Genomic DNA, 266495 nt, shown 5'->3' on the forward strand with positions numbered 1-266495 from the left:
TGTGCCATCATCGTGCGGAAGAGCCCGCAGCACCTGCTACCACACACACCAAAATACACCTTTAAAAAAAGGGAAGATGATCGTGCGCGACCGAATTTCACTCTTTGGGGGCTGTGGGTTGTGTGCGGGTTTGCTCCGCTTTTTTTTTTTTTTTTGGCAAACTTTCTCTTTCCCCGATGTGTGACCCCCGATTCGGGGGCGCCCGCGCCCGTGTTTTATCAGAAATCGTTGGGCCAGGCGCGGTTTTTTTTGGCCCCGGGAAATGGTTACGCTTTCGAGGCACGGGACGCGCGTGATCGTACATCGGCTGCTTAATGTACCACGACGCATGGTGAATGGTGGAGCTTTTCTATCTGTCAAATGAAAAATGGCACTTTTAACAGAAGATGATCCAACAGCAGTACAGTGCCCCATGAAACCCATGAACACACAAATGATTTTCCAATTATTTTTCGCATTGGCGCTGGTGAGCGGTTTCTGTGTGTGTGCTTGGCGATTAAAAGCGTGGAAAGGGCACAGATGAAACGGTTGCTTGTTTCGTCGGAGCGCCGTCACATTGGTCTTCTTTTGCTTTTGGAAATCGACCGTATATCACACGTTTTATCGGTTCGGCTTACTTCCAAAATGTTTTGGCCCCGAAAAAAAGAAACAGGCGCGGAACAGGGCGACCGTAGAAGGCCTCACGTAGTCACGGAGTGGTCATGTGTGTGTGTGTTCATAAGGGTTTATAAGCGATGGCCGGTGGCCTAATGAGTGCCGATCTATCTCGGTTTGTCCGGGAGAATGGGGTGGGTCCGTTTTTTTTCTTCTTCGGTCCGTTTCATCTGCCGTCAATTAGGACCTTAAACAGTTTTATGCGATATCGCGGGCTCACAGAAATCACGCAAGAGCGCGCACCGCTATCCAAACCGGTGGTTGTTTGGTTGGTTGGACGGGTTGTGCCATTTATACCAATCGGTGCAGGATGTTCGACTACCTTGCTAGGAGGATTAGAGAGAGAGAGAGAGAGAGCGATCTAACGGGTTGTGTGGCTTTGATCAACCACTTGGAAGGCTTAGGAGGAAATATGTATATCTCTAAATAGGAAAAAGCTCTTCACTGCCAATGCTAAATTGATTGCAACAAACAAACCTTAAGGCCTTTCGGTGGATTATGTGACAGTTGCGCGAACCATTATCTATTATACTATTTGCACTCTCTCACTAAACGATTCAATCAATTAGCCGTGAGAATGGAATTGAGCTGTGGCTATCTGGCCCCCACTCATTCCATTATGATCCATTCTTTGCCACACAGCGGTATGACCCAGGAAGAGGAGAAGGAGGATCACCGGGTGTCTTCTGTGTTGTGATCGTGCCATCGTGTCTACGTGTCCGCAATTTCCCGCTCACACGGCATCGGCAGGTGCTAAAAGTAAACAGCACATTCCGTCCAAATAGGACCCAGGGCACCACCTTCCTCCCAGCAAGTTAACCCTTTGCTTACATGCACTTGACAGTGAAGCATCGGGAATGGTGGGAGTCTTCAGCTTGCTGCTGAGTGTGTGTGTCACTTGTGGTTTGAAGCTTCGTGTTCGTGTTTTTTTTTGTTTTGTTCAACTTCTTCTGTTTCTCTCACGAAAGCCCGCTATTCACCAAGCACCAGGAGGGTGTCCAGTGGTGTGTCCTCCGTCATCATCGTGAATTCGGCAAGTCAATATTTGACTTTCTCATGTTCAAAAATAATGAAACAGCCAGAGGTAAGGCAAAGTCAAAAGGTGCGTCTGGAGTCGTGTTGGGTCGTCCCTCTCCACTCGCGGCTATCGTCGGAGTCGCAATCGTCGACTGATGAAATGGAGTTGTTCCACAGAAACGGTGGAGAAGGGTGATGCCATCTTGAAAGGAGCGGTTGAGGTGGATTGAGGTGGCTTCTGCACGCGGGTGTACAATAAACCGTAAAAGTGTCAAACTAGTTGATGGTGCTTTTTCATACCATCCTCAAACTTTCAACACACCGCAGCACCATCGGGCTCAGACAGCGGGACAACAATGCACCTGTGTAGTGTTACTAATACGCCTTTTGGGGGCAGCAAGGGCTTTCAATCTGTTGTTTGGTTGTGCAGACTGTGTTAAGGCGAGAATAATGTATTAACATTGAATTGCTGCAGCGCTTGATAACGAAGTCGGGATAGAAGTTGGGATATAGAAGTGGCTATACACAGGTTCTACACAGTCAGACGGGTTGTTTTTGTGGGAAAAGGTCTTAGCATTTTGGAGCTCTTGTATTACTGAAATATGGTAGATGACATGAAATAGACTAATATGACCTAAAAATATCTCAAGTTTAGGCTTATTGTTTTCAAACATTGGAGATGTATCGACGTAGAGTTGAAACTCTTGCAGCAAAAATAGTTCACTTTTTAATCAATATTCTGCCTTAGCAAATCGGGTTGAAGTTTCAATATACAGTGACTAAAAGAATGTCCTTTCACAGTATTTTGTGAACATTTTGGTTGGTTCTGAAGCTAGGTTTGAAACATTGATAACAATCGATACAAAATCATTGTAAGCATCGATTCAATTTAATGAATTTAATGAATTTAATGTCATATTTTGACCAATAATAGGAGCAATGAAGGCCACTGGTCTTTTAAGGCTAGAAAATTATAATTAAAATAGTCTGTTTGGAGGTAAAACGAGTTTCGTAAAACTCACAGGAATTTGTAGGAATTGATGTAAAAATGTCCCTATGGACTTACATTCAAGAAACAGAAACAGAAACAGATTTGTGAACAGAACAGTCCTGTGGATAAGTAGAACACTTTAGTAAATATTATCAAAACCTTATTCTAATCTACTATCTGAAGCATTTAGTTCTTTTTCATCATAGTACTGGTTAGTTATTTCATTTGCAAATGACATATTATTTTCAAAAAATATTTGATCAATATTTAAAATGTAAATAGCTAAGAAATAGCGATTCTATTTTTTTCCGGTGTTTCTAACCCATCTGGAAACTCCTTATAATTTAGGCTTACGTTGTAAGCTTATGTGCATATTTCATATTTTTCTTCAAAAGATGGACAGGCGAATTTGACGCCTACTTCGATGACGACAGATTGTTTCCATTTAAATCAGAATCGAGTTAGAACATAGAATAAGCCTGATGATATGAATCTGCTCGTAAATTAAAAATCCGCTAGACTTAAGATGGTCCAAAACACAATTTTTATGAAAGAGATCATACCCTACCTCACACCGATTCCGTCTTGTTTGTTGACATAATAACCGTCACCCTACGAATGAGTCGAAGCCCCAGGCATCTGTGATCTCCGTTACTATGCGTTTCAACCGTTTGATCGCACACAAAAAGGTCAACCGCCTGCTCCTGGACGTGGTGTGCGCCGGACCCACCACCCCATCGCCTAGTAGTGGTTGTTCTATACTTGTGCTGATGCCTCTCCTTTTACCTCTTACTGTTTATCTCGAGACGTGCCGGAGAAGGTCAATTGGTAAGGTCCAGTGAGTTAGTAAGCATCGTCGTAACGGCTCGCTACCGTGAGATCGCTCCAAGCCCCAGACGTCCGACAATGTCTGTTTAGAAGAGTCTGTCTGTGTGTGATCTTGGAAGTCGTGAGTCGTCGCTACCCCTCCACAACAGCACAACACAAGCAGCAACCACGTTCACGTGCCGTACCGAGAAGCCCGTTCAGGTCCGTTAGAAAGTACTTAGATCGATTGGACGGTGCGCAATTTGCCCGCGTGTGAAGGAGTAAGTTTGCGCGTGATCATCATCGGATCATCCTCTCGGAGTGCCACGAACTCGATACATCCACCGGGTCGGGCAAGGGCAGCTTAATTCCGGTGCGGTTCGCAAACATCTCTGATTGGTTTGTCGAGCGCATTAATCATCGCAATGGTCCTCGCAGCCCTCGGCTTTGACCCGGCCGGACGGCGCGAGAGGCGGAATAAATTATGGAAAATTACCAAAACAAACAACGCAGCCCGGTTTCAGGGCGGCGGGGGTAAAGGGTGGTCTGGCGGGTGGTCAACTCCACCCGTTTCAGAGCCGGTGGTGCTGGCGGGTAATGTTTGGCAGGTGACGTTTGATTGTGTGGTTGTTGCTTTTTTTTTCTTCCGCTGTTGATGTTGCTGCGTCTGGAAGCCGAAAGGAAGCTGTCTAGCGGAGCCGCAGGGCAATAGCACCTCCAGTGACAGACGATGATGATGATGGCGATGAGACGAAGTGGGGAGTGTCCGAATGAAAAGAAAGGACTGACACGAGACACGAAATTGGTTGGCGGTTTTATGGTGGTGGTGGTGGAACGCTGATCCACCTTTTTCGGACAACCAGCGCAGGACGCAGAGAACGAGACGTGATGCGATGTTGACGACAGCGAAAGGATTAGTTCCCTTGCGGGAAGGGCCCTAGGGGGGGAGCGTTTAATGCAGAATGAGAAATGGGCATCCATTTTGCGGACCGGCGAGGCGTCTGTCTTGGGTGCGATAATGTTTTGTTGGGATGCGTTGTTGGGGAGCTCCCAGTAATCACCGGTTTCGTCAACCCCGTCCCGGATGACTCATGCAGAATTAAGATCCGATTGACTGGCCCTGGAGGAAGGGATGCCTGGGGGAGACTGTGCCGGTGTGTTGGGTTCAAAGTGTCAGGCCATTATACGCCGCTAAGAGGATGAAGTAAATGATGCGCGGTACACAACACCGCACGCCACGCGGGATTACTCGCCGCACATCGCGACGTTGACTGATTGGCGTCGCAGGTTATCCCTGGATGGGACAGCGTCATCATCTTCCGATAAAATAAGTTCCAAAGGTCATTTTGAGCAGTTTTGGCTTAAAAATTTGTAGAAGTAAAGTTAAAGATGCTGCAAAAAAACAGACCAAAAACAAAGCGCACAAATCGTTTGTAGCCGATTTTAAAGCCTGAAACATGTAAAGTTTCTTAAAGCGACAGTACTTTGCAGATCATTACCAGATGACGGAAATAAAGTCAGTGCCTAGAGCCCGGCTTGGCAGTAACGGCAAAAAAGCGCAAACACACTTACCAGGGATATAAAATGCGTTTTGCTCGTCCTCGCTTTTGCGTGAGGAAGGTTCTGCAAGACGCAGTAGTAGCGGGTTGCGGGAAACCTGAACAGCATCGCAAACGACATCCAGCTGGTACAAGACGACGACAACGACGACGACGTTGATGACACTTTCCAAAAACCGCGCTCGCCTACTAAAGAAAGTCTTCGAAGGCGATGGGTGGGTTACTGTGCTATAGCAGCGGTGGGCTGTATCTCTCCGGCGAGGGGTAAGAAAAGCCCGCCCAGGATGAGTTAGAGAGTGCGAAAACCCCCATCGCTTTTAGGGAGGGGCTGGAGGGGGAGTGGAGTGGCTGGGTGGGGTGGGTACAAATTTGGGCGGAAAAACTCCACCGCGGCCAGCAGGGATGACGAGGACGAGTGTCTGGTGCGGCTCGGCTACGCAGCCAGACTCGTAAATGGAGCGCATAAATTTTCACTGTCATCTGTTTCTGAGCAGCTGCCAGTCAGCGAATTTTTATGTATTGTTGTTGCTGCTGCTGCTGCTGCTGTTGTTGGGGCCACACGTTTCGCTCCACTCGACACTGTGTGTGCATTGTTTGCCAACACGGCGCGTGCGAGTGTGTATGTGTGTGTTTTGCACTGTGAACAAGTATGGTTTTGACAGGTAGTGGAGCTATCGAAAAAACGATCCAAGTATGCGGTATCCTTTCTTGCATCCCCGCCTTCAAACGCACCGTGTATGCGCGTTTGCTCACCAATACTAGTGGGTTGCGAGTTGGCCGAACAATAAGGACATTGCTGCCACTTCCTTGTCAACCTTTTGTCCCCTCCTGCTTCAGAGGGACTCACCTCTAACCCCCAATCGGGTTCGATGCGATGCGCATGTGTGCTACATCCTGCTCGCTTGCTGTCTGTCCACAAATGTTCGAGCCTTCGGGTGTGTGTGGTGTAGTGTACAGGCGTATCGGTGTTGGTGGACGTCCTCCGTTTTTCCTTGCACGTCTGTGGCTGGCTTCGCATTCGGCACGGTACGAACACGCGCACAAACGACGCTTTTCCGACGGCGTTTTCCAACCTCTCCCCACTGTAGTGCACGTGTGTGCCGACAGTGCGCGCCATTTTTCATTCCACGTCCGTGCTGTGCGGGAAAGGGATGCCCCTTTAAGCACCACTACAACTACACGCTCCTGTACTCTATTCAGCGAGAGAGGAAGAGCGGGATGGAGGTATGAGAATGAGTAAAAAGGAAGGAAAATTTCAACATGACACCACTACTACACACGGAAAGTTAGGTGGAGACATTTTAAAACATCCTCCTTTACGTTGGTGTGTGTGTGTGTCTGTTTGTGTGTGTATGTGTGTGGGTTGAAGTATCCTCCCCTCCCCCCCGGCATGTACATGTGTGCGTGCTTTGTACGTACACGACGCGCCCAGTTTCACTTTCATTGTGTTGGAATGTTTGTTTTATAAATTTGTGCTCAATTTGCATATCAAAAGGAAGCCATTTCCTCGACCGTTTTTCCTGACGGGGAAGAGGTTTTCCCCTTCCCTTCAGTGTGTTTAAGTGTATGTGAGTGTGTGTGGGTGTATTTGCCGGTCTCGTTTGCGGATTTCGCGGTCATTCACGTTTCATTCGGTGCTGCGTTTTTTGTGTGGTATATTTGTGCGTTAGTGTGAGTGCACACATACGCTCTTTGTTGTGTGTATATTTCCTCTTGTGGGGGGCGTTTTGGAAGGTAGAATCGTTGAATGGAGCCAAATATTGCATACAAACACACAACATCAGCTTTACACACGTATCATAAAAACATACACAAGTATAGAATTTATGTGTCGGTTGACGTTGAGGAGGTGGGAAGTTATCTTTATTTTGCTGTATTTTTGGCCAAGACAGGACGGGCGGGGAGGGGGCATCGATGGGGCAAAATTTTGAGTAAGTGTTGCAAAAGTGAAGCATAAGAAACGAGGAAATAAAACAAGCGCACATCAAGGGGACCATAAATTAAGGCCAAAAAGCCATCGCCCTCCCACAGCACGCTCCCGAATTGCTCCCGGCGGGAAGGCACGGCTATCGGCGTGAGCGTCTTTGGCTAAGGAAAAGGAAAAGCATTTCACTGCAAACAGGGGAAAAAGGTTAAATTTTACATGATAATTCACACAGCACAGCACAGCGAGGTTGAAGGAAGAAAGTATGAAGCACGAAATGATTTCGTTACCATTTGCTCCACATCTTACGGCTGCTAGCTGGGGGGCAAAAATCGTGCCCGCTTCGTAAGGAATGTGTCAAAGAGAATAAGTGACACGTTTGCGCGCGTTAAAGTGTCATTCAATATTTAGCTTCAGGGAGGAAAAGTGAAGCGATGGTTTAAAACACATAAAAAATGTGTCTTTTTTTTAGAGGAGTCCCTAAAGAGCAGCGGGACGGGAAGGAAAATGTGATGCCATTTTTGCACATTCCGTTGCACAATTTTTGTATGCGCTCCATCATCATCATCATCGTTTGGATGACACGCGAAGCGGCAAAAATGGAAAAGAAGGAAGCATCCTCCAGGAGTGTGGGCAGATAGAATAATCCTTTTTGGCTCATGTCATTCGTTCGTTCGTTCTTGCGTTCCTGGTGTGCATGCATGCACAGGCACAGGGCGCGCGCCCGACGCCCAACGAAATAACAATAATCGTAATCATGCATGCGAAGGTTGTTAATGCCGCTGTAATTATTACGGTTATGCCAACGATAATGGTGATTATCGGGGTAAGGAAATCTTTGGCCGATTTGCATATTGAGGGTTGAGACGTTATTGTCAGGAGGGAGGGGGAGGGCTGGAAGTTGTCTGTGTGTTTGTTTGTCGTCTTTGTCTTTAGAGGAGGGATGAAGGAACTGACAGTTCGAGAAAAACTGGGTTTATCTTCGTAAAGAAGCGTACGAGATATGATGTGATTGAGATTTTTTTTAGAAGATTTAGAACTTTGGCTAAAGTATTGCTCTACAAACACAACATTATTTAAAATAAAAGACCACAAAAAGACTCATTCCTAATAGTCATTCTCGGCTGTCTCCATCGCACACAGTAAAGTGGAGCGTCAATTAAATTAGAGGAAAAAAGCTTCCATCCCAGGCAGTAATTGGCTTCAAATTTTGTTTTCCGACCAACCATCTTCGTTGGTTGAGGTTGAATCAGGTTTCCGCAGCGAGCCGTTAAGCTAGCGCCAATGGGGGGGCTGGATCTCCGGGTTCGGTGGTCAGCTCTCGAGCGCCCCGGCCGGCTGATGATGATGCCCGGAGTGTTTATTTTTCCTCGCGTAGCTTAATTGTTAGGTATTAATTTCTTTCTACGAAGACGGGGCATTTTTCGATACGGCACCACCAGCTGAGATGGATCATAATTGTGTGTGTGTGTGTGTGTGTGTGTGTGTGTGTGTGTGTGAGTGTGTGTGTAGCTGATAGGTGATATGGTGTGGCTGGTATCTACATCTTCCAAGCAAAAGACTAGAAGAGCTTTACAACAACAACAAAAAACTGCGGAACAGAAAAGCTAATAATAAAAATAACGAATATCCCGCGGTTGGATTCGATTTGTTTCCCTCAGTTCCTCTCTTTCGCGCTTTTCTAGCCTATGTGCTTTTAGTTTTGGAGGGAAACCACATTTCTGTGACGACCGAGGCAGACGATACCGGGGCGGAGGAATAGTTCACCGTCCATATCGTTGACCGATGGACGGCATTGATTAGGCGAGCCGCGACACAAGCAGCGTGGTCGAGTTTTGAAACCTCCACCAGGGATGTGTGATATAGGCAGTGGCTGCCTCCACTGCCAGCCGAGTAAGGTGGAACCAAAGCATCAGCAACAGCAGCAGCACAAGGGCGCAGGAGGTAATCTCGCCTCTAATGACAACCATATTTTAGATTAGAAATAAACTCGTAAAGCGAAAATGACATCAACCAAATAAAAAAGTTTCCCATCAAACTCAGCGCACTCGGCGCACTGGTGTGCTGTGGGCTTTGGAGACGTGACACCAGCCACAGAAGCAGCCCCTGGGGAGACGAGGGGGGAAATAAAAAGCTAATCGACAACCGGGCCCCACCAGGGAACTTGCGGAGGAAGAAGGGTAACGATGAAACTGAACCAAGTCTTGCGATCGTTTTCCCCTGGATCGCCGCCGAAAGCGATGGTAGGAGACACTGTCAACACGGCACGGTGTGTTGAGGGGTCTCGGGATTTCGGTGCGCATCCGCGCATGAACTATACCCTTATAGCCGAAAGCCGAAAAGATCGATCGAGATTTGATCGGGTGCGCGAGATACTGCGCCTCTCGGTGAATTGGTTTTTTTTTGGGTGGAAAGAGAGGTGGACAGCAAGTGTGTGTGTGTGTGTGTGTGTGACAACTGTGGGTCGCACTGAAACGCCAAAAGCGCGTTCCCTTTGGAGCAGCGGAACATTCATTGTCTGACATGTTTATGTTTCACGTTTTGTCTCTGGTTCTTTTTTTTGCGACCAGCAAACATATAAACAGACGTGCTGTAGAGTGTACAGCGCCTACACACTACGCGTCCCTGTGGCAGCGCTAGACTGTCTTCTCCGACATTTGAAGATAGGTCTTGGTTGAGGAGGGAGTGTTCTATGGGAGATCTGTTGTTAATTATTTTAGGAAATATTCTGATACCACTTTTCGTTTAAAACTGTCTTCTGAACCAAGATATTGTAGAAACAGGAAATTGTAACAAACAAGATATTGTTACATTTTCCAAAAAATCTGGTGATCAAATCTGTTGGATTTTAAATGATTCTTTGGAGTTGTTGAATTTTTTATGGGGTCTTAGGATTTTTGGGAGATTCTCATTAAATCATTGATGATCTTTGATTTTAGATCAGATCAGATGATCATCACGCTGTGTTAGCTACATGCGTGTGTTATAGTGTATCCAAACAAGCAAAGTATGGCCTCCTTTGACCGCAGAATTGAACATTACTGATCTGCAGATGAGGGACTTAGCAGTGCTTAAAATGGATCATATGGAAGACTACAAAAGAACCTAAGCACATTGAGAATATCTATTAGTTGTGCCTTACTTGTTGCTGATCTTGTTACTAGAGATCCTTCACATTGAACTAAGAAAAGTAATTTTGCAATTTTTAGTTTCATTTACTCAACAATGCTCTAATAATAGTTGTATGAGCTCGTCCCTTCTCCGAGGTGCAATGAAACATAAAGGTTTTAATTCATTTCCCATTCAAAGAGACTCTCCCCATCTTCCAGCTGCCGTTACATACACATTCTTCCTTATCACACTGCCACACCACCCAAGATTCCACGCATAATTACTCAATTACGCGATAAATTGTTTGTTTTATTCATGTTTCGCTAAGCACCCGCGGGAATCCAACGTCCCGCGTGCTCCAAATTTCGCTCCAAATGGTTAACAACAGACAAACCGAGCACACCGCGAAAGGGGAAAGATTTGTCCAAAAAAGGCACTAAGGTGCTTCTTCGTGTGCGTCTTGCAACCAGGTTAACAGCTAAACGATGACCACGTCCACTGGGGAATTAGCAAAGCAAGCAAGCTGGCAAAGGCGGCAATTCCTACACTGTGCGTTTGTTTGAGTTTCGGGATCGAGGATCACCACTTCATTGCTTACAATTCATCGTAACTGGCAACAAAATTGACTTGAATCGGGCCCGAATCGCGGGAAGATGGCACAAGGGCGACCGACCTCCGGACTCCAGATCAACCAGTGCTGAGGAAGGGAGGAAGAGGAGGTTTTGAAAGAAATTATTTACACACTGTGACTGTGGCTCTGCCACTCTGTGGTATTGTGTGTCTATTGTGTCATTGGGGCACAAATTTACGGGGCTTAGTTTTTTTGTGGCGGTGGAGCCAACCATATCAGGCAGTGAAATAAAATGCTAGTTCAGCTTCAAGGGTCTATAAAATTCGGATGGTCAGTTATGGCTCTTTATCAAGCAGCGAAAATAACGGGTGGAGAGTGGGGAGAGTGTAAGAGAAGCTTGGAGGAAAAATCAACACAACACGACAAGGTTCCCCCGTGATATTGTTTTTGGCTAAAATTTTTCCAAGATATACAGCCGGATAAATGTGGATTTATGACGTCGGAAAAGTCCGCGCTTGGGGCACCTCAAACCCACTCTCGGTGGGTGTTGAAAGATGAAGAGGAAAGATGCGTCGAGAGGGCATGGTTAAAAGATGAACCATTTATCCCTGCAATGCAATGAATGGGAAGTGGTGATGGTGGTAGTGGTGATAAAACATAACTAGTGAGGCTCAAGGGCGGTAAAGATGGGTTTTCTAAACCACTGCTAACCGCCGTGGATAGCTTTCGCAAATGATAGTTTAATTTAATAAGAGCACTTTTATGGCATGCTTCCCCCGTACTGCGTTTTATAGTACAATTTGTCCCTTTTTGTGATGTGAAATGTAGGTTTATGGTGGCTTTTTTCAGTGTTGTAACCGATGGAGAGGGTCAGAAAGCGAGCTGAAGGCGTGGCGTTGAAGCAAGAACAAGATAAAAATTAGAGCTGAATAGTGCGCACACAATAAAATAAACCACAGTTTAAGAAGTGTAAAAAATTTGCGTCATAATTGAATTGAAACATCTTTTTGTGGTGCAGAAGAATGAAAGCACGTTCTCGGTTTGGTGGTAAAAGTTTGCACAAAAAAAGCTTTCAGCATTATTCAATTAAGATACTTTACACATCCCGGGTGAAAAGATTCGAGCGCTTACCTTTGGCGCCATTACGCCAATTATGCCAATTATTATCACAGATTTTACACGCTTTATCGTGCATAGAGGGACGGAGAATATTTAAAAAAACCTCATCCTCACCGTGAAGCACTTGTTGCGGTTTTTAACAGATTTTTATCTATTTTTCAACTTCCTCTAATCGGGTGATGGTTTAATCTGCGCAAAAGTCATAAAGTCCTGTGCAAAAGGGAACGGGAACGGAAGAGAAAGCTGCTTTTTTCTCGCAGGTTCTGGTGTGAAGGCATCAAAGACTACTTGTTTTTATTTCACTGCCACCATTTAATGATCCAATCCGGCTGCTACCAATTCACCAGCTTTGGGTTTTTGAAAAAGGATACTTTATTGGAGGGAGGTGATATTTTTTTTGGTTCGCTTTATCACCCGGTCCCGGTTCGCGGGATAGCGAAATGGGCAGTTTGATTTGAATAAAACAAACAAAAATTAAATCGTCGCCGTTTTTTGTAGCCATAAGCCTTGTTAGAGAGGGGAAAAAAAGAAACGAACCTGTGTGGTGTATTAAGAGCATCAATAGGACGGACGGTTGTTGAGGATCAGCGAAGCCTTATCCGGCCTACCGGTCCTGGTGACGGACGTAGTAGTAATAGTAGAAGTAAAGTTTTCCGTTCCGCAGGAGGTAAACATCAAACGAAACAAACAAAGAGCCAAAGATCGAGAAACGATCGCTCTGACCCCTTCTCCCCCATATTATCCCAAAATCCTCAAATAACTAAGAGCCGGTGGCTAGGTCGGTGGGGCTAGGTGCGGTTTCGTGGCTGCGCGCTCTAAGCGATAGTGACTAAAATTTGGGTTAAAATTTATGTAAATTCACTTTATTTTACGACCTCCGCCGCGGCACGATATCAGTTTTCATTTCTGTTCTCGGCGGCTATCATCTCCAAAGCACCCTTGCCTCTCCTTCTAGCAGCCGGATTTGTTGTTTTAATATTTAGGCCACGGGGAATCGTTTCCGCGCACCGCGTTGTTTAGAAACGTGTGGTGCTGTCGGGTTCGGTGCTTTAGTGCAGCTTTTCTGCACATCTGATCCTTTTTTGCTGTTGTGGTTGTTGCTAGACCTCAAGATTGGACCGATCGTATATTAATCCCAAAACAAAGCATCTTCCACGACTCTCCTCACGAGCAAGTATTAGAGCATTAGACCGGTGCTTAGAAATTGGGTAAGGAAACGAACACACATACACTCTAAACTTCCAGGAGAAGCGTCGTGAGGGGATCTTCCCTTTGCCGAATCGTGCGTCCACCTGTTGCTCCAAATGCGCGATCATCGCGGTTGCTTTTCATCCCGCAATCCCGCCGGCCGTACGGAACCGTATCGACACCGTCCCCATCCCGTGCATGTGGGTAAGGCTCATTATACAAACAGTGTTAAATTATTGAAATACTTCTACATCTCATCGCAGGAGGAACAGTTCGGGTTGAGCGGTTTTTTGTTGTTGTTTTGGGAAGCCACGGCGAAGTCAAGGCACGGCACGTTGTTTGGTGCAGAAATGCAAAACATGTCCCATAAAATACAGGCACGGCGTGTAATAAAATATTTGGCGAGCATGCGGAATTGGCATTCCTTGTCAAATTGGCCGGCGGGGTGCTGCTTGCCGAGAGCACGGGAGGTTTCGTAGCTGCGTTTGCGAAGATGCTTTAACAGGCTTATCACATCGAGCATCAGGCAACATAAGTGTAGTGTGTTGGGATTGGATTGATAGCAGGAAATTATTAGAAATCTGTTGCCATTGATTGTTTATTTCCAAATTGGTTCCAACGAGGCATCACTCAATCTGGAGCTTAAACTAGGTATTTTATGAACAGTTTTACCCTCAATAGATTGTTTAGTATGATGATTTGGAGCTATAATATCTTTAAATTGAATCGTTAATATACTTACAAAGATGCACAGTAACACTTAAAAGTAGTGTTGATGGTCCAATTTAATTGCTGGGTAGATTTTCGACCATACATTGAAAGACTTCATGAAATAGTGTGTCACAATCATGAGATGCATCTACAAAATGCTTAGACATTTCGTGGAAATAGCTAATCTTTTATTTTTTTTTTGTTTAGAGTTAGTTTTCTTTATGTACTTTATCTGCAAGAACAGAAGGAAGTATGAGATAATAATAAAAATGTGGCAAAGAGACTATATTTTCGTACGATCGAAGTTTTCCAAATTCTATAGACAATCAGATCTTCTGAGGATCTTAGACATAGACAAACATAATGTATCGCTATACCTTTGGAACTGCTATACCCCCACAAAACAGACTTATCACTCTCTAAACCATGTCTTTGGGCTCACATTCCAATCACCGTCAGAACATTTCCTCAACACAAGAACACTCCGCGGCAGCGCTGCTTGCAGTATCAGCAATTTAATTAAGCAAACAGTGCGCGCACAGGATGCAAAACACTTCTTTGCTTTTAAGCTCAGCGGCAACACCAGCGCGTGCTAATGGATTCGGGTTGTATTGCATCGACGTGTCCAATTGTCGACGATCTTGCTCGATCTCTCTGCCGTCCGATCCCGATCGGTGATGGTATTTCGTTCGTTTCCACTGTCAGCGGATATATATCTTCAGCCCGTTTGGTTTGGTTGGCTGTTGGCGCTAAATAAACGCAAACACTGTACACAATATCCATAAAGCGCGATCATCGTTGCATTCTGGCCGTGGCCCGACGTGCTCGTCGTCTGCTCGTTGCGATGGATATTACCGAAAGGAAAGGAAAGACTCTTACGCTTCCTCGCACGCGATGGATCAGTTGCTACCGAAGCGCTAAAGTAGCCGCTACCGATCGGCAAACATGGCTCCATCCGGTAACGCCGTGCTGAAGATCGCGCGCAGTTGCATCCTTGCGGCACCTTGTGCCTTCGTGTCTTCGTGTTTGGGTGTGTGTCCCGCCGAAAGGGAAAAGAAACCGCGCGCATGCAAAGTGCAATACCGGGGCCATCAGATAACGAAAGCAATTGGCCGGGCTGGACAAAACCATGCTGGGCACTGGGAATGCTGCAATGTGTTCATCCCGGACGTTTGTTCATCCCTTTCCCCGCAGGGTGGAGGACACACATACACACACAACCACACACACACATATACACACATTTTGTCAGGCAGCGTGGATGGGCGGTGCATGTTCAAGTGGATTTTTCGCTGATGTTTACCTGAAGTGGGGGAACGGTGCTGGCGTCGGGACGGGTTTGGTATGTAGCGGAACTTTTGAGGTGTAGCGCAGATGCGATCCAGCCACAGGGAGGTATTGCATCGCTGCACTTTGTTTGCGGTCGTTGCAACTGTACAAATTGATTATTCTTTGTTTGAACGTCCAAGCAACCGGGGAAGTTGTTCCGTTCTTTCCGTTGGTTCGCGTCTCTTGTACCGTGTGTTTGAGCTGAGCCGAATCGTCGGCACTAAATGAAATGCACGCGATCTAGGCGCGAAGAAGAATTATTCCCAAAGCTTGGTGTGTTTGTTTGAAATGTTTGCAAAATTTATGATCATAGACAAGCGACAAGCGAACTATGGAAAAGGCATTTTTGGCCTCTTTCTCCCCCCGATACAAAACAATATAAAACCCAGCGGTGCTTTTATCCGGCTGCATCTGGTACTAATTATAATTTATGATTCTTCACTAGTTCTCCCCCCGTGTCCATCTTTTGCTGGTGGCTTTTGGTGCTTATGGGGTTTGATTTGTGTAACACCCGGGCACAAAACGGGGTGTCCTCTATTTCTGCTCCATTAATCGTTAAGCTTCCTGTCCTGGCGGAGTTAATAATTTACGATGGCCACCCGTTTTTTTGCTCCCCTTCTGTTGAGCTCTGGCCAAAACACGCGAAACGAAACATGCCCCGCCGAGAATCCGGACCGGGTCACCGCAAAAGGTGTCACCTCGGATCGCCTCGGTACCGCGCCACACGCGCAAGAGATAAAATCCGCAATCCCCGATTGACCAATTTTGGCTGCGGATGAAGGGGCGAAGGCGAAGGCATGTTTTACGATCCGGACAGCGCGAAATAATCTCCCATAACACACATGGGAATGGAAGAAGATGGGGCCTTTACTAGTTTCGGTTTCTAGTTTTAAGATAAAAATTTCTCCTCGTAATGACGGGGCCACCTTAACCCGATATCGAACAGGATATGCTGTTGCCGTGCTGGGTGAGATTTTCGGAATGTGTGTGTGTCTGTGTGGCTAACTAAGTCACCCCGGGTAAGATAGATGCCAAAACCGATGACAATAAATTTTAGACCACTTTTTTGTTGCTGTTGCCAGCCGGTTTGGCTTTACCGGTTCGCGAGAAAGTAGAGTTTTTGAAGACGAATCTCGAGGATTCACCTGCGGATTCACCCAATCATGGTTCCGCCAGCCCCGTACGCTGTGTGCCATCCAGATCCTGCCTTTGCGTCGCACTATGGTTTTTGGGAAAGTTTTTCGAGTCGCTGAAGCTTTTTTGGTGGTGTTTTGGGGAGGAATAATGCAAATAAAAGAAGAGATAGGATGTGGATGTCCAATTAATTGGTTGGAAAAACATGAAGAGACCGGTACCGGAAAATAATTCCATAAAAATGGTTACTGGTCAGGGGAGATCGTGTGTGTGTGTGATCGTGAAGCGTATCATTGCGATGCTGATGGCGGCAAAGTTTGGCAAAAAGGCCCTCTTAAGCCAGGTTCCGGGCTGCAATCGTCAAAGATTGTTGCCGCCCGTTTGGAGATCGCTCGAGAGTGTGGGATGGCTGGGAAGGGAATCCTGTCGTTAATTAGTGGTCGTTTCAGTGGAAGAAAAGCGAAGGACGAGGAAGTACAATAACACAATCGGTGGGGCGTAGAGTGGTTCGAGATGTCTGTGTGATCCAGGTTATCGATTCTGATGGCAAAACAGCACAGCACAGAACACTGCTAGGTCTTTGGATGGACCGTATGGCTCCGTTGGTGGGCCATTCTTTTCGCTTCTCACCATTCCCTTTTGCACATGAACAGGCAAATGAGAGATCAGGCAAGTGTCAGAAGTCGCCATAAGGTAGCACATTTCGTGTGTCTGTGTGTTTGTGTCTTTCACCCGTGGCGAGAAGAAGGAACGCGACATACACCGCGCGTCACAGCGCGAGCCCTTACCCCGGATGCCGTACAAGAGATGTGTTCTGGCGTAGTGGTAATGTTCGCCACTGGAGCGCCACCGGCAACCATGAACATCCAAACGTTCCAGGGGTAAATGTAAATGTCTTTAGGCCTGCGGTTGCTGCGGGGGTATGCCAGGAGAACGTTGGTGAACGATGCCAACTGTAAGAGAGTCGGGGTGCCACACGGAGATAAGATAAAAGCGCTTTGGGGTCGGCAAAACAGCACCGGAACGCTCGGCTGACTGAGGCGTTTTATTTATTCTGCCAAACTGAAGCGATAAAGTTCGCGCGCCACTGGAAAAAGGATGAGCTGTTTTTGGGGAAAGTTGGTAAGGTCTTTGCCGATAAGGTTGCTTTAGTTTGGTGGCAAATAGTTTGCTGTATCTGCTCTGCTTGAGTGCGGCTTTGGCATCACTAAATGATGATTTTGTGAGAGTTTGTTTGTTCAGTTTAAAGCCTCAATTGGTTTAAAGTACGAGAATTGAAATCCCTTTGAATTGAATGTTAGGTTCAAAATGTTCTCTGTTATGTGGAAAAGCAAAATCAAGCAAAAACTGTTAATTTTGAACAATCAAACCAAATTCTGGCCAATGTACTCGATGGTTGGATGTTCGTTGCTCCTCAATAGTTCCCTTCCCATTGGTGATGATGGCTGTGTATGTCGATGTGATCATCCCACACGAGTTTGTTGCACATTTGCCAAAACCCGTGGCCGACAACACACGCCCGAAGAGCCGAGGCGAAGTATTAAAATTGCCTCAATACGCCAACTCATTTCTTGGCACGGCGATCGTTCCCTCACGTTTGTTCGCGTTCGTTCGCGGTTTTTGCGTACCAAAACTCACGGCACAGGCTTCTACCTAGCACAAGGGGTGTGTCTACCCGCGGCAACACCGGACGGTGTTAACACAATCTTTCATAAATGTAACAATAAAATTTTTCAACATGATTGTTTCACAAATTGTACACCAACAACGTCGGGGAAGTTGCAGTTTGGGTTGGGCTCGAATGTGTTTGTTCGATGCAGTTGGTGTTGAAGGTGTTGAGAGGGGTTGATGTCGGGGAGGAGCGGTAACAATTCTTCCAACTACAACTTACTTAAAGAGAGAAACACAAAAATAATATTGAAGCATGATGAATTATAGCCCTTTTGCCTGTCTGGTGGTGATCTTCAAAGCAAAAGAGAAGCAAAAAGGGACACAAAAAACGATCACAATCAAAGCAAAAGAATACTTGGGAATACTTTACAATTAAAAGCAAAGAAATGGTCGCATATATAAGATTTAACAAAATATCCTCACCATTCGTTGGTCACCTTCTCGGCGGTACTCGTTAAATGATCGCATATTACGTACCAAACAACTCACTCTGGATGGGACAAGGTTTGAAGCGACGCGCTACTTAAAACGCCCTTTTGTCCCGTTGATTATCGTCTTTGTACGATCGATTGATCTTTCGACACGCGGCCGTAACGGGCGCAGAAACGCGCTGCGTGTCAGACGACAATGAGAATAAATCAAACGGGGAAAACGCCAACAATCCACGCTTCGTGTACCGTGTGTTTGTGGTGGCAAAGGCGCGACAATTTCAACAATGGTCACCTTTCTTCCGTGCGATTAGCCGCGAGGTGGAATATTAGCATTACAAGAACTGTACGTGTATTCCAAACGGGATGGATGAACAGATGAGAGAGAGTGATGTCCCGATCGGTCGTCGCTTCCGATAGGGATGATCCTCACGGTGTCAAGGAGTTACTTTCACGGGTGTGACCTCGTGTTGCCCCAGCTCAGGAAGGGTCACCAACACACGCATGATGCACAGCAAGTCTTACAAGTTCCATTCATTAAGCAAAGGATGGAGATTCATTCTTTTGAAAACGGAATCGGTACAGGCCCTGCAGCCGCGGACGGTTCATTCATCCCGTTACGGCAGTTATTCTCCATCCCCTTTTGGGGGGTTCGTCATATGTGTCGTACTGCTTGCTGTATGCACCGCTGCAGTCATAATGCATTTCGAGCGAGATCGTGGGCATGGCGAGATTGTGGATTGGAGGTTCGAGGAAAGAAATCTCTTTCAATTGTCACCATCGCACGTTCTGAAGGGAAAAAAGGTGAAATACCCTACACATTCTCTCTTCCCTTCTGCGTCAGAATCAGAACAAAACCCACGCCGGGGAGTGTTTGGAGGTGACGTTTTTTTGTGTGTCGTTCCTGTGCTTTATCCGTGTTCCATTTTTCCCCCATTCCGTGCTTCCTTTGTAGTCGCAACTGTGTGTTCCTTAGAGGAGCACAAATGGTGCTCGAGAGACTATTGTCGTTCCGTGTGTGCCTTCCTGTGCCCCTTGGAGGACAATGTCACATCACGTGCTACTTATCTTCCGTCCGGTGTTCCACCTCCCCGCGAACCTAAGGTCGTGGACGGGCTCTGGATGGTTTGGACGACGCGCCGATTAAGATAAGGGGCGAAGATCCCCGTATGACACGTTCAGGTGACATCAAACGAAAGCCGGCCGGCCCCATTCTGACCTGCACGCCGTTGTCCTCCCTCTGGTTTTCGTGCGCTGTGTGAATTCTATCCCGCCGATCAGCTTTCCGGCACTGATGCCGGACTATACTTTAGCGACAAAGCACAAGAGCCGGCGGACGAATTACGCAGTGTAAACAAAAAAAAAACTAGAACACAGTAGAACGGTATGTGTTGCTAAGAAACAACAATGCTTCAAAGCGACAGCCAACAACAAGAGATACAGAGATCGAGCATTGGCGCGGCAAATGGCCATACCGACAGAACGGTATCGCGATGGGCAAGAAGTCAAGCGTATGCCGATGCACTGGCACTGATGCACTGTTTGAAGATGCAACTCCGGTGTTTGCCGAATGTGGTCGATGGCTTGGTTCGTGTCACTCGTCTTTGGCGTCATGGTACTGGCAGTATGGAAATAATGGTTACAATGAAAAGGGAAGGGGGGGGGGGGTGGTAACGTTTGGCACACTAGTTTCGTGGCGAGCCTTTTTCCCCCACTAAATCTATCTCTCCTATCAGTTTGTGTCTGTGTGTGTCATTCGATACGTTGACACTTAGTGGTCTACGATCGGTCTGTGTCTACGAATAATGAATGGGACACGTCCGAACGCGGTGGCAGACTTTGAACTCCCAAACCGGTGATAGACAAAAGCGAGGGAAAAGAGTTTAAAGTTTCACCGTTGAAAACGCCAAACGCTCGCGATGGTGATATTTTCGTGCTTTAATTACCCGAGGAAGAGACTAGATGGTTCTTGACAGAAAATTCCTTTTTCGCATTAGACACTCAACCCTGCGCGTTTGCTAAGCTACAGTTCGATCAGGTGTGGTATTCAGAAGACACAAATATCCCCCAAATTCGACGCCCTTCAAATTCGATTCCATCGGTGTATTTGTGTGTGTGTGTGTCTTTGTGTCCTTCCGCTGACCAAACGAAATTCTGCCGCACCGGCAATGGCTGTCCGGCTCTTCTCGGCCCTAGGTCACATTCGAAAATTACACAAAAGCTAATAAATTTGTCATGTTTATAATCCCGAACCCCAGTTCTGACAGCTACCGCATCGGGCGGAGATTTTTATGTCGATTGTTTGGCGTACCGGAAAAAAAGGCAGAGCGAGAGAAAAAAAAGAGCCCCGAAGAGCGTCTTATTATTATTAGGCTTTTTTTTCGTCGTCCCTCCTTTCGGAGGGGGGTTAGGCTAACCGGTGTGTGTTTGTCTTCTGTTTGGTGGTTGTATTATTTTGTTTTTCTTCAGTTGGATCCGTTGCTCTACGCGATCGATTCATTAGGAACGACCAAACGGGGGACCAAACATCGAGAGTGATCGGCTAATGTCTAACGCAGCTTGTATGGTTGTGCTTTCGGAAGCCGAAAGGCAGTAGGCGACGCCTTGTTCCATTGCACTTCATTTCTCCCTTTTCTCCAGTTGGCGGTGGTGGTGGTAGGATGATGTTAAACGGTAATCTTGTTAGAGAGTTGTTACTTCTAATAGCTCTAACTCTCTCTCTTGAATGCTTGGGTCTCGATTGAGTCCCGATGAAGGGTTACCAATGGTACTTTTGACCCGTTTTCTGTCGATTTGAATTCTTTTCATTTCCGCTGGTGCGTTGTGCTGGTTTGACTTCTTGAAGTTTGTTGCTCTTGAACTGTGTGTGTGTTTTTTTTTTACTTATTATTAGAGCAGGCTGTAGTTCGTTTGATATTATCGTACTATTGAGTAGATAGTATGGTGCAGCTTTGTCGCAGCATGGGATTAGAGTTCTTTGTTGTATTAAAAAAGTTGAGCCTTCACCTGTTGTGTATGGTGGTGCAAGAAGAGGTACGAGGGCTCAATTTGTCTTATCCTGGAGTTCATTAGTTGAATAAACGAGAGATCCGTTTAGTTACATCTTTTCAAATATTTGTCCTAATTGGTAAGAGTCATCCGCCTAGTTGTATTTAGCTTGTAAAGACTCAAGAAGATCCTGGAAAAAGTGAAGGTTCGTAGGAGACTTGAACTTGTGACGTATGGTGTGTTTTTCCATGAACTTATCCTTACTGCTGCGAAGCTACTTTTGAAACTGGAGTTAAAAAAACTATAAGATTTATCAAAATCATGAGTGTTATTGTTGAACGTTTGAGAAAGACGACTTAATGTTCTTATCACTTGTTGTTATAACTAAATAATTTAAAAAAAAAACTATAATAATTATACAATATTTTATTATACAATAGATTTTTTCCCAAAAAGTCGCCTAAATAACCTATATCGCTTGTCTGGTAATTTCTCTAATGGCCTCTAAGTGTAAAGCGTGTTAAAACCCCCACTAGAGATGTGTGTATGAGGGCGTTCAATCACCCTCTCTAACCACAAGCAACGACCGTTTGTCTGTTTTCTTTGATTGATTTAATATTTTTCGTACCACTACAACTCGCTTGATGAAATGTGACAATGATTTCAGCTCACAAAAAACTCAAACGCATTGCGTAAAAAAAATCAACAAAACAAGAACAGGAACAGGAAAAAGGAGTGTTGATGTCGTTAGTACGAACCGAGAATGGATTTGGGAAAAGATTGAGGTTGGGTCAGCAGGCTGTACTACTGCTACTACTGCTATTGCTGTTGTGTATATTGGCAGTTGGATTAAGCAAAAGGCGAAACGCAATCTCTTTAGCACAAACACAAGGGGGACAATGTTGGTTGTTTTAGGTTCTTTTTTTTGCCTGTTGTTAAGCACTAGCATCTTTACCGTGAGGGGCTGTCATTGCTGTGATTGTTTTTTCCCTTCTTGCAAAACGAGTACAACGGTGGCGATAAACAAACGGAACCGCAAAACTATCATCATTACGGTTCTCGGTTTGCTTCATTAGTCCTCCGCTCGCTTTCACTGTCTCTCACACTCTACCTCTCTCCGTTTGCAACACTTTCACCCAAAATTGAACAAATTTATGTGTGTGTGTGCTGCCCGTTCCATCCCGCCTTCTGTCATGGGTCGACACTGTCCCGTTGCCGGAGAGGTTTCGGATTGTCACAGATGGCCAGGATGTCTGTGCGAACACCGATCTCCTCCCCTTTTAGCAAGGGCGGACGGATGTCAAACGGATGTGCGAACGGAACAACGCCCCGGGACAATTATGATGGGTGCTAAAATAGCAGTTTAGCAGGCACCGCAAAAGTGCAAAACCACAAACCATGTGTGGTACGCTTCTGTGGTGCGGTTTGCTAATAATCCTCCGTGGTGCCGGGATAAGCCGGGTAGTCCGGCGTGTGACGGATCAGGACATGTTACGGATCGTTAGGAGGGAAGATAAGTTGTTGTGTGAGTGTGAGTTTTTGTTGGATGATTTTGAAGAAAGTTTGCGCTTAAGATTGGCTAATTGGTGAATCTGTTTGGTCTAATGGTGGCCATTGAAAAAGGAATGCTTGTCGATTGGCAATGTCCTGTGGAGATGATCCGTTCGCTTGAGAGTATGATGCCGCCAGTCCAATCCTTTCCTTATGGTTTGGAGGTTTTTTTGTTCGGTCCAAATTTTCCCATGGTCCTTTGTAACGGCCATCCGTGTTTCCCTGTGACATGGTTATTTATTTCTCTGTCCAGTGATCGTAGAAAAGCGAGAAAGACTCCTTAGGAACGGCGCGAAAGAAGAATAGACAGTGTAACGTTTATGCTCTCCGATCTTCTTTCAGCAGAGTTCATTGCCCACTGATTGCGTGCTCGATCTATGATCACTCTATTAGCCTCATCCTCGAAAGAGGCTCGCTCGTTATAACCTTTTCCCTTCGTAGGTGTTGAGAAGAAAGAAAGTACTCGTAGTCCACTGAAATGGAAGTGAAAATAATAGAAGAAAACTGGAAAAGAAATGCGCTTAGAACATGCCCAAAACGAGAAAAAAGGGTCCATTTCAACACAATCCCATTCGACCCGGGTGAAAGGATTCGATGCGTTTGCACCTCGGCGCAACGGTCATTTGATCTGCTGTGTCGACCTCTCTCTCCCCTCCCGAGCATTTGTTTCCGCCTCACGGTGTCTCCTCGGTGTGTCGAAAGAAAGAAACGAACGCAGCATTTGGGCAACGCGGTTCGGTTCGGGATGCCGCGTGTTTATCTTGTTTGATATCAATTCTTTACGGGGATCACATTTATCACAACGGGAATGTATTCTTTGTTTTTTTTTTGCTTTCTCTCGTTCGATTGGGTAATCCTCTCGATCAAGGGAAAGGACCCAATGGAGAAGAAGAAAAGGTGCACCACGCAATGGGTGCGAGATCGTCTTCCCACGCCTCGGTGGGTTAGGTGCGATAGGCGATGCTCCGTTTCGTTGCGCTGCGCTCGAGGGTTAACGGAAGCAAGGTGCATCCTAGGAAAGGATGTGCGAAAGGATTTATCTCAGCTTGTGTTGTTGGATGTAACGGTATTGGCAATACGATATTTTGCACAGGAGATAGTAAACCCGTTAGGTTGTCATTTGTTGTTGCTATTCTTGCTGTGATAATGCAAGAGATGTGTGGGAATTGATTCTGGCGATAGCGAAAGCTGATTAGCGCTTGACGTCTGGTTCGATATGATGTTTCCTGATATATTTTGATTGGTGTGTTATGCTAAGAGAATTTTTGATGAGATACCATTAACACAAATAAGCATTTAATTGTCTAAATACAGCTAAATTTGTTGAAAGAACCATCTCGTGATAAAATTGAATTAGGCATTTCATTTAAAATGATAAATAAGTACCAGATGATGGATGAAACACGCTCAAGATACTTTTCGTAACATTAGAATGTCATTTTTGCGAGCAGCAAATAACGTTTGCTTAGTTTCTTGGAAGAAATTTTGAATCTTTTTGTGCGTTTGTTGGACATGTCGTGCCTTTGATGCTTTCAAAACATAATCTCCCTCTTTCTTCGGAAGAGCCAAACCCTGGAGTGTCTATGCAAATTGGATTTTGGAAGAGCAGAAAAAACCCACTCATTTCGTTCCATGAACATCCCTCGGGAAGGGCGCTGCCAAAGATCAAAAGAAAATGGTCAGCAATCGGTTTCGTAACTTACTCCAACGTCTGGAGAAAGATTTGATAAGCTGCATTACATATGCGAACGTGTTGGAAAAGGGGCATCCATCAAGCGGGCAGAAAAGTAATCGAAAAGATGTGGAGAAATGGGACTTTGTATCATTTTCTCTGCGATTTGTGAGTTCCGAAATTGGCCATAATACACGGAGTGGGGTAGATTTGCATTTTGAATGTTGTGATGGATTTCAAACACGATCGGTAAAATAATTCTTAGAAAATACAGCCAGAAAAAAATCAAACAACTGTTATTCCTGTAAAACAATTTCATATTAGACACAATGTTGAAAGGGAAGCGTTACTCGTTAGTTACCCGTTTTCAGTAATAACGGGCTGCATCCAGCCACTTCCAGAAGCACACTTCCTGCCATTGAAGAAAGGTAGTGTTCCATTGATCGGGCGAAACCTTCCCAACGCCTCAGTTTCAATGATCATCATCAGCTACCGCCACTTTAAGGCAGTCGAGATGTAGTTGGACCCGAGTCTCGAGTCGCTCGACAAAGAAGCAAACTTGGGAAGACACTCGAGTGCGTGTGGTAAAGGGCCAGAGTGAGGGAGTGAAGCAGATGGACAAGTGTGTGTGTGTGTGTGTGTGTGTGTGTCGGTGGTTGCTAAATCTTGGACCCAGACCCAGACCCAGACATTTACAGTGATTCACTCCCGGTCGCAGCATTTGCACTCGAAGCAAACCACTCGAGCCGGTGGCTGCAACCGGGCACAGCAGCAAACAGCATCCCGACCGGTAGGAGCGCACCCGATGGTTCTCCAATAATAAGTTGAAAGTGTTTATTTTGGCTACCGTTTTGCCGGTGGAGCAACCAGTTGGAGCAGCCAGCGGGTGCCATCATCAACGCCATCATTCCGTCACGCACCGGAGTGCGAGTCGTTTTGTATGAAGCATTGGTTGGTGCGTCGCTTTGTGCCCCGCGTTGAAGGGGGTTGAGCTCCATGGCAAGAGATCGATAGCTTGTTTGGCGGCGAAGGGTGTCCATACGGTGGCCGTACCCCGCCGAAGCCACCGCGAGTGAATGAAAGCCCAAACCATTCGTCAAAAATCGTGGCTTGAAAGGAGGGCTGCTCCCGCACTCCCGCGCTCTTCGGAAGTCGGCTTGAAAGCGCGAAAAGAACGGCTCGTTCCCTCACTGAAACGGAGAAGTGTGTTTTAGCCACAAAACGAACAAGAAACAGCGCGGGAGAAAAATGACATGTGATGGATTGTTAGCTATTTATTTTGATTACAGAGCCCTCGGTGTGGTTGGTGGTAGTTGGCTGCCGTTTTTTACGCTGTTGGATTCACGCGCGTAGTCCACTTGACGCCCGCAACCAATCTAAAGGCGGGGAGCTGAGGGCTTTTAGAGAGGTGAAGAAGCGCATTTTTTTCGGGCTGACGTTGTTGCTGCAGAGCTGTGTTTTGTCTCATTGCTTCTTATTGTTTTGTCCAGCGCGCCGGAGTGGCATGACCGCGTGACTTCCGCGTGTCGAGGCGCTTCCCGCTCTCATTAGGACACTGAAGCTCTGTTGCTTGTCTGTAACAAAAAGCCTCGAACTGTGTTGAGTCATCCCGCCTGGCGGTCATCTCTTTCGGTCCTGTTTAGTCCAAGAATTTCCTTCTCAGGCACTGAAATCTAATACCACAAAACTGACCAAGAGCGCAGTTGGAGCGGTAGAATGGTCCAGCTTCCCGTTCCCAACTTTTACTGTTCCGCACCCTGGACAACCTAACGGGAAGGGCGCTCCGCTTTTTCTCCGCTGGAATGGAATCGATCAAAATCAATCAACCATTCGAATGACAGCCGACAGTTGCCAGATTCACTTGGTGCAGGGTGGGGTGAGACCCGTGTGTGATCGTGTAATCCATCTTAATCGAAAGGCTATCAGCATCGTCACCCACCGCCAGGAGGGGGGATAAGTTCGAACACACAACCCCGACGAGCACGATGGGCGATGGGAAAAAGGTAACAAGCAAAAGCTGAAAATCAAAACGCAGTAGCCAGGACAGCCTTCTTCGAGCATGGACGAATGAATGGCTGTTGCCTGTTGCTACCCAACGACAGTGACGTGACGTGTGGTAATAGAAGGCGGCAATGTCATCGTTTACGGCGAAGAATACCCGCCGATGACAGATAAATACGGTCGCGAACATAAACATAACTTCTGCACATTCGGGCTCTCGTGATGTAGCTCCCCGGGGGCAGTACGCAGTACAAGGTGTGTGTGTGGAGTAAAATAAAGCTTCTACGGGGTTGACCGGGGAGATTCGGGATACGGGTGGTTGGTGCGTGTTCTGTGCGCGAAATATCATAATTGATATGACAGGAGCTGCGGCTAATCCGGATGGGCGTTGTGGCAAAGCGAAAGCCTCACAACGGATGGCAAACACTACAAATGTTGTTGTGATTCTTGTTAGGTGCTTAATGAACAGTCAACCAGCTTGTAACCCCTTTGGCATGGAGCTAGACAGACAAATGCTTACTTGGATAAAAGCGCGCTTCTGAAGCAATTGCTGGAGGTCGTTGCAATACGTTTACTATTCTCCATGAAGAAAGCTCTCTTCTGCGGATAAGGTAAAGAAACACCCCAAAACAGCATGTTTTCTCCCATCGATCGTAAAATAGCGCTACATTTTTTTCTTTCGTTTTTATAGCGGACTGGGGCTTCTGTCCAACAACCCTCAGTGCTATAATTTTCCCGCCATTTGTTGTTTCATAAGTTTTGAATGCTAGCTTTGTGGCTTCATTTGCTCGGTTGATGAAAGGAACTAAACAGAAGAACACACTCCCAAGCCGGTCCCTTTGAGAAAAAGCGAAACGACAAGGGAGAGAACGAGATGATGAGGTCATAAAATACCCTGTACCGCACATTGTACCGACGAGCGCGATCGCTGAGCCAAGGTGTGATATTATTCTGTTTTATTATATAATTGATATTTCTCGTGTTCCCGATCGAAACAAATCACTGTGGTCATTTATCAGATTTTCGGACCGAATACCCTGTGGTTAGTGTACCTCGCGTGCCTGCTCTCACCATCTCCCTGAAACCTTTCCATTCCCAGGGAGTCAAACCGTCGTTGCAGGTTCCAAAGGTATTCAAAGTTTTTGCTGTTGTTGTTTTTGTTGTTGTTGTTGAGGAGTTCCACCTACTTGGGGATCAGCTTTCGGGTCTCGCTCAGAGGTCCTCGTGATTAACTCGACCACACCCGATAGTTAGGGGGAGGGACGGTGGATTCCGAAATGGATCGCCGGCGAAAAATATTATGTTATTGGAATTATAGATAATTGGATATTTATTAATGGTGTTATTAACAGGTATACTGTTCGCTGTTTTGTATTTCTTTCCCTTTGCCGCAGCGCCCAAATGCGCCTGCGAGTCTGTTGGGGAGTTGGGTTTGGAATTTGGTGTTTGGTTTGTGGTCAGTTTCGGAGGTGTTTACAACGTGTGGAACGTTGCGTGAGCACACAGTGTCAAACTCCAAAAGAGGGGATGTTTGAGGTTTAAGAGAGCTCCACCGTCAGGTTCAGGGCGTCTTGAAGTAATCAATATCCCTGCGGCACCAACAGTCGGTGTTGACGCGTCGATGAGCCTAAGAGCGGGGTATAACATTTCTTTGTTTCGTTGTTAGGTATGTTTTTATTTCCGAAGAAACTGTAGCAATGTACGAAGGCACTAGAACGCAGTGAAGATTTCGCGACTTTGTACAGTTATTTTGCAGCCCGAAAAGCTGGTACGTATCGTATTTCTTAAGGATAGACAAAACCCCTTTTTTAGCTTTGTGTTTGAGCTTGTAAAAGAACATCCTTTTTGGGTTACTTCCTTTGCAATTGCGTACGGAGGTGTGTCCGTCGTGTTGTACAATATTGCTACACCCTGCCAAGAAAAGGGTTACACTTTACTGTTCATTTTATTTCCTTTCAAGAATATCCAAAAAAGTAGGAAAACTTACCTGCAAAACAGGATAGCACAGCAGTGGCAGTAACATCTTTCATTCGCGAGGGGAAGAGGGAAGAACTGTAACGTTATTCCGTACCGATGACGCACCTTCCCGTTCCTGGTAATTATAGGGTTGATGGAGCAATTATAGGTGTGCGCTTATTTCTGCGCTGTTTTTTTGTTCGATGTGCACAAGAGTTTCCTGGTTTTTAGCTACCGTTTTTACCACCCTGCTGCAAACGGTGAACCTTGCTGGGGATATTAATTACGGGTCGTGTTAGAGAAGGAGTTTGTTTAAGAGTAGTCGAGTTGGATCTGGGCATTGCAGGAGCAGCACTGGCGTAAAAGAACCGGTCCAGTGTACAGTTAGGTGAGCCAATGACAATCATTGGGAGGAGTGGTTGAAAGGATAATCGTTGCAAGGAGTAGGGAAAGTGTAAGAATACAGGAAAATTTGAATTTCCGCTGAACTTCTCGTGTTAAATAATGCAATAAGAAGCTGCAGAGCACTGCTTTTTAGAGCACTTTTAAGGCCACATTAACGTCAACGGTAAGGGAAAGACATCGATCCTGTCGCCCGATGTTGAGCCGTCGAAAGCTGGGAAGAAATTACGCCACCCTGCCAGGATTGAATGTTTCATTGCCCTTAAACGCTTAAACGCTTATGCACACAGCATCAATCGTACGAAAGTCAACCGAAACCCGTCCCCGCACAGGTCGTTCCGTGTTCGGGAGGGGATGTTTACAAAATATCTACATAATTTGTTAGCTACTTGTTGCATCTTATTAATATTTATTATATTCAATTCCGCAAACTATAAACACATACTGCCGGCGTTACTGCTGCTGCTGCTTCTGCTTCTTCTGCTGCTGGCTTCGCGCGACTTGTCCTTTGCGCGGTAATGCTCGCGCAACAGCGAGAACGCTTTCAGCGCGAAATGATGGATAGAGCTTGGCTGTTTCTCACTGTTTCGCCGTTTTTGCCGCTGAAATGCAGCGGCAGCGGGGTCGAAATTTTATAATCCACCAAGTTCCATATTGCACCGCTCGGGTGCTGGGAAGGGAAATAAAAAAAAATGTGACGTAAAAATTGCGCACACACAAAGCGAAGGAAAGGTTCTACCCTTAACCTGGCAGCACAACAGTGATTTTTGTGATGGATTGGCGGTCGTCTGGGTGGTGTGAAAAGTAATAGTGATGTATACAGACACACTCACACACACTCACATTTACCGCCCGGAGAGCGTGTGCGAGATGACTTCATCGGTGGAGTTGCAGGCGGTGTCCATAAACGGCGGTGTTTCGGTGCGGTCGGCAGGTGCTTTTGTCGGCAGGTTCTTGTGCACACGCGATCCGGCGGTGGTTGTTTGGGAAAACCATGTGCTCCGCGTACGTTGTCTGCCGAGCTTAATAGGTGGGTAATGAGTGAAAAGCGGCTGGGCAAACAAACAGCAGTGTTTTGCTCACGATCAAGATGTGACTGAGGTGATGGCCGTTTAAAGGAGATGGATTAGCGAGAGAAAAATGAAAAAATCGTGTGTTTTTTAGTGTCTCTAATCTTAAACTTGGCTAAAAAACGCCTCGCAATGCACAATTGGAAATGTTCTACTCGCTGTTGCTTATTTTACTCCAAAGTTATTTAAAAAAAAAACAAAAAAAAGCGGGAAAATGTAAATTTAACATCTTGATACGAAAACCCCCTCTTAAAATTTGAAACGGTTGCGTTTTCCATTTCCGAGCCAACCGTTTCTTTTATCACAAAATGTGCCTGGGTTTTTTTTTCTCTATTTGAAAAGAACCACCGATTGAATTGGTATTTGTTTGAAGGCTCTTGCCTCCTAACACACTACGCCACTATGCACAATAGATAACGTTTCATTTAATTTTACACGGCACAAAGTGGCGCACAATTCCCCCGGTGGGCATTTGGACACCCTCGTCCCATCCCGCTCCGATGCGGGCTTTAGAGCGACGACGTGTGTGCCACGCCATTACCGAAGGCCCATATCCCTGGTGTAGTATGTGTGTGTGTGTGTGTGTGTGATAATCCTCCTGAGGGTGGTTTTAAAATTAAGCTCGTTAGATAACGATTGAAAGTATGGAGGATGCGGAAAACTCGCTGAGCGCAACATATAGTGACGAGGGAAAACAAAACTAACACGATTTTCTATCGGTTTCCTTGTATGGTGTTACTGTCAGTGTGCTGTAACCTGTAGCCCGGTGCCCCCCGGAGACATTCGGTTTCCCCTTGGGGATGTGTTAGAAAAGGCGTTCCAATAATGCCTCGGGCGAGGTGTGTTTTTGTGCAAATTTAGTTGAATGGTTTAACGGAAAATGAGTAGAAGTTCTATTCTCAATAAGTTCCTTTTTTTAACAATTGAACTCCGAAGTGTCCGCCTCTAGAACTCTAAATTCATCAATTCAAGATCTGTCCCTATTCGAGTCCATTTTCGTCTATTTTCTTCTCAATATCAGACATATTGATTTTGTTAATTCCTCTCTCTCTCTATCTCTCGTCTTCCATTCCAAAGCTCAACCCTGTAGGTCTTGATCTTATACTACCTCCAAATTGAAGAGTCTCCTTTAGTCGGAAAATCACCCATCCCATCCCACCACAACGCCAAAACCGGTGTAGAGCTGCGCTGCACTGTTGTTGACCCACGTTCGGGGTTCGGATGGCGTCGCGGTGACAGCTTAATTAATTAGAAAACGGCGCTCGGGGACTTTGGGGTGTCATTGAACGGTAAACTGGAAGGGGGCCGACTAACCCTCCTGCCGGCCAGTGTCGCGTTCATCTATTGGCGTTCCGGGCGCCCGCGAGTTATGCCACTACAGGACTCACTGGGAGGAAGACGGAAAGCGAAGCAAGTGTGTTTCCGTGTATTGGGAAAATGTGAGCACGGCAATGATGGATTGGTTGTTCGAAGGTGTGTGTGTGTGTGTGTGTGTTAGGAGGGACATGGTGTGACACACCAGGGGTTGGTAGAACACCGTTTGGGTTGGGTGTAGATGTGGGGATTGGTTTTCACTAATGAGTCGTTTGTTTGAAGTGTTTGGGCGATTGAGGTTTTGGAAAGCAGTGACCTAGAGCGATGCTAAAGAAGATGCATTGTAGAAGAGAAGTGTTGAATTGAAGCTTTAGAGTTCTTATCAAGGTTTTCGGACAAGTGAATTCTTCGCATTTAATACTAAGTTACTATAAGGATTCAGTCTATTACATTCTATTTCATCTCCAACACATTCTTCTTCAGTACATGAGTTAACCAAGGTGTGTATTCTCCATACTGGTACTGGATACTGCTAACTCCCAACCAACACCACCTATCAGTGCTGCATAATTAATCTTCGACTTCATCAATCTGCCCCCAACAACAAAAAATGGGGTTAATAGTGTGGCAGCTTGCTTAACCTCGAAGGATTTCTTCCAATTCCTTATCGCTGTTCGCCCTTTTCCCCGAAAATGCTGATGATTGGTACCGTTCCATCTGCTTCGGCAGCGCTTACCCGTCCAGTCAGTGTTATCATATCAAGCTTTGGAAAGCATCGCGAAAGAGAGAGAGAGAGAGAGAGGGTGAAAAAAATGATAAATGCTTCGAACTGGAATTCCATGGAAAACCGGGAAAAGAAGCACCCCGAAACTATGGACGAATCGCAAAAATGAGCTCAAATTAATTATTCTACCAATGGTGCAGGTCCGTGAAGACAAAACAAAACTCCAGCTCCGAAAAATGAGGTTATCTTCCGGGTGTGTGTGTGTGCTTTTTTTTGTTTTCAAGTGGGACCTAACCTCGGAACCATGTCGGCTACGTTTATCAGCTTCCATTGCGAGAAACTTCTCACCACCGTTAATCTAAAAAAGGGAACCACGCGGACCTGCCAGCCGAAATGGAACCTCTTTTGGGTGGTTACGGGTGTTTTCCCCATTTCCTCCACCTTTTACCAACAACGGTACGGCAGAGTTTCGGTGGTCCGATAAGAGATAAATTATTACAAATTAAGCATATCATTACTCATCCATTATCAGGAACGGTAATGTAGGGCGCAAGGCCCACCGAGTCGGTGGTGCAAGAGTTAGGACACGCACGCACTCCCCATACGATGCTGGGTGTTTGATAAGGATTTTACGAGTGCACCGTACTGTGTACGCGCGCGTGTGTGTGTGTGTGTGTGTATTTTCCTGCATATCAAAAGGATTCATCATGTGAAGGGACTGTGTGTCAGTACAATGGAACACAGGAAAGAATGGACAGAATTTGAATGGTTCACCCCGGTACAGAATACATGTACATCATCTTCTCACCAGGAACGCTCTCCAGGAGCAGTTGTCGCCTTACGCCTTAGTGTGTTGTACCCGAAAAGGTCATAAAAATCTTAACCCCTTGTACACACGTGGAGAGTGCTTTCATGCTTTCCGTGTGCGTTGTTGTAACCCGTTGTTTAGACCTTGTTATCCTAATCATGCACGCATTATTTTCCTTTTTTCATTGCCACCAGATAACGCACCGTGCACGCTGTATAGATGCCCGTACGGTGGGTAAGGGAGTGCTGCCTCTACTGGCCATTAAATTTCACTCCCCACAGCCGCAAAACATGCCACCAGGAGCGGTAGTAAAACTCCTTGAAATCACACATTTGCCACACATAACCGACATACCGTGGCCGACTGAACGCAAGATGGGGCTAACACACCAGGATTGAACGACTTTATTCTTGCAACCCACCAACGAAGCCACCAATCGGGTATGTACGCTACTACGAACGCACAGGAGGAACGGGTTGTTTTAATGTTTTTAGGTCGCCGTGTTGGGCGTGTGTGGGAAACGATGTTACCACGGTACGCGTAACGAATTATTTGCTGCCGGTGAAGATCTTCTATCGGTGCGCTGGGTTGAATCATTTCCATTCCTACTTTAACGCACGCACACTCTCAGCGGAGGCCTATCGGTTGGCAAACTCGGCCGCCGGCAACCACCACCCAAAAAGCAGTGGGGCCCGATAAGGTGAGAAGTAATTAATTTAAATTTGACAAATTGTGATAATTGTTTATCTCGATGATATATTATTAATTTAAATGCTCGTTGCGTACGGTCGTGCTGCTGCTGCTGCGGGGTCATTCGTGGGGTGGAGTGGTTAATGATAAGAAGATGGCAAAGTTGAGTTTGGCGTGGCGTATCTGTCTCGCTTTAATCATCTGCGCTCGTTAGCCCGTGAAAGGGGTAATTCAAACCTCGGCAATAGCTCCGCGTCCTGGTCGCGTGTGCTGCGAGGAATGTCCTGTGCTGAAGAATGGCAGTAGAAAGTTATTGTGGAAGTTTATTGTTATAGTGAATAGAGCTAGAGGATAAATAGGTATGTTCAGGGAGGTTAGAGAGTATTGGCGTGCCAAATAATTTTGACGTTTTAATAAAATTCGTCCCATGGTCACTGCTTTCGTTGAAACCTTTCCCTTCAAAATATGTAATTTAATCGTGTTGACGATCGAAACTAATCGATCTTTAATCGCTTTTCATGTCGTACCTTTAATTTCGGTACAGTCGTTGGACAGCACCCTTCAACAACAATGCAAGACGCAAAGACCGAAGGGTCAGAGACATGAATTCGCACCGCCTGGGACCTTGCGCACACGTGTGAACGTGTGTTTGCGACCGTTGACATCCGTGGAAAATAGACACGCGTCAAATATTTTTGCTCAACCGTACGCCCTTCCAGCTCGGCGGCCACCGGGAACGTGTGGCAGTACAACATTGTTTGGTTCCGCTTTTCTCCATTGCTCTATCGACGTTTACCCATCGAAAGTGCATCAGCGCTCTGTGTGGAACGCATGAAGGGTGCACCGATAAGCCGATCGATCGTCCGTTTTCGACCTTTTCTTTGCACTCGCCTCGTCAAAGGTATTGCGCGGTGCACGGGGAAAAAGGAATGGAATGACCCCTAGAAAAACGGGTGACAAACAGGGCAACAAAAGCTAAGGGAGCGAACAAAGCAAATGCACTCAAAGGATCTGATTTGTACCGCGCGACAAATGGACAAGGTGTAATCGGCATCGGAGCGATGCGATGCTTTTGCAGCCTCCGTGTGTGCCTTTTTGACTTGGGTGATGTAGAGTGCGCTTACCTTTCGGAGCAAGTAGGAAAACGAACGCATCCCCTGGGGTCAATAGGGTCACTTTGAAAAGGTATGAAATTTGATGCCCGGGTTGATTTGGTTTTACGAGCTTTGTGTTTCGTTTGTTTTACATTGGAAAGTTATTAAATCACTGCAATGTCAATTTGTACAGTGATTCCTTTCTTCAGGGATTCGCTTCACTTGTTGCACATGCAGACAACTGTTGAACTGTTGGTAAATATTAGGACTTTGAAATCAGTTATCAATCGGTGGTTCGATTTAAAACATGGGGAAAATTACTTCCTTGGAGATGCTTTCCTGTCTAGCAAAGAAACGATCGACCAGCTGAGCTGAAGTAAGTAAGAATCATCAGTACACACAAAAAATCCCCTTAAAAATTGACCACTGTCCTGACGGTGGCACAAACGGTTTCGCCCTTGGTTTGAATGTCCAAATAACTTCCTGAATAAATTATTCCCCAGCTTGTGTGCCAGTAGATTTCCTATGATACTTTGCTTCGGTGTCAAATTTGGACCGGTATATCCGCCTCATGTGAGATACCCATGGGTGATGAGGATGATGATGATGATGCTTCCTTGGGATGCAGCGAACGAGCAAACGAAATCGAAGCGGAGCAAGGGAAAACTAACTGCTCGCTGCGGTTTGGTGCGGTGGGCAAAGAAGGGCAAAATCTATGCATACGAAATCGATCCCTTCGGGGATCGAAGCAAAAACGGGCAAACGGGCCCAAAAGAAAAACCACACGAAACAATCGAAATACATTCACTTAGTAGTTGTGGCGCTCGCACGCCAAGAGTGTCCTTCGGTACTGGAATGTCCTCGGTTTGGGTTCCTGCGGGTTAGGATGAGGGAAAGGATAGTAAAGTGAAGAAAAATGTTACATTTGTATCGTTTGCAGGGATGCTAACAGGGATGTGTTCAAAGAGCACGATAGAGAGAGAGGCAGATGCCCAGCAAGTAAGCATGAATATTTATGTAAATTTAAATACCGCCAGGACACGCGTTCGTTGTTAAAGGTTGCCCGGACAGGGCGCAAACCGCCAGCTAAAAACCGTATTGAAAAATGAGTTTCTGCTCTGTGGAGTGAGGGAAGGTGTGATCTTAAGATCGGTTTCGCGGTTTTCCCCGCCGGGGTATAGAGAGAATGAGAGGACTAAATTCATCGTTCTGGCTACCGGGAGTGCAAATTTCGGAAACACGCTCGAGGAAAAAGATGCAGGAATTAGCACCGATCGCCGTTAGGGGAAGTCAGAGCAAACGACATCATTATCCCGTTGTTTACGATTTCGCGAGAGTGCGGCACGATAATAGTAATGCCAAGCCGATGAGCCGATGTTTAAACATGTTAACGATGATGGTATTTTAAGCGCTGGGTTTATGGGGGCTGTTTTTGAAAACTTTTTCTGCTTATCAAACATTCCTTTCTTTTTGCTCCAGGATTGTGTGCTACTTGCACCTTACTCAAATGGCATTCTAATCAAGCATTTAGTTTGGCGTTCGGATCGCTTCGGGACATTGGTTTTCTAGGAACAAAAACTTTCCGTTGGACCCTCGAGCGAGCAATAAAAACGTTCGCCAAGCCTCAGCCTAAGCGTTTGGGCATCTTTCTGTTGCGCTTTTTGCCCTGCGTTCCCTGTTTGCCAAGAAATCGGCCACTTGTCGCGTTCTAATACCTCACTGCCATCTCTTCTCCATCCACTTGCTGTAATGTTCTTTCTCGTGGTCATGCTAATCATAGGTTATTATGAGCGTATTAGCCGAAGTGTGTTAGCGGCAGCATAATCATCGTTCGCTTTCCTTGCACTGGCGCCGATCGTGGCCTAATTCGATCGTTGAAAAAACTTTTCAAACCCCTGCGGGATGCACGGGAATGTGTGTGTGTGTGCGTATTCTCGATAATCCAACGGTACAGATTCGGCTTGCTGATAACGCTTAAATAATTTTGAGGACGTGTGGTTTAGTGGAAGTGTAGAGCGAAACACACAACACAATACACCCCATGCCAACACAATGTATTTAATGGCCACGGTTGAGAGCAATAGATGATCGGAAAGTTTAGCGGAGCAACTTTTGTTAGAGCGTTATATTTATCGGTTTTTATCCTTGGGAGATACTCTGAGGTTTTTTTTTGTTGAAAGTAATTTGAAAAGAGTAGGGCATGATAAGTTTAGAAGATAATTTCTATGTAAGGTTGTAAAAAGCCTTGCAAAATAATGGTTAGCAAGGTCTTCTGATGGTACAAGAAGGGGGCATCCATAAGATACGTAACACCATCAATTATGAATTATGAAACGTCTTATTATATCCATAATCATTATCGATCCAGTAAGAAGTGTATTTTTGACCTACATTCAACATTATTTGCCCACCTCGTGATACGGTTGGTAACTAGCACGACTGTCGTGGCTTTAAGCTTCTTTTGTCCGGGCTTTCCATACGAAGGACTGGCTATCCTGTATGGGTTAAACAAGAATGAGCCGTCAACAAATTGCAATGGTCATTTTGACAAGTTAAGAAGGTTATTGAGCATAATAAGAAGAAAAAGTAAAGAGTTCCGAATCAAGTATAAAGGAGTAAAATATTGTTTTTTTTTTTAATGTTTTTATGATAATTCAAGAACAAAGAAGATTCATATACTTGGATGTTTTTGGAGTAACGTCGAAACACTAATTTTATTAGAACGATTCTGAGCAATTGTTCGTTTATTACGTAATTCATGGATGACTCACCAATTCCTTTTCAAATAGGACACAGCAACAGCTTCTCAATGTCAAAGGTCCAAGCTATCATCCCCTATAAAGTTGTGCAAATAAAATATTTTTATTAGAATGCTTAAATGCTTTACCAAATGATCAGTAATTAGTAAAGAATTGATGATGTTGATGAATGATGAAAATTAAATGCCTGTATCGATGGAATCTCCTCGCCTTTCAGAATAATATTATTCACCTTCCCCTCCTCCCCCACCTCCACTGCTTCCGGGGTGGCGCTCCCGACCCTATAAACAACCCCCTTTCCCGTCCCCATTCCCATCTCTCCCTCAGCTGGGTGCAGGAAGATCATATCGCACACAAATTATAGCCCCACATCGTGAAAACAAACTCTCGAGCCGCGTGGTGTGTCATTTTGCCAATTCTAACGAGACGCGCCGCGTTCCCGCAAGTCGCCGCTGCGGTCGTCTCGGACGCGCAAGGGTCATCCTTGAGCGATCTCTCGCTCTCTCCCTCTGCCTCATTACACAAGACGCTCCCATATGTGTTCGTGTGTGTGTGTGGGAAATGTACGGGGAAGGGTGTAAGTGAGCAGTACTAAGTGCCCACGACAAGCACACCACGACACGGTTTTGTGTTCCGAACCGGCGCGGCATACACACAAGTTCTGACAGCTCCCATGGGAAGTCCGCATTGGCGCGCACTCAGTTTGACACCGTTCGCTTAGCAAATAGGGGGGGTGAGGGTATGCAGGAAGGGGGAGGGTGGCAAAGGGGTCCTAGCGTGACGGCGGGTGGTAGAACTGGCCCGCATGCCCCCTGCAACGGAAGGTAGTAAAGTAATATTTTAATTGCTTAGAAATACGAGTCAAACCTGTTTCGTGATCTGCCCCCCCCCCCTCGTCCTCACGCGTTTTACCTCCACAGGCGCGTTTGTTTTGTGCGCACAAATAGGCGCAAAGAAGGGAAGGGAGAGGGAGGAGAGCTGTCTAATTCCCTCCGAGACAAGCTTCTAAAAGCGGCTAAACACGCGCTAGGAAAACTATTTGCAATCATCATCCCACCAACCGTCGGCACTTGCACTCGACGTGTGCAGCTGCAGCGTTAACAGGTCTCTGCGCGTGTTGGCTGTGCTAGCGATGGCAAGCGAGCGAGAGAGCTTAGAATGGGTTCGGTGGGTTGATGGGGGGAGGCTTCCGTCGCTGAAACTCCTACGATACCTACCCGGCCCGGAGCACTTGACACTGGGAGGGGAATGAAAAATGAGCACCACACACTAAACCGGGGAGACGGACCGCGAAAAAGCCGCTCTGAAGGTCACCGGGCAGGCACCAGTGGAGTTGTGATTAGTTCTTGGCTGCAGTTGCCACGGTGCGTGTGTGTGTGTGTGTGGATGGCGGTCACTCGGGCCTGTGAAGTTGTTTTTCCTTTCCGTTTCCAGCGATCCCAAGAACGCGCGCACTGTGGAGGAGTTTGGAGCTAACCTGGTTGGACCTGCTCGGTGCATGGAACAACTCCCAGATGATGGTGAAGGTCGGTCGGTCGGTTGCATTTCATTGAAAGAGAAACTTTGTTTTTGTTTTCTCAGGAATGTCATCGGGCCGTTGGGGGGTTGCTGGTGTTGGAAGGAGCGTTTTTTTGTGTGTGTGATGCTAAATTGGTCACACGCACTGTCTACCACCGTTTGCAAAGGACACACGAAAGATCAGCAACAGTTTTAAATAATTTTGCCATATGTTTTGCCAAACATGTGGGACCAAAATAGCATCACAAGGGTTGTCACAGCAAACAGCAGACGACGGGTTGTCTATTTTAAGCTTTCAAAAACAAACCTGTTGAATATATTAATAAAAATGCAAGTTCGACACCTGTTTTTTGTGCTCGAAGGTTTCAAATGCGCACAGTTTTGTTTACCTCCTAAAGCAAAACCAAAGTGTTAATCTTATGAGCGCAGGAAAAAAGAGTAACATTTTATAATTAGGTCAGTAGGGAAGGAGACACAAAAAAAATACACAAACAACCTGTAGTGATGGCATGATTGGGTCCATTTCGCTGCAGCACGTGCCAAAAATGTGTCTTGCACCCATGTGCGTAAACAAACGTTTGCCGCTTAAAATAGCATCGCGCCAGGGAATGTTATGCGCAAATGCCTTGCAAGATGTTGTGGAAAAAGCAAAGCAGGACAGAAGGGGAGGGGAAAAACGTACGTAAAACATACACAGACTCCGGTGGCATGAATATTCATCAGCCAGCCAGGAAATGGTTTGCATTTCATTAGCATGCTTTATTTTTTTAAAGCGCTCCGTTGCACTGTGTAGAGGGCGCTTTACAAATAAACCGGTGCAAGCGGTTTAAGGATTGTGGATCAATTTCATTAATACTTTTGCGCTGTGTTTGCTGCTGCAGGTGGTGCTGCAGGTTTATTAATTTGCTGCTAAAATGGGGAAGAACTCGCTGTACGAGTGTAACATGATTTCGTTTCAAGGTCACCTGTGCGGCCAGGGCGTCCTGTCGCGCATTTGAAAGAGGTTTGGAAATTTATAGCAATTTCCATTCTTGTCTTTTTTTTCATTTTTAGCCACAGTTTTTGAAAGTCAATTAAGATTTTTCACTCTTTGTGTTAGCTCGTGTTTGCTAGGGGAGCATATGCGTGTATACTCGCGGATCGCTTGACAGCCCGATAGGCTGACCCGGAAAACTGATCATCCCCGAAACGGCGTCGAGCTTTTGTTGGCAAATAATTTAGATTATCCTACATAAATTCCACCCCACGAACACGAACAGCGTCCAATCTTTCCCATAAAGTAATGTCCAACCCCGGACCGGACAGCCCGGACAGGGATTAGATTTCTCCCGGTTCTTCTGCGCGGCGGGTATCGAACGATGTCTCTTAGGAATTTTAGCGACGAACCCCCCACCACACAAGCGCGAGTTTTGTTGTTTTTAAGGGGATGATGAGTTTTAGAAAACGACCTACTACTACTACTACACGGCACGAGGAAGTGTACCGCATAGCGTGACCGTTTGCGCTCTGCTTTTGCTTGTCTGGGCTGGTTCCTCCAAAACGCAAATACGCAGCTTTTGCAAGATTAGAGCGCAAAGGCGCACGCGTAATGGACAACGACAGGACACACGCACACACACACTTAGGCCGCGGCGAAACTGTCTCCCGCGATCGACGATGCTTAATTTATGCGCGTGCTTTTTGAGCCTAGAGCCTGGTGGTTCCGAAACATTTTCGGCATTCGTTTTTAATGGACTATCGTTTTTCTCTAAATTGGGTCCATAAATATTGGGTCCCGGAGGGGAGGAAGGAGGAGCAGCTTTGGGAGGAGTTATTTATAGTAGTTCGTGTCCCAATGCCAAGCGGTGAGTGAAGTGAAGTTTAGTGAAGATCGCTTTTTTTCATGAACACTGTTCGGCACTGCACGGCGGGGTGGAATCAATCGTACACACACGTAAAATGCCTAAAATCATTCTTTTTTTGGAAGCAAAGATGTGGTCCGTCGAGCACGAGTGTGTAGGGCGTCGATAACTGTAATTAAGAAGGTGGTTGGTTTATTGGTGGTAGTCGCCATGGGGACCGCTCAGCTAGACGAAGCTGCCCTCTTCTCGCACAGCCGGGCACGATAGCGTACCACTGTACAGTACGATCTCTCCCCCCTACAGGTTCCTAGATAGGGCTGTAAATCATCGCCCGTGGAGGATGAACGGACAGGTTTTTCGGCCTCATGACCATGGCTGTTTTGGGCCGTGGTAGCTTTGGACGTGGACTTCTAGCTTGACTAGGAGCGAGGGATTGGCGGTCTAGTTTCTAGAGATGTTCAAAGTAGGAGTGAGAGAGATGTTCATTAAATTATGGGACATAAATTATACGCCACGTCGCGCTCGGGGGAGGACGATCGGACCCGCTTGTGCCCGACATTCCCGGCAAAGAGGTTTCCTCCTTCAACCTGTCAAGCGATTGTTTTATCGACATGAAACGTTGGTCTACATTTTATTTCCAAAAAAAAAAAAAAAAAAAAAAGGGTTCATTACATCATGCTCGGATGCTCGAAAACGAAGATGCGGAATTGGTTGGCATTTTTGGACTCTCTCTCTCTCGATCGAACGGGCGAGCGAAAGCAATCAATCACTTAGTTTTGATTGCATAATTACCCACTAAATAAACGCTTTAAAGGACTGTGTGTGTGAGAGACTTTAATGTCTCTTTTGGAGTAAATTAAATTTCACGACTGTGGAGGATCCGCCTGCTAGCACCAATAACGCTTCGGACGCTTGCAACAAATTTGCCAAAATGGGTACAACTCCATCGGAAGCTTGCGTTCAGAGGATGCGGCTTTTCGGCAAAGGTCTCGCAAAATGCCTTTGTAAAAAATGATAAATAAATCCACACAAAGAAAGAGCAAAACAACACACACACACACTGCCTGTGTGATGTGATTTTACGATTGGCAATGAAAATAAAGGAACACAACACGGTAAAGCTTCTCGCACAGTACGAAGCGTGCGCATCATCGGTTGCTGTTGTTGCGCACATGCGCACCCAGCAAGGAGAGAGAATGCAAAACAAACAAATGAAATAAAATTGAAAAGAAAAAAAAAAACGCAGAACAGCAAAAGACTCCACCGAAATGCGGGGCGCGGCCGAAGAGAACCGACGATGAATGAAATGATATAATAATATAATTTTATTTTTATTATTATTGTTCAATCGTTGATTTATATCTCTATTTTTCATTCATTGTTTGTGTGTTTGTATGTGTGTGTGCAAAGTGAAAGAAGAAACCAAAGGAAAAGACAAACAAGTATTGAACGGAGTCGGTAACGTTCTTGGGCACTGTCTGGCTTTTTTTGCTGCTGAATTGTTTCTAAGACGAAGGCACGTTTGGCGGAAGGCATTTGAATTCTTCGATCGAGCATAAACATTCTTTTCCAAAACAGTTTCACCCTACTCGAAAAAAAACAAGAAGCCAATGGTTCAATGGTTTTGAGGATCCCGTGGGGCAAGCTGACCAGTTCCTCACAACAACAAAAAAACTTAACCACAGTGGTTCGTCTTCATACAATCTTACCGCGTGTTCTTACGCTCATTCTCTCTAATCTTGATGCTACAACCCCGCCCCAAGACACTTGAAAGGGATGAAATATGTTGCGCCCCGGTGGAACCGCCACTGCAGGAACGCCAACGCCTTAAAAGGAAACGATTAGTATATCTTGACACTAACGTTTATTTGTTGTGGCAAAAAATAAAAAAAACCGGCGGCAGCAGTGGCCCACGAAGGAAAGAATTAAACCGGCAGCAAGTGACGAACCGGGCGGACCGCGCAACTGTGTGCGCGAGAACCGTACGCGAGATCGAGATCATCGCTGCCAAACAATGTGTGCTTGTGCAGTGGACCAAAAGCCGGCACACAGACGTGTAGAAAGTGAATGGAAAATGAATCGATAAAGATAAAACCGTGTGCCCGTGTGTGTGTCAGTTGTATTATTTTTGTCATTTTCAAACCGTGTAGTAGGACAGGACAAAACTCACGATCGCGCTCACCCGGTACATTATGCTCGTGTTTCTCGCCTCCGATCGCCGAAAAGGGCGACCACGGCAAGTTGGCAAGCGCGACCCGTTCCCAGAACGAACCGCACCGGGCGCACCGGAAATCTATCCAAACGTGCCTCGGCGAACTCGGGCCGGTCGCGCACGAGAAGGGAATAAAAACCTTTTTTGTGAAAACCTGACGATCGGTGACAATCGGCGCGCATACGGCCTGCCTACGGGCTGCCGTCGTTTGGTGTGTACGTGATAGAACATAAGCGTGTGGGACTTTATGGTGCACACACACACACACAGGCTTTACGGGTTGAAAAGGTGAGGGAAAGAAGGAAACAGGACAGGGACAGGGTAGAGAGCGACACATCCGGGTAAGGCACCAACCACACCCGGGCCCCGGGTATTGCTTGGTATGCGGCATTGTGTCACGGTGCGGGTTTTTTTTTAATGTTCTTAGGATTTATAGAACGATCCGCGTCGAGGAGGTCAGCGCCATTGTTGCATTGGTGCGTGGTCGAGGTGCGTATCGTTGAGGAGTTAAATCGTTGTGAATGTTTCAAGAAGAGATGCTTCAGAAGTCAAGAAGTGCTTGTAGTTTTGGTTGGAAGAAAGGTGCGGAGAAAGAACTTCTCGATGTTCTCGGGATATTCAACGATTGAAGATTTGGGGGAAAACTGGGAAGTCTATATAAAATGATTCTTTCAAGGATTTACAGTTTTGAGAGATATTCATCTTAGGGAAAAACTCAAATCCAAGCATGCGTTGTAACTCCCTATTTCCAACTGAAATTAGTTGACGTACTTTGATTTCCGTCATCTAGTAACATGTGCGTCATCGTTTAGCGCTGCTTCAATTTGTGCAAAATCTAAAGTTTGCGCTTTAATCCCCTCCGGCAAGCTGGCAACAAAAGGTGAATGATACACATTGCACTATTTTTTTAAAAAATACAACAACACGCAAACATTTGACGCAATGCAAAGTGGGCGTTACTTTAATTTCCTTCCCATTACTGCCCAGAAACAGTACCGACCCTACGCCGGCTAATCGATCGATCACCAGCACCACAGGTCAGGACGGCCGCTGCGTGTATGATAATTTTTATGACGCCAAATGGCTCTATTAGATTTGCAGCCCGATAAGCGACCAACCCGCCCGACGACCGCCCGGGCTGTTGCATGGTTGTTAAGACCTCCGCTAGACGTCATTTGTGTGCATTACGGAGTCTCATGCAACGGCAAACGCACGCAAGTGTATGCATTTTCGCAGGATCCGCGCGATATCTCAACGGTTGGTCACTCGAAGGTCTGCCGACTTGAAGGTTGATTAGATTTTTCACGGTTGTGCCACCGGTTTTTGTTGATGCAGTTCCTCCGCTCCCTGCCTCTCCCACTCCTCACCTCACCCATGCAACAGGTGCACTTTGGCCCTCGTACCACCCGTATAGGCAGATTTGGTTGGCCCTAGAAACGACGGGGACCTACGGCTTGGTCCCACAGCGGCACAGACCACTCCAATCCAAGTGCTTTTTGCTGTTTTGCGGCGAAACGTGCGAAATATTTATGTTTCTCGTGTGTGTGTGCGGTGTTTGGTGGTGTTTGGTGGTGGTGTGCCCTGCTTTAGCGAAAAACATGCTGGGTGACACTGCTGGCGCGGTTGTAGTTTATGATGGTTCAAATGCGCGTGATCACGCTTTGGCGCACATGGTTGTTGGGTGATCCGTGAACGAAGAGCGGGTTGTGGGACGAAATGCCAACACCGCCCCTCTCCCCCTGCCACACATGCCATGTAGTATATTCCGCGTCACGATTTATGTTCCTCGTTATGCTTCGTGACGAAAGACGAGCGGAGCAGAGTGTGTAAAGGATAGGTAGAAAATTTCTACGGCCTTTAAGAAAGGGGTTAACATTGTGTCCGGCGTGAATCCTCTCCCATGTTGTGTCTCACAACATTTTAGCCTTCTGATGCGTGGTTTCGTTTCAACGCGCGCAGCATTTACCATTTTCTTCACAGGCTCCGACTTGTGAATTGATTTGTCCCGTCCTGGCTCGTGGTGCATAAATTAAAGATGAATGTTTAATGTGTAACACACTGGCAAGCAGGGGTGTATTGGGGTTTTGAGTTTATTCTCTCACAAAAAATTTGCATCCCCAGCCGTGGAAATTGATCCAACTTTCTCAAGGACGTTTGGTAGCGTGCGAAGATGGCTCACCTGTCTCGTTAGTGGCTAACCAGTAGGTTAGCAGGACCGAAGGGGGGAGGCCACTTCTTGACGTCAAACAGGCGCTGGAGTAGCCAAATCCTCCTCCCCCCCTTCGAAAGATGATCCGTGGAAGATAAAAGATAAGCTCCCCTTGGTTGGTGTAGTGCACGGTGTTTGATATCGCACGCTAACACAAACCGGATTAAGCGTTCCATTCCGATGCAAATGATAAGGGAAACTGTTTGTTAAACGATACACTGAAAATAAGCAAACTTTTATGGGATTTTAAGTGACCGATGCGTATTCAGGTATGCACAGAAGAGCGGCAGAGCAGCAAGAGATGCTTGCGACGGTTGTGCAAGACACCCACAGGGGAGCAGTAGCAAAGCAGTCCGGCTTTTATCCTTCTGTCTGTCTGTCAATTTTAACGATTACAGCCCGAGTCCTTGGGTCACAAAACAGTGACTAGAAAACTAGACATCGAATCCCCTGCCTTCTCTCTCCCCGTTTTCCTGCTCTGCTCGTAACAAGATTTGCGAAGACCTTGCGCAAAAGACCTCCCCAGTGGTCCCCGCGCAAAAAGTCTGTCCGCGCACGGCTACGAACCGCGGCCGTATGTGTATTTCCTGCTGAACAAGTGCTTTACGGCGTATTGATTTACGACTTTTAATTGCGTTTGATAAATTTCATGACTTTCCCCACTCCTTTCCCACTCCCCCATGGTATGCACCTGTCTTGGTTGCATTTTGCGCACGGTGTGCGCATTAGAAGCTCGCGTACGATCTTCGTCCTCGGCGCCGTGTCCGTCTCCCAAACCCTTTTGGTACCGCGGTTCGCGTCATCGATTCGCGATGCTGGTGGACATTCTTACCGCTTCGCTGCTCCCCTCACACACACACACACACACACACACACACACACACACACACACCCGATAGAATGTGGGGTGGCCGGCTGCGCAAAACACACACGGCTCGCCACTGGAGTCACATGTTTTGAAAGTTGATTTTGTCGTAAAACAAGTCCCTTGTGCGATTAATCTCTCTTGAATCGCGCGCGCTCTCGCCCCCCTCCCCCAATTCCCGTCCCCCGCGGTCCCCGCGACCGCTGCACTATCGTCCTGAGCTAAGATTCTTCTATGAGCCCAGCTAGCAAGCCACCTAACCCCCATTCGCTTGCCGATTACGTGAAGGAACGTCCAACGGCTCCATGGCGTTGCAGGAGCTTTGTGCAGCACATGCCCGCGCGTGCGGGGCTGGGGGATTGATTTTTTTGTCGCCTACCCGCCGTGTGCTTGCGGCTAATTAAAACTGGTAATCGTACAGGTATTAGCGGAGAATTTGTGTGCCCGACGGGTGCTGCGCGTGTGTACGGAATGGCGTGAAAAGTATGAGAGAACTTATGGGTTTGGATGGAGAGAAGTGTGGAAAAAACCGACCTAAATTTCTTTTCCATTTGCGACAGGTCATACCGGCAAAGGTCGACATACCTTTATTTGCTTTGCTGGCGGTAGGTGGGGGTTTACAGAACGTTGTAATTAAACCCAGACGGGTCATTTACACCTTTCAGTAGCAAATGTGTCGGCTAATTGTGCGGCACGGAGGGTGGGAGAGGGTACGTTTGTAATTGTTAGCAAGATCGATATTCAATGTGATTCGCTTTGAGTAGCAAACCAGTTTTAGTAACAATCATAACAACCAGTTTTTGAAGTTCATATGCTCCAAAGAGTTCCAAAGAGATGCCCATAATGTGCGACTCTATGGTTCAGTTCACTTATAAGACACTATAGAGTTTTGATCGCAATCAACAGATCAACGGGAGTTCTTTGGAATCATCATTTACAGAATGGCTGAAGTCGTATCGTATGCCAAAAGCTTTTCTTCGCTCTTATGGCGTTCTTATTTGAGGTACCTGGTTATCTCAATTTGAGTGTATTTTATAGCTCCCTGTCAGTTGTCACATACCAAGGCATCGTTGTGGATGGTATTTCTTCAATACTTCCTACTGATCCTACATTCTGTAAAGGAAATACCAATGAACTCTTAGGAGCTCTTATCAAGCGATGAGACAGTGTAGTATTCTGGGAGATTACACATATCCCAGAGCTCCAATTGATCATCGTATTCCAGGCTTTAGTGTTATATTCCTGTATTATCCATCATCATATCAAGAATTGGATATAGCATAAAGATGAAAGTCATATGAAATTTCGAAAACTGACCCGTTTCTTACCATCTTAGTTACAAGATCTTCTGTACGAATGATGATAAAACAGTGCATCTGATCTGGTAGAAGTTGAAGTCCCATACATATGCCTACCAAATCTCAGATTAAGATTCGCAAAATCTGCATTCGGTAGGCACATCTCTAAGACTTTGCAAGATTCAAAGATTTGCAAACCAAAATCTGAATGAATTGTTCAAGAATTAGTTTCTCCAAGGCATCTCATTGATTCAAACATCCTCTTTGAATTCCAATCTACACAGCAGACGCTTTCCAGCCGTGTTCTCCGGAGTTTTTTAAAACACACATCCCTACCCTACCTCTGTAAACACACTGTAAATCACCGAGGTCCACCAGTTCCGTTTGACGGTCATGGTGGTGTACCAGTGTATCGAAATGGAGGTCAATATTGACCAGTTTACCAAGCGTATCCTCTTCCCCTTTGCTCCGTGCGTTACGTTTTCGGTAGGTCATCGTCGCACACACACATTCCACGCTGACTGCGGGCGGTTACACGCATTACACTTGCGTTGTTTACTACCTACCCACCAGAAATTCTTGTGGAATAGTGTGGAATAGTGTTCGGGAGGGTAGATGGGGCAACAACAAACCACACCAACAACGCCAAAAAACGCCATGTGATGGAAGGAAGTGATCTCCGACCATGTGTGTGTGTGTAGCATGATGTCATTAGGTTTGCGATTTGGTGACTGGCGCGATCGTACCTGTTGACGGCGTGCCAATATTTGACGTGCGCCAATATTGACCGTAACAGCTGAATAGCTTCAATTTCACTTCGTTTACTTCGCCTGGGTTGAGTTTGGGGGAGGGTGAAGAATCGCTCAGCTTCCAAGAACTCAACAGTCAAGAGTCATCGACTGGAATTCAACCGCCCTGAAAACGAGAGTGAAGACATCGCTCACCAGAGCGCACCTTGCCATCGCACCTCGGAATCAAACGCTCCGATTATCCCTTCGTTCATCCTCCGGCACTGTGTGTATGTGTGATCGTGCTGCGAGATCTCCCGAAGTGCGTCTGCAACGGAACTGGACCGCACCGCAACGCACCGGGTCCAAAACGAGAAGCAGGAGCAGGAATGAAAGAATAAAACATGCCCCGAAAAGGGTGGCGTGTCACAAAGCAGCGGCCCAGGCTCAGGCCCAGGTCGGATGATGAAGGTAAGTCGCGCTGGCTCGCGAGCACGCTAACAACACGCCGAGAAGAGAGAGGGACAACGAAAGAGAGCAGCAAAAGTATATCTCTTTATTCAAATTTAAATTATACACAAATTTCAAGATTACACGCCGTATAATAAGCAATCAGCGCCTGCGTGAATAAATTAAATACTATTTACCATAATTAAGTTCGTACAGATCGTTTTCTTCTTCGGCCTGGTGAACGGGCAACAGGGAAAGGGGGAAGAGGGTTGCTGTTGGCCACCATGGGGGCCACCAAGCGGAGTCTGGTGTGTGTGCGCGCGCGCGCGTCCGTTTGTTTGGTGGCGCAGGACGCGGTGGCCTGATCGGTACAACACCTCGATGCCGCCGCACGTTGCAGACTGGCTGGAGTCTGTGCTGCGGCTTTGGAGTGTTGTTTTCGCTGTTCCGTTTTTCTTCCCATTCCCATTTGCGTTTTCATTCGCACGCGATCGATTGTGAGTGGCCTGCTTGGCCCCCGGTTTCCCCGTCACAGGGGTTCATCATGCCGGTCCGATTGAAATGAATGCCACATTTATGCCGCGATTGTGACGATTTGTTCCCCTGTGCGGGGTCTGTATGTGTGTGTGCAAATAAACAAAATTTGGCCACAGGTGCTTTTGATTGATTATTAATTGTGTGTATGTGTGTGTGCGCTGTAATTTATTCACTTTATAATAAAAACGACAAACAAGTTGTGTACACAAGCGCAACTCAGTTACAACTTGCGTGCGTCGAGGGCGCGCTGTTTGAGGAGATGAAAAACGTGTCTATTTCCATGGCAACCTGGATGGATAGAGATGTATCGTCACTCGAAATGCAAATGCGCATTGCCGCATTGAAGCCCCCGAAACAGAGACGGCACCAGCGTCTCGTTTTCCTTCCGTCACCGACATCGGGGACACTTGTGTGAGCGTGCGGGGATGGCTGGCGCCTGATTTGTGAGGCCAATCGGGGGCCTGTCACTTTGTGTGTATTTTGTGCATTTTTTTTTTTGTGAGTGTACCTTGAGTTGGACAGCCGCCCAGGTGATGAAAATGTGCGCAAACATTCGCGGCAGCAGGCCGCACGGATTGGCGCGAGATGACAGCATGGGGTCATTAATCTTGGCCTGCGACACGGCTGCTCAATGTTGAATATTCAAATGCTTATCGATGCGACGATATTGGAATCGGTGTCTGCACTGTACTAATTTCGAGCAGCACTGTTTGCTTCCACACACAAACGCACACAAAAAACGGTCATTTTAAATGTCGCTTGCTACGAGCGCGCGCGCGCGCGATCAATTTGTTTACGCACGCACGCGCGGAAAATGTTTAATGCACACTCTCCTAAAATGACAGGGTTAGGTTCGATCGGATCGATCGTGTTAAGCTGGCTGCCTCCCTTTGCATCCCTCTATCTCTATCTCCCTCTCTCCCTATGTCTCTGTGGGTCTCGCCTGAGAAGGTGAATAATTATAATAGGTGTGCAAACCCACCCAATAGATCCGAGCTACAAACGCGCTGAGAAGGATCTAAGAAGGCGGTGGAAAAAATGAAATCAAAACACAAACACACAACACAGCAACAGGGCAGTAAAACGGGGTGGGGGGAGTGTGTTTGTGGCGCACAGGGGTGTGCATAAGCGATCCTAATAAATGGCTTATATTAGCAAACCATTTAACGAAGGCGGTCGGTGTGTAGCTGGAGCCGTTTTGCGCCGGTTCAGTTGGTTATGCAATTATTTAAATCTGTCACGTGCTCACGGGCTGATGAAAAGGTGTGAACGCTTCCGTGTGAGGATTTGTAGAAGGGTTTTGGTATGCTTTTGTACAAGGAAAAAGGGGATTTTTTTCTTCAGAATATTTACCTCTTAAAGCTGTTTCTAAATTGTGTGAGGGAAATATTTATTTCTTAAATATTAAAAAAATCTTTCTACGCTGTATTGACCTACACCAGCATCTGTTTCACGATGTCACCATGCTCTACCCCGTTTCTCCCGGGGGGTGGATTGTCCGCTAAACGGTTTGTAATTAAATTATTGCCTGCCCTACCCGCGTGACGGCGCGGTGCAGCGGCTGCAGCGGGTCAGTATTTACAACCCTTCCACGGCTTTTTCATTTGTTTTTTTTTCTTCCTTCGTCGCTTCTTAACGCTTGTTCCGCGATATCTTAAAACACAAGTGTGCGCGATATAAATGTGTCGTTGCTTTTCCTGTGTTTTTTTTTCTTTTTGTTTTCGGGGATCGTTGCGTCTTTCGTGTACCGAAACAAATGAAATAAAAAATGTAAATCGCATCATAAACCATAAATTATAAACCAAGCTGCACCGGACCGCTGAAAGACCGCCCGAATGAAAGTAACGCTTCCCTTCCCTCTCTCTCGCGCTCTTCTTTCAACGCTGGTCTGGTTTGGCCTGGCTGCTGCTGCAAATCAAAGCCAGTGGAAGGATTGAAAAGGGAATTCTCAAGCATTTGGTGAAGTAAGCGGAAGAGTAAAACCAAAAAAAAGTTATGATCCAACATAAACTCGCAGCACAAAATGTTGCTTGTCGGTACCCGTTGCCGGTTGTTGTGAGTGTGTGGGGGGGTAGCGAAAATTTATGCCAAATAAACAATTGCTAAGAGCCACCCCGGGTCACACCTTCCTATTGTCGTTGTGAGCGGAGGGGTTTGTGTGTGTGCGTTAGATGTGTTTTAATTTCTGGTTTGGTGCTGTTGTTTTTTTAGTCTTGATTTGTTGAGCAATTCAATGCGCTGTTTGTAAAAAAACACACATAAGGAACGATGCAATGAGGAAAGTTAGAAAACGAAACAATTCATTGCACAAATAACTCCCTCCTAACAGAAAAGGAGATCGCAATGTGGTGCAACCACCGCTCGTTTTTTTCTGTTTTCCATGTGGTGTGTGTTCCATTGAATGAAAATACCTCCATCTACTTTACCTCCCGCCCATCTAAAATGCGAATCATGTCCACCGGGATGGAGGCTAATCAATTTCCCGCCACACTTCCTTTTAGAGCGCGGGGAACGGCTCTTAGGAGGGGAGCGCACTGCTGCTGTGTGACTTCATCATTCAGCCAAGTGACGAACCAAGATCGTCATCGACGGCGACGACTACGGTTGCACTCGCATGTTAATTGGCCGTAAGACCGAAGCAGAGGACCGATCAATTTATTGCTGCACAAATTATCCATCCTCCATCACAGAGAAGAGTGGGAGAAGGGACCGATAGGACGAGGCTTTGGGTGCGTTTTGCCGTGTTTTTCCCTTCAGAACATCCAGTTCTAGCTGGGAAGGGAAGAAGTTGTTATTGCGAAAACAGAGCAACAGAGGGACACGGACGTCGTCTTGGGTCGGGTGATGGAAAGTGATTGTATTTATTGATCATCAAGATATCATGAGATAATTACGCGCACCTTGCGGACCCGTTTGCTACTGTGCTGCTGCTCATCTTGCCCTCAGGTATGTGGGAAGGAGTGATCATGTGCTCGTAAACAGCAAAACGGGGTGCAACAAATCGTCATCGGCTGTATGGGAAGCTGTAACGATCGAGCAGGATCGGATGGCGCTTGTTTGTAGCGATCGTCTTGCTTTGCCTGCAACCGTTTTCTTCTAGTTCAGGTTCTTTCAGGACTTGTTTTGAATGGATGTACTGGATGAGTTACTGTTTATTACTTGACTTAAAACAGCTCCCAACCATTATAAGTGCTAACGTTGGCAGACACTCTCTCCATTACCTTTCATTGCCACGATTGTTTGATCGATCATCAAACATTCGCTACACGACAATCATTCCATTGTGAAACCATCTCAAGGCAACAGAAACATTGCAATAGCAAGCCTTGGCGTTGCTGATTCTAAAATCAAACCCTAACCCCATTCCAGTCTATGATCGCGCTTGTCTTTTTTTTATCAAAGCTCTCCACGTGTTGACTTGCTGTGGGCTAAAACCGTTGCCGAACCGATTTAAAAATTCCCCTTTCCAAACCGGCTTGACACGTGTCGCGTTGTGCCCGTTGGGTACACTGCAGCGGATTGCCGTAAATCATTGAAAAAGTGACATCCATGAATCACACAGATTGCGCGTTGTTTTGCGAAGGAAACGGACATGCTTTTGTGTTGAAGGCTGTGTGTAAGGAGTCGGTGTGCTGGTAGGAAGCAGACTGCAGGCTGGCTGCAAGCCGTCGATCAGTCGATCACGCGTGTAGTTTGAAATTGTAATTTGATTGATTAAAATTCTTATCATCTCGCACGCAACAAGCCAGCCAGCTGGCTCCGTCTGCGAGGGGGTTATTCCCTTGTCAAACACGGCCAGCTCGGTGTCTCGATTGATGCGATCTTTAGAGAAATTAAGCTGAAGAGCTGAAATGAAGTGCACGCTGCGTTGGTAATACGAAATCAGGAAAAAAGAGGTACTAAGCAGCGTAAGTTAAAGGCAGTTTAGTGCAAGAAAATCATACGCATCTTACCTGATTGCAGTTGTTATAAATCGCTTGTTATCCCACTCACGATCACGGGTGCTATGGCAAGCGGAGGGACCTTCGGTGTAAAAAGCCAGTTTCACCTTCGATACGCAGCGGTTTTCCATCATCGATTAGCTGGCCCTGTAATTAGATGAAAAGATATTTCTCGCAGCGTTCCACCGGCAAGACTCCAATCCGGCGTGCCAATTCTGTCGCACTGTTTGATAATCGAATCAAACCGATCAAACGCTACCGAGGCGCGCGGCACGAGCTATCAACCGAGATGGCTGGCAGATGCAGAATGTTGGAACTGTGCACTGTGTTGAGAGCGTTTCCTTTCCCTTTTTTTTGTTTGTTTGTTTGTTTGCTGCGTTGTTGGAATAATGTTTGTTTTTTTTTGCCTGCTCCTCTCTAAGTGCAAAACCACCAAGATGCGTTCCGGTGTCGATCGTCGTCATCGTCCAGCTATGGAAGTGGGTTAACAGGTCTCTTGTCTCTCTCTCTCTTTCTCTCTGTCTGACATACACACACATAACTCTCCAGAATGCAGGCAGAGTGACGCAACGTGGCAAAATTGTCGTGTTAACAATTTGTCTAATTGTTGCTCGCCGTCTTGGTAATTGGTTGCGCAATACGTCCCTTTGTTACGCCAGAGCGTTTAGCGCGCACCTTCCTACGGCTAGTGCGCGCAAGTGTCATGGAAAAATAGCTCTAAAATAAAGGTAATTATTGTTGTTGTGCGTGCGTGCGTGCGTGTGTGGGTTGAATTGATGAGTTTGGAATTGTTATTTTCAATTTACGGCTGCAAATAATGCGTTCTAAATGACTTACTTGCTACATTGCTTTCCCTTGTTAATGTAAGCAACGAACCCCAACGTACGCCCTAGTAAATGGCTTCAACTTCACAGCATTCGAGCATCGTACACACCCCAAAACATGCATTTCCGGCCCCAGACGGAAGGCGAGATGACAGCCGTCGTCGATGGCGCATCAATGATTGTGCTTGCGTCTTTCACAACAAATCGATCGAGCAGGCGGCCGCTGCTGCCACCGAAACCGATCCAGCACCAGCAAACAATAGCGGAAGGTGGGTGTTGGAGCAATTATTTATAGCTAAATGCACAAACCTGCCCACAGCACGATCACTCACGCACGCTTTTAAAGGGACACTCAATTCCGTGATTCTTAATCCAATCTGTGTTGCTGTTTGCGGTTTTGCGGAGGTTGCACACCCGGGAGAATGCGCTTGGGGAGTGTGGAATACATGCGAGGGGACAGTTGCATAACTTCTCGTTCGTTGTGTGTTTTGGCACACGCGAGATTTATTGATGACAGTGAGTCGAACCGATCGATCTCGGACGACGCCAACACACGGCGCACGATTGCATCGGAACGCGCTTCTTGGGCAATCTTCTTGCGGCCACCACCGCAGTTCGTCGCCTTAGATGGCCTCCGGTCTTAGGGACAGGGCACGTCGCGGGCACGCCGTGCCGTCTACACGCACGTACGTACGTACACAGAAGCAATCCAAATGATAAGCAAGGGGGGATGAGCAAGGGGAGGCCACTTGATTGATTGATTGCTGTCATTACCTCTCCAAGGCACTGATGGGCCGTTGGGAAGCGAAAAATTGTCCCCGCATTGCTTAGAGCTTTCCAGATGTTCCAATCGATCTTTGGAAAGACGATCGATCGGATCGGTTTGGGGCTCACACATGAGCCTTGAGTATTTAAGCTGCAGAAAGCGCAGCTAACTGTTTAATTGACTTGTGCGAGATAAATGGTGATCGGTATGCGTTTGGTGTTGGTGGACGGATGATCACGAGTGAAAATTGAACTGTACGTGCGGGAATTAGCTTTCCCACAAGTTCACAAGCGCTCAGACGCAAAGGACACAAGACACACTGCACTTTAAGTACTACAAGCAATGGAATTCCATCCTCTGTTTGTACTTGCCACTGGAGCAGTAAATTTAGCTTGACGGTGTAAAAAAGTAAAGCCACCGTTCGCCTCCGAGTGACTCTTCTGAGCCATCTCAGAAGTGACACGCTGTCTAGCGTTGCTTCGGTCAACTTTTGAGGGGGAGAAGCGATGTCCCAATCCAATTTTTGGGGAACACACGGAAGATCCCGCAGACCTACTCGGAAACCTATTGGGCAAGGTGCTAATTGGTTGGACAAATGTTGGTTGCCCGTTTGATGCCCAATTTCGGCAGAATTCTCACCAGCCTGTTAGGCACCGCGCAGTGGTCCGTAAGATTGCTTCCATTTGAAGCGCTGTTCAAGAACAACAATTCATTAGCATTGAGAGGTGAAGAATTACCTTCCAGAGAAGACAAATGTAGACAAAACAGTCCAGTAGGTGTGTGGAACTGTATGTTTATTCTTTACACAACCTTTCTTTATCGCGAAGGGAAGATCAGCGCGTGGGTAACGGTTGTTGCGCTGCAGTTTTTACTTGGGATATGACCTGATAGGGGTTTGGGATGAAAGGATGAAAGGTCTTAGTTGATGGTAGCACAGGTAGCAGTGTTTTTGGAAGTTGGAATGGTAGTTTGTCATCCGTTTTGGGGCCCTATTGTCCATGACTCTTTGAGCGCTGGAGAGATTTGGTTTGTTTTTGAAGTAAATCAAAAGTCACCTGACATGTACGTTTCCTTTCTCACTGTTAGTACAGTTACGGCTAGTCCTCTTAGGATGGTAGTAAATCAAAAAAGAGGGATAAATGTTGTAAATCATCCAGCAGCATTCACATCTCTGGAATGCGTGTGATCTCTGCCAACCGATCCGTTGTGAGAGGAGCATTAAATTCTAGCAATTCAATCGTCCACAGCTACTACCCTTCGCTGTGACACTGTGCGGATTTACTACGTTGATATCCTTGAGCTCGACGGGCAACACGGGCCGCCAGATCAGTATCGGGAGCGGAATCTTCCGAGCTACTCGATCATCACAGCCTCCGTCAGCTCGATCACGAGCGGTAACCCCCCCCCCTCCCCTCTGCGCTTGCGTCGTGCATTTTATCGCGCATTCCAAACGTTTGCGCCTACTCGCTCCTCTCTGTGCGTGTGTGTGTGCTTAGAGAGAGGGGGAGAGGATTTGCAGCTGAAAGTGACTTTGCAACTGCAAAACGGACCGGAGGTATTGACGGTGATTACAGGTGACCCTTTTGCAGCAAAACGGTCGGCCCACGGACTCCGACACTCCAGGCCAAACGCAGCAGAGGTGTAAATGAGCTAAATATAGTCCAAACAAGCGTCGCACCAAATGAACGGTACCCTGCTGCTTCCCTGTTGTTCCCCCCGAGCGGTGGTTGCAATTTAGTGCCCTGGCTGGTGCATCGGCGAGCGGGGTTTTGTTGTGTAAGAGCGTACGATCGAGCGCGCGCGCGCGCACCATTCCACGATCGCGTCCCCCACGGACTGCCGGCTTCCCACACCAACCGGTAGTGCCTAGGCTAATATGGTTGAACCGCTGACGTCAATGCCGTCGTTGCTCCTGAGAGTTGGTAGAGCTCATCGTTCGATACGAAAAAAGGTTGTTTTGAAATGATCAAAACAAACAAACCGCAAAAGCATAGTGGATTGGTGGGTCAGTTTCTTATCAGACAGGTGTTTTTTTTTGGAAAACCATTTCGTCTATTTTTCGCATCGCACGTGCTTCGAAGATTGAGCCCACTTTTAGAGGGGGGAGTCATCTAAAAGCAATCGTGTGTTCGAAGCGGACGACTTCAAAACCATCCGCGTACCGTTTTCTAGGCGAACCACATTTTTGTTCACAATTTCACAATCCTTTGCAGCTTATAGGCAGCAGATTTGGGGTGATATCGGTGCCTCGTGTAAGCCTGGATGATGGAGAAGGCAACGTTTTGGAATGTTGGAATGTTTCTTTTTGATCACATTAAAGAAACACTAACCAAGGATGATGATATAGGGTCTATGCTGGTTTTAAAGGCAGAAAGATATTGTATTCTTAAAATAGTTAAAAGCATGCAGTTCCATCAGACCCGCTGTTTGCGGACATTAATCGAAGCGAAAGATTGTACCCACCTCGACACCAATCGTAACTCACTTCTCTTCCCTGCCAGCGACACCATGCTGTCCAGTCCAGGGTCTCGATCAGAAACATTCAAAGGAGGACGGCACGATAACAACACTCTCCTCTATCCCTATCAACACAACCTCCACCCCGACGGGTGGTATGGTCCAGGGATCAGCATCCACCTGTTGTTGTTTGCCATGTCGGGGCAGCCGGTGCTCGTGTCACTGCCAACCGAGCATTAGACACTATAAATATCGAGTTTCGAGCGTGTCACCCGGACCCATCTCCTTCTCCGCTGCTGCAACGGGCGGCTGCTGCAGATGCAATCGATGCAACGGGGAGTCGGGAAAGGGCAGAGACACAGGCTCGTCATTAGCATCGCGCCCAACACGACCAGCTGTGTACGATGACATTCGCGACAGGCGAAGAGGAGTGTCCTAAGCAAACCACGCTGCATAATGCACGACGCGATGGGATGGGGGAGAGGGCAGAAGAAGCAGGAAAAAACGATCCGACAACACAGCCTTCCTCTCCGGCAGGAATCTCCATCTCCTTCCCGATGTTGGTCGCGTGTGTGATTTACGAAAAACGCGAATCACTTGGCGGGTGGCTGGTGTTGGTGTCGCTCTTTCTATGTACCCGATGCTCTTTTTGGGTTGGATTGTTGTAGCGCACCGGCACAGCTTCAAGTCATTCGAGCTTCGGTTGTTGTTGCATCGGTGTGTGATAAATCAGCAAAATGCGATGGTATGGATGCGACTCTCGATTGATCTGGACAAAAGGCTTGTATCTTCGGCGGAAAAAAACGAATGTGAATTAGGAGATAAATTCATTTATCAAGCGATTCGGTGAAGTGGTGTCGTTGGGGGGAAGTGAACAGATTACATTCTAATGCTGATAACATCTTACATTTCGATGCGTGTCGTATGATATGGATGTTTAAATGTATGGTTTTATGTCTCCCGGACAAAATGGAATAATGGTAAATTATTAACGATTTGAATGTCAAATTTCATTCTTTTTTAGCTTTTCTTTAGCGTTATATTTTGATGTGACAAAAGTTAGCTTACATCCTATACGAAAATAACAGTTTGTAATGTTATTACTGCTAAATATTGAGTTAAAATAAATCAATTTATTCGCTGTGATCCTAAATGTTATCAGCATTTTTGACCATTTATTTGTCAAATTGAAATTTGGCATTATTATCTGAGGTAATAATGGTAGTTTGACAGGACGAGAAGCCCTCATTGTTCAATAAATCTGAATAATTACGTAATTTTTTACACTTCATCGTGGATCTAAAAGATTGTCTATTAAATGACATCAATATTCAAACTTAAGCTTAAAAACTCACCAAGGTATTTGCAAAAAAACTGTTGATCGATTGACTTTAAAATTGCTTTAAAATTACATAAAAAACAACAGAATAACGCATTTGACGACACAAATGTCCAATACATATAGCTATAGTAAGTAGTTTCTAAACATTACAATCTTGTTTTCCTTTTCACTTTCGTTTTGTTAAACTTAATCTCACGATTGTTGACATCCTCTTGAACTATATTAAATCAATATTGAACTGATGATACGAGTTTTGAACTCGCAATGTTGTAAGTGTCAAACCAAACACATAACACTACGCCACGGCTACCTTTTCCCAGTGGTACTTTATTTCGCTTTTTAAGGTGATTGCTTGCAATGAATCTTTACGTACACGAAACCTTGAAACCAGCTTAACGCACTAAAACACCATCTTTCAACTACTAATTCGTGCGCTAAATGGTTTATTGTTGCATGAAATACTACGCCTTTACTACCTTGGCCACCACACCGGGCACCCATTCGATCGGAGACGGTACACCGGAGTGGGCAGTTTTTCAATAAACACCCCTCGAAACAGTCACACTCACTGTTTGTCCGTAGGTACCAGGTTGAAGAACATATTTTTTGGTGATGGCCCTCCTCCTCCCGAGCCCCAATACAATGGGCTAACATTTCGAGACAGAAAACACCCTCACACACACTTACACACACACACAGACACGAGGTGGAGGTTTTTCGGTTAGAACAATGAGCATTATTCGGCTTCTCCGTGGGGTTAAAAATACTCTCACATTAATAACGCGCCCAGCAAATGAATCACTGGCGCGTCAAAAGCGCGCACATTGTTTTCCGGACCCGCGCGGCCCGGAAGTTGCGTACCCTTTCACGCCCGCTCGCCCGTATGTTGAAGGAAGGAGGGGGGGGGGAAGGGGCTTGAGATAGTGGGCCCACTGGTTCCCAACAGGCAACCCCTTCGACTCGACAAACACTCCCATCATAAAGCCTAACCACGATGAGCCGTTTTGCTAATTGCGTCGCTGCTCGCGATACCGCCCGAGGCGGCTCGCCTGCTGCCGGTTCAACCGGCGGTACAGTTTGTGGGATGCAACAGGGAGGGAGGAGCTTTATGTGTGTCACAGATACCTGCCCGCCCCGGCCAGTGTGGTCGCTGCGGGTCGATCGATCTCGTACACCGGGATCGCGCACAAAACTTGTCCCAACATCCGGTAGCACTTACGCCTTGATCGCCCATCGATCATTGTCTACCGGGTCGGTTAGGCGGTCGCTGTCGCTGTTGCGCTGTCGTTGACTGGTGTCGTCTTCTGCACACGTACAAGGTCGGTCCGCGCCGTTTGCGCTGGGGCTTGCTTGGTGCGAATGACAAAATAATAATTGAAGAACGTGAACGTCTGCGGGAAAGATTGCCCCTCGATGAGATGTGGCAGCGCAGATACGCAGAGCAAGTGTCTAGCGAACCGACCTGTCCCGGCTCCCGGTTGCATCGAGTGAGCGAGCGAGATTGCATCAGCGCAGACGAGAGGATCACCTCACAAGGGGGAAGGATTAAAGCATCGGAACAAGACAAGGCAGGAGCGCATAACGCATGCCGAGAGTGGGTCATCGCTTCCTATCCGGGCGACGGTGACAACAGAAAAGGGCCGGAAAAGAAAAGTGCAATTTGGCGGCAGTCGTCAGCACCCTGCTCCGTCCACCCGGTGCTTCGCAGCGCCGGGGTAAGCTTTATTATAATTAGTGCAATAAATAACAGCGGTTATAATAACCATTATGATAATGGCAATCAAGGGGCAATCATAATCATTAAGCTGGACATTTTTACGGCGATTTGTGTGGACGCTAGTGGATCCTGTGTTTCCGGGGGTGGAATCGGGCTGGGAACCAGGGTGGTGAAACAATGTCTTCAAAAAGCTCATTGAACACGCTTATTGATCGTCGTGATCGTGAGCTTTTGTGAAATGACATTTTCTGCAACACTGCCAAGAAGTGTACAAACAACTAAAGTACCTCTGCTGCACCTTGAACTGCAAAAGTTTTGCGCCAAAACGAACAATGTGCAGCTGTTTTGCACATACAAACACTTCCTCAGCCAGCGTGCGTGCTGACCTTGAGGCAGCAGGCAAGATCGCCCCAGCCAAAAAAGAATTACAAACTGTTTCGGGCCTACCATGCTGCTCTTGATCGTCTTCACCATCGGCACCATGGCGCTGTCTGTCACCGCGCGGTGCTTAAAAATATTACTTCCGACTGCAGCACCACGAACCCACAAGCTCCATCGGGAAGTGTACTGTGGGGCTCCCCCCCCTAAAGGCAACGGCACAGAAACTGAAACCGAAAAAATGAGCTGCAATAAAATTGATACAAAACAAGGCACGCAAAAAGAGAGGAAAACCGTGTCCAAAACCGGATGAAATGAGACAGGTCGGAAATAAAATTAAAAAATGACACACAAGAAAAGAGAGAGAGAGAAGGGGTGTTGGTGTCACGGCTGGAATGACAACCTGGCAACCGTTTCGGTTTGGCGCTACGGTGCACGCACATGTGGGCACGGTGCTTGTGGCTGCCCTGTGCTTCGGTTTTCGCTGTTTTGCTTAAGCACTTTAAGGGACATTATTTTAAAAGTCTCGTTATTGTTCTGTGAGTGATCTTGTGTGTTTGTGTTTGTTTTTTGTCCCTAACATTAGCCACCATGTGCTAGCTGGATCGATCATGTGTCGAAACGGAAGCGACGAACCCGGCTGTTGTTAAGCAAACTCTCTTGCCTCAAATGAACCATAAAGCTATTTAACACAATTTATTGCTCGTTAAAGGATGGTAGCATAGCGAGGGCGATCGGCGATTCCTTCGCTGAGGGTGCGCTCAGAGGTTGGAATAAGATAACATATTTATCACCTAATGTCACATCAGAATAACAGAAAAGAAAAGCTAGCCCGTCACCGCGACCAGTTGCATATCGACGTTTGTCACAGTTCCAGATAGCGCTTGACTTTACGATTTCCTGACCCAACCGACTCACAGCTGCATTGCCCGGTTGTCAAGGGATTATCTGCCGCGGGTTCCCCTTGCGCAAAAGGGGTTTCGGAGCGATAAAAATGATTGCTAACTCTTCCGTTTGCCGCGCGCGCAAAACCAGCGGGTCGAAACCCCCGTATCAGCTGTTCCCTTTTCGAACGTGCGTGCTCCGGTGTGTTGCGCGTGCCACTGCCACGTCGCGGCCCGCAACGCCGCTAACGAGCGTGCGCGTCCTTTTTCGGTGGGTGTCCGTCATCGGGATGCACCTGTCCCGTTGCGAGCCGAGCCAACTGCCGTAAAAGTCGGATTATTTATTACTAAACGTACACACACTCACCTCACGAAACCTTTCCAGTCGATCAATTATTTTACTGCCGCGCTGTGTCGCGTACGAAAGAGCTTAACGCTGCCGCTGCTCCCGGCTGGAGACGACGAACCCCGCGTCCAAAAATTGTTTCGGGAATTTTATGTGTCGGTGTGCGAGCGCGTGTGCGCTCAGCGGCTCAGCAGGAGGATCAATTCCAAACACTGTTACACCCCTTGTATTGATAGCACGCGATAAATTATAATGAAAAGTCTCCCGGCGGTATCAGTAAAACTCGCCAGTTTCGGGACGCGTCGGACCGGGCTGAAAGGATGTCCAGGCGGTCGGCAACTATGTTGCTTAATTTACAGCCCACGGGTTCTTAGCTCATCATCATGCCATGAGGTGAATTTATGTGCGTGTGAGCTTGATTCGAAGCAGCATCTCGCGCGCGCAGGTTAAATTGTGTCATTTTATGGGTAATTTACGCTTCCCTCCGTTCCCTTTCTACAAGTCGGCAGCGGTCTCATACCCACACAAACACACGCACTCTCTTTCTCTCGTATCTCTTCCTCTCAACCACAACTCACAACTCACCAGATTAAGGATTAAGCTTTCGCAAAAGCCGCCGGTTGGTTTTAATGGAGACAGTAAACGCTGGCGAAAACAGCGAACAATTGCTGCCGTAGCTGCGCAGAAGCCTTACTCAGATTGCAGCTCTTTTATTAATACTCATTTCGGGTTGCCTTCTTTGGCAGCTCATGCTCAGCTGAATGGTGCCGCCGCGTGGCCACACTGGCTCGTTTCTTGCCCATTGCGTGTATCGTATTTCACTGCGGCCACAAAGCGTAATGGCTTCATTGATTGACAGAGTGGTGGTGAGAGGGCAGAGTATATATATATATATAATTGTTGGCAAACAAGTGTTTAAGGTTCGGTACAGCTCGTAAAGCTGTCGATTTTATGTCGTTAATGAGAAATTATGCACGGTTTTGCAATACAATTAATGAAAATAGGTTTTAAATGGATGAAAAATGATTAAAATGCCTGTTGAAGATCACGATCACAGCAGATGTGATCGCATCCTAAAAAATTTCCCCTACATGCGCACCACTTGTTCGATTGCAATCTGTTCTACCAGTCTTGGCGGGAAGCTTGTTGAACAAAAAATAATATGAAAAATACCACAACACCTCTCCCTCCGTACTGGAATTGAAGCTCATCCAACAATAGCAATGACAATACACGATACTAACCAAGGGCCAACAGCAACAGCACTGCAGGTCACACCACCATCAGCATCACTGTGAGTGTTTGTTTTTATCATTCACGCTGGATTGATTTGTTGTGTGCGAGAGATGCTATCCCATCGATAGACGGGTCAGATGGATGCTAGACACTATTCACTTCCTGCTTCACCTGCACTGGAGTGCAGAGATCGATGATGCAACAAACGCCCAAAGAAGGAAGGAGGTGTGTCAAATTTATGATGTTTTCTCAAGCAAGCAGATAGATCGATTTGGGGTGAAACGAAAAAAAAAGGTTCGTTTCCACCAAGGCGTGCAGTACTCGGGTCGGGTGGGTCTGAGCAAACGGTACGATCTACAAACGATCGTTCCTGTCCGCAGCTACGTTCTTCTGGGAAGCATCTCACCTCTCCACGGTGTGTTCCATTCACAAAACTCATCTAAAACAACACGAGTCCCCGGGTGGTGTGGTGATCGTGTGATTTGTGTGTTTGGCTCAACGTAACAAGCACGGAGAAAAAGGATCACCACCAGCGCATTAGAATGGCCACCTTGCATGTGTCAACAAGATGATGTTCGCCTGCTGTAACATACGCGGAAGACAAGCTCATCGGGTCCCGGTTCTGTGTCTCTGGAGCGTGAGTGATGTGAAAGAAAGGTTTGATCGTCACCGATAAGGAAGATCGGTCCTCCACGCAACACCCGTTGATCACCTTTCTCCCACGGGTACCTTTTGGTAGCCTCCAATGAAGCAAGGCGAACCTGACGGGGACCTTCAAACATCATCATCATCACGACGATCATCACCATTTGGAAGTTTTGGATCATTGAGCTTGTCCACACTATTGCTGGTTTGGGAGGGAAGGGGGGGAATAAATTTGTTTTGATTTCAAATGCAAATGACATGCAGAGCACGGGTACGACCGGCAGCAGCAGCAGCAGCAGCCACCGGGTGGGCTTAGAACCCAAATTGGGAACGAAAGTAAGGTGCGATATGAAAATTAGCTACGGGCTTCCGTTCGAAGGTTTGTTGTTTCTTCTTTTTCAGGTTTGTTTGTGCTCTGTGACATGGTGCACCCTGTGTGTCCTTTAATTTGCTCCCGGTAGCCGTTTAGAGAACGTGGTAAAACAGATCTACACCTTGCTTCCTGGGTTTGATGGTTGAGTTGAGTTGTCCCTGGCTCGAGGTAAGATGCAAGAGACAAAGCGGGCAATACGTTACAACATTGCGACAACAAGTCGGGCAGCTGGGATTGGTGTTGTGTTTTGTGGGAATGGGTTGGTAAGTGTGAGCAAGAGATAGTGCAAGGTGTCCCGGGATCCCGATCCCGGCCAGGTGACAATTGCGTTATGTTAATGAGGGCGCAAGCGAACGCGGGCCCTGCGAGCAGATGAGCGATTGAGTTACAGCTTTTTCGGGAAGGGAAGGGATTTGTCAAAACTCATCTCAAGTGTAACAAATACAAGCTTTTGCATCATTTGGAAATGATAATAAACTGCTCGGTACACGTGTCGGTCCTTGTGAACCTTGTTGCCCAACCGTGCTTCCCACTTATCATAATCCTCTCGTTGGCACAATTTAGGAAGCGAAGGCACTCTTACGCGCTTTGCCTTCAAATGTTTCCAAAATGGACCAAAAACCTACCACCCATAAATCATAGCACGATTTATGGCAAAGCAGCGTTGCTTTTGTGTAAGTGTTGCGGTTTTCTTGTACAGAAACGAGATCGCCATTGTGTTTTTTTAAAAGTGCACAGTGTCCGCCGGGTGATATATTTGTTTCATCAATGGTGGAAACCTAAACTTTTGGCGACTTGGCGCGCGAGCGCGCACGCTTGTAGACGCGTGGCTAGACTTTATGGTCTGTTTGAGGGATTGTCGCATTTCTGCACACAAAAGCCTGCGAAGGTGCGTTCATAAATATGGAACAAGGCAAGATTGGCGGCCGGTACCGTTTTGCTGTTGTGTCTTGTTGCAGTTGCTGTTTGTTTTGCAGCAGGAAACTGCTGTGTGTGTGTTTTCGGTCAGTGCAGTGCTTGACGTTGGGTTTTTAATTTTTGGACAAGAGTACACCGTTTCACCTTGAGTAGGGAGATTTTAATAAATATTGTTTTTTTTTTGTTGAACTTCATGAACTTCATGTAAAAAGCATTAAGGGAGCTTAACTATTAAACCGTTCAATTTAAGCTATATGTTAAGTATAACAACTACAACGACTATACAGCTGGAAATTAAAGTTAACGTAAAACGTCTATTTTTTCAATATGTAACACTATTGTAAAATGTGTAATAATAATCATACATTTAATAATTAAATTATTTGAATTGAAGAACATAGCAGAGTGTCAAATAGATTTGAAACAAATAGATTGGTTTGAAGTCCAACAAAAAAAGAACTTTAAGACAAGCGATACTGACAACAAGTTAAGAATTCGTGCCCTGGAGACGTCATCATACTTCCCTCTTAACCATTCCCTTTCCCAAGGCACTAACCGATCCCAATGAGCAAGCGTGGAAATCATACGCCTCTGACATATGCGAGCGAAGAGCCCCATCTAATCTACCTTTCTCGATCGTAATTTGATCTACTTGACAGTTGCCGTTTGAGTGCCAGCTCGTTCCGTCAGTCTGCTCATGAGCATCTACTCAGCCCAAGCCCCAAAACGGGGGAAATTATTTCATCGCCGGAAATGCTCCGTAAGTGGTAAGGAGAAAAGAGCAAGGCGGGTAGAACAAAAAGTTTCTAGAAAGCAGACTAGAACAAATCAACCCGTTTGAAAAGAGCTACTTTCGGTACATTGTCCAATCTCATCCAATCTAGACAATCAGAGATCAACCACCGGCCTGGGGTTGCGTTGAAACTAAAAAAGCAAAACTCATCATTTCACTAATGAATGGTGGTAATTAACAAATTATAAAACCGAATGGAACCACTCAACCCTCTCCCCACACGAACGAGTATGTGGAGAAAAGGTGGGAGAGGAAGCAGTGAGATAACAATAGATCACAGTGGCCACATCGAAAAGGGTGGCCTCATCACATCACATGACACCGTACGGACAGTGCGTGTTTCCGCAATCACACACTTTCACACAGTGCTTTAATTGCATGTGCCGTTACACTTTTAGGTTTAGAAGTGAAAAAAGCTCATGGGGTCAGAAGCATGGCCGCGGGCCGCTCTAGTTAGACAATAAATTAAGCCATAAAACAACGGGCTGGCTTAAACAAACAAGCCAAATCATCTCGACAGGCATGCAGGTTCGGTCTGGTGACCAGGAGGGTGCATTAGAATGCTTCACCCGTGCGTGCGTGTTTGTTGTGCCCGGTATTGTTGTGACGGAATGTGACGCTTCACCCTCGTTATTCCCGGTGCAATTTCTCTTTCTTTGAGGGGACGAGGGGAGTGTAGGGGAGGTCCGGAAGCATTCACGTAACCTCCACCTGAAACAGTGACACAGGGGGGAACCTTTTGGGGTCATAAAAAAGGAACAACATAACAAGAAAAATTAATCAAAGCCAACCATTTAATTGTCACTAAAATTGTGATTTATAATTTCCGTTTTTTTTTACGGGCGCCCATCTGTGCGTAGTGATGCTCTAGTTTTGCGGGGGAAGGGATCCCAACGTGTCGCGGTCAGTGCGTTTGTGTGCAATGGCGTAGTTTAGAAACAGGGTACACACGGAACACATCTTGACCGTGTCATCTTTACGCTAATTTGAGCGCATCTCGGGTATTATTGTGCCTTTGCGTAATCTACGCAGATCACACTGAATTAAACAGATCTTACAAAGAGGTACAATTTTAATGACCTTTTCAACTTATTTGTAGGTTTTTTGTGTGTGTTTTGAAAGTGTGGTTTGAAGTATTCCGATGAGAAGCGTTCATCTCTTAACACTTCAAACCAGTGGTTATAAACAGCCTCCCGGGGGACACACATTAGCATGTTAAGGTATTTTGGGGCGGGCGCTTTGAAATGAAAATTCCAACAATTTAGACACCATTTGAAAGGCACACTAATGATGCTTTAATCCTGACAAATGTGTTTCGCATCAAACATTACCCGATATGGATGCAATAACCAGGCAGATAACGATCGATAAACATTGTCCGTTAAACGTTCTCATGAAACATGCATTTTATGGTGCCAACGAGAGTGTGTAAAAGACAGCCCAAAAACACGTCGATTCTCTACGCACGTGTGGCTTTTTGGAGTGTATATTTAGTGCAATTTTATTTTTTTGGTATGCCCACCGTTTTAACCTTCAATGTGGCAACTGTCTCGCGTAGTGCTTTCTTCGCGTCTTAGCTCTCTGCTCTGTCACTGAGCTGCTTCTTTTTGACCCCCATGACGGTGGCGGGGACACCAGTTCACCCATGGAACGGACACAAAATCTGTAGCCAAACAACCGCCAGCGACTCATGATCATGCCACCGCCACCACCTGTTCCGGCGTTCGTGCATTAAAATTGAGGTGGAAGCGTCCACCAGTTTTCCCCTTCTCCCAAAGCACTGAAAACACAAACGTGCCACCTTTACTCGTAAATTTTTCTGACAGCTCGATTTCACGCAACTGTAACAAACGACGTGACCCGTTCCATGATTGTGTGGCTGGATCTTTTTTTGTTTTGTTTTAATTTCCTCCCCGCATCGGGTGGATGCAGTGCGCATAGCGTTGGCCTCTTCGGTGCCATCGGTCGTTGGGGAAAGGGAAGGGAGGGAACTTTCCGAAACGGCATCGCGCGCGGAGTCGTGTCGTTGTATTAAATTTTTTAATTGAGTTAAGAAAAATAATCACCTCTCAAGAGGACGCCACGATTCGGTGCTTATTTCGGGTGCTTTCCACCGTTGCCCTCTTCCTTCCCCGCCGCCTCCCTGAGCAGTGTCGAAGAAGTGGGAGAATTTTCTGGCCCGCTGTCCTCGCGCGCGATAAGCCCCGTTGGAGGTGGCACTAGAGAAGGCACGCATTAACGTGTGCAGCCTTCCGTGCGAGTGAGCGCTTATCGAAAATATTACGCATTTTTGCTTTTTTGGCTGGCCCGATTGTGCCGGGAGGGTTTTCGTTAGGAAGAAGGAGGGCTGTTTTTCTCTTATTCCGTAGACCGCTTTCACCTGTCCGGAACTAAGTAGGTAGGTAGAGATGGTCGCGAGCACGACTGAAGCTGCAACTGAAGGTGTAGAGGTGTTGCCAGCTGACCGCAAATGCTCGCATTAGAATTTTCACATCAATTTCCACGCTCGAGTGTGAAGGCTTTTACGGGAAAGTCCAAAATCCTTCGATGCGTACATTTTTATAAAACGGAAGGTTTGAGGGAGTCGAAAGACCAAACACATTAATTTATGCGCGTGCTTGTAGGGCCAACAAAATCCACCAAACTGGCTTAATTTTATCAACTAGTTCATCATCAGCCATCGGTCTTCCAGCGCCCTTAGAATGAAGCTTTCTGCAGGCACCGCTGTTTGGCTGTTTGAACAGGAACACGACCACAATTATTAGCGCCAAAATCTCAAGCCGTTCTCAGTTCGCCCTTTTTTGCCGAGCCCAGGCCAGCAGCAACCCTATCGTCTTTGAAGACTTTGCCGGCTTTCATCAACATGTTGGACCCTTTACATTTTTCTGTCCCTTCCACATCCTTTGCACACACATACACACTTAGTGCCAAAAATTTTACGCATAAATTAAACATTTTCCTAGCCCCCACCCAAAAACATACCCGACGTGGCCGCCATTGCCGCTGTGCTTGCGCATAGACGCACGGGCAAGGAAATATTAAACTACCAGAGCGCAAAAGCACAGCGAATGAAACGTTGTCAAGATCAAAGATGAAATTAAAATAGTAAAAACATGCAAACTAGATTGTGTTAGGGAGACCGGGAGAGAGTGTTGCAAGTGCCAAGGCAGCGCAGGATGCAAGATCAAGATACCGAATGTTGCTAGAACGTGTTCCTGGGCGATGGTGGTGCGCGCAGCTTCGACGGCTTGATGCGCACAAGATCATCTTTATTGCGTAGGGGATGACGTGTGCGGGGATGATGATATTATCGGGACAGGAATGCGAGTGACGAAACACGGAGAAAAGAAACTAAATGCCTAAAAATAAAGGTTGCTTGATGTAGGGGTTAAGATAAGCGGGAGAAGGTAGCGCTGATAGCAGCAGTGCCATCCTTTCTGCCTGCATAATGGTGCTCGTGTTGTCCTTTTGTGTTTGACAATATATTAATGTATACCTGCTCGAGGTTTGTTGGTGATTAAGAAGATGAAAGAATTGTATAATGCTATTTTTTATATCTACTGGTTAGAAGTGACTCAAAGGTGACTGTAACGCTACTACACTGTTAAAACGGCGTGAAAAATCATAGTGTATATGCCTCATTTCACAAATTTTACCATCGACAGCTCAACATGTTAGCTTCGAAGGGACATAAATTAACGTCTAAGCCTTTCTATATTTCGTTGAACATTCTACATGGCGGATTTACTTATACTGTTGAATATTAAGATTGTAATGCACACAGGAATTGTGAAACATGTGAAATCGCCTCAACATAATTTTAGGTTTAGGGTACATGAGATTTAAAGTAGTTAAAGATAGGATGAATACCACATGACAGGAATACTTATTACAATTAAATGATACTTATAATAAAGTGTATTTTAAAAACAGCATTAAGGGGAATCCACAACGTAAGATGTAAGATTAAAAATGAATTTTTAAGCCTACGTGCTGCATCTTCTACAACTTAAAAAAACAACCATTTAAAAAAATTAACGTTGGAAGAAAATGGATATTTAAAGCATAATCGAACAAAACAAAAAGCAAACTACGTAAAATAAAAGGTGATGACAAGTGATTATTAATTAATCAGTTAGAGCTCATAAAGTAGACATTCTTAAAATAAAAAACATTAAAAAAATGTTAAAATCAGTAACATGATTTTTTATCGATTATGATTTAAAAAAAACATATTTTCATAATTGATAACATAATAATAATAAAAAAAAACATGTAGGTCTTGTGCATATTAAATGGCTTAGTAACCAACACATTTTCGTAGTTGCTTTCAAACGAATCATACTGAGAAAATGTAAAATCAATTAAATTTGTAATGAAAGTGGATCAAACGGTTAAAAGCAACTCCTAAATGTGGTAAACGTAAGAAATTAAGATATAATTTCCAAAACAAACATGCCAACAAGTGCCACGAATCAACAAGTGCTTATTCAAAACAGTTCATAAAGTGCAATGCTTCCAACATTGATTTAAAATTTAAATAAGCTTCCTAGGGATGAATAAATAATTCCAAAACACTCACTTTAATATGCAAGTTCTCTGCAATACAGTTTACACCAAACCAAACGGAGAAAAAAAAGCAAAAAAAAAAACGGTTACTGATCACACATTTCCCCGTACGGACTCATTTCCCCTTCTTGCTGTAAGTTGAACTGCATAGTAGAACACAAATCAACGCTCCAGACCGCCCTGGAACTCCGGTTCGGTTGCTCCCGGAGCCTCATTTGCATAGGAATAGCAACAGTTGCAATCAATCAAACCGATACACGCAGCCCATGGCCTTTAGCCCGAAAAAAAAATACCGTTCCACCCCACGTTGTCACGGAATGCGTTCCGATTTAGCATCCATTTTAGAGCAGACGATTGCATTGCAGCTTCACGGCAGCAACGGTTGCAAAAATTAAGCTCTCAAATATCGACAACAACAGCAGCAGCAGCATCAAAAGTAGAAAAGAAGGATACCTCGAGCATGGGAAAGGGGTGTGCATTTTCTATTTTTACGAAGCTGTAAAAATGATTATGCAAAATACGTTACCCTTTTGCGAAATAAAAGGGCAAACTCACACACACACACAGAACCCCTTTCTCTCTTTCGCTTGGCTGCGCTACGGGCGAAGGATGACGGAATTTCACTAATCTACGCCAAAATCGATCGCTCATACAGACACAGACGGAAAGTGAGAGCAAGAGAGATAGCAAAGGAAGAATCCCTCCTTGAATGATACTGTTCCTTTGCCAAAATAATCTTGTCCGCTCTATTGCCCTCCTGCCACCGGGAACACCAGCCAGGGGCATTGTCACGGTGAGCATCCTCACCACCGCTGCTGTTCGCTGTGATGATCTTCGAGTCATCATCTCCCAGGCCGGAAGAGACACCTTTTTGTTCCGCAGCAAACCAAGCAATGCACAACGCAGGAGCGGGAAGGATGCAAGCGCGCCGAAAGATGCGAGACAAAATATATATCATTACACGGCAGGGGCGCCTACCTCGATGAAAGGGTTTTGCTAGTTTGTGTTTTTTTTTTTCTATCGCCTGTGCTGCTGCTGATGGCTCTTCCGATGGCGCATCATCCCTTACCGGTGGGTTAGCGCAAGGAACGCGTAAAGAAAACGAAATAAAAGAAAAGGGAAAGCATGCGTGCCTCCATGAGCGCAGGCAAGTACGCAAAGGAGGGAGCAAGTAAGGTAATCTCAGGTAACAACACAGACACAGAAAAGGGGTTTGCTGCAACCACCGCACGCCGGAGGTAAGGCGCAGTAACGCACTTCAATGACAGTATCATCCCCTTATTATGCATATACGGGGTCATCTTTTGCATATATTTAATTTAAAATATGTAAAAAGGGTTAGGATTTTCCCAGGATCTTCCTCGATTTTTCTTGCCCGGCTGTGTCTCGTGAAGGGAAAAAAGGGTAAAGCTACCTGGCGTTACCTTGGCAAAGGGGGAAGCGCGCTGTCTCTGTCGCACATCACACAGGCTAGAAAGCACAGCGCTAGTGAACATAGGGGAAGCAATGCGAGGAACATCACATGCAGATGTGCGCGCGGATCGAAGATAGCGAAGACGCAACAGTGAGGAAATTTTAATATCTTTTGCACAAACTTTAACCCCTTTTTGCTTGGGTGTGTTTGGACGGATCGGGAAGTGGCAGACACTGTCCCATCCCGTCACCGCGTGTGTGTGTGTTGCGAATGAGGTTTTAGGATTAATGTGCCCTGGGATGGGACCTTTTTTGCATAGAAGAAGCCTCGTGCAAGGAATCTTCATTCGATGGGACGCACTCGCTCTCACTCTCCCCTTCGCTTTATGGTGCACATCTTCCCTCCCGCTCGCAATTCTCTCATGGAATCTGTGGCATCTCAGGGCATGCAAATAAATCGATTACCTTTGAACGGGCCCAGCGCTTTTGGCAAACTCGGAAATATGCGCAAGCATTTTTCCGTTGCAAATTCCCTCATCATCGCTTGGGAAGTGGTTCGCATAGGATAGCGGTTGTTGATCATCGTGTTTTTCCCATCGATTTGCATCCGTTCCGATTGTTGATAGTGTGTTGCTGATCTCTCGGCATGTGTTGATGATGCATCTTGGCGGTGCAATCCTTTTTCATCCTTTCGCGTCCGTTATTTTTTAATGCCATTAAAAGACGAAAGGCGAAAGTGGCATTTAAACGGGCCGTTGCCGTTGCTTGGGAAGCTCTTTAAATTGATTTATTTTCTGTAACGAACTTTTCGTAGCTCTGCCAAATAGGGCCACCGAAACTGCACCACCTTGCAAGCTTGGTGTGCTGCATTTGCGCCATTTTTAAAGAGACCGTTAGCGATGAGCCGAAGGCCGCCAAACGGTGGCTTTACTTGCGTATCTTTAAACGGTATTCTAATTATAGCTGGACATGGACGCATGTCCCTTTTTCGGCCAAAGCCTGTCAAGTGCGGTCGAAAAACCTGTCCCGCCGAATTGTTATCCTTTTGCAGCCACCGGGGGCCACCGGGACCACAGGGATCGGAGGGATCCTGGCCCGGCGCAAAGTGTTCTGGCCAAGGCCCTCGGTGTTGTTGTTGTTGTGCTGTGTGTCCCGCTAATTATTCAAATGAAACAGATTTAATTCAAATTTATGCAGTACACTGACACGGTACTGGGTGTGTGTGTGTGTGGCTCACTCGCTCTCTCTCTCTCTCTATCTCCTCAGTCGGTCAGGGAAGGAGTTGACTGGCACTTGATCGTCTGTCAATTAGCATAAAGATGTATCTCTCTCTCCGCTTTAGCTGGCCGTCGTGCTTCCGACCCAAAAGCTGCTTGGGCGGGGAAAGGGGTTGTTGGCTTTTTTCGGCGCTTTGCCGTTGCTTTTTTGCTGTTGCTGCTGTTGTTGTTGTCTACTAGCCGTCCTTGATCCAGTGAACCCACCATCACCAGTGGTGGTGCCAAAAGCAAGACCACAGCGAGCAAGCGAGCAAAGAGTAGTAAAAAAAAAGGCTTGACTAAGTGGCGTTGATTGAGGTGAGGTTTTTCTAATTTAAATAGGTGCCGCATCTGGGATGATGTCTCTATATTGGGAGGTGTTTTTGTTCCGTTCTGCGTTTTTTGTTGTTGTACAGGATCGTGCCGAAAACGGGGGTACTTGTTTGATATGCACCGATTTTTATACACTGTGTGTACAAACTATCTATCAACCTGCGATATGAAGAGTGTTAATTATTCACACCTCAATTCGTTGTTGGTTTGTAGTGAACCTGAAATTAAAATGAATTCAAGCGTGTGATTTGTATGTGCGTGTGTGTGTGTGTTTTTTTTTTCATGCAAGAAGAAAGGTTAAACATTCTGAAGCCTTAAATTGTCAACTTGCAAAATAGTTTTTAGAGAGAAAGTGTGCTTCAGAAAGTAGTGAAGTATGAGTATAAATACCCTTAAACAAGATTTATTTCCTAAAAATTCAAATAAAAACAAGAATGTTTTTTTTTTTAATTTTCCTAATTTTACACTCAATAATGAACGAAAATAAATTATAGAAAAAAAGAATAAAAACAAAAGATTATAACTAAAGGAAAAAAACTAAAGAAAGGAAATATTTATAATAAATATAATAATGTAATCAACTAAAATAATAAGAGAAGGCAAGAAAAGAAACTATTTCGCAAACAAATCAAGAATGAACAAAAGATTGATTCAGACCTAAATAAAATTAATCAGTAGCATCATGCAAACAAAACAAAAGAAAAAGATTAGAAGGCATAAAAAAGTACAATAGAAGGGAATGAAAATATAAAAAAAAACGGGAAAAAGCTGAATGTAATTAATCTATTAACTACACCAAATAGAAACACCAAAAAGAAAATGAGCAAAGAAGGGAAAAACAACTCTAAACTATCAAACAAAAACCAGCGCGAATGATCGCTGATCGCCCAAATTTCCATAATTGTTCTACGATCTTCGCTTCGACAGCTTACACCCGATTAACCTACATTTTACAGATAGTCGCAAAAAGGAAACAACGCACCCGTGTATCGATAAAGCACACGGGCCAAAAGTTTACCAAGCGAAAACAAAAAAAAAATCGGGTCAAGAATAATGCAAATCAATGCAAGCGACCGGGCGCCGGAAAGACCAAAAATCCTGTCCGCTCCTGGAATGGTGGCGAGGTGGAAGAGCGGTACTGGTAAAGAGAACAACATAAAGCAAAACCAAACACCACGCGCGGTGCCGGTACCGGATCCCGCTCATTTCCATACGCACCCTATACTATCATCATCATCATCTTCACCATCATCATTCTGCCTGATGATCGTCATCATCACTTCGATGGGTTCTGGAAGGAGCGGTGGAATTGGGTAAGGGAAGGTGCATCTCATTAGGACAGGCTGGAACCGGACACACACACTCCAAGGAAAGAGCGAGACGGAATAACAAAACAAAGCCAAGATCTTTCCACCCTCCTGCGGCACCTTGGCCCAACCAACAACCGGTGCTGCAACCGGAATAAAATTTGGAATAATTAAATCAATGAACTTGACCCAATTCGGTACTGGGAGGCCGTTTTTTTTGGTGAATTTTGAGTTCCCTTTTTCACTTTACTTTGCCTGCCCGGGCAGGCAGTGTGAGAGGGAGAGCAAGCACATTCCGGGAAAGTGTCAAGTTCATCTTCCAAAAAAGTGTGAAAGTGAAACTTCTCCTCGCACGGGAGAGGGAGGAGGAAGATGAAAAACACCTAACTGGCCAATGCGAAAAACGGAAGGCTGGTGCTTCGGCTGGGTGTCGGAATAAAGAAAAACACTAACCTACCGAAAATGCGCCTCCACCTCCAACCCCTCCCGGGTGGAAAGCATAATCCGAACAATCCGCTCTCGGGGAGACGGCACGGGGCGGAATGATTCCGGTCGAACGATTGCATATGATTTGAATATTTATAAACTTTCTGGTGTGTTGTTGCGGGGCGAATGTGTGTTGGTTCTTCTGTTCCGCGGGTTCTCGCAGGTTGCGCGCAGGGTGCGTGCGTATTTATAGCGTTCTTCACTTTCCAACTTTTTGGGGAGTTAGTACACTACGCCCTACGATGTGTGTTTTAACGTTCCGGGGTTTTTTCTTTGTCGCTTTACTTTCGGGACAGCGTACTCCCTGTCTCTCTCTCGCTCTCTCTTTCTTTGCTGGGATTTGTTGCGATTTTGTCTCCCTTCCCTGTGTGCCACATTCCAGTGCGATCGTTAGAACAGGTTGCAACTGAAATCGATTCACCCGATGCCGTTGGGAGGTTGTCGTTGTGGTTGGTCGTCGTCGTTGAACGAGCGGTCCGCCGTCCTACTCCCTGAGACGCCATGAATTATTCAAAAGTTTAGAAGTCAATAGTGCAGCGTTTGGCGATACCACCCTACCCCTTTCGAAGGCTGGGGCACACTGGCTCGGTACCTCAGTAGGCTGTGCAAGAAGAATGTTAGCAAAAGACAACAACGACACCGTCTGGTTGCCATCAATCCACCCGATGGGGAAGCTTTTGCTTTTTGGCGCTACGCGATGGACTCAGGGAGCTTTCTACTCGGGGATGGGAATTTGCGCGACGGATCATTACGAAGCGTGTGTGTGTGTGTGTGTCCTCGTCGGTTCCATCTAGCTTCCGCTTCCGCGGATGATTGGGGCTGGTGAAAAAAAAGTCGAGGGCAGGGTCACACCGCGTTCTAACTGTTGCGCGAAAAGCGAAATTAAGTTGCTGGCTTGCAGGTAATCCGGGGCGATTTGCATGTTTTCGATATTTACGATTTTTTCTGTTGTTGTTGTAGTTGAATGAACGGTGGGTTTTATCTCAAAGTTTGATTGAATCGTGGTGGTGGTGGTGGACTGCACCTGGTACGATCGTGCTGGGCGGAAGAAGAGAATGGCATACGGAACACGGAGAATTAGGATAAAGTTGTAGATGTGGTGTTTGTTTTTTGTGGTTTGGTTCAGCTTGTTTGGTGTCTGAGATGGAGCAACATCACAGTGAAATGATCCCTGGTGGATTAGGATCTTTGAGAACTCAATTAAAGGCAACTAGTTGTATTCGGTTCGGATGATTGGTGCGGTAAGACGAATGGGGGTTTTCAAGGTACGTTTTCATTTTCAGAACTTGTTTTGTAGTCTTTGTGATAGTTTTTTCTTTAATTTGCTTCATCCCTTCGGCAAGAAGTGGGGCGTTTAAAATTGTAATTTAATTTTAGGAGTGGTTTTGGCAGTTTTTAAAATAAAAATCCCGAAAAATACATGCAATAAAACCAAAAAAATTGTCTTAAAATTGATGAAACATTTAAATCAAAGCTTGTAAAACTAGAATAATATCTAAAACTAGAATAATAGAAGAATATCTTCAATTGATGAATATAAGGATTATTTATTAGCTACAAAACATATTTCAGCCCAACTTCAGCTTCTTAATATTGAACGACACAAATATAATAAAAATCGAAAAATATTGCAAATGCTCAAGCAAAGAATTAAATTTATATTTTGATTATAAAAATACAGTTAAACACAACAAAATGAAACGGAATTAAAGAAAAACTAGTCGTATGATTCTGATGATTAATTCGATTAAACAAATTTTATTGAGCTAAAACTCTTACGATTGCCAAACAGGTTACCTAAACTGTTTTTTACTCATCCAAGAAAGTCTGAGTTTGTTCTGAATTTTTTCAAAATAAAACAATGATAGAGACTCCAATTTCGGTAATTAGTGCAGTCGCAAAGCTCTCAAACATTCAAATAAAACATCGTAGTTGGCATCGATTCGAAATTGAACTAGCTCAACTCTTTTCTACCCAGCAAATAAATATCTTCTGATACTGCACTGTCGCTTCTGTGCCAGCTCTCATCCTCCCTTCCCTAGTTTGTTAATTAAATCCTTCCTCTTAATGTGCGAATTGCTATCAAACATTATCACTCGCGTGCTCCCGCATCACCACACTAACCCACGGCCGGGATTTGAACAATTTACCATGCTCGTACGCGCAAGACTGTCGCCATTTCATTTACAACAAACCGCACAAGCGTAGCAAGAAGGGTGACGCGCAAACAACGCGCACGCATGTGTTGTGTTTCCTTCTTGCATTTAACGCGCGGGCCCCGAGCGCGTAACTAATTTGGCACAAATCCACAATTCCTTGCTTAACCTCCTTACGCGCGGTAAAAATTGATGGCATCGTTCCGTAGCTTTGCCGTTTGCCGAAACCATCGATCGTCGCGGTTGTGTGAAGGGGGTATTTTCTTCTTGCTTCCCCCACCCACCGTAAATGCTCAACCGTGTGTGCTCGGAACAGTTTGCCAAAGTGAAGCCTTTCTTTATGCTCGCTCCGTACAGGCAGCGATCTTGGGTTGGGAGGGTGGTAATGGTGCAAGATTTTATTGGATTATTTTGTAGCGCGTGTTTCAACCGACCGAGGATGAGGACGATGAGCTGTACCAACTCGCTAATTCGATGCCCTTCAGTGGGGTGGGATTTGATTTTCCGCAACCTCGGGTTATGACATTATATGGGCGCCCGTTTTATGGGTTAGCATTTTGGGTGTGTGTGTGTGTGTGTGTGGTGGAGGAGATAATTTTTTAATGTAATCATTAGAGAGGACCGCTCTCGTGAAACATAAAAGTGTGTGTGTCTGTGTGCACGCTCTCGTGAAACATTCTTATTAGAATGGAACTAATTGTTTCGAAGCGAGAAGCGTTCGGTAAATCATCCTTAAAGGACATTTCGGGCGCCGTGGACGGTAATAATGAGCCGTCGACGTAGAGGAGGTCTGATTTTTACGAGCCCGCCGGATGATAACGGTTTGAGATAATCCCGTGAGTAAGGATTGTGGTGGTATGTACGCGCAAATTGCTTCATGTTGCCAGATTAGGTGGTGCAAATCGCGCGCGTGCATGCTCAGAGGAGCATAGTTTTACTTTGAGGATTTATGGAATTTTGCACAGAACAGTTACTGTGGCAAAAAATTGACATCAGTGCTAAGTGCTCTTTTAGTCCACACATGACTCTTTTAGCATTGGTTCTCAAAAACCCACCATTTAGCACGCACAAAACCTCGCAAAGCTGCACACTCTCTGTACGCATTATTCGTTACGCAAAATCGTAATTTGAAATTGCCAACACCCATTTTTTTTGTGTGCCATTGCCATTTCTACACTACTAGTGCGCAGCATTTTGTCACCCGACGCCTCAAAGGGTCGATAATTTATGCAGCAAGGCACAAGAACGACCTGTCCAATAGTTTGATTTATGCTCGTGGGTATGCCATCTGACATATTCATACGCAAAGCACAGCGCGCCTGCAGTTGCTCTTGTCAAGGCTGTGGGCAGGCTCCACACGGCTCAACATTTTCGATAACATTCCTTCACACCCCTGTCAATCCGATCGTCCAAAAACAGGCTAGAGTGACGATCACCTCACCACACGATGGTTTTTCCTTCTTTTTTTCCTCTTCCAACCCCGGTAAGTTCCAATTTTCGTTTCCCGATAGGTCCGATTACAACGGCAAACCAACGCTTTTTTGTTTGAACTCTCCAACTTTCACATGCCCAGGATTCGGTCCATATCGGATCCAACACAACAAATACCCCCTTTTTCGAGCTGCTACAGCGTCTGACGAGACTGGTGGTAGCGGAGGTTTCCTTTCAATTATTCAATTTCATTTATAGAAAATGAAACTGCACAAAATTTGCATAAAAATTGTGTACCCAATCGGGTGCCTGCGTGTGTGTGCGTGTGTGTGCGTGTGGACCAGTGAGGTGGCAAAAGGTGTACTGTAAATTGAACCGGAAGGAGAATAGTTTTGCGCAAAAGGCACAGCAGCGGCAGCAGGCTTCCCATGTGCTGTTCCCATGTGCTTGATGGGATGGGTTTTCAATCAAAGCAAGCCAGTGTGTGGCTTGCCAAAACCTCCACCATCCTCTGTATCTGTGGCACACTGTGACGATGCTCTGTGTGTGTGCATGTCTGAGAGTGATTTTTTGTTGTTTGCCACGAACGAACAATCTACTCAAATGGGACAAATTTCCGTTGTGATGGTGAAAATACAACAACATGGAACTTTTTTAGGTAAAGTTTGGTGTTTTGTGGAAGGATTGATCGAACTCCAGTGCCTGGAGCTCACTTGTTCCTATTTCACAAGACACAAGATGCTGCGCCTGCTGCGAGCCAACGCATCCAAGCAGTCGACGGAGAAGTCTCATGAACCGAGTTGTCATCTAATGTTGGCAGCTGTTTGGCTCAGTACAAACAAACAAAAATGGAAAGCTTCCCTTCCCTCCTGCCGGGTTCCACAGCGAGAGAGAAAACCGTCCGCCTGAATGGGCGACCTGTAAGCGAATAATTTATATTGATTTGAAGATTATAGTGCCAAAAGCGTGTGTCGCGTCTCGTTCCAGTGCAACCAGATCACGGTGCTGCTGTTACCTTTGCGAGTTACGGGACGGGATTTTTTTTTGTCCTCCACGTGTGTGTGTGTGTGTTATTTATTTATGCCCAGTGCCACCACATGTACGCACAGCACCGGAGTACACGTTGGAAGTAAGGGCAGCAGGAAGAAGGTCGCTACCCATCACCGGTGTCCCCGGTGTTGCAACCCATCGCTGCACCCGGCCACATCCTGGCGAGGGTATCAAATAAATCTCATTTGCATATTTTCGCTATTAAATGTGAAAAATTTCGATACACATCCTTCGGCATCACCCCGGAATCAACCCGTCGTGCAACCCCTTTCGAGCGGTGCCTCTCCCGTCCACTGTGACGCCGGGAACGAACGAACGAACGAACGAACGAAAAAAAGGTTCAGTTTGGTGTACCCCGTGTGTCTTGAGGGTTTTTTTCTGGTCGAGGACCTCTTCCTCTCTCTCTCTCTCTACCATTTTGTGCTCTGCTTTACAGCATACAGTCAGGCTGGAGATTTATTTTTTTATATTTTCTCGTTGTACAAAGTTTTGTTGCATTCACTTTCGCTCTTGCGGGCGACGTTTCGGGCGGGCTCTTGGCGGGTCGTGGTGGACCCCAAAAACGTCGATACCTCTCCTGTCTCTGGCGCTCTGGGGCCCACACGTAGCAGCCAAACCTTTTCAGTGTTTTGTGGCCTGGGTGTCTGTGTTGTAACGGGGTGACAAGGTGCCGGTTGACGGGTCCTGTTTGATACACATTTTTTCATCTCTCTTTCTCTCAGCCTCTCTCGTTCTGTGTATATCACAGTTGAATCCTTCAAAGCGTAATGGGATGAGCCTGCCATGTACAAACTGATTTTTTGCTGTATGCTTCTCCCTGCTTTTTTTTACTCTCCCCACCCAGACACCCAGCTATATCTCTGCACTGTTGTCTATGGTCCAATCGAATGTCGTATCTCGAATGCCACCGGTGTATGATGATCCTGTACACAGCAAAAAACATGGTTGTGCCAAAAAGAAGGAAAAAAAGAGAAGCAAATCGGCATCATGATTCGTGAGGTTTTGCATCACGGGTAATTTGAGCGCGATCTGATTTATGGTTCATTAAAGAACCTGGGGAGAGAGGGAGCGCACCAGATGCCAGATAACGTTTTGCGCGGAAGTTCGCGAGCGCTGCGGCTTCTGGTTTTAAGTTTTTGGCACGGATTGTGTTGGAAGGGAAAGCGATTTTATCTAGCCAAAAAAACGGATCAATTGAAGAGTCGTTCTGTTACGCGAATGATTGTGTTTTGGAGAATAAAATGGGGGTGCAGAGCGTTGGGACCTTCGAGACAGATTCGAAAGCTTGGCATCTTCATCTGTAGATGACCTTCAAAAGGATAGGTTTGTTTGTGAAGCTTCACAATCCATCTTCTTGCAACTCCATATGATCTTAAGCTTCTTCAAAACACACTCGGCAAGCCCTGTGAGCCCGTTTGCGTAAGCATTAAACCAATATTCATTTCAAAAGTTACAAGCAACAAAAGGGAAATGAACAGGATGACCTACAGGACGCTAATTAAGTTCGCTTTCCAGACCAACGGATACATTGCAGACGAGGTACGTTTTTACTACCAGAAAATGACGTCTCGCATTTTTATTACCAAAAAACACCAAAACCTTCCTTTACTTTTGTTTTTCCCCGTTGTCTGTAGGCCTTTGCATGAATGAACTCAATCCTTGAAGGACAAATTAGCAGCAAACAGTTTAATTAGGTCTGGTGTGGTTTTGTGCAGGAACACTCTGAGCTGTTAATCTGAACACCGTTAATTTGTACCCCAGTCCAGATCTTCCAGGGAAAGAGCCACAAGTGTAACGTAGGTGCTACTGGTGGCATTCCTTAAACATTGTAGTTAAAACCCCAGCAAATTCCTTCAGGGTGTCCGTATGTCGCTCGTGGCAACCATTGCGTAAATGAGACAAATTGCGCAACGACGCACGCTTTTGCGTAAGTTGTGTTGCAACGAGAAAGTGTCCCTGAGGGAAGAAGTTAAAGGAAGAATTAAAAACAAATCCTTTACAGTTTTAAGAAATTAAATCCAACCGCTTTGGGCCGTTTTGATTGATTTACGGACACACTCTTTGCTGGTGTTCTGAATTGAAAAAAGAGAAACGTCAGGAGACATTTCCCTCCTGGGGAGGTGGCATCAACTTGTTGGGTCATTCCAGAGACCCTTCGAGACGAGACGATCGTTGTACCTGGCCTGGCGCTTGGAATCTATAAATTCCAAAACCACACAGCAAGGAGCAAAGTTTTATGATCTTCCATGTGGTCGAGTGTGGTTGTTGGTTCAAGGATGTGGAAAGTCCCAGCGCTAACGGCACCCATGGCAGGTCCCGTTTGCATGTAAGACGAACATTACGACTGGTGCGGTTCGGTTTTGGTTCGGTCCGCGCCTGCCCGAACACTGCCCGGAAGCAAAAATCCGTCTGACCATCCGTGCAAGCAAGGAAACGAAAAGAAAATAGCCCCAGTTGGCGGGGGGGGGGGGCGTATGCTTTTAATAAATCCACTCCCCAAACGAGCATTGACGTTTGCTGGTTCGAACATTGTAAGGGGTAAAAACGAGGCGGATTGGTTGAGAGAGTTTCTTTCCTTTCAGCACACACACAAACACACAAAAAACACTCCCAAAGCTAACGCCTAAAGCAAACGACGTCGGTCAACTCTTTTTTGTTAGTCCTTCCTCACGTTCTGTCTCGCTCTGTCTTTCAATCTAAAACTACCATGATCCTGGTGGTGGTGGTGGTGGAAGGTGGCATGTAATAATATCGGCAGTAATTTTAACGTCAGAATGCAGGCAAAATTTATGCGATATCACAAAACACCCAGAAGGTGAAAACAAATTAAATATTATGACTTTTCGCGTCGCACTTCGCGGCGATCCGGGCGTTGCGGTCTTTTGCGCACCTTCCGCGCGTACAACAGCAGTAGCGCCAATATATCCTGCGACCGATTTGTGTGTCTGTGTGTGTCTGTGTTTGTGTGCATTGAGGACATTGGGAAGGTTGGTGGGTAAGAGATTTGTTCGATCTGTTCCACCTCCTGGGTTCGTAACGCAGCAGCGCAGCAGAAGGCAGTTCTTGACCACTGCGGTAGTTAACATGCGGTGGTTCGGTCGTTTGTGGTTCCTTTTTGCTCCTTTTTTTTTCTTTCATTTGCTGCTGTTTCCTCCGTGCTGTTTATCGCTCCATCCACTTCTCCAATCAATTTCAGTTTGTCGTTCTTGTGGCACTTTTTTTTTTTGTTATTTGTGTGTGACTTTGACCACGATTTGGAGCGTTCTTCTCATTTCGGTTGCTCGCTTGCGCTCGTGTTTTGCATATACGGACAAGTTACGGTTTGATTTTTGTGGCTGCTGTTGTTACTAGCACGTTTTGGGCTTCTGGTGGTGACGGGGGTAGTGGTGTGGTTCGCGCATTTGTGTCTCCGCTTCGCTTCAATTTCAATCCATTCCAACAACTCCGCTTAAACCGAGCTACGTTGACGTTGAGCGATGGCGCATCGCGTTTAAGGGACGGAAACGATTTATTTTCCATACATTTATCTTCACCAAGCGATTTGGCTACCGTTTTGCCGCTTGCTCGCACTGCTGGGCTGTGTTGTGTGTGTGTGTCTTTAAGTGCAGTGATCTTTGTGCGATCAATAAGAAGGTGGCAAAAGGGGTTTGCATTAAGGGGGAAAGATGCAGCCAAAAAATCCGATAACAGAGACAGTGTCCGGGTCAGCTGTAGGCAGATCAGCTGTGATTTATTCCAATAAGAAAGGATTTTCCTAATGTGAACATTGGTGTCTATCCAATTAAAAGGCTCTTGGTTGATTAAAGTTATTTCTTAATATGTATTGACATCGTAAAAAAACCTCACCAAATCTAATAAGAAAAACAAACGTGTAAGTCATTCTGGATAGAAGAAAAGCATCCCTTAGATTCCTAGTCATTTAACAGAAAGGTCCTCCAAAGCGCAATTAAAAAAAGAAAGGATTCATCTTAATTTCCCATCCCGTCCACTCATTAACCGTACATTCCAGACCGGTTCAAACCTTCACGTTCAAGCTCCGAGAAGCATTTAGAGCAATAAGTTCAGGTCCATTAACGAAAAATCCGACCAGCTATTTCCGCAACAGCCCACCAAAACTCTTCATCAACACGCTTGTTAGCCGCCGTCTGTTGGACAGCCGCCGCCGCTGCCGCTGCCGAAGCTGTAGATTCCAATTGCGACGAAAAGAATCACGTTCGGTGGTTTGCCCTGGAAGGATTGCGGCATCGGAGTTTGCCCCCTTGTATATTTCCCCGTTACCAAAAAACAGACAATCCGAAAAAAGGATAAAAAACGAGAAAGCCAGTGGAAAAGTGCTTGTGTGTGCGTAGCTCGATTCCAATGATATTGAAGTTTTGCGCACCGGCACCTAAGGGTTCTCTGACTGTCGAATTGGAATCAGGATGAAGGGCGGGCTGTTTTTTCCCCTCCAGTACTATCGCCTTTTTGTTAGCTAAGACGCATTGTCTGTTTTGCGAAGGGTACGGGTGAAGATCGGGAGAAATTACCAATCGAAGGATTTTTTTTTTCCGGGGTGCCAAATCCTGTTAGCAGCATGTGCGTGCCCGGAAAGGCAGGACGCGAGAAGACAATTCCGGTAGTTAAAATTAAAAAAAGAAACACACTTAGAAAAGGGTTTCATACTTTTACGAACCCAGCTATAGTTTAGAATTCTAATAAGAAGGTTGTTTCTTGGGTGATGCTGAAGAGGGAACAGGGCGCAGACAAATCGGTACGATAATCCCGTTTTCGATGGGTCATAAAACGGCGTCATATGAATTTTATTGGTGTCTTAATTAAAAAAATCGACCACTGATTGTTCGATGGGTGGGGGGGTTTTTGGGAGGTAAAGCTGTAAACATAATTGATGAGCGTATTAAAGCTAATGGGTTGCTATTAAAACAACATGTGTTTGTGACCCCTTCGTTGGCCCTTCCGGAGATGGCTGAAGCAGCCAAGCAGGCGCACTTGGCGTAATGAATGGTCAATACATGGATAAAGAGTTGCTTTGTGCATTGGTTCTAATGGTTGGAAAGTAAAATACACATTTTACACAGCGACGTATCGACAGCTCCTCTTCCCGGTGACTCATGGCAGGTTCTGCAATTCCTGCCTTTGCTCACGTCCGGTACTCCGCACCTGGCACGTCCAGAGTACCCCCAGGGCCCGACCCGGCCCACCAAACCCAATCGCGCGGCCACAGTACGCAAACAAATGCGAATAAACGAAGGATTTGTGGCGGTGCAGCAAATCAAATTATCCATTGTTATTTACTTTGGTTCGAGCTCGAGTCCCTTTTGCTCGCTTCCTAGCCGACGGCGCCGGTTTGGTTGCAAATGTTTCAAAACCAAATCATCACGGTAGCTAATGATAATCTTACTGCCAAACAGTCAAAGTCCTCGCCTCGGCCTGTGGAGGGTGGAGCGTCGTGGTAGGTAGATGGAAGCTCCGTACACAGACACACACCAATCAGCTACTCCCTTGCGCAGTGATTGAGTGCTGGCGTAACGTACTGCTGCTGCTGCTGCGTACGGGGAAGGAGACTTTTGCAGAACGGGAAGGTGGAGTTTGGTTAAAATTATATTTTTCAAAATTTGCCCTGTACTGGGCTGCGTAAGCGTAGGGTGTCGGACGGGGTTTTGTCCACTCTCCCTTTCCATGCAGGGCGATGTGTGCTGCCAGTCCTTTACGAAGAGCCGTCTAACGGGAAGTAGTTGGAAGCGTTGGAGGAGTTGGTGGGTAACTAGCAAAACCTCAAACTAAATAAAATTATGTACAAAATGCAAACAGCACAACATTGTCAGCCCTATCTCACACTGCACCCGGACGTTTGTAAAAAGGATTTTTCGTCCCCTGGATTTGCTTGTTTTTTTTTTTAGGTTCGTACTGGAACTAGCTTTGCCATGATGAGGATTGCGGATAGTCCTGTCTGTGTGCGTGTGTCCCTCCAGTTGTACGTTATTAGGTTAGAAACAAACATCTTTCTCCCCCCCCCCCCCCCTCTGACGCACACGTTCATCAGCGCTGGCTAACACCCCGAACCGTGACTATTTGTTGTAAAACTTTCGTTAAACACCCTTTTTGGGTAAAACCATTTTACTCTTTTTCTCCGCACACCCGCAACACGACAGAGTGTGGTGTGTCGTTTTAAAAAAATATGGCGCTGTGGTTTGTAAAACCAGCAGCGCCTTATCCCTTATACCAACGATTGAATATGGGGTTTTTATTATTTTTCAAACTGATTAGAGAAGCTGGCGGGTTGGTAATTGAATTTTCTTAGGCTATGGAAATCAAACAAACCATTGTGTGGTTGTGGTTGATTTTTTTTTGTCGGTTCCAGTTGGTAAACTAATAGGAAAATCAAACTATGGACAAACCCTTTCGAGTGAAAAGGAATAGGATAAAGAAATATTGCAAAGAAAAAAGTATGATACATGTTTGGACAAAAATATAGAAATAACACCATTATCGAACACATTTTCGTATGTTTTTAATGGAAGAAGATAAATTAGATTCCATCCAGTAATTGCAGGGATGTGAGCTTAAGGAAGTCAAATAATCAAGCTAATACTGATGTAAAAATATCAACACAAAATGAACTTTCAAAAAGGAAAATAGTCCATTCCTTTTAAATATAAGTTATCTAAATTATCGTCAATGCTTCTTGCAAGATTTACGCCACCGGACCAAACAAAAAGATAAAAAATTTATAAAAATAGCTAAAATTTCAACTATCCGCTTGTTTGGGAAAGGTTACAACATTCCGTTGACTTCATGAATCTTGCATTATGTTTGCTTAATTTGTAGTAGAAACAACATCAAACCCTTTAAATTTTCTTCTTCTTCTTCTTCTTCTTCTTATTTTTCTTCTTCTTCTTTGGCTCAAGAACCGTTGTCGGTCAAGGCCTGCCTATACCTTGAGCCTTGAGTCGGATTGGCTTTTAGTGACTTTTTGATTTTCCCTCATAGAAGAATAGTCCTACGAATGGCAGCACGGTCCATTCAGGGCTTGAACCCATGACGGGCTTTAACTTTTACATTTTGAAAATTGCATGAACCAGGTAACTCCAGGCTCAAATAGATAAGAGTGCTTAATATCTATTATTGTCATTTTGATCATTTCAAGCATTGGAAAACTAAAGAAAAATATGATAAAAGAGATCAATTTCGTACTTAGTTTTCAGATTTTTCTTGCAACCTGTAATCTGTGCTTAAAATGGAACCTGAAAACAGGATAACTTCCCTCACAAGCTCAAGAAAGTCTACGAAACAACCAACCCAATAAGTATTCTCTCTGCTTCGCACACCCTTTCATTCTGCGTAATATCAAGCCCGTTTCCTTTCTTCGCATTGTTGGTGTTTTGGGGAGTCAAAAATTTGATTTCTTTCCTCCCCCCAGTTTCAAAAAAAGATGCACACCCAACCGAAAGCCAGATTGTGCGATAGTGCGTACGCAAATAATAAAGGCAACCCCCGTACCACCACGGTTGCACGAATTGCGGGCAAACCCATTCCGGCATGGAGACGCCCATCTCAGCCCTGCGTCATCATCGCATCGGGTCGGTCGATTGCCTTGTACCGCACGAGATGGTTGAGTATTCTCCCCAGGAAACGAAAAAAAAGGAAGCAAAACTAAAACAAAACGAAACCCAGCCAGGGCAGACCGATGGACGCCGCCTGACTTTCGACAATCTGGTGGCGGATCGATTTTCGTTTAATTAAGGGGTTTGATTATTATTTCAACTCATTGCAATTACCCTTCTTATTTATGTGGTGGTGTGTTGCATGGGAGGGAATTGGGGAAGAGCCCGCAACTTTCCTTTCTTTTATGGGGTCATTTTCTTTGTTTTTTTCTCCCTTGTTGCTGTTGTCGCTCCAAATCTTTCCTTTGTTGTTTGACGTGTGTATGTTTAAATGTCAATAATTAACGGCCGAATCAATCGTTCGATACAGACGACGCAGACGGCTACGGCGTACGATGAAAGGCAATCATTTTGTACCGAAATTGACTTCCACCAACCCTACTCGCCCCATCGTAACGATCCAGTTCACACCTTTAAGTTTTGGGGCCCTGAAGAATGTCTTAACAACTGCAGTAGAACCGATAAAAGTAGGCCCACAAATTACCATACCAGACCCCGTACAGACCAGCCCCTCCGTCCCCTTCTTATCACGTTAGAGAGCGCGCTTCGAGCGACTTCAATTTGCTCTGCCGACTACCACAAAAGCCGACAGATGGTACCGATAATGTCGTCCTAAGGTTGCTTATGTCTAAAGGACCGTCACAACACACAAACACACACGCCATTGCTGGTCTAGCATCATAAATAGTAGTAATTCCGCCCGGTTCTGGCACACGACGCCACAGCAGTGGCATGCAACGCAACAATCAAATTCCAATCTTTGCCCGATGGTATATACGATCGACCTGAAAAGGGGACTAATTAAAAGCGCAACCCCACAGAATGAGCTTCCTGGTTGGTTGGTTGGTTGGTGGCAGGACCGAGCTCCCGGTGCCATCTGGTAGCAATGTGTATTGCCCCGTTATTGTTGTGGTTAGCCGGAGGCGGCCTCCAGCTTTTATTACGACAGGACATTTTTCACCAGTTCCTGCTCCCCCCCGAGCCCAAACGGTCAGGACGGCCTGCTTCTTCCGAGCTAATCGTCTTCATCGGTGGCATGGTGGATTGTCTTGGGAAAATTGGGTGTTTAGCTATCGTCTTAGCATCGTGGTGCTGGGGCAGAAAACCCTTTAAGACACTGGTAACCTCCGTACGCTGTGTGAAGCGTTTAAAATATGTTGTTCCGAGTACGTTGTGCCCAGCAGAAGGAAGTCCATTTTCAAGACAATTGTGAGGGCAGAGAGGGAGAGAAAGATCACTCTTGAAAATGGGGAGGGGGGGGGTTGAATTAGCAGGACGGTCGGCACCACGCATTGCGAGTTGTAATCAAAACATATTTGCAATTATTTTGTTTGAATATGTATAATGCGTGCTGTTGGACCGCTGGCCTGGGTCGCTGTGTCGTCCCGAGGAAAGTGTGTCCCCAAGACGGCAACCACGACGACGACGACATGTCGTCTTACCACTGTGAGTGACCCTTTTACCCAGGCTCATTGCGTCGGAATTGAGACGTTGGAACTGGAATGGAAGCAGGTCGGAGGAGGTCGAATATTGAGCGATACATATGTTTGTGATATCCCTGGAGACTGGATACTGCTCCCCCTTCCAGTGACACGATAATAAACATTATATAAGGCACAATCGTCATCTAATATTGTCCTTGTGTGCGGGTGTGTGTGTGTGTGCGTACCGGAATGATGTTGGATTTAAATTGTAATACGTTGCATGATTAATTTAATTTCATTTTCCATTTACATACCCGATGAGGAGACATTCTGCGTGAGTGTGTGTGTGGTTGGCCAGCGTAGTGTCTCCAGCGGGTACGATAAACATAACCGGGTAACATGGGCAAGCGACAATGTTGATGTGCAGATCAACTCGATTGCGAATGAAGACGCACGCAATGTGAACTGTCCCCCAAAGGGAAACACTCCAAGACAGTTTGTGCCGAATGGTGCGACATGTTGGCCACCCATTGTCCCCCATGGTACGGGGGCGGAAATTAGAGAGAGAGAGTCTGTTAATGCAACGTGGACATCGAATGACATCGGACATCGGGCATCAAAACAGCAATTTCCATTCAATCAAAGTTGTTCCAATTCCAGCGTAGGCGTAGATGATGTGCACCCCACTTCCCCCCTCCCAAAAAGGACATGGGTGGGGATGGTGGAAAAATGTGTTGTCTTCCAGTGTATGGTATACGCATACCTTCAAGATGCAAGGAATGCTGTCCTGTCCAGGCAAACGACAACAACAACAACAACAGTAGCACCAAAGATCCAAACGAACTGACGAACTTGTTCACTTTGCTTCACATGTCGAAGCGTGTCTTTTGGGACGTTTTGGGACGAACATCTTGACGATGTAAGGAATTCGGAACACCAATCCCAACCCCCCATCCGAAAAAGAAAAACTCCTTCGTCTTGCAAAGCCTTCTCGTGCGTCTCGGGTCATGTGTGTCCTCGGGAAGGAATATTGACTACACACTTTGTTCCGGCAAATTTCCATAATGTCCCTTTCTTTTTCTGCCGTGCCATGGACACACACACTCTTACCCAAGGATGTGCACGGTGTGGACGGTAAATAACATCCGAATTTCGATCCGAACCCCAAAGAAAAAGGGGTACCAAAGAATGTGCAAATCTATTTCAAAACACTTGCTAAAAGCCCGTTTCTGAAAGGTTTGGCATGGCTGTCAGCCCAGGGAGGGGGGGCGAGGAGTATAAAAAATGTTGTAAATTAAATTCCAACCTCTAGCCGGGTGAGTTGGCAGGTGGAGCGCAAAAAGGGGTTATTGAGTCGAAGTATTGGAGTGGATTTGATCGATTTTTATCGGGAACGATTGGGCTAGGAAGGGGACACATTTTTAACACTTTCTACAGTGACCGTAAAGCAGCAGGAGAAACGCGTACTCTTCGAATGGTGTAAAATATGAAGTCTCCCCTCCCGAAAGTAAGCACCGGCTAATAAAGTATTTAATTAGCAATTATTCTACCATCGAAATTCCAACCTGCTTCTTTCGGTGGAGCTTTTTTTTAAAGGGGTTCTGTGGTCTGAAGGCGTTTTTGCTTGTTCTTCTTGGTTGTGCTCACCCACTCGAACTCTTCGGAACAGGCAGAGCGAAGCGAGAGAGAGAGGAGACCTTTCAAAGTAAAGGAAATCTGACGTTTACGAAGAATTTATAGCCACTCCGCCGGGCTTGGTGGATATCGACACACACACCGTTGAATGCTACTGGGCACACTTGAAATTCTACAGCATCTTTTCTCGTGTGCCCCTTCACGTTCGTTGATGCATCGAAGAGGTGCAACTTCCAACCCCGTTCCATTCGGATCCCCTTTTGGATCACTGCTATGCTAGCGAGCTTCGTTTTGAGTTCCTTTTTGGAGGTTGTTTTTTTTCGGAAATGAGGAAGAGGGAAGCGCATCCTTACTGATAAAACTTTTGCACTGCAGTGGCCATTCGCATGGCCTTGTGTTTTTTTGGAGTTCACCTCTTGCACCAGTGTAAAATTCATTTACTTTGATTTTATAGTTTTATCTCGGGCACGGTTTGTTATTCGGCCACGGTTATCAGATTCACTCTTTGGTGTTTTGTGTATGTGTGTGTGAAAGAGAGAGAAAGAGAGAGAAAGAGAGCGTTCCAGCATCAAGCCCTCGGGCACCAATGTTCGTAAATCACCTGTCGTTTCGCGGCGAGCTGGGTTGTGGGTTTCTGTAATCGCGAACCAATAAATCAATGCTCCGATCGTTTTGCGGACGGAGTTTTAGCGCGTTTAAAAAACGGGAAAGAGAATTTAGCGATTGAAATGCTCGCACACACACACACAAACACACTCTAGTGAACGTTTAGTGAAGTTCAACGTTCAACTAGATCCCTCTTAAATACTGCCTTTTTAATGGAGTTTCGTTCATTCATACTAAATGGGGTAGGCAAAACGTTGAAGTGAGGGCAGATGTTAGTGCCCGTTGTTACTGAGGTCTGATTGATCATATTTTCTCTCCTTAAGTGGGCAGCGAGGGGCAGCCAACAGGCTGTGTGGTACTGTCCGATCGTACTCGAGCTACCCTGCTCGATCGCCCACCACCACTTTCCACCAGACTGATCGATCGATTCACGAGCGGTTCCGCGAACCGTTTTCTGCAGAATTAAAAACAACACTCACGCCTCCGAAAAGGGCTTCCGTTTTTGCCTCAGCTACTGTTGGCTACGAGGTTCCCGTGTTCTCGAGTGGATCGAGATGCTCGCCGCGGATATGAATGGGCCCTTGAGTAAGAGTATCATGGGCGCGTGAGTGATGAAGTTTACGGAGAAGCAGTAGCATCTGCAGCAGCAACAACAAAATGCTTCCAACAACCACATCAGAATCAACACAGTAGCATCGCACAACGGGGCAAGTTCGCCTTCCTCAATGATCCTCAAAAAGAATGGAAAAAGGAGTATGATCTTCCTGGGGTAAAGTTTGGCCACAAAGCTTCCACAACGCGCTTCTTCGCACACAGTGTGCCTGTGCGGTGCAAATCACAACATCTTACAATTGGCCATTGGGACCCAAAAACCCTCCTCGCGCCCAGCTTGATCGATACAAATATGCTTCGTTTGTTCGTCTCTGCTGTTTGCCTCGAGTTCGCTCTCCTCCACCGGTTCGTGATCTTACACACACCATATATTCGCATTCGATCGAAGCGGGTTAATGTATGCAATGTGAGGTAAACATGAATAAAAACGTTATCGTGAAACGGCTTCCGTTTTTTTTCTCTTCGTTTTCGTTCGTTGCCGGGCCCCGTTGTTCAAGCGGCTTCCTCCAGACGGCCGGCTGGCTGCCTCAACAAGATGGATCGTGCGCCGGTCGGTGCGTTCTCGATGCGACGATGATCACCTTTGCGTTTCGTTTTCCCCCTTTTCGTTGGATGCTGCACGGCTGCGTCGCGCTTTGCATTGCACATTTTGCGTTGCTGTGTGCGTCCATTCAGCTTTTGCTTATTGCTGCTGCCCACTACTGCCTACTGCACCCGGTAGCTCGCTGGGGCTCATCGGCTCAATCATCACCCATCTTCGGTGGTTCCGTTTTGGCGGCGAATTCGCTTTCCCTTTTGCGCGTCATCGTCCCTTATTTGCAGACCATCCGACAATGCAATGGGAGTTGGTTGGTGGTTGGTGTTATTTTAAATTAAACAACTTACATCCACGCTACGCAGCTTCTGTGCGATTCACGGTTGGAGCTGGGCGATGTTGTTGTCGATTACTTCAGCGTGTGCTCAACCTACGCGCGTTTTCTTTTCGGTTTTTGGGTCTGACAGAGTGTGTGCGCGCGCGCTTGACAAATTTGCTTCACATTGAAGTTGAAATGCAAAACAGAAAAGTTTCATAGTTTTTAGTTTAATTCTTAAGAGTGTAAAGAACGCGTTCAACTATCTTTCGTGTATAATTGTTCCCAAAAGCAATATGGAGCAGAGCGCGAACTTTGCTCGAGCTCATCATTGATCAATACGCCAAACGACGAACCTCTTCTTCATGCAGCGCTTTGTCTTTAGCTCCTCCGATTTGCCCTTAGGGAGAAGGAGGTTAAGCACTGAGTGTTTGCAGTGCTGGTAAAGCAATTTTTCACATTTTATTCACCCTCCCCTCCAGGGGGAAAGCGAACGTTCTGTTCCTCTCTTGTTGTTAAGAATCTCTCCCGTCCTCTGTCCAGCAAACCAGTTGAGGCCAAAGTTGTGTACTTTTGTTGTCCGCCCTCCCCAGCCCCTACTTTCCATCTCCATCTTGATAGAGAAAGATGCCATTGGCCAGCCAGCTATGTGTGTGTGTATTTAGTTGCAAACTCGGTTGTTCAATTTCTTTCTCTGCCCACCGTAAATCTTGCGTGGAAGATTTTGAGTGAAAGAGCGAACCCAGGAGACGAGTGGAAGTGGAGCGGCCGCCGCGACACGAGCCCGAGCGGCGGAGCAATAATTCATAAAAGTTGGAACATGAAAATTGTTTTTAATTTTACGATTATTGCACACGGGATAAACCGTCGCGCTGCTCGTCGTGTCGAATCGAAGCGACATGGCGCTAAGAGTGGATGGGACCCAACGGACAGCTCGCGTAGCAGTAGCAATAGTAGTAGCGTTCAACACAAGCTCCAATCGTTTTCTGTGCTGTAAATCTTAAAACTAGCAATTGCGATGCGACGAGGGAGATTTGTTCAGCTTAAATCAACGCAAACGATTGCCGATAGCGGAGTGTTTTTGGAATGTTCCGACACTTCTGAGCTGACGGGGTTCCTATCTGTGTGTTCGAGTGATCAGCGAGTCCTTTGGCACCGAAAGCGTAACGCCGTTCGTTCTCAGCACCGATTTTCGGTTAATTTCGGCAACCGAACGCACCTGCGTCTGTCACATTCCATTAGCACATCATCGAACACGACATTCAAAGCCCGACCCGGTGAAACCTTCTCGCTTTTGGGGAAGTAAGGCGCGTTCAGCTTTCCATACCAAACCAAGCGTTTACTTTGAATTGCTTCGGTTTGAGTGGTGAATCGTAGCAAAAAGGGGTTCAAGCTAGAGATGCGTACTCCTGCACGCTTCCAAAACAACATTGGGCCATTCGTTATTCGGGCGTACATACCCAGTTTAGCGACGGTTGAGCTGTGTGTTTCTTGCTAGCCTCTTCTCCACTAAACTCTACGCGGTTAGAGATGGTTCGGCAAGGATAGAATTCATATGGAAATTTTCGGTTGGTCCTAACCGCCACTCTTATCTCGGGCGTCGGTCGCTTGCAACAAGGACCAACACCAACCTCGTATGAATAGGATTCAATTTAAATTTGCCCTGCTTTTTTACAGGTGAATAATACCGGCCAACCCAATGCCACTTTGACCCTACTTCCCTTACTCCTTCTCTAACGCGCCTGGCTTTGGGTTGGATGAATGAGCGCTATAGCGGTTTGAAAGTTTTCCTTCCCCCGGCCGGCTCAAGTTCAATGGGAAATAATTGTTGAAAAATTGAATTTCTGTAGCGCCAGCACCATAGCAGGGGGTAGCGGGGTAGCTATGGGGAACCCTTATTGGGGAAGGAGAGCTCCTGTAAGTTGATCATGTAAGGAGGGCAGGGCCCATACACACCAGTCGCAGGCGGGCAAAGTGTGAAGATTCAATTAAAACTTTGACAGGATGAGATTTCGATGAGGACATTGCCACTTTCACTAGTATTTGTGTGTATGTGTGTGTGTCTTTTTTTGGTTCGAAATATTTGACTTGCTGGAAGCGTAAACTCAAAATAGCTGAACTGATGACGAGCGAACTCTACATCAACAGTGCTCTTCCCTTTGCGTTTTTCTTTTGAATCCTAAACATGAAAAACCGGAGTTGACATTTCAGGTCGATGCAGATATTAATTATGCACGTTTTCCCTTAAACACTACCTACCAGCTTAACGCTACCTTCGACATTGTCCGTGAACTTCAAGAGAATGTGCAGAAAATCATCCAAATTATATGCCAGTAGCTGTTAAATTGAAAGTTTAATCATGATTTGATTTTAACGGTCCACCATTCCAAGGGCCACCAACCCTTGAAACTGAGCCCAAAAGGAAACATGAATGAAGGATCGAACGGAGGCTTCCTTGGCTGTGTTCTTCCAGTGCGCCTGTAGGCTCTCTTATGTCGTATGTCGTTCGGTTTTGGAGCTACTGCTCGCTACTGCTTATTTGCACAGCCAGAACGGGGCCGATGAGTTTGCCATTTTTCTGCCTGCCACCGGTTTTGCAGAGAGAGAGAGAGAGTGAGAGGCTGAGAAAGACAACTCCAAAATCGATGGGTACGAGTTGGTGTCTTCTGTTTTGTGGTTGTGACTTGAACCGCAAAGCAGAAAACATGAAACATTATCAAGACAATAATCATAAACGGTGTAATTTAAAATTACACATTTCATTTCATTTCATTTCCGACCTCCGTTTTGAGATCCTCTGGCACGGACACACACACATGTTCTTGTTCTTTCGTATCATCATCCTTACCCCCACCCACTCACTCCCACCGAGGGGGTTGATCTCGCGAAGTAATGCGAGGAAAACAATAAACGATCCTTTAATTTTATGGCCTCAAAGAACCAACCCAAGCGGGTTTGGTATGTGTGTTTGTGTGGTGTTAAGGAGAGAGAGGGAGAAAGAGAGCGGGTGGTTTCCGTTTTGCTTGGTTTCGTCCGCTTCAGGGCATCGGATGACCAGTGTGTCCAGCGGATCTTAGGGTCGAAAGCGCCAACGCGGTCGGAAAAGGTGGACAAGCAAATTGATAATTTTTGATTCATGGCCACTTGTCCCTTCGGGGCGGCATCGGGGATTGGGAGCTTTGCAAAACCGGGCCAGAGCCGTTGGACTGGAATGTCCAATATTTTCTCTTTCCTCCCTCCGGGGTGGTGGATTGTTTTAAATGTTATAGGGGTTCAGAGCGGGGTTAAAGAAAAGGTTACAGACGCCTGGAAATGGCTCGTGTCATTTGGGATGGATTTGGCGGAAACCTAACACGGAAGTCATTCTTTTAAGGGTCAATTCCCGGGCGCCACAGATTTGATAAATTGTTAGAACTTAACTCCAGAGTGCTTCCAGAACCCTTCGGCCAGAGAACAGTATCATCGAAGACTACATAAAAGTTGGGCGTCTCTTCAATGGACAATTGTTGGCGGAATTGTCATATTGTGCCTGTGCTCTCTCACTTCACGCTGCATCAAACTGCGGCTTGCCGTCTGGGGCAGGAGAAAACTCCACCAAGAAACTTGTGATATAGGACACCGCGACAAAGCCTATTGCGCATTGTTTTAATTTCCCCCCTTTCCAGGCCTCTGGGACGATCCAGCCTGAGCGGTGAATGAAACAAAATAAGTAAAAGAGCCCCGCATCCGCTACAAAATAAAACACTGGACAAGACAAACTGCTTCTGGTGGGCTTCACCACGATATCTACTGCAGCAAAGAGAGGTCCCACTGTTGGCCTCTAAATCAACGGAAAAGAAAAAAAAAGCTTCATAAAAACACAACAAATCGCAAAACCGTTTCGCAAAAGATCGGAACTTTAAGCCTCCTTTGGTGGACTTTCTTTGGCCCCACTGTTTTGGCAATTGTGCCCTCTAGTACGTGAGGGTCCGGCACCGATTGAGAAACGATACAAGGAAATTCCGCAAAATCGAGCATTGGCCAAATTCCTGGTAGTGCCTGTGGAGTGTTGGATGTACCGGCCAACGATTTCTTCGAAAGCGAGCGCGGGCGCGCGCCCCAACGCTCTTGACTCCTTCATTGTGGGGCCCGAGCGGAAGTTTGGATTTGGCTCTGGTTCTTACGGGCTGGTCTGGACGGTCGGATTATTTATAGATAACAAAAGGGCAGCCGAAATTATAAATTTTCGACTACCGGCTCATAAATCGACACGAAGCGTTGTGCGAAGTTTGGGCAAACCTGGACACAAAGCAGCTGATAGTCACGATTTTTGTTGGGGCGAGGGAGGCTGGCGGGAGAAAACGGTAGTTCTGGACGGTTTGTTTTTCGGTGACATCTGGCAGCGGGAGTCTTTTTGGCAACCTGAAAATGGGGTAGTTTGGACTGAAGGAAAGTCAAAGTTATCGTCTTTGAATTTGGGGACAACCGCTCTACCGTTGGCCGGTGGGGTCCGCCGTTGGAGAGCGAAGATGATGGGCAAAACGGGAGTCAGTTTTATGCTTTGTTATGTTCGCCGTCGCGCCCAAAACGGAAGCGCTTTTTGGGGACTGGGGATTTATTTGTGAGTAGCATGCTCGGTCCAAAAATAGTAAAATCAGAGTTCCGAACTGGAAAGGATTTTAAATTCTATTTGTTAGTTTGGGCAGCAAGTTGAGTTAAAGTCAAGTAAACTCTTCAGAGCAGCAAAAGACCACCTACCACGGTCATCGTAGGATCTTAGTTAAGAACGAAAGACCCAAAAGGTAACGAGATGAGAGTCTCTAATGGATGTTGGGATCTGTCTGTGTGAAGTACGACCAGAGCGATTAAGTGAAAGAGATACGTCCTTTGATCTCTTCAATCGTCGAATCACCTTTACAAAAGGTATAAACCTCGCTAAACGCTTCGAATCTCGTATAAGCTGCACTGTTCAGCATTGTGACACTCCACAAACAATAACAGAAAAAAGGCAAAACACTTTGTATGGGGTCACTACTTTGTAAGCATTTCGACCATTCTAAACATCTACCCCCGTAAGAGCCTTCTCATGTCCTGTTTTTCTCTCTTCCCCCGGTTTCGATGCTATGCCCCTTCACTGCGTGGCATTTGGTGAGGTTAGGCCACATCGATTGACAGGCAGCTTCTCGTTGGCATGCAGCTCTCCACTCACCGAACCACTCGTGATATCGAAGGAAACGTCATCGAAATGATGAGGCACAAAAACTGAAGCAGCCCCCAGTAGGCAGACGAGAGAGAGAGAGTTAGCGCGCGCACAAGGAACGAATCGATTTCGATAAACAAACGTGGAAGCCCACAGGCAGCGTGGCGGTCGGTTCTTGTTGCCCAACTGAACTGAAGCCCAAAACGCCACAAAAAGACCCACAGGCAGAAGGCTCACACAGTCTCACGCGTGGGCCTGTCAGGGAGAGAGCTACATCGCAGACGTTAAGCCTTCCGCTAATGGAAGAAGTTGTCACAGTGGGCTTCATCCACTGGCCCAACCCATGCCAGCTACCCATGTGTGATCGTGATTCGGTAGAATTGGGGAAGTGGGTAAGTAAATGAACTCCCTCAACCACCGAAGGCGATGGGAATGAAAGCGTTTTCAATCAATTACCTGCTTTTTAACATCGCGATGACTTGCGTTTTTGCTACTATTTCTTCTTCTTCTTCTTCTTCTGTTGCTTGAGGTGCCACTGCGCCCAAAGCCGGTGCACCGAAACGGTGGGTTCTTGTTGAAGGGCTCGTTCTGACGCGCACTGACGCGCCCTGGCCTGTTGATACGTGCTGCTGCGTTGTGCTCTTTACGAACTCCGCAGCATACGAGAAGCGCGTGTCTAGCGCGTTCATCCCTGTTGTGTTTTGTTCGAGAGCACACTTCTAGGCAGGTCTTTTCACCATCGTCGGAGGCCTAACACGGTTTGTTGGTTTTTTTTTGTGGGGGGAAAATTAGCTGACCCACTGGACGGGGGAAGGGATTTTGACGTCCATCACACTTGCCGTTGCGCTTCGGGTGGCGATTGTGATACGATTAATTTTCCTTTCTCAACCTGCTGCTGGATGCACCTTGCTACACTGATGATGACTCCCTGCTGACACTGGCCACTGATCTAAGGGAAGGTACAATGTGCTCTCTCAGGAGAAGACAGATTGAAGTGCTAACTACTCGGTTGGGTGATGAGTTTCTGTGGTGAGATTGCAGCTTTTGGCTGCGTTTAGCAGTCGCACTAATTTGACAGTTGACCGAAGAGATCCGACAGGTGACTCAGTGTGCCATGAACACTAAAAAAGCTAGGACATTTGGAGATCAAAGCATGCATTTCTTAAGAAGGAACTGTTCCTGAACTACTGCTCTATAAGTCACCCGCTTTCAATCATTTCTAAGGTGTTTAACCAGTTATTATCCATGTACCGGACATCTCAGTCACGCGTACTTCAATATATTCTAGCTTCTGCTTATCCCGTGTATCTAGCTCACGGAACGAAACGAACCGAATATTAATAATATCTAGAGCAAACGTCTCAATCTTCCAGCTCTGGGCCCGGGCCTCAATTGATGAATGGTTCGGCTACCGTGCTACCGTCACTGCCTGGTCATTAATTTTAATAATCTCCAGTCAGTCGATTATCTTTCATGGGAATGTTTAATGATGTTGCTACTTGAAAGCGTTGCAAAAAGCCCACACACTCCCAGCACATTTGTTTGCAGTTCACACACACACAACACTACCCAGGGTGGTTGTTGGGTTGGCAGGAACAAAAATCCGTTGATCTGCAAAAGAGAGAAATGAGAATTTAGTACGCTTAAAAGAGGAAAGTCATCATGTGGTGGAGCAGCTTGCCTCTTAAACTGCTACCGGAATAAGGTCGGCGTAAAAGGCAAATTATGACCCACACTGCGCCAAGCTTGAGCCCCAAATCAATCTTTCGCATTGCTGAAATACACTCACAAACAGGGTTCCCAAAACAAAACGAATCGACAACTGATATTAATAATTGCTAACGGAGCTTGCACGGTGTCCGGGAACTGTGATTCAATCAAATCGATTATTGCTACGGTTTTGTTCCCTTTGTTCCCTTCGGCCCACTCGCACATTTTTTCGGACCTTCCGATAAGCGGCTTTCGCCCGGGAGCGTTGTGGGGTGGCCAAACTTTGCGCCCAGCGCGGAATGGGAAACGTTCGTTAATCGAATCGCACGGATCGCATCCCCCGAAACTTCGACAGCTGAATTTTCGATCCTAATCTTCAGCTCCGTCGCTGGGTTAATTGCTTTCCACCCCTTCGCTCCTCGGTCCGGGATGGGCTGAATGGGCTCCAACGGGCTTATCAATCCGCTCCGATCGCTCCCAGATTCCGAAACAGGTTTCGAAACTTTTCGGGATCGTGAGAAGAGAGTCCGAATGAAACAGTGATCGAATTGAAGTCAACCCTTCAATAATGTGACCTTCACTGATGATGGGTTTAGCAGTCTGGCACGATTGATATGCGATTGCTGCGAAACAAATGGAACGTCATTACAGCGGGAGCGCAGAGGCGTTCACTTGACACTTATTAAAGGCTCCGGGCCGTCCGACGGACAGGACACGTGACCTGTGTGCACAGGGTCTTCGGAATTGGTTGATTAAATGCATGCTGTCAGTGTATCCACCGATTGGTGGCAACAACTGACCACAATCATTCGCTGTCATTCGATTACCCTTTGTGGTGAAATTACAACACCTTGTTCCCGTTGCAAAACAGTGCTCTAGAATTATTCGATTAGTAAGACAAGTCACTCAACTCACTCACTGATTGGCTTCCCATTTATCTCTCATTAGACTTCATTTCCTTCGAGCTGCTCGTACAGACCAGACCAACTGGATTCCTCTTTCGTTTCCAATTGAAATCCTATACCCAGTCTACTTCATGTTGCTATGTTGCTCCCATGCCTCCCAGCGCTCCTGCTCAACGCTGCCACGTGTCGGTATTATTGAGTGCACGTGTGTTTTGGTTATTTCGTTTTTAAAACTTTCAATTGTTCACTTCTCTGCAGGCCCATTTGGCTGTTTTTGTGCTGCACACGATAAAGGTTACACGGAAGTGATGTTAGCGTTTCGGCTTAGGAGTTTTTTTCTCTCTCTCCCAGCCGTTGGCCGTTTTTTTCTACCTTTGGTGAGCTATTTAAAGGGAACTAGCTAAATTTCCCACTTCTCTCCGATGTTATTTGGCTCCGATTGGATGTGTTGGAAAGAGAGCCAAACAGTGCACACTATTTTGCCGCAGCAAAATATTTTCCTTTAATCTACCAATAAAACATAAAGCTGCCCCCGGAAAACTGTACCGTAAAGCACAGACTCCTCAGGATGAGCCTCAGGATGGGCCGGGAGAAGTCAAGCCGCCACGGCGCGGCACTGTGTGCGACACGTGCCGCACCACGTGATGACGCGCGCGGGAGCGTTCCAGCGGGATGTTGATGTTTTGTCGAACAACGGCTTCGAGCGATGCCATTTTCCCGGTGCTGGCCGTTCACGCGAAAGAAAGGATTATGAGGTGCGTGAGCAAGGGCTAGTTGAGAGCATTTAACTTTTTTTTTGTCGGTGGCCTCCATTCCCCTCCGACACCGACAGTGGGAGACAGTTTAGGCCGGCGGCCACCTAATCTAACGCCTCCTAATCTCTAGCATACACACAGCAGTGGGACGACGCACTGGTTTCGGGGTGCCGTGAAAGGGGTGATAAGGACCCAGATAGAGGAAGGGACTAGACGGGTGTATGTGTGTGGGTGTGTACCAGAAAGGGAAAGTGAATTATTAGTCATATTTATAGCGTGCAGTGGCGACGAGGATCAGGACAACGACGCCGGCGAGGATGATGATAAATCCAAAAACCCACTCACAAACGGAAAGAGAGAGAAAGATGGGGAGAAAGAGAGAGAGAGCACGAGCTGGGATTGAAGGGATACAGTGAAAGGATGGTGTCCTACCACACTCCTACCAAAACCAGCAGGATATAATTGAATGAAACAGCAGGAAATTAAACGGATGTTTAATATACAAGACTTGACTCCAGGGCACTTGCTTCGTGGCGGGTGCTGGATGGGAGGGCGGACATTTGGGCCCTGGGAATTATCATTTATTTTCCCTGCTCCTGCAGCTTCCCACTTCCCCCCTCACGGCCACTCTTTTGTTGTGGACCATTTTGATGAGATCAATTCATGAACAGTTTGTGTGATCGGTCTCCCGGTGCTCTTTGTGGTACAGAGTGGCGTACCAGTGCGCCTGGCCGTCCGGTGTGTATCGGTGACGCTAATGGAGTTAAGTGGGAGGTGTTGCTGGGTGGGGGTGAGTGATCGATTGAAGAAGAGAGTTTGGCGAGGGAACGAGTTGAGTGGACGGATATTATGTGTACCAGGTGTACCGGAAAAGCCGGGGGTAGTTCTCGGAAAATGACTGTCATCGAGATGAGTTCTTGCAGATAAATGATGTTGTGCAGGGTTTTGCCTTTTTTTTTTGCTACCTTCAAAAGTGATAATTATGAAAAATTGAGCTTCTCCAGCAATTTTAACGCTCCTCGCACGTGACGATACTGTTGCGCATCGAATTCGTCGGTTTCGATTACTTCGCCCGAAACGCCAACATCCTCCCGCAAAGCAATAAAAGCGGGCGGGTACATTTGTCTTGTCATTTGGAATTGCCATTTCGTGCTGGCTCTTTAGTAAACCTCTCCACTTTCCCGTTGAAAAAATGTAACCCCAATAGTCTTCGACGGGATCGCAACAACCCATTGGAGCGCAAAATTATCACCTCATCTGCGTCACAGACCGAGTTACCGGAGGAGGGCAAGTTACGATACACCCAATAGGGCATACCTTGCAACACCACGTCGCGTGCCTTCCGCGAACTGATTAGCATGAATAAACACCGAAATTTAAAGCCCCTTGTCGTCCCTGGTTCTCGACGTTTCAGGCGTTTGTTCGGGCTGCTGCCTCCGACGGTGGTCTTACAGCCACCGACAACAACGCTTTGAAGATGGCTCGTCGTGGTGGCCCACCGACTCGTCTTTCTCGAGGTGAAAGTTCTTAAAATACCCCATCTCCCCCCTTTCTGCGGGGAAGCAGGCTTTATCATTGAGCGCGCTTTACGCGCCCTGCAAATGGTGTAACGTAACGCACTTCCCTTGAAGTCCTCCTGCGCAGTAAAAGGATTGTAGCATCACGGGGCCGCGGGAGTTGAAATGTCTTAATTCCGTTCTGACAGAGCTCATTTCGACTCCCCAGCGCCCGGCGCGTTACGAAAATGCGTGAACAATTTGATGGTCTTAGCGCACCAAATACCCCGCGTGTTCCGTGTGCCGCCCCGCCCCGAAACCAAGCCACACGCGGAGCACACTCAACCCTTTCGTCGGTTGGCGGGTTGGTTTTGCGAAATGGCAAAATGAAGAGTTCCAACCCGCAACATCCCAACCGTGGAAGGGTTTCATGTTGGATTTTGGCTTTCCGCTTCGTCTCGGTGCACCGTTCCCCACCCCACAAGTAGTCGAAGGATGGTTTTGTCAGCAAAATGTTGGACCACCACCACTGCTAGAACATCTCCGCGCGTCTACGCGCCCTTCGCAGGTGGAGGTGGTGCTGCGCTAATCGGCTGAAATCGACGGGCCGGGGTGTTTTTGTGGAGGGGTCTGCAAAGGCGGTCGCGGAGAATTTATCTACATTTGCGTAGAACTTTTCGCGCCCCGCAAGCGAACTTTCTTCGGTGCGAGCCGGAACGGGCCGGAAAGACCGAATCGGTGGGCAGATGAAAGCGATGCCATCCTTTGGGGCGCCCTTGGCGGTGCGAGGCGGCAATTCGAGCCGCACGCCTAAGCCGTTCTTCGGCACGCCAGGCCGCTTTCGGCTGTCGACATTTCTTCACTTTGCCTCTTCGCTTTGCATATTTAATTGTCTTTATTGCTCTGCTGAGTCAATATTAATCCTTCAATAATTTATTAGTCGAGTTATTTAAACTTCTCCCGCGTGGCGAAGGTTGGGTGATTGGGAGGGGGGGGAGGGAGGGAGAAGGGCGATTCGCTGCCTTGCGGAGTGTCACGAATGGTTAATGCTCGGGCGTAAGCTTTGTGCGAATTTCACTGGCACCCCGTCACAACATTAGGTAAATATAAAACTTAATCATTCGAGGGAGGTTTGCTCGCTGTGTTTTGTGCCCAAGAAAGAGTGTGTGTGTGTGTGTGGATGGGATGGAAGAGGTATTCCGACAATCTCTTGATTAAATGAACTTGGATGTTGGTTGGAGTGGCGAAAAGTGGCGGAGAATTGGAGTTGTTTAGGAGGGAAAAACTGACTTCCAGGAGAGCTGTGTGACGCTGGCATGGATTAGCTACTTTCTGCTTAATCCTTTGCCTTGATTTAATACGCAAACGTTAGTTTCAATGAACTTAATTTAAAAAAAATCCTCCAAAAAATGCACTACAAATCGTTTCTCAACCATGTGCGTTTGCCAAGCGAGAGCATTTTCCATTTTCATTTTAATGTTTTGCTTCCTTTTCAGCATTTCTTACCGAATCCCGTATTGCACGCATCATCCTCCTCATTTTGGTTCACTTAATTTTTAACAAGAAAATCCAATTTGCAAAACTTCACTCTCCACAAGGACCGGAAGGGCGGAAAAGGCCCCGTAGACGTGGGCCGTCGTGCCGGCGTGCGTACGTACGTGCTGATTGATTTCGCTTTTTTTCCACCAATTCATCCAATACTTATCAATTCGCCAATAACAATATATGCTAATTTACCGTGAAATAAGTTCAGCGCACCAAACATGCCGGTTTGCTGCTCTTCCTCGCCTGCCTTTCCTTTCTTGGGCCTTCCGGTCCCGAGTACCCGCGTATGTTGTCCTGCTGCAACAGCACGTCTTTTGTCGGTGCACTATCCCCCTTGTAGGACGTCGGAGGGAAGCCGACCGTATTTTCACCGTGCTGATTTTCGAAGTATTTTTCATTTTCTCTTTTTTCTCCCATTCCACCATTCCATTCCCGGCGTACTCCGGGAACATGGCTGGAAAAATGTGCATCACGCACTTATATTAAGTGTCGATGCCGCTTTTCTCATTTGGTGCTTCGGGTTTTGTGAGTGAGGCGCAATAGCAACAGAAAAAAAACGGAAACTCATCCATCAAGACCGATTTTGTGAGCTCAGCCCAGCCCGGGCACCAAAACCATACCGGTTAGTGGTCGTGGGCACCGTGGGTGGGTAAAGAAAAACATCCGAATAAACATAAATTTGCATGAAAATATGTGGCATCACCTTGTTGCTCACGTGACGCCCGTGCGGAATGAAACGTGCTGTACACGGTGGTAAACGAGGTATGTTTTTTGTGGGTCCGCGAATTAATCATTGCCCTCGAACGATCGGCTGTCAATCGTGTTGGGTCGTTGGGCTGAGCGGGATGGGAGTGAGGAACAAGCGTAAGCCGAGTGGTTAAGTGACGGATACATCACTAAGGAAATTAGCCAACATGTGGTTGCTAAAGACTAAGGGCAACGTGATGCTTTTAGGCGAGAAATGAACGTTTACAGATGTATGGTTCAGTACTTGAAATGCTTTCTCGTATGTTCTTCTAAGTAGTTTACCTAGTAGCTTAGTAAACACCTGTAGGACTTATAACTCAAACCGAGAGTTATGGAGGGCAAATGCCACTTTGATACTCTACATGCAAAGAAGATACTAAGTCTTGGATGGTTAGTAAACATTAATGTCAGAAGAGCGTTTAAAGTGAATGATCCAATACTCAAGAAACCATCTTTCACAAACAAGAAGCTCTCTAAGAATTAAATGACGCAAAATGTAGCTACATTGAAACCATTGAAACTGACTTCAGTCTTAAACGTTTTATTAGTTCACTAAACATCCTTTCCAGTTTCCCGTTTGTCACACACTCCTTAGCAGTAAAGCATTAGCAATATGTATGTGAGTGTAACACTGACAGCGTCTCTCTTCCCTTTCCCCTTCAAACACAGCCACGTGCCACGACCGCACGTTGCACAGCCTCAATCCCTCCTCGGAGCTGGCTCCTCAAGCCCGTCACGTTCCTCGGAGATGCGAAAGATGTTCCTCATCTTTAGCAACACGCACCAAACAAAAAAAAAAAACGCCAACGGAAAAGGAAGTATGAAAACCGTCGACTACCGTACTTCCCTGGTGGCTGGTGGAGGAGAACAGGGACGATCGCTTCCGTCGTGCTGTTACGATTCCGATATTGATCGCATATTTCCTCCGCCGCTCTTGCCAGGGTGTCGTGTGCCCGGTTCAGAAGAATTTCTTCGTCATTTATCTTCGTTCGACACAGCGAGAGACGATGGGAGGGCAGTGGGCAAAACGGTCCGATTCGATGCGCTCCACACACACACACACACACACGGGGAAGCAGCAACAACACCGCAAAAAAATAAGTCGAACACCACCACCCAACAGTGGAGCATTCCAGGGTTCCGGGGATTCCGAGCACTGAAGGAATCTTTCCGTTCAGATGCTTTATGGAACCCGGGTTTCAGCCGCCGGGACGGACTGCTGTCGGACGCGTTAATTTTTATGCAAGAATTATAGACGTGCTCACGTGCTCACGTGCCAACGGTCGGAGCGTCTGGGCGTGCCAGTATGGATGGATGAGTGCAGGACAGTTCCTCTTCAGGGAAATGTGCTGCTCACGGACAAGAAATGGAAGAAAATGTTTTGGTGAGGGACAGGGCCGGGGCACAGTGGAAAGAGCAACAGCAGCAGCAAAAAATAATTAGAAGTCAATGAGTCTGACGGAGTGCAGTCAGCCATTGCGACAAATTGGAAGTTTAAATTTGTCGTGGCCACAATTTAGACAAGAGCGACACGCAGCGGCTACCGGAGGCTGACGACAGAGAAGGAAGCAAGAAGAAAAAAACACAGAAATACTACAACAATTCTCTTCCTTTCCCATTCCCCCAACAGCAACCGAGTCTTAAAACGCTGTACAACTGTCCCGATTAGGAACAGTTTTGGCGCTGTGGAGGGATGTTTTTTCTTGCTGTACATCCTCGGACCAAAATCGAAATAGATTCGAATGTCCTGTTCAGGGTTTCGTTGTTCTCCCGCAGCATGTACAGCGTGTTTTATTTCGATGGTATTATGTTTTTTTTTTTTGTAACTCTCTTCTACACTTCTTGCTTGTACACCCTCAATCTAAGATAAAAAAAAACTCGCAAAAAATGGTACGTGGGGTGACGTTTTTTTCCTGCCGCTCCTCTCTAGGCGTATGCCACCCTCACAGTCATCGTGACGGTGGCATCTACTCCCGCACTGCACAAGTGAGCGAAGCGTTTAAAATACAAACAATGAAATGTGACTTCGGGTGGATAGTGGTGAGCTGTGTTGCTCGCTTTAAGCGCGAAGGGAAGGCATTACTACAGCACAACTCGCCCCCAAAGCCCTAAGTCCAAATCCCTTGCCAGTAGTAAAGGCGCTCGGCAAGCATCTTCGGCCACACGCACCACGTGCAGGCGCAGTGTCGGCTGCTTGAGCTCGAGCGCCCTCGGGTTTTTTTCGTCGTCCCTATCTCCCTTGTTCGGGGCAAAGAAATAAGTTTAAAATTAAAAGGCGAATTTGAATCGGTCGATTTATTTGTAATTTAAGGAAACAATAATCGTAAATATTGCTTCACCATAAATTTTGTGCCGCACGCGGGATGCTACTGTTGCAGCAGCAGCCTCAGTGGGCTAGAGGGCGAAAAACCTGTAGAGAAGCCGTTGTCGAAGCCGAATGGGACACACACACAAGACAATTCGGTGCAAATTTTGTAAAAATACACACACACTTGTTCTTTATGGTTGGTTTTGTATAAGATTGCAAAAGATTATCTAGCTGGTTAGAGAGTATGTACCGCCCTGGAAGGGGTATGTAAACAATAAAAAATGAACGAACCATACACTGAGTCACCCATAACCACTTAGCACCCTAACCGAATGGATAGGTCCTTCTCACGACAGGAATTATTGACGTGACTTATCATACAGGCTACTACATGCATGGTAGCAAAAGGGATGCCCTGTTAGGAAGTTATTCTTTGCCGAAAGCCTCATAATCTTGTGCCTCATAAATAAGAAGCAAGCAAGAAGCTAAGGAGTAAGAGAAGGATACAAAGGATAAAGTAAGAATTGTATCCTCTCGATTGCATTTATGGTGAAGATTGCCCGAAAAAATAAATCAATTTTCCCTGGAAGCAAAATAAAAAAGGTAATACTGGCTTCCTTTAAATAGTGAAAGGCTTCACCTAGAGGGCAGCACAATTTGTCATGAGTGAGCTTTGCCTCGGGTTGCCTGCTCGCAACTGTTCGAGACCGTTCACTAAAGCATTAAACTTTTAGGATCCAAATCCAAAATTCAACCCAAAGTTGACAAATTTCTGCTTGTTCATGCACACAAGCCCTTCCCTTTGGAGCACACAGTTTTTTTTCATTCATTTTGTGCAAAGAAAAGGACATCTCTCTGGAGCTCCTGCTCACTCCTTCCCCATGTCCTTCGGTGATTTGCAATCGTCTTGGTTTTGACGAAGACCCTTGGATGACTCTGTGGAAGTTCGGTCAAGATCTCTCTTACGTTTTTTGGGACTTTTTTTGTGGCTGCCAATTCTTCGTCTTCTACTCCGACCGATAGAATCGTTCAGCAAAATCCAGGACCGTACGAAAAGAAAAAAAACCCACCACCCAGCCCCAAGGCTCGTCCATCCGGTAGCGGCGCGTACGTGACCAAATCAAATAGAAAGCCTAGAAATGACGCCGGACTACCGCTCCGCTCCGGCACTGTTGCCTTAGAACGTACGCCAACTTGCCCTGCGCCTCTGCATTGACGAGCGGCTGCCGTTTGGTGTCGAAGTCGTCCATCCTGGAAAGGGACCGCCACGATGGTTCGTGCTCGGTTCGGCGGCCGTACGTTCGTACACTTACGGGGCGAAATTCTTTCCCTCGGCGGTACACAATTCCTTCATCCGGTGTAATGAAGCCGAAAGCGTCTTACACACGAGTGGCCAGCAAGAATGTGGAGGACGAGAACCCAAAAACCACCATAATGCAAAGTGTGCGGGCTTTGAGTGGGATGATGGGTGGTGGAAGTAGAAGTTGTAGTAAGCAGCGCAGCCCAAACCCTACGAAAGGTCCGCCGCTGTTTGCAGGCGAAAGGAATGAAGATAAATTAACCGAGTAAACATAAATTGCGGATTAACTTTAAGTCATCGCCCGGATAATGGAAGTAATTTTGAAAATGGCAACAAAACTGCTTTGTTTTTTGGGATGTTTGTGTGTGTGTTTGTGCGTCTTTAGCTTCTTCTTCGGCATTTGCATTTGTATGTGGTTAGCAAAGAAGCTTATAAGGTGGATGGAATATTATTTATATCATTTTTTCGATAGCGCAATATCATGGTGTTGGTTGTAAGGAAAGAAAAATGAATTCTATCGATCTAGTCTAGTAGATTGGATCCATTACTGGGATGCTGAATGATAGCAATACTGTAAACGTACAGCAATTAATGATTTAATTAGTCTCTTTAGAGTTTCTAGCAGCGCTTGGGTCGAGTTTTACGTCCCTTGTGAGGCACACAATCCATCCGCAAGGCTCTCCATCACCGTCCTTGCAGCAGGAAACCTGCAACTTGCAGGGCATTGAAACAAAAAAATCAAGCAAAATAGTCTCAAACGGCCACGTGTTTTTTTCGCCACATCCGCACCATCCGATTGCACTCTACCCCGGGCCGGTTTTGCAGTTGACAGTTTGATGAAATATGTGTAACCGGAAAGTGATGCAACCTTCCCCGCCTGACTGACCGGACCCGGTGTGCTGCACCGGAGAGCGAGATGAATTATTTATCGCGGAAGAATGTTTATTTCATTTCTGTTGCTGCTGCTGCCCGCTGCTACTGCTGCAGCTGAACTGGTTCAAATCGAAAACAGAGACTGGGGGGATGGTAAAAGGGACAGTTGTGTATGTTCCGCTCGGTGCTGCCACCTGCATTAAAAATATCGTTTTTATCTCGTATTAATTTGTACCTACAATCCCCCCATTCATTCGCTCGTTCTGGTGGTGCTCAGCGGCTGGCCACCAAGCCGGTCGTCGCAGCGCAAGTGCGCTCGAAAGGTGAGAAAAAACCATTCAATTTGAGCCCATTTTGGTGGTGTTGTGTGAGCGATTTTGTTTTTCTCTCTTTAGTTTTTATTAATCCACTACGGTAGAACAATTTGTATTTTGTCAAGCGTGTGTCGGCTTAAATTGATTACCGAAGCAATCAACAAATGGGCAGAGCAGTGCCTAAACTCCATCTCATCGGGTGGCACGGGCAGGCGAACCGGCACACAGCAACCGCTGTTAAATGCAGCTAGTAAACCTTCATCTTAACCTCCACCTAAAGGGGGGTCGGTCAGGCTGGTTGTCCTCGCGTAGGCACCGCCAGGCGCATCCAGCTTGCGCGTTCGGAGGACATCCACTCATCGAGAGCAAGAGTACGCGTCGCTTCCAAAACATCGGCCACCAAACAGCCATCATCTTCATTTTCACCCTCAGTGGGGGGGAAAACCTTCATCGCCAACTAAACCCGCCGCAAATACCGCTGATCGGCTTTTGCTCGCCCTTTTGTTGGCGCAAACTCAGGTGCAATAGCGACAACAACACAAAAACTAGTCCCCACACACTTTGATAAACCTGTGTGGACTTGTTCGCAAGGTTGATCGTATGATCGGTCGGGTACGATTGCAAGATCGAACGATCTCGAACCAAAGGGAGTGTCATTGGACAAGAAAATACTCAATATGACAAAAAAATGATGTCAAATAATAGTAGCAAATAAGTCTTTAAGCAACCAAAGTTTGAAATGCTAGACTTAGACACTAAATCTTTGACTGTTGACTGTCGTAAATCGTTTCCAAACGAATAGTTGTACCCAAAACATCGAACATCGTCGAATAGTTTGCTCCGACTGCCCAATAAATCATAAAGTCCCGTCTTTTACGATTATTGCTCTCTACAGCGGGAGACAATTTTTTATATGCTAACCTACCCTCCCCGAACAATCTTACTCCTTGCCGGTGCTCTTTAAATTGGTGCCAATAGATTCTTCCACATTTTTTTGTTGCCTCTCGGTTTGAAATCAGACACACTAAAATATGCAAAATTTCAACCTGTCTCTCGCACTCTATTTCACTCTATCTGGTTGTAGGACCGAATAGATGAGACGGTCGTTGTACTTTATTGGTCGAAAAATGTCGATCATTGGTGTAGAGCCTGATGGGGAGCGTTGAAATCTTCGTATTGGAAGAGTATTACAGAAAGACGACCCCATCTTCTAGGTGGAGCAGGGTAGTCGGTGAAACAAATCCCTCCTCTGCCCCCAGAGAAGCAGCATTAGCAGTAGGATGGGATTAGTAGCCAAAAGCGATAGGTTGAAGATGTCTTCTTCCAATGTCTGTGTTTTTTTTGGCTTCAGTTGATAAATAAATCTCGTACCGCAGCATAAATTGTGAATAATGGATCATAAATTAGATTTGACATCCCGCTCGATGGGGTATCAATTAATGGTGCAGGATGACGCTCCGAAGACCTCGCCAGGCCCCCCACCTCTCGGGACGACTCATTGTCACCTGTTTGTATTGGCGGAATGAAGCAGAGAATGGGGCAGTAGGAGAAGGTAGGAGCTCTGAAGAAGGATGTAAAAATTAGAAACCGATTATCCTTCGCCATTTCGCACCCCTCGAGCCGCGTGAGCGTTCGGCTCCTCAAGAATCCCCAAACATGGCCCTGGTGGGTTCGAAAATATTTTGATTAACTAAACGTTTTGCATATTTCTCGCATATGTCGGCTCCTCGCACAACACAACAAACCACTATCGGGGAATCGAGATAATAACACTTTAAAATAATCTACCCCAAAATAAAGCGGCGCGGGGAGGGCAGGCTCTGGGAGATTGAGGGCTGTGGGACGATTGGCCTATCAGCCGCCTTGTTGCGTTCCAAACCATTATTGATGCTTGTTGTTATAGTATTTATTGAGAGCGAGGCACGCTTTGGAGGGCTGAAGAAACTGATTGTTAATTTTTCAACACATTGAAGCCCCAAAAGGGAAGCGCTGCGACGCAATCGTTCATGCCGATTTGTCGATTGGGCTGGTACATTTATTGTATTAAATGCGTGTGCGTGTGTGTGCGCGCGTGTGTTTATAAATATAAATTGTTACGGTCGGTTGGAGCACCTCCACGTTGCTTGTAAGTTGTTTTTTTTTTCTTCATTTGGTCGAAACGATCATGTCCCTTGTCGCACGTAAACGCGATACAAATCGTAACCAGTTTCGCTTGAGCAATGATTCATTTCGAGGCGAGTGGGCGAGATTCGTTTTACGAGTCAGTTGGCTGAGGTTGAGCTTCAGTTCCTTATGATGTCGTTTTCTTACTTCTTGTCCCCCGGTGCACCACCGCAGTGATCAGAAACCAACAACTGCCAGTCGTCGTCGTCGTCGTCATCGACGTGATGGTGGGATGGCACTGAGCGCATTTAAGTCCGATTCGATTAAATAGTTAGTGCTCCAGCCTGCACCAACCAACCCGAAACTCGTACGCACGCGGGGCAACTTGCAGTTAAAGCCCACCAACGATCGAATCCGATGAAGATGATGATGATGATGAAGTCATTAATAAAGAGGTTTCGCGTAGAGTTTGAAGTTGAAACTACAGGCCAGGCGCCCCCTTCATTTAAAAAACGGTTCGTTTCTCCCTAGAGGGCGCCCCGCTCGGGCCGAGACGATTTGTCATTGGAATTTATCACCGTCAGCAAAGCAAGGTTAGGCAAGGTGAAGGTGGATAGTTTTGGGGGCAGCTTGACACATTGTAAAAACTGTAGCGCTGCGTTACGAGCTCGCGCGATCGTTCTTGAGCTTGAGATCGTGATCGAACGAGTGCGATAAATGCGAATTGCAGGTGGATTAGCGCCCAACGAGGCGATTTGTATGCGAGTTTTAGCAGAGTGCTGGGTGGTTTGGATTAAGGTTAAACCGGTGCAATGTGGTACTCTTTATGGTTGTTTCAGTCGCGGAACAAGTATTTACATCAGTACAAGTAAGAAACATATAGTTTGCAAGGTTTTTCAATCAGTCGACTTTCCAATAGGTTAACTTGATTTTATTCATTCTCATGAGAGTTCTGAAAGTATAAAATCTCCTAAAGAAGCGCAAAATCACATTTAAATTCAAAATATGGAAATACTCTTCTCATCAGTCCAAAGTCCAAAGGTAAACGGTGCACAAGGATACAATCAAAGAACATTAATTTCTTCGAAATCGCAACTTACTCTATGAAAACCTCCCCGACCAAGGCAAATGTAACAAAAGGCCAACCGTCGATTGTTAATCGCCATCTTCTCGCTAAACGTAATATCATCATTTGGGCGTGATTGACTTGCCCCCGCAATGCCATATCGCTCGCTGCAGTTGATTGACGGGCAAATTAATCATTTACTGGCAACCGTCTTCCCGTAGATGTCCCGTCTTCTCTGTGGTTTTGTTTCTCGCAGCACTCGGAAGAATCGCAAGCCGTCCCACACCTTTTTCAACTCCCCTTTGGCGATCGTATCGATGCACCATCTCCACCTCATTATGCACCACGATTGCTGTCGGCTTTACGGAGTTCGTGAGCGTTGGCCCCCGGGGGTATGGGTGACATAAGTTTTTTAATGCTCATTAATTGCACGAACTCGATCGACACAGAGATCCCGGACGGGCGCTCTAAATGGATAAAGCCGTCGAATACGTATGGTTTATTAAAAATGGATTGCAGCTCGCGTCGCTCGATCAATTAATAATGTTGGTGTTGGTGTGGTGACCTCCATTCCCCATCCCATCGCCGGGGCGCCAGATGACCAAAAGGGGCGTGGAGTGGTGACCTGGGGGAGTGTTGGGAGGACAACATGCGGTGCTGCGGTTTTTCGGTACGTGCAGATTTCATCGCAATGCCTATTGGGTGGTGTGTGTGTGTGTGTGTTAAGGGGGAATTTCAATCACTTCGGACAAACATGTGATGTGAATTAAAATGGCCTCACAAACTGAGGGTAGCGCAGGAAGTCCACATAGGGGGAGGTGATGGGGTGGTGAAAAAACTATCGCTCATTTTATTAGCACATCGGATCATATCACAATCAAGCGTAAAACCATTTTGATCTTCTAATTAAAATTTTATCATCATCATCGATTCCGGCGCTGGAGATGGTGCTGGAAAATGTCGGTGAAAAGAGAGTAGTGTATGGGTGCGTGTGTGTGTTTCTGTGAGTGAGAGTGTAAGAATAGATCAAAGCCATAGTGTCAGCAATATTAATTGGATGCAGTTGTATGGGTTTGATCGATAACATTTACACCATTCTACTGGAAATTAAGAGCTACAATGAGATGAGAAAATGAAACAGTTTTTTGCACATTCAATCATATTTTCTTATTACAAAAATTCAAGTTGGATTCCAAAAAAAACACATTTTCTTAAGAACTTTCCAAACGAATAATTTCTGATTCATCCTGCTTGGACATCGGGAGCAGCTTTTAATTGATTCCTATAGGTTGGGAAAACAGCAGCACGAGCTCACGCTCAGCCCACCGTCAACCTCAGGGAAGCGTTCCAATTATCTCGACAAAATGGTCTTCCTCACGTAACGAGACAGCAGCAGAACGTGATCGATATTGGGACGCCAAAGCCATCGCATTGGTCCCACTTCACCACCCGGGGGGGGGGGTGGGGGAGGGGTAGGAGAAGACCGGGTAGGAGGTATTTAGGAGGTCATGCTATAATAATGCTTTATCTAATTTGCACGTCATAAATTTTAAATTTATTTATTCGACCGATTCTTTTCGCTGGTGCGGCCGGGTGCGTTTTATCCAATCCACGGCGTTAGAATGGTAATGGGATAAAGAGAGTGATAGAGGGAGAGGACCAAGGAGTGGACAGAGACCACGCGGGAACAGGGCGAGGTGTCCAGCACGATAATGCAGACCCTAATGCAGAGCCTCCAGCCAATTGAAATGCACTCCAATCTAAATTGGAGCCAACCGACCGCCAATCTAACCCCTTTTCCCCCCTGTTCTCCCGATCAGATACACTGCTGTTGCTGCTGCTGCTGCTGCGGGCTACTTTTGCGACAACCTAATCATCGAGTTCATTCATTCGTAAACTATTCGCAAATTCGAATAACGTGCGCAATACGCTAATGGCTGGTGAAAAGTGTTAGTTTGTATTAGGGCTTACGCGTGATTTCGCGACCGAGTGTGTGTGGGAAGGAAAAACTCTCTTCCACAGTTGGTGAGGGGTGAAGGGTGAGGGGAGAGGAGTGCTGCGGTCGGATAAACAACTAATCAATCAATTATTCCATTACGCGATCATTATTGTTGTTATTAATGGATACTATTTGCATTCGAAATTATTTGATTGCGATTTGTCAAACACGAATTGGCGGACGGACACGGCCCAGGGCCCGGGTGCGTTGTTTTGTCATGATGTCGTTGTACGTGTGTGGGGCAGAGGGACCCATGTGGGGTGTACACATATTGGCACAATTAGAAGGTGCACAAATGATTGCATGGGGCTTTTTTAAGATGGGTGCAACATAAACACAATTCGTGATCATGACAATATGATGAGCAGTAGTTGTGATATTTTAAGGAAATAACTCAGCAGCAAGAAAAGGTGATTTCTGGGCCAATCATTTACATTACTAAACCACAGCTTTGATTTTTAAAATGATCGTTTGGCACTTGAAATCAAATTTGTATAATTTCAAATGACTATTATGTACTGATTTTTGTGATTTATGTAAAAAGCGTCTCCTTATTAGCCACATCAGTAATGCCAGCCAGTCCCTTTAATTGCTTCCATTTCGATGGAAATACTAATTAGCAGCCTGAAACAATACAATCCATTCGAGTAGCTCATTCGAGTTGACACTTGATAAAGTTGATCAAACGAAAAAAAAAAACAAACATCGCAATCCCGCTCATACTCTCTTGGGGAAATAAAACAGAAAAACTCATACAAAAAAAAACACACACACACACACACACTCTGTTACCATAATTGATTTCAATTCATCACAGCTAGCACCTCATAAAGGAATGCAAATGTTTGATTGCATAATTCCACCGAGCCCACACGGCCTGTGTGACTCAACTGTTCCGGCGTTTAAAGCAAAATGTGTGTGTTATAGGTGTTTCAATTTAAAAGGTGTTGTTTTTTTAATTTTTAACATAAATCTAATCATGATCGATGTGTTTTCCAACACATTTTTAAACAAATTTGTAATAACAAAACGGTTTTCTCGAAACAAAGCTACACCACAACTAAAACCAAGCTTGCGTTGTACGGTGATATCTCTATTAAAATATGCAATACATGATAAATGGATTCTCGTTCGCGTTTGGTACACGCAGTCAAGCAGCTTCACCACCTACAAGCGATCGATTCTGGTTGGTAAATAGGACCCACAGCCAAATACGAACCCATCGGAACACGTTGTCTCTCCCGATCGGCGGATCGGTGAAGTTTCCGTGGGCTGGCTTAGATCGCTTGATTGCCATCAATGTCTCGCAGCTGTGGAGGTGTTTCTTGTGGCAAAAAAAACTTACTCCGGTACAGGGAGAGCCCGCATTGGGGAACATAAATCAATTAATCTGTCCCGATCCCGAGGATTGGGAGTGGTGCATCGACGCTTGGTACTAACAAACGGGCGCGTTAATAGGCGAGTTTGTGCAACAATAGTAATGCAAACAAACGATTGACAGACATATACACGTTACATCAAGGCGTGCAATTGCAAAAAAGTACGAGTTCGATTGCTTTGAGAGCTGTTTGAATGATTTCAGACTGGATTGGTGAAGTTGACCTTGGCTCACATTGCTCTCGGAACGTTTGCACAACCTCAAACCTCAAACGGTGTACCACGCAATCGGTATTAAACGCCATTTTCCTGATCATTCCAGAATCAATCGCAATCGCAATTTCCCACAAAATGCCCGCAAATCAATGCCAGCACCAGCTGCTACCGCTGTCCTTCCGTTGTTGCCGTTTGTTGCTCAATCGTTGTTCCACCTCACCAGCGAAGGGTTTTCAAAACTCACTTTTCCCAGTGCCAGCTGTTACACCGGCGGTACACCGAAATTCATCGTAAAACAAAACCACAAACTACTGTCGCTACTACAACTTGTTTGCTTCTGCTGCTGCTGCTACTTTTCGTGAAAATGTGTTTCAAAATGTGTCGAACATTTCAAACCACAAAACAAGCCGCCACTTGCACACACACGGCTGTGTTGACGATGTAGTATTCGTAGAAACTAGAGGAAAGTAAGCCAAAGTGATGAAAAGCCCGTAGACAACGATTTTCGTGACCATGTTCCGCGTCTGTACCGCGGGCTTGTGCAGTAGTGAAAGTGTTTCTCCCTTCTTTTCGATTGCTTTTTTCTCTCACTCGCCTTTTTGCCTTACTCCTGGTAGAGTTAGCAGCCAAACATCCCTCCACCATCCAGTCTACTAGTCCTTACGGTGTGTTTCGCGCTTGTGTGGGGATTCTTCCGTCTTAAATCAACCCTCGTTACAGGACGTCCTGTACCATCCACCCGATCCTTTTCGTTGCGCACAGTCCTTTGACAGTTGGCAGTCATCCCCCTTCCAGCTGTGTGTGTGTGTGCGTCCGGGACAGTCGGGACTTTTAAATTGAGAACACGGCGGCTGCGGCGGCGGGAAATGATATTAGGCTCAAAAATTATGACAAGCGACGAGCGAGCGTGTGTGCGGGTGTAAGGACCATGAAGAAGCATTGGCTTTGGGGGATTGGGCTTTGGTTGCTGTCGGGCCCTTGGTTTCGTTACGGTTTGTCGATGCGCTCAAGGTTCCGCGTTCCTTGCGCACGGTAGCATCCCGCACTCGGAGGGTGCGTTGGTGGTGGTTTCGTGGGTGAGATTTTGCTTCACCCCTTGTGCACGAGGAGTTCCCGTTGCCTTGAACGTGCTCGCTCGTTCCGGTGCAAAGCGTTCGTTTGTGGTTGATTTTTGTGGCGGTGCGACGGGGTACGGCGATGGTGTTATTATCTTATTTCTAGGCTTTAAAGCAATATCCACATCGTATGCAGTGTGTGTGTAAGGTGGAAAAGTGGGAGGTGGGACAGAGGGATGGATTTGCTCAGTGCCAAGGGACAATCGAATTTGATTTAGATTTTTTTTTTCGTCGTTGCGAAAGCGCAATGCGTATCGAAATGTGTGGCACCAAATCAACGGTTTAAAGCAGGGTTCCAGAATAAATGATACACATTTTGTGGCAGAAAAAATTGGATTATGGCTTCGTTTAAACAAATATTGATAAACGAGTCCTTTTTTTTATATTTCAAATCAACGTAGGAATAGTGGAAAGAATGTCAATGGCGATGATAAAGAGTCTTGTTATTGGAAGTATAGTGTCGTTCGAAACATCTCCTTTATCATTCTGAGAAACGAGTCCTTGCTGAACACTTTTATGGTAGAAAAACAGCAGCACTACACAAACTAAACGTTTATCAGAAAATTGAATTCAATTGCGAAAACAAATACACACATATAGGTAGGTTTAAATAGACATTCAGCATTTTTGTATACTTTTTTTTCAATAAAACCCTGATTTATGATGTAAAATACATCAAACTTCAATAAATAATTGAAGAATTCATTCGAAAATCTTTTAGTTTTTACTACTATTCCGTGATATTTCTCGCGAATTACCATGCAAAAATGGATGGAATAGGACTGGAATAATATGAATTGAATGAACAAATACAGCGAATAATACTTCCAAGTACACGATCAAAATTATGGTCCAACAATTTGATAAGGTTTAATGTTTGTAAAGATAATGTAAGGATTTGTCTCAAAAATCACCAGAGATATGGAATTAAGGTCTTATCAAACGAAACTCGTGTGACTGCGACTTGAAAGGAGCTCAGATCGTATTTTGATCTTTAGCGATCTTCTAAAGATCGAAGAAATGAGAAATGGTTGTATGATTTGTCCTTTTATTAATGACTACACTCTACTAGTACTCCCAAGTACATGCAATGGGTTAAAAATGAAGTTAAACTCACAACGACTCAATTTACCCAAATCTTACTTATGCATGTTTAATGTTACTTTCTGCCTTTCGTTCAATAAATCATTCACCCAGCGACCATTGCGACCATATTTATTAATAAAACCCGACAAAAACCATGATCAGATTAAAGCGAAATCAACACCAAATCTGTTGTCGCTATAAAACCGTCCAATTATAAAGTGGTAAATGAACGGTTTCACGCTAATTTGCATACAAAGCTTCCGTTTGAACCTGCCAAAAGGGGCTCGTGTCTCGAGGATCGTGCGCGCGCGTGCAAAAAAAAAGAATCATCTTTTTATTGCCATTTTTTTAAACACTTAAGTTCCACCAGATTTATTCATTCAAGTTGGAGGTAAAAAAAAACACCACCAGCAAACAAAATTCCTCTCAACCAAGCGGTGAGGAGTGCACTCGGCAACCTCCATAAAAAAGCCTTCGCTTCAAGCACGCCGCGATATGATGCATTTTAATGACATGTGTGAATGCATTTTATTGCACCACTCGCTCAATAAACCACGGCCTTTCGCTTGCTGCCCGGCTGCTGCTGCTGCTGCTGTCCTTCACTGCCATTTGAACGCTTGCAAACGGGATGCCTTTAAGATGGCAACATTCCCTTTCCATCGCATCACCCCCTCCAATCATCATCTTCCAATGGCAACCCTTTGCCCGCGGTGTCAATAAATGTGTCAAAAGTCAAGTACAATCGTGTCAAACGAACATCATCCCGCTTTTACAGCCACAGAAGCTTCGTTTCGGCTGGGTTGCCATTAAAAATCTTGGGTTCTCGTTCGTCCCTTTGCCCGCGACCAGCTGTGTGTTTAATCACGGAATGGCTCATAAAACTCCTTAACCAGCCTCCAAGCGCTCGGTCGGTCGGTCGGTCACGCGGTCCAGCACCGCAAGTAATTAAAACATCAATTAAACAACTGTTTCCGGGTGGATCAGAAAGCGGTGGTTCGTTGCCTGTTGCCACCGAGATACTCTTCTCCAAGAAGCAGAATGAAAAACATACCGCATCAGACACATTCTCGCATAAAGTCAAGCCGTCAGGGCACCGCAGCACTCCCTCGCAGGGGTAGAAAGGTCATGAACCGGGCCCGTTATCGACTTATCCTAAAACTCGCTCGCCGGAACAAATGACCCGACCGAAAGGGGCCAATGGGTGATTATTGAGTCAGAAGGATTGGTTGGAGTTTTTTGTGTGTGTGCTGCTTCTTGCTGTAGTGCGCGTTTTGCTGTGACGGGCAGTTTTCCCTGAACGCAAGGGAAAACGGATTTCCGCACGGAATGCGTTGGATGAGTTTTAGAGTCGTAGGAATTTTCTCCTTTTTTTGGCGATATAAAAAAACCCCTTTTATTGGTACATTTCCCTGTCACTGTCACAGCGAGACGCAGTACAGCCAGTGTGACATTGGACTGATAAGAAATTCCACTGCTCTATTCCACCATACAGCTTAAGGGGGAAGGAAAAGAGTGCGAAAAATACACAAGCAACTCAACTATTTCCCGATGCTTTGCTATCTTTAACCCTTGACGATTGAATGGGGAAATCCTTTTTCTGTGTGTGTGCGTTTTTTTTTTACTTCACAGTTTCTGTGAGCCCAGTTTCCAATTCGCTTTCCATTTAACCGATTCGGCTGAACGATAACCAACCGGAGGAGTACGATCCGGGGGCAAATGACACTCATAAGACGGTGGTAATGGAGCTTGTAAGCACTGTCCAAAACTGTCGCACGGACACTGAGACGAGCTCGAGGATGAGCGTGAGCGTTTTTTTCCTCCTTTTACTTTCTTCGTTGACTTTCTCCTTCCGCCACGCAAAACATTATCCTGCCTCGAATGGTCCACCAACCGACCTTCCCCAGCCTTTTCCCGGGGTAGCTGACTCCTCACTCCACCAGTGATCTGAACGCGCAATTTTATGTGCGTCTTCTGTAGCTTCCCTCCAGCCCGTGGGTCGTCAAATTTTATAGCCGTCAAGAACAGAAAGTTCCTTATGGTTTCGCCTTTTGCTCGTGCTGTATTTAGACGCTGTGTGACCGTTTAGGTTGTCTTTTAGCCGCTGTTCTTTTTTTTTTTGTTGCTACACGCAATGTCTGCTTCATCTCTTTGCCGTTGTTCTGCGGTCGTTTCTGGTCACTGAGTATTGTAATAACCGTGGATGAGGCACTGAAGGATTTGCTTACTTGACAGGAATGCAGAACCATCCCGGGCTGCTTGCACAATGGCAGGAGTTATTGCTGAGTCTGAAGTGTGTATAACCGGGCGCGTGTTCAAATTGCAGCCATTTCAGCCTTTTTGCTGTGTGTGTGTTTGGAGTTTATAAAAATGTACATTTCTTTTGGTTGGAAAGTGAAGTGGTAATAAAAATAGCCGCCGGATGGAAGAGTGTGTTTAAAATTAAATTCGTTGCGTTTGGATGCATGATCAGCAGTTAGTTTAGAAAAGAAATATTTCATAGAATTGAAGTGGTGATGTACTCCTTTAAAGTGAATAGAATATATTCAAATATAAAAGATAAAAATTATGATATGGCTGAATGTTTGAGGACAACAATCTTCGATGTCCGTTCAGCTCTTGACATTTCCCCAATACTTCTCGTGGGTTTGCTTATTTCATAGGAAGCAGTCGTTTTAGGTTATTGGTACAATTTTGAACGTTTTGTCACAGCAGCATGTATCATCAAAAATACAAAACCAGATCATCAAAATCTCAACTGATGCCTGACATTCCATAATCCAACAAATGATTGAAAGTACTTTTGAATCTCTCAAGAGCATCTTTAAAACATCATGTTGTTATAGAGTCATTCTTATAGAAAATTCTGAGTCACTGATCTAAAGCAGTTTAGCTGGGCAAGAAACAGAGTTCCAATATCAGTGAAATCCAAACAGACAGATAAAAAAATGTTATCTGCAACAACATGCGATCCCATCCGTCTTTGAGCAGTTGGACATGACGAATAACAGTTAGAATCTTCATAGTTGACTTCCAATTGCACAATGTAAATTCTATTTTACTTTGAGGTATCTTAGTTGCAGCGAAATTATGATTCTGTGATAATAATTTTCACTTTGTCCCAAAGCTGTAGTGACGTTTCGACCTTTTGCGAAGTAATATCATTTAATCATTACTTATGCGTACACATAATGGCTTTTTCTTCTTATTTCCGACTGACTACTCTCTCTCTCTCTCTCTATAACTTAAATTCCATCGAAACCTGCCCACCCATACTGTTCGACACTAAATCATAACGATACTCAATAGTGTTGTTCAATTTTCTTCTCTTCACCTTCATAGTTCGCCTAATCAACCCTAACCTCACCGGCAGGAACGGCCTCCTCCAATTCCCCCGTCGCCGTCAATACATCATTTTTGCACACACGAAAACACACACACGGTCCAATTTGCAACAACATCCCTTCCGAACATCCCAAATGCTCACACCTAATGGAGACATTTGTCCTCCGGTCCGGTGCATGCAGGCTCGCGCGGCCTCGAACCATCTCATTAGCCACCGCCAACTGCCCTCCGGTTGCACTAAATTGTCTAATTAGGCTGGGCAACAGTTTAGCTCTCCCTTCTTTTTTCCCGCACAACTTTCACCTCGCTCTCGCACCGCCGCCGCCTTGCCGCAGAAACCTCCGCAACCGCCTCTGCTTCTCAGTTTACAGCATTATGGTGTAATTGTAATTGGAAAGAATTAAGACGCAAGTGAATCCCTGGTACGCGGGATTAGCTTTACAGCATCGCGCACATCGGAACACGGACACACTCTGTTGGTGCGCCGGGGTGGTGCAAAAATGAGGGAAGCGTTATATTGGTCCCTTGCGGCCGGCACTGCGGGTGTTCCGTACCGCTGCGGGGCACACCGTACGTTGATTGGAATCCGTTGACGCGCGGGGACTCGTCAAGTGGATGGTGGTGGTGGTGTTACGTTTACAAAAAGGGTGTTGCTCGGTAGGCAACAACGGGGACGCCACGCCAAGTGCTATTGAGACGAGTTTGAGAAGAACAATGCAGTCAAGTTGTCACTCCTATTGTGTGTGGATGTTCTGCTCTGAAAGGAAGTTGAGGTTGATGAAATTTTTGGCTCAAAAGAATTCTTGCTGAAAGTGTGAAGCGGAAACCTCAACACTCGTTCACACCCGAATGTACAGTTCCCGGTAAGTCCACGCAAAAGGTTTGTACGGGAAGCACAATCCCGGCTGCAGCAGGAAGGATTTAACTTGTTATTAATAATTGATTGATGGATGTTTAAAATTTCTCCTCCAAACCTTCCCAACTGTGCAGTCGGGGTTTCATTCATTTCTTCACTTTTAAATGTGTCTCACACACACACACACACACACACACACACACTCCCTCAAAAAATGGACAAAAGGACACACGCGCGCGCTCTCGCATCGGACCGAATCGATCAATCGTTGATTGTCTTTGCCGGGGCTTAGCGCGGCGTAAGCTGGCAGCGGCAAACCGTAGCATCAGCGTGGCCGAAAGGGCGACAGTGCAGAAAATGAGATTGAAATGACAAAACAGAAAATCGGCTTTAATCGGCCCGAGCCACCGCGGCTGGCTGTCCCCGTGGCTTCCAACTGGGTTGTGTGATTCCCCCATTCGCAAGAGAAATGTTGGGTTTTTTTGTGTCTCTGGTGCACTGTCAACTTTGAACTTCCTTCACCCAGCTTTAGTAGCAGAAGAAGGGTGTCGATGATGAACCATCATCAACCCCCGTAGGGAGATCAGAGCTGAGAGGAGAAACAGGAGAGAAAAAACCTCCCCAATTGCCTCACAATCTAACCGTAGAAGATCTAACCGAAACGTGACATATGCCACGATTGGCAGGCCCAAAATGTCCGGCTTTGAGGCATTCGGGACATCGTCCTCTTTCCTCCCAACAGTGGCGATGATGATAATGAACCTTCCTGCAGGACTGCTCCTACTGGAAGGACTGCACAAGGCTTACTCGGGGCCAGGATCTGGATCGGTGAATCGCAAAAAAACCCTTTCACACACACACACTGCCCGTGGAATGTGCGCCCCGGTCGTGTCTTCCGGTGATGATAATGCGATTTTGATACATCCTGTATGACGTTTTGATGAAGGTACGGGCTCATCACGACGAGACCGAGGTTCCGTTGTTTATCTTGATGAGTCTCTTTGCCGGAGAAAGGCCACAAGACCCGTGTCGAAGGTTACCACTGTGCTTGTGTGTATCTGGAATTAGACACGAGCGCAAGGGTCATCACCGATCCAAGTGTTTAACGGGGGAGAGCATCACAAATCGAGTGAGACTGTAAACTGGTGCTTAGGCCGTGTGTCCTTCTACTTATGATTAGTGATAAGAAACGCTTTGGAAGATTTAAAATCACTACTTTTACTAGCTGCAAATGTGTCTTTTCGATGTGTTGGGAGTGCATTAAAGTTGAAGTGTTAAACCGCAACACTGCAGCACCGCAAATAGAGTGGTTAGGAAATGGGAACCACTTCATATGGATCAAATTCCACAACCATCTTGACTTGTTACATCTGCATTCCTGCCAAATGGGGGTAGAGGGTGGAACACGCACAGGACCCAGGTTTTGCGCTAACGAAGTAACAATAACTCACACCGTGGTAGAACCGCCGTGTGGTGGAAGTTTTACGCCGCAACTAAATTATGTTCCACTTATCCTTGGAACGCGCACGAGCGCCACCCGTCCGTCCGTCCACAAGGAAAAAGGGAAACTTGTTCCTACAAACAGCACACAATTTTCACCCGTGGTGCCTCCCGTTGCTTGAGAGTAACTAGAAATACTTTTACTCATTTACCTTTCCACCGCCTCCGCTTGCGGCTTATCCTTATCGTCGCTGCTCGCTGTTTTGTGCGAACGAACGAGCAACTTCCTTTTCCACAAAACGTCCAAGTACACCACTGCGGCGTCCATTCAAGGATTTCTTGGTGAAACTACGTTACTACGCGAGGGGTTGGTGTGTGTGTGTGTGTGTGTGTGTGTGTGTGTGTGTGAGATTCCAGAACGAATCGCCTCTTTACAGCGCACCGGAACGAGCTAATTAAAAACACTTGCGGTACACGGTGAGTTTTATGTCCTGCCCGTCCTGGTGCTGGGTTGTGTGTTCTGGGGTTATAACTTCATATACGGATTGGTGGATTGGTGCGCGCGCGGTAGAAGGAAGTTAGTTGTTAGCATGTGTGTTCCTGATGTGGGTGCTTTGGAAGCACCATTTTGTGGGTTGCGGTTGTGGCAGAATTATAACAAAATTACAGTGAAATAAGCAAGGGAAAACAACCATCCTTTCTTTGTGTCACTTCATTCCTTTCAATCCCATCAAATTCCTTTCTCTCGAGAAGAACGCCATGTAAATCACACTGGCACGACGATGACGAAACGGGAAGAGACGTTACGAAACGTCCATTTTTCCTCTCGTTTACACTGCTTTTCCCCTTTTCGTAAATTTTATTATTTTTGACCGGTTGATCAAACTTGTGTAAACAAACCACGACAAGCGCACACGTTCACGCACCTTACCAGCATAAAAAAGTCGGACAACAACAACGAAAAAAACCATAATGAGAAATCTGTCACAAATTTTGATGGAATGTCAATATTTACCAACACGTCAGCTTGTGGGTTGTGGCGTTTTTTTACGGGGTTGCTTGGATATTCTGCGTTTTTACTTCTTCGTGCGCACACCACGGGGACTCTGCGGCGAGAGGCCTTCACGCTTTGCGCCACCTTGCGAGGTGCCTTATGTCACGGTGACAGGTTTTCACGCATACAGAACTGTTCTGGGAGTGACGTTCATGGGCTCTTCTGAGGGTTTTTGTTACCCCACTCTATCTCTCTGCTTTATCCTTGATCAGCATTTTTGCTTTCTTTTTCCCTTTGTTTTACCTTAGATCTCCTCGACTCTGGCACGCGTTCTTCGAGTTGGATTTGAACATCACTTCACCCGCACAAATCAAAGAGTGCGTTGAAGAATGCGATTTGTGCATTTGAGCGCGCGCGGGCCCGAAGACAACCGACGCCGACGACAAGGGCACGCCAATGGGTAAGTTTTTGAAGGTGGAAACCAAAAAAAAGTCATTATTATTTAAATAAGACAACCCATCAGAACCGGGCAGGGTAAAGCGAGTCTGACGTGGCTGTGAAGGCTCTCGAAGAAATAAGAACGGAACGCACGAATGCGCTCCATGCGGTGGCGGTGAAGAGTTGTCGCTGTGCTGTACGCTCTCTAAACGCCGTTGCAAAGTAAATATATAGAGCCTATGCTGAAGTGTGTGCGGCAGTGTTTGTGTTTGTAGCCTGGCAGCATCCTTTTTTCCCTATGCTCTCCCAAGGGGTAGCCGTTGGCAGCCACCGTATAACCGCAATGAAGCCACCGTTGGTGGTGGTTGTTTCGTTTTGAAAAAAAGGCACCACAAAAAAAAACGACGATTCCAAATCGACGCCTAACGTTGCGCAATAATGTAGAGAGAGTGTGTGTTGTGTGGAAGAGAACCAGAGGAAGGGTGTTGTAGGTGAGAAGGGAGGGAAAAAGGGTTGAGTGGGTAACTTCTGCTTGACTCATCACTTTTGACATTATGCCGTGATACGGTTCGGCCTATCACTTCGGCGCAAACAGTGGTGCCGGGTATCGAAAGGGAAATTTTTCAGCAGGAAACATATTCGATATGTTGGTGTTGAGTTAAAGGGATGGGGAAGAGGGGAGGGGGGGGGATGGTTGGGAGTGAGTGAAGAAAAATCTTGTTTTGGTTTTATGACGCGTACATGTGATTGGTTTGTGCAAGGGAGCTGGGAAAAAAATCTGTTGACGAAGGCAAAAGCTGCCTGACACTTTTCCGTGCTTTTGGGCGCATCCATTACCAAGCTGACGAGCCTTCGGCTGAAATGAAGAGAAAGGAAAGAGAGAGAGAGAGAGATAGAGAGAGAGAGACAGTTACTTTGAAGTGGAAAGGGAATTTTATTTTAAATTACATAGCAAATGTCGTTCCCTATAAGAAGGCACAGGGCACACATTGGTGTTGGCACAATGAGATTGAGAATCAAATCCAGATATGTATCTAACAAGACAAGCTGATTAAAAACGATCACAATCTGGTTGAGTAAGTCTATTGTGACATTTTGGCAATCGTGGGCAAGCTTTTTTGCTTGCTTTCTTATTGTTTTCTCATGCATTAGACTACAACTTGCTGGTTCTGTATTCAAATTGCAAGTTCAAGTCCTCAAAAGTTCAAATCCAAGGTCTTTGAGATAATTGCAACATATTACATAGCCTAGTTCAGTGTAAATCTGTTGGCAAAATGAATTGTTTGAGAAACTAGTGGATGTCTAACAGCTCATACTTAATTGAGTTCCAAATCTAGAAGTGCTGCAGGGTATTTATTAAGCATAAGCAGGAGTACCTCTTATATCAAATTCATTTGATGATTTAAAGTCTTAAATCATGCTAAATACGTTGCATTAAAACGAAATGAAGCATTCAGCTGAATGGATCTAAACATAAGCATTGCAGGAGCCAACTCATTTCCAATACTATCAACAAATATTAAGCTTCTGAAGTCAAACGGATCGCCAACACCTCCTTAACATTGCCTGCATCGTTACTGGTATTTCCTGCACACCTTGCACCATTTAATCGCATCAAATTCCCTCTTGGAATGCCAAAATAACAGCAAAAAACTCGTACAAAATAAACCGCACACTCCACTGAAGGATGTGGAAGGAAAGAAGACCATAAAGTGTTTTGGTTCCACCGGTTGCTTGGCCGGCCAAAACGCCATTTGAAAGTCAAATAGGAACACCAGTTCATTGAATGTCCTTTGTTTGATGGCAAGGAAGAAAAAGAGAGAGAGAGATGCTTGAAATCATCCCTTTTTTATCTGTGTCCTTAAATTCAAACCTACTTGAGACCTTCAGAAGTATGAATGAACTCGAGTTGAGCCCGAGTCCCGGAATGCGTATCCGCATTGATCTTTGGAAGATGTTTTATTCCTTCTTTCAACCTTTGCACCTTTCTCGAACCAGTGTGCAGTAGCATCGGGCGTAAAGTTCGTGTCTTATCGTGCACAAATCTCACATCTAACAACAACAACGGAAGCACATACACACTCGGAGGCACACCCTCCGAAAAAAGGCCACTAATCAATCGAACGGACGGTTCTTTCGCAAAGCTTCCTCCTGAGAGAGCCACCTCACTTAATGGCCCCCTCTTTGGTGAAGCAACAACTGGTTGCGGGAAGGGATTCCGGTGCTCTTCTCCCTTGTGCTAGAGCGGCGACCGGCAGAAGCCGATTTAGAATTCAAATTTATTCGTCACGGAGAATCCGTTCCCGTCGCCGTTGCCGGCGCCGTCGTCGTCATTGCCTTTTATCGTCGTTAGGTCGGTGCGCGTCGGTGAACTTGACCTCCTGGCTTAGTGAAATTGAAATATGCGTCATTTGAATGCGATTTGAGTTTTACTTGGCTCCTACTTTTCCGGCTCACGTGTACTTCACACACACACATACACACGCATACACGTACAGCTATTGCTCTCTTTCTCTCGCTTTCACTGAGAGTAAGTGTGTTTTTGGGGTGCAAAAAGGCTTCGAAAGGAGACAGACACAAAGAGGCAGTGCAGGCGCCACTGACTGACACTGCACGGGCCTGCATCCAAGAGTGGCAAAGGATGTCTGTCAGTGAGCAGTAGTACAATAAAAAACCAACCCACACACACAAACTGTTTGACATACTATACGAGCTGTAGACGTGTGTGTGTGTGTACAAGGACGCAACGCTCATACTAAGTACGTTGTGTATTCACTATAAAAAGGAGTGTGCAATCATCGGTATGCATCGGAGCAAGTTTCGGTCCTGTACACGCGGCACGGTTAGTGACGGGTTTTACGATCGCGTGTGAAGAACGAAGAGAGAGTGAGAGAGAGAAAGAGAGAGGTCTAGGAGGATAGAGAATTGCAGCTTTTTTGGGTGGCTTGAGGGAAAGCAAGACTTTTCCGGCTGCAGACAGAGCATTGGTGTCGTTGACCTAGTGAAAGTGAAACGTCGCTCGGATGTTGGAAGGATGTTGAGTGGCGGAATCGGTGGAAATGTTTTGTTTGGTGGGTTATGGTGATGTCTTTAGAGGATTTTGCTGAAAAAGATGTGTGCAAGGGTATGGTTTGCTTATAGAATTGCGTTAGAATGTTTGTTATTGTTGCGGTGGATTTGTATTATGGTACAAATGTTTAGGAAATAATAAGGAAACATTTAAGGAAATCATTTTAAATAATTTAGTTCAAAGAGCGGCAAAATCAAAGAAAGCCAAGTAAAAGATTATTTGCATTTTGTAAACATAATTTTGCTTTGCTAAACAAACAAACACACTCAAAGAAACAAATGATCACAAACAAACAAAGGACATACAGGACACGGTGATGCTTCCGGCTTGTCCCATGCACAGTCCAAAAAAAAGGAAAACATTCGATAATAGCAAAAGCAAAAAAAAGATGATAATAAAACAATCACCTGCTGGAAAAACTCATCCACATTCCAATAACACTCCATTATCCGTGGGTGGAGTGCTTTTCCATGGTCGTTAGAGGGAGTTGAGAAGGAGCAACAACAACAACAAGAACAAAAAACGATAAAAAGAAACACACGATCCTGCTGCTGGATACATTCATTCATTCGCAAAGCATTCATTCCCATCCCACGAGTGCGAATGGGCGGAGGAAAATGCAACTGAAGCGACAGTTCGGGATGAAAAGCGAAGGCAAACAAAAAATGCCACTCGGAAATTGAAATTAATTTCACAAACATTTTTTTTTTTGTAGCTTCATCCTCTCTTCTGTGCTGTTGCTCGTGTTTTTCTTTGCATACTGCTTTTTTTAATTGTCGATTCTATAAGCGTGTGTATGTGCGTGTGTTGGTGAGAGTGTGTCTGTGCAATTGCATCTATTTTTTTGTCCACAAACAGATTGTGCATCCCATTGGCGGTGTGCATTCACCATCGTTGCAGTTTCTTCAAAGCATTCTCCTCCCTTTCCCTGCCACTGTAGCTGCTGCTGCTCAATATATTTATTATCATGGAAATTTATTAATTTTACAAATGCAAACAGAAAGCAGAAATTGAGCAGAGAGCTGGCGGTGAGGTTGGAAAGGGTTGCAAAAAGGTAGCGAAAAAAAACACTGACAAAATAAAGTGCTTCAGAGCAACAACCAAATTCGAAAAAAAAGAAAGCAACACGGAAAAAACAGAAACACACACACAAACGCATGCCATGAAATGCAAAGCAAACAAAATTGAGCGAAGCGAAGATAAAAAATACATCATGCAAAACCAAACAAAAATAATCATTCAACATCGGCGCGCGCACACACACACACACTTTTACTCAGACCCAGAAACACCACCGGTGAGCGCAGAAAAGGGAAATTAATTATTTTTCCAATTAAAATTTAATATAAATGATAAAAAGGGACCCCCGCCACAGCCTTCATCGGGCTCCATTTTCCACCCAGCGCCAAAACCCCATTTGCCGGCCATTGAGTTAATACGTGTCTATATTTGCTTTACGAATAGTAGATTCCTTTTATCTTGCAAAAATAAAGCAGGAAAGACAAAAAAACAGTGCCATTCCACCCATTTTGCTCCATTTGCGTGGGACTCATCATCCGGTGCAACCCACTTCTGTGGAGGTGAAAAAAGGACAAACTCAAAAAAGAAAATGCACAGGTGAAACTTCCACCCCATCCCTAACCAGATCGTGTGGGGCAGATCGAGATGAATAAAAAATCAACCAAAACCGGTTAAAATAACTGCCCCACAGCTGCACACGATCACAAACCGCCCGTGTGCATGCAGGAAAAAAACACACACACACGCGCGCAGAGTTTATTTCCGGTAGTCCAGGGTTTCGGGGGAAATGGAAACCCACAATGCCATCCGGGTGGAAAGGCGAAATAAACCTATCAACCATTTGTGTATGGCAGCTCGATTGGATAGTTTTGTTTTTCCACTCACCAAACAGTCTCCAACATCTCCTCCTCACATCCATTTGCACCGCGTGGGGCAGCCACTTGATCGCCACTTCCATAGAGTGTACCGAAAAATGCCAAATTGTCATCGAACGAAACAGGAAAGAGTATTATTCTGAAGTGTTTTACCGTAAATTACACCTCCGAGGCAAATACGGTACTGAATTCGAAAGGAAAGATCAGGGTTGCGTACGAGTTTGAACGGTTTAAAAATGCGTTCAATTCAAGACTGTGGGTCCTACTACTGCACGCCGGTGTTCGAGGGCTTCACACTAAAAGTGTCGTTTTGTGGAAGTTCTCCCCGAGGGCAAACATATTTTCACACCAAGCCTTTACAGCGCACAGTGAGGGGTTACGTATTCCTACGAGTTTGATGCAAAAGTGACGATAAGGACGCTCGCTTAGCTTACTCAGCCAGCAAGGGGGTAATTCGGACATTTGGAAGAGTGTGGTAAGAGCTTGGCAACGATGTGCGTGTAAAGTAAGTGTCAGAGGTGATGTCCTTTAAACGCTGTTTAGAACATTGATATGCCTCGGGCAATTTTGAAGGCAATTTCAAGATCAAAAGCCACTCGATTGAACGATTTCGGGACAGATGTAGCGCTTGGGAGGAGTTTTACTGTAACGTTCACGATGATAGATATTTGGGCGTTACTTTCCATACAATTATTGCGTTCTTGTGTACAAATTACCCCAATTACTTGAAGTAAAGTATGTTCTGGAAGGAAATTTACTCATTTCCTAGCCTTTCTCTTCCATTGGGAAGCATCTTCCCATCAAGATACGAAACGCAAAAAAAGCCCTTCCACAACAAACTATCGCTTGCCGGGGCGGCTCCGTGTCCCGACAGGAAGACGCGATAAGACGCACTCGCGAATGGCGGCCAGATTTCCTTAAATGACCATCGCACAGACAACAGCCGTCCGTCGTCTGACGTTTCCTCCTACCATCCTGTCCCTTCCAATGGGTCATGATTTTACCCGTTTGTCGCCAAATCGCCCAAGCGCCAGATGGAAAGTGGAAGCAACCCGGGAAGCAACCCGGGAACAACAGCAATAAAAAAAGAGTCGCACCAACCAGCCAGACCCAGACCTGCAGTCCTATGGCTACATCAATTCCCGAAACCGATGACTTCCAAACGTTAGAATCTCAACCCCGGTGTGCGTATGCATGTATCTCTCCCTCTCTCTCTCTCTTCCCACGAAAACGCGCAAGCAAAACGTGTTTTTCCATTCCGATGCCATCCGTCCGGCGTGGAACCCCCGGAATGTCCACGCGAAGGAAGGTTTGCGCTTGCTTCCCAACGTTCGCTTGGTTGGGAAAAATGCCGTTTGCCCGTTGAGTTGATTTTCATTCTTCGGCAGAGGTCTGCTGCATCCACCCAGCAGCCACAGGTTCTCATGTTTGCCCTGCGAGACAGATCGTAAAGGAGGAGGAATGGTGGCGTTCGATGAGTGACGACTCGGTCTCGTTCTCGTCGTTCGCTGTCGCCCGTGACATGTGACAGCCTAACGGAAGCGATATCTCGATTGCCTATCCACCTAGGAGATGTCATATGCAAACGGTTGTTTTGTGTTTTTATTGAAGTTTGCTGTGTGTATGCATCATTGGGATATTGAAGATGGAAGTTATTGGACAATAGCTAGTACTATATCTTAAAATTTGGAGTGTAATATTGTACCAAAACTTGTCATTTAAGCTCAACTGAATGACTAGTACATTGTCACACCATTCGAAAGCAATAAAAACGACGATCGCCTTCTCCTCGCCATTGCAATGAAGAGATTTCGCCAAACAACAACCATCCGTACATCACACACTGCTGCCATTCCTGCTGCCGTACGTGAGAGATTCTACCTTCACCACCGGAGGTGCTCCAAAACCTTTCTCGGTCGGTATTGATCGGGAACTGTACACCGTCCCCCTCCGTCGTGCACCATCATCTCAATCCGGTAGGGCATTCCAATTCCTTGGGGAATGGCTCGCCGTCGATGCACCGGGCGAAACGTGAATGAACGTGTACCCGTGCATTCCTTCCTTGCTTTGCTACCGTTGGGTTCCGATCCACTCTCCAGCCGAGACGCCACCGAAACCGATGCACCGGTAGCAGCAGCATCGGCAATATATCGCAACAAGACCTTTCTCATCTTATTCTTTCCAGCGTGGACCACTCATAATTGCACCATCGCGCAAAACGGTGGCGTTGTGATTTATTGCGATGCCGGAATTTGTCTTGTATCAATTAGACTGTCTCTCTTTACGTTCCCTTGCCTTTTGTGGCACTCTGGAACGGATCCGGAGAGACGCCACTGATGCTTTTCTTGTTGTGATACGGTCTGCTTACACACACACGTACGGAGACGCAGGTCTCTGACATAAATCAACGAAACAAACCATCTTCTAGGCTCTCATGGTCATACCCATATGGCAACAGGGGATTCAAGCCCTGTATCGTCTGTAAACAGAGTGAGGAGGAGCTCCTTCCGGGTTGCGGAAAAGAATTGACATAAATTAGCCAATTGTTGGGTTTGGGTACACCTTGTTACGCCGAGTGCTGGTGATGGTCTAATTATCGTCCTGACTATGTATCCTGTGTGTATTTACAGGCTCACCCTTCTCGGAACAAGCTCGCAAAGGGTCAATGCTTGTTTTGGTGTCGATTCTTTGAAAAGGGGATTTTCTCCCAAAACGAATCAATCGGAGAGGAGTTTGCGCTTTCCCCTGAAAGAAAACAATCGATGTCGTTGTGCTGTTAGTTGCGTCTTCTTGGGAAGACGCAGCCCTGGTTTTGCAGAAGTGTTGGCAATATATCTTCACAGAAATGTATCAGAATTTCATGTGAATATTACTTAAATAAGCCATGTTTTGCAAAAACGAACCCCCCTTTAAGTCACCCACAGCTATAAGAAAACGAATTTCCCTCGAAAATGTCCTACGTGCTGCAATATACGTCCCATGTATCGGCCACGCGACTTCCTTCTCTGCACACATTCACTTCCCCTGCCGTCTAATAACAATCATCTTAACGTACTACCATGCCGGCGTCCCTTCGCAATCTTCTACACTCCCACTTTCTGCTGTCGGTTTCACTTTCATCGCAAAACGGAAAGGAACCGTCGTACGCCAACGTAGCCGTTATTATGTCACGCAATATATTGCAAAAGTGCGGCTAATATGCGCATCTTCGTTGCGGATTCGGTCCGCCATACGGCGACGGGTGCCTAAGTGTGGCTAAATTGTGATCGGGAATACGCTTACGTGATTGTACCTGCTAATTGGGAAGAAACCGACGCGCCGTACATCTCCTAAATAAAGGTTAATATTGGAAGTTTTGTGACGTTTGCTTCAAAAATATTTCCCTAATAGCTTATTATTTCTGTACCATCCCACCCGGTGGCAATAAACCATAATAAAAAGCGATAAATTTCTGTCCATGGTTACCTCACAATTAATGCACACGCATCTAACTGCGACCCATTCGTCAAATCGGTCGCGTGCGCTGGTGCTTCCCATTTCTGCACCCACAGGTTGAGGGGCGATCGAAGCATCTTTTTTGCCTTTTTCGTTCCTTTCAGGGATATAAGAAGAATGATAGAACTTTTTCCGGGATCGGGTCCGATTCTCGGGGGACATTTGTAATGGCAAACATTCGCAGCGACCGGATGCAGCGTATGGCGCAAGCCAGCTCGCACCGGGACCGTTCTGCATCGTGCACTCGCAACAAATGTCCGATAAATAATGATAATGATATAGCAAATTAAATGTCAACGCCTACTCAAATCATGCCCATTCTTTTCGTGCCTTTCCATCCTTACTTTGTGCTCTCTCTCTGCTCCGTGTTTGTTTCCTTGCCGGCTGCTGCGAGGAGTTGAATTAGGGAGCAAGCAACGAACCGTCCGTCGTCGGACGCATTTGATAAAAGCAACAACACGGGAAACCATTTCGGGGTGTTGCATTACAGGCTACCACCATTCGAATGCAATTTCGCTAAGGTTCGGGCGCGGGTCACACTGACCGCTGCGCTTTCGCGCTTTCTTTCCGCTTTCACAAAACACCAGGCCACACAATGCACACTCGTACGTAATTATGTCACTCATATCGTTTCCTATGTTTTGCTGCTCTTTTTTTCCTCTTTTTGCTATCGACTGCAACTGGGAAGGGGAAGGGCATGGTGTGCCATAAATAATATTGCGCAAAAGGAAGTGTCGACACATCCGCGTAGACACGGCACATGATGACCATTCGACCGAAGAAGGGAAAAATTCACCCTCCCAGCAAAGGCGCTGCAAGATACCCATAGAGACCGGCGAAGGCTCTGCAGCACCATTCATTTAAATGGGACCCAGCGGCCAGTAATCGGAAGGATCAGTTCGCTTTCGTTTTTTTTTTTTTTTGGGCTGGTGCGTGCTGCTCCGGCTGACATGCCGAAAGTATCATTTATCATATTTGACTGCCCCCGGACTGTGAGCGCGATTCGGAAATGACCCTTCGTGATCGTACGCATTGAAACGCCTTCGGCCGGCGCTGGTCCTTTCGGCCGTTCGAAAACGTTTAATTGTGCCCATGGTGTGCCACGGCGGTGGTGGTGGTGATGATGATGACGGGGCGCGAGAAAAGTTCCGTTTTATGCGACACCCCGCGTTTACACGCACACGTTCCCGGTAGCTTTGCGAGCAACCATGGCTCAGAGTTGCGTGATTCGATGACGTTTCAATTTCGCATTCAGTTCTCTCTCAGTGTGTTTGTGTGCTCATGCACCGTCTGTACCAAAGCAACAGACAAAATACCCTTTTAAAGGTGTCTTTTTTCCTATAAAATCACATCGTAGTTTCGCTTTTTTTTCTTATTTTTTCACTTTGTTTCTACAATTCGTAAGCCGTTTTTTTTTTTTTGGTGCGAAAAGTAAAGGAAACAACAGTCTGTCTCTTTGCAGTAAAATGCGCACCAGCACTGCCCCCCGATCAATAATGCCCCGAAGGAAGTGGTGTTGTTGCAGCAAAGGCCCCGGTCGAACCCTCCATGTCAATAAACCCATTCATCGTTTTCGGCACTGTTCGCAGTTGCTCCCGGGGAAACTGAACCTTCCAAAGAATTTGCCAAAATGACAAAAGACATCTTCCGTAATCACATTGAACAGTTGCTTGGGAGGTATTTTTGCTTCCTTTTTTTCTGCTGTACTGTATGCACTATCTCTTCTCTTCTATTCTTTCTGTTACTTTATTTACTTTACAATATCACCCTAAAGCGAGACCCCGGTGCGAAGCACCGCAACGCAATCGCCTCCGAGCGATGTACTCTCCTGTGTGCCGTTTAATTTAATCGTCATCTTCATTGACTCTTCGCGAACGAACGGGAAGGGACGGCGGTGAATTTGAATACCAAACCAAACCTAGGAAGAGAGGGGGTGGGGAGGGGGCTGGCGTTGCATTTTCCCCGGTTGAGAAAAACTAATACCCTTCCCCCGCCGGTTCGTTTCGGTTCGTTTGCCTACTCGACGGTTGTGAAGAATCGACCCTAATTTTCCACCACAATTGAAGGCGCTTGACGGCGGCGCTGAATGCGTTTGCGTTACGCGCCCGCCCTGCGTCCTGCGTGACGCATTCTTTTATTTCTCCCTCTTTTTGGTTGGTACGCAAAACAGGGGGCGCATCAGTACCCCGGGTGTGCAATTATGTTTATCTTTCTCAGCACCCGCGCCCGCGCGCGCGCCACCGTGTGCATTTTGCTTCCCTGTGCGCTTTCCGTCCCAGTCGGGTAATATTTCTCGTGCAGGGGTCGGTGCAGAGCGAGCGGCATGTTGTGTTGTTGGACAGGTTCAAAAAGCCGTGAAAAATAACATTTCAATCCGATGGCACAGAGCTAAGCAAAACACACCAGAGCCGGAACAAGGAAGCGGTTGACTCGCTATTTGTGAGGGATTGTGATCTTGTTTTTTTTTTCGTGTGTGTCTGTGAGAGCTGATCGAAAGGACAGTGCAAAACAACAGGAAAGACAGCCTTCTAGCCTCCTTCGATGATGAGACGGTGCGCGGTGATGATGCACGCACGGGTTTTCTCGGTACGCTTTTCGATTAACCAGATTTTCCCGGGGCACTTTCACCTTCCACCTTCACCGCCTTCCACCGGCGGACCCAATGGTGGTGCGCGCTCGTACGCGTACTTACACGGGACGTGCCCGGTGGAAAATCCTCGTGGAAAAATTGCTCCATTATTTCAGCTGATTCCGGTCGCTGCCGCGAGTGCTGCAGCAGCATTGTCGCTCGAGCGGGTGGGTGGTTGGGCTGGCCTATAGCTTATCTGTGTGTTTTTCTATTATTCAAGCACTTTTCAAGCTCACCACTTCAGTCGCGGGAGTGCGCGCTTGCACGTTTGGAAGGCTCCGGCAACTACCGCGTGGCGGGTAATAATATCGAGGTGAAGCTGAACAAAAAAAAACGAACGTCCCACAGATGGTTAATAATAAATTGATCCAACAAAGTGTGCTGTTTGCTGAAAGAGCCGCTCTCGTCGGGATTGGTTCGATGGAGCGGAGGTTTTACCCGTAAGCGAATGATTTGTTATTGGAGTTTCAATCAGGACCTATGAGTACGAGCAATTATGGCACGGTTTAAAGATAATTAAATTATTACTTGCATCCTTTGGATGTTAAAAAGGATTGCTAGAACAGAACGGAATGATGCCATTGCTGGTGTTTTGTGGCAAATGAATACATTGAACGTAGGATAGGACAGGATCTGATGTAAACATATTCAGCAGAGCCATTTTAAAGTAAAAGAACATTTAAGATCCTGGAAAACCTCAAAATCTTGACAAATCTTAACGAAATTAAACTCCAAAGAACCTATATTTAACTCTTAGTCGAATCTAGAATCAATGATTATAATTATCACAGCTCATACTTTTGACGGCTTGAGTTCTTGGACCACACGATCGCAGAGACTAAGTAGAGCATACTTAATAAAGTGATTGAGCAAGAAGTGATGCCTTAAATAATTAAATGAATGGCTAAAAGACAACTACTGAAGTCACCAAAAGGTGTCAAATAGGAAGTCACCATTATTGATGTTGTATTTACAATGAATAATATTTCTGAATATTTATGAGACTACGAAATATGTGTTAAAAAATATTATTAAATTAATTTGAAGCTTTAAATGACAATAGAAAAGAACAGAAGGTTTAAAAAGTTCCGGGTTCATTGCACGTTCCAAACCTTTCTGCATGCTTTCTTTAAAATAATGAAAAAGGGCTAGCAGCGTGCCTCTTTTCTAGGAACTGCTCAGTCTTTAAAACAAATTACCCTCCACCGTGTTTCACTGTTTCAGCATAATTTCTAATAATTTACCCTCGTGTCTTTCGAGCGTACCTCACACGTACCCATCCATTGCCACATTGGGCTCGCGGAAGGAGCGCGAGAGAAAAAGGCGATTGCTGACAACCTATCCACGGCCAAGCACCGGCTCACACCCGCCACTGTCAACCATGCTTTCGTGCTGTCAATTTATCTCAATAAATACACGCCATTTCGGTGAGCGAAAGGCTAACCCTCCTCCCCATCCATCCTGGCAGAAGATCAAATGAGATGATTAATAATGTCATTTGTTTTGCACGAGAAGGGCACAATGCCGGAAAGACGAAAAGTGATCCCGAAACGAAGCCCAAAAGAGGCGTTTTCTGGGGCCTGCAAAACAGCAGACGGTCAAACTCATCTCAACTTGCTTGTTTTTTGCTTGCAACAGTCTGCAGTTTGTGTGAAGAAAAACATGAGTATTTCAGTCCTTGCCAGCTATGCGCCCGCTTGCTTGTGGGCTTTTAGCTCGGGGAACAAATTAAAACCACGAAGCTTACCCATAAACCCAACGCTCCCAAGGATAATGTGCAGTGCCTGCAGCATCACCCGTTCTTGTGGCTCTAATAAGACACGATAATTGCAGCAGCACACGCCAAAACAAACACGGACAAAATGGGTCTCGATTTCGGGGTTTCGGGAGCCTGCACGGACACTTGCACCAGATCCACTGGACTGGATTGGAACCGAAACCGCGGACACCGTAAATTGCCCGGTGCTCGTACAATTATCTCGCTTTTTTCGCTCTTTTCCGTGGACCTCGCAAATGCCCGCCAGCGTTGCTTAAGCCCGATTGAACGTAAACGACTTGGCAGTCGAAACCTTTCAGCAGTGTGTGTGTGTGTCACCGGAGTGATCAAAGTAGGGGCCAAAACGAAGAAGCGGAATCCTTCCAGAAATTTAGTCCCCCTGTTTTTGCTACCATTTTTGCCCGATGATTATGGGGTATGTTGAAATATTTCAATTACACCTCTGTGCCCGGGCCCATGGGCCAGATGGACAATTGTACGGACAAATGCGGTGGCGCCTCGGGGCAAACAGACTGAAAGACTGGCTGGTACGCAGAAAACTACAGCACCGCGTGACAACGCCTGAATGATGCTGGGGAGATTAGCGGATGCTCGCCTTAGGGCGCTACCATGGGAAGGAGGATTGCTTCTCTGCTTTCTCTGACGTCCTCCGATCAAATCTTCTGATTGAAAACGAATTCTGCCATTGTGTGCCCATTAAACACGCACAGAGACACGGGGCAGAGCATTTTGCTCGGGCGACAGTCGCATTGTTGGCGCGTTCAATCAAAACGTAATTCCTTAATGTCCTCCGGAGGCAAGGATCGGTTTGCCACCGTGCTGTCCGGGGGATTGGGTGGATTAGCTTGCAATGCGTTTTCCGTATTTCAAACTCCGACATCCAAACCATCTGGAGTCTAGGGTAACTGTTTTGAGGTCGTTTCCACATGTCTTTGATCGGCGAATTGTTAGAAAGATTCTTCCAAAAACAAACCAGCGATTGCGCCTGTTTAAACCACGTATCGTGCGCATTGTTTTCTCAACGTGACACTGTTCCCGTACGTCGGTTGTGTTTTGGAGTTGTCTCTATTTACACTTCCACGGGATCAGATCACCTTCGATAAACACTTGTCACAATTGTATCTCTCTCTGTACGCACTATAGACACAAAACTGCACACATCAAAACAAACCAACACACCACTTCCTGCCCGGCAGCCAGCGTGGGAGACCAACCAGAAGGGAGATAGGACTTCACCAAATTCACCCTTCGATGAGCGCCACAGTCGAACGCTGAAGGAAGCTGCTAACGAGCAGACGGAAACGTAAAACACGAGTATCACGCACGGCAGACCAGAAGTCTCCGCTCGGAGCTCTTCCCAACAACAACCCTTTTAATAATTCATCTAATATTAAAAGTTTTCCCGAGCCGGGCATTAAAATCAACACCCCTGGTGCTGCTGATATGACGTGACCAAAAGCGCCAGGGCAGCGATTCTTCACCCTCGTCCTATCGGAGTTTCGGGGCGAGATAAAGGGGTTACTAAACCCCGTGCAAAGTCCACGATGATGACAATGGTACGGTGCGGTACGCCAAACAGAACTAAATCGACTACCTTGAAATGGATGAGGGAATGGAATGAAGTCTAGTCCCTGCCGGTGGTTTTCTTCCAGCCTTTCAGGCGAAATGTTAACGATAATCCTTTTGTGCTGTCATTGTTTGATTAGAATCGAGCACCCACCGGCAAGGGCTGCCGCCGCCCGACACTGTATGATTATTTTGATAAATGAATCAAGTACCATCGCGTACAAGACTGTGAAGTTGAGGGGTAAAGGTAGATGCCAACCCTTTCGCATTGGCTGCGAGGTGTTTGGGACGATAATCGAAAATCGGAGATTTGGCGAAGAAGATCAGTCAATCGATTATGAGTTTGGGATATTTGCTTTTAATTTAGAAACAACCCTTCAAGGTGTTTGTACATCACATGTCAGAAGATGGCTATTAATTTATTGACAAAGTATTGGAATGAAAGAGTGAAGTGTCTCCGATTCCCGTTTGATAGGACTCGCAAAGCTCAAAAGAAATAAACCCTTTCGCCTAACCTCAACTCATTTGACAAAGTTTCGATCGTCGAGCGTCTGCCCCAGAGTCTGTCCCAGACATCTGCACCAGACACCACCAGGGCCCCACAAAACATGTAATTCTGGTAGCACACACCTTTTGGTCTGCTCTTCCTTGTACCCGAGCCGTACCCGAGATCCGAGACTGCTGATAACGCGGAAGCGATTGAAGCGATCACTTACCAACGAAACGGTGTTGCCCCACGGTTGCGATAATAAACGGACGGACGGGCGGACACAAGCCGGCGTGCAGATGACCCTGCAGGCCCCGACGACGCAAGACGGACGGCCACATCGTAAAGCGTCGCTCGGAACAATCTGTTGATGGTTTTGCTGCTTACTGGTTCGCAACATAAAACACGTTCTTCATGCGTCGCGTGAAGCTCGTACTCGCGGCAGTGCGAATTAATCCATCGGAAGAAGACGACTCTTGGAGAAGGATCTGACCGTTGTTCGTCGTTTCAACGTGTCTTCAGCAAAGGTGTCTTGAGGCGTCGGTGCAAAAGGGATATGGCAAAGTTTTGTGCAGCCCTTTTCGGGTGTGGATATCGACGTGTACTTCATCAACGTCATTACTTTGCGGCTCATTCTTACGCTGCATGTCCCGAAGCGATACAGATTTTAACTTTTAGCTCTCGTGCATTATAAACCGGCAAAGGATGATGATGATCATCACGAAGATGATGGTGTTTTGGATACGCAAAATGCTGACTGCTGGCTGGTATTCTATTTTTACTTGACTGGTTACTTCCTTTTCCAAAGTCTTCCCATGTCCAGAATATCCCTAAACATTGACCAAATTGTGTTTGCACTTTTGCTTATCTCTATCGTACCGGAACCTCAAAATGTACAGTAACTGGTAAAGGGAATATACCAACCAGGACCATTTTTTTGTTGTTGCTGTTGTGCTATATCAAACAAAGACAATTTACTCCTCCGCACGGTTAGCCTGTTAAATCCCGTGCGCTCTTAACCGAGGCGTTGCAAATCGTACCCACGAACACACGCAAAAGGGGTTCTTACCCCTTTTTTATCATTGCGTTTCCCAGTGCTACGGCGTGAAGCTGCGAACAACAGGGATTTCCCATCCTCTTGGGTTGGAAAATATATTTCCCTAAAATCTTTACACCCCATTGCCAGCGACGTGCGTCTCGTGAAAGGCAACTTATTTGCCTTCAACACACAGCAAGCGCGCGCTCGCGCGGGAGAAAAAGAGCAATTAAACCCTCCCCCGGAGGTGGCGAAGGCAACAAGACAGCACCCTCAGACGTCGCTCAGTACCTCAGCCTCAGTCAGCTTGCTCCCTCAGGCTCAAACTCACTGACAATAAAAATGTCTCAGAATTAACTGGGCTCCCCCTGCCCTATCCCAAATGGTACCTCGCCGCCGTAAGCGCTTCATGAGCGTCTCGATCATTAATCAAACTCCCGTTTGGCTGGCTAAATACTAATCCGTCATCATCGCGGTGCGCGCCCGTTGCGGCCATGCGCCACGCCACTGAACGCGCGTTTCCGGCAGGCGGACGGGAGTGTTGAGCTGCGATAGGAAGCGGACGGTTGATGGGTGTTTTAAAAACTATTTGTCACCGTTTAAGTAGGCGCGATGAAAAGACGGGCGCCGGGCTTCAATAGTGTCCTATCATCGTGTGATTGCGCGGCTTTATGCGAAACACTCGAAGAGAGAACGAATGTAAAGGCTATTTTAGGAAGTTTCTTTCTAAAAAAAAAAAACAAACACCATGTGACTAATATTCGCAAAAATGTGTCTCGTTTCCAGCCTGGGATCGATTCTTTTTCCCGCCTTCCTTTTCAAATGCCACCAACCACCAGCACCGGCTCACGATTAGCCGAACGGTTGGCCGCTAAATGGAAACGTTTAAACTTTTAGCACATTCCGATAGCGAGCTGACAGGTTTGGCGGCAGCCGGATAAGCCGTACACTGGTGTGCGGGCAAGCCAGAAACCCCCTGCTAAAGAGGAAATGCAAAAAAGCCGGACACCGGACTGGCTCCTTCCACGCCCGTCGGCAACAGAGCTCATAAATCAGTGGGCACAGGGAAAAGTGCGTCCAGATTTGGCACTTAAACACAGCGACAAGTTGTGGGTTTGAATCGGCCCGAGAGACAAGCGAACTTGGAATGAGCGGCTAAATATTGAACAGCACTTTATCGCACGGAGCTGGAACTGAAGGCTCACCGCTAAAAGCAGGCAGGCTCGTTGATTGATTTGCGTTTTGGTGGAAGGTGACAAGATTATGAGCAAATTTATTGCTTGCTTCAATTATCGGCAGTCATTATTGGCAAACTTTTAGGTGATGTGCTCGCAAAAATACGCGTAAAGCTCACGAAATGAACTCATAAAACTCGGCAGCATCGGGACATCTTTCCCATGCGAACAACGCTCTAATAAATTGCCCTCCCAAAGAGATCTCAAACACACACTCACTGAAGCGTAACACAGACATCCATTAACATTGCTGTATTATTATAATTACTGCGGCCGCTCTTTCTGGCGACAAGGAGCTGGTGGCTTTGGTGTTAGACATTCCAGCCGCGCTGTCGACGGTGAATTTTTGTTCGTTTTTTTCGGATTTTTATTTCATCTTAGCTACTGTCCCAATGTTCCAATGTCTCGCCGTGTGTCCAATGTCTCGCAGTGTATCCCAAGAAAAAAAGGATGTCTTGAAGCTTTTTGGTGCAACACGCACCGTGCACCGTGTCGTTTGGTGCTTGGCCATTCATCTTTCCACGCGACTGTACGCCGGCAAAAGGTAGAACATGGGCCGAAAAGGACGTTTGGTGTTGCTCTTCTTGGGCTTGTCTTTCGTCTCCTTAGCGCTGCATTTTTAATCAAGTCGTAAATGAGCCTGGGTGGACTTGCTGGACAGTCTCCGGCAGCTTCGCTGCTACTGGAATTTAGTGCGAATGTCATTAAAAAAAAGAGCTGCAACCGAATCTTTGCAAGGTTGATTTAGGATGCGGTATATTTTGGATTTTTTGTTGTTTTTCTGTGATCAGGTACAGGTTGAGTCATGCGAGGGAACATCAAGATGCAGCAAGAACAAACCCCCGAAAAGAGGAAACAAAAGAGCGTCTTTCAACGTGCTTTGTTTGCTCCTTCCTTCTGAGTTCTGACATCGCAAACGCTTCAAAACACGCAAGCGCGATCCTACGCAAAACACGTCACGCCAAAGAAATCAATCATAAGTCATACAGGAGACGGCGCACTGTTCTAATTCGTCTTACGCCTCCTGCGAAGAGTGCAAAACAAAACCACTCCCGAGTGTCTGCGTACGTACGTAGGTCTCCGACGGCTTGGTTTGGTGATCCAGCACGATCGTGGTCCGTAATTTCGTTTTGTCTTTACCCGTTCACCCAATGTGATCTGTATCGATCGCTGGAATGTCTTCAGCAGGCAGGGAGACAGGGTTCGGGTATTGTGTCTATGTCTGATTTCCGTCTTCAACCCCTTCACCCGATCACTCAGTGGGTGTTTTGGGGCGAAAGGCGCACTCGAATAAGGACAGCGTCACAACAATGTCTCTGGTGGGCAGGGATGCAGGGATGTGGGACATCCCCGACAAGGGATCGGTCGGTTGGGCGGTGGAGGAGACGGCTGTCTTGGCAATTGTCTTGCCCAGGGAATCATGGCACGTCACCGGCAACGATCCGTGGTACACGTTTTGACATTTGTTCGTATACGATCGATCTTCATGCGACAAGAGAAATGGCAGAGCAAGGAGACGCGAAGGAAAGTGTAAGTGTCTGGATTCTAACTACCACGCCGTGACTGGATGCAGACACGCACCTTTTGCGAAGGAAGGTTGCACAACAACGGGAGAGAAAAAAAACACATCCATCCCAGACATCAATGGTGGAACGAATTGGGATGGTGACAGCAACGGAGCGATGAAGAAAATGTCCCACACTGCAAGAGGAAACCATTGAGTGAGGTTGAGGCATGTAAATATATTGTTAAGTAAGTGTACAAGAATAAGGTCACACCCCTAAGCGAGCCCAAACTTTGATGGGTGTTTGTGTTCTGCTGGGCTGTCGTCGACGAACATTGTCTCAACAAAATGTGTTCTTGTGCGTCCCCAACGCTTTCCTGAAGTTTGTTTATGGCAGCATGGACTTTACGACACAACTTAAATCATATACATTTTACTCCAAACGGCTCCAATAAACAACTATGACGTCGGTGGAACCGAATCCATTCCGTAATAATAGTACGATCTGTTAACGGGCCGATGATGCCGGTCGAATAACATACCTACTGCCAGCAGTCACTCCTTTATGTACTGTTTAATATCGTCTTTTTTGTTGTAAAAAGCTATCCTTTTCCACTGCCTTATCGGAACGGAAGCTGAAACGCACACATAATTATAGACATTCGCTGCACATTTTCCAAGAGTGCGAGCGCCGATAGTAATTTATCAAAGCATGCCCAACAACACATTACACACCAAACTGTGCCCAGTGGTCAACCAAGAGGGTACCCTGACCCCTTCCCGTGGCTGGTCGTTGCTTCGGGGCGTAAAACCATTTCGGTTTGTGCCAAATTTACCCCCCCTCATTTATTTACGTTTACCGCAGCTTGCGCAGCCACTGTACGATCAATAGTCCCGAAAGAGAAACGGTGACAAAATATTGTAATCAATTTTAATAAACTCTTCCAACGGTAGCGCGGAGCCATGTTGCAGGATGAAATGACAGCAAAGAAGCTTCCACGGCGGGGAAAGATGGTTTGCTTTGTTTGTGTGTGGAGCGTTTCGGCAAGATTGTATCGAACGACTTTTGGACGCAGTGGGTTTTCGCAAAAGAAAAACAGCAACAAAAACCAGCAAGATCGAAGAAGACAGCGAACCTTTTTTTGTGTGTATTATGTGTGTTTTTGTGCTTTCGGAGCAACAGAGAGCATTCCATGGGGGGAGCGGGATATGGGGAGTGCAGATATTGCTGTATCGATGACAACCCCCGGGACACGGTTTCGACATCTGACACACGAATGCGACCGCAGTCCACGTAGCAACCGGATCTACGAGCAAACAGTACTGAACGGCGCTGAATTAGTAATCAATCGAGCAGACGACGATCGCACTGGCACCTTTCGATCGCTTCGGTTCTGAGCGTGTGGCTGCTGCCTTCTGCTTTAAAAGGAAAACGCCACAGGAAACAGGATAGGAAGCGAAAGGAACCAAACCCTACACACACACACACACACACACAAACACAGGCGTAACAAGCCGTCAACAAGAAGAAGCATTTTCCAACATGCAACACATGCGCTTCATGCAATGCAGCGACATGCATCCGGCGACAACGACCACGACGACGACGCTAATGTAAATCAGTGGAGGGCGCCATCGCGCAACATTCCCAGTTAGGACATAAGCACGCCAGGTTTTGTGCTGGTTTTGCTGGCCACCAGCCTGCCCGCCACCTTCTCCGCTTTACACGGCCCACCGCAAAACGGGAGGATCACTTGCCCTTGCCAGCTGCCACAGCTGCGTGCGTGCCTGTATGTGATATGATTTACGATTTGTTAAATAATTGCACACACAAACCGAGCAAAAACGCGGACACACACACACACACACACACACACACACACACACACACACACACACACACACACACACACACACACGGGGTCTTGGGGCAGTATCCATGTTTTTGCTCCTCTCTCGGTGGCGGTGACGAGCGGCGGCGGGAGAACGGCGGTTTTGGTGGGTTGAGCAAAAGGGAGAGACTTAGCGCAGGCGCCTCCTACGTGTTTGCGATGCGTTTGAGGCGCACTGCGGAGCGGACGAGCGCAAGCGAGGTGGAGAAGAACAAAATGAGAACATTTTACCATTGCATGTTTGCACCCGCGGGAGGTTTTGTTGAACAGGGGGAGGTGGAGGTGGATCGGCAAGCTGGAAGCTGGTTAATAAATGGTAGACAAATCAGCACACTATTGTGGGTAGGACGATTTATGCGTGCGCCTCTTGCGGCGTTTGTTGCGCTCTTTTAAGTCATATTATAAGGATCATTGAAGAGTTTGCCTCCATTAATTCATTAATTGCGTTGAAATATTAAAAAAAAAATGCACTGGGGTCTCTTTAATGTGAAGTACGAAGGATCTTCTCAGTGGTAAATGACTTTGTTGTCTTCATATTGGAAAAACTGTCTAAATGAAATAAATGTCAAATTCGTTTTTTTTATTCCACATATGTATTTTCTTATTAGCAGTCCTACTTCGGAGCTGCTGTAAAGTGTATTGATCAACGCCTTTGGTGTACTAACATGCTCAGCATCAGTTCAAATCTAGAGTTGATCTTTGTCGTTCTTAGCTGTAGTAAGTAATTAGTAACACATTGAACATAGTCACAAATTTACCAACACTGGCTTTCACATATGATGTCTAGTTATTGTTTCTAACTATACTAAGCAAAGTAAGACGTTCAAACATTAGAACAGAACTCTAGTCTCACACGACGAAAGAATTTGACAGAAATCGTAGAAAATCAATTCAATTCACGCTGGGAATTGCTTCTCCAGTTACTAAAATTACATTATTTTCGACATATATTCAAATGTGTCCTACGCGTCAAACTAGACAAAATCTGGTTTTCTTTCAATTCCAACTCATTTTAAAGGAACATCATATGAACTTGGATCGCGATCTGTTCATCAAATACCTTCCGGGATCGAAACCACACCGATCGGATTATGAAAAGCATTAATGTAAAAAGGATAACCCACTCGTTCGGATCCTACGCCGTTTGCCCTCGTTCTCCCATGCTTATGCTCCTTTGCTTGCAGCTGTACAACTTTATCCTCCGTGTGCAAGTACAGGTAATCCATCCAAAGAGGAATTTGTCCTCTTACGTAGAAAGTATCGCTGCAAGCGCTCCGTACGATCCTACTTCACACAACCCCCGCCCCGGCCACAATCAAAGCCCGTTGTCAAACTATGCAGCAGTAGCGAATTCTGCGTCGTATTATCATCATACACACGCGTGCTTTGTATTCTCACCGGGAAACGGTGTGCGCCATTTCGCTTTGAGCGGAATGACATTAGATTTTTTGTGTTAGGCAAACGGCACAACAAAAAACGTCCACAGACACCAACGACAGCCTAAAAGTGTGCACCGAACCAATGCGTTCGCGTTTGTTCGTTTGTGATTTTACTTTTATTTTATTCTCCTTCCAGCTCCGGCTTTGAAGGTCCGTGCGCCAAGAGGAAAAAGGCTTCTTTCTTGCCACCGCTCCCAGCCAAGCGGGAGAGCATTCATGGGGGACCAAGGTAAGAGCGCAACACACACACACACACACACACACACACTTTCCTAAAAGAAAACGCGCGCCTAAAAGCCTTCGAGAAAGGAAAATACAACCAACAACAACAAAAAACTGCCACTTGAAAGCGGAAGCAACACACACACACACCGGAGGGCACCGCGGGGCAGCGGAACGAACGAAGCATAACTACATAAATATTCAAATATTTTAACATTAGTTTAGGTAAATCCACCACCAGCAGCAACAGCACCAGAGCACACCAAACGTCTGCCAAAATGGGGAAGATGGGAGGCCTTGGGGCGTGCCAGGGGTTCGTTTTCCTTTCGGCCAGCAAAGCGCCAAACGGCTTCCCCACTGTCAATGCGCTTGCCTTTGCCGAACTCGGACTTTCGGTAGGAATTGGATCCGAGATCCTACCTTTTTTGGAGACGATTTGAGATTATGGAAGCAAGGGAGGATCACCCCACCACCACCACCAGGAGGCTCACAAATTCTGTTCTCTCTGCTGGCCAACAGACAGCCAAGATAGCCCGGGATAAGCGGCAGTCTCGAATCCCATTTGCTTCGGTTTGTTTCGACTGTGTGCAAAGGGATTTCCTTTTTTTTTGTTCCAGGGGACACAACACAGCCTTCTGGATTTTATTTTCCTTTTTCGCTTCTCTATCGGCTTTGCTGGCGCGGTCCGCGTGTCTTACAGCGAAACGTGTGTCTTAGATTTCAAACTTCCCGGCTCAAACACACACACACACACATCCAGATCCTTCTCCCTCGAGGGAGGCTTTAAAAAGATTCGGTGAATATTAAAGGGATTTTCCGGGGCGCGGCAGAGAACGGCCCACTGGCAGGTTCGGGTTTAAATTATTGATGAAACTGAGAGCGACTGAACGCGCCGCGCGTGTGGCTGAACCGCGGCGTGAAAAGGCAGGATCGTTGCTTCACTTTCCATTCCTTTCCCTTTGCTCCCCCCCCCCTCCCCTTTTGCTTGGTCTGTTGGTCGTACAAAGCCGTATATTCCTCTACGCGATACGCTATCCCAAGAAAGGAGGAAAGCTCTATCGCTTAATTTTAGTATGCAAATTATGCTTTCACGCTCCCATAACAGGTGTTGAAGGTGGTGAGTTTTATTTTGTCTTAAGAAAATCGCACCAACCGTATTTGGACGTTGTTGAGAGCTCTTGGCTTTTTTTTTCTTCTAGTGGATACCAATGAAAAAGGATAAAATCGTAGCTGGCTCACCAACTGGAGCTGGCCCGAGCTACGCTTTCGTAATGGCGGCCCATATTTTACGGCGCCAAATAAAACTAAGAACGCCATTTCTGCGCTGAATGTTGAAGTCATTTTTTCTACTTTTGGGGAAGATTAGATAAAAACCTGCTAGCAGAAATTGTTGCTAAAAGGCACACAGTATTGCTCCTTTTTCTACACAATGTTTTCCACAATCAAACGTAACTAATAATATGATTGAATAACTACAAAACGTGCCTGCAGCCTGCTACACTGCTACCACAAATGGAAAGGCTAACGAACCCCTTCTTTTTTGCTGTAAAAACCCTCTTCCACAGCTCCTCTTTGATCGTGTCCCATTACGGGGTGACAAATTTCCCCAGAGATTCCACTTTATTGAAATGAAATAATTGAACCGAACGCCCCGAATCTGCCCCACCAACAACGTTTCCTTCGAAACTAAATAAATTTTTGTTTTGATTACTTTGCAACAAACTGTTTATCGGAACTGGGATGGACGAGCATGGCGACCGGTCGCATCAGCGGTGGCTCATCATGGTGGTACCGAGACCCCCGGGAATCCTTCTCCTACTGCTGTCCTGCTACCGGCCTACTGAAAGGATTTGGTTAAGGTGAAGAAGTATAGTGTGCCCCTTACCCTGAAACGCCCTGAAACCTGTGGTAGGATTTCCTCATTTCACGGTCATCATTGAGGGCAATTTATTAGCACAAGTGGTTTTCTCACCCCTTTTTTGTGGGAATCCTTCTTGCTGCCGAAGTGCGAAGGGAGGTGAAAATCTTTGCCAGAACACAGTTTGAATTCCTTCTACATTTTTTGTGGAGTTAGTGCGTTCTGTGCGTGTGTTTTTTTTTCTTTTTACAGCCCAGGAACCCTTTTTTAGCAGCACTATTTATATCTCATCTGGGACAAACCTATGGGGATGGGTGGGTGAAATTGATCGAACGATTCGTGCCCGGGAACCGTTTGCCGAGGTGCAGAACCATTCATAATCCTATCTCTCCGTTCCGTACCGACCATTAAATATTTACAAGCAAATGCCCGTCCAGCCCAAATGCTGCCGATGCTGCTGCTGTTACTGCTGCCCGCTCGACGCAGGGGAAATGGTGGTGCGATTTTGTGAAATCTTTCACGCATATGTTCATGTATTTTTTTTCGGTGTTGTGTTTTGTGTGTAAGTGTGTAAAAAAGTAAAAGAAAAATCGATACGAACGGCCAAATTTTGCCACCATCTGTGACGTGGAATGTTGGAATGGTTTTGGGTAAGGTGAGGCTGTGTGATGATTTGCTTGCAAACAGTTTTACAACGCACAAAATTGAACCATTGTGGCTCAAGTTTGCAGAAAACATCAATATTAAATATTGTTTCGACAATAAATCGAAGTGCGTGTAACGTCTCTCTCGCTAATGGCCATGTCGGGCTGCTTCCTTCCGTCTTTTAGACCAGTCACGTGGCACATTTAACTAAGAATCAGCACACAGTGCAAAGGAAAAAAAAAGATTCAATACAAAAGAATCAATCTCAATCCAAAACCATGGAGAGAGAGCAACGCAAAAAGAAAAACAGTCTACCATCTAAAAAAGAATTACTGTACCGAATGTGATGCAACATCACTGCTCACTAGGCAGTGGGCTAATGTAGTGTCCCTCCCCATTTGCTACACTACACGAGCAGTTGTAATGAACTTATCCAATTCATCGTACATGGTCCGAAGAAAGAAAGCAAGAAAGCCATTCCAAAAAGGAGTCGAATGTGTCCCGTGAACCGATGGCAAAATCCCTGATCCTGATCTGATTATTTTTATTTATAGTTACCGAACTTCTTCATTTCATCCCATGCTACGCAAGGTGGCGAAGCGCGTCGAGCAAAAGAACATCTACCGAAAGCGAAAGCGAATCAACACCTCCAACACAAACGACGGTGGAGACTCTCCTCGGACCACGGCAAGCCACTACAACAAGTGGCGCCATACCATTATCTTATCCACCACTCTACGACTATCACTACACATCCCCTCTGCGTGTAATGGTCCCCTTCCCACCAGCCATTGCCAGCAAACCGGGAACTACTTTCGCAAAGATTCACACATCCGTTTGGGGAAACCGCTCGGCGGGCCTAAGCGTGTTAACTAGCAAAAGTCTTGCGGAAGGAAAATAAGATAAAAACTTCTGCTTTATGCGTTACAGGTTGTCGAGTGTTCGCCCCTCCGCCCGAGTGTCCAGCACTGACCCGACTAGGTTGAGCGGATTTTCTTTATTGATACATCAAACAATCTATTATTTTATTAGATTAGGACACTCTCGCTCCGAACCGTTGTGTGAACAATTCACAACAATCCGCTTATCGGATCGGGAGGAGTTGGTGGTTTGATCTGCCTTCTGACCGATTCCAGCGGGGGGGGATGTTTGGAAGCGTGATAGGCACCTAATAGGCAGGAGCAACGACTCCAATAGTCGTGGAAGATATTTAGAAGATTCGATTAATGGTTGGCATATTGTGCTCCCAACATGCTTGCGTTTTGTTGATATTGAAAAGCTTTATGTTATGTGGTGTCTTTTTAAATTTCAAAAGACCCACGAAAGAGTTGGTCAGTTACAAATGAAGCGACCGAACGCATCGATATTCCCTTTTTTTGCAACGCTTACCCCTACCAAACTGGGCTTTCGCATTCGCGTCACCGTCGCGTCGTCCGTGCTGTCTCGCTCTCCACGTCCAAACGCAGACGATTTATATGAAATAAATTTAATGAAATTCAGCCCTGTCTGTCTTTTGGGGGCCATCAATCAATCCATCAGCAAAATTCAGCTACTGGCAGACTGCTGCTTCCCCCGCTTGCTGTCTATATCGCTTTCTCTTCCTATTCCTCGTTCTATCTCGTGCAAACAGCGGGACACTGGAAACTGCAACCCCGGACCCGGCTGTGCATTGTCAGCAAAATGCAGCAAGCGGGCTCGTCTTCCTCCGTCTGACTAGTGCGAAGACAGCAGCAACAGAAGAGGCAACTCACAAAAAAACCATTGAACATCCTAAGCGGGACGGCCGAGCGTGGCTTAACGAACGGTTATATGCTTGGTGCTTTTTACAAACCTTTCTCGGGCAGTTAAAGACAACCAAACGAGGGATCAAGAAGTCAGCAAAATCAGCAAAAGCTTACTTCAATTGTTTGCACATTTTATCAAACGTCAATTGCGACATCCAAGTGTTGATCTTCCAAAGACAAAAACAGTGTTGGATCTCGTAATATGTTTACCATCCAACTCATAACAACCCTCAATGTCTTAGAATGAGCACAACAATTCTTTTACGCCAAGCTGCAAATCTCCCCAATCACCAGCATCCATTACCATCAAAGGCCGAAAATTAGTCGCACGTAATGGGTTCGACCCCGAGCCGAACCGAACCTGCCCCCGGTGTGTAATGGGAGGGTCATTCCGTTGGTCAACTCACCCAAAAAACACAAAATATTGATACCCAATTGCGCACAATATGTTTAGCTTGGCGGTCTCCTCCGCTTCTTGAACTGCTCGTTGATCGTTTCTCGCCGATTCCCATCCCGATTTTCCCTGCCTTTTCTTACAGGATTGCAGGGCCGGCATTTCGGGCTTCGTTCGTCTTCGTTCCCCGGCAATAATGGTTCCCCGGGGAGGGTGTCAATAGTTAATCTTTATTACTTTTTTTTCCTTTCCCCGGGCTTTCGCAAACTGCACCCGACGCGTTCGTCATTAAAAGCAGCCCGAGGCAGCGGCGAACCACCGGGACTGTGTGATCCGAAACATAAACATTGCGTAATACCGTACACACTTGCCGAGAACTTGCCGTAATAGGAAATCTATCAGTATGTTTGTGTGTGTGTGCGTGTGTTTCGCTTAGGTTCTATTCTTCTTGTGGAAGATTTTTCCTCTCCCCGTGAAACGTGGCCCGGAAACATGTGTACAAACACCCAGCCGTACATTATCCACGATGATTCGGGCTGATTGGTGAGCCGACTGATGCCAAAATCCCTCCCACCTCCCCCTTAGTGTCCAGATTGTCCAGCGTCTTTGAGTTAGGGGAGAGGTGTTTTGAGGTGTTGCGAAACAGCAACAAAAAAAACCCAAATCCGATTCGGCAATCGATATCACATACGGCCCCTTTTGCTGGACGTCCGCTTCTCAACAATAGCGCCCAACAACACAGCCTGGCTTTTAAGCTGTATCCCAACTCCCCCATCTTGACGGCCAGAACATTCGCCGGTATTGATTATTGACTCCCCAGGAATTAATGTCAAAAGAGCAAACATCTTACGTTGACCGATACCCGGGCTTATTGCTGCCGGACTTTTGGACTTTTCGTCGCACCGGGATGAGAAAAAGGGGACCCCGTCTACTCTAATAATGATGGCAACCGATTACGGGAAACAACGCACATTCCGAGCAGCGATAAGATAAGAGGCAGCAGAGAAAGTGAATAGGTCAGTCAGTCTTTTCTTTTGAAGTGCGACTTGTTGATGCGGCCCCCTCCCCGCAGAAGTCGATGCGTTGAAGGATAAGGATGTTTGAAAATCGTTTAACTGATTTATCTTTTGGTAAATACCGTGTCGGGGATAATCGGACGCTGGGAAGTATGTGGATCGAGTGGACTAGTGTTTGGACTTGGACTTTAAATGGTGTGCGTGGCGAAAGCGATGACAAAACAATCCAGTAACGTGTTTGCTAAGCCAGACGGTGATGCAGCTTGGCAAATTGACGATTGCCTTGGAAAAAGTGCAAAAACTGCAAAACGGTCATTTTGTAAAGTCAATAATCTCTTCACACTATTAATTAAGAATATTGAAAGGCATCATAAATATTATTCTAATCTTCCGCAAGTACGCAAACTGGCTGCCACCAGACGGCAGCAAAAACAGTGAAAATAATTAAATTAATCCAATTTGAAAGCCCGAGCCCCGTAAACTGTTTGGCAAAAACGTGGAAATGCCATTACGACGGCTGCTCACGAACAACCTTTACTGTTGCACAATTGACCAGGTAGAAGCAGTTATGGGCAATCGTACCGAGTTTCCAAAAAACAGCACTACCACACTGCAAATCAGAACAAATGGTTCTCGACCATCTTTCGGTATTGTGTTCGGGCGCGATTCCATGCTCCAAATACCTGGCTGGAAGAAGAGATCCAGCCAAAGACAAGGTGAAAGATAATCGTCCAGTAGCGCGTAGATCCAGCAGCACAAGCAAACAAACAGCCAACCCGGAACAAGAAAGAACTCGTACCTAAGCTCGAGGCAGCCGTCAGTCGTGTGTATGCATCGACGTAACAAATCGAAGCAGGAGTGCCAAATGCCGAGTGGAAGACCAAATTGAAATCGATAATGATATTAGCATAATAAACCAATATCATCACCTGATTTCTCACCAACCTGCCCGGGTTTCACCTTTCCAGGGTTCGAGTTCGGATGGATCGGTTGGTCCTGTCACTCGACAAGCACGTCGACGACAACCACCACCACACAACTCCAACAGGCACGTTTGTGTATGTGTGCCTGTAACTCCATGTTATTGCCGCTATGTTTCCAATTCCTATTCTCATCCACCTGTACCTTGTGCTAATGGTAAAAAGTTTTGGGTTTGTTTTCGTCGTGGCCACAGCAACACAAAGTTACGGAACACGGAACCGCGCCAATTCTTTCGTTTCGCGGTTTTTGTGGCGTCGCTTGGTCGGAAAAACAGTCTGTATGTGTCGCTGACGTTCGGCATCCATCAACATGACACCAGAACAACGGCGACGGCGATGATGATGATCATCAGGATGCCGTGATGCTGTTGCTATTGGAGGTCTATTATGGGTTTTGGTTGTTGGCGTGATTGAGTGACGATACAGATCACTAAAAGTCGTACAGCGTATCAAACGAAGGATCAATTTCAACGTTTAGAATAGTTGTCTTTGCTAGCGTATGTGTGGAGTTTGAAATGATTGTCAAAAATCAATCATTTTAGGCAAATTGATACCAACTAAAAATTGAATCACACTCCAATAGAACACCACAAACTATGAAACTCGCTATCTTCAGGAGTTGGATGACTTCTTAACTGTTTGCTGTAACTAGAATTTAGGTCACTGGAGCCTTTCGAGCCTGACGCATTAGTATTCTACGGTTGTTACACTGGAAGTGGTGAGTTGTGTGCGAGGTTGTTTAAATATGTATGCACCATTGGCTCCCTGCACACTCCCAGGAGTACGCGAAATGCGAACGCTAAACACCGTCAACATCGCCTTGGACTGGGAACTCCAGCTTTTCCCAACGTCTTATCAAAAAGAACTTCACCGAATGTCCGTAAAACATGATCAGCTTCAAACACTGCACCCTGTACATTAAGCTGTACATTCACCATCCACCCCTTCCCAAGCGAATTCTTTCTAATTAAAAGATTAGCCAATCACGATAACGTAACTCACGGGCTAATGCAAGGATTTGTCACGCTTGCCAGATTGGTTGTACTGATCTTATCAAACCATCCGCTCTCGCTGTCAATACGGAGTGGGCAGGGGGACCAGGAAGCGGCAAAGGGGACAAAATATTTCAGAAAACATTTTCTTTTCTCCTGCTATGAGTTTCCCATTCCCAAAACTGTACCGAGTGAAGATGTTACCAACAAGGAAAGGGAAGACGATGGCAGTTCGTCATACACAAATCACTCCAACCCGGGACAGACACCGGAAGAGGATGTACTACTTTCGTGGGCTTGTGTTTGTGCTGAAGGTAATATTTGCATAACTTTATTAAGATAAAATATTGTCTGCATCTATCACTGGGAAATTGGTGAAGTGAAGGAGAAATTCCGTTGCCCTCCAATTTCTCATTGATGCATGCCCACCAGCCCGGACGATTTGCATACATTGTTGTGCCTGTGTGTATCATTTACCCCTGTAGGCATGTACAGAGTGACATTTTGTTGCCTAACCTTTCTATTCTGTGGCTTTTTTTGTGGCCCCGGGATAGGGAAGCCCTGAGAACAGGGGCACATTCATTCCAAGATGTCAATTCTTGACATTGTTAAGGAAAATGTATTTCATCTCCAGGCACGGAGCGATAGCGTTCTTGGTTTCCGTCCGCCGTGTAAAGCTCCCATCACTCACAGGGCTATGTTTTTCAGGGAATCTTGCAAAAGCGAACCTACTCAATAATTAACTTTTCTCAAACGAATCCATTCCATTGAGCGTTCGAGAAAAGGGGGTGAAAAAAACTCCATCCTCAAGCAAGTTTTCCCTTCCGATGATTTGGACCTCACGATGGAAAACGAGGTGAATGGGTGAAAATGAAATGCTTACCTTCTACACCTACACCCGTCCTTTCCCTATTCGACCCTCTTCTCGGACCCTTCACGAATCCTTAAGCCGGTGCTCTCGTGCAGCGCGTCGAACGTGTTGGAGTCCTGAAAATGTTGGCACCGGCTTTCAGCACGGCGCATTCCACTTGAACCCCTACCGGTGCGGGTGCTGGAGCACCTTCTTGGGCGAAACTCCTTCACCGGCAGCTGGCCGTGGTGGGTTACAGCACACAGCCTCTTCGAATGGCTCTGCTGCTGCCAGTAGGAACTTTTCTTTGCTTTCGTTTCCACTTTTTCGCTCACTTGCCAGCTCAGTTCCCCTTTCTGGGGGGTTCCGTTAATACTTTGCCCCATTTGCTGTGCCGCATTCTTGTGTCTGCCAGGCGCCATTCCTCGAACCAAGCGATCTCACATCTTCACCACCGCTCGAATCATGTCGCTGCACACTAGATGAAGCAAAGCTGTCAAAGATGTTTTGCTGTCACGGGCGGGAAAGTGTACGGCGCACAAATGACAACTGTCATGGCGGGTACACAGCCTCTGTAGTGCATCTTTATTTTCTGTATTAAATGTTTGATTTGTTTGCTTGGTGGAAACATTTTAGAAACACATCGAATCCCGGGCTCTATCCAATCCAGCACAAAGCTCTGCTGGACAAAAATTCGTTTCACTTACATTTGTCCCAATGTGACTGAGAGTGTTTGTGTGTGTGTGTGCCTTACCTTTTCGTGCTGCTGCCGGCCGAAACGCGGACGGTCACGAAGATGTGCCTCCACGGTCCACTTGAGCCTTCATCGGTCCGTTGTTCCTTCCTTTGCTGCTTTAACCTGCTTCCACGAACCGGGCCCGGGAGCTCCCAAGAAGCAGCAATCCGCCCCATCCCACCTTGGAAATAGACTTGGCCGAAGGAGAGCGAGCGCAACGAACAGAAGAAAAAAATGCCCCATCTTGTATACCCACACGTACGGAACGTTCGCTTTCTCCCTACTGCCAATCAATATTCTGCGGGACGTCGCTTGAATACTAAACATTTTCATCATAGTTTGTTTTACTTCGTCGTGTACAAGGTTTCGGTGTCCCCCGGTGTTCCTTTGCCCGTGTAGTAGCACTGGATATTCGCTGCGCTGGATTGTTGTCCCGCGGCACTGTGTGGCACACCATCGACACTCTTCCTCCTTCTCTTGGCCACCGTGTCCGCTTTCCTTCCCCACCACTGTGGGGCGTTTACTTCGTTCTTTCGTTTCATTCCGCCAACTCCCAACCACTGGCTCCACGTTCTTCCTGCCGTGTTGGCACTCAATCGATATCTTGCACCGCTACGACGGCCCAAGAGCACGGCAGCTTTCCTGGTGAAAAGCTGTGCTTCTTTAAGACGCCACTCTGTTCCCTGTCCTGTTCCACAGCAAACCGGGACACGCGCTACCCCCCACCCGGGTGTAAGGTACCGAAACAAGAAACAAGGATCCAATAAGAACTCGGCTCTTTGGCAAGATTTTCCTTCGGTGTGCTCTTGTCTTTCGAGTAGTTTTTTGTGACTCTTCTTCTTGCCCTGTTGTTGTTGCTGATGATGCCATGTCCCGTCTTACCGTCTTTCCACAACCTTCACTGCACGGGATTTGTGCCGCAGCTCCCAGGTTCTTGAGACGCGTGTCTTGATGATATGGTCGATGATTCCGACCAAATCCTTGCCATCAAGCACCAGTACCGCTACCGCACACCATTACGCTGCAGGTGATTTTCCACCACCAAAAATGAAAACTCTGCTTTTCGGTCATGCTCAGACACACTCACACACATTAGCACATGAATATTCACTTCCAGTCAGAAAGCTGCTCAATGTTTCAAACCTTTTTCATTCGATTTCTTCTACCATTTAGAAGCACCGTTTGCTTGAAATTCCTTTTTGGTGACTTGCTTTCGCTGTAAATCTTGTCCATTTTCACTCTTAATCTACGAGCCCCGGATCTACGGACGCACAAGGGGGGGAGCGCAGGCAAATGAAATGCGAAACGAGCGTTTGATTGAGCCATCATGCAATAAATAATTGCAATCTGCTGTTGTTTGGGGAACTGGAACCGGGGAACTGTAGTAAAAGTATCCGGTTACCGGTACCTTCGGGGCAAGCGAGAAAGGGAAAAGAATGTCATTTACACTGGACAGGATGCAAAAGGGACGGTTACCCGGTTTACGGGTGGCAGCGTTTATTAAGCGTACATTTAAATTGGTACAATAAATGGACTAAATTAAGGAGAAGCGCTTTTTAAAGGATGATTTCCTAACCAACAAAACAACGGGGGCAATGGTTCTTGTTTCTTTTATTTCGGTGGGGGTGGGTTCATAGTGGCCGGATGACAAATCGCTCACTTTATTTTGCACCATGTAACCCGATACCTGACGTAACAGATGGAATGGGAGTGCGGACGTCCAATGATGACAAACATCACCTCATCAGAAAGCACTCAAAAGTGGTCGATGGTCGATGGAGGACGGGCGGAGAGAGAGAGAGAGAGAGAGAGAGAGAGAGAGAGAGAGAGAGAGAGAGAGAAAATGACACAATTATAGAGTGAAAACCCTCAGACTCAGGTCAATAAAGTTGTCACCAAATTTTAGCTAACACCCGAGAGAATGAAAGAGAGAGAGAAAGAGAGAGATGTACAAGATTTGGTTGAGATACGCGGGGAAATCGCGTCACCAACAGAAAAGGGGAATAAATGGGCTGGTGTCGGTACTAACACCTTGCCTAAGAGGCTTTTCATCCCGCGAGGATTGACAACCACCTCTCCCTCTCTCTCTCTCTCTCTCTCTCTCTCTCACACACCCTCACCGAACCCAAAATCGTTTGATGTTCCGCTCGTGGGCCTCATCGTTCCGGACTGACACTTGCAGGGCCGGCGGTCCCAGGCCCCGTGGGTTTGTGTGCGGGAAAATCCGATTTGATTCTTATCGGCCCAGTACCGTGTCGCCGTGTGTGCGCGCCCACTGTGATCAGTTAGATCACAAAAGTGAGGGAAATTTTTAATGGAAAATGGAAAATGCCATTCCCCCCCCCCTCCTAGCACCGGGCCCCGCTTCCGACGTTGTGACGTGTGACGCGTTGTAAGACCAGATTTGTCATTGTTTGAAACATCTCCTTTTCTGCGGCTGCCGATCCGATCTGAGCTGCACTTTCGGCTGGTGTGAAGCACCGGTCATGGTGGTTTTGATTTTTGATGCCCGGTCCCTGGTGGGTCCCGCGGCTCTCCTTTTGTGTCCCTCGGGGCGACTTTAATTATGAAATTTCAATATCACTTAATTAACACATTAAATCAGGCTGAATATGTCCTGCGCAAGGGGAAAGAAGCATGCAGAACGGAGTGTGCTGCATTTGATGTTCATGATGATGGCGGAAAATTAGATTTCTCTACACGCTGGCAGTGCTGGGTTTTTGATTTGTCGCACAAAGTGTGTGAACCCGTTTGCGTGTAGCAAAATGTTCGTTGTGTTTAAATATTCAACCAAATCAGATAACGGCCACCTGCAGACGTTCGAAAGGTTTTGTTTTTTTTTTATCCTTTGCCAAAAAGGGATATGTTTTAGATCGGCTCATTTTATACCGTGTTCTGCCGTGTTCTTTCTAGGTTGTTTCATCCCAGCAAAAATAAAGTGAATGGCAAACCCAAAACTACTACAACGCCCATTTAGCAAACCTCCTTCAAAGAAAGGAAGGACCTTTCATTTCTCCCATACAAAAAAACACAAAAATCTAATCTGAAACCGCTCGCCATCGCTTCAACTCTTTCAAAGCGACAGCAATACTCTGGTTCATTTTCTCACTCACATTTTGTTTTTTTTTGCGTATGCAAATTTACTGGTGTTACAATTTCATCTGATCTTAAGCATTGAGACGAGTGCCAGCGCGGTCTTGTTTGTTTGTTTGTTTGGCTTCTTTTTGCAAAAAAAAAATCAGAGCTTATTATTTAGACGAAATTTGACCAACAATCGAGAAAACCGTAACGTTGTCATGCTGATGCTGCTGCTTGGTGACCATTATGTGTGTTTGGTTGGAAGAAAAGTATTGAAGAGAAGGTTCAAGATGGAGGGTGGTATGTGAGAAAGTTGTTCTAATTTTTACCAAAATGCCTTTCGCTTAGATTGTGAACGGACGGGCTAGAGCGAAACGATTCTTATCCTTTTCTTTTCTTCCGAGATTCCAAGAGCCTCATTTTCTTCATCTCGAGTGTAAGAAAAAACGAACCCCTATTATCCTTCCCAAAACAGGACAGCTTCTGCTGCTTCACCACGCCACAACGAATTCATCAGATTTTCCTTTCCGTCTTTCCAGCGGTGGGAAAGAGAGAGAGACAGAGAAAGCAATGCAAAAAAAACAACATGAAATGAATCCAAATGTTTACCCATTGACATGAGTAGTAGTTTACTTACTACTCCGCACGCTGGTAATATGCATAAATTAACATAAGTTTTTCATTTCCAGCGATGCTATTTGTTTGTGTGTATGTGTGTGTGTAAGCTTTCTTTTCGTATACCCCGATACAGCAGTGGACGGTGGTTTGTTTTCGGTGAATATGGGATTTGGAGTGTTTTTTGGCATTTCTTTTCGCTCTCTGTCTCCTCTTGTGTCCTTTTATCTTGCTACCACTAAGCCCCACAATTCACTGCCCAGTTTGCAAATCTGATTTGCGAAAAAAAACACACACAAACACGCCTCGAAAGCCCTCCTCGCCTAAGCACGACCAGGGGAAATGGCAAAACATAATCAAGACAAGATTCATATTCCAGTGTATTGTTCGACATTTGTTTTCTTAAATTAGCTTCATCCTTCGGCCGCGCTTTCCGTCCCCGCTCCCCGCCCGTACCCACAAAATACACAATCTCTTGTTAACGCATGGTATTAGGAAGAAATTGTCCTTCGCCGCGTTGTTTCCCTTTGTTGCACCACTGACCACCAAACTATTTGGAGTTTGGCAAAATTGGTTTCACCATAAACCGATGAGACTGAGACCGATGTTGCTGCGCGCCGTCCATTGGTGGCACTTTGGCGAAGGCCAATCGTGTGCACCACCAGAACATAGAACGAGCATGTAAACGGGTTTTAACCAAAAAGCGAGCAAGTGAGATAGGGGGTTTTGGGGATGGATTTTGTTAATTTTTCACGCGTGCTCCCCATGTTGGTCCATCGTTCTCCTCCCCGTACAGTGCTGTTGGTTGTGTGTGAGTGGAATTTATTATTGGAAATTAAATCGCGTTCTTATGCAAAAACCGATTTGAAGCGAAATTTGTTAGACTTAACCGGCTTCCCCGTTTAAGGGAGGGGGGTGGAGCAATTGGGCGCCAAAAGTCTGGATCGTGTCGTTTTTCTTTTTTTTTTTTGCGCATAAAGGATGTACAAATAGTGAGCTGAAGCTTCTTCAGTAAGTAAGTGATAACAGCACAAAACACAAAAGAACCTTTCCTCGAGATGAACTCCCGTGCCCCTCGAGGGGCAAAGTGGGCAAAAGAACGGACAATAAATCCTGCACCCTGAGGCTCTAATGCAAGTAGAGAGAGCACGTAAGGAAAAAAGACCCGCCCCACTCAAAATGTGAGATGGTATCAATAATCGGTGACATATTTATTGTGACCAGTGGCAAGATTTGACTCGGTGTGCTTTCTTTTTACACCACAGCGCACAGAAGCGATCTGGCTCACGTTGGAGGACACGAAACCGGCATTCTTTCACACTGGCTTGCGAGCGGGAGTCCGTTGTCCCTTCGGGGATGTTCTCGCTAGCCCTAACCTTAACCTAAATGTGTCCGGAAAATCTATCAAGAGACAATAATCTTTCAATTGGACGCAATAAATTCATGGTTGCCGATGGTTGATTTATGGTAACATTCCAATCTGTGTGGTGGTGGTGGTGTTGGTCCCTAAACTAGGACATGAGCGTGAGAGTAGTACGTTGTTACTGCTGGATGCTTGCGTTACTCCTGTGGCATGTGGGAGATTCAGTTCATTCAATAATATTGTGAGTCACATCCATCGAAGGACACATTCCGCTGGGAGTCGTATATTTTTTGTTCCTCCTGTCCTTTGCATTCTTGTCCTGAAGCCCTGAAGGTAGGCCAAGAATTGAGGATGTTCTGGAGGCGTTTTTTCTTTGGGAATGATAACGAGCAAGAAGCTTTAACTCATCATAAATCACACTATTGCTTCAGGGCTGTTGGGCTAATACACCATTGGGTGTATTGTTATAAATTGAATATAAATTGTAATATTTCTCTCTAATATTCAACCAACATATAAACACTATTTCTTTTAGCTTCTTTTGATGTTTACACATTACCTTTGTTCAGACAGATATCAACGTTTGTTGGATTGCTGTATGAGTGTATATGAGTGCTACCAGATGCTTCAACGACCTGTCTTACAGTACAGTCATTAAGAGCATGAGTAGCAGACAAACACCGACGTGGGCTCAAATCTCTAGAACCTAGGTTGTCATAAGAATATGGAATAAACTCGCTGAAATAAACTATTTCACTTGATATGATGAGAAAAGTAATTAAAGATTATTGGAAATAACATAAAACACATTTAAAAGGTTATTGTAAAACGGTGCATCTTTAGCTCTGTTCAAACATGTTGTCATAGCTTAGGACCCAGGAATCAGAACAAAAAAGCACAATGCAAATCATTCGAGTACAATGAGAAAACGAGTAAAATCTACTTTGTAGTTCATTGTAAACAATATGTTATCGACTTAATGGTTAGTTAGATGAGAATCAATACCTGATTTGCCTCATAGAAGTCATCCATCACATAATTACACCACCCAGTTGCTTTCTACTTTCTTCTCTTAAACATTAATTTACCACAATGAGTACCAGCTTCGAAATCTGCATCTCCGCCTCCCTCTTTCCCTGTCTTTCTCTCTTTTTCACACAGCCACACACTATTTCGCCACTTGCTAGCCAGTCGATTCGTTAATCCTCTTCGAACGCCATCGAAAATCACTTGTGCCGGCCACTAGCGCATTTGCTCTTGACACTTGGCGAAACAAACCACACGTACATACGTCGAGGTCCTCGTCGTCAAGTTTGCTTTCCGTTTTCCCTGAAGCATTGTTTGGACCATCACCCGGCACCCGCACACTCCCGCCAGTTCCCGCTTCCACTGGAAAGCTTTTCCGCCCCTGGACCTCGGATGCGAGGTGCCCTAATGATGTACTTTCCGTTTCAATCTCGCACGTACACGTCGTCGTTAATGAACTGCTTTGGTACGTTTTTCGATCATCATCATCATCATCATCTTCATCCTCCTCGTCGTCGTCGTCGCCGTGGTTCACCCTTCGAACTGACGCGATGCGAACGATCGATCGATCACGCTCCGCAGAAGAACAACGAAAGAACCGGACCGGTGGCTGGTCACTGCGGTCCCCGTTGGTGCCTCGTCAGCGGCCCTGGCTTGACGCATGAGGAGATCTCGTCCAAGAACAGAAGGAGAATTACAAAAAAACACCAAGACAAAACAAACAAATATATGGTGGCAGGAAAAATCCATCAATTGCCAGGCGCACACACACACACACACACACGTTACCAGTCTTCGGCGGTGGCTCAAATCCGATCCGGAGCTACGTACGCGGCGCTACAACACGCCCGTAACGGTGAATAAAGTTCTGCTGAATTTTAAACAGCCCTTTGCTCAAGTGAATGCAACTGTAAGGAGACCGTAGAAGCTGCTTGAAGCTAAGAAGAAGTTTAAGAAAAAGGCAAAAAGTACAACAACAAAAAACACAACCACACTGTACCAGTCAGAAAAATGCAGAGCTAGAGAAATGTGCACGCGGGGTCGAAAACAATACACCACTCAACGCAACCGGTAAGAACGAGAATGAAAACCCCGATAAGAAACTTGCGTTGCATTTATCTCAAGAATTAAGCAAAGCTGTACGGCAAAGCAAACGTACTGAAAAGAAGAAACACCCAAACACACAGGATGCAATGCAAAAACACACGCGCCCCAGGACAAGCGTGTTGTTGGGTTGGGAAGCTGCCGATGCATTGAAATGCATCGAGAGAAAACAATAAATAACCATGATGTGGTTACGCGACTCGGGGCTCTGCTTCCCAAAAATGCACACTGCTTAAAAATGACACACGCCCCTCGGTCGATCGCCCCATCGGTCGAGCCCTTGCCATGTGCCATTTACGACTCTCGTCAATCGCGCGCGATCGCTGACCGATCGCTCCCCGCACGATAGCCGCCGCGTCCCAGCGGAAATGCATGGGAAATGTACGCAACAACGCAACCCGGCCAAGCGTTGTGGTTGCTGAAATTCCTTAAGCATGTAACAAATGTGGTAGGAATTCTGCAACAGTTTCGCAGACAGTAATGTTCATTAAAATATAAGATTCTTTTTGCAGACTTTTTCCGCTTTTTTTTTTTTGCTTGTTCGTTGCTTTGCTTGCTTGCAAAGCCCCAAGACGGGCGAAGGCGAAGCTTATTTTTCTGCTTCCTCCTTCTCCGTTCCTGCTGCTCCGAGTGTGGTGGTTGCACACGCGTAACCGCAACGAGGATTGATTCGCGTATTCGCGCTTGTCATTAAAATGTTTTCCTTCCCTGCTCCCTGCCCGTCCCTTTGGTGTGTATGTGGACTTACCTTTTTTATATATGTGTGTGTTTTTTTTTCTCCTCCTGTTACTTGCTTACGTACAGCAGAATCAATCAAGTAAAACATTCGCAGAACTACTTTTGGCCCACTTCCTGTTGCTGTGTCGTTGGACACGAGGAGTAATTGCCTGTTGGAAAGTGGAGTGGAGAAGGCCTTTGCCCATGTTCGCCCATAGCTTCCTGCGATTGTCGCTCAACTGTCAAACAGCGTGTGACAATCAATCTGACAGGAGAACGCTTGGCCGCAGCAACAGTGTGGAACGGGAGCGTTCCAGTGCCCGAACGAAGGTAAATTATTCGTGGTAAATTAAGATCTAACTTTACCCTCGAGAGGGTAATTTTTAATGTATTTTGGAAAATGTCTTTTTGTTTAAATTATATGGATTTTTGTGTATAATTATTTACATTCCTAAAAATCCCAATTCCTTCCACACTCACCAACCTACACATCTCTTCTCTTCAACTTACTAAAATTGGTAGCAAAAGGAAGAAACAACAACAGGAGAGTGATGGTCGCACGGTGCACGGGGCAATCGTCATTCCTCGAAATCTGGTAGTTCACTGTAATTCCAGTAATAACAGTTTGTTTTAATACCCATTTAATGCCATCCCACGATCTCGCACGAGCACCGTCGTTGGAGGTGGCCGCCCTTGGCCGCCCGACACAGCGCAACCCGCCCCTCATTGCACCGCCAGTTCACAGCACAGATTTATCAATTCAATTTAATAAATTAATTTCCCTGCTTTATCATTTTCCTTCGATCCCGGTGCCCGTGAGGAATGTCTTCACCGTGCTTCCTCGCCAGCCGCACCGACCCAACCTGGACACACCGAGGACACATTTTGTTTTTAATTCAACTTTAATTTTGCATATTCCGCTTTGTACGGCCCGTTCGCTTCCGCTCGGTGGGTTATTTGGTGTGGCTTGTGGTGCGACCACCCTAGACGAAACCGACGAGACGAACCGAGATGAACGGGTCCGCACAGTCCACACCAATTTATTCCCATACCCCAGTTTGCGTCATCTCGTGTCATGCATCTTCCTGCACGGGATGATGATGATGAGCGCCCTGTAACGAGATCGATCGGCATCGCGCGTCGCGACGTTTCTGCCTCGACGGGCCTTCGCAGCTCCACAAACGGAAAGACAAATCCTTTTGCCAAGGGATTGCAAGTGAGGGCACCAACACGGGATAGGCAGTATTTGAAACAGGCAGAATGCAAAAGAAGAGTCAGACACGTCAAACTCCGTCACGCCAAACTGGGCAAGGAGAGTTGTGAGCTCATTTAAATATTTCCATCAGCTCCATACAGCTGCCTGTGCCTGGGTTTGGCGCAGGTTTACCGGCCAGACAGCACCCCGTACCCCCGGAAAACGGCAGAAGTGCAGCAGCAGCAGCGTATGCCCAACCCGATGGCCTACACGATGTCACCCAACACGGTAGAGTCAAGTCACAAGTCACTGTGAGCTGCCACCAGCAGCCGTCCAACACTGTGGTCTCTGGGGCTGGGGAGTATCGGGTGTTTACATCTTTTATTTCCCTTAAATACCCGTGTTCGTGCTGCCTCAGTCTCGCGGGTTCATCTTGTTCGCATGTATAGGCGCAAGTGATGTAATTTCGCGTTCGCGGTTTGCCGTGATTTGGAACCCCTTTTCCCCGAGTGTGATGAGGAATTAACTGATTAAACTGGATGATAATGTGTGGGGGATGAGCGGCGGGAAGGAGAGGAATGAAGACGGAGACGAGCGGGTTCATGGCCATTTGGAAGGCCGAATCGGATTGGGCAGATTCAGGGAAACTGATTCGGAGGTCGTCATGATTTTAAGGAGGCTTTCTTAAGGAACTCTAGAGTCTTTCTGAAACTTCTATGCTTGGTTCATATGTTGAAATACGGTGGCGTGATGCATTCATAGATGTTTCACAAGCTTATCTTTTGTCTTATGAGTTGGTTCTCCCCTTACTTTGGTCTTGGATCTTATGTTTTAGGGGTTTCTAGGACACTGAAGATCCACAATTTGCCTCAGTTCAACTTTGACAAATAGAGATAACATGGAACTTTGAACTTTAACACTCGAAACTAATTATGGGACTTCTTCGTTGAGCTTTTATGCTTTCATACTTGTAGCGTCAAATACTTGGACCTACGATGACTTGTCTGTAATTGATGACGACCTAAAAGGCATTTCGTGAGTATGATGCGCTTCAAGACAATGAGATCACCATACAGCTCGTATAGAGCGCTAGTTGTATCAGTTTACTACATTGTTCTTCCTGAGAACGTGGCTGAGAAGGTTTCATCTGATTTCGACCATATCCATGTTTCAGAGGCTTAAAATGTGCGATCGATTCTTAACCACAGGTTCTTTGAGGTGGACTACTTCTTCAGACTATAGAATAGCTGATTTGCAGCCAGCATTCTTGCGCCTTACATATCCTCCATGCTGTCCTTTGACCTTTAATCCGTTGTGCTGACCTTTGATCCGAGGTTGGAGTATTATTGGACCTATCCGTCCTCGTCCGTGTTAGTAAGACCGTTGGTGATGCCATCATCTGGAAGGCGTTCTGCTCGATCTTTTGGTAGGCCTCAGCTACATGAAAGATGCACAAGACTTATAAAAAAAGGTTCCAATAGTCTCCATACTCGTGTCAAGGATAGCTCTCTAGTGCCAAGTTGAACCTTGACTAGCCTTATAACGTTAGCCGTGGTCATTATGGACTTATCAGTTAGTCAGGGATTCTCCTTCTTGTTAATTGCTATATGTAAGTACTAAATCACATATTTTACATAAAGGCTCTATTACAAGGTACTGTGGTCCTGCTGTGGTGATCCTCATACAGTTCACCAGCAATACGACAGCATCCTTCAAATATTGAATTCACTGTGTTACCCTCTCAGTAAATCACTTTCACCTTCCCAACAGCAGCTCAATTCAAAGTGATTTAGCTTCATTTCAAAACACTTCGCACGGTACTTGACTCTCTACATAACTATCGTAAACCATCCACCAACCCATCAAACTAAACCACCTGAAAAAGCCTCGCAGCACATTTCAAACAGTTTTCTTGCATCATTCACCAAGCAAGACCCCTTTGCTTGAATGAACGTGTGTTTTCGGGTGGTGCAGTGAGAATATAAAACATCTGACACACGTACTAAGAAGTTCCGATTCCTGGATTCGTTTTATTGACGCCAAAAGGCTCCGTACGGCGGGATCGATTGCAAGGCCCCACAAAACCGGCGAAAATCGATGCACCATAAATCCGACGATCATTTTCACCCACAGTTTTACTGGTTTTCGTCCTTCTGAAGAGGCGTGCCAAAAGAAAAAAAGAAGAAGAGAAGAAGCTGAGATCTCTTTTTAGTCATTTCCGGGAAGCCCATTCCGGCACCCTTCGTTTTTCTGCGATTTTTGGGCATTTTTTGTTTGCTACATTTGCCCACCGAAGAAGAGTTGCTCACTTTTATCGCAATCATAACATCAGATTTGTTTAGAGTTTATTTATGGCACTCAAATGTGACGTAAATTTATTTGATGCCCGAACACATAAACACATGCATGCGGCCGACGCCGTACTGTTTGTCCCGCTGGAACCGGGGGGGGGGGGGGGCACGCGGTGGTGCGCAGCGAGAGCAAGCGAGCAAGTTACACGATAAGGGTGGCGTATTCGACACGCGACCTCCGAAAGGATGCAAGGAGACGCAAAAAAGGCGGAAGCTTGACGGAAGGAAGCATAAAACAAACCTTCCGCATCACGAGCACGACCCATCGATGGGTTGTGCCGAAATGAACCACCCTCTCTTCTCCGCTGTGTCCGCTCGTTCTTCCTCCTCAGCGCTCTTCCCCCCAAATGGGAATGAGTTCCTAAACATCCGGGAGAGCGCGCGCACACACACACCGCTGGTGTGAGGTTGATGACGACGGTGGTCGATGTTTGCGTTCATCATGGTTGATAGCGTCCCCCGCCGTTTGCTGCTGCGCGCGTTGGTTGCGAGATTGGCTCGCAACGGTTTCGTTCCGGTCGTGTCGTGCCGGATCGTCGTTCGTCCCGTGCCCGTAACGCTAGGGGGATGATTTCTTGAGTGATACAAATTTAACCTAACCTATCAAACATCGTTAAACAGGGATGCAGCCGTTTCGTTTCGGCTACTGCTACTGCTGCTACTGTTGGTGTAAGGACTGAGCTGGGTGAAGGATGAATGGACAAAATGCGTAGGATTTCAAACAAAAGCTTAAGATAAATTAAACGAAAACTGAAATTAGCGATTTTTGATACAATTTTCATTGAATTAGCTTACTCTTTTCACTTGTTTTTTATCAGTTCAGATACCATTCGTTTACATATTTTGCTCAATTAATGTTTTTGTGTTTTTTTTATATTTCTTTTACCATTTTTTATATTTAAAACACTTCAATTTCGATTGAAAAACTGTCTTCTTTTTTACAACATCTTATCTCTCTAGCTTCTTATTCCCGTTAAGTTAGCGTCCAACTGAAGTTAACGAAAAAAGAACTGAATTCAGCAAATTTTGACAACAGCTACACCAAATTTTCTTTCTTTTTTCTATTTTGTTCACATCACTCTAAGGAGGCTATGGCATTTTATTATATTTCTTGTGCTGTTTTATCAGCTTATCGTATCACTATCGCACCTTTTGTTTTTTTGTTATTTCAAAACACTTCTTTTTCGATCGAAATTGTCTTTCTGATAAACATTGTTTCTCTTACTCCACCCTCCCACCCAAAATCGTTCGTTATTTGTTTTAATCGGTTTGTGATTTCGAAGCAAAGTGTATTCCTTATCCCCAATTCCCGTCAACTTTAATCCATCTGCTCACTATGTGCACAAAGCATTGGTCGGAGCGCATACAAGTGAAGGATTTTATTATATTTACCGAGCACGCCTTTCGAAACCCGAGACGCGCAAAGGAACGAGAAATAACCCCCAAATACTACAGTCTACGTGCCTGCCACCATTTCCTTGAACGCCGGAAACTCATCGAAACGGGTGTGTGTGTGTGAAAGTTTGTTTGATTTCATTGGAACGAATTTCATTTAACCGTTCCATTCCCCTCCGTTCGTTCGTTCAGGCCAGAAGGAGGCGATTTCTTTAACAGCAAGCAAAGATGTTGGGTTCAAGTCTAACCTGGAACAATGTGAAAGATTACCATCGATGGAGTGATGACAAGCAGCAATGCTGTCAATGTAGAAAAGGAAATTGAAACACTTTCAACTCCCTCCTTGGCCACCCCCGCCCCCTGCAGCACAGATAAGAAATCGTGCTTACTTTGAAGCTCATCGTACGTTTGATGCACCATTTACCAGCTGACTAAGCTGAAAATCATCAGATAGGGCAACCGTTTACGGGGCGCGCGTACCATAAATAATAAAACAAGAGTTCCATTTCTTACCCCCGGCTCTGTTTCGTGCGCATTTTGGGGTGCTTTTTTGAGTACACGAGCTTTATTTAGCTTGTGCGGCCTGAGGCAGGGTTGCACAGTTTTGTGTCGATTGTGTGCCATCAAACTGCCACATTGACATGAAAAAACATATTTATGCTCACGTTGCGCTTGCCTAGGAGCGGCTCATTGGCAGCCGGGAGGAGGGCTGAAGGAACGGGACACACACACGGAAGAGTGTTTTATTGTTCTAGATCTATGGTAGCGAGGACCGTTTCATGCACACACACAATATTGAAGCAATCGTTTTTGAACTCCCGCTTTGTTTTGTTTGCTATCATTTCAAAACATAAAACCCCTCGCCGTGCACCGAAATGGGGTCCCTTCTCTGGGGTATAATTTTAAGGGTATGTATATGGCAGAAGGAGTTACTGTGAGGCACTTGAATTATGGAGCGAAATGTGATGGAAATCGTAAAATCATAATACGCTTCTTTTGCAACCTTCTGTTTGATTCTGTGTGCTTCTTTTTGTCCTCGGGAGGGTCACATATCATAAAAGGCAAAACTCCTTAAATTCTCATGCTCCAAACAAATGGGCAAGCTGGAAGAGTTGCTTGCATAAATATGAAAAGCATCAAATCATTTAAAAAGATGCAATAATGACCCTGTTTTCCAGAGGATTAAAAAGTCATTCGAAAAGAGCTTCATCCTAGCGCCTTCAAAACCGACAATAAAACCCAACTGCCAGTACAATAATTATGCTCATTATCATGATGTGGCTGTTTTGACTTTTGAGGTTCCCTATTTTGCTACTCCCTTTAAAGCAATTATCATTCAACACTTTAATTCCCAATGATTCCCATGTTTTGACCCACCAGCTTGCAGGCCATCACTGTTAGGCCATCAAACTTGCTCGATTTTCCGGCCTCAGAAGTGCCGTTCTGGATTGGCACATAGAAATCCTCTGTTGCTTCTATCTGTCACCTCATTTTTTAGGGCCTACAATTGGCCGAATGATGGTTGAGGTTCGTTCATTGGGACACAGCAAGTTCAACACGCAAGTTCGACAAGTAGCGATGGCTCACGCACATCGCCCCGGAGACACAGAGGAAAGAGAGAGGCCTACAATTGGAGTTGGTTAGCTGGAACGATAAACAATTTATCATCACGCCAGCCGGAAAGTCCTTGACGGGGAAGGGCTTTTTGGCTGGTACAGTGGTACACAAAATGGTATACCAGGAAGAAAGCACACATTTCGCCCCCTTAAAAATGTAGAATTATATTGCAATAATTTGAAAGAGCGTTGAACTGAAAATCTGTTATTTTAAAATATTCACAAAAACACCTTCAAACTTCTACGATTAGCTTCTAGTTCGCACAACATTGTAGCCGTTCTGAAACTGATCCTTTAACGTATCGCCCGGACGGATAGACGAACGGACTGCAACGTCACGGAAACCACACGCACATCGAACCGTTCCAAGGGTACTGCCTGGTTGCTGCCACCGAAAAACCACAACCACAGTACCGGTCCTGATACGGTAGTAGTTCCTGATTCGCCTCGATTTCGCCTCGTACGAGTTCGATCGCATCACAACCGGATGCTCGGGCAGCGAAAGGCGAAGGTGTCTTCTGTCGTTCTGTACAGCCAACGACCACCAGACACAGGAATCAACGGTTGCTCCCCTTCCAGCCGGAAGTTGGTAATGGCACACGGTGTGATCCTGTAGCAGAGAGCTACCGGGCTCACATTCGCCATGGTGATGATGATGATGAAGCTTCCAACGGAAGCAGCAGGGTAGCAGCAACATCATCATTACTAACACGAACAACGATAAAATAAACGCATTTAACATGATGACACAGACTCGGGAGAGTTCGCTGCGGGCGAGGCTGGTGAAAAAGCTCTCGCAACTCGGTTTGCTTTCTAATAAGCTTTATTAGTTGCTGCTTACTACTACTTTGACTTTTGCCAGTAATAAGTGTGATGCTGCCGAACGCTTTCGGTGTAATTGCATTTTCTTCCAATTCGGTTTTATTGGAACCCTTTTTTTGGACAATTGTTTTTTTTCTGGGGCGAATGCAGATTACATTATGCAAATAGGGCCCCACTCACTTGGAGCAAATGTCGCCTTAAACGGCCCCTCCGTCTCAATCCGTTTTGTGCGGCCCCGATGAGATTGCGCGCCAAAAAACCTATCTGCATGCCTATTAGCCAATGGCACATGTGTGTGTGTCTGTGTTTGTGTGATGTCACCCCGAGTACTGATAAAGTCGCACTTTCGAGACCCATTTACCCAATCGCTAGCCCATCCGTTTTGTCGCCAGCGTCTGAAGCGGCCCTTCCGGTCGGGCCGTCAGTAGTTCCATTTCTATTCAAATCGAACCGCAGCCCGGTACTGCCGGTGACACAGAGAGCGTGTGTGTGACCCGTCGAAAGTGGCCGAATAATTTAAAAATTAATTCAATCATCCGAAGTAACTCCCGCCACCAGCTCGCGCAGGCTCAAGTGCACACGCAGGACCAATTACTCACTGAGCAGGTTCGGGGGAGCAGCATTGTCCACAACATCACAAGTGCGCTCGTTTCGTGTGCTGTGCTCCTCCGATCGTTGGAGTTTCAAGAAGATGAAAAACAATTTAGCCGGATTTCAATTTCACTCCGTGTGTGTGTGTGTTTGTGTGTCTCATGCAGTGACATCACTCCATCTCCCCCCGGAACATTTCAGCCGATGGTCCACAAATGGCCAGATTTAGCATTCGCAGTGCGCACTTGCGGATGTGATCGTCGGTGGCTAAAGGCTTCAATTGTCTTTTTTGCTGTTGTACAGGGCCCGCTCTAACTGGCTATCACTTTCACTTCGAACTTGGAAGGAAGCTTGGGATAAAATTGCCTCCCCCCACCACCCTAGTCCTCCACCCCTTCAACTGCCCTTGAAGCCAAAAGCCAACCGGCGAATGACAATGAGTTTTTCACTCTCACTGCCTAACAAGTGCACACGCGAGACACGATGTCTCGCGTGTGCCTTTCGATGTGCTGCCAGCAGTGCTGGCATGTCGCATTCTGCTCGCAAAGTGGCTGGCCATGATGTGGCCATGTGCGCATCGGTTCGCATTTTTTGCTGTTCTGTCCCTCCCATACCCGCGGACGCTGTTTGGCACGATTTGTGGAGTGTACCTGACACAAACGGTTTCATGTTTCACGCATGATACTTCGTTCCAGGGGGAGCGGGAGAAAAGCTGGAGAGCGAGCAGTGGCACAAATCCACCGAACAACACCGAATAGATAAAAAAAAACCCCTGCTTGGCGAGGAAATCGACTCGCACATACAAACACATTGCGTCCAAATGACGTTTCGGGAAAGCGCTGTGTACGCACACGGCGTGGCTACCTAGATTGGGACGCTTTTGTCGTTAAGGTTTGGTAGGAGTTGGAGGGGGAAGAGAGCGCAATGGACAAGCACCGTTGGGAATAAAACAAACGCAAATATCACCGAGAAGGGGTTATGTTCTTTTTTGCTTTTCCCAAAAAACACCACACAAGCTACATGACCATCCAATGCTGGTGCCTGTTTTTTTCCACCTCTGCTTCGTTTTGAAGGACGGAAAGGATAATCGAAAACGATGACACGATGATTAGCGTTTCGGTGTTCGGCTTTCGGCCACTCGCGCGCGTTCATACCCAAGGAACACGGGCGGGATAGGCGGATAATCAAAATCTCTGTACGCCAGTTATGTTATGCGTGGTGGTTGAGGTTTTTTTTTTGTTGCTTTTGTGCCACATCCATTTTACAGTACAGTTTTCATTACAAACGCGTGTCCGCTGTCCCAGCCATTGTACCGAACGATGGGGAGAGATCGATGGAGGCGCCCGGTGCTCCATCCATCCCCATCGGACCCAGTGGGGTGGGGTGGGTGGGTTTTCATTAATCTCGACGTGTTGTGGATGTGTTTTACGAGTGCCGGGATTGAATTTGAATGGGGAAGCATTTTCCCGCCGAGCGAAGGTGATTTACGGTGTTTTAATTGGCAGGCCATAAAACACTATATGGAACGGGGGAGGTTTTGTATGACAAATAGCACAATTCTGGGTTATGAAATTTATTTTAAAATTATTTTTTTAATTTTTCTTATGGATAATGGACCTTTCAAATAAATAAATATGATCTTATTTTGTTGTTGTTTTATTTTTGGCTAAATTTAAAATTTGAAGATCATGAAAAATTCCCCAAAAAACATATGATTCAAATAGGACACGTTAAAAGAAAAACATAAAAATTGCATGTAAAGTGCTAAATATTTGATTATTTTATCTTGAATATTTCGTTTGAGGAAGAGTGTGTCCTAGCAATCGTTCATTATTTCTTCCGGCACTATCAAACTCAATCATTCTGCATCTGAATCACGTTCTGGCACCTGCTTAAGAACAACTTCTTCCTATGTACCTTCTCCCAGGCACTATCACCACTCAGCTCACGGTGGTGGCCATAAACCATAAACTAAACCAGCCCAATCACACAAACCCACAAAAATCTCAAAAAGAACCCTATCACACCTAACAACAACGGAAAAAAGAAACAAAATAAACACATCGATCTCGATCGTTCGTTGGAAAAAGACGAACGACGCCAACCTTTTCCCCCCCGGTCCACAGTAAGGAACTAAATCGAGGTCAGTTACGCATAAAATTAAAAATAACGACCATCCACGACGTGTCTGCCATTGAAATATTGATGATGATAAGAAACGGACCGGGTGGATGAGGAGCCAGCACACGGAGAAAAAAAAACCGAAAGCCAGAAAGGAACACTTTTATGTGCCAAAGGGAGTGTTGGATGAGTGAATAAGAGCTACCTTTGCAAAACGAAAGAAAAAACCAAAACGGGTGTTCATAAATTTTCCGCACGTGTTTTTCGTCCTACCGGACAGACGCGCCGACGCACACCAATACACCGAATGGAAACCCCTCTACGGCCATCACTCGGCCGGCATTCAAGATTGGTGCTAACTGCAGCCAAATACACACAGTGGAAATACAACTACTTGCGCGTAAATATCTATCATAAGGAGGTAAAAACTGCAAAAGAGGGCTATTCCCTTCCCTCCTCAAAACCTCCCCCAAAAAGGGAAATTGTTTGCGAAAAAATGACATTCGAAATAAATCCCAACAACACACACACACACACACGTTGGATGCACGTTGGATACTACATACTACACACTATAGGAAGACGAAAACGACAACGACGACCAAACACTCCATAAATCTTGTCTCATTAAATGATTTATTCATGGTCTCTATGCCTAGGCCATCCGGGGCAATATCTCACTGCGGTGAATGCCTCTCCGTTAGGTTGCAGTAACCGCCAGGGGAGAGAGGAAAAAAAATCATTCGAAATGGGGCGCAAGCCCTGTTTATTGAAAGTTTTGTTACTATTTTTGTGATCTTGAAAATGATGGTAAAGATAGCCCTTTTATCGACATATTTTAAAAGCCAAGTTTAACTACCACAAAAGCACGAAAAAGGGACGTTACTGGTAGCAGAAGTATCTCATCTCACAAACATGATGGTTCAAAAACGGGTTAAAAAGTTTATCGATTTTTCCTTCTGTGAATGCTACTGCCTTAAAGTTATCGTTTACGAGCTTGCTGATTTTTTCACTCAAAAAGGCGTTCTAAAATATGCCCCAACAGGACAGCCCGTCAATCGAACCGTGTGTATGTGTGGTTGGTAAAATATATATTTGTGTGTGTGTGTTTTTTTTTTTAGAAAAAAGAAGGATATTAGAACTACCTCACAGGCCGCTCAAAATCGCCACCCCCCCATCCGGACAAGGAAAAATGGGGAAAATGGTTGCACAGGAAGGAAAATTTGCACACGCGCGTATACTACCTCGGGAGGTTTACATGCGTCAAGGGAAGGAGACAAGCGTCAACAACGCACACAAAGATAGATGTGTCTGGGTATGCGTATGTGTGTGTGTGTAGCCCCTTGTAGTGTGTTTTGGAACAGATTGGAGGAATCGAATTATTTGACGCTTTTGATGATAGAAAATGGTTCCCTTGTTTCAAGGGGCAGATAGGCATTAGCGGAAATAAGGGAACTAGCTCTAAAAATAACTCTGTTAAACTTATGAATAATTTGTGTGAAATTGTCAATTTATTAGAAAATAATACAATACTTTTTTTATAACGCATTTCAATGTATTTATTTCACTTAAAATTTGTATCCTTTTGTTAAAAATAGTATCCTCCTAAAACACAACGACAACGAACCGCTCCCTAGAAACCATTGAAAGTGAAATGCAGTCCTCACTCACATTGTGCAGTCCCGGTGCCGCCCTTAACACCACCCAAAACGACCCTCGCAACCCGGGAAGCCAACAGCGAAACTCCAAAATGCATGCCAGGGCGTCAGGCGAGATTCCTTAAATTCCACACACGCACCGTGAAAGTTTCGACTGTCTCGGGGACTACTGGCTCGTGATGATCATGCTGACTGCTGCTGCTGCTGCTGCTGCTCCTCACGGGAGCTGTCTGACCCGATTCCAACGTAGGGAGCAGAGAGAGAGAGAGAGAGAGTGCTGTAGAGGGAGAGAGAGGAAGCGGGGAAAGCTTTTTTACGACGGATTTATTGCACGGTCGCGCGTTCGCTATCGTACCTCACAGCGAGAACCCTGGCGAGACATGAAATGAATTTCCATTTTCACTGCTCTATGATGTGTATGTGTGTTGCAAAAACAGCTGATCGGTGTGTATGTGTGTGAGTGTGTTGAATGTTTTGTTTTCCCACTTCCCAGTAGGTGAAGGGCATTACATGAACTGGAATTCAGAGAAAAACTGGGAAAAAGTATGAAATATTTTGCTGGAATTATATTTTTTGCTCAAACTTTTCTTCCATTTTTGTTATTAAACTTTTAAGCATTTCCTGCATAAGATCTCCAGCACACTCTTCTTTGAGCTCTCCTCAATTCCACTGACCTACCAAATAAATCCACCCCTCCTCGATCATTGGCAGCAAGCGAAAAGTGGCCAGAATTAGAATGCTTTAACCCCCGGTGCGTGCCATTTTTCGCAAAATCGCTACCACCGTACGCGGGCTGCTGCTGCTGGCTAAATGCAACAGAGTTTATGCAAAGCGCGACCTTCGAGATTAACGGATAAGTGTTGCAGCAATCCGGACTTGCTTGCTGCAGAAGCGTCAAACACCGGCTTCCGTCCCACCGTCTTCGACAAGCATTCTTAACCGAGGCGCGCTACGGTTCCGGTACAGTTTGAGACCTTCTTGCTTTCGGTCCTTCTCTGTGTGTGTGTGTGTCCTTCTCTCCCCATTGTGCTTAATATGTTTGATCAGTTTCCGATCGTGTTCGTCGGTTGATTTGAAAGATTTAGCGAAACAAACAAAAGCATCGTTAGCCGTGATCCTGCCCGGTGATGTGAGCGCTTCCTTCGCACATCCCCCGGTTGGCATGGCAGCAATCTGAGATGCGTAAAGAACGGCGGGTAGTAGAGAGCCTGTGGTTGAAATCCAATCGACGGAACGGTCCACCGTCAACGTTCTCGGGGCTTTTTCTTCTCTAGCTCCTGTTGGAATTTTCAAAAATCATCATCAGCGAGACACGACACGACGAATTGGAAATTTTGCCGAGATGAAAGGAAAATCAATCCCCCACGGTAATGGGGAGTTGCTTTGTCTCTTTTTTGCTTTTCTCTCTTTCTCTTCTCACTTTTGATATACCATTTTCCAATCATCTCCAAATCAAGCAGGCCGTAGAAATCACAAAACACACACACACATACACACACCAAGCCATTTCGTAAAGGCAGCCGAAGGTCATGCCCCTTTTCGGGGCACGCCGAAGCACGCAGCCGAAGAACTCCTTTCGCCCGCGTCACCGGACCGGGCGATGTGATTTGTTGTTCCTGCTTCCGGGGGCTGGCCGTGTCCCCTCCCCTCCTCCCCCCCTATCGCACCGCACCACGCTGGACAAATAGAAAGCGGGCAGCACGGCAGCAGGGAACGTTGCGGGCGTCCGTTGCTTCCTTGCGTTGGGTAGGATTCATCCAGGTTGCCTAGGATACGGAGCATGCGCCAACTTGGAGGCTTTCTCGGTCGATGAGGGATCGCTTGATTGGAAGGGAGCGAGGGTTTGACGACACATCTATCCCCTCCCCCCCTGCTTCTTTCTCCCGGAAAGAGGAAAGGGTGCGCAACTGTGATAGACAGACAGTGAGAGAGAGAGAAAAAGAGAGATGATAGGAAGCGACGGCTAAAAGAGAAGAAGGAAAAAAAGAGACTACCGGGAATTAATATTCACATCACTTCATTTTCATCTGACGGCTGACATCTTCCCAGTGTGGGTATGTATGTGTGTGTGTGCGTGTGTATGAGTGTGTGCGTGTGAAGGGCAAGGGGGGGGGTTTGAAACGGTTCGGTGAAGGTGAAATCAACACTAACACATCTAAACACATCCACGTCGCCGCGCCCGCGGTCGGTTGCACCTTATCAAACAGAGAAACACCCACACACGGACGTCTGTCGAGTCCTCACGTACGGTCGGAATCAAAGGATGCCCGTTCCTGGGGGGCAGGGGCTTCGGAGGGAAAGGGGTACACCAGTGCCGTGCACCATATTCGACGCGTCCGCCTGTCACCGCACATTTACTCTCTGCCAGCCAAGGGGACGGTTCTCAGCCGGGTCGGGCAACACAGCGAGGCACCAAAGCCAGCACAGCACAGGCAGCTCGTGACATCCGATAACAAGCGATAGTACAGCAGCCGGGAACAATGTCAACATAAAACATTTGCCCGCCTTCCTTCTGTTCCGCTCCGTCCCAGTCGTTTCCTTCTTTCGGACCCACTGAACAGGAGCGGTGCCATCAACGGTGCACCGTGTTTGCATCATTTTTAAAACCCAATAAACACCACGCTTGAGGTTAAGGCCTTTATAGTAGCAGAGAGCCCGCTAGTCTGATGCTTTAATTAGAAGAACGGTGTGCCACAAAACGTTTTGCGTGCAGTTTGCTTCCCAGGGAGGGATCAATCTATGTTCGTTATCATCGGGATGCGCTATGGGCCGTTTTGAGGAGCATTAAACTCATGCTGCTTGGCTGTAAATGTAAACTTTATTGCAAAAGAGTACAAAAAGAGGTGTCGCTTGTTAACACATTTTATTGCATGATTTCAAGAACTTTGTTGTCCTTAATTTGAAGTCCCTTCACCCGAGAATTTCACTGAATCTGTTTAGGTGAAGTTTGTTTTTGAAATATTGAGTTTTGCATCAAATACCTAAGAAAATCGAATTCTAGAAACATACCAAGGTCTTGGACACGGCATTTTATTACATTTCTGGCAGATTATGCTGGGTCGAACTTCTGACACGATGTCCGAACATAATTAGTTACTATTACTTTTTATTTGGAATTAAAAGAACCTTTAATATTCTCATTCTGATATCTGGCCTGTCCCCTAGAACGTCAATTTGCGTGTGTTCAAGCCCCGTCGTGACCGTGTGCGTTATAGGGTTGACTATCCTGTTATGAGGAAATAACAAATCACAGATAGTCTACCCATTAGTGGTAACGATAGGCCCAAAATTGACTAAGGTTGTTGTGCCCAAATAGGAAGAAGAATAAGAGGATATTAACCATTTATTTGATATGCAAACAAGTTCTCGAATCCAAACATATCCCGAACGTCAACATTCATTTTTAGTCTTTTTTGACAACTATTTCTACTCAATATGTTGTCTGTCATGTCTGTTTGCCCAAAATCTTGCCCAAGCATACAGAATACATCGATCCAGAGTTTCCAGACATAATAATCATTATCCAATGCTAATGTGAGATTGTTTATCTCGTATCATTTCCCGCCAAGAACACATCACATCATACCAACTCACACTGACTGTCTGAAGCATACTTCAGTCTCAAAAGCAAAGGTTTACATGAAACGTCTTAAAACTTCACTAATTCCTACGACACCTGTATAGATCCTATGCATCCTCAACCACATGTTTGCAACCGCCAACAATCGTCCTCACGTTTAACTGCGCTCTGATTATCTCATCACCGCGTGGCGTGAAATCCAAAAACCAAGCACCATTGTTATGCACCACCAGGACTAATGTCACGTTTAATTATGCCCTTCTGCCGACCGTCCCTGTCCTTTGCATAACATTTAAATAAATACATCGTTAAGCAACTTGTTGCAACCCGAGAGGGTGCAGGAGATCGTTCAACTTTACTACAAAATTAGCTTTCCACTGCGTTCCTTCGCGCAATCTTTAAGCGCGGCCCGATTTTAAAGCAATTTCCCTTTTCCACGCGCGCGCGCGCACACACAGGTGGTCACGGTGCCAGAATTCGGGACCTATGGTTAGTTTGAAGTAGTAGTAGTAGTAGTAATAGTTGGCCCTTTTCACTGCATCAGTAAAACGCAATGCAATCGAGTGTCCACAACACATTCTGTAGATGTGTGTGAGGGTAAAACCTCACAATTACGAACCATCTGGCGGGCCGACGTTTTGTGCCTCCAATAGGAAAGTGTCACCCAATAGAAGAAACCACAGGCGCACAGGCCGTTGCCACAATCGAGGGAAAGTGAGGGAGGGAAATTTTGGTTCCTGCTTCCTGCACACGGTACGGGATGCCGAGACGGAGACCATCTCTGAAAACCATTCACCCTTACTACCTCTTTCTCTCTTTCTCTCTCTCTCTCTTCCAACTTAAACCCACAGCTGGAATGCGGTCGTCAGTCGACGATTCACACAAAAAGGGGAAGACGAAATTTATCAACTTGCCATTATGTGCATTTAATGTATGGTAAATTATGCAAATTTTATTACGCAAACTTCATGCGTACGTGGACAGTCACGCTGCTGCTGCTGGTACGGAGTGGTGGTTGCGACGGCGACGGCCTTCTACACGTCATCGAAGACCTGTGCCCTGTGTGTGTGTGTCTATGTGTGTGTCTGTGCTTCCTTCGACCTGATACTGCATGGTCGGATCATTGTAACCGGGCTTAATTTCAGGGGCCCGAAAACCCCAGACGCCTTACGCCGGGGAGTGTTGAAGTTTCGCCATCCATCCATTCGCCTGCAACCGATCCCATTTGGGGTGACATTGTCCATCATCACTGCACGGTTCGGTTTCGGTCGGAGGGTCAACAAATAGGGACACTTGTTTTTTAGCCACAGAGCACCAGGGAAGAAGGGGACGATGTAGTAAAGCGATTGCAAACTGCACTGTCGCACTGTACAGATGGATTACCCTGAGGTTGAACCAGAGCAAATCGGTATCGATTTTTAGTACCCAGCTACTCGAGGTATAGCAACACAGTTTGGCCACAGTATGCAACAGCAAAAGCGCTCGTTTTTATTCTCATTTTGGAATAAATTCACAAGTAAGCGCTAAAATGAAAAATGTCATGCAATTTAATCCTCTGCCACACGACAATAGTACCAACGTACGTACCAACCAACCAACCAAAAAAATCAATCCCAACCATGATCGTTTCGTTACCGACAGAAGTTGTTTGGCAACGTTGTATAGGCCGCTCCTTCCGGTCACATTTAACCCATTCCTTACGCGCGCGACATCCTGCAGGTTCTTGGGCTCTCTCTCTCTGTTCAATAAAGCGCAACAGTATGTACGGATTGAAAACGGAGCCACAAATGTTACGAATTGCTGCCGAGCACGAACGCAACAACACGGCAGCAGCAGCAACAGGAAAGGGGATTGGGAAATTTGGGAAAGATTTTTCATTATTAATACGCTTACGTGTTGTGAGCCATTTCTTGTGGATTATGATTAAAGCAACAACCTGGTAAAGGAACCAAACCTGGTGGCGTTGCTTTTTCGACCCGCTTTGCTATAGTGCCTGTGGTGGTCGTTTAGTTCTCCAGAAACGGATTGCGTTCCTATCGATGGCGAACGGTATTGTCGTTGGGAAAATGGGAATATCGATTGTTATTGATGTTTCCACACCTGCCTAGCGAAGCAATGAGAAATTGAGGCTCTTAACTTCTGAACTGGTTGATTTTTGTCAATTTAAAATAAGCCCAAAACAGGCTGTCGCTTCAATCTCTCACACAGCAATAGACTTCATGGGAAACAAACTTTAAACCGGCTGCATGTATGTTGAGTAATTTTATTGTAAAATCCACACACACACACACACACACACACACACACACACACACACACACACACACACACACACACACACACACACACACACACAAAAAACACCACCAAAGCTCCACAGCTCCACAAGCAAAAGGAGGTGCCAGGACCATAAAAACAGCATCTTTTCACCCGGCCAATCAACCCGGCTGTTTTTGAAACCTAGGGCAAAAAGCTAGGGCAGTGGTTTTATATATATTTATGCTTTCGCATTTTAAATTAATAGCTCGACAATTGTAGCCCCCACATAAACATTGGTGGCATTGGAGCATAACCATTTTGTTGGCGAGAGAAATACAGCAGTGTTGAGAATGATGGGGGCCAACGGGCCTACATTTTACGGCTCAGCACATATTGCACATCACTTTTAGAGAATATTTCACACACACAAACACGCACACACTTGTTTAGCGCGCTCAGATGAGGTTAGAAAATTGGGTGATAAAGTGTTCGCTACACGGAGAAAGATTGCAAGGAACAGTGGGTTTCGTCTTGATTTTGGATAGCATTACTTGGCTTGAAGGAAACACAGTAACGATATATTAATTCATAAAGTCAACATTTTTGCTCTTTCTTTAGCCTATTAGAAGGAGGTTTGTGTTGCATGTGTCTTTTTATCTTAATCATGTGAAGCACTAAACACAGCGTGCAAAACATAGCTTACGCGCTGCGGTTTGCGGGAGAGGATCCGCATGGGACTTGAACCGCGTCTTACTTCATACAAACCAGTGCGTTTATCCATTGCACCACCGAGCGGTACGGAGATGAACACGCAAAAAGTGGTATATTAACGAACGTTCAATCCCGTTATATTCATTCTCCTCCTTTATTATATGTAAAATATTGTTAAGCTTTAAGCGAATGGTTAATGAAGTGAAAGAATTTTATAAATAAATAAAAATGTACAATAAACTGCTCATAAAATTGCACCAAAATGATTAATAACAAGATTTCTTTGATATAATTCATTGCAAAACAAATTCAAATTTAACTCAATACCCATCGAATGAGTGGGTCAAACGATCGCAAATCACAAAACCCCCGTCCTCAGAGCACATCCACACAACCGGCTTAACGCTTGTTCACGTCTCCAGCCAACAGGACCGACATCCGGCAGTAGGTTAATCGATGGAAAATTGAAACTAATCTCGCACCGCTACCGTGAACATAACCGTTCGTTCTAGTTTCTAGCTCCAAATCCGAGGCTTTTTTTCTATTTTCTCGCCTGTAAATCATCTTTCAAACGGGCAAACGGGGCAAAACAACCACGACAAATACGCACACACACACACAATTGCCTCCACAACGCTTACCCTGCCTTCTCCCCCTAAGCTAGCCTCCCTAAAACCCACCAACCGGGCTGCTTGCCAACACAACGATGGCAATAGATAAAGATGACTCCTTAAGCGCCTGCCAGCCCAACCCGATGACGACCTGCCAACCTCCTCCAGCCCCCCCGCGGTACGGCTCGGGGCCATAAAAACTGACGATGATGGTGTCCGCAACGGCCGCCTTTGGCCACAAAGCACGCCAAAAGGAACGTCAAGAACACAGAGCTCGCGCTCTCCCTCTCTCACACACACTCACAAAAGCAGTGACTGCCGGCGACACACCACTTTCGCGCTTGTTGTTCGTTTTTTTTTGCGTTTTTTTTTTGCGCACACATTACGCGGTCGCTAAAAATGGACTTGGGGATGGGGAGCTTCAGCGCCTACTTTTTGACCACACGGTGCAGCACCCGTGCCGCTCTTTTTATCGCCATCCGCGCGGTGTGAGCTACTTGGATCGAGCTGCCCGGGGTCATTTCCTCGCCAGCAGGTCATTTCAGTGGCAGAGTGGCAGTGAGGGGAGAGAGGAAAAAGGTGTACAGGGAAAAGTTTTCCCCCTTTAAACACAGGCCTTTTCCGTTGTTTGGTGTTAAAGTTCACCCGAAAATCGGCTAAAGTTTTGTTTAGCACGAACAGCGCGGCCAAAAGTGAGCAAAATAAATCATTAAAAGACTCAAATGGGAAACAGCACACATCCACATACACGCGTACACCTTTTTGGTGGTGAGGGACACCATCTCGTGGTCCCGGTTGGCCATTAACTCGCCTTTCTCTCCACCGGTGTAAAAGGTGTGTTTTAAAGCACCCAAAGGACGGCGGCCGGCGGCTTCCCCGAAGTGCAGCTTCAAACTTCCTACCATTTTCATCTCCATTTCGTGCCGAACCTAGCCCGGCTACCGATCGCTTCATGATAACGCGGTGTGATAATGATTAAATAAAATTTCCATAGGCCTTCGCCTTGTTTTGCCCCTTTTTCTCCGCTGGGGAAAGGCCTCCGCTAGGCTGTGGTGGCCCGACAGAAGTTTTTGCGGATGCATGCGGAAGCGGTCCCATCCAGCGGCATGTGCCACCCACCCCGCCATCAATGTCAGCTGCGGTCGTAAATCTGCGCCGTCTTGACCTAAAACAATATTTTGGGTCCCAAAAATCCCCCTCCTGACAAAAAACTTAAGGTGGAGACGCTCCATCACCACTCTCAATCTCTCCCTACTCTCCTGTGTCAAAAAGAGAGAGAGAGAGATGATTTCATCCTGGCACATCCTGTGTGTACATGTATGTGTGAGTGTGTGCGCTTTCAGATGACTCCATTGACGTTGTTGCCCTTCGCCGGAGCTCCCAAACAGTCGTTCATCATTGTACGCACACCCACCGTTGCAACCCGGGGCCTGTTTGTAGCTGTAAGGTGGCGCAAAGTTTCATTGTCACTCGCAGCATACCAACCAACCGCCTGTTCCCGTTCACCTGCCTCCCCGAACTGTGTTGTGTGTCTGTATGTGTGTGTGTGTGTCAGCACACCTTTCCCAGGCAGGCACGGGGAGCAAAGCACCTTTAAAGCACCATTTAATGTCTCTCTTAAAGTTGTGCTGAATTTTTGCACCCTTCACCGTCCCCAACACGAGTTTACCAGCTCCTGGCAAAAGTTTGTCCCGCTCCGGTTAATATGGCGGAGGTGTGGAGAAGGAAAACCTTTTTCGCAAAATACTTCCGTGCGCCTTTTACGCCTTTTAGTAGGCCTAGATTTTAGTCGCCAAGCTAGGCCGTAGTTAGGTGACGAAGAACAGGATGCCGGAGGAAACAACAGCTCGAACACACCAAACTTTTGCACCGTACACCGGGTTCTTTCACAGAAATTTCTTCTCAATCTTTCCCCTGCTTTGTGAACAATGGTGAAGGAAAAACAGGGAAAAGATTACGTTCGCGCACGGTGACCGTACGCAAACAAACGGCGGTGGCGGCTGTTCTCGGTTGCGTACGGTGATGCGCTGATGTGACGACCACTAGCTCCATCTGTTGCAGGTTGCCTCGAACTAAAACAGCCATTTTGTCATGTAATTTAGCGGTGAGACAGCTGTCGGTGCTGGTCACTCGTTTGGGGCGGCAACGTGAACAGAGCGAGACGGAGCACGCGTGATGGTGGTAGTGCAGTGGTGAGCAACCCAGTAGGTAACATGGGGGTTGTTTTTAGGGGTGAATTATGTGGAAATTAGATGAAAATAAATACACTTTTAACTTTGTTTGTTTTGCGTTTAGGGTGTATTTTGCTTACAAAACGAGTCACTTTGCTGTTTAATAAATTTCTGATCCCTTCCATATTTTTTTGTTATTTAAATCTTTTTTGACACTGTCAATACTTTGCAATTTATTTTATATGACTCTTCGATCTATTTGCTCTATGCTAGTTAAAAAAAATTAAACTAAAAGAAGCTTCAAACACATACCAAATCCAAAATATTCCAAATTGCCCATCTGGTTCTTTCTCCCTGCGATGGCTTACTTCCCCTTATTGTTGTTCTTACACCCACACACACACACCAATACACAGAACCCACTGCCAACAGCAATAGCAGTTGCTTCGGTGGGTTTCCGAATGCTTCCTCCTAGCGCCGTCGCAATGCCAGTTGTGTTGGCTGGCTTCTTCGTGGCATTTTTGTTTAACGAACGCACACGACACCCCACTTCTGCTTCGGCAGTCGACGCATCCTCGAGTCGTGGAAAATTCACACCCCCCAAACACACTGTCAGTCGCCTGTGTCAGTTTTGCAAACCGTCGGAATGGGCAACATTTGCTCGCAAAGCGCCAAACATTGCGGGGCGAAAACGCTGGGGATTCTTCGCATGGGATCCCTTTCCATTTTGACAACGCGCGCGCATTCAGCGGGAGCCCTGTGAATGAAAAGCTTTTCCGGGCGAAAAATTTGAACTGTGTGAAGCGTTCCAAGCGTGTTTTGGGCGAGCGCTTTGCCGACGGCAGATGTTTGCAACGGAAAATTTTGGGAGTAAAATGGTGAAGAAAACTATTAAAATGTATAAATGTAGATTCATTTCTGTTCCCTTATCATTGCGAATGGGATGTTATTATAACATTCACCTAAATGTAACCAACTTAATCCTTTTAACCTAAATGTAACATCCTCTTCATTTCTTGTTTTCCTGTCTGCGAGTGAATTTCACTTTTATTTAAATCTATCACGTAACCGCTGAACAATTTCATCAATTTTCCCCCTTCATCACAATTTATCCTATTTTCTGGTTTCATTAGTTTTTTCTATTGACAGCACTTTAATTTTTAGCTCTTCTACGATTGCACAGAAAAATTCCCAATTTCTCTTTAAATGCTGGAACTCAAAATGAGATAATATCATTAGATTAGATGAGATTAGATTAGAATTTCGGATTGTGTTAGAGATTTATTCTCCAGTATTTTGTACTAAAATTACGTGTAATCAATGTTAAAAAATTAAACTGGCACTTCGTATTTTTTAAACAATTTCATAAATTTGCATAAATAAAAATAAGTATTATTTAATTGACTTTTTTACAAAAAACTGCAATAAAAAAAATAAAAAAAAATAATAGAAAATAATCCTTCAAATGTTCAATCAAAACCATTTCAATTTGAGATGAAATGCAATACAAGTATGAGATTTAAAGATCATAGTTTTGATTCCTCCGGCACTCTACTTCTAAGGTGAAATACAATTTGATACTTAAAACCCACCATTAACCTAATAGTTTCTAAAATTAACTCATTCTTTTTTACTTTTTTGTTTACACACTTAACATTGCTGCAATTTCGTTATGGTGTTTGCTTAATCACTACAGTAACAAATCATACATTTCGTCCCATTGAAATAGTCATTGCGCAGTCATTATGACCCACGTACAGTGTATGCCATAAAACTGCACACCTTAACTAAGCTCTAAGAATGAAGCAAATTGTACCTCGAAAACCTTCTCTCAAGTAACTGCCAACACACACACGGAGAAGTGGATCATCATCAGCCCTGGTGGGTGGGGGGGGGGCTCACCTGCTGACACGAACCCACTGTTCTATCAGTATCTGTGTATGTGTGTGTGTCCGTGTAGTAAACATTCTTTGACATCAACCTGTCATAAGCTGCACCCGTGCAACCTACACCGAAAACCATCCCAGGAAAACTTTAAACCAAAGGTGAACGGTGGTGGAAGCCGCGTTTGCCCGAAGGGTAATAATGCCACGGTAATAAATCTTACCGTACAAAAGTATACACTCCCCCCCCCCTCCCCCCACATTTTACAGCAATCACTGCCACCACGATGATGCACACCGCACGCACCCGCAATAAAACAATTCAACGTCAATCAGCTAACGTCAGCAGCTAACGTGGCGTGGAAGCGAATATGAATGATAAAACAAACAGAACCAGCTTCCAAATCGGACGTGTAGCGCGGCGATAGAACATGCAGCCGGCGAAAGGCGTTGTAAAAATGAGTCATGTAACTACATGGTGTGCATTTGTACGTACCAAGATGAATCCGGACGCTCTGCCAACACGCCATGCTCAAATTAATGAAGTGATTAACTGCACCGGGCAGCGGAATTACAAGGAACTCCTCACCCGGGCAAAGGTGCACACACTTAAAAACCACTAAAACTCCAACATTGCACCCCGAAAATGGCCGCCACCACCAGCTGCTGCACGGCGACCATTAACAGTTCGTTGCGCCTATGTCATCGCCATCACTGGCCCCCTGCACTTTCGTGCCATAGAGCGCCCCGGCAGAAGAACCAAACCCTTCAAGAAGAGACTAAAAATCGGTGTGCTGTGGTGTGAGATACCATCAAAGCATTATTTCCTGTGCCTGTGCGTGCCCGTCGGGTACCCTGTAGAACTTTTTTTTATGGTCAATCCTTTCCTCCCCCTCTTTCCATCTTCTCCTACTCATTGCGTGCTCACCAGCGGGGAAGGTAGAGCTTATTTTTTGAAAATTCTTTCCATACATCACTCATACATCGTGGGGACTGTGGCAGCACTGAACACACACACCTGAAACCGAACAAACGCAAACGCTACACACGTTCCGTTCCGGCAAATGAATTCCGGCTTAAAGTCTGTTCCAAGACAAAAGCGGAGGAGTTGGAGGCGTAGGGTACCACTCCACTACTCCACTACGCCACTGCCCTTGCTCTGCTGTCCGGCCGGCCTGGTGCGTTTTACGCCTGCGTCTTAGCATGCGAGGCGTGAATCGGTCGTAAAACAAAACTGTACCAAAGTAGTAAAGACCCGACCCAGTCCAAGGAGGCGGCGGCGGCGTTGTCGGCTTCTTGGCGTGGCGTGTTGAAACGCGCAAGAGTGGGGAGCCTTTCCCATAGACTCTATGAAGACATTGGAAAGCTTCGAGCGTTTCAACTTCAAGACTGGTTAGTGGTATTGGTTGGCATGCAAAAAAAAAAAACAACCCACCCCAAGCCAAAAGGGCGTAGAAAATAGAGCTTTGCGCATTGCGGCGGATTCAGCGTGTGGAGTCGCGCACGCCATGATTGTCTGATAGTGATCAACGGCCGTCTGCCTCTCAAGTTCTCGGGTTCGCACGCATGAGCAATGATCAAACTGGGGCTGTTTGTAGAATTTTATTAAATAATTGAAAAATTGTTTGAAGCAACTGAAGCAAATAAGTTTGTTTAATTAAGAAAATACACTCATGATTGGTGGCGATCATCAAAATTAAGTTATTGAGCTTTAATGCAATTGTAACAGAAACTGTCCAAAGTCTTCCCAACCCATCCAACACACACTCTCTCAAGCGTACCCAACAGTTGCAACATCCCAAACCAAGTTGTTTATCTATTTCAGCAAATCAAAAACACCCTTCAATTGAACTCAGCAAGGCTTCACGATGCCAATGCGTGTTTCCAATCGCACGTTTTGCGCGTCATAACACACATCGAAAAACAAAAACCCTTCCACGCAAAAACTAAACTACCGAAACGGCACATGCGCACCGTGCCGTGCTGAAGCCAGGTAGCCAGTAGAGTAGTGCGGCCACTCTTCTTTTACGAGTGTGTGTGTGTGTGTGTGCAGCCTTTTGTTCGTCCCACATGATCGCAGAAAAGTCGTGAATCGTTTAGCATTTGGCTACCGGTCTTAAGGTCTCGAATCTTGGGGGAGAGTGGACCTCTTGAAGACGAAATGGTGGATGCAGAAAGAAGAGCTGCCCTTTTATCCTGTCCTCGCTCTTCTCTTCACTCCACCCCGATCGGTCGATCCGTATTAGCATTGAAATAGTGCGCTTAAGGTAAGGGTAATCCCAGAGAGGAAACCAAACGGCACACCACACGGCAATCTACTAAACCTCCAAAGCCGGCGTCCCCCCCGCTGAAACGTGGTCTGTGCGTAGTTCGGCGGCCCTGGCGTACGTGTGCTGTGTGACGGATCTTTCGTTTGCTGCCGTTTGTTTGGTGTTATCTTTACTTCTTTCTTTTAATAGCAGAGCTTTTTATTTTCTAAACACACACACCACACACATACTGAAAGAAAATCACACTTTCTTCCCAGGACACTTCTGGGTGTGGTTTGTGAGGCCTCTCGGGAAGGGGAAGATGACGACGCTACTATAGGGGGAGCTACCTATTTACGCACTCGAAGCACTTGGTATGTTTCGGGGCAGGGAATATGTATGAGAATTGGTTGAACGGGGATTTTGATGAAGTTTGTGGAGCCCTAGAGGACGTTTGAAGCTGATTGAAATATTTGAATGATTATTTTATGAACTCAAGGTAATGTCTTATGTCTTCTGTGTTCGATTGTAAGTGCTTTACGTGGCAGCATGAACTTAATTATTTAAAATTGTAATTTTGTTTAACAAATACTTATATTTAAAGCCTGTTTAAGATAAAACTGTGTGGGGAGACTCGAACTAAAATCAACTTTTCAGCCCTTATTTTTACAATAACAACGCTTCTCCATGCTTCTCCTAACATTGAGAACTGACACACATTGAGAATTCACACATCACCTGGATAAAGCCTCAGCGAAATCCGTCATCCCACAAATGAAAACGATTCAATCCCCTAAAACGTGCATCTTCATTCATCCATCCAGAGCGCGTAGATCGGTCCCGGGGTGGGTGTGGGCACACACAGTTCCCGCGGCCCCGCATACATAGCACTCAAAAACAGTCGACGGTGCGGACTCTCTTGAGCTCCGGACATCAATGCCTTATTAATATACATAATGTGTAATTGTTAATTCCAAGCGATCCGAGCACCACACAGACACACACATCCGCACCATCGTCTCCCAAGTCTCCCACGTGCGTAGAGGCCATCTTTTCGGCAGGCCCCGGGGTAGCCCGCGAAACTCTTGAATCCTCGGGCGGTCGTAGTATGTTACGTGTGCATGTGAAAAGAGGAAGGGAGCCTTCATCTCCTCCCATCCCCCTGAAAAAGGTTCCAACAAACTTTGAATGATCGTTTGCCCTGTCATCCTGCCTCGTGCTTCTCACTCCCCCACCTCCGGTAACGATCGACCCAACGAACGCCTCCCGCCGGAGCCTTTGTCGCGTTTTCACACGACCGACGATGATGGACGGTGGTGGCCGAAAAATGTTCCCCAGACTTCCCCCTGGGTTTGTGTGTGTGTGTGTTTTTTTTCCTTCCACCATCCCTCTTTAAGATGTGATGGTCCGAAAAGCCGAAAAGTGTCAAGGTATGATAATGGTGAGAAAATTTTCTTTCAACCACAGCGTTCACGTTTCACGGTGGTTCACATACGCACACGTCCCATGTTACGGGGAGGCAAGGTTTCTGTTGTGAAGAAAAGACTGCCGACACGGTTCAATCGTAGCATGGGGAGCGATGGGGTGAAACGGAGACGCACACTGATCGTCAAAATGATCGCAAACTGATCGTGCTTGTGAGTTTGATTCCTAAAATAATAGCATCAATGCTATAAAGTGTTATAAAATGGTAAAAAATATAAAAAGCCCAGGTAGTAACTTAATTCTAATTTCCAATAAGAAAGCTTCCAACATACAAATCTTTCTCGATTTCATTTGCTTCTTTTGTGCACTTCACTGTGCACAGAAAGCGATGAAGTACGTGGAGTCCTCCACACCGAAACGACGCTCCCTGTGGTCGGCCATGTTAATCATGCATTCATCACCCAACTTCGAATTGACTTCCTCTGTTTGACCACTCGATCACACATCACACATCACCAGTAGTAGCAGCAGCAGCAGCAGCAGTAGCCCTGAAACGAAATTTCCCTATCTTTTGCCAACCTCACTCGTCCACGTAGAGATCGCACCCGCGTGGCGTGTTTGGGGCTTTTGTTTTTTTTTTCCTTTGCTTCTTGCGTACCCGGTAGCCCGGGTAGCCAGGGAAGGATGTTTGTGCTTTTCTATTGCTCGTTTAGAAAACAAGATGTGAACTAATTGAATAAATTTCAAATCAACGTCGATCACCGACGCTCGCTTCCTTTACGGAGAGACCTTTCTAATAGGAACAATTGCTGACAAGTCTTGCTGTGGGAATTCATCACGGTCCACTTGAATCGTTTGTCCAGTTCGATTTGTGCGATTCTCTCTAAAAATACAGCCATAAAATCAGCATCCTTTTCTATATGCACACACGGTACAAGCTTATTATCGTAGCTCAATCATAACTCAATAATTTGCGCACTAAACACCACTAAAATGCGGTACGTGCGCGGTTTCGCTGAAGTGCAGCAACGGCTGCATTAATTTCGGGCAACAATTGTGCCTTTTCTTGCCCACTTGCTCCTCTAGGCCGCAATAAAGCCCCACTCAACCATCAATTCTAACGATGCACAAAGGGATTGAGAAGAGAGAGAAGGAGGGAGCGATGGCTAGCAAATGCGACACGACAAAATGAGCGACCGTATTGTTTTTTCTTCCTCTTACGCGAAAGCATTCGTTGCACTTTTGGCTGCGGATGCCATTTATTTGGCCAATTTGGCACACACACACCAGCACTCACTCACGCGAAATTAGGACCCACAATTCCCACACAACGCTCCTCGCTCGCTGGCCGCAAAAAGGCCAGATTGGGGCATTGCAGTTTTATTTCGATTTCCACCACCCCCCTTTGGCTGGTAGTGGCGATTGCGTGCCACGGTTAACCTCAATTTTCATTATGCTCGGCACAATCGCTGAGGTAGCTCCACCACCACCACCAACACACCCGCCAGCACCAAACCGGGCAACAAGATTGCGGAACGATGATTCTGATGATGATGGTGTGGTGATGGTCAGTTGTCACCCGGATCCGTGCAGTGTGTGGCAGGGCGGTGTCGTATTAGTATGCACCGCATGGCACCGCGTGGTGGAATCCGAAGCTTTATTTCCCAAATTGTGTGAAACTTGAGCGCTAAATTGAAGCAAAAAGAAAGACAGGTGGGGTAGAAATCCAGAAACGGGGCTGCAGAAGAACGGGACCACAGCTTTGCTCAAATCAAATCGGCATAACGAATGCACGGATGGTTCAATTGTCCCAGCAGAAGCAGGAGCGGTGGAAAAATCGAATAAATGTAGCGTTTAAATTTAGTATTCAATTGTATTTTTAGGTAAGTTTAGGAACGAGGAGTGAGGTTTCAAATTAATAAAGCCTCAAGTCAAAGAAGCGTCGACAAACTTATCAGAATCTTATTGGAGTTCATTCTAAATATATTAAACTTTGAATAATTTCATTTGAGAAGAGTAAAAAAGCTTTCGAATTTGATTTTTTCTAGACGTTTTGCCTTGATAAGAGAAATTTGAGTTTTTTTCTCTGAAGTTATCTAATGATTTATTGAACTGTTTTGAAAGAACTAGACCCAAAATGAGTGTACATACGTGCCATGCAGTTTGAAAAATTATCAAAAATATGCCCATTCCCGGAATTCGTCTCACAACAGTGCTCCAAACATATCATACTAACTTTCTACTGCAGGCAAAAACCTTGAAGCTTATTTTCTTATCCCAAATCTATCTGAAATAGTGTCAAATTTGATTGCCTTCTCTCGTTCCAGCCCGAAAGCCTGAAACACTTCATAAGGGCTATACCCCCCGTTGATACTTATCTGAAAAGTAAGAACATGGAACACAAAACACATTCTGTCCATCAGCGAAGACGCCAAACAGGCCGAAACTACTAACAACTACCAGGGAAGGGACCGGCCAATAACGAACTAAGAGCAGAGGGAAAACAATCACCATCAAGAACAAGCCTCTAGAAACATAAGTACACCAGCGATGATGGAGTGAGCAAGCGGTGGAGGATGGAGGAGAAGGTGGTGAATCACACAAAAGAAGGTCAACAAACCTAACCAACCGTCTCCCTCCCAATGGCACATGGAAGATCATAATGGCGACTGGTTAATCTGAGCCGATCGCTGTTTGTGAACGTTCGCGCTGAATGGCGCTGATGAGGTGACGGATGTCAGTGGTTGTAGGTGTGCAGGTGACTGCAAAAATAGCGTCCTACAAACCACGCTGTATTGGTTGAGGGGGAATGGGGTGAAAAAACGGAAAACAAAAGTGCAACCATGGTTGAAGTGGGGAATGGATGACGGGTGGCAGTGTTGGTTGGTTGGTGGTCGGCTAAACCGTAGAACAATGCGCATGAGGAATTCTTATAATAGCTCCCTCTGACAGCTCTGACACACACACACACATAGCAGTACAAGCAAAAGGGGTACGTGAGCATATACGGCACCGACACGCACCCGCCGCACCAAACTCGAGGGGGGGGAGAAATAATTGGTCAGCCATCTTTTTTTGTTGTTTTGTTTCACTGACCGATGGCCCGGCCGGTTGTGTCTTCCGGGGGACATTTTTTCCGACATAAACACATTTGCTTGTACATGTAGATTGAGGTAGCTTATGGAAAAATTAAAGCATTTAACAGTCAACATTATTTCATAACTAAAATTCCATACATACTTTCACATCGATACCATAAAAGGCGGCGGAAATTGTACCTTTTAAGCCTAAACGCCGTGCACTGTTTTACCGTTTTTTTCTCTCTCTCTCTCGTTGTAACAATGAAGTCTAGTGAGCGGATATGACCCCTAATAAGTCGCGTAAAGAGGATAAATGCTCAAGCATGCATTAAAAATGCATCCACGAGCCATTCCGGCAATGCAATTGAATTGTTTCTATAAAAATGCTTCTCCCCCCTGCGCTTAACGCTTTAATATCACAAACGCGCAAGCAAGCAAACACAGGAAAAAAGCTTCCACTGAATGTCTTTAAACATTAAATTCAATTGCACCGCCAACTACGATGCCACGCCACCCCGAACGCACTTTTTATACGCCAAGTTCGGCTTTGTCCAGGCGCAAGGAAGTGCGCACCAACACAATCGGCGACAACAGAGAAAAAAGCTCACCTCATAAAAAACGCTCATAAAAAAGAGTCAAACGTTGTAAAAAAAATACGAGCCCCCCCGAAAAATAAATCCCTTTTTCTCCACTAAACGATCGAATTAAAAAGAGGCACATCTTTCCGTGTCCCGCTCGGTGGTGGTGGTGGTGACGGCAACGGCGCTTTTTTGTACCAAGCTCCGCCGGAGGCAGGGAATCGCTTTATTTAAATTCAATCAGACCCCTACCAAGCACCCCCTTCTCCCCGCCTGAGGGCAGAAATCGAATAAATAATTCATTAACGCACAAAAATAAAATCAAAAGTGTGATGTTTTATTAATGGCGAGCACACAAAAACCCAAACAAACCCACCCAGCCGCACGCCCGATATGAATGAAACGTTGGTGCGTTGGTGAGGCCTGAAGGTTGAAAATTGGAACCCAATTCGTGCATTAATAAAAGATGTATTAAAAGTGAAAACAGCACTGGAGGTTGAGAAAGAAAGGAGCAAAACGGATTCAATACAGTGTGCCTCCCGATTTACCCCGTTCGAAGAATACTAAACGACCGAGCGACACAGCAAGCTGATTAAAGGTGTCCGCGTGCTCTTTCTCTCTCTCACTCATGCACAAGAGAGGTTTGTGTACACTGTGGAGACATAAATTAGTCAAGGCATCATAAAATCTAAACCAGCAAGCACTCCAGCACACCACACTGACCACTGGGACTGGACTGGGTTTGTTTGTTTTAGTTTCCAACTGTTAACATAAATTTGTGCGCCGTTTGTGTCATTAAAAATGTGACATTTCATTTGCTGTGCTGACGGATTCCCTGCCCTTCCCCATTACCCGGGATCACACGATCTTGCCAGCCAGCCCGCCGCACCACACAAAATGATATACGGATCAACCTTCTGGTGTTTAATTTGTTGATGACTTTATTACATCTTAAGCACCACCGCAAAGGCACACCGGACGTGTGTGAACGCGTGCTCGCGATCACACACGCGCTCTTGCTCACCACCGAAAGAGACACCAATTAGCATAATATGATAATCTTCTGGTGTTGAGGCTGGTTACTTTTCTTTTCCTTTTCTCTCGCGGGCAAGTTTCGGGCAACGGGGCGAAAGATCGCGATCCATTTGCGCGTCTCTTAAACGCCCCCGTGGGGGGAAGCACTGCTGCGCTACTGGAATTTTTACATCTCTTCGCCCCGGCAATGCGGCAAAGTACGCCACAGACACACACACACACACATATCACACATTTGAATAATACGGTTTTTATTGCCCGTGAGATATTTGTTGCAATTATAAGTGAGTGTGTATGTGTGTATGTGCCTATCAGCTGGCATTCCCGGGCAGCAAGCGGCAGACTCATTACTAAAACAAACATATGCAAAGTGAAGGAACCTCGCGATCGCCAAGTGAAAGAAGAAGGCCCACCATTCATCTCAAAAAAATGATCTTTTCTGTGTGTGTGTGTGTGTGTGTGTGTGTGTGTGTGTTTGTGTGTGTGTCGGATTTGAATATACACATTTTGAATGAATCATAAGATTGCTAATTAAACTTCCTGCTTCGCGATCGCGAAACCCGCCCGCCACTAATCGATTCCAGCCCTCCGACACATTCCGTATTCCAGGCAGCGAGAGAGGCAGACGGCAGCAGTAGTAGCAATAAGCAGCATGATCATGAATTCCCACCAGCTGGCCGCGCGCTGCTCATTAACCGTTGCCGCGACGTACGCATTTTTGCATACGTTTAATGCTTAATTTTTCGAAGGCTGGTAGCGCGGTGCGCGAGCATTGGAAATTCACTTTTCATTCATGAGCTACGAAAAATTAAAGTCGCGAGTCGGCGCGATCACCGCAACTCCACTGCCCCTGCCGCTCGTTGCGGCTAAGACATGAATGAATTAATGAGTGAGTAAAAATGCAGCCCCCGGGTCCGTCCGTCCGTTGCCTTCTCGCCATCACTACCATCTTGAACGAGAAGGGAAGGGAATGAGCGAGGTGCTGAAATCTGAATAAATAGCTCTAGTTTGCCAACTGAGAATCGAGAGCTTGAACTTGAACTTGAAGTCCGGCCCCAGGGTTTAACTCAGGGTGCTGCCCCACTAACCGCACCGCAACTGGGGCAGACATTTTTGAATAATAAGCGCACTGGAAAGAGTGTTGCAGAAAATAGAGAAGAAAAAAACACACACACACATAAGCCTCAAGAGTTGAAGCCACTCGGGGTGCACCGATCGTGTAAAGAGTGTGTATGGTTGGGCCTTTCGGGAGTTCTACGATTATTATGATAATGTGGTTGAGGTCGTTTTGCTCTTTGCCGTGCTACGCGTTACCTAAGGAGTGCTGGAATTTTTACGCATTTCATGCCGGTAGGTCGTTTTAAAAATGCTACTTTCATGGTGTTGTTTTAATGGGCGAGTTTTGTGCTTTTCCAGGCTTGTGTAATTTTGCGTTTAAGAAGTTTTACAGTTTCAATCGATGTGACCTAAGGCGAAGAAGTAGTACGACATATGGAATACGCTGCTGTTGTTGCTTGGCCATTTTTATAAAGCCTTCCAATGTGTAGTCAGTGTTTAATTGTAAATGATTGAATGTAAGCAGGATATTAATCCACATGTTAAGAAATGTAATGCAATGAGTTTATGTATTTTTGTATTTTTGCAGGACAGTTTCTGTACAATGTACCTATATTTGGTGCAGTCTTGTTATGAAGTCATCCCGATGTAGAAAGGAAGAACTTTAGTTAGAAGAAATAAAAATTGAAGTTAATTTGATCAAATCTGGATTCAAATCTAGCTTAAATCAGAATAGAATATGAAAACATTGTAGGAATATATTACACTTGGCATCAACGGATGTGGACCCCACGATAACATCAGTTTGAAGTTCTGTGTTCTTGTCACACTACAAAAGCACTAATTGAAGTCACTAATTTCATTATTTTAAGATTCAAGAAATCAAGAAATACATCCAAAGAGTCCAGGTCGAGTTTTTGACTATTAAAATACGACAAACGTTGATCACTTAGTATGAAAAAAATGATGTTTTAGCTTCTTCTTCAAGGGCTCTAGGCATGCCTGAACCACTAGTGAGCTTGGCTTTCAGTGACTTACTGATTACCCATAGCAGAGAACGGCTCATTCGGGATGTTTTGGCTACGAAGAAGAATATTTTAGTGGCAATACATTGAGCAGCTTACCTAAAATGTAATACAGATCCCGTACGATCCCGTCACCATCGATCGTAGCAGCGTGGTGAAGCCTTAGTAAAGCCCAGGGCGAATTCTACACCTGCAACGCAAGTCGAGTCGCCAGTCCACTTTTAAGGTCAAAATAGAAATCTCGTTCTGGTGATGGCTGCCACACACAGGCCCACAAGCAGCCAGCGGAACGGTGGTTTCGGAGATCACCGTTGTACCACCGTTGTGTTGTGCCCCCCTCGCAGCGCACAAACGACACAACCACATCCACATGGGCAGTGTTCCGGACGACGGCACACCACCAATCGGGATCATGAGGTCGGGTGTTTTTTTCCAAACCGCTCGACTCTGTTCCCTGTGTTTTGTGTTTTTGGTTTTTGAGCCTCACTTTTTGTACCGAGGGGTTGATGTGTTTTATGTTACGTGTGTTTTTTTGTTTCTCTGGCCCTATTTCTAATGGAGTACGTCGGGGTTTCAGTTTTGTGGGTCGTACAGCCGCGCTCCACGGTACACTGGGCGTGCCGCGGCCGGGGCCTCTTTGAGGAGGGATAATTTTTTGGCCCAACACCCGAGCCCAACCAATGTCGGGGAACCGAGGGACAAAGGTGGACGGAAGCCATAACAAACCGGAACTAATTAAAACTCCTTAAAAATGACACCTCTAGAACCTTTTTTCGTTTCATTTTGGGGGAGGCGTTTGTTCATTAGGCTCTACGGTTTGGGAAATTCCAGGCACTCGAACACGCTCAAAGGTTTGCGGAAAGGAAGTGTTTTATGGCCGCTCCTAGGGCATGAAGAGGGGTCTGCCAAACGGTGTAGAACATCGGTCCGGCTGATCGACACTGTTCGGGCAGTGCTGATAACAAGAAGAAGGTCCAAGATGATTGAAGACATCAGATTGAACGGTTGGTGAGACTCGCTCTCTCTCGATAAATAACGAGCGTGGCGAGTTCCTAAGCATGACAAATGTGGAAATATAAACGTTTCAGCAAACCAATATCTGTCACCGTGGTACTGCTCACAATACATAGGCGCTAACAACAGTGCCTGGCGTGTCTCATAAGCACCTTTTGGGAAATGGATCCCCCCAACCCATTGTGCGTGAATGGACAGGGGGAAAAGGCGGACAAGAAACAAGCATCAATTGGCCCGATGCGCGCATTCTAGTGGAAAGAGTGTTGGAAGCCCCAAACGCTGAAGGAAGTACAGCCACAGCCATACATGATCGCATGTAATGTGCATTCACTTCTGAATGTCTATCATTATTGTGTGTTTCCCTTTAGATCCGGTGCGGAGGGGGGCCCTGCCTGCCAGTTTGCCGGTGTTGTTCTACCGCCCGTTTCCATTCTATTCTGCTGCTCCATTACACTCCGAGAGAGCCCGCTGTGTCTGGCTTATCTTGATCGCTTTTGGCTACGGGCAGGGGGGACTGCTATTTTTTTGTTTAGTTTCACAGATAGATACCAAAGGGGAGATTTGAGAAGACCTATATGGCCAGAAGGGGGGGGGGTCTAAAAAGGCGGTGCTGTGGTGGCTGAAACAACGACGCGAGTTATTCGACGACATGTTGTGCGCTTGTTAGGTGTGTATGTGTGGCTGGTTGTCGGAACAGATGATCGGAACGATACGAAACGGACGTCCCCGACGCTGCAGCTGGACCTGACGGGACGGAGTTTCGTGGCTCTCTGTGTGTGTGTGTGGGTAGGAGGAAAAAATGAGGAAAACAAAAGCCGTTCATCGATGGTGGTTTGCACGGTTTTTTGCAGTTTTTTTTTTTGTATACGATCATCATGTGTGAAACATTCACGCCACCCCATACCTAGAAGGTTAGGCGTCAAAACCCAACAACACCAACACCAAGCGTGTGTCCATCCGTACCATCCGTAGCGTGCACCAGACCCAGGGCATTCGAACGTGATACACCGATCTCTTCCCCTATTGCCCCCTTTTCGGCACAGGTGCAGCAGAGTTCAATTTTTATGCATATTTTCCATTGTACGGCCGTAATCAAACTTTAATGATAATAATAGTTATAAGGTAATAATGAAAATGCTTTTTGAACGGCGCTACCTTTAACAATCCCTTTTATGCCTCGCTGTGTGTATGGTGTGACGGGTTAGGGATAGTAGCGTGCCCATTTAGGGAACACAACAATTGAGACCTCTTCCTGTTGAATGGGCGGTAATATCTGTTCGTATTAGTGTATGAGCTGTCGGTCGTTATGTCTATTCGTAATGGTAGTCTAGCGCCTGTCCTCTGTTTCTGTTGTCTTTTAATGGAGAGTGGTTAAAGATCAATGTATGTACGCAATTTAAGTTGTTTTGTGTGTGAGGTTATTCCTATTAAAAGGCCACTTTGCTGGAATCTTTCAATAGATTCTAAAACAGGATTCAACAATTATAATAAGTAGCAGAATCCCAAGGTTTGACATTAATCTACAAATTAGAATTACATCGAAAAGGCCTTTCAGTGTTCAATAACTTCATGAATAATTTATCAACTAGTATATACTTATGTTCCATGCTTGGTTCATCACTTTCTTTTTATAAAAAAGTATAGTGGCAATGAATAGATACAATGATAAGATACTGATATTGGACAAGAGTTTATAATAGATTTAAATATTGAATACTGGAATAGTATGGCAATATAGGCTGTATCAGTACAAATCATCAGCTGAGACATCGATGAAGACTGAAACAGTAGACTGCTGACTGAATGGGAGAACAGATATATTCATAGGGGAAAAGAGTAGCAACATACACAGTGTCTAAATGTATAAAATGGCATTGGCTTTAATTGGAACTACACAGTGCCCAGAACCAAAATCAGCTCTAGTACTCATATCGGTACCGAATACAAGCAATGACAAGGTCCGTGATAGTATCCAGACAAGCAAAACTGGACTCTGAACCAACATTTTAATGACACAAAATGTAATAAAGATGAAGTTGAATTAAATTCATAAGCTTGATTTGAAGATTTGGGATACAAAGGACAATCACTAATCCAAGAGTCGAAATACAGGAACTGTACCAAAAGCATCAGAGAAGAAATGAAAGCCCCTGGAAATGAGAATATCTCTAAAAGCAAAACAAAAATAATTTCAAAAAATGAAATTAAAATGTCGACGAAACTAAAACTTCAACTACAATATGTTTTGAAGAATAAAGACTCAAGAAGTCATCTAAGCAAAACTCAATAATCAGGACTGTAATCTGATAAGAACTGGAAACAGATAGAAATCCCTGCAAACGAAGTTTATTTGGCACGTCGTTCGGCCCTGCCGCCCAATCAAATTGTCCCCGTTAAAACCTTACATTTTCTTTTCTTCCTTGCGCAATGAGGTGCAAACGTCTGTTTATGTGCAAATATAGCTTCATTTGAAGGCCCACCTAATTTCATTCACTCCTAAGGGGTCCTAATTTCATTCACTCAGCCCGCAGCAAATGTTTTCCTTTCACTCTCGAGCGTACTTTGCTCTAGCCTCACATAACAGTGCAGTACCCACTTCCCTGTCACAAGTGTTTCGATTAATAGAAATGAGTTTCGTATACGTTTACAGCTCCGTACACCTTCAGTATCACAGTACAGGGAAACACAGGTAAAAAAGAAAACCTCGCTTAACGGAGGCTCGAGTTAATCAAACCCCATAACGAACGAAAAGTTGTGAAGTGATCCCCCCCCAGGGGTGAAACCGACGACCTAGCTGATGGTCGTGATGATGATGATTTCATCAATTTCAAATGCAAATACTGTTTGTTTTATTAAACGTAAAAGGCGGGGCGTGGGGAGCACAAGGAGGAATGGGCGTGTGAATACATACATATATTCCCTCCCGCCAATCCGCACTGCCAATTCCACCACCTGAGGGAGCAAGTAAGTACGTACGTATTACTTACTAAACCACGCCGGCACCTTCTCCTTTCGCGGAAGGAGGGAAACCGGCGGCCCGGTGCGAACATTCGCATAAACGGTTTCATTCCTTCGTGTGCACGCACGATTTGAGATTCTCAATGACGTGCCGCGCTGGCAATGGTGGCGTTTGGGGCGGGAAAATCCCGCGGTGAGCTCGTACGAGGGAGAAGAAGCCATGCCCATGTATGTATATACAGCCGGGCGATATAATTTGATGGGCACATCCAGAGACGCGTTTTGCTGTGTGCGGGCGGAATGAAGTTATTAATTTGAGCCCGGGTTGCGGTAACAAAAACATGAGAAATTTAAATAAAATCCATCGAGTAAAACAAACTAGTTTAATGTGCGTGGCTTAATTAGAGAAAATTATGCTGTAATGTGCGCGGAGAAGGGAAATGATCCCGATGGGTGTACAGTGAGTGATATGGAAATAATGACATGTTGGAACAAGTTGCTTGTAGCATGATGTATATTTTACTACATTTAGTTTCAACTAATGTACAACTTTTGATCGTAAGTTCAATAACTGCAATAGACTATGAAATGCCCTAAAGAATACATAAATGTGGTACAAAGCACTATTAAGTAATATTCATTCGTATTGTCAGAGAGGAAAGTAAATGGTTGGAAATTCAATCCTATGCATGATTGAAATCATTACCAATCTTCATCAGAATGTACGATTTTCATCAGAATGTACGAATGTACGTCCTTAGTAACCGGTTAGGCGGTTACGTGGTACAACTCTAACGACTCAATAATATGCCCCCGTCATGAGTTCAAACCTAGAATGGACCATCTCCCCGTAGCCAAGGATTGACTATCCCGGCTACGTGGTAATGAATAAACCCAAGTGACATTTGCTCGAAATTGTTTTTCCGTAACTGCTCGATTAGTATTCGATATGCCTGAAATTGTGGATTTGTGTGTGATTAAGTATGTTGAAAGCGCAAGATTTGGTGTGTTAGAATTAGACTTTCATCCATCGATGGACGATGCCGTCAAGCTCATTTTACATTCATAGCTTTGGTTTTTGATGAAAGCAAATTTTGTGTGACGTTATTTTATAAAAACCGGTATTATTTAAGTATAAAATGGCTAGATTACCAACGATAACGATAGGAAACATCAGTTTCGATCTAGTATAAAAGAAAGCAACGAAAAAGCCGCATCACAGTTGATTTTAAAGGACTTTTTCTAAATTCCCTTAAACTAATGCAGTTTAAGGGAAGTTTAAGGCTCCACTTTAAGAGAATTTGTTCGAATTCCCGCATAATTCGTGCTCGAAAATGTCAATTGGTCAAGCCTGTGTATAGGCTGGCATGTCCGTGTAGGACGTTACGCCAAATAAACGAAGAAGATTTTAACTTTTAGCGATCAAAAACACTAAAAAAAGGTCAAATTCATGTACATCTCCTGTCACCTGATTTATGTGGTTTTTTTGTATCATTTACTATCCTTTTAATTTGAAAATAGCCTCAAACATGTATATTGCAACTAATTCCATATTGTAATAAAACATATCTCTTATGCTGCCTTTCATAACCTTTTGTAGAAAGATCATAATAAACACGCACAGAATCACACGCAGCATTTAATTGTACCTATTAAGCTATCCAAATTGTTCACCCTACCTCTTCAATTATGTGCAAAACTCATTACTGCTTAACACTGACGATAGGCGACGATGTCATCATTTGCACCACCACCATCTTCCGCCATCGAGAATCGCCCATCCGGATGCAATATGGTTCCGTGCTTCGTTCGCTCGTTCATTCATACGCCCGGGAAAAAGTATACGCCAATCCGAGGAACAAACCTCCACCGTATCACACGGGTATCATCTCATAAGCCGCGAGGTACAAATTATCATCGTTCGCGTGCATTTGCATAAGTGTGCTCGAGGTTTTATTCGAGCGCGCGAGTGTCGTGGTGATGGTTGATGGTACTGCTGCTGCTGCTGCCTTGCCTTTTGCTTCCTTCTTTCTTCTCATACAATTGGAGCTGATGAGCACAGAAGCACAAAGTTGTCGTAAACATACACACACAGAGCCGAAGCACGGAGGCAAACATATCGTGATCGTTTTACATACCGAAATTATAACGCGATAATAAGATAATCATAGAAACAAACACCTCATAAACAAGGCGGAACCGTAGCGCGGTTCCAACACACACACTCGCCCGTCCGTCCGTCCGTCCGTCGGCATGCCAAAAGCGCTTGCTCTGTGGCCGTGGCCGTGGTATAAAATATTCAAATGATATCTTAAAATATGCAACGAACTTTGAATAAAAATTCAATTTGTTTGTAAACTTTCGAGTTTTACGAGCCTCGGGTAGCAGCGGGAACGAAGGGGAAAAGATTGTTTTGTTTTTTTGGCGGAACCGCTTTTTCGGAAACCGGTAAGTGAAAATCCTAACCTTACTCACTGGATTTTGCGTGCAGTAAGATTAAGGCTCGGGCATGGCAACAGTTCCTCGGTGCAGATGGGAAGCAGTTCACTGCCGAGGGTGGAACCGGGTGAGGACAGTGGCGGATTTAGGGTGTTGGGGGCCCTAAGCGTTAAAAGGAGTGGAGGCCCCCGGTTGGTGTCGAGCGGGGGGGGGGTGCTTATTGTTGCATTAGGTTTTGAATCAAACACACTTCAATGGTTTGCTGGCGGAGGGGGGGTGGGTGTGCTCAGAATCCCTGTACTGGGCCCCTATAGTTTATGAGTCCCTTCATCCATGGGGCCCCTAACTAGCACAGAAGCTTGCTGAGACCACTGTACACATTGTTCTATATGCTGGACTTCCTTACACGGGGCCCCTACATTGACGGGGCCCCCCGCGGCCGCTCAGTCCGCGCACCGTTAAATCCGCCACTGGGTGAGGATGGGCCCACCCGGTAAGACAAATGGGTAGCCAGTTAATATCCACTCATCCTTGGGTTTTGGAGCGGTTTTCTTGCTCTGTTTCTTTCGGCCCAGTATCAGCCGAGTTCTTACGCAAAGAAAGAACCCAACTGCATTGAAAGCATACGATCAGACAGCAGCTGCGCTAATCATAACGCGATGGGTAACAGCCGCATAATGAAGCTGCCGCACCGATGCCGGACACGCGGTCTTAAAGCGTTCCAGCCCTACTTCAGTTGGGGCAGTGAAATTTAAAGAAAATACCTTAAAGACTCAAAAAAAACACGACGCTACTGTTTAACGCGTGCAGACGCGCGGAGCGTCCAGAACATAAACAAACAGACAGCAAGAAAGGAAACAAAACAAAAAAAACCCCGAGAGCACAACAACAACAACAACAATGAGCAGCCAGCATCTTTTCATCCACCTTCATTTTGCATGTGATTAAAATAATTTAATATGAATATGATCACGGCCGCTCACGTGTTGCCGGCGGTGCCCCGTGCTCCGCATGATTCGGGGGGAGTCCGGAACGATTGTGCACGGATTGTGCATCGTTAATGCATTATTCACGAGGAGCAACTCATCGTCGCGAAAAAGGGGTAGGTGGAAGTAGTTCTTCCCGGTGCGTTTTTTGTTTTGTTTCGGTCTTTTCCTTTCCTGTTTCCATTACCTTTTAATAATTCATTGTTATGCGTGCTAAGTGAGTCTCTTTCTTTTAGTGCATGCCAACTATTGGGTGAAGGGGATTGGGGATAGGGGAGGACAATATTATGATCGTTCTGGGAGCAATAATGAATCATTGAAATAATTTTGCATGCGTTCTGGATTCATTTCACAATCTTTATCTGTTTATTTTTTAATTTTGGTATACTTTTTCGACTCTTTGCGGTATGATGTTGCACCTTGATTGAGTTAATTTGGTTAATCGCCCTTTATAAGTGGGCTTTAGGAGCAACTTTTTTTACTAATTTTTATTTAATAGTTTTTACCTAAGTGCTTTATAATCCTCTTCTTTTAACGTCTCTTGTTTTCTTCCCACTCTTCAAAAAAGAATCTTATGAATTTCACACAATGTAACGATTTTTTTGAATATCCTACTTCATCGCCTCCTTTGCTTTGAGATAATATTACTGTTCCTTTGACTTTCGGTTGGATTTGAAGAGGAAGTTAAAGAAAAGCTTGAAGTGAGCCCTAAAGAGCGTATCACTCTGGTAATGTACGGACGCTTTTGTCATTAAATAGCAATTAGATGTAGTACAATTGCTCCAAAACTTCATTCTGGTATCTCTTAATCGCTGCAAAGCTTGACTACAATTCTCAGACGAAGCTAGTGTAACTCTTTAGTTGCTTTCTTACAATTACACCGTCCAACAAATGCAGTTTACCATCCCGTTCGTCACGTAAGTCACGTAACTTTTCGATCGTTCGCAATTGTGAAGCACTTGTGGAGCAAAATAGGGCGAGGACGGGAGAGCTTAACTATGTCGAAAGGCCATTCTATTCGAACCAAAACACCGTCTACCAAAAAAAGGAAAAGAAAAACACATTCGGAGTACGACCTTTCCCTGCAGTACTGCAGTAAAGTGGCCGCCCGGGCTTAACATGAACATGAAATGGCACAATTGGGGAGCAGCAGTGCGCGATTCGAATCGTCCGCAGCTCGATCGTTATCATTCGTTACTGTTACCTGGTTGCGCACAGGCCCGGGTAATGGCGGTCAGTCAAGAACGGGTCAGTGAAAACGGGGTAAACAGTCCTACACACTCAAACGTGCTCGCCGCTGATTAGCATTTCACGTGCCCCCGCGAGTACTCGGAGTTCAAACGAAGTACAGTCCCCGGTGGATGGTTAACCCGGAATCGACTGATCGTTTATCGTTTGTCGTTCAATGGGGAGGGTTTTGGGTTGTTCCGAAAGTTTGGGATAGGTGTTGTACCTTATTGCTACTAAAAGTACTTTTGCCCTCCAATCCTATACCCTGTGCCATTCTTCCAAACCTTAGAACCCTTTCCGGCAACCTTACCAGACCACGTTCAATGATTATTGTCCCCACTTTCACCGCAGCACGAATTCGGCTCTTCGGGTTGGCTTATGCAAATTAATGAGTGCACGCTCAATTTTTGGTCATTGCGGCACCATGATGATGATGATGATGATGACGATCGCCCTGTGCCCCAGTACGATGGCCGAAAACTGTCGCAACCGGCGGCCGTCAATTCCAGTCCCTCATTCGCCCTTCCTTCCGGCAAAGGGAACCGGGTCCTTCCGGCGGCGACGGCACTGGAAAAGTCACCCGAAATCACTACATTGCATGCTAGAGCGCACTGTTCAGGCCCCGAAATCGTATCGGCTACTCATCGGCGGACCCACAAATCACTCGCGCGGGCCCCCGCCAACACAAAGTAGTACAAAAAACCCAAACCGACAAGTTCTGATAGAGTAACAAATTTTCATTTAATTCGAGCTGACTTCAGCTAGAGCCCGGGGAAATTCTCCGTAAGACCCACGAAGCGTTTGCAGTGCTGGCATAGAATGGCGCACACATTTCTCCTTTGCACCCTGGCGAGCTTTCTCCCTGTCAGTGTGCTTTTTAACGGTGACTTCCCTAACAAGCACACTTCCGAACGACTTTATCTTCCCACGGATAGGTCCTGTCCGAATTGCTGGCCATGCCCGCGGGATGAAGGGTCATACTTTTATGGCGTAGAACTGCTGTTTGGCTGAGACTGAGAACCGCAAGCACCACAGGCTCGGTGGCTTTTTGGGAAACGATCGTGGCGATAAGGGATCCGACCCCGGCGAAAAAGGGGTCTTTCTTGCTCCCACAGCCGGACCATTCCGATGATCAGTGGACCGTTTCATCCTTCACCTTCTTCCTCCTCCCTCCCCGCAAAAAGGACACACTACTAGACACACAGTGCAGCAAAAAACAAAATGCGCACATTCCGACACCCGTTTGTCGAGCGGGACGAGGGAGGGCTTTATTAACCAGTCAAACCCCGCGGGCTGGACGGAATCACCGGCCACGACATTTGGTAAAACCGTTTAACTCATTGAATATTCATGATTTTCTTCCGACGGGACATTTGCCATCCCCGTCGTCGCAAGAAGGTTATGTGTACTGTCACTTTATGCTCCTTTCATACACTTCCGATTCCTTTTTCGGGTGAGTGTTTTTTGTTTGTGTTGTTTTGTTTGGTGGCGCAGTTCTTTGTTTTAATTTCGGGGGACCGGGTTTCCGGGCTTCCGGGTCCTGTGTGCGATTGGTTTTTACGGGGTTGGTCCTTGGGTGTTTTTTTTATTCGTAAAAGAAATGGTTATTGTTTGCTGAAAGGAAAGAAGTCCCTTTTGAGTGGGGCCGGAAAGGGGAGACCGTTAGCTTCTTGATTGCGAACAAATGTTTGTGCTGGTGGAATTTTCTCGTCCGTACAAATATGGAGTTAATAATTAGGGTGGAAGAGTTGAAAAAATGGTACTGAAAATGACGGTTTGAAATTTAACGCCAAGCTGATTTTGAAGGCATGTCTCTGAGGTAGAGGAAAGTCTTTAATCGCTCTAAGAGAGAACCTTAATGATTAATTTGCTTTGAATTTATTTTTGTAGCATTTTCCAAGGAGTAAAGTATCAACATGTACAAACTCTAGTCAAATTCCGAACGGAACAGTTCCATTTACAAATATGATAAGACAAATTAGATGCCAGATCTGATCAGGTGACTTGTATGTGTTTCCTGAAACGTGACAGGTTTATGATTGCGTTCGGTCCCAGAGATCTTGCCAGGAACATTTTTGAAATCGCAATAAAAAAGGGAATAGTTTGTGGAACTCAGCTGGATTTGAAGTCAGTTCCAGTAACTTGGGATTAGGTGAAATTCCAGAACCGATATAGGCTCAGAATCATTTCCTAGACCGGTTGATAGATTCAGGATCAGTTTTAGGATTTGTATGAGTTGGAGATGTAATTGGGAGTCCCAGGACAGAACAGTTCCAGAAATGTTATGGGTAAGGTATTAGTTAAAGGACCTATAGGAGATTGAAATTGTAATCAGTTTCAGGATCGGTTAGGCTCAGGAGCAGTTTCAGGAGGGCGATATTGCCCGGGAATCAGTTCCAGGAGTGATTTGGGTTCAGTATCATTTTCTGCACATGGAATGGGTCTGAGAACTGTTCTGAACTGTATGGGGTATGGATATGTGTTCTGAATGGACCAAGAATGGTATGAGCTCAAGATCAGCTCCATTTCCAGTATGGAGCAAGAAGAGTTCCTATCCCTCAAAGGGTTCAATGACTATTCCAAGACTGATATGCATAAGTATGAGAGCTGGATCAGATTAAACACCAAAGGATCTGTTCCAAGACCGGTATGAGATCATCAGTTTCAGAATTGGTATGGGTTTAAGATCTATTTCACTTCCAGTAATTGTTCAGAATCGATCTACTTCTACGCCAAAATAAAAATGTCAATATTGAATGAAAAAACAACCGTAGTGCTTGCGGCAACGTCAACTAGGACCAACTATACTCTATATGATAAAAACTTCATTCTGTTGGAACATTTCTTGAATTGCATTCATCGGTGAAATTGCATTTGATCAATTAAAATGTATTTTTGTTCTCTTTCAAACATTGAATCCCACAAGTTGAAGCAGTAAAACACGCTCACAAATGCCACCAAACAGCCAGTTCGTGTGCGAGTTTAATTTCATTATTTGGTTGGCATGGCCTGAACAATCATATCGAAACCGAACCTCACACCTTCTGCTCTACTTTCGATGCACTTTTTTATTGAGTGAGTGTGTGTTTGTGCTTTTTATATGGCTAGATTAACACAAACAAAAAAAGCTGTTGTTAACAGCAACCAAATCGCTCAGGGTGAGGGGGGGGGGTGAGTTATGAGACGTTGCAGCAGAAAAACGCGCCAAAGCCGTGCGCTCACATGAATTCGGCACGTTCTTTGTTTTAACGTCTCATTAAATTGCACGCCCGTTGCACGTTGCCCGTTTGCTCGATTGGCATGCTATCCGGGCATTAATCAAAAAAATAAAAAGTAATAAGACAAAAAAAAGAGTTGGAACCGAAAAAACGCAAACTGTGACTTGCCCTCAATCGCTCCTTCTCCTTCTCTCCAGTCCCTGCTGCTGGGTATGTGTGTTTGCTTTTCACCTGCGGGACATTCCGTGCAAAAGCCCTCCCCTTGGTTCGAACATGCACCTTCCATGGAAAAAGTTCGATCATCAGCGCTGGGTGCAACGTGCTGGAAAACTGGCCACAATCCAACCAGCAGGCGGATCGGGCGTATGCAACCGGCCGATAATATGCGCCTGCCATGGGGTGTGCGTGTGCAATGGAGCCACCCCAAAAGTGTTCCAGCACCTGCGAACGGAGGAGTGTGACCGTGACCGGGCAACCATGCCACCCATGTTCCGTGCTCTGGAGGGACGAGAGAACTTTTTGCGCTTTTTTTTCGTCCGGTGCTTTGCTTGCATTGAAACTCAACCCACCAGTCTCACACGTATGGTGCAGAGCAGCGATTATTGAAAGCTGGTGGGAAAATCTCGGCCCCAGGCCGAAAAGAGCGATACGCAGAAAAATGACCACCCATTTGGATATCCGGCCAACAATACAGCAAGGGGTGATGCGGTTATGGATGGGATAATTATTTACGGAAACAATCCCCTCATGCCGATGACTACAACGTTAATGATAATAACGCAGATGACGATGATGTCGGAAGGCCTCTGTTCCTTCAAAACTACTTGGTTTTTTTGTATCTAAGAAGGTTCTACGGCTTAAAATATTCATTGTTTATAAAAAGATGCTTTTCATATTTTAACTTTTACTTTTAATATATTTTACTTACTTTTTACTTATTTTGCGATGCTCCAAAGTATTCTTTGAAAATGTGAATTTACCAGTGTTGTTAATTGTCGACATTTTTTTATGATATTCGCAGTAAGCGGGTGTCAAAATCATTTTTTGATCATGATATTCATGGTTACCATGACACGACTTTCCAAAAGCGACAATCATTTGTGCATTAACAATCAATGCTTTTGCGATGACATGATTGCAAAAAATGTAGAATGAATGTCATTTGACATTTTTCAGTGAGAATCCAGAACTGCTTAATCGTGCATTTACCGATACTAAGCCATTAGACTACTTGATATTTTCACTCAGTGAACCAGGAAAATGGTGTTCTCTTACAGGAGTATAGAAATTCACGCGAAAACACGAAAAAAGGACCCATTTTCGATGAAGATCTAGTTCACTTGAGGTACGGCAAAATCAAAAAGTCAAATGATTGTAGCAGAAAAAATATCATCGTGTCAAATGATATTTTTTTCCGAGATTGTCGAATGAATGCGTGGATCTAGAATGCGATGCTTCAAAAAGTATCATTTTGTAAAATTTTATGTCGACGACTATCACCGTTCGCAACACTGGAATTTACACAACTCGTCGTGCTGTCAAATGCAACAGCGTGAAACTGACATTTGAGCTGTTTGTTGCTCTGGTAAGAAACAGCGCCTTCTGTGATGGAATTTTTGCTTCTGCCCATCGTGTACACAACTATGACAGCTGAGACATCTTGCTCCGATGTTCCGATCCATGACTGGGACTTGAGAGGAAACATGTTTATTGTTAAAGAATTTTCCTTTCGTGTTTTTTACCCCCAGTTTCTCACCCTTATCTCACCAACGAGTTGCATCAAATGTAACAGCAAAAAAAAAACACCGCCCAACGAACAAGCTCACCCAACTAATGAATCGACCAGCGAGGGTGATGGGCCCCACACAACTCAGATTCGCACCCGCAGTTTTAGTTTAGAGTTTCATTCTCGCAAATAAATCCTTTTTAAAAGGGCAAGGTTTTGCTCTTACACAGCCGAACAATAAATGGACGTTGTGCGTACGATTTGACGATGTAAAGGTGTATCTGATGCATCTCGGTGTCTACTCACGCTGGACGGACAACCGAGCTGGGGAGCACTGACACAAAAACTGCACTTGCAACTGCGTCCCACAAGACCCACCAGCAAGACAATGGCTGGGAATCGGTTAATTGCAATTTTATTATTCTGCACATTCCACACACACACACACAAACACACACATGTTTACACCATCGGAAGGGTCATTTTGTACATGAGCTTCACAAAACTGTGTTCGCTTGAGTCATTGTTCGGGGCAGAGTGGGTTTTTTTTGTAGGTTCGCTCATTTAAGATGTTCAGAAAACCATCGCTTATATCATGAAGGTACGCTTCAAGACATTACACTCATCAGCAGCCGTCACAATGGACCCAAAGGGGGGGTGGGATGCAAAAGGGTAGCAATGAACGGAATGACCTTCCTTCCGATGGCTTCGACGGTGTCTTGGTGTGAACAATTTTGCAACAAAAAAAAAACACTCACTCGCACACCCAAGCTCTAGTGCTATTAGAGACAGTCTTGGTAGTGGAGGGATAGACGTTGAAATGAGAGAGAAGAGAACTAAACTATCCGAAAAGCACACCAGCCAAAGTGCCGAGAACGAACGAGATGAATATGGGGGGCTTTACGGGTGGTAAAAGTTTCGCGAAAAAAGCTCAAAACTGCGCATGACAGCTTCGAGGGGGAGTTGGTCGACGATGCAAACCAACGCAAAGGATGGCTATAGGTTGCACCGGGAGCAGCTTACATTCTTGTAGTGAATGGGGAGAATAGTGTGTAAAAATTGAAGATGCGAATGTTAAAACTCTGATTTGTGTTAAATATAAAGAGCTAGCCCAGAGTAGCCTCAAAGCTGTAAGATACATTTCATCACCAAATATTTGACATTGCGAATCATCGTTTTGAGTTGCTTCCTTATTAATCATTTAAAAAAACCCCTGAAGAGTTTAGTTTCCCTCAAAAGAGAGACCCTTCAAATGACTCTTCTCATTCCTTTCCATCAAGCGCTATATAACTTATAACTGATCCCATCAGATGCAATAAAATCACCCAACAAGCAAACAATTTGCAACGTCCCACTTTTGATGTGCAATGTAACCTTCCTCTACTGCTGCAGGCTGCAATAATATATTATTCTTCACTCACCTTAATCATCAGCACCATCCAAAAAACCCCATCCAAAACACCATGACCATGACAGTGCACACAGGCACCACCACCAAGGGCGGTAACGGTGCATGATCAGCGTGATTTTATGGCATACATTTAAAGAAATGACACTTGCGAACGCGCGGCTGAAGTGTTTCAGTGTTTTCCAGCGCTGGCTTCCTAATTAAATCACTACCCATTTTGCCAGCCCAACCACCAGCCGACACAACACAGCCAGCCGGCACAATGGTGCGTTAAAATGTGTTTAAAGCTTACCGCTTGTGCATTTCCGCGAGCGCGGACCAAGCGGCCCTAAGATGACCAACCAACCAACCAACCAAAGTCGTAAAGAGTCGAATTTGTGAACCTTTTCTACTCTGTCTCGCCGGCTAACGAAGCTCAATGAGCCGTACACCTTAGCTGCGTTGCAATCCGTGTTTCGTGAGTGGCAAAAAAAAAACAACAACGCTAATCCTCCAAACATATGGTCCGGCCCGGTGTATCATTTATAATTCCCTATCGAAGGCAGCAGAAACACACACACTCACAGGGAGCGCATCTTTGTTTGGAAATAGTGAAGAGAAGAGTAAAAAACTCTACTAAAGCCCATGGAAGGAAAACTGCATCCGGACAACGGCAACGGGGGAAATAACACGATCATACCCTCGTTGGGGCTGATGCATGAGACAAAGGAGGGGATAAAAAGGAGGTGGGAAAACACAAACGGGAAGAAGCAAAAAAGAGCACCAATAAAAAATATATAAAACTATTTAAAATTTTTACTTGAGCAGCCAAGCGCGGAAACAAAATGGCTCTATAGAAAAATTGTGTTGCACGGCATGGGCTCCGAATGCGATCGGTCGCCACGGTATGACCATCATCCCTTCGCTCCCCCCCTCCCCCTTTCTACCCTTCATGTAATGATGGAGAGGTGGGGGTAGCGGTAAAGAGAAAATAACAAAACAAATGCACGCAACATAGTTTACAACATTGCGGCGTGTCGTGCGGCGTTTTGTGTGTCCATCGGTGCCATTGTTTGCCTCTCTCTCCCTTGACTTGCGTGTGTGTGTGTGTGTGTGGGGGGCTGCCAAGTCCGGTCTGATTTTTCAATGTCCCCACGCAACAACGGTCCCCGTCCCCCTCCCTTTTGCGTCCACCTCGGGCAATTGAAATGGCAATTTGTTTGTGGTGGAAAAGCTGCACAAAGCAACAACAACGAACAAAAAAAAAACCCACCTGAATTAACACAGTGGAAAGAAACAAAAACCGAACCCAAACACACACACACAAGCACTGCACTGTGCTGCCCACCAGGGGCTATAATATTTTCTTTTATTTGCGCTGCACATTACTGTTATTGTTTTGCACCAACCGCTGGCAGTTGAGGCAGCGTTAGCCTTCCTCCCACTCCCATCGGATGCATTTCCGTGCCGTTTTGGGGAGGGCGAATGTAATGCGAGTTTCCTGCGCCGGTGCGAATTAATTCCACCTGCCCATAGAGACGACGCGCACACACACACACACCACCGATACCGATACGCGGCGGGACGTTCCGCGCAATGTGCACGCTGCTGGATTGTGGCAGGCGGTGCATTTTTCGTCCACAAGTGTGCGCGCGGGCGTTGATGATGGGCGCTTGCAAAAAGCGCCTGTCGTGATGCGATCTCTGGGGATTCGCTGCAATGCACTGATTGCGCGCAATAAAACCCCGAACGCTACTCGAACGGACGTCAAAATTGAATGCGGTTAAACGGTGTTATTGCAAATTGTGTAAATGAGGCTGGGCAATGATCGCGTTTGATAAAGCGGTGATACGCACCCTTGGAGTGGAGTTGGGAGTCATTGGACTAATATTACATTATTGTGGTGGCATTGGACAATTCATTGTACTCGTTGCCGTCTCATATAGTGTAAATGAAGTTGAAAGAAGGGTAAACGGTTTATATAAGTTGAGATATTAAACTTAAATAATATTCAGGACTAAGTATGAAGGCAAGTAGTTTAAGTTTGTAGCACCATGGAATAGTTGCTCTTTGAAATCAATGAAACTAAATCGATAGTTTCATCTCCTAGATATCTCTTTTTGACAAATTATTTAGCATTGAAGTTGACTTGCTGAGACATTTAGTAGGTTAACTTAAGACTAGTATCTTCAAACGAGTTTTGTTCCAATATCGATCAATCTGCTGAATAGAATCAATTTACAGAAAATACGTTTCTGAGAGTCATACTCAAAGTCTGTAGAATGCATTAGCCGATAAATTTCCAAGGCTAGATATTAGTCCACCATTTTCCAAGGATTTGGTTTTGTCTCAACTTTCTTTCAACTAATTGCCATCGTTTGATATTCGTGATGACACAATTCATATTTTACACGACATTAACACCATATTTCTAACTTTTCTTGATAGATTTCAACCTTATCAAATAGAACAAATTAACCAACGTTGTAAAAATTACCATAAGTGTACCCAATACACAGCAGAGAACACAAATAATCCCTTAAGTCATGTCGCAATGAAACAATTGACACTTTTTATCTAAGTGTAAAAGACTTGTTCACGCTTTTTGCTAAAATGAACTGGATAATTTGACCTCTAAATTATAAAGACTTGGGTCATGTCAATGAAGAACAATAATAAAACTCTTTGAATGGTCTTTATAAACAATCATGTATTGATACTAGCACATCTTTGCATTAACTATTGTATGTAACTTAACGATAACACCGTCCATCAAGCTACACATGGTTCGAGCAAATGAGGAGATATTACTAACTTTAGTTTTTTAACAATCAATCTAACCTAAATAACCTTCACAAGAGTCAAATTAACCATTCTGTGTCGTCATTGGATCTCCAAACAACTTTTATTTTCGCTAAATACTCTCCTAAATCAACAAAACTTTCTTCCCGAGGCGGTTAAAACCGTTTGAGAAAACAGATCCTGCTGAAACAGTCCTTCGCATGCTTTTCGTCATCTTTCGCCTCAATTAAACGTAAGAACATACTTCAACTTCCATATCTTACATCAATGGGACGCTTTTTAATGCTGCCAATTAGGAGTCTAAAAGCAGCACGGCCAAGTCTCTTTTCAGTGTATGCGAGTGTCGACCTCGACCTACCGTTTCATAACGTTAATAAACGTTACGAACAGGTGAAATGCATTAGCCACACACAGAGAGGGAGGTAGAGCGACAGCCGCCAGGAACGGAACGAAATAACTCACAATGAAGTACTATTTCCAAAGACCCGGAACGGCCACCGTGTCCTGCCAATTGGCCCGAGCTGCAAGGACCTTTGCGACGCGGGAATTAAGAATTAAAACACACACACACACACACACAAGAGACAAAAAGGGAGCTGTGTCCTGTACATCATTATCGGGTGGTTCTTTTAAGAAAGATAAACTCAGAACACAGAAAGAAAGCGAAAAAGGGAAACGTAAATGGATGATAAGCGAAAGGAAAGGATCGCTCGTTGTTTTTTGTGTGTGTTCCTTCCGCCTCTCCCCACCCGGACCCGTACGATGACCTCGATGAGACGTCGTCGACCTCAATCCGACCGGTAGGGAGTGAAGCAGAAAACCGGATCAGTTTTTAACGGAAGCTCGCAGGACATCGCAGGATAATGCGCCGCACGCGAAACCGGGCAGGTGCAAACTGTTCCCCCATTCCCGACGCAAAGACGCAAAGCTGAGTGCGTCCCTCCCGTTTGCGGTTGAGTTCGTTCCTCTCCATTCGTCCTTATGTGTGTGTATTATATTTTTTAATTAATAATGATACGGTTGTGGCCTTCGGGTGTGCTTTGGTCACATTTTTCTTTACCCCTGTTTTGCTACACACACGCACGCGTGGACACGTCTTGTGCCAAGGTGCCAATTGCCCGGAAGAAACGATGAGTGGCGATTGCGACTGACTTTAATAAATGACTTCAGTACGGTCGTTCGTTCTGACGGGGAGAAAAAAACATTAAAAAGGCACAGCTCACGGGGGGGGGATGTGTTCCGTTTCGATCGAGCAACTAAAGGGGCAGATTACGATCGCTGAACTTTGGCTGACTGGCTCACTCTCATGGGAGGGTTGCTCCCATTCACCTTTGGTCGGGCCCACAAGATCACCTTTGTACGCCGGCGAACCGTCGCGGCGAAGGAGTCGAGTTAGATTGATACGGTTTCTTCGATGGCTCATTGGGTCCGTGGGTCGGCATGGTGTCCCTCTTGTTGCTGCGAATCAGCGGACCGGAAACCGGCCCGGAGGGAAGGAAGATGCGTCCGACCGTCCGGCTGGCACGATCGATATCAGTGGAAAAGTAGCGTTACACGATCGTGATCTCTCGTACAGGCTGGGTTATTTTTTCGTTTTAAGTGTAAAGAGCAAACGAACCTTGACCAGGGCGCCAAAAGTGATGGCAGCCGTGGCTGGAAGCGTGAAGGAAGACAACGGGGCAACGGCAAAAGCCGCTGGAGCCGCACTTTTAATCGTTAAGTGCTTTAAGGGTCGAGGGCAAATGACATAAAAAAAATCGATGTGCGATCGAAAGTGAACGGCAATGAAATGAAAGGGGTTTTATAGGAAGTCTAAGAGCTGCCTTTCAATAGCTTGTTTATGGTACTATTGTGGCATTCTTGCATATTTCAAAGGCAGCAATTCTTTTCAATTCTTTGCTTAAATAATAACCTGAAAAATTGATTCAAATGTTTCCGTTGTTGAACTGTTACAGTGCCAAAATTGATACAACACTGTCTGTCGTCGCTCTCAAATGATCCTTTGACACGCTTCAACCCTCCAAATCACCGTCACATCATCATCTTCGTCATCATCACCACATTCATCGCACAATGCCCGTTCACCAAAAAAAAAAAAAAAAAAAAAACACCCCGTTAAGAGGCAAAACTTTGCCCTCCACGAAAAAGATTTGATTTCGGGCGAATCTTTTCATCCGCCTTTCGTTTTTTAAGTACTACGCGAATGCAAATGTATCCCTTTTTTCGCTGGCTTTCCCCCGCACACTCTTTGCAAGTAAAGTGTTTCTCTAGGCTATGCAAACACAAGCTATCCTTTCCCATTGGAACCGTTTGCTGGTGTCACACTGAACAACCTTCAGAATCTTTATCCCTTTTTTTGTTGGTGTTGGTGGTGGTTCGTTAAGAAGGTTCTTTTCCTTCTTCAGTCCAGGGTTCACTTTGACCCCATTGCTGATGCTAGGTGTAGGTGTGTAGGTAAAGTGTTCTGGCTGGCTGGCAAATGTGCTGCTAATGCTGACCCCACCGCCCTCGATCATGATGCCATGGTGGGTTGGTGACAATATTTAATTCATCCCTCAATGGACTTACTTTTATCTTTTCACCCAGGGTATGCGCAAACGTGCAGTGCTGCAATAGAGGTTTTATTTTTGTATGGCGCTTTGATTAAAGCAATTTGTTTGTAGTTCTAAGAGCAATCAAAGAGACAAAAAGGGCAATGTCCAAGGAGCTGTTTATTCTGTTGTTTTAAAAACTCAATGTTAATTGCAACATTTAAAAATAAAAATTCTAGAAAACATTAAATTAATTCTCAGTGACATTGACCACTTTCAAGTAAATTTATAATAATCTACCAATCACCTCTGTGGTTTTCGTGAAATAATCGAGAATTGATAACAAAGGGCACAAGGACAACTTAATCCCGGTAGCAAATAATGCAAATCATTTAAAGAAAAAGCCATTTAATGATTCTATAACTGAAATAAATCAAATATTTTACTGAATCTCATGCCTTAAGCCCATATTAAAGATAGAGTGAAGTTGATATTCTGTTATGTTTTGCTATATTTCATTAAATATTTATTAGAATACTTCATATCATACACCAAAAGAAAGGAAATTTAATTCCTCAACTATTTCTTCTTCTTCTTCTTTGGCTCAACAAGCGTTGTCGGTCAAGGGCTGCCTGAACCCACTTGTGGGCTTGGCTTTCAGTGACTAATTGGTTCCCCCCCATAGCAGGATAGTCAGTCCTACGTATGGCGGCATGGTCTATTTGGGGATTGAACCCATGACGGGCATGTTGTTAAGTCTTACGAGTTGACGACTGTACTACGAGACCGGCTAAACTATTTAAACAACCATAAAATATGCTAAAAATATGAAATAAATGCATTTAAATGTGTTTCCCCCTTTTTCACGGTGCAAAGTAATAGTCAGCGAGAAATCACAAAATAAAATGCATTTATTTCACTATTTTTGTATGTTTTATAGCTTAACAAGTTGTTGAATTTGCTATCTTTTAGTGTACGATAAGCCATATTCTGATTAATATTTTTTGCTTTTGCGACAAACAGCCCTACAAATTAATAATGAAAAATTGAAGTATTTGCTATGTACAAGATTATTTATGAAAAATTGCTACTTTTATAAGCAGCATATTACTGCCGTCGATCAATAGTAGCCTGATTGCTTAAGGCAGTGTACAATTAAGTCTTGGAGATAACGATTTGGAAGAGATACGAAATATAGCGTCATAGAAAATGTAAAACAACAAATAGAATATATATTTTGTATTAATTTCAAAGCACACAACCAATTCATCTTCAACGACAAATGTTTGGTGCGGCATTGTTATCAAAGTTTCTCTCCCCAAATTACATGTGCCGCCAGAAAACTACCTCATGCAGAGGCAAGGTTTATGAAGCCACACATTATTATTTTCGCTACAGCCTATAAGGCGACTATTTTTATAGTCCAAACCTCGCCGCAAAGTTTATCCGCAATGTTCTGGGGCTTTTCGTTTTATTGTTATGTCTTAATTTGTCTTGAGCCGCAACCAAACCACACACACACAAAAAACACGAGATGCATCCAATTGGCAGCCATGTGTATCTCGCTTGTTGTTTGTGTGCGTCTGCGGGGTGTACTGTCCGGATATCGAGCCCGCAAATAAGTCCACCGGCAGGCAGACAATTGCTCATTTCATATTTCCATTTTTACTGTAAATTAAAAAAAAACACGAAGGAAAGAGGTTAAACGACGCCTTTTACGACGACGTGTGTGAATGATTCTCACGGCCCAAAAGGAGTGGAGTGGCGTGGAGAATGCAGCGGAAAAACGGCCGGGAAAGCGGTCCGCGCGTCGTAAAGCAGCCCCCGTTTGTGAAGGGAGGGTATACAAACAAGCGCGCATTTGCCCACTTGCGGCTGTCGAAATGGTGTACCGTATAAGGCAAATAAAAATCAAATTAGAAGGATAATATTCCGCTCGTAAAGCTGCGTGCTCAAGTGGAGGAAAAACAAAACTACCCAAAAAATCCAGTCTCGAAAAAAGGCAGTTAAAACCAATGGAAAAACACCACCACCGGAGGAGGGTTGGGGCCGTTTGTAATCTTACAGCCCGAAAAAATAAAAATTCTTCGATACGGCCATACGGTCATAGGCCCGCTCGTTGCATACCCGTTTGACGCAATTGCGCCATCCCAGGGCGGACGCGCGCGCCCGCTCGGCAGATTAATAAAAATTTTATATTTTACGATCGAAGTCGATCGTAAAAGTGCGACCCAATCTAATGTGTGAGGGCCCGTGCGGGGTTGAACCAACCATCAAGCAAGCAAACGGACAGAGAGAAAAAAAATACACACACACAACTTCCTCCTAACCGCAACCGTAAACCGTTCTGAGCGCGGAATAATTTGCCGTCCAAATTCGGAAGGAAAATAAGCACAAATTAATTAATACTAAGCCGCAGATGAGAGGTAGTGTGGTCGCGGTGTCTGTGGACCACGGTATAGCACCGTAAAGCAATCCTAAAGTCGTTGGAGAATTTATCCTAAAACCCCTTCCAACCTAAAATGTGTGTGTGTGTGTGTGTGTGTGTGTGTGTGTGTGTGTGTGTGTGTGTGTGTGTGTGTGTGTGTGTGTGTGTGTGTGTGTGTGTGTGTGTGTGTGTGTGTGTGTGTGTGTGTGTGTGTGTGTGTGTGTGTGTGTGTGTGTGTGTGTGTGTGTGTGTGTGTGTGTGTGTGTGTGTGTGTGTGTGTGTGTGTGTGTGTAACATATTACAAGCCCGAGACTCAATAGGCCGCAATAAAAAAGAGGAAAATCTTGTTCCATTCCACTCCAAACACTCTCAGCTATATTTCTGCACACACACACAACCAGTCCAAGGACACTTACCACTACTTCTGGTGGATTTTTGCTAATCTTCTCAAAAGCTTTTTATTTGCCCTCGTGCCCATAAAAAAAACCCCCCACAGCAACCTCCCCGTTACACAAATGGTTGCGGTTGATAGTTTCTAATTCCATAAAGATAGTGGCATAAATTGTTGTGGAGCGGCACAGAATTATGGGCGACAGTGAATGATTTTTCTCGGGGAGTTCTGGGTTTTTTGTTTGTTTTTGAATTGGTGAACTGGTTGGGTGCAGCAGCAGGCTAGAATGTAGAGAAGGAAGAGAAGTTGTCAGAGAAAATATCGCCTCGAGATTCTATGAATACTGCAAACAAAAACACTATGTCTGCTTTAGAATGACTCGACATCTAGTATACCATATAACCTTTTTCTATAAATAATTGGCTTGTATGTGTCTATTAATAAAGAAAATATGCTTTCAATACATCTTTTTTCTGGTGGGAGGGTGGACAAAAAGGTATTTCACAGCGCCCAACGTGGGGCTCGAACCCACGACCCTGAGATTAAGAGTCTCATGCTCTACCGACTGAGCTAGCCGGGCTTGTTGAAGACCTGGCTTATATAAATAATTTTCTATACCTTTCATCTTCATCGCCTCTCCCTATCGACACGCACCGTAACACTTGCACATTGCTGTTCCGTCGCGCAATAACCATTTCCTTCTAATTAAAACGCACTTGTACAACGTCTTCAAACGCCCTGCGAGAGAAGGAGAGGGAGAGGGCCTTAAACAGTAGCTTGATAATCGGACAAAATTTGCATCCACCATCCACCCAAAACATTTTGATAGGCCTTTCTTACCTTATCCCCTCCGCCCGGGTCAGTCCGAACCTTTTTGATGTATGACATCTGATTTTTCATCGTGATAAAAATGAAACATTACACTCAAAACGCAACCAATTACAACAAAGGACGGCTGTGCGAGCGAGCGAGCGAGCGAGGATGGCGTGCGAAGTGCGTTTATTATTAAAAAGCGTTGGAAATCTCTCTTGAAAAATATCTTGATCTTATACACCACCGACACCCCAGGGTCAGACCGGGGCCCCCGTCAAAGCATTTGCGTGCGTAAGCGCCATCAACATACACACACACACGAGCGCGCACTCGCTCAGAACGCTGTTAAGTCGTCTCACAAACGTGATATTTACCAAAGGTCTATTGCCTTTAGTGGAAGTATTATTTAAATTTCTCCTACTTTTTTGTGTTGGGCACCCTAGAAGAAAGAACTCGGTGGAAAGGGCACACTCGTTATCTTGCAGTACCGTTGAGATGTGTTAAGACCGTATCAGGTAGCTGGTATAGCAAGCAAACACACACAAAAAATCAGTTCTTCGCCAACGTTTGAAGAATGCTCTCGAGCGAAGCACTCTTCTATCTAAATGAACCACCACTACCACCGCCAACCTGTCAATGCTGTCAAAGAAAAATGAGACCACAAGACCAGAAACGTCATTAACCGCAGCAGCAGCAGCAGCAGCCGCCAGTAACTAAGCGATCCAGCCAAGGCTTCCGAGTATCCGAGGTCGAATTAATTATCACAATCATCATCCAGCGTCTTCCCGGGAAGATAAAACACATCCACCAGAGAGAGAGACAGAGTCCTGATGGGACGGAATCCTTGACTCTCTGCATACGTTTGCTTGGAGAGGGGAAGAACGGTAACCATATGCATGCTATGATAGTAAGAGACGTTTGGTGCTTATCGGGCACGCTTCAATGATCATTAATGTAATGGTATGTACATGTAATCCGCAGCAACGTCCCAGCAACGTCTTCTTGTGTTGCATTGGCATCTGGTGGCTGGTATCTGGTTTGACTTCTGACATCCAATAATTCCTGCCAAGGGAGTCCGCCCGCTGAAAGCAGGACTGAAACCACATCATCTAGTAAACCTGCCTATACGGGAAGATGTCCAGAAAGGGACGGTTGCCACTTCAACACAATAAAACCCGCACAGGAACCGCTGCAGGGTGTGTTGGGGACTGGCAAAATCCCAGTAAAGGACCTCAAAGTGTGCTGAAGTACACACAGGAGTTTTTACGATTGGGATGTGGACAGTAAAGAAGTAGCGGGAGAGAGAGAGAGTGGAAAAAAACCCCAACAACTGAAAGTAGAATTTCCTTCAAAGGACTAGTAATGGTATGGGGAAGAGAACCACCAAACCCCTCCCACCCACTCACTCACAGAGAGAAACAGCTTCGATGCAATAAAATTTCATGAATTATTCAGCAGTGATAGGATATTTATTTTTCTTTGTTGGGACACAGCCCAACAACAGCTCTCGGTTGCGGAAGTGGGAAGCTTTTCGGTGTTTTGAAGCAGCCTCAGACGTCCACCAGCTCAACTCCTTCACTCGTGAAAGTGGTTTTTCCCCCCCCCCTGGACAGAGGCAACCATATCGCGTAAGCTTACGCTGCCCAACACCAAAGAACCTCGAAGTACCAGGAACTTGATCGAAAATCGGACACTAACACTGGTTGGGAAAAGGAAAAACGGTACAGTCCCGGATTTATCTGTCCCGGAGCGAAAATGATGCCCACCACCACGTCGTCAATGATGATGATGATGATGTGATAATGTTGTGTTGATGTTGGTAGGGCCCAGGATTCACTTAAGAAAATGGGAACAAACCCACCATCATCATCGCTGCCGGCTCGCCTACTTGGAGCTTGTTAACGGTCAGTTGAAGTTAGGTTTCGATCATAAATCATCTTCATTGCACATCCAAATCCGGCCGTCAGGCCGCCGTAATGTGAGCGCCGCAAATAGAGCGCAACGATGTCGGTTCAGGTTTCAGACGCTTCAGGACGCTGGGACTTGCCCACGGCTTGTCCTATCATCCAGATGGATTCAGATGAGTGGAAAAATCATTATGCAAATGCAACTGACAGGAGACAGGAGTGCGACACTACGAACACAACAGTGCCATCCTTCGAGGTTCGAGGTTGATGTCGCGCAAAGTGTCTATCTTTTGCTTTATTTTGCTCCACTCACTCAGTAACGTGCACTTATTGCGTGCATTTGTAATAAAAATAACCTTCACCAGCTAGCACGTGTGTGACAAAGATTTGCAAATTGCAGCCCCCTTCCCTAGTCGCAGTCGGAAAAGGCTCTAAGGAATGGAGCTGGATGAATGGGCACAAGCGTCGTAACAAATTAAAATTACAAAACCCAACCAGGAAGCACACACAGTAATGAATTACTTAAACAACATGTTTGAATGCGCCTGGTACTGCTACTTGAGCAAACAATTTTCCCGACAACAAACAACAAAGAAATATGGTTCCTCTTTCTCTCCGCCGCATCAGCCAGTCAGCCAGCCAGCGAACCTTTCCCTTCTGTTTTCAAAAGTTTCCCATTTAATGGCGAAAAAATACTGTCTCTTAACAACAAAAAAAAGTACTGAAGAGACATTGCAAAGGAAAGCGGGGAAAAAGTACCCACCATCCCGCCCATACTGAAGGCGGAAGGAAATTTTCATCATCCAAATATACTCGTTGCATAAATTTATCATAATTTATAAAAGTACACTCTTTTTCCCTTGCACTCGGATGCGGAAATGTTTACTTTTTTTGGCGTTTTTCTTCTTGCAAGCAAGCGCAGGAGATTTTCATTTTTATTTTTCAGTTTTATTAGGACAAGCAGAAATGGAAAAGAAATGGAATTGGCGCGACACTGGCCACCCGAAAAAAAAGGATACGTGCCGGAAATGGTGCCGGTGGTCGTCGTCCGTCCTCTTTTGCAGAAAGTCAACACGAACGGTGCAAGGAGGGCAGCGCGCACCGTACCGTAAACAACATTTTTAAACATTTGTTGCTGTTCTACCGGGGTTTTATTTGTTGTTACGGGGCTTGTTGGTCGTTCTGTTTGCCAATCTTTGCTTTTTAACCCTTTTTTCCTTTAGCATTAATGGATTCCGTTGGCGGGGAAAGGAAGATTCACTTTAAAAATTATGTTTGCCAAACGAACGATATGGTTTTTTAAACCTGTTTTGCAGTCAAACGTTGAGTGCTTTTAGTAATGATTTCGAGAGTTTCATTTGAGTAATGTTATTTTAGTATAAATTCAGATTCTTTCTACCTGTCTTTGGAATGCGAAAAAGCAGCAATTGAACGATTTTCTATTTAGTCAATTATTCACAATTATTTAAAATGCTAGTTTCATCCTGTTTAAATATTCTAATTGTGTTTTATACATTTATTTTCAAATGAATCAACATACAATTCAAAACAACGATTTTCTGCGCCTCCTTCAAATTCAAATTCAAAGTTCAATTCAAATTCAAAGCAAATCTGCTAAAATACCCTCTACATGGTGCACTTCACTTCAAGGATACTTTAATTTCGCTTCTTCCACTCCTCCACAGAACCTTGACATTGTACAGTGAGATGAATATTTTTGGCGAAATATTACCCATTGTTACCTTTCTTCTCATCTAAATAAACACTTCCTGCGCTTTGCTCCCCTTTGCCATCCAAAGGCTCCCGTTTTTCATACACTTTGCACTACCATTACCAGTAGAAAATGGTTCTTCCAGCCTCAGACGTAGCAAAAAAAACATCACCCATGACCATGAAGAAACCCTGTCTGTTATACCCCGTGCGAGAAACACCTACTCAGCCTACAACGGGTGGGATGGTGAATTGAATATTTTAATAATTTAGGAAACAGAATAAAATTACAATCATTATTATCATCATTATTTCGTGCTGCAATTTTGAAACCGCTCCCCTCTGTCTGAGACATATTCCTGTGAAGCATCCTTCCTACAGCCGTAATTGGCTGGTGGGTGTGAAAGTGAAGAGAAATGGTCGCTTAAAATCTGTCTCACACGAACAAAAAAAAACTTTAATCTTGCGCGATGAGACGATGATAAGCTTAAGAGAGGTAAAAAAGCATCATTGTTGAGAAAGTATTGCTCTACCGCTTGTCCCATTTCGTGATACTTTTGCTCGCCATCGCCAACAGAGCAAAGGAAACACTCAAAAATTACGCATCACCCCAGAAAGGAGGAAAGAAATGTTGTTTCAGGATATGAAGTGTAATAAACATTCTGCGGCACGTTCAATCGACAACAGCCAGCGGAAGGAAACATTCCAACCAACCGGGTGAGCGGGTGAGAGTGAAACCAGAAGTGTGATGTTATCGTGGTGTAAATTGGTGAGTTGATAAAGCCAAAACTTCCCACTGTGAATGTTATGTTGTTACGTGCGTGCTAGGGAAGCAACGGGAACCGCGGGTGGAGGATCGCTTACTTCCTAATTTACATGCCTAATTAATCTACCGAGGAACGGGTTCTTTCGGGTTGAAAAAGGATTACAATCGTTCAAAGTCTCAAATAAAAAAAACGGAGAAAAGAAGGGGTGTACACTATCGCTACAGTTCGACATAAATCAAACAGAAAGGAAATATTTTCTGTTCCCCAACTACAGGGCACAACAAACGGGTCGCTCTAATCAGGAGTCTCGTGGGCAGGTGAACAGGTGATCCTGGGCACCGTTTCTTTTTCATTCATCACGCAACGGGCAATCAACAGCATGCAAGATTGGAAGTATAGAGAAAGAGAGAGAGAGAGAGAGAGAGAGAGAGTGTGTGAGAGAGAGAGAGAGAGAGAGAGAGAGAGAGAGAGAGAGAGAGAGAGGGTGCAGTAATGAAAAGCGATCAAGTAATAAGCGATAAGACTGTGCATACGGCGACTACCGAGCAGTGCAGGTGGAAAGGTACGAGAACCTAATTTGCTCCGAAAACAGCTTCATTGCCGAATTGGAAGAATTTATGTAAAGGAAATTAATCAATTTATTTGCCTTTTTCCCCCCGAATGAAACTATTTGCCTGACCCTTTTTCACTCACCACACAAAAATGTGATGAAAGAAATACTTCACCAAAAAAAAAACGATTATTTTGATTATCATTTATTCATAACAAGCGTAACCGTGAAAAGTATAGCTACATTCTTTTCGCAAGAAATTCGGCTACAAAATTTGCATGGTTTTTTTTTCGCAGCCCACCTTACTTGGTAAGAATTATAATTCAATCACAAAATCATACAACAATGCTGCCATTTGCCTGTCAGCAAACGGTTGTTGATTTATGCGATCGCTGAAAGTCCATAAATTCCATAAACCACGTTTTGTTGAGGCACGTTTCCTGTTCCTCTCGATGGTAAAGCATGGAATGGAGTGGTTAAAATTTGCGCACTCAGCACAATGCTTGCCCCGAAAGCTCTCACGTGCCATCTCTCTGCGATGGCATTCTGGATGATGATCTACACGGCCGCCGCGGGTTAAGCCGAGGCTAATGCTCGATTCAACACGCGCGGACACAAATTGATGCAACATACTTGCATGCAAAGTGTCTCCGTTTCTTTGAGGTACCGTTATAGCTGTTTGAGTTCGTGTTAGGTTTTGAGTCATATTTGTTGCAACACATACTTCTTGAAGCACGTCCAGGTCAATAGGGATGAATGAAACTATGACATTTTGAGGTGTAAATGGAATGAAGATTATGCAAGTGTTATTAGAGCTGAAGACACCCAATCGATGTACTCGTTAACACCATGTTTGCCTCAAAAATCCGCTATTGATGCCTAAGAACAACCACTTAATTAGATTATTTACAATAAACCTTTGCAAATATGTATCATTAAAGATTCGCTTATTATAAAGCTCTACAACAAAGGTAAGCGTTTCAGGACATTAAATCCGCAGGAACTTTTTGATACACCCATAGTCGTGTGAATATCCTTCGCCTACAATTCCTAATCGTTGTGTCTTCAGCTAAAGGCACTGACAAGCCTAACTTGTCTTTCACTGTCATTGTCTTTCAACCTAAGCGCGTATCTATTCTACCCATTCTCTAAACGGTTTATTGCACCACTAATTGAGGCTGCACCACATTCGCATGTTGGCGTGCCTAATTTGCATGCGTGAAATGTTGCACGAGTTGGGAGCGAGCATGTGCGCGAACAAAAGCCCGTCCACCCAGATCATCTCCGCCCATCGATCATCGGCGATCATCAGCGTACGCGTTCGCGCGTTGCACTTTGCAACACACACACACACACACTACAGGGTACAGAGTCTTCAATTTGCTGAAACACTTAAACGCACATACACATGTGGCCACCAAACCGGGCATGTGCGTGTGCACTCCTCTTTACACTCTACCCCACCCGAATGCTGTCTGGCATCGGCATCCATCCTATCCTTCGACATGCTGTGGTGCATTTTAAGCATAACGAGCGCATGACTGACACATACCGGCCGTTCCTTGTCGTTTTTTTTTTTTGTTGTTGCGATTTTCACTCTCCTGAAGTGTCTGCAGGTTTTGTTGAGCTGCTATTCCGCTGTTGTTCATGCTAAACATTTGCTATCATAATTATTTGCAATTATTAAAGAAAACCGCTTTGTGCGACGAGCCCGAGGCTCGATCTTGATTGATGCACGGCGTAGCGCGCAGCAAGGTGTCAGAAGAAAAAAATCGAAGCATGCCATGAAACGGTGCAGTTGCGGATGCAGCTACCTACGCATAGCGCTCTTGGTTACCGCCCCAGTACGCGCCCGAAAAGTTCCGCAATAACCGTTCCGCTTATCAGTGACGAATGGGGTTTTCCTTTCCCATTCAGTGCGCTCGGCCGCTGTGGAACGCCAACTGGTGGGGGGAGCTGGAACAAAAAACGCACACCAGCTTTTCTTCAACCCAGGTGCCGGCTGCTCATAATTAGAGGAATGCTCGGAAGGAGGGAAGGTGGGCTTGAAAACACGCTGTTAATGCACTGCTCAAACATCTTCTAAACACATGTTTTTCAGCCGTGTTCGGCATGGGCCATCATCCCGCGGTGACGCACACATTGCGTGCAGTATGGGTGTGGCATGCGTGAGTGTGTGTGTGTGTAGGCAGGGAGTAGTGGGCCAATTTTCCTGCACACCGATGATTATGACTATATTACACCCCGTCCCACTAGGTTGGTGCGTTTCTGCGATGATGCGTTTAACCTGTGCTGGAAGAAAATGCTGTTGGGTGAGTGTGTGAAATTGCAGTGCATAATGCGCGGTGCGGTGCGTTTCTCAACGGTCCAAAACGGCAAAAAAAACAAAACAAAAACTAACTCCCGGCTCATTGGGCTTTTGGCAAAGGGAAAGCTTGCGGAGGATGTTGTGCGTTGCGTACGCCATCCGTACAAACCCGTTAACAAATCGTTAAGCCGGCAGACAAACTGGAACACCAATCGCGTCCGATGGATATGTGCAGCAAATTGGCAGAAACATAGGTTTTGCACTTGTAGCTTGTGTTCAATTTGTACAGAAAGTGGGAAAGAAAATGTAACTTCTGTAATAAATGAGAAGCACGGTGGCTCATTACTCGCATTACCGTACATTAGACAGTTGTTGGTTTGCAGCTGACGAGGGAAGTCTACATTTTACTACAATTACTCGTGTTCTAGGAACACAGAGTATAGCTTTTTCTACTAAAACCAACGCTAACAACTGGGAGTTATTTGATTCCAAGTAGGATTTTTACTATTTAATGAAAGTATTATACTCTTACGAAGCAGAAATGCTATTCAATAAATGAAATTTTCCAAGATTGAAACTGAAATTTTCAGTTTTTTTAAGGTAATATGTACCTCATCTAACATCTTTTCTGTGGGGAAGACTTCCTTTTTTTTATTCAGTAGGGACGGCTTTGCCTTATTGCTTAAGAAGACTTCCTTTTGATGAGATTTCAAAACAGGACGGATGTGTTTCCATTTTTGAATTTTCAGGATATGCGTTTATACGATTTTTTAGGTGCGCTTATCCTTGTTTATTGCTTATTTTAATCAAATTTCTGTCCAGTGGAGTTCCTAGTTAGTTTATTGCACCATTTCCTTTTCTGATATCATCCCGTTTTGGTCACTATGAGAGACGAATGAAGCCGAGCCGAGTACATAATAATGATGATGATGATAATTCCCACCTCTTACCCCAAACCAGAGAAGAGAAGGATGGAAGTATCTTTAAGATAACATTTCGGTATTCCCTAGCATACTTTACATAGCTCTCCAAGAATCGATTATTATTATTTGGCGCACCACTTATCAGGCCACAACTGCGACATGCATATGGCCAGTTCCGCTGGTACTAACTGCTGGCTCCAGGTTCTCTGGTACCAACGGCCTGCTCCAGGGCACTACCTGCCGAAGCAGAGATGCTCAAAGTATCTAAGCCTAACAACCTACCATTCAACCAATTTGTAACTATCCCAAATCCAATTGAAACAATCTTGGTCATAGCATGGTCCATATCCTTATTCCTAGATTAAACAAGACCATTTTCATTGATTAAATCGTGAAAGAGTCCACAAGGTCCAAAGACACTTTAAAACAGCATACTACTAACTATTATTGCATATTAAAGTTCAAGTCTTAATTCTGATTTATTAATATTTCATCAGCAAATGGAAAAAAAGTTCTTAGTCCTTAGCTTTTGCACCTGTCGTTATTTCACACATCTTCGTTGACTCAACTTTCAGTGAATTGTGTGGATTATTGGATTAACAAGGCTACAATCTCGTCCGTGGAATTTATCGGATTGGTTTATCTGTCAATTCGGTTTAATGCCTCGAACATTGCAATGAGTTGCTACTTAGAATTCTTCACCTCGCACATCGTTTAATCACTCGATCGATCCGACCTGCTACCACACCTTGATCAGGCTCCAACCCATTATCAACCGTTCCGTGTGAAACGGTTCAGTCGACTTTACGTCTTTCACTACTTCACCCTCTTTCCCCCCAAGCAGTTCCCATTCCTTTGAGGTGATGGCGCGCGTGCCTAAACTCACCAGTAAAATCCAAATTCCTTCGCTTCGCCCGCAAAAAGCCATAAAACACTTCGACGACAGCTTCGACGAGGACGTTCGTCCGCTTTGTACGGCCAGGCGTCCAGCCAAGGCCAGTTTATTGGTTTGGTGGTTAATCAATTTCAGCAAACGGTTAAGTTTTCTGGCGCCCAGTGGATGCCCCGGTTTGCTGCTGAAGGCACCACCTTTCTTACATAAATCTTTGTGTACCGTTTCTGCACTGGTTTGCGCTGGGGCGCTTGGAGTGAGACAACTCTCGCACAGTGAATGGTGAAGGTGGAGTGACGGATGTGATATTACCAAAATCATCACACAACAAAAAGCGCAAAGCTCTCACAGCGACCAATTTGCCAAACGTTCATCACCGTCGAGTGTGGGACTCTACCACCCCATATGAAAGTACTCCACCAATGGTGGACCGGTGGTTCGGTACATAAACTTCCCAATTTAATGGCACACTAAATACACAATTTAATCCAACCCGTACCCGTCCGTACATTAATCCGTGGCTACGGGATCGTCACTGCTATTTCAAAAATAAAAAGATCACCAGAAGCAGGAAACGGTGCGCAGTGGATTTGTGTGAGTGTGTGTGTGTGTTTGTTTGGTTTTGGGTTCTTTCCTTTTCTTTTTGAGTAATGATCGGACCGAATTGTTGCTTCCCTCTGGTGTGTGTTTGTGTGTTTGGTGGTGCTTTTGGGCACGGTTTTGAACCAGCGCACACCACGTTTGCCGTTTGGCTGTGAATAAATTGTCAAGCTATGTGAAATGAATACTAAACTATCCGTGTGGTCCGTGCTAGGCTGCGGGACCCCGGGACGCTTCGCGGTCTTCGCTGCAAGCGTTCGTGCAACGATGGCCACAGCTCTGGGTGTATGATGTACGTATGAAAGTGTAGCGCTTTTGGAAGGGTTTTTGTTTTGTAGATGAAGCTCACAAACGTAGCCGTCTGTCTTTATACGCTGGATTTGGGCAGCATGGTCTTGACGGTTATTGAGTTCCCTTTGGAGGATATTTTCAGTTACATTGGAAGCTAAATGAAACTACCTAAAGAGAAGATTAAATACAGTTATTAGAATCCAATTTTTCAAACTCTTTGCAGTACAATTTGTTCGTACCAGAACTGTCATCCATGAGCTGTCTGCATCAATCGATCAAAACTTCAACCACAGCGTCCTTCAATACTGCCTTCACTTCCGTTTTGGGGTTTAGAAATCAACAAAAAAGCCTTAAACTACAACCCGTATGCATCCGTGTCTCGTGCCCAAAGAACGTCTGGTGACGACACGACGTTCACGGACCGGCAAAAAAGAGCACCGGCAAATAGGCAATGAAAATGCAACAAGCCCGTTTGGTGGTTGTGTGGCGCGCGCGATATGAATTGCATGCCGATTTTCCGCCGACGTGCGCTGCCGAAATTGCACTTTTGCATGTTGGCCAACACTTTCTGGGTGTGTGTGTGTAGCTACTGTAGCCTTTTTGTACTCGTTGCCGCTTTCCTTCTACACAAGAGCATAAAAGCCATCGTTTCAATTTAGCATAAAAATAAACCCTTAATGTTCTTGGAGGCAGGCAGGCGATCGCAGAGAGGCGTGAGAATAGATTGAAAATGAGAAAGTACCACGCCGAAAGCAGTGCAGTGAAACGAACAGATATGAATATTGTGTTATGTTTGTTAAACACCTTGCCAGCATATTTATCACTACTAGTGAGCACAGCAATCGGAACGGCACACGGTAATGTTACAGTACATTTACAATCTAATTACGACCATGATTGATCACTTTCCGCAATGGCCGCATGCCGCGTGTTGCGCTCATTCACTGCCAGCCAAGCCTCTCTTACCTCTCGGGCTATGCTTTCTCTAGTACACTGTAGCCTACTCAATTAAAATGTCGTTAATATCAACATCATCTTCAAATCATTATTGCGCCACTCTCGCATGCGGTTGTTACAATGTTGCGCACCGAGGGAAACACAGCGCACAAATCACTTGCGCTGCGCCTACTGTGGTGTTGCTCGATTCTGCAATGCCTACTGAAGGCCACAGAGCTTTCCAGGGCGATTTTCCATCCACAAATCCAATCTTCCTTCCATCGCTTGCTGAGGCGTAGCATCCATCACTGACCGGGTATGGATTTCAATGCTTTCACGTTCTCAGCACGAAAGGGTGGAGCTCTGATGGTGGCGGTAAGCAGTTTCGGTGCAAATGTGCGTGCATATTTTCCATGCCTGCCCTTTTGGAACCTATGTGTGTGTTAGTGTGTGTGTAGCATTAATTAGGAATTAAATGATCTGAGAAATAATTGAGATACTATGCGCTGGACGGCCGGCTGTAAAGGGAAAGAAAGGCACCCACAAACGCTTGCTGGCCGGTGGCTTTAGTTTGATTTCATTAGAACGTTTCCGGTTACGCTGTTACGCTGCGTTCTTCTACTATTTCTGGCTCCAAATTTTCCCTCGCAGAAGGTATGAGAGGCCCAAAGGGAGGGGACTTACAAATTCGTTAATTAAATAGTCACCTTTGGTTTAGGAAAAAGTTGCCAAAAAAGGGACTTCCGTCCGACTTCTAGCTCTGTTGTTATACAAACTCACACACACACACACACCTTGTAGTTAATGAACCAAAGCTAAAATAATGGAAGCAGGAAGGTTTTGGGAGATATTTTCACATATTTCGTTCCACCGACGGTCGTCCGTTTTACCAGCAAAAGCAAACACTTTACAAAACAACGCGCACTCAGGGGTCTCACTCTCATTCTGGGCTCTTGCAGAAGCAGTTTGGAACTCGCGCTCCTGTGCGCTTCCGGCCCGAATGCCATTAGCACATGATTATGTGCTTTCTTTCCTAATCAGCCAGTCCAGTTTCACCCCACTCTTTACATTCAGCTGGTTTTGTCTAGCACCTTACGGGATGAATTCATTACGGCGCGTTTAGTGGCTTTTTCGGTTTAAATTTTCGCCCGATACGCTACCACACACACTTGTGTGTTAATGTGGATGAATATTTATAGAAATGTTTCCACTCCTTTTTTTTTCTCCAAGGCTGGAATTTCGTGTTTGCCGAGGAGCGCCCTTGACCATTTCTTCAAGCTTAAGCGGGCAGCTGAACATTGCTGTTATCGTTATCGAAACTAACCGCTGAAGATTGCTGAAACAACGGCAGGGCAAAACATGCTTCAATAAGTCAACATTGTTTATTATGTTTTTAATTTTTATCTTGAATTTTCCCTAGAAAATGGTGGTCCTCACTGTTCCTTCTAAGCATTCTTATCGTTCCCCCTTTTTCTCTTCATTATCTCTTTTCTTAGCCAACCCCCATATCGATTACTAATGACCACATGCTCATCTCATCGTAGAAAGCTCTCCCATCTACTCGGTTGCTCTATTGCCGGTTTGTCTATCTTAGCCATTCCCATCCAGGCAGCAGCATCCTGCTTATCCGCTCAAACACTGCCAGCAGCAACTGCGCAAGCTCGAGAGAACTTTCACGTCGAATTGAAGGCTTCCCGTGTCATCGCTGGACAGATAAGTAATTTATGAATGTATCCATCGATAAATGGTGTATTGTTTGCTGTTAGAATGTGTTTTATGCCTCAAATCCCATTTACTGAGCATGCAAAGTGTATCAAATTCTAACTGAAACTTTGAACATCAAATGCACTAAAAGTTATTCATCTCACCAAATCGAACAAGCAGATTTGGAAACGGTTTTGCGGGTCATAGTTCTAGTATAAAACTTCCCAAATAAACTCTCCAGCATCCTCTCATCTAAGCGGAAGCTTTTGTCCACAGAGAGAAGCATACGAGCATAGCGCCGCATCCTTCGATTGGCAGGGCGCTTTTCCGAATGCGCATATGCAATTTCCCATTCCCCGTGCGTAGTAAACCAATCGTGTCGAGGGCGGAGTAGAGCAGCAGCACCTGTTGCTGCTGTGTTCCTGGGGATGCTGTCTTGTGTCGCCAAAAAGTTCGCCACTATCAGTACCGATCATGCTCATGGGAGAAAGTGGCAAAATAAGGAAAGAACATTTGTAACAAAAAGACGGCTTGAAGAGCGAAAAAAGGTGGAGCTTTGCAGTGTAACTATCACTCTGTTGTAACGGGTATTATACAATCTTCTAGGTTTATGTGTGTGTGTGAGAAAGCAATCTTTCTTCAGGCACAATATTAGATGCCAAGTGAAGGGAAATAAATTTGGCGCTCACACAAGAAAAATTACCTCTTAGAAAATATTACATTTCTTCCACAAACCACAAACGCAAATGACAGCTCACAATTGTCACCATTTTTCACTCCCCGGCGGTGATTGTGGCGTTTCATTGCTTTAGAGAAAAAACCTCAACCAAAAATCGCACACCACACAATGGCATCACGGGAGCACCGGGGATTAGGTTAATAATTTCGTGGCTACGAGGGGGGAGAAAGGTTTTATTTACGCTTTATTTTGCACATCTTACGGCTGCGGACGTGAAACGGAGCCCAAAACGCATAAGTCAAAAGTAGCCGGCACTGCCGCAGGGGGAGGGAAGGCTCTAATAAACCAGGAGCTTTCCCTTCCCAGGTGCCTGGTCCGCTCGCGTGAACCGTGCAGCGTGTTGTTTTACGGGACATTAAGTTTTTCGTTTTTCTCGTTCTTTCAGTTAGAAAATTTCATAATTTCAACCTTACTACGGCGATGAAACACCGTAATGAACAGCCGCTAATCCAAATATTAATCGTCCTCTCGATGCTCGCAAGGCCCAAGACCGGGCGCAGCCAGGATAGTCACCACCTGGCTAGGGGGAAATGGGAAACGGGCAACGGTAAATGCGTGGCATAAATTATGTAATTAACAAACTATAAACTTAAAGAATGAACCACACTCGTAGGGTCAGCCTTTTCGTGGTTGTTTGCCGCATTGCCCCCCCCCCCCCCCTCCGCCAAGCCCCAGAAGGTAAGAAACACGGGCGGAAATAAAATTGTTAGACGCTTCATCATCTAGAAAACAGAAGAAACTACAAAAAATAAAGAAGTACCCAGCCGGACCGGGTAACACTTTTATGGGGCCCGCCATAATCCGCCGTTGTTCCGAGGCCTGAGGGGCCGTCGCGATCGCGCAGCTCATAAAATGTCGTGTTTAAAAAGGGTTTAGTCACTATTTACTCTCCAGCCGTTTTTTCATCCAAACCCGGCCGGACCGGACACGGGCACACTCGCGTAATGATTGGGTGGACTTTTCTTTCACGATTTGTTTCTTGCAAGAACGGGGGGGAGGAAAAAAGCCACTTAACTCTCCCCTCCATTGGGGATTGGACGCTGGTAAGGCTTGTGGGCCCTCGGTCTCTCCTTCTCTGGAGGGCTTATCGGCACGGAAAATCTTGCACCAGCGCTAGAGCTTATAATTCCATGTTTCCGTCAAGTTATGACTGATCGCGAATAAACGCCAGGTTAATTTGTGCCAATGCCGCCGTGTGTGTGTGGCTAGGGTGGTGGTGCGATTAGATGGGTTTGGGTTGGTGTTTGTTTTTTATTCGTTTTTTTTTCTATTTTTTGTACTCCCTATTGGAAAAGGGAACTTCTTAAAAGCTCAAGATTGTGGTTAACAACATCCGGTGGAAACTTTATTGCTTTATGTCGCTTCATCAAGAGTGGCGAAACGTACTGCTTAAAATGGGGAGTGTATTTATTCTTTATGGTTGTACGGTTACTTAAGAGTACAGCTGTTCTTGTAGTTTCTTACGTTTGGGAAAGTATTTTATTCATACTGATGTATGTTTGTAGAATGACTTGCAATAATATTGCGAAAATTAATCATTAGAATATTTAAATATTTTACCGTTTAAATGGTACAAAACACACCTTATAATAATGGATGCTCTTTCAAAAACTTCTTATGCTTTTCTCCCCCCAAAAAAAGCCTTGTAAAAGTATCAAAAATTCAGCTTTGAAACAAGCTATGACACTACCACCGGTGCATATTCTTCGCGAAGACCTTTATCCATAAAGTAAAAACAAACAAAAAACCAAAAAACCGTAGTTCCTCTCCCGTGCTTTTGGGAAGATGCTGTATATCTTTCCCGCTTTTGCGAATGCAGCTCATCGTGCCCGTGCCAACTGGGACCGCACTATTCCACTATTCAACTTTTAAACTTTCGCCCTCTTTTTTTTTCATTTGCTTCCTCCACATTTTGTTACCGGTCCGTTCATCTTTCTCATCATCATCATCATCGTCATCATCATTAGCAGCAGCAAATCTCAGCTGAACGAGCGCAGCGCAACGCTATCTTTCTCTCCTTTACACCGCTGGACACTGCCGGAGCGAAGGGCCCGGGCGACTGGCCAATGCGAGAACTACGTGAGTTGTAGGCGTTCCAAAAATCCGCCGACCATCATCATTGCAGTGGTTGTGGGCACAAAAATGTGGAATGGATTTTTTTATTTTATTTTTTTTAACATTAAAAGATGTTCGAAATTAGGAATAAGATAAATTAGAAAATATGGACATAAGTTGAGATTTTAAAAGTTAATTACAAATATAATTAAATTTGCGATTAAAAAAAAGTGTTAAGATGGAGCGTTTACATGATACAATCGTCAACTCGGACGACTTAACAACATGCCTGTCGTGTATGCAACTGTCCTCGTATGGACTGTCCCCGGTAGCAAAGTATTCCATAGAAACAGGAACGGTACGATACGGCAGATCACGACATGTGAAGTTCGTCCTACTGTTTCCTATTGTACTATATTATTTGGCGTAATAATCTGCCGTTAGTGATTCGTTTATCTCTGTACTATTCGTTTGGAGGACGTACTATTATCAAACCAATCAAAAATCACAAGATTTAATTAATCAATACAATTTTTAACAATTTTAATATTATTACTATAGATTTCTGAAATAGATTAATCTACACCATTCAAACACCTATAAAATACTATTACAATGGTTTATAACTTTGTAACGTCTTGTATCTACTTTGACAAAGTCACTCTCTTTACCATTCAAAGTCTCTATTAAAATGAACACAAATAATGGCTCATCTAATAACATCCAAAATGAGTGCAAGCGAGGATTTTTGTCATTGGTTTGGAATGAGTAATTGAAAGTAATGTTTAACTTTGTGTGAAATTTGAATATTTAGCATTTTGAGGAAAAAAATGTGTTATATCTTAGCAATTCCATTGCACTCCTTACTCAGTAGCCAACGATTAATCCAACGCTGTATCAAGAAGGCAACCCCTGCACCGCAAAGCGCCGATGCACGGCAAAAAAGGCGTGGTTGACGAGCTCCATCCATTGAAAGAAGCTAAAAAAAAAAAACAAAAATACGCCAACACACATACACAGGTTTGTACTCTCTTGTGATGCGCTCCATTCCGAAAGGTAAGCAAACGGATTCCCCTTCCCACCCTTCTCGGCGGGTGAATTATGTCTGTGCGGGCGCCCATAGTTTGATCGCGCTTTCGTCACCCGCACAACAACAATCCCGGCCCTTACTTCGTTTTTTTCCCTTTTTCCGCTATAATCCATAGCACCTGTGCACTCTTTCACGCAGCCTACTGTGCCTGTGTGTGTCTGCGCTGTGGCGAATAGTAGTTGCCCGGGAAACTCCTACGCCACCGAGCGCTGGGCGAGCATGCTGTGTTGAGCCGTTGCAGTTTTCTTTTCCCAGCTGCAACAGAGCTGCTGCTGCTGCATCCCGTTTTCCCACACAGTGCCAAGGATACGAACTGGGAGTTGCAGTTCGTCACTCTCTGTGCTGTCGTGCGCAGTACTTGCGCCGTTTTTTTACTGCTTGCTTCCACAAAAGTCAACAAATAATGAACGGTATTTTCTTCACTAGCAGTGAGCTTCACTCTCTCCCTCTCTTTCTCTCTCGTTTTGGTTTGCCTCCCCGATCTTAGCGTGAGCATCCTTAGCGCAGCGTCCTGTTTTAATTTCATAATTTATTACAATCTTAACAGGTCGTAATTAAAATGATAATGATATCCCGCACGGCGGGCGGGTGGAGACAGAAACTTTGTCCGTGGAAACGGTACGGCCGGATCGTAAAAGCGGTTGGCGGATCGCTTATCGGAGCGTGGAGTATGGTAATGAGCCTTGTTGACAGTGGCGAAATGTTATCAACCGTCTTGTTGAGCTCAAAGCACGAAGAAGTAGTCTTACAAAAGTACACTCTCGTCCACTTTAGTTTTTTGTAATATTGGACTTATTTGTACCGTTTCCCTTACGTATTATACATCTTAAATTTCTCTTACAATGATGTATAAGAATTCAAATACTACTTCCATCTGTCATTCGAACGAATCGCGGTGTTGTAATGTTTTTATGATCCCATCACTCCTTCACCCAACCAAACGCTGGCATGTTTCATCTGGCCGACCTCATCTCCTCAGGTAACAGCATCCTCTTCATTTCCTCCCAACCACCCCACCGAATGATCCCTTTGCTAATCCCATACCAACAACAACAACAACGAAAAAATAAACATCTTAATGAAACATCAGGTGACTGCGTCTCCGAAGATTACCATAATTAACACCGAAAAACCAAAATAAAACAAACTCATTAGAATGCAAATGACTTAAGCTTTGCCCGAAAAACCGAAAACTCGCAAAAGCTACGCGGTAACGGTCCCCTTCCAACCGCAACGGGTATATCATGGTTATCATTTGCAAGTATGGGGACGGGGAGATACGGGGGCATACTCCCACACCTATTTGTACACCCAATTTGGCCTTTTTGCTCCCGTACCCGAGTCTGTCAGAACCAGCATTTCCCAATTACCGAAATAAAAACCTTCCCACACACACACACACATAGGAAGTATAATGGGATGTGTGTGATTCCTGTTGCCCTTATCACCTCATCGCAATCTAATCTTTAGCACCTTGGCATGCGTTGGTATCATATCTGCATCCCTCCCACTCGCAAAAGGTGGCAAAAAAGGTCTTCCCTGTAAAAAACCACACACACACACACACACACACACTACCGAAATATGATGCTGAGCGATGCCTGCAGTTGACACACTCGCCCGGGAGGGGGAAAGAAGGGGACCAATATTATGCAGATACCACCGTACCGGAGTCCGAAAATACTCCTGGGAGTTTGTACTTCCTTCTTTTTCCTTCCGGTTCCCACGGGCACTGGGTGGATCATTCCTGGTGGGAGGGGGGAGTAATGCAAGCAAACCTTTTTGGTTGGCCCATTTTCATCCATTTGACATCACTGTGAGCTTCCCTGGCCCATCCTTCAGTATAGAGAAGAAGTAGAAAAAACCCATCGCCGGGTGCAAAATTTTAATTAAACTTCTCCAAAATTGTGACACCAAATATAATTAAAAGCGAACAACTTTCATTTCCAAACGGATCATCCTTCTTTGGGGGATGGAGGAGGTGGTGCAAAGTGCGATGGGAAACTGCACTGCACCGGAGATGAGCCGAGGTTTTTGCATCGAGTTAAAACCGAATCAAAAACTCCTTTCCTTGGTGTCCTTGGTGTCTCGTTTTTCATCTGCATTACAGGATTACAGTTTGGTTGGAAAAGTTCCCAGCGAGCTCACTTCTAGCTTCTAGGTTTTGGGCTGAGCAAATATTGCTCTTTTTGGGCGAGCTAGGAAAACTCTGATCCTGTCCGAGGATACACTAAATCCTGGGAGCTAGGAACCTGCTTTGAAAGTTGTATCCTGCCCTTTAGAGTAGTGTCAGTTCTTGCTGTACTAATTAGGCTTAAACAAATTCAATTTGGAAACTTTCTATCCTAACTGGAATGCGTGTAACTTGGAACTCTACGATAAAGCAATAAAATACACTTTAAAGGCAACACACCTCGGGCTAATTAAAATCAATGCAAATATTTATCGATTGATCAATTACAGCAGCAACACCAGTACTTTTCCGCACTGCTTTTCGCTCGCCCCAATTTACTCACCCCAACCCCAACTCCATTGCGCAAAAGTTTTGTAACCTCGCAAATTGTATCATTTACAAGAGGGAGAACCCTCCCTCCAATACCTTTGTTCTTTGGGATGAAAGTTTCCCTTTGTACCAGCGCAAAAACAGCACCTTTTTGCATCCTGCCATTCTATCCCGTGGCTGATCGGTTTAACGAGATTAATCAAGCTACAAGTTTAGAGCGAAAGCGCCACAAGGAAAGTTTCCTGAAGAAATGGAATTTGAATAGCTTAATGTTCTGCCAACCATCTCGAACTGCTTGCGGCGGTTAAGTGAGCCGGTAAGTGGTGTTGGAGTAAAGGCGGAAACATGGAAAGTATATTTAAATTCTATGCACAAAAAATAGAGCTACAAATGTATCACCCACCTGGAAGCGTAAGGCTTAGAAATTCAAACCTTTCTTTACGCGCTGGAAATGTTACCCCTTTTTTGGGGCCCTTTTCGAACCAATATTTTGTACTTTATTGGTATTAAAATGCCACGATTTATGGCATTCTATTGCTTCCAAGTGTAAAAATGGCTTGGTGGTCTGACCTGTCGCACTTTTTATTTGCGTTTTATGTAGCCTTTTTGGACAACAAATCCCTCCGAATGGATGCAATTTCCGATAAAATGCTGTAAATTGATTACGCGTCCCCGGTTCCCCGGTACACTTTTATCACCCTTATCGAATCGTTTACAGCTCGACCAGTCAGTCAAGTGTGTGTGTGTGTGTGTCCAACCCATCATTAAGCACTCGAATTTACAAGCACCGCAATACAAGCAATTAATTAATTGACTAATTTTCAATACATCCACTTCACTTCGGGCACTTTGGTTCGGCAATCGACCGCAATCGGCCATCGCAATCAAATCACGCTGTTAACCAACGAAGATACCAGAAGTAGTATTAAACGTTTACAAGTGGCCTCAGTAGGGGGAAAGGGCAGTAAATTACACTACACTGAAATCACCACCCGAAAAACCACAACTGTCACATTCCATTAAATCACTCTCAGTGTCCGGGTTCGTCGTCTGACCATTTCCCCCATTTTACTTCAATCAACGATAAAAGCATCGTGCCGGGATCGAGGGATGAAGGACGTACCCCGTCAGGGACCCTTCGACACTGGAGATACACAATGACCGGTGGACAATAGTTTTAATGGAAACACACGGACGGACACACAGACGTATCCGGGATGCGGGAATGTTAGTTTTACGGGACCCGGGTTGCCCCGCAGGCACAGATAGCAAATGTAAAACATGGCAAATTAATAGCTTTTTACATGAGTTTCACTTTGTCAAATTTAGTTCCCCCTGGCTTCTCCCACTGAAGGGATATACGGTGGTGATCGGACGGGACATCTTTCGGGTGTCCGAGAGTCACTTTTCCCCCGCTTCATTCCCGGGTTTGGTGGCGCTGGTGGTGGTTTTGTAACATGTGTAAAGCGAACAGAAGGTTGATGATGGTGCACTTAACTGAAGCGATGCTCTTCCGTGCTATTACGGTAGCGTTTTATCTTTTTTATTTGATGGAAAGTGAGGTCTTTTCTTAGCCGGGAATGCAATAAAATCGCTCAACACACATCTTTTGGTAGGATCAATTAATTAGCAAAGTGGTACTATGACACTAAAAATACAGAATAAAATCGTTCATTTTCTTCTCTGATAGATAGGGAAAGCGTAAACATAAAATTGACAAAAATCAGTAACAAGTCAGTGATAAAGCGCAAGAACTTTAGGCTTTTTTTAAGCCAACAAACACCATTTTTAATCGTTGCTTTAATGTTAAAACCTTTAAGTAATTTTACGTCCAATAAACGCACATCAGACGAATGGTTTCCATCCCCTATTGGCGTGTTCCCATAAAGCCCGCCACAAACCGTTCGCTTAACTGCTCATCGAAACCCACTTAAAGTGCCATTAGCTCTCTGAACAAACGGGGGGTAAAACTCTTGCCAATCTAACTTTAAAAACAGCATTACACGATACTTTGATGCCGGTGGTGGTTTCCGCCGAATCAACACTCACCTTCAAAGCAACGCGGCTCGGCTCGGCTTCACCATTTCACTTAGAGCGCCCGGTGGAAGGCCTGGAACACGGTCAGTGCCTTTTGGGGACTGTGGACTTTAAAGCGGCCGAGGGAAGAGGTATGAAGGCTGGTATGAAAATGGTTCTAACAGGACAGGAAAATTACCCTTAAAAGAAAGCAAAATCTCGCACGACAAATCCTTCGCTTTTGCGGTGGTCCTCTTCCTCCTCCGCTGCAAGTGAACGGGCGCGTAACGGCGGGATTGCGAAATGGGGGGGGCGAGAAGGACTCCAAAATTAGCATATTTCAAATTAGAAAAATTCATCACCAAATTCATTAAATCATCTTTCCTGCGCCGTGCTTTAGTTTGGGTGATTTTTTTTGTGGGTTTTTTGTGTGTAGGGTGTGCGCCCTTGCTCTGGCGTCCTGGGCGCTGTTTTGCGTGGATGAACCAGAGGAAGAGCGGAAGAGGAAAGGGACTCCAGGCACAAGCGGAACAATTTTTTTCGCATCTTTCCTGGGATAAAGGTTGAGCAACAAAAAAAAATCACAACCACAAGTGAATTGCTTCAAGCTATCTCAAGCTGCTTCTTGGTTGGCCTGCTCGCGTTCGGTTCATCCCGTGTGCCTGCAAAGAACAACTTCAAACTAATCTTTTACTCTGTGTTTTTTTTTTGTTTTTTTTTTGTTCTTCATTCACCCTACTTTCTCTCCCACTCACAGGTTCGTTATCCTTGGTGCCAGTTTATGCTTGGTAGTTCATAACTCTCCAATGAAGTTCCGCAAAAGAATGGCTCTGCCGTTGCCGCCTTGAGATTATTCTTGGGAACTTTTTCGCAACCTGCCTGGGAAAAAGGGACTTGGGTGTGGACTTTTTTTTACAGGGAAATTCATTTTCTCATCCAACCTTGTGCGACAAAATTGCGAAAAACATGTTGTTGGTGGAGCAAAATGCGGAAGGAAGTGGAAATATGGTTGCAAACTGGAGACAGACGGTCCTGCTGTCGTGTCTTTAACTGCGGTAACACGAAAACCACACAAATATCACCTTAAATATAAGAGGGAGAGCGTTTTAGCACGGTTTGAACATTGCCAACAAAGCACGTTGGCAAATAATGTAATTGTTTCCCATCGTTCGCCCTTGAGATGGTTTTGTGGAAGGTAAACCCTTCTTGTTCCCTTCTCAGTGGTAACTGTTACGCACGCAGGGATGACCTTTGTTTTACAAATTTGCTCCAAAATTAGTTGATCTGCCTTGTTGAATGGTTTTTTAATTATTTGTTAATTTTTTAATGTTTTATTAAATCTCACATTTGTCAGCTACACTTTCCATTAACTCATCCCGCAAGCGCAAATCCCGCAACAAAACTGAAACAGATTACTTCCGACGTTTTGGCTTTTCGGCATTCGACACCGTCCCCGCCGACCGACTGATAACCTAACACATACCGTAACAAATTACCGTTCCATCTATTATTCATGCCAATGCTTTTGCTCACCACCATCGAGCAAATCATAACCGTGGCGAACCGATAAAAATGTCTTCCCAACCAACACGAAAAAAAGAAACCCCGACTCGTCCGACCATCCGCGTCGACTGACAATACAAAACGATCGCCCTTTGAAGGAGTGGTCTGAATTGTATAATAGTAAAAAAACAAATACAAATGGTTTGCCGACACACCATCATTCCTCACCATCATCATCGTCATCGCAAACACGCGCTCGCTCTCAATACGCAGTAATTTATCATCCGTGGAAGGAATCGTGTCGGAGCGATCCTTTGCTCTGCTTTCCGGTCAGCTCCGAACGATAGCGGAACGATTCGGTGCGCGGTGCCGGCTAATGATCTTTTGATATCCTTTGCGAAACATGTAATACATAATAAATCTATCATTGCGATTCCGGCAAATTCGATGCGAAAATGGCTGCAGCAGCCCGTCATCGACGCTCGAGGTCAATCGGTCAACGCGCCAATCGCCCCGCGGTGCAGCGAACGCACGGCGCCCCGGTTTTGTGGCCGAATTGTGGTACGGATGGCACACGCGGCACACGAGTCAGCGTCATTGGTTTGGCGTTATTTTTTTTTAAATATTATTTCTCCATTAAGATGTTGCATTACGTCCAAATCGAGCTGCTGATGGCTTCACTGACCGACGCTGACGGGATACGGGAGGGAAAGGGATTATTCTTCTCAAATATTACTCCATCATCCTTCGCAAAACGGGGGCGTTGGTGTCATTATTGGGCTTTGGGATTTTGCCTGGACCCGATAACGATCGATCTCCATCAACATTGCCGGCCACGACACGATGAGCGATGCGTGCAATGAGGCCTGCGAAATGATGACCGTCAGAATAAATCCAATGCTGGATTGTGAAATGACATGCTTTCAATGATGTTTCAGTTGAGCGTAGCAAGAGGTAGAGAGGGAAAGTCTTTTTTACATGAAGTTGGTTCGGGGTGGGATGAATTGTTGTTTTTTTTTTCAATCTATTTATTTCAATTTTTAGCTTAAGCACCATTTTTCATGCTATCATTTTGTGACAGAAACTATAATTTTGCGTAAGCTGGTATTAGGAGTCAACGCTAAGCCTCATAAAAGATTTATCTACAATGGTATGGTTTTATAGTTAAGTATGCCGTATTTGGTTCATATTCCGTATCAGTTTACGATTCCTGACAGTTAGAATCATCCTTACTTCTGTTGGAATGATGGTTTGATAAGTAATTTGCACTATTAATCTTACTTGAAAGCAATAATCCCAATCATATATGGTTGTTTTGACAAATAAGAACGATTGAATACTTGTATTAGGAAATAGTGAAATTTAGGATATTTTTTCTAATATTTCAAAAAATAGATTGTTAAATTGTTGTTTATCATTTTTATTCCCATCGTTTGGAAAAAAAGGATACACAATAATTTTTTGGGGATTTGTTTTGGGATGGATGTCTTATTTCTTTAAAATCAACAATTTAAGAATTGCTGTCGTGGATACTTTATAAAAAAACACGTATATTGTACAAACACTCTCTGGCTGAACTATAAGTCTTTTGAAAATTCACTTCAAAGTGACTTCACTGTAACCAACTCCTATTCAAGAGTTAATGTTTAATTCAAAAGCATGACTGGTTTAATAACATAGTTTTAACAAACTATTAAATTAAACATGTAACTATCTTTGGGATGAAACAAACCAAGAGAGTGATTGTCTAGTAAGAAATTAATGGTTTTGCTTATTTTGGTTATTTTTATTTTAGTTTTCGTAAAAAGTAAGGATCATATTTCCCTCTTTTTTGTTGCCAGAGCCTAACTGCAATGCGACATAATCAATTTTTTTTAATATAATCATCATCAAAATTAATCTAATTTTCTCCGGTTTTTGGCAATATTTTCCCTTTCACTGGTCACACCCGTTTCGCCTGCAAAGCGCTGCAACGAATACTTCAAATAAAAATAATACCCATCCAAGTGATCCTTTTCAATGGATCGCGCATTTCAAAAACTCCATGACAACAGTTCCACAACTTTTGACTCGCCCGGTGTCAAGTGGCAATGGAATCACCTTTCCAACAACAACAACACCAAAAATCAACCACGATCCCTCTCACTACTCACACTAACAGCAGCAGCAGTTCCAGTTCCTGGCACCGAACCTCCTTGCAGGCCCTATCCGCGGTTTTGAGCATCATTTTAACCCGTGGCACCGAAACACATTTTTCCGCCTGCCTGGCTTCGCTGACGTCTCAATCTCACGCTAATTAATTAAACTCGTTTGAAAGTTCCCACGTCATCGCCGTCACCGGTCGTGTCAGTGACAGCGTTTTTCCCGAACCCCGCGCGCGCACTCTCTTCGCATTTTGAATATGACCCGCTCTGCGCCCATTCATTCCATTCGTTTCCTCTACCTCCGTGAACCACAAAAATATCCCTTCAAAGAGGCGTTTACGTGGCAGATACGACAGTAAGGCAATCCGGAAACAACTCTCTCACACATACACAAGGCTCGCCGCGAGAGATTGAAATTGGTGTTGGCGGTAAATATTTTGACATTTCACCATTGTGTTCGGCGAGCTGTCACGCGCCCGCTTTGTACGCGAAGGGGTTTTTTGTAGGCAATCGAGAAGCGATTGGGGGAAAGAGTTCGTTTTGTCGATTTGCCTATACTCGACAAGCCGTCGAACAAATCCGCACAAAACATTCGAACACGGTGAGGCGGAACATGCGTTTCGGCGGATTGTCGTTTTGCCGCGACAGATAACAATACCGCCAGTGAATCACACACACAAAACACAGTGATTTACATTTAGTCAAGTTCCATAGGTTGCTTGATGCTTTTTGCGCTCCCAAAACGCAAACACATACGCACGCAAACACAGGGGTGCACGCATCAGTTACAGCGCACTGCAAGGGCGTCACGCGACCGAGCCAGCATCCCAGAAGCAAAATCATCCCCCTTTCTCACCCATTTTCCCGCCGCGTTTTTTATCGATATATTGCACTCAAACAATGGTATACCGTCGATTGTTTGCCATCGCGCGTCCCAATTGCCAGCCTCACGCGCGCCGTTGACGCGTGTTGCGTAATTTCCAGCGCAAGGGTGTTTCGCCTTTACCGAACCGATTGTCGATTGTGATCTTGTGATTGTGGCAATTGTGCCCGGACCTGGATAGGTTTGGGTTTCTCTCCATAATGGACCACGTTTTTACTACCACGAGCAGTTTGGCGCGTGCTCTAGTTATTTATTTCGACGGCGGGTGGCAATTTTTCTTCGTCCCTCACACGCCCCGTTTTTGAGGGGCGAGTTGTTTATATGAGTTTCTATGCTTGGATGGTTTGGAAAGGCGGAAAGTCAGGCCGGTTTTTGCTTTGGTTTTGGTGACAATTAAATGAGACAGAATGCACATTAAGATAGGTTTCGTCCCAATTAGAACGAACCAAAACACTTGGTGCCCCATCTTGCCAGCAAAAAAGCATTATCTCCCAAGCACACCCTAAGACGTGTGTGTTTCCAAGTGTCGTTTTCCTTGAAGTGTTCTCCTGGCAAGAAACGTTTGCTGCTTGAAAAAAAGCTGACCACTCCAGCTCCAGCGAGCACAGACGTCAGCAAACCCTTGGTACGGCAACTATATTTCAACTGCAGCGTTCGTGCACGATACACCGACAAAGACAGCGACAAAGACGATACACCATTCCGTCCCCGGGGTCATTCCTTCAAGCACCAAGGCACGGTGCCAAATCCTTGTCCTTGCTCGGCCATAACTAGAGCGTCGCCAACAAACCGTAGCTGCCATTTGTTTTTATCGCACGGAGGAAGCACCGTACGCGATACGTCCCATCAGCAGCATTCATCCGGAACGATTTATTCTGTGTGAATTATTTTCATTTAGTCATGGTGACATCGAGCCACGGAGAGCGCTGGACGATTGTCAAGCAGGCGAAAAACCAGCACAACAAACAAAAAAAAAGCAAAATCACAAAACTCATTTTCCCGATCCGCGGAACGAAAGTGAGCGTGACTTTGAGCGCGGCCGCTCGTGGTATACATATCTTGATGGGTGGTGGTGGTGGTGGTACATTGTACCACAGGACCACTTGAGCGCGTGCTGGCTGTACAATCATTCCAGCTTCTTCCTTTTTTTGCCACATAAACCATCATTTATCTACACCATTTGGGAAAACACACTCTGTGCCGGCACAAACCGTTTCCCCGGGGTCCCAGGTTGTCTTGTCTATTATTACGCCTGGCCGGATGTTTTGTGCCGGATGTTTATCGGCCAGCTTTACGCGAGCCTGCACGCGGAAAACACTACACGGGGGTTGTTTCAGGCGTTCGGCGTTGTCCTGCCCGCCCCGCAAAAGGTTGAAAATGCGCAAAAACAGCGCAACGCAGCAAGCATTGGGCACAAGGCGCACAGGACATGCCGCCGTTTCGCGATTTAATCGTGTGAAAATTGTAATCTTTCACGAGCTGGATAAACATTTGCTTAAGCACTCGCTGCCATATACACACACAGGCGCACACAGATTGACTGGAGTCGTCCTGGTTCCTGGCCTGTTCCTGGTGGAGGAGTATTTTTCATCACTTTTTATTGCATTGCTCACTGAAAAAGGGATTTTAGGGTTTATTTTGTGAGACCCGACGTTCATTTTAGTGTAAGCGAACTGCTACTACCACCTACAGCGTGTAGTGTGTAGCGAAAACCCTCGCCTTTTTTCTATTGCATCAGTTTATTGACATTAGCTTGATCGATGGAGCGAATTAGACGTCGAACTTCCCTTTCCCCAGAGGGAAAAGTGTAGCGCGTTACATCCCTTTCAGTGAAAAGGGGATTTAATTTAAAATCATCCTGCAAAAAAAGGGGTTACTGCGCTTATCATCGGCTGCGTGTGGTCAGGGGTCAGGCTGGATAAACCCTTCCCAATAAAAAAGAGACGGCCTTTCCCAAAACGGGTTTAATCCTCATCGATAGATCGATGGCGTTTAATATTGGCAATCGATTTGGAAGGAACTATTTAGGAAGCAATACATATACACACGTTTGTGATACAAATTTTAAACTACAGTAGGGAAAAAAACACTTCCAAGACCGCCCTTAATTATGACATTAGAAGTCGGCACGCGGCACATCGCTTCATTCCCCCAAAAGGCTTCCCGCCGGGCCCGAACGATCCACCCGACAATGGTCGCAGCGGGATGGTCCTTGGGACTTCCGCGCGGAAACATCTTAAGTAAGAAGTCACTCTTCCAATAACACAGGAAAAGGTAAAATACAAACACCATTATTGGCGATCTCTCTTATCACTCTGCGGGGTGGCGGGGGGTGGTCCATTCCATTCTATTTTTTGTCGGTTCGTTATGGATTCGGGGAGAGTAAAAAAAACGAGCCGAACCCAATCCACAAAGGGTCATCGGTTATGAGTGTGTATCAAAACCCATCATCCCTCTTGTTTATTGTGTTCATTTATCTGTTTATGCTTCCCGCACTACAAAGCACACACACACACACACAGCACACTTGCATAAGCAAAAAAAGTCGAAAAAAGGGATCTCTCACTCGCTTATCCCTTATCCAGTCGTCCCTACAGGCATTCCCGATGGGAGGGTTTTCTCCGTTTTTTTAACTGTTAACCATTCCGGAGGATATGTATTTCCTTTTAAAATACATGTTTCCTGTTTTCATTTCCCCCTTTCACTTTTTATCCCTTCCCTTCTCTCTCTCTGTCTCTCTCTCTTCCCTTCTCAATTTGACCGCTTTTAGCAACTTAGCGTAACAGTTTAAAAACACATTCAGCGCTCAGCCAGGGCCGACAACGACGGTACTACATCATCATCATCATCATCTCTGGGGTATTGTTATGGCAAATGCTGCTCCTACTGCTGCTGTTCCTTGTTGATAGCGCAAACAGCGGCACTATGAGCGGCACATCAAATTAGTCAAATTGAAATGTTTCATTAAAAGTCCCTCTTATTAACTGCATTTAATTTGATTACCTTTTTGCCACTCACTCCCGCTGACTCCGGGCGGATATGCCATGATCACATTGCGGAGAAAGTGTCGGCGCCGTGACTCTACCAACTGTCACACATTTCCTGAGGAAAGCTGAAATGTTAAATAAATTTCGTCACAATTCACGTCAGTCCATTTGATTTAGTTTCTCGTCTACTGTTACACAACTTTCACGGTTTGCTCGGGCTGTCGGGACTGTCCAGTGCAGCCGGTGCCGATTAGGCCGGGTTTTTGGTACTGCGATCTGTCAAGCACACCGCAAAAACCCGCTGACGAAACTGTCTGCCACGAAGGTAGTCCAGCGCCCTGCAGTAACCAAATGTGTCCCTCAGCCCGCTCATCCCGCATCCCACCACATCAGTAAAAGTTCTAATTTGTTGTGGCCGATGTTGTCACCGATTCGTTACGTTTCGGTTTCGACTTCATACTGTTCTGCAAGCACAAAAAGGGGTTACTACCCAGGCTGGCCGCCGTAGGCCGTCGGGTGTCCCAGCTGTGTGAGTGTGTGACGCGTGTTTGACTTTTCCCGCTTTGCTTGGCCGTCGGCGAGGCAAAACTTTGAATTCCTAATGAAAACACTGAACGATTTTGTGTGACTGTCGTTGGGAAAAGGGGGAAAACACCGCACGAACGAACGAACGAACGAGATTCGTCTGCTGGCAGCTGTGACGGGTCGTATGTGTGTGTGTGTGTTTGTGGTTTTCTCCGGCGGAAAGAGGAGGGTTTTTCGAACAAATCGGAGTCACTTGTCATTCGATAATGGACTGCTAATTGGGTGACGGTCGCTGCAGCAGGGCTGGAGCAAAGGGGGGGGGAGTTCGAGCTACCCCTTTCGTGGGTTTGCCTAGTTTGCATGATAAGGTTGTTCGGCATCGGATAGGAGGCAAATGAGCGTGCTAAATGGTGCTTGTATTGATACCACAAGGGTTTTGTGTGTTTCAATTTGAACTAAAAATACTTTATGTCTTATAGATTACTTGTAAAATTAAAAACTAAATTATAAAAAATTATAACATGGTTTTATGTACGTTTTGTGTAAAAGCATCAAAGCCGTATTTTATTTTATTTTATTTTTTAGTACTTCTTATCTAACTACGGTTTATATCAAAGTGTATGAATATCAGGTGGTCTCATAGCCTGTTTTTCATAGCAAAAGTTGAACGTCACTTTTTGACAGCATGGGTGAAAACATTTCCCCAAACAAGCTTTCTGACGACTTGCCTAATACACAAACAAACTTAGAATCTTCGTTATTTGCACAGAAATACCTTAAAAAGCACTCAAAATATTTGTTATTGTAAGCTAAACCAAATCTGAACTATTTAAATCCATTTTTGGATCAAAATAATGCCGTCGATGAGGACACCAATGTGTACTACATATGTGTTGCTAAGAACAAAGCGAACGGTTCCTATGGAAATTCATTTCACCCATTCTGTCAAAAGGAGCTTTTTTTGATTCCGAAATTAGTTGTCAATTTGTATGGGACGAGACCACCTGATATTCATACACTTTGGTTTATATTTTAATAAACGGATGGTTATAGTTTCCCGAGCATGGTTACTAGGATCATTTCAAGTACGTTGCACCAAATCAAAGGAATAGAGAAAGAAGGCAAAGTTCACCCTAGCAACGAATAGAAAAGGGGAGAGTGCAATCTAGAGCGTAAGATGCATTTGAGAGCGTTGGCGACAATAATTCTCACAAAACACAGCGTTGTTACGAGCATTACATTTTCATAGCCAAAAGTAAGCGACTTCAATTTAAAAAAAGGTAAAATAATATAATAAAAACATGTGATAGAATAATAATAATTCAACTGTTACTCGTTAAAATGCTCTTTACTTATTCACGACGCTCGTCGATGCACAATCTCCGATCAATAAACGTTAAACAAACCATTTTGTCATCCATTTTGTCCCTAAAACGAGGTGGTGATTGGAAACAATCAGATCCCTTAAAGATAAAAGATACACCGAACGGAACATATGGCCTAAAGTGCGTCCAAAATAATAGAGCGCCACAAAAAAAAACCCGGCTCAACAGACACGAGAAGCAACAGTATCGCCCTTAAAAAAAGGACAAAAAGAACAAGCACACAAAAAAACAATCTCCCACAAATGCAACATTTGCATAATTTCTTAACGCACGACTGGCGCAATTCTGTCACCACGATCCTCTCTGCCGTCCCTCCCTGCCGGAACAAAACACCCCGAAAGTCAGAAGGCGGAAGGTCCATGGCCCGTCACCTGCTGTTTGAGCTTGATTTTTTAAATGGCGACGACAACGGCCGCCCGCCAGGACCGAAGACGGACAAAAAAGCAATAAATTTGTTTCAAACCGTGCTCGCGGTTTTGGGTTACCCCACCCACCACCCCCAACCAAACACCGGATGTTGGTCCACTCCGCCTTCACACGGCAAGGCAAGCGACCTAAACGACGAAAGGACAGAAAATCTCCCTTTAGACAGAAGACACACACAAAAAAGCGGTTCGGCGGAAAGTTTGGCGGATCGTTTCTACCAACACAATAAGGGACAATATTTAAAGAGCTGGATTTTTTGTTGGGTGTAGGGTGTGTGTCCTTCGCTTTCTACGGCTCCCAAAGGCAAAATCAATGCATTATTAGCATATTTAATTGAAATAACGAAAGCCAAGACACTTTAAGGGAAAATGAAAAATCGTGCAAACAACCGAAAGTCAACCATCCAGGAAGCAGCCATCCTTTTGCCGGGATTTGTTGGTCCAGCCACAGTGGAAAAAGAAGGAGTATCCGTTCGAGCCTTGCTTTATCTACGCGCCGGGAAAGTAACCGCTGAGCAGCAGCAGCAATAACAGCAGCAGCAGTCAAACACAAAAAATAACAAAAAGGGTATAAGCTCTCATACCGGTCGGTCGGTCGTGGACCACACCAAACCTTTCAATCAAGCGTACAAATCGCTGACAAAGCGGTTCAAAAACGCTCACCGAACAAGCGGATTTCCATTCGCAATCGTTCTCCCGTGAACGACCACCGTCGCGCGGAAAAGCTGTGACTTCGTGGGCTGCGTAACGTTGCGTCGGAAAAACGTCTCCTGTTTGGTTTGGACAAAACATAGAGATCCGGAACTTGGACTACGGCTCATCCTGCAGAACGCATTTGTGCGTATTCAAATTTTCATATTTGTGGTTTTGGGCCACCTTTGCCCTTACAATTACAGCAAAATGAAGCATTTAGTGTTTTACCATAATTTCCATAATAACAGCAAATCCACCTAAAATCACTGAGATAATACTAAAATAGCATGGTTTATATTACTTTTTGTTAATTTTAGAAATAATCAAATGCTTACTTGTAATTTTATGATAACTTGTTCCGTTTTTATCTGTTACATTTAATCATTTGATTCATTTGTTATGTGCATCTTAATCATTTCTAATTTTTTAATTTCCTAATTTTTATCACTTTTTGCCGTTTTTCAATTGACAGGTTTCGTTTATAATTCTTGTTTTCTGTTATGACATTTGCTTAATTTATTATCTAATAAAAACTATCTCTTATGAGCATGACTAGGTTTCATCACTTTTGTACTTTATTTCGTATTTCTTTCTTTCAAATTACACTTTTTTACTAAATTTACTAATTGAAAAATATTTCTAAAACATGTTTTTCCACATTCCTCAATATTTTCAAAATATTTTGCACATTTTTTTACCGTTCTGTTCTTGCCTCCCCACCCTGCATAAATATTATCTTGAGTGCTAAAATCCTTTTCCCCCGTCCGAGTAGATAAAGGAAAACACACTCCCACCAGAGCATGCCGACAGAAGCCGTCCGTCCCTGGAACAGATTATTATCAATTTTCCGCCAATTTAAAACTCTGAATATGTCTCGTCAAAAGAATAAACGGTGCCAAAGGTGCCAACGAGATGTCTAGTACCGGAGACAGCGCGCAAAACGCCATCACAGAAGAGCGATGCCGAAGAGCGTACGGGGAATAAAAACCCCTTTTGTAACGGCAGCCAGAACCAGCGCTCCACGCTTGGGGACACAATTTGAATGCCATCACCATGGGGATAAAATCTGGCATCCTGTTGGGCTTGCTTCGATTGGACGATGAAATTTCCACTTGATGGGTTCGCATGCAAACGTTCCACAGCACGACCGCAAGGGGAATTTTACACGGAAGGATGCGTTTGGAATATGCTCACAATACAAAAAAAAATATATTCCAAATATTCTAATCGACTCCTTCAAACTTCGTTTGATGTGTATATTAGTAGAAAAAGCGACGTTTTTTTTTTATTTCTAACAAACCACACAAACTCGCCCGCTTTCAAGCACTTCCCAACCGAACCGAAGGGGCGGTTCTATCGAGTGCCCATCTCAACGCGTCGTCATTGTCAACCGGCACTCGACCCCTGGAGGGGTGATTAATTTCACTCATTATCCATCCAAACGCGTCGGTCGCTTCGGTTCGCTGCTTCCGTGCCCAGAAGTGCACTCTGCTGGCGCCATCAACGGCCATCCAATCCTAATGCTCGATGCGCGGGCTAGCTCATTATTTTGTCTCTACCCACTCTCACACACACACACACACACACACACATACGTCGCCTACACATGGATTAGTGCAGCAATTATTCGTTTCGTCACCAGCGTCATTATTATCGCGCGCAGCATCGTCCGCTGGGAGCGCAGTGCACACTTCTCGAGGGCCGCTCGAGTGTCTCATTAGAGAGCTGGAGCAGGACTCGAGTTGGAGGATCGCCATCGCCCCGAAACCATTATGATTTCTCCATCTTGATTCCATTTTCCATCCGATGGTGCTAGTGGACAAAATGGTTTCCCACTTTTTCCGCTTTTCCACTGAAAGTAAAAAGGAAAACAAAAGAAATCTCCCATTAACTTTGAGTTGAAGTGGAGGGAAAGGCAACACAGCGCGCTACTGTTTCGCTTCATTTAGTAGATTTATTTTACTTCTGTGAACTTGTTATTAGGTACTTACCGATCTAAAGTATCATCCCTCGAATTGAAGCTTTGAAGCTGCTGTTTGATGCTGCAAAGTGTTTGTGCTTGTTTAATTTCCAATCGAAGTGGGCGTGGATTTTGTTTGGAAATTCGAAAAACTTGTTACGGCGCTAAGCAACGAAGCCAGAGCGCAAAGCTGTTTCGTTAATTGCACGCGTTTGGTGAAGCGCAAAGTCAAACATTTGGAAGATCTTTTGCGTAAAGGCATTAAAATGTCAATTTTCGAGAAAAGCATTATCTTTTTATAGTTTTCATAATCCAATTGCTTTTAAATAAACGTTGTTTATTCTTGCTGAATATGCATATGCATTATAAAAATATTCTGACATTACCATCTTCATGTACATCTACAACATTGTTCAATAATATCTGCCTAAAGACGAATATTACCCGAAGAATTCGATAGACAAACAGATGGCTTCCATTCACATTTAAGAAGACACATGTCTTATCAGTTAAAAGAACCACTAACAGGAGCATTTAAACGATTACAGCTGAGATAATAGTAATTTAAATTACTTTACCTTTATTTTACCCACCTCCCGGTAAGGCAATTTCCCCTCTCACAACGCACAGTGGTTTGCTTCAGAGCAATCGGCGGACATTGCTATTTACTGTCAGTGTTTGGCCTATTTCAGTATCGATTGACTTTAGTTTCACATCTAATACAATTACAAAGAATTTTGAATTATATTGGACATCCAGATGGCGCCACTAGTCAATCTTTTTCAAGCTTCAGTATAACCCTAGTAAAAAAATAAACTTAAATAATAATCTTGATCATGTAGTTTTAATTTGAGTACAGGTAAACATTTTTAATTATTATTATTTTAATGTTTCCTGTTGCTCGTGCCTACAACTATTTATTAGCAATGACATAAATTTCAAATTAAAAAAATATTTATAAAATAAGTAATTAATTCATTCTTTTAATTTCAATCGTCGATTTTCAAATGAAATCAATTGATTAAAAAATATTGAACATACTATTTTGATATGAAACATATTGAAACACTTGATTTAAATTTAAAAATTGTAGATAAAATATAACAAGGGTAGTTAATTTCATCGTATACTTCATATAAAATTACATTTTATTATGTAATTTATAATTACATTTATTATCAATTACAAGACATTACTTTAATATTAAATTATTAAAAGTGTAATTTATTTTATATACCTTGTTCTAAATTAAAACAAAGTCGATTCCTAATAAGATTTATTGTCCACCAACTTATAACATATAACTTTTAACTCATATCCTGTATGAGTGGCTCATTCAACTTTTCTGAAGTGTCCATAATATTCTCAAAGGACTCCTCAAGAGGAGGTACATTTTCATTTGAATTTAATTGCTCAAACTAAAAGAAAAGTTTGACTTCCTCGCTCATTTTTCTTTGCACACGATTCTGCAAAGAAAGTGAACTAATATAACTAATATAATATAATAATAATATATCCTGGTGCTGAGTTGTTTATTTGAGGAAAATATTGTAATAAACATGGGGACAGTTATTGTTCGGACTAGTAAACCCAGGATAGATAGTAGAGATTAACGAACCCTTCGTATGATTATTTGCAATACAATACTTATAGCAAGCAACAGATAGTGTTTGCTGTTGCTCAAACAGAAGAAAAAAATAGATAAATGTTATCACTTTAATTTTAAATTGTTGGTTATTTAAAAACAGTAAGAAAAAAGGGGAACTAAATTTATCAATACAAGCACAAAACTATTCAATTATAGGTGGTTGAAAACAATAAAAAAACTTCTTCTTCTTATTTCTTATTTCTTACTTCTGCTTACCTGTGTAAGCAACGTTGCGGCTAAAATGTCTTTGACTGATTTGTGAGCCCATAACAAATTGACCAGGTTTGCATATAGTGAAGCAGGAGGAAGGGAGCTCGAACTTTACGAGGTTTGAACCCATGCAGGGTATGTTGTTAGGTTGTTAAAATTGACAACTGTACCTCAAGAATAACCACAGTGTAGTTAATCGGAAAAAAGTCGTATTTTTAGCTCTGTTTGTTGCATTTATTATTTCAATCAATCAACTTTTAATTTTCTGCAGCGCTTAGAGGGGACAAAAGGGGACCGAAATTTTTTCACTGAAGTTGTAGAAAGTGTTAAACTTTAATTCAATGTAGGTAGCAACAACAGGAAGTTACAGGAAAAAAAATGGCGCTCTATAATATTGGCTTATTTGTATATTTTTCAGCTTTTTCTATATATAGTTTGTAGTAACTTTTTTATTCGTCACAGTAGCTTAAGTCTATTAACATATTCTTAAAGACGAAGAAAATACCTTTCCAACGATGTATTATTTAAATTTATAGGTAAAACACCAACGAAGTTTTAAGCAAATACATTATGTCAGTGGATACGGCTTAAAAACGGCCAATTAGCCAAGACTTTCAGGTTCAAAGCGTCATAACTTTTGAACAAATCAATGAAATTCTTTAAAATTTCAACTTTATACTAAACAACTATCCTAGTTTAAGTTAAAAATAAAAGGGATAGAAATAAACAGAAAAAATACTTTTCCATAAAGTCCGCCTTTAGACCACTGTGCAACGTAGCGATCGCTTTTCTTTATCCTATTCTGCATTTCGTACAACTTCCCGACCCTCCTCAGTCACCGCTCCCCCATTAGCCAGCAATATTATTAATGAAATAAATTCATAGGAAATATATGCTTCACAGAATCCAATCAATCTCCCTTAATAGATGGATTGCGGTTACCATATTCCTGCCCCGATCCCACCCACCCAGCTCGATCGTGTGTATAAGTATGTATGGTTTTTTTTCTTCTTCCCCATCTTGCTACCATTAAACCTCCGTGTCCTACCTCATCCACTAGCAAAGGGCACACTCCGCTGTGTGTGTCTGTTTTATTATCCTAGAAAATGAAAACGATAGATAAATTGGATTCTGGCCGCTGCCAATCTACGCTTCAGATGAAACGAAAAGAAGCAACAACAAAAAAACGGTTGGAGGTTGTAAGAGAGCGAGAGAGAGAGAGAGAGACCGCAAGGATACTGAAGATAACGAACGATTTCGGAATTGATAGCGATAGCGTCCTATCATCGACATCAGGTTCGATTTTTCGATCGAGCGGGTGTAGTTTTTTGCTGCTGCTGCTGCTGCTTCTGCCTCTCCAATAAATAACAAGATTCGAGCCGAATTGCCGGCGTCTTGAAGTGGTGGTTTAGTGTTGGTTTTCAATTCGTTTTTTTAAATATAAATGCAGATTAGGACCGGTGCAGATAGAAATTTGTTTCTGCCAGCGGGAAAGCGCCACGAGCTGACGAGATGCTCGTACGTACACGCTCACCTTTACAAGGTGGAAACAACTGACTTTCCATCGCATTCTCCCACAACCATCGTTTTTCCCTGGCCCGAAACATGATTCCACCGTTAGAACGTCACCGAAGAAGCAGGCAGATGCTAGAAAAACATGCAAAATTTCCACGCAAACCCGTGAGACCTGAGCTGAAGCCTGAATTTGAAAGTTTATTTACTCAGCTCGTGGTGCAGTTTGCGAAAAATAAACTGTGCCAAAAGCGCCTCCAGCCCCGTAGTAAACCGGCACCAATTTCAATACATCATTATTCCACCCGATCGGCGTTGGTGCGCAGCATAATGAAACTTCTGATGAGCTCGCGTCCTCGAGCCCCGCCGACCCCAGCCCTATCCGCCTTCACACGGTGTTGCGTTTGAAGCTTGCCGGCAACACTTGACATACGCGACATGTGCGTGGCCCACGATAGCACCGTATCAGAGAAAGAGATGCTTTCTTATCCAACACGCCCCCTCCCCGCCAACACGTTGATCGGCCAAGGTTTTTTTCCCATTTTTTTTCCGTGGCCCCCGTCGAGGGTGGTCTCTTTTTTCCTTGCTCCTTGTTATTATTGCTTTTGCACCGAGAGCAAATTGCTCACACACACACTCACCTGAAGGGGTGTCGGTTTGCTTGAGCGATCAAGCCAGCGCACCCAGCACCATGGCATGGTTGGACATTTGCAATCTAAATCATTGTTTGGCTCACCACACACACACACACCTGGTTATTGCGCACACGGGAGCAAATATTCTTTTCCTCTTGCGTCGATTTACATATTATTGAGCTGACGACGGCGGCGGCGGCGGCGACGGACACGCTAAGATGACACAACACCAGCCGCTTCTTGGTTGCGTGTGTGTACGCCAGCCACACACGCATGCACGCGAGCACGGCGCAAAGGGCTTGATGCACGGGAAGAGATCAAAAGAAGCTGCAAGCTTTCGCGGCTTCCCGTCGTCGCTCGTTTGAAAAAAAAAAAATAAGGCCGGGACAAGTAACGGCAAACGGCGTTTGATGATGATGATGTTCTTTAGTAGACAAGGCGGCATACACCTTTGCGGACAAGTCGTTGGGAAGAACGGTTGGTTTTATTGGTTTATGTGAACATCTACGAACATCTACAAAGTGCTATGGGTGTAGAATTAATCTACCATATCATATACCTTTGTTTGTTTGTTTTTTCTTAATATTGCAATAGACTGTAAGCATTCAATTGTACCAAAGCGCTTGGAATAAATTGTCTTCTATGCAAATGTCATAGTTCAATACTTCTAATTCAAAGTTTCTTACATCATCTCACGGTCCCAGGGCGGTCCCATAGTACACTTGTCAGCTCAAATGACTCAATAACATGCCCGTAATGGGTTCAAGCCTAGAATGGACCGTCCCCCCGTAGCAAGGATTGACTATCTGGCTGCGTGGTAATGAATTAAGTCTCGAAAGCCTGTATAAGCCTTCATGTCCGCGTAGGACGTTACGCCAAATAGAAGAAGTACATCATCTCACAAAATTTTCATTACGCGTTCAAAAAATTAAAGCATCACTACTAAAGCCTTTTCGTATCAATTTCAACTCTATTTGTAGAGTGATAATTTCATTTATCTACCATTAGATACAAAATCAATACACTTCTGGTCTTCTAATTGAGCAGAAACACCTCCGCTTGGACCTTTAGTATGCCAAGGTATTGAATTAATGACATTTTTCGCATTCATAATACAATTTATTTAATAATAATTTCGGGATACACGTAATACAATACTCACAGACATTAAACTTCTGCTTTAGCTGTGTAATAAAATGCTATCCAATTTGCCATATTTATTAAGATGTTTATGTCATCCTCACGGGCTGTCATGCTTTAACTCAAATCTGGTGTGCCTTTTTCAAACTTCTTGCTACGAGAAGTTCCTCTAAAATCCTAAAGACCTAAAGAGAATTACCTGTAAAGAAATTCATGTCCAGTTAGAAATATTCAACCATTTCTTTAACTATCTATCAACCAAACTTTACTTCAATTGAATCATGTAATGAATAACAGTTCTTTTAATGGAAAGAATATCCAGTTCAGTTCAAGTTCATTTGGAAGCTGGATGATGTAAAGCCTTCCACATTCAAGGAAGTATTGGTTTTATCTATCTCCAACATTGAACTCTAATTTGGTATCATTTATATTAAATCGATTCTATTCAGATTGTGTAGATTTTTCAATTCTTAACATTTTACAAACACATATTTGTTCAAAAGTAACATATTTGAGAGTGTTTGTTGCTAAAAATAATGAAATTAGGTAGCAATGTGTTTGCGTATTACTTTATACAGCAATTTGGCATAGAAGCGCTAGTGAAAACAAGTGTTTCTTACTTTGATTTTAAGTACTTTAAATTAGCCAAAACACCATAAATAATGAAAAAATAGAAAGTGATGTAAGATTAATCAATCTCAAGAATGAACAAATACAACAGTCCTCTGTAAAGAGAATGGTAAATCATATAAAGTAAAAGTCTAGGAATGCCAGTAATTATTGATTATTTCAAACTTGCTCCTTTTACAGGGTTTCCCACGATTTATTGGTTGGTTCCCATCAATTTTTGGTGGGTTCCCATATTTTTTTGGTGCGTTCCCACGATTTTTTGGTCGTTTCCCAGAATTTGTTGGTCCAATTGTATTGATATCCAATTGGAAAATACCAATAAAATATGGGAACGAACCAAAAATCTATAGGATACGACCAAAAAATCGTGGGAACGCACCAATAAATCATGGGAACTGACCAATAAATCGTGGGAAACCCTGTATCGCTCTATTTCGGTGATTTATTCTCTGAAATACACTTTTGCTCCACTTCCTCACATACACACAAACACCTTTGCTTTATTAGATACAAATGCTCCTAATTTAATTTCCCCCTTCATACACAGCTATTTTCCGTCCGCAAAAAAAAAAAAAATTAACCCTGCTTAAACACTCATCCACTTCCACTATCAAGACCTGCTAATGATGCGCACATTTTACCTACTACCTATTTCATTACCATAAAACCCATCTGTTCCCCCCCGGTTGGTCTTTGGACTTTGGATTCTTCCCCGGGGAGGGAAACTGATCATGATGCTGCTGTTGCATAATGTTGTGCCCTTTTTTGTCTTTTTTTTTTTAGTTGCTTTTCCTTCCCGTGGTCGTGTTCTTCCTAGCACAAATAGCATACGGTGTGTTCCGCTGTCGTGGTTTGCGTTTGGTTCATCTTGAAACGGTTCATCCCGGGGAGCAGCAGCTGAAGCTGTGTACGGTGTTTTCCGCACCGTAAGATCAGCGGCACGGATGAAAGCAAGCATTAATTAATTCCAAGCTGTACCGGGGGAGTTGTCCACCTCTTCAGAGGCCAGCCGCCACGGTGTCCAGTAGCGGTGCTGCTGTGTTAGTGCTTCTGGTTGGAAGGAGAGTTCTTTTTTCACGTTATTGCAACATGTGTGCTTCCTTGGAGGAAGGTTGTAGTCGTAGACAAAGCTGTGTAGAAGTGGATTTTTGGTGGATATAAATGCTGCAAGTAATTTTGTCTTATCTAGAAAAGATACTTCTAAAAAACTGGCTACGATCATAGAAAACGAATTGCAAGACAGCTTAAGAAGAGTCAAAAATGCTAAATTTAAATGCAGTCCGCTTTGATAAGACATTCCCTAGCAAAACCCTTTAAGTTAGGCGATTTTTTTTCTGTGCCTGACACTCCTTGATTAAGTGTACATTTCTCACTTTCTATCCGAATGTCTCTTTCTGTTCTTTGAATGTTGTACCACATTCAAATACAACAAGGACATACGTATGCATTTGCAACATCGGTAACGAATTCCTCACATACGTTTTATGTGAACAGGAACAGGAACCGAAGGAACACTTCCTGCATGACTCTATTTAAAACAGTTGCCCCATGTTTCTACCTGCCCCTCCCCCCCCCCCCCCCCCTTATATCCCCAACGATGGAAAAACCTGTGAAGTCTGCTAATGACTTTAGCATCATGTCAGCTCCCATTAGCACCGTTTCCCGGCGCCCCTTTACCGTTTCTCTTGCCAAGACACTTTACTATCTCGATTTTTGGTTTCCCGGCTTCCCGTTCTTTGCTTTAATTTTAATTATTCCTCGATGCTCATTTGCAAATCCCTTACGAAAACCGGCCCTTCGGCCACCAGAGAGGCTATAGTGCCGCCGGACTTGCCTCAGTGGAATGTTGCAGTAGTAGCCCAGCCCGCGGGTAGGGAGTTTAAGGAGGCTCTTATTTATTGCAACACTGTACACCGGATATGTTTGGAAGGTTGAAAAACAAACTGCGCACGATAGCATCTTGCCGTACATTTGGCCGTACATTCCCGCTACACTGATTAGTGTAAGCAAAATTTGTTACCCCATTTGTTAAGGCCGGATTGTCCCGGTTTAAGAAGGCTTTATCTTACAACGAATTAATTCCTCGCCAAATGCTGTACGAGATAGGCAAGCACGCGCAACCGTTTGGTATGCGTATTTTTCCACTCGGCAACGTCAAGTCTTGTGGTCCAAAAATAAGTCTTAAAATGTCAACCGAAAGGCGCGTAGTAAGACGTCCCCCCACTCGTAAACAACGGTTAAAACTGACCCCACCACACAAAACGGCTTGACTGGTGCGGGTTTTGGGCGTAAAAATAGACATCACGTTCACGCGATGCCGTCGGCCGTTTATGTGATCGAACTCGCGGACTTTCACCGCAGTTTCTCGCAGTTCGCGGATCGCAGTATGCTGTGATACAGGTTTTAAAATGTGTAGCAAACACAACAGTGAGGGAATAACCACGGGGGTGTAGCTCAGATGGTAGAGCGCTCGCTTAGCATGTGAGAGGTACCGGGATCGATACCCGGCATCTCCAAGGGAAGACAACGGAATTCGTTCCTTTTTTAATAAAAAAGATAGAGAGGATTATTTCAACGGATTGTGTTTACACAAAAAACCAGCACTGTTTGTATGTTATTCAACCTAAGAAAAGACACATTTTCCCCCACTGTTTGTGAGTGTGTGTTTCTACTGTCACTAAGCTTCTTTCTATAGAAGTAACACCACACCGAAAAAAAGAACAATATTTTCCTATCATTTTCATCTTGCCGTCTCGAGAGCCGGTGCAGATAAACATCAAAACCACAAACATCTCATCGCGAGGGTCGCATCATCATCATCATCGTGTCCCGTGTCCTCCTCCCAATCTCCTCCCAGCAGGACACACGGGGTGGGTCAAAAGATCATTTTGTGCGGCAAGAAAAATAGACAGTGACACTAACAAACTTTCGCTCCGCTTCCTTCCCCATTTTCCAGTTCCGTTCTCTTGCCCCCGAATCCGGGCGGGGAGGACGTTTGTCTCAAGAAGACAGCCCAAGTCCGATGCTTGTCTTCTTGTCTGTTAGTGATGGGAACGATAAAAAAGCGAGTCCTTGTTTGCCGTTTTGATGGTTTCTTCGCCCTGAATGTTGCCATTTTTTTGTCTTTCTCCCGCTGCCTTTTTTGCTGTGTTGTGCGCGAGGGCGTGAGATGACGCACCCGACGGCGCGGCCGGGGCAACATCAATTTACGCCACAAACGATTTATCTCTCACCGGGATAGGATAGAGTCGCCTCGGCCAGGCAAAACACCAAACAAGCAAACACAAAAAAAAACCCTGCAAACCTTATGATACACTAACGTTTTGCCTGTCCCTTCCTCCTGCCTGCCATCCCGGGGCAGACCCTCACGAACCATATCAGCCTCGTCATCTTCAGCGTAATCCATGGGATAACTGCACACGTACACACACCACCACCACCACCAATCCCTGAGCTTTGATTTATTTTCCATTGACCACCAGTCGATGCGCCATTACTGTCATAAAAATACAATTTTCCAAGTCTTGGCTGCCCGACCGGCGGCTTATGATGATGTGTCAATGACTTTGACTTGGATTTCGAGGAGGAAGAAGGGAAAAAAACTTGGCAAATCCCAACGATCGGGACGCCAGGCAGAGATCAACTGGAAGAAGTTTCACTGTTGCTGCTGCTGCTGGTGGTGGTGGTTTGTGTGGTCGCACTGCCGACCTATGTTGGAGTTGGAGTGGAGTGGAAACATAAAAAGTCATCCTGGCACCGTTCGCGATGTGTCATCCTTCTTTATTGACACCATACATAATCGGTCATGCTCGGTTCGGTTGGCAAAACCGATTTAACAGCTGGCTGGCTGGAGAAGATCCTCTTTGATAGCTGACGACAGTGCGGCTTCTGGTGCAGCGCGTTCTTGAAGCGGAAGAGCGGCGGGATTGATTGTCAACGGGAATATATTTGAGCGTGCACGGTTCATTAAACTTTTGTCATGTAAACTGTCGCTTGCAAGTGTACAACGAGACGCGTGTGTTTAGAATGATTAGAAGGTTTCTGGTGCTTTGGGGAAAGAGGTTCTCCTTTACTTTATTCAATTATAAAATCGCTTCATGATTGAGTTTGATGATTTAGTGTTGGTTTTGTGACTTTTCTAAAAGTGTCGATATGAATAAGATGGACATTAGAACAGACAACAAAGAACGTTAAATTTGAACAAATAATGGCCTCACTGCATTGAAGACACTAACGACTGTATTTCCACTGAAGATTAGTCAACAGGAAACAATAAAAAAGATATATTATTTATTTATTTATAAACATATTTGTTTTGAGGATGAGACAAACTGAGTACTTGAAAGCTATCTTACACCTAATAACTAAATTATTCCCCTAACATCAGCCTTAGTCCGGTGTCGTTAAAATTGAAAATTAATAGAACATTCTTTTTAAATATTTTAATGATTAAATAAAATCCACGTTACGAGACAATACATTGAATTTCCTTGTCATAGCTATTAATCGTTCGTTGTATCCGTATGAGGTACGTCTGTTCTTTTCAACAAATAAGTTACGCGATCGAAGAGGTCTCGAGGGCACGCAGATATTGATTTTTTCTAGTAAACAAGAGACGTCTAATTCGTTTCTCAGTATTTTAGCAACAAATAAACACAGATTTACCTTAGAACGTTGTTCAAGCGTCTGTAAGCCAAGTAAAAGACATCGCAAGTGATAATTTGGCAAGGTTTTAAGTCCTCTATGATATTCATCGTAGTGCTGTTGGGGAACCATAATGCAGAGCAGTACTCCACGCATAAATATACTAGTTTACAACGACTTAAGGCATAAGACATAGGACTACATTCACGAAATCGTCGAAAAATAGTACCTTGTAACTTATAATCAAGACTTATAATCAAGGGTTGCCAACATCTAAACGGAAATTCAAACTATTGTCCAGTGTAACACCTAGATCACAAACTTCCTGACAACGATCGAACTATAAAACAACGAATACTTATTTG

At 45.2% G+C, this 266495-nt stretch overlaps 1 protein-coding gene and 2 non-coding genes across 3 annotated transcripts; 2 read left to right on the top strand and 1 right to left on the bottom strand.

Annotated features, from left to right (window-relative positions):
• The first annotated feature begins 97381 nt into the window (after positions 1–97381).
• LOC120896437 lies at positions 97382–234883 on the top strand. The gene is made up of 4 exons (XM_040300565.1): positions 97382–97882; positions 125346–125497; positions 147637–147729; positions 234596–234883. Exons 2-4 carry the CDS (start codon positions 125427–125429, stop codon positions 234825–234827), a joined length of 396 nt encoding a protein of 131 aa, XP_040156499.1. The 5' UTR covers positions 97382–97882; positions 125346–125426; the 3' UTR covers positions 234828–234883.
• Positions 221910–221982, bottom strand: Trnak-cuu. The gene has a single exon. It is a non-coding gene; the product is annotated as a tRNA-Lys (tRNA).
• Positions 234884–263929: 29046 nt separating the features above from the next.
• Trnaa-agc lies at positions 263930–264002 on the top strand. Its single transcript has one exon. It is a non-coding gene; the product is annotated as a tRNA-Ala (tRNA).
• Positions 264003–266495: the final 2493 nt, after the last annotated feature.

The sequence above is a fragment of the Anopheles arabiensis genome, chromosome 2 (genome assembly GCF_016920715.1).
Source record: "Anopheles arabiensis isolate DONGOLA chromosome 2, AaraD3, whole genome shotgun sequence".
Lineage (NCBI taxonomy): Eukaryota > Metazoa > Arthropoda > Insecta > Diptera > Culicidae > Anopheles > Anopheles arabiensis.

Coding starts and splice junctions, on each gene's coding strand:
- LOC120896437 (XM_040300565.1), top strand. CDS start 125,427: ATGCGATTTGTGCATTTGAGCGCGCGCGGGCCCGAAGACAACCGACGC. Junction 125,498..147,636: donor CGACAAGGGCACGCCAATGG/GTAAGTTTTTGA, acceptor TTCTCCTTCCAG/CTCCGGCTTTGAAGGTCCGT. Junction 147,730..234,595: donor AGCATTCATGGGGGACCAAG/GTAAGAGCGCAA, acceptor CTCTTTTCTTAG/CCAACCCCCATATCGATTAC.